Source organism: Crinia signifera, chromosome 3, assembly GCF_055691185.1.
Source record: "Crinia signifera chromosome 3, ASM5569118v1, whole genome shotgun sequence".
Classification (NCBI taxonomy): domain Eukaryota; kingdom Metazoa; phylum Chordata; class Amphibia; order Anura; family Myobatrachidae; genus Crinia; species Crinia signifera.
The window spans coordinates 185,951,749-186,240,106 of record NC_139219.1 but is presented as its reverse complement, the minus strand read 5'-3'; the positions used below and the strand labels follow the sequence as shown (position 1 = coordinate 186,240,106).

General features: G+C 44.2%; 1 protein-coding gene across 12 annotated transcripts in view; it reads left to right on the top strand.

The window, feature by feature from the left end:
* Positions 1–267,951: 267,951 nt before the first annotated feature.
* The window catches only part of SYNCRIP (synaptotagmin binding cytoplasmic RNA interacting protein), a 31,253-nt gene continuing 10,846 nt past the window's right edge, over positions 267,952–288,358 (top strand). For 7 of the 12 annotated variants that reach the window (XM_083177088.1, XM_083177087.1, XM_083177086.1 and 4 more), the window contains exons 1-9: positions 268,044–268,202; positions 269,202–269,361; positions 280,173–280,291; positions 280,729–280,836; positions 282,365–282,478; positions 282,568–282,744; positions 284,851–284,986; positions 287,122–287,327; positions 287,750–287,899. In XM_083177088.1, the coding sequence (XP_083033214.1) occupies positions 269,214–269,361; positions 280,173–280,291; positions 280,729–280,836; positions 282,365–282,478; positions 282,568–282,744; positions 284,851–284,986; positions 287,122–287,327; positions 287,750–287,899 (1,158 nt within the window). In that variant the 5' untranslated portion in view covers positions 268,044–268,202; positions 269,202–269,213. Of the gene's footprint in view, positions 268,203–268,614; positions 268,862–269,201; positions 269,362–280,172; positions 280,292–280,728; positions 280,837–282,364; positions 282,479–282,567; positions 282,745–284,850; positions 284,987–287,121; positions 287,328–287,749; positions 287,900–288,358 lie in introns of those variants that run through there. The other 5 variants (XM_083177078.1, XM_083177081.1, XM_083177079.1 and 2 more) reach the window with 5 other exon arrangements.

Genomic DNA, 288,358 nt, shown 5'->3' with positions numbered 1-288,358 from the left:
GAAGTTAAAAGCGCCCATAGACTATGAAGTATGGAAAAGATGCGCCATAGCGCATATGTACACAGTGACTTCACTCAGGGGTGGTATATGGGGTGAGACAGACGTGTTGTTATGTATTACATACAATACCGTTCTGATATAGTCTGGGTTGATCTCCTGTGAGATCGTATCGTGTGGACGCAAGTAGGTCCTACTTGTATGCTTGTTCCTGTCGCTTTATGGCTCGGTTTGTAAAGGCACTGTGGTTGCCAGGTGCAGAAGGCGAACATATTCATATCGGGAGTACACGTGCATAATCTCTGGTAAAGCGGCAAATATGATATACATTTGGTGCGATTTTGAATTGTTCCCTTCCTGCAATATCGTGTAGTGTGTGCGGAATGTGAGTCATAGGGATGAAAACTAGCTGGTATTGGGAGCCATTATTCAAGAGTTCCGCATAAACTCCGCTGATGCTTATTGAGCGGTAAGAGAATGTTAATGAGTACGATGAGGTTTGTATAAGACAAGGGATTCTATCGAGAGAGGTTGGTGTTCCTGTTCAAATGAGGCCATGATCCTGGTATGACGTGAAATGTGAGATCTAATGGTTTGTCTCCATATTTCTGATAGGTCTATTATTGCAGTGCTGGTTCGTCGTGAAGGAAGATGGGACATGTGTTCTTCAGTGCCAGCCACCGAAGAGCCAAGAAAAGGTAAGTCAAAAATAGGGTTATATATTAGTGTGTCCTCTTACAGGATGTGATAATATGGTCCTTCTACATTCAATGGTTAATACACTTGAAAGTAGGGATGTGATTGGGTGGCATACGCTGTGAATACAGGTAGGGTAGAGATGTGGTGTATTACGTGAATACATATGTGATGGGTGAAGAATTGAATTAATTGACATCACTGTGTTCATAGGGTCAACAGCATGAAACATGTGTTTATTGATACGGCTGGTAAGATGGGGGGGTAGACGCGGGTGTCTCCCCGATGTGATGCAGAAATAGATTCCAAGACAAAGTGGATATATATGTGAAAAAAATAATAACACGGTGCTGTGAGGTGACTCAAATAAACCAAAAACTGGTGAAGGGAAGGGAGGTGGTTTGTCAGGGATGAGACTGATAGTGATAAGATATGGATGGTACCACTCTGACGTGAGTGCTCCAAAGTCATAGTGCCGAAGAGGGACAGGGTTAAAATTAAGATGAATGTTTGATGACTGGAGGTAATATTTATAAGAAAACGGTATAATTATTTTCTTCATTAAGGCCTTCTGGTGACACAGTGCCCATCAAAAAGATTAATCGGGTTTCTTGTTTGAGGAGTTCCTGGTCCCAGTCTCCCCTCCGTATTCCCATCTCAACTCTCTTCATTCCAAACACTTTTAACCCTGATGGATTGCCAGCATGATGCTTAAGGAAATGCCTGGCTACGGGTGTTAGGGCCTTAAATTTTTCCCGATCCCTGGCTGCATTCCTAATGCTGAGATGGTGTTCGGCAAATCGTTTTTTGAGGGGTCTTCGAGTTTTACCAATGTAATGTTTGCCGCAGGGGCATTCCAGGTTATAGATAACCCCTGCGGTTTCACAATTAATGTATTGGTTGATTTTCCACACTTTTTTGTATTTGTCAGTGTAGCTTTGCATTGGGATCATATGAGGGCACATTTTACATGTCCCGCATTTGTATGAGCCTTTTCTTATTATTTTGGTTCTGGTATCTTTGTCCAGATGGCTGTGGACCAAGATATCCCTAAGGTTGCTGCTCCTTCTCCAACTGATTTCAGTTCTGTCTCCCAGGATTTCCTCTAAATCTGGGTCTGTTTTTAGAACATGTAAATGTTTGTTGAGTGCTTCTTGTACTCCCCACCATTCCTGGCAAAAGGTGCCAATGAATCTCACTTTTTCTGGCTGGTCCATGTTTATGGCTTTGGGAGCAAGGAGAGATTCTCTTTCGTATTTGCATACTTCTTTTCTGGCCCTCCGTATGGACCTTTTACTGTACCCACGGTGCCTGAGCCTGGTATCAAGTTGGTCGGCTCTTTTATCATATACAGTGGGTTTGGAGCAGTTACGCTTGGTCCTTAGGAATTCTCCTTTGGGGAGACCTTTAATGACCGGTGGAAAATGAGCACTGTTGTTATGCAAAAGCGAATTGGTAGCTGTTTTTTTGCGAAAGACATCAGTGGATATTGACCCATCAGTTTCGATAGTGATGCGGAGATCTAAGTATTCGACTTCTTTCTGACTAGTATGGAAGGTGAGTCTAAGGTTCAAGTTGTTATTATTTAACTCTGTAATGAATTCAGTGAACAGACTGATGTCCCCTTCCCATACTATCAGCAGGTCATCGATATATCTGAGCCACAATAAAATGTGCTCAGTATATCTCTCGTGATGGTCGGTGAAGACGTGCTCGCGTTCCCACCACCCCAGGTACAGGTTGGCATACGTGGGGGCACAAGTGCTCCCCATCGCAGTCCCCTGCACCTGGAGGTAGAACTTGTCCTCGCACACAAAATATTTTTTTTTTTTTCTAACCTCTATACGCCCACAGACATGCCCTCATGAATATGCATGAACTATTTGGTATAAATAGGCTTCCGTACCAGTGTCAGGTTGGTCCTACGAAGCTTAACTGCGAAGCGTACGCAGACCGACTGCACCCGCAGTGTAAACCCCCCTGCCTCCCTTCCCCTCTTGAAATGTATTTTGTATATGTTTAGTATAATTGGTGCGAACTTCTGAACGGGCGTCACTTTCCAGTGAGTCCGTGGAGCTTGAGAAGCGGTGTGGTGGCGCCACTCACCGCAGCTCCTGATAGGGCAGTGTCTGACCGGTAGCCAGTGGCGTAACTAGCATACAGCAACCCCCGCAGTGGCTTGGAGGAGCCGGGGGTCTGCGGGGCGCTCTCCCTGACTTGCCTTCAGTTCTCTGCTGCTGTGCAGGATAAGAGAGGGCACTGGGGTCACGGAGCTGCACTGATTTATTTCTTCTGTATGCAGTCGCGTCCTCCCGAGTCCTCTCAGGTCTGCTAGAGCTCACACAGTCACACACTGGATTAAGGGATAGTCTGTAAACTATTTTCCACTTTACAAGTGTATTCATACACTCTTGATTACACTTGTATAGCGGCAAGTAGTTTGCAGACTGTCCCTTACTTCCAGCGTGACTTCTGAGACTTTTCTTACAGGGTGGACTCTCTGGAGCCTGTAGCACACTAGCATGGAGCATAACGGGTGTTTAAGAGGGGGTGAGTGTCACACAAAGTGTGTCACAGTGTGTGTGTATATCCCATTAACTATGCAAAACCCAGGTGTCATTTTTTCAAATGTATTGATATCTATATTTCATTTTTTATTTAATTTGTTAAATTTCCCTGTTTTGGCACTCAGATGAGGGGGGAGGGGGGGTGGGGGGTGGGGGGTGGGGGGGCGCTCCAATTATTTTTGGCAGGGGGGAGCAAAATTTATAGTTACGCCACTGCCGGTAGCGTCACTACCTGACACTCCGGCACGTTTGACACCCCTATACGACAAGCAGCGGCGGCGGGTTCCATCTAACAGCCGGGAACTCCAGCGCTGACTTAATAGCCAGCACTCGGATTGGGCTGCTTTAGTTGAACCCAGCCAGCGTCAGGGAAATACACGCACGTCGCCCTATACTACTGGCTCCGAGCTGTATTCCCTGACTCACATATGTGAAGCACTTGCTACATACATTAGTACCTGCATTGTCGCCATCATATATGGGATAAATTACTCAATTCCCTCGTACACATTGTACTCGTGGGACTTTAACAGGACTAATTAATAAACCTGAGCATTACTTTAAAAACGCGCACCAATTGAAACCAAGAGAAATAATAAATATAGAGGACGGTTGATCAGTGGGGATCACTGTGTGAGGATCTAGTATCCTTTTAACTACACTGTCCGTGTCTTATATGTTTTATTTTTAGTCCATATTTCGCAACATTTTATCAGCTACTCCTATTAAAAGTTACTTTTTAAGTGTAATAGTTTTTTTCTCTCCTTAGTGCACCACTTCAGTGACATTCTCTCCTTTCTCAATAAATATTGTCTCTATCAGTGTCCTGTGGTAGCACCCCCATATATACTTATCACGATTTAGAAACGTTTTCAAGTAATAATTTCTTCTTATGTAATAGGGGTTTATGCAAATTCTTAAAAACATTTGTCTTGTGCGACTGGCGCAAAATTCTCTTCTCCTTTTGCTCCAAGTATATGGTGAATAAAATCACCCTCCTGCACCGGTCAGCACGGCACTAAGTGTGTTTATATCTTACCTGTTTTAAAATAAATTAAAACCTGACATTAAAACGGATAGTCACCTGACGATCTGTCAGCAAGCATGTCTTTACTTCCCGACACCACGCCTACGGTGCCAACCTTCAGCCTGAGCCAGGAGCTCAACAATAGGCAAATAAATTTCAGAAAAAGCCTAGAGACGATGCTCGAAAGGGATATTTCACAAATTAATACTACCCAGGAAGACTGGATAAATTATATATATGCCCTTAAAACAGCTCTGGCAAAGCAGACACGCACTTTCTGGAACAAAGCCACGTTTGAGACATATATCAAACAGCAAATAACTCCCAGGGGTCTAAGACCCAAAGTATTTCCATCCTTTGAATTGGCCCATGAGACACTTAAAATCGAATGGGAGAGAACACTGACCACCTGCTCTCTCAGCCTTATTAACATACTGGTGAAGCATGACGAAATCATGCTTAATAAACATGCACAAGAGATCACTGTACTCAGTGAAAAACTGAAGAATTTTGAATCCCTTGACAAGTTCCAGAAAACGTATCAGAAAATCAAATTAGACCTTGACAATATAGAGAAAGAAACTGTCAGTAGGAAAAAGAGCAAATTATTGAAGGACCAACACGATTTCCAGACCAACAAGGTATACAGGTGGAACCCAAACAATAGGAAAGCACCCACACATAGTGGTAATGGGGGATATACCACCTCAGATGTGGACTCGTCCGATTACGAATCAGATCAAACCCCAAACACAAGAACTAGATGTGATTTTTTAGGGGTCAGCCCCAGAGACCTAAGGGAAAAATCTGGGGCGGGATTTAGGAGGACGAGGAGGGAAAAAAGAAAACCAAAAAGAGGACCCAGGGATTGGCGGGAGGACCGCCAGGATGTCAGGAGACACAGGAGATAGTCCCCGATGACACCCTCAAAATCATTAATCTCACTAACCACATCCTTAATGACGATCAAATTTCCCTATTAAACAAGGGTCTCAGCTTCTCCCCCTCCAAATCCCTAGATCGATTCGAATTTGAAAAAGATCTCAACTTGTATGGGAGGAAACTCCTTCTGAAAAAATTCTTTAAGAAAAGGCAGGATAACATCGCTAGAGACACAATGGTTAATGATATGTCAGACAGAGAATTCTCCCAACCATGCATTGATCAATTTTTTAGTACTCAGGATCTGAGTGCATTGGAAATTTTGAGTGAACTCTATGAAGACAACGAATCAGTAACCACTACGGACCCACCGATAGTGAATCCAGATACCCCTAACACCAAATTGAAAAAGAAATCTACATTCTCACCTGACTTCTCTTTATGTCCTCAAGTAAAAGTGTATGTAGAATTGGTTAGTAGGGAACTGGATAGGATTGAAATCAACAAAAAATCACATAACCCTCAAGACAACCTCAATGTACAAGAGAGACAGGCCCTCAGGGAAATTCAGGGGTGGAAAGACACCATTATAAAACCCTCGGATAAGGGGGGCAATGTGGTACTCTGGGCAGCAGACAAATATCGCAAAGAACTGGCACGCCAACTGGGGGACACCTCATGCTATAAGCGACTCCATTTTAATCCCACCAATGATTATCTGGAGGGATATCAGAGGATGTTAGAGTCAGCATATAAGGAAGGTGTCATTACCAAAACCCAGCGTGATTTCCTTACTGTAAAAGAAGTCAAGATCCCCACACTATACCTCCTACCGAAGGTCCACAAATGTGAGGAAAACCCCCCGGGCAGACCAATTGTGTCCGGGATGGGAGGTCTTACAGAGAGGGCCTCACAATTTGTGGACCAATACCTCAGAAAATTTGTCCCCACGCTACCATCCTACGTACGCGATACCATGGACGTATTAAATAAAATACAAGACATTACTTTAAACTCTGAATCCTGGTTAATCACCTGCGACGTAGAGAGCCTGTATACCAGTATTATACACACTTACGGTATACAGGCTTCCAAATACTTTATGAGTATGGACCTTACCACACCCCTGAATGAATTCATTATCCAATTACTGAGGTTTGTCTTGACGAAAAATTATTTTGTGTGCGAGGACAAGTTCTACCTCCAGGTGCAGGGGACTGCGATGGGGAGCACTTGTGCCCCCACGTATGCCAACCTGTACCTGGGGTGGTGGGAACGCGAGCACGTCTTCACCGACCATCACGAGAGCTATACTGAGCACATTTTATTGTGGCTCAGATATATCGATGACCTGCTGATAGTATGGGAAGGGGACATCAGTCTGTTCACTGAATTCATTACAGAGTTAAATAATAACAACTTGAACCTTAGACTCACCTTCCATACTAGTCAGAAAGAAGTCGAATACTTAGATCTCCGCATCACTATCGAAACTGATGGGTCAATATCCACTGATGTCTTTCGCAAAAAAACAGCTACCAATTCACTTTTGCATAACAACAGTGCTCATTTTCCACCGGTCATTAAAGGTCTCCCCAAAGGAGAATTCCTAAGGACCAAGCGTAACTGCTCCAAACCCACTGTATATGATAAAAGAGCCGACCAACTTGATACCAGGCTCAGGCACCGTGGGTAAAGTAAAAGGTCCATACGGAGGGCCAGAAAAGAAGTATGCAAATACGAAAGAGAATCTCTCCTTGCTCCCAAAGCCATAAACATGGACCAGCCAGAAAAAGTGAGATTCATTGGCACCTTTTGCCAGGAATGGCGGGGAGTACAAGAAGCACTCAACAAACATTTACATGTTCTAAAAACAGACCCAGATTTAGAGGAAATCCTGGGAGACAGAACTGAAATCAGTTGGAGAAGAAGCAGCAACCTTAGGGATATCTTGGTCCACAGCCATCTGGACAAAGATACCAGAACCAAAATAATAAGAAAAGGCTCATACAAATGCGGGACATGTAAAATGTGCCCTCATATGATCCCAATGCAAAGCTACACTGACAAATACAAAAAAGTGTGGAAAATCAACCAATACATTAATTGTGAAACCGCAGGGGTTATCTATAACCTGGAATGCCCCTGCGGCAAACATTACATTGGTAAAACTCGAAGACCCCTCAAAAAACGATTTGCCGAACACCATCTCAGCATTAGGAATGCAGCCAGGGATCGGGAAAAATTTAAGGCCCTAACACCCGTAGCCAGGCATTTCCTTAAGCATCATGCTGGCAATCCATCAGGGTTAAAAGTGTTTGGAATGAAGAGAGTTGAGATGGGAATACGGAGGGGAGACTGGGACCAGGAACTCCTCAAACAAGAAACCCGATTAATCTTTTTGATGGGCACTGTGTCACCAGAAGGCCTTAATGAAGAAAATAATTATACCGTTTTCTTATAAATATTACCTCCAGTCATCAAACATTCATCTTAATTTTAACCCTGTCCCTCTTCGGCACTATGACTTTGGAGCACTCACGTCAGAGTGGTACCATCCATATCTTATCACTATCAGTCTCATCCCTGACAAACCACCTCCCTTCCCTTCACCAGTTTTTGGTTTATTTGAGTCACCTCACAGCACCGTGTTATTATTTTTTTCACATATATATCCACTTTGTCTTGGAATCTATTTCTGCATCACATCGGGGAGACACCCGCGTCTACCCCCCCATCTTACCAGCCGTATCAATAAACACATGTTTCATGCTGTTGACCCTATGAACACAGTGATGTCAATTAATTCAATTCTTCACCCATCACATATGTATTCACGTAATACACCACATCTCTACCCTACCTGTATTCACAGCGTATGCCACCCAATCACATCCCTACTTTCAAGTGTATTAACCATTGAATGTAGAAGGACCATATTATCACATCCTAATATATAACCCTATTTTTGACTTACCTTTTCTTGGCTCTTCGGTGGCTGGCACTGAAGAACACATGTCCCATCTTCCTTCACGACGAACCAGCACTGCAATAATAGACCTATCAGAAATATGGAGACAAACCATTAGATCTCACATTTCACGTCATACCAGGATCATGGCCTCATTTGAACAGGAACACCAACCTCTCTCGATAGAATCCCTTGTCTTATACAAACCTCATCGTACTCATTAACATTCTCTTACCGCTCAATAAGCATCAGCGGAGTTTATGCGGAACTCTTGAATAATGGCTCCCAATACCAGCTAGTTTTCATCCCTATGACTCACATTCCGCACACACTACACGATATTGCAGGAAGGGAACAATTCAAAATCGCACCAAATGTATATCATATTTGCCGCTTTACCAGAGATTATGCACGTGTACTCCCGATATGAATATGTTCGCCTTCTGCACCTGGCAACCACAGTGCCTTTACAAACCGAGCCATAAAGCGTCAGGAACAAGCATACAAGTAGGACCTACTTGCGTCCACACGATACGATCTCACAGGAGATCAACCCAGACTATATCAGAACGGTATTGTATGTAATACATAACAACACGTCTGTCTCACCCCATATACCACCCCTGAGTGAAGTCACTGTGTACATATGCGCTATGGCGCATCTTTTCCATACTTCATAGTCTATGGGCGCTTTTAACTTCTACACGCCCACAGACATGCCACTCGGGAGACATGGGCTGATCTGTGAGATCTAACTAACCATCAGTGCGGTACCTTGTCAACTATGGGGACACACACATAGAACCTAAATCATTGGCACCTTCACCCATCATACAACACATTGGATATGAACAGGAGAAGTTTATCTCCCGATGGAACTCCTTGTCTCACATAAACCTTACTATAATCATCAATATTTTCTCACTACTAAATAAACATCAACGGAATGCATACGGAATTGTTCTATAATAAAAGCATTTTAAATTAGCATTCTTTTTCTCAAATGACCCGCATTCCGCACACACCATACGATATCGCATGAAGGGAACAATTCAAAACCGCATAACATACATCATATCTGCTCCTTTACCACAGACAATGTACATATACTCCTGTTATGAATATGATTTCCCTCTAGACCAGGCAGTGACAGTGCCCCTATAATCCAAGCTGTAAAGCGATAAACACTTATCTGTATAAAGGGACCCACTTGCGTCCACACTTCACGATCTCACAGGAGATCAACTCCGTGTGTGTGAGAACTATAGCCCCTTACGTATTGTAAAACCACACGTCTGTTTCACCCTAAATACCATCCAAGAGTGAACCCACCATATACATATGCGATATAGCGCAATTTTCCATACTATACAACTTATGGGCGTTCCTAACCTCTATACGCCCACAGACATGCCCTCATGAATATGCATGAACTATTTGGTATAAATAGGCTTCCGCACCAGTGTCAGGTTGGTCCTACGAAGCTTAACTGCGAAGCGTACGCAGACCGACTGCACCCGCAGTGTAAACCCCCCTGCCTCCCTTCCCCTCTTGAAATGTATTTTGTATATGTTTAGTATAATTGGTGCGAACTTCTGAACGGGCGTCACTTTCCAGTGAGTCCGTGGAGCTTGAGAAGCGGTGTGGTGGCGCCACTCACCGCAGCTCCTGATAGGGCAGTTTCTGACCGGTAGCGTCACTACCTGACACTCCGGCACGTTTGACACCCCTATACGACAAGCAGCGGCGGCGGGTTCCATCTAACAGCCGGGAACTCCAGCGCTGACTTAATAGCCAGCACTCGGATTGGGCTGCTTTAGTTGAACCCAGCCAGCGTCAGGGAAATACACGCACGTCGCCCTATACTACTGGCTCCGAGCTGTATTCCCTGACTCACATATGTGAAGCACTTGCTACATACATTAGTACCTGCATTGTCGCCATCATATATGGGATAAATTACTCAATTCCCTCGTACACATTGTACTCGTGGGACTTTAACAGGACTAATTAATAAACCTGAGCATTACTTTAAAAACGCGCACCAATTGAAACCAAGAGAAATAATAAATATAGAGGACGGTTGATCAGTGGGGATCACTGTGTGAGGATCTAGTATCCTTTTAACTACACTGTCCGTGTCTTATATGTTTTATTTTTAGTCCATATTTCGCAACATTTTATCAGCTACTCCTATTAAAAGTTACTTTTTAAGTGTAATAGTTTTTTCTCTCCTTAGTGCACCACTTCAGTGACATTCTCTCCTTTCTCAATAAATATTGTCTCTATCAGTGTCCTGTGGTAGCACCCCCATATATACTTATCACGATTTAGAAACGTTTTCAAGTAATAATTTCTTCTTATGTAATAGGGGTTTATGCAAATTCTTAAAAACATTTGTCTTGTGCGACTGGCGCAAAATTCTCTTCTCCTTTTGCTCCACTATTGTTTATAGATGACGAGACAGACAACAGGGGCAGCCAAGTGAATACTTAAATATATATGGATATACAGTACTGTCTGCTCAGCAGGTCATACACTGTGCCCTGTATAGTATACAGATTATGACCTGATCCTTATACTGTGATACCAGAGTGCAGAGTTGGAGCCTTACACAATGATTGAGGGGCACATTTATCATTGTAAGTTTGCAGCTATTTCCCCGGAAACACCTGTTTTGGGGGACAGCTGCAAATAATAAGTATCCCCCAAATGTATGAATGAGGTCCCTCCATTCCCACCGGCAGCCCGGAACGTCCGTGTTTATGACCCAAGGATCTGTCTGCGCATACGCAGGAAGACACAGCATCTGTGGGGGATGCAGGGAGGGATCCAATCAGATCCCTCTCAGATAGGAGTGCAGAAAGAAGCCCATAGGCTTACGGCTAGATGCACTGGAGATTTTGACTAAGCGATTTTGTCTAAGCAATGATGGTCTATGATCTAGTCAAAATTGCCTTGTCTGCACAGTCTATCTATGCTAAGCAATCTATGCAAGACAATATTGACTAAGCAGGAGAAAAATAGGGAGATTTTTGGTCACACATTGAGGTGCACAATGTGATCAGATTACTGCATCTAAAGGACACATCAGCAGCTGACATTCATCGCTAACTTGTCAGAGTGTACAGTGATAATGTCATTCGGTTGAAATAGGTGTGGTTCCGATCCCTCCATTCTTTCTGGCAGCCGCATCCCCAAAGTTTTCTATATGGAATTCGATGCTGCCCAATTTACCGCCATCTGACAATGGCATTTATCCATTGTAGCCTAAGGGCTAGAGGTGGCCTACCTGGCCAGGCAGAGGGTTCCCCCACAATTCTCCCTGGAAGTGACCACTGGGCAGCGCGATCTGGATGACCCCCAGCAGCTAACTGAGCACATTGCAGGGTTTGGCTACTTTCCCTGTCTTAGCAGGTGCCCATTCACACATTCATGTGACAGAATCACATATTGCAATGTGATACTGGGTGTTAATGTCACGGCCAAATCGCATTGAATACAGAGTGTGTACTAGATAAACCATGTATGTAGTGCAAAGTATCAGGAAACTTATTTAGCCCATCCAAATAATCCACAATCAAGAGGGGTACATCTGGTACATAGCCATACCCTGTGGACAGTGCTGGATTGGCGCCAATTTCCTCCTCCAACAGGACAATGATCCAGAGCACAGCTCCAAATTATGCAAGAACTATTTAGGGAAGAAGCACGCAGCTGGTATTCTGTCTGTAATTGAGTGGCCAACGCAGTCACCAGATAAACCCCATTGAGCTGTTGTGGAAGAAGCTTGACCTAATGGTAGGAAAGAAGTGTCCATCAAGCCAATCCAACTCGTGGGAGGTGCTTCAGGAAGCGTGGGGTGAAATTTCTTCAGATTACTTCAACAAATTAACAGCTAGAATGCCAAAGGTCTGCAATGCTGTAATTGCTGCAAAAGGATCATACTTTGACAACCAAAGTTTGACAGACAAAATTATTATTTTAAATAAAAATCAACCTCGCCAATGTATTGTCTATATGTTTTATTCATTTTGCAACTCATTTGATAAATAAAAGTCAGTTTTCATGTAAAACACCACATTGTCTGGGTGACCCCAAACTTTTGAACGGCAGTGTATGTACATAATATAATCCAACTTACAGCATTCAACACTCAGCAGACAGACAAATACAACAAATACAAACAGTGCTCACCTAAAATACCCCTCAGTCAGGGTGAAGATGCCTGGTGGATGCCAGGGTGGAGTCCTGGTGGATGCGCTACACTGGGCTTCACGGAGATCACCCCAAAATTGTCCTCATAGCGTCAAAAGGTCAGTAACTATGACAACCTGAAGTCATCGGTCTGAACAGTGTGAAATTAAAAAAAGTAAACACACAATGCAAATATGAATACTGGCATCATCACGATTGAAAAACAAACTATATATGTCCTTCTACTATATAATGGTCAAACAAAATATAAATTGTCAATTCAAGACCTATCGCTAATGAACAATATTAATAAACGTGATTGTCCGATTAAATTCACATACAAATTGAATTTGGAAGAAATGTCATTCTTGGATGTACAAATCAAAGTGGTGGATAACAAGCTTGTCGCTAAAGTTTATATGAAGCCAACCAATCGCGCGAGAAGATATTGTAGTTACCACCCACCAGCAATGAAAAATAGTTTACCCTATTCACAATTATTAAGGGTTAACAGTAACTGGATCACTAGAGATGAGAATAGCTTAAATCAATCTTTGGATGCAATGACAAAACATTTGCCTTCTAAAATCTGCAAGATCCAAAGTGGATTCTACCATTACAATCACAAAGTTGACACATACAGTCAGGGCCGTTTCTAGACAATTTAGCTCCCAGGGCGAAAAAAAATAAAATGCGCCCCCCCCCCCCCCCCCCAAATACATAACATGGCATAGGAGAAATTGGCGAAATAGGGGTGTGGCTTAATTTAAAAGGGGTGTGGCTTGATATAAGGGCGTGGCCTAGCCTGAAAACAATTACCTTACATCACACTTTTGCGACCTGCGTGACCAGACATTGGTTACCGCAGGAGTTGTCATTGTCCTCCTGCACTTAAGTTGGCGGGCTGAAGGCCACACAGTGACATAAAAAACATAAAGGCCCACACAGTTACCTAGTACACCTCACAGATCAAGGCCAAACAATGACAGGCTACTTAAATCATTATACACTATTTATCCATGATGCCAATTACACATGACGCCGCACACCGTGATGACAATTACACATTACGTCACACACTGTGATGACAATTACACATTATGCCGCACACTGTGATGCCAATTACATATTACGCCGCACACCGTGATAAAAATGACACATTTTTGTTGCACACCGTGATGCCCATTACACCCCACACTGGGATGGCAATTACGCAATACTCCCCACACCGTAATGCCCATTACACATTATGCCCCACGAGCCGCTGCCGCACAACTGATGCCATTTACTAATATGCCCCCACAGTGCCAGATATGCCCCCACAGTGCCACACATATATGCCCCCACAGTGACACACATATGCCCCCACAGTGCCAAATATGCCCCCACAGATATGTCCCCACAGATATGCCCCCACAGTGCCACACATATGCCCCCACAGTGCCACACATATGCCCCCACAGTGCCACACATATGCCCCCACAGTGCCACACATATGCCCCCCACAGCGCCACACATATGCCCCCACAGTGACAGCTATTCCCTCAAAGGCCACACATATGCCCCCACAGCGCCACACATATATGCCCCCACAGAGACAGATATGCCCCAACAGTGCCAAATATGCCCCACAGTGCCACAGATATATGCCCCCACAGTGCCACAGATATATGCCCCCACAGTGCTGGATATGCCCCCCACAGCGCCACACATATATGCCCCCACAGTGACAGCTATTCCCACACAGTGCCACACATATGCCCCCACAGCGCCACACATATATGCCCCCAGTGACAGCTATGCCCCAACAGTGCCAAATATGCCCCACAGTGCTACAGATATATGCCCCCACAGTGCCAAATATGCCCCCACAGTGCCACAGATATATGCCCCCACAGTGCCAAATATGCCCCCCACAGTGCCACAGATATATGCCCCCACAGTGCCAAATATGCCCCCCACAGTGCCACAGATATATGCCCCCACAGTGCCACAGATATATGCCCCCACAGTGCCAAATATGCCCCACAGTGCCACAGATATATGCCCCCACAGTGCCAAATATGCCCCACAGTGCCACAGATATATGCCCCCACAGATATATGCCCCCACAGTGCCAAATATGCCCCCCACAGTGCCACAGATATATGCCCCCACAGTGCCACAGATATATGCCCCCACAGTGCCAAATATGCCCCACAGTGCCAATATGCCCCACAGTGCCGGAAGCAGCATATACAGTAACTCACTGTGCCTCCCCCTGCTGCCATCGCCTCTGCTGCTGCATCTTCTTTATCTTCCTTCCTTGGGGAGGGGAGGGGAGCGCATCGCATGTCTCTCCTTCCCCTTCACTGAGCTGTCAGCCATCCATACATCGCGGGCTGTCTCCTGATTGGCTGACAGCCCAGTGACACAGTGAGAGAGGGGAAGGAGAGACGCACGATGCGCTCCCTCCCCTCCCCATGGAAATCAATCAGCGGCGCCGGCGGTGGACGGTGAGCCGTAGAGGGGGGAGGAACTGGAAGGGAGGCAGCGCTGGGGGGAGCTGCTGCCGGGCGCCCCGGCTGTTTATTAGAGGCGGACAAGCCGTGCGGCGCCCCGGGCTGCTGCACGGCTTGTCCGCCTCTAGAAACGGCCCTGCATACAGTGCATCAAAAGAAAAAACTAAGCAGATTATATTGGGTACAAAGTTTCACTACAGCACAACCAGAGATTGACACATAGATCAATTCAATTCCTTATGGACGATTATCCCAAATGATAATCCCAGATGCACTAAGCTTCAAAAAGGGGATAAAATAGAGAGTGATAAACAAACAAACATCCAACCATTTTTCAAACACAGTCTGGGACATGGCAGTTAGGAGCTGATTGGATGGCTGTTTATCAATCTCCATTTTATCACGTTTTGAAGCTTATTGCATCTAGTCCAAAGATTTTAAGTGGGAATTTTACTAAGATGTGAATTGTATTTCACATGGGCAACCAATCAGAAACTACTTCTAATTTTTTTTAGCACCTTCTAGAAGATAATAGACAGTATCTGATTGGTTATCCATAGCAACATCCCATGTGAAATACAACCCACATCTTAGTAAATTTCCCCCTAAATGTCTTAAACACACTAAAGAGATTCCAATCTCAGAAGAAAGATTATTTGAGATTGGTTGGCCCATTCGGATATCACTAATCATACTCACAGGGATGACTATTTGCAAATGAGTCCTACAGGTTGCTACAAATGCATCAGTTGCACGACCTGCCATCATATGATAGCCACTAAATTCTTCATTCACCCACACACTGGAATATAGTATAACAATAGACATGTCCTTTCCTGTAATAGTACGTACATCATATACATGGTTAAATGTCCATGTGGAATGTGTTATATTGGAAAAACCATTCATACGATTCATACGGGTGGCATGTCTCTGCATGGCAATAAGAGCAGCACTTAATGGAAAAGCCCCTGAGCAACCATTAGCAGAGTCAAAGGACAATCTGTCCAATTTTAAACATATAACCATTGATCATGTTCTGGAATCAAAGTGCAGAGGCGATCGATATAGGGTCCTTCTACAATTGGGGTCTTTAAGGTGAGCAATGTTTGTATTTGTTGTATTGTTGTCTGACGCAGGGTATTAAATCTGAAAGCTTGAATCTAATAAGGCTGTCTGCCTGCTAATTTAAAGACCATTGAGTGACATGAGTTGGATTATATTATTCCCTATGTGTTTCTGTATGTGCGAAAGAGATGTAGTTTCACTCGCTGCCAGCAGATTGCAGTGTTTTGGCTAGACACAGACACTAGACATAAATATATATATGGCACTGAGCAGAGCGGATTTGTGGAAGTAAGGTCTGTTGCTGTATGATATTTAGGACGGCACACCCAGCAATTGAACAATTTGTCCAGAGTGCAAAACCCTCACTATATATATATATATATATATATATATATATATATATATATATATATATGTGTGTATATATATATATATATATATATATATATATACACTGATAGATATACAGTTGTGCTCCTACGTTTACATACCCTAGCAGAATTTGTGATTATCTGCCCATTTGTCAAAGAATATGGATGATAACTCACAAACTTTTCTTTCACTCATGGTTGTCAGGCTTGGAGTACCTTGTGTATCTGTCTGAGGCCCGGTGGATTGGTATCTCGGTCTGGAGGAGACTGAAGGGTGGCAGGCCGAATGTAAGTCTTTTTCATAGAAAGAGTTCCATGGGAGTGGACCAACCCTGGAAGGTGACGAGGATGGAAGATTAACCGGGAGACTGTACAGGACTTGAAGAAGAAGACAATCAAGAATTATCTAGTAGACTTTGCCAGATGACTAGGCCGGAGTTGAAGAAGAAGACAATGAAGAATTATCCAGAAGACTTTGCCAGATGACTGGGCCGGACTTGAAGAAGAAGACAATGAAGAATTATCCAGAAGACTTTGCCAGATGACTGGGCTGGACTTGAAGAAGAAGACTGGTACCGGTTCACCGGCATCGGTGTAGAAGCTGGTTAGAAGATGGAAGTACAGGTGTGGGTTGGCAGGTACCAGGTGCAGTTCTGGATTGCAGGTAATAGGTACAGTGCTGGATTGCAGGTAACAGGTACAGTGCTGGGATGGAGGTAACAGGTGCTGCATTGCAGGTAATATTAACGGTGCTGGGTTGCAGGTAACAGGTGTGGGTTGGCAGGTAGCATATATGATGCTGAATCGCAGGTAATAGGTGCTGGATGCAGGTAACAGGTACAGGATTGCAGGTAACAGATACTGGAAAGAGCATGAGCTGTAGCACAGGTTGAAGCTTACTCCCTAAGGATTGACAACAAAGCACTGGTGTCTGTTAGCCCCAGGAGGACCGGCTTTATCCCCCTGGGCTTCCTTTGATAGGTGCAGCCCAGCAGGAACCCAGTGCTATTGGCCGGCTACACAAAATGGCGGTGCCCAGCAGGAGACCGGAAGCTACTCCTGTTCCACTGCCGGGAATGCACGCAGGGACCACCCAGAGGAGGATCTACACAGCTGGGCTCACTGAGCTGCCGCGCTCCCCTGACCTGCACCCAGACGGACATCCAGCAGGCCCCGCCGCCAGAGTGGAACAGGTAAGCGCCGCAGCACAGCACCGGCCGTGACAATGGTTAGTGGTTGTGTGAAGCCATTTATTGTAAAAGAACTGTGTTTACTCTTTTTAAATCATAATGACAACAGAAATTACCCAAACTACCCTGATCAAAAGTTTACATAACCTGGAGATTTTGGCCTGATAACATGCACACAAGTTGACACAAATGGGTTTGAATGGCTACTAAAGGTAACCATCCTCACATGTGATTTGTTTGCTTGTAATCAGTGTGTGTGTGTGTGTGTGTGTGTGTGTGTGTGTGTGTGTGTGTGTGTGTGTGTATATATAAAAGGTCAGTGAGTTTCTGGACTCCTGAAAGACCCTTGCATCTTTCATCCAGTGCTGCAATGACGTGTCTGGATTCTGAGTTATGGGGAAAGCAAAATAATTGTCAAAGGATCTGCTGGAAAAGGTAATTGAACAGTATAAAACAGGAAATGGATACTAAAAGATATCCAAGCAATTGTGAATGCCAGCAGCAGTCAATCTCTAATTAAGAAGTGGAAAATGAGGGATTCAGTAGAAACCAAATCACGGTCAGTCAGACCAACAAAATTTCAGCCACAACTGCCAGGAAAATTATTCAGGATGCAAAGAAAAATCCACAAATTACTTCAGCTGAAATACAGGACTCTCTGAAAAAAGTGGCGTGGTTGTTTCAAGATTCAAAATAAGGAGGCATTTGAAGAAAACTGGGCTGCATGGTCAAGTCGCCAGAAGAAAGCCATTACTACGCAAATTCCACAAAGCATCACGCTTACAATACTCCAATCAGCACAGAGACAAGCCTCAAAACTTCTGGAACAAAGTCATTTGGAGTAATGAGACCAAAATTGAAATTTTTGGCCACAACTATAAACGTTACATTTGGATAGGAGTCAACAAGGCCTATGATGAAAGGTACACCATTCCTACTGTGAAACACGGAGGTGGATCACTGATGTTTTGGGGATGTTTGAGCTACAAAGGCACTGGAAACTTGGTCAAAATTATCAGAAAATAAAAATACTGGAAGACAATTTGCACTCATCAGCGGCTTTATCAAGGAAAGAGTTTGGCAAACTCTTTCCTTGATAAAGCTGCTGATTCCGTGATAGGAGGCGGGGAAATGCGTTGGAATTCTACAATATTGCACCAGAGGGATACCATACAGAACGCAACCATATCATCCATCTCAAGGCGACTCCGGATATAGTTGTACATAAAAGGTGATTCAGCACCATCAACTGGGAGGCCCAAGGAATTACAGGTGGCAGCTGTAAGGTACCTTTATCATAAAGTGTCTGGCCAGACATATAACATGTACATTATTAAACTATTTCACATCAATAATCCTAATCAAGCTATACTATTAAACCAATAACAGAGTGCTTACTAACCAGCCATTCCAATTAAGCAAATGCTATTCTAACCTGACTGTTATTAGCCTCAAGGGAAGTGCATTTCTAACTAACATGACCAGTTTTTAACAAAACTTTTCATGCTATGTATAGTCACAACCGGTTGTGCATTATTCTCCTTTTTTTCTTTTAATATTAATACCTCATTTTATATGTACGTTTGATGTGATGTGTGTTTTGTCAATTACTGAGGGCAAATATTAATAAATTGCTATAATACTGATTATCCCCTATATTGCACAGTTCTATTTTTTCTTCGTCTTTTTGGCATAAAGAATTGGCAGCTTTACCATCTGAGAAAATAAAGAGCTTCATCCACAACTACCACAAAAGACTTCAAGCTGTCATTGATATTATAGGGAGAAATACAAGATATTAAGAACCGGGATATGTAAACTTTTGATCAGGGCCATTTGGGTAGTTTCTGTTGTCATTATGATTAAAAAGAGTAAACACAGTTGTTTGACAATAAATGGCTTCACCCAACCAGTAACTATGAGTAAGAGAAAAGTTTGTGAGTTATCATTCATATTCTCTGACAAATGGCCAGAAAATCACAATTTCTGCAAGGGAATGTAAACTTATGGGCACAACCGTATGTATGTGTATGTATGTATGTATGTATGTACGTGTGTGTGTGTATGTGTATATATATATATATATATATATATATATATATATATATATATATATATATATATATATATATATATATATATATATAGGAAACAGGGAAAGCAAAGATTTGTCCTGGTGTGGTGCACCAATAACCCACAATCTTGTGCGATTGCACCCAACCTGTATGTATATATATATATATATATATATATATATATATATATACATATACACACACAATTTAGGATAGGGGATTAATATTTTAACCACACATACAATATTAGCATGTACATGTGAAATGAAAAGATAAAACATGTATTGTGGTGATGTCTGCAATACTAGCTGAGCTGTGAAGATGCAATGAAATGTAAAGTTTCTATGGGAACAGTGGAACTACTAGACATTGTATCCTTGAAAACTGTAGAAAGCCTGTTTGACATTTCTAAGCGATGCCGATTGGAAAAAAACATCTCAAATCAAATGAAAATGTAACTTTCTACTAGAGATATGCACCGACATGGGCCCTCATTCAGGTTGGTAAAGACAATATCTGTCTTTACAATATCTGTCGAATATCTGCCCCCCCCCCCCCCCACCAAATCCCCTCGGTACCGAGAACACATCCTGTTTGCATTGGGACGCCCAGTGTTTTCCTGGGCGTTCCAATTGTTTTTGTGGGCAGGCCCAGGAAATGCTGGGCATCCCCATGCGCCTACCCCTGGCCTGCCACGATGCTTGCAAGTAGCTCGTGACTACGCAAGTGGCCAAAGCCGTTCGCAAAGGGGATATGCAGTCCCCAAATAATCGGGACGGGGCCAAACTCGCAACATTGTGAACAAAAGAAGAGATTTGTACAATCCACAAACCTCAAGGTGTAATATTAAATTCTTACCTAAAGCCACAGTTGTGTGTTCTTTGTTCAATCCCATTATTTTAAATGTTGTTTCAAGGCGATGGTGTGACGTGCTGGGCAATTGTCCGTGTGGGTGCAAACTCACACAACTTTGTGGGCTCCAATTGCCCAGCATGTCACACCATCACCTTGAAACAACAACTGAAAGAGCGGGATTCAACAAAGAACACACAACTGTGGTTTTAGATAAGAATTTAAAATTGCGCCTTGATGTTTGTGGATTGTACAAATCTCTTCTTTTGTTCATGTATTAGGAAATGTGGTGACATTTCATGTGCAATCTACAGTAGCTTACTCAGACAGCATAGCGCCATAAAGGTCAAAAATCTCCTACAGCCCCACTTTTCCAGTCGCAACATTGTGAGTCAACAAGATTCAGGCCCAGTTTTTGGGTTTTGGGTTTCGGATCTGAATCTTCTTTCGTGTTTTGAACATGGATTGGTTTTGCCAAAACCACTCTTTCGGGCTTTGGTTTTGGATCTGTGTTTGTTTTGAAAGTAAATCATAAAAACAGCCAAATTGGGAAAAAAAATTATTTGTTCATAATTTTTTTTTGGATTATTAACGTCAATAATATTAATTTCCACTAATTTCCAGTTTATTTTGAACACCTCATAGCTCACCATGGGTCAGATGTATTAAGCCTTAAAAAGAGATAAATGCAAGGGAGTTGAAGAGAGATAAACGTCCATCCAATCAGCTCCTTACTGACCTCTTTTTAACACAGCTTGTAACATGGCAGTTAGGAGGTGATTGGCTGGACATTTATCTCTCTTTGGGCCAGATTCTCTAAGCTTCAAAAGTGATAAAATAGAGAGCGATAAACAGCCAGCCAATCAGCTCCTGCCTGACATTTTTCAAACACAGTCTGTGACATGGCAGGTAGGAGCTGATTGGCTGGCTGTTTATCACTCTCCATTTTATCACTTTTGAAGCTTAGAGAATCTGGCCCTTTATCACCCTTGCATTTATCTCTTGTTAAGGCTTAATACATCTGTCCCAATATTGTTTATAGGACAAAAGGTTGCACAGAGGTAGCTGGATGACTAATCTAAGCAGCACAAGTAGGTGGCACATCTAGAAGTGGCAGACAGGATCAGCTTTATAAATTATGTAAAAAATATGCTCCAAAGAGCACATAATGCAAAGAAAAGAGGTGCAAGGTGAAATTATTCTTGGGCCACCTACCCAACCTTATAGCGTATAAACAGGACATGCACACTTTACCAAACCAATCATTTCAGTGACAGGGACTGCCACACTTATTTGGGTCACCAGAAAAGAAGCTGCCAATGATCTTTCCCTGCACAACTTGGCTCTACAAAGGCAAGAGACTTCACCTCCATCAAGGTGTTGAATTATACAGCACACTTGGCAGCACCCCCGGTACAATTCACAGCATCCCATGCATTATACAGCACAATTCTCAGCACTCCATGAATTATATGGCACACTTGGCAACACCCCATGAATTATACTGCACATTTGGCAGCACCTCATGAATGATACCGCATACTTAGCAACACCCTGTGACAGTTTGCACTGATCCATGGATCAGACTGAAAGGCAGGGTCAAGGACCTGGGCTTGTGCAACATCTGGCAGCCTGTATTGCTCATCAGGATCATCAGCCCACCTTGTTTAAAATATTCATTAATGATATAGGAAGTGACATAATGAGTATAATTCGGACAACATGGAATTGAGTAAGAAAATTAACTCAGGAGAGGATGTGTATACACTACAAAGTGACAATTAAACTGGAAAGGTGGAAAATGCAGTTTAACGTTAATAAATATAAAGTAATTCATTATGGGAACAAAAATGAGCATGCTACTTATAGGCTAAATGGAGTTATTATGGGGAATTCTGCTGCAGAGAAGGACAAGGGGGTCATCATACAGTAGATGAAAAATTGGTTAATGGTGTACACTGCTCAAGTGCAGCAGCAAAAGCAAACCGGACACTGGCATGCATTAAAAGGGGAATGGATTAAAGGGATGCCAATGTGGTAGTGCCTCTTTACGAGGCATTGGTGAGACCACACTTGGAATACTGTTGTACAGTTCTGGGCACTGCACCTTAAAAAGGACATACATGAATTGGAACAGATACAGAGAAGGGCGACTAAGCTAGTAAAAGGTCTCGAATCACTAGAATACAAAGATAGGTTAACCAGGCTGAATATGTTTTCACTGCAGAAATGGAGGTTGAGAGGTGATATGATTATTGGGAATCATATAGAACTGGGAGAGGATTTGTTCACTTACAAGTCTATACTTAGGACACGTGGGCATGTACTGAGGCTAGAGGAAAATAAATTGCGTACTGATTTTAGAAGAGGATTCTTCACCATTAGAGTAGTAAAATTCTGGAACTCATTGCCGGGGGGGGGGGGGGGGGGGGGGTGGTTACAGCAACTACTGTTAATGAATTAAAATCATAACTGAATACATTTTTGGACACTAAGGGAATCCTATAAATATGACTTACTCAAGTCAATAGTTACAAGCCAAATAGGTTGAACTCGATGGACTAACACCTTTTCTCTACCTTAATTACTATGTTACTATGGGCCTTATTCTAGTTCACTCTTAGAGGTAAATTCCTTCTTAGCTGGACAAAACCATGTGCACTGCAGGGGGGCAGATGTAACATGTGCAGAGAGATTAGCTTTGGGTGATTTCTTTTGTTTCTGTATAGGGAAAATACTGACTGCTTTATTTTTACACTGCAATATAGATCTCACTTTGAAGAAAAACCCCACCCAAATCTAATTCTTTCTGCACATGTTACATCTGCCCCACCTGCAGTGCATATGGTTTTGTCCAGCTAAGAAGGAATTTGCCTCTAAGAGTGAACTAGAATAAGGCTGTTAGGAGGCTGCGGAAAAACATACGTGCTCTACAAGAACTGTCGGTTGGATAGTATTCATACCTTACAGAGTTGACAAGGTGTTGGAGCACTGCCAGTGAGAAGAGAGACAACTCTGTCTCCTGCAGCCACAGTATGTCCACTTCACATCCGCATTTACCCAATTTCACCAAGTTTGATGGGTCACCCAAGAACTGTTGTGGTTTCAATAGCCAATGTGAAATTCACTTTGAACTTCAGTCCAATTATTTCCCCACTGATGACATGAAGATTGCCTATATTATCTCACTATCTGGCTCTACATTAAATTGGGCATCTCCTCTCTGGGAAAAGTTGGATCCCATACTGGCTAATAATGAAAAGTTTGTGACGTCATTCTGCCACTTCTTCGATGAACCCGGGCAAATAACATCCTCAGATATTCTTTGTTTACGGCAAGGTCCCAGAACTGTGGGACAATATCTGTCCCAGTTCCAAATCCTGGCATCCAAATTGGCCTGGAATGATGACGCATTCTATGTAGCCTTCTGGAACATTCTGTCTTACCGGCTAAAGGACGAACTAGCCACCTGAGACTTACCTCCCAAAGAGGATTTCATTTATCTATGTAATAAAGTTGCAATTCAGAGAAAGAGCTCAAGAGAGAGATAGATCCACACATACCAAGGTTTATTCTGCATCCCAGTCTCATCCCCGTCTCCTCCTCAAGGCGACGAATGCAGATTAATTGATGCAGGTTGACATAACAAGAGCGCAGAAGTCTATGTCTTTACTGTGCCAACCATGTCATCAAATCTTGCCCCAAGCAGCAGGAAAACTCTGGATCCTAACTTACCAGGGAGTCAGATAGGGGTTATTACTTCTTCTCCATCTTCTGTCAGTATTTGTAGGCTTACCTCTGTTTCTAGTGGTCTCTCCACTGTGCACGTGATGTTCTTGTGGCGCCAGAGTACAGTGGCAGGTAGGAAGCAGAGTTTGGATGCCAGGTCACAGTGTGTCGCAGCCACTATTGATAAGTCTGGTGTAGCAGGTGCATGCTGCACCGGGAGGCTGAGTAGTACATGGATGTATCCTGGTTCCACATGTGTCTCCTGTACAGGGAGCCACCATGTTGGAGACCAGTATTGCTAAATTGCTGCTCAGGGCAGTTCTCCAGCAAATCCAGTGCAGTCTCCCCTGTTAAAAGGGGTTCAGCCCTCAGGTACATTGCCTATGCTTCAGGTTAATTCATGCAGTAAGGTTATCTGACTCTGTGCTCCCAGTTAACTCTTGCCAGTCCCAGCTCCTGTTCCTTCCTGGTAACCTGCTGCAGCTCCGCATGTACTTTGGTCACATGAGTTGCCAAGGAGAGACCCACTGAAACCAGGATCTGGCATTGCTTCACCTTCCTGAGCCCACAGTCTTCACAGCCACATTTTCTGAGTCTACAGCCATAAAGTTGCAGGATCCTTCCTATTGCCTTAAAGCCACATTCCTGTTTTTACAGCCTTCAAGTTGCAGTTTTACTATAGTCTTCATAGCCACAGTTCTTGATTCTACAGTTAAAGCCGCAGTGTTCTTCTACAGTTAAAGCCGCAGTGTTCTACTACAGTTAAAGCTGCAGTGTTCTTCTACAGCTAAAGCCACAGTATTCTTCTACAGTCTTCAAACCACAGTATTTTTTAATACAGTCTTCAAAGCCATAGTCCTCTAGTGTACAGCTTATTGCCACAGTTCTGGTTCTACAGTCTTGAAGCTACAGGTCTTGTTTCTTACTTAATCACAGTCTTCTTTCTTCAGCATCAAAGTCATCGTTCTCAGCTACAGCCTTCTACAGTTTCTCAAGTCTTCTTCAGTCTCTTCAGTTAAATACTGTAATTCACAGTTTGGGACTTCATCTTATATTAACAAGTCTTTACAGTTACCAAGTGCCTATGTTTAGCCCACATCTCATTTATGCTTGATCTCGTATTGCATTATATGTATGAACTGTATCTCAAAACCTTCATTAAATCTAATGAACAGTTTATTTAGTTTCCTCCATCTTCTTACAAGTGGTACATCCTATGGGATACTTCCTTCTAACACTCCATGAGAAAGCATTATAATAGGCCACCTAGTTTCCAGCCAAGTTTGGCTACCGCTCCCTCTGCGATACACCATCTGCCAGTTCCCCAACCCAAGCCTAGCGTGATATATTCTACTAATTGTATGCTAAAAAAGAAGCTTTGCAATCATGTCCGAATTAGGCCTTATATTTGGTACTTCTGTTTGCATTTCTAACACTAAGAAATGCAACTACAAAATCATCTGTGTTCTTCCTTGATCATATGCAGTCACAATAGAATTCCCTTACCATATTTTTAGTATGCAAAAGAGACAGTTCTGATACTACTTAATTTGGATATTAAAATAGTGGTTAAATTCTCATTATTGCATATAAATGCCAATTCTCTTTTAATCATAAACACTAATTACAACAAAATAGATTCTGAATTCATCCACTTATAGATTTGCAGCCATCTGGCAGTCAGATGGTCTTATCAAATTCTCGCAGCTGGGGTATAATTAAAATGACAATCTGTATTTTCAGCTTTATTCACATAACTGTTCAATGAAACAATAAGATATTCTGTAACCACAAACTTATTTCTGATATTACTGTACACATTTAATGCCTACTATAAGTAGCTGTCACACTGTATTAGTGGTCTGCTTACTCCGTTTGAATTTATTAAGTCTCTGTTGTTACATTTGCATGTACGAAATCTCTCCACTACTGTTATAGTAATAAAAATATCTAACTTTTAAGTTTTTATTGCATGTGGGAAAACTATCGGTAATGTACATCTTTGCAAAAATTAAATAATTATCTAATTATACATTCCACACTCATACAATATTTTTTTCCGTACGCCCATATTAAGTTCTTGAGATTTCCCTTAGATGTGCCTTGTGTTATGGTAGTGCTTTTGTTCTGGGTCTGCTGGAAATGTGCAAGGTAGAACCAGTAAACTATCACTATATTCTGTTCTTGATTTATAGTTGTATAGTACTGCACAACTGCAGGGAAATGGCTGTGGGATACTACACAAGTGAAATGCTAATGTAGCAGGACCTGTCTGTAGGAAAAAGTCACCTGCCAGCATCTGTGATCTGAGTGCCGAGTACAGAGATAGGGATACGGTCATTAGGTCTACAGTAACTAGGTCGACAAGCATTGGGTCAACACCACTAGGTCAACATGGGTTAAGGTCGACATGGATATAGGTAGGCATTGGTCTAGGTCGACATGACATTAGATCGACACTACCGTTAGGTCGACATAGGCTAGGTGGACAGTCAAAAGGTTGACATGGGTTTTTTTGAGCCGACATGTGTCGACAGGCGGTATTTCATGCCCTACCATCCACTAGGGCGTAGTGGGAGAATAAAATAGTGTGCCCGAAGCATAGCAAGCAAAGCGAGGGGATGTCTTGCTAGTATTTCTAAACAGGCTTCCATATTAATCATTGATTTTTGTTTTTGTTTATTTATCCATCAAAAAAACTTAGTGGAGTTATCTCTGGATTTTTTTTTTTTTTTTTTTTAACAAAAGAGAAAATATTTATTGTTTCCTTATAGGCTAAATAAATAGGTGAATAAAGATTCATTGGACAATTATTATATTATGCAAATAGAAATGAATTTTTTTTTTCAGGATGAAGCCAATATTAATTACAATAAATTTGTAAAAATAGATTTAGGTCTTTCTGTCTGTCTCTCTGTATGTCTGTCATATAAATATATATATATATATATATATATATATATATATATATATATGAGACATACAAAAAATGGTCAGGAATTGCGCTAGAAATGGTTTTCCAACCAGCTGCACCTCTGGAGTGACTCTCCTGTTAGTGAGAGACAAAAGTAGAATACACAAAAGGGGGGTGTCCAGAGTGCGCTCAAGAGATACCACTTAGCCACAGAGCTAGACTAAAAGTCCAAATAAATGTGATCCTGGGGTCACTTGTATTCAAACGGAATGTTCATAAACTTCATAAATGAAACCGAAGACCTCGAGTGTAAAAACCAATTCTTTTATTGGAAGCCCAACGCGTTTCGTCTACACGACTTCATCAGGGGCAAGGCAAGGCCTAATACAGGCCGGAAATCCGGAGCGTAATGATAGTATTGGACAATTTCTCGTATAGTCAGTTAAAATCAGAATAGGTAGAAGCGGATGATAACAATAACTAAAGATGGCAGTCCAAGACAGGTATTTCACAAGACACTTCCTTCAAAGGTCAATATAGAAAAAGCTGTGTGTAGCCCAGTGCATGAAAACCAGAGATTAAGGAAAGAAAACCTACAGGTTTGGAGGTCGGACTTTCCGTTCTCTCGATCAGTTAAAAATAGTGGTAAAATCCGCAATGGAGCAGTGTAGATGCTTACTCAACTGTAGCTAGGGTGGGAGAATAAAATAGTGTGCCCGAAGCATAGCAAGCAAAGCGAGGGGATGTCTTGCTAGTATTTCTAAACAGGCTTCCATATTAATCATTGATTTTTGTTTTTGTTTATTTATCCATCAAAAAAACTTAGTGGAGTTATCTCTGGATTTTTTTTTTTTTTTTTTTTAACAAAAGAGAAAATATTTATTGTTTCCTTATAGACTAAATAAATAGGTGAATAAAGATTCATTGGACAATTATTATATTATGCAAATAGAAATGAATTTTTTTTTCAGGATGAAGCCAATATTAATTACAATAAATTTGTAAAAATAGATTTAGGTCTTTCTGTCTGTCTCTCTGTATGTCTGTCATATAAATATATATATATATATATATATATATATATATATATATAGCAAAGGGGGTATTGTGGCCTTTTTTCTGCGCTAAGGGTGGGGCAGCACTTCTATAGTGCCTTGCTGTTAATAAAGGCACAACGGATACAGATAGAAACAAGAAAAAGAATAGAAGTGCGCCCAAATACAATTTTTTCACCACAGAAATTATACACAGTTAAAACATCTGTATTTATTACAGCAATAGATACATAAAAATTAGTAGTACAATAATACGGTTTTACATAAAATTTGATCAGTAGATCCAACAGAATAATCCAATATCAGAATAGGACTTGTACAGATACGACCCTACGCGTTTCGTCCGTTAGGACTTCCTCAGGGGTGATCTGGATCTAAGTGGTGAAATATATATCATCAGTTATAAAAGAATTTAATTTAAAAAAATACTACATAGAGTGTCTGAGTATAAAATGAGGTCCAATTGACCTTAAGGGGAGGAGACAAAAAATAGAATGAAAGGAGGAGGATGTGTAGAAAACAAAAGGAGGTGACAGAATAGTAACCACAGATTGAAGAAAACTCAGTAGTCCCTGGAGTCACCAGTGTTTATAAGGAGCTCAAAAAATATTTAACATACCCAATTAGATCAAATAAATCGATAAAGCTGAGATTATTTTCCAGCATAAAACGAAAAAAGGGGGGAAGCCGTTTATAAACGGTCTAGTAGAATTTGGGGCTTTGATTCTTGAACGAAGTGTCACACAGGCTCCATAGTAACCTATAGATAAACAGAGTCCCAGTGAGCCCTCATTGCAGGGCTTTGGAGAATAGTGCCACACGTATATAGATCAAAGAAAAGAGGCATACCAAGAATTTACGCTTAATGTTGAGCGAAGATGCAGATATACATTGGCGACAGTGGACAATCGATATGGAGTGGAAAATTTCCAGGTCAATTCTCAAAAGTGTACTTCTACAATTGAATTGGGTGGCAAGTCAGATTTTCAATGTACCACATACAGAAAGTTAACAACCATAAAGTCAATATAAAAGGAAATTCATATACATATATAAATAAACGAGTGGTAGTATAGGCACTGAAAGGTCATGAGTGCATTCGTATGTTAATCATACCTGTATTTAAATTTCAAGGTAATAGAAAAGATATGAAAAATATATATAAATCCCACATCGATACTTATAAGGACAAGTAAGATTGTCCATAGTGCTTTCAGATGCACATGAGAAACAGTTGTTAAAACAAACATAGTTTAAGCCATGTTAATGCAGGACATAACCAAACAATAAATAGTAAAAAGTACATATAATATAACATAAATATGGGATCAAACTAACGCAACCTACCAGAGAGTCAGGAGCTAGGTGTATCCCCACTGAGAGTACCGCATACAATGAGACTAGGCTCAGGGGGTTTAAATACCCTGTGGCTAGTGGACGCCACTTCCTGTATAATTAGATAGAAACGGGGTAATATAATCAAATGTGCTTAATAATAGAAGTCCCTAAGTGGGGAGAGATGAAATAAGATAACCATCTAAGAAACTGATGGTACTAAATAATTCAAAAGGTAGTAGAATAAGACTATAAACTAAGAAAATATATTTGGAACGCACAATCGGTAATGTCGTGCGTTCCATCTGCAGATAAGAATCACTTCCGGTTCCGGTATAGACTCGTTTCCCGGAGTGAAGAATACAGGCTGTATCAATAAACATAGCCTTCACATAAAACACAGGATAGCGTGAGGCATAGGGGCCTAGAAGAGAAAGTCTAAGTGACGCCCGTATGTGAAATAACCTAAATGTGAATCGTGTTTAACAGACGGGGCGCAGAGTGATGACGTAATGCGTCTCACACTGCGTTCCAGTGCCTCCGATATAGGAAAAATTTTCGTGAAGTGCTGACATGGAAGGTGTCGCACCAATTTATCTAAGTGGCCAATGTCCAAGGTTTCAACCCGGCAGGATGAGACGCACGAGGATGACCTCATGCGTTTCAAATTTCGTCTCAAAATAAAACTAGAATGAAATACACAAAATATGTAATCTCTACCCTAATTAAAGGGAAGGGGACTAAATAAATAAATAATAACTAAATTTACAATATAGTGTGGCCGATATGTATGCTTAACATAAATATTATGCAAATTATATAATAGTGGGCAAGTGTATAAAGACACTGTGTGTGAAAGAGACAACAAGAGTAAGGATGCCCTTGATGTCTAATAAACCAGGTTTATAGCCAGGTTGATCCCATATGTACAATACTTAATTCAAACACAGAATTTTATAGATTTTGGATACTGCGCAAGAGAAAAGAGCTGGGCCAAAAGAGTACTGAAACTGAAAATTAGAAAAAGGGGGAATGAGCACCTAAATACAGTGTATAAACCTAACGCCATCATATGTAAATAATAAATAAACACTAAATGGGAGTTATTCTAGAAAGGACACTATATCAATGTTTTCGTTAAGTCCCTTCGGGGAAAGGGATTGTAAGGTGTAAATCCAAAAAGTCTCGCGTTTAGATAGCGTGAGTTCCCTGTTCCCCCCTCTTGGATTAGGTGGAACATGTTCCAGAGCAGTAAAAGAGAAATTACTTTTATCAGGGATCGCACTATGTTTTTCCAAGAAATGGCGTGGTAAATTATGTGAGGTCAGTTTATTCTTGATGTTTCTCAGGTGTTCCTGAATCCGAAGTTTCAACATTCGTTTGGTTTTACCAATGTAATACATCCCGCATCCGCAGGTGATCCTGTAAATTATGAAATTCGAGGTGCAAGAACAGGGATAGTTGAGGGAATAGGTTTTGTTTTCCTCAGATTTCCAAATGAATGTTTGCCTTTCCAAAAATTTGCAGCAAATACATTTAGTGCATGGGGTGCACTTAATTGCACTTAAAAAGTGTTTGCTTTGTTCGGGTTTACTTGGCCGAAATTGGCTGGGGGCAACTAGACTTTTTAGATTAGTCGCTCTACGATTGACAACATTAGGTCTTGGAGGCAGTGTTGGCTCTAAAATGGGATCCTTTAGCAGGATATTCCAATGTTTATTAAGGACTTTTTTAATCAGATGATTCTCTCTGTTATATTGAGTAATGAAGGGGCGGGCTTGCAACTTCATTTCTTTAGGTGCTTTTGTGGATAGCATTTTCTTTCTATCCAGAAGTGCTGCCTTAGATCTGGCTTCATTGATTTTATCTGTATCGTAACCACGTTCAATGAATCGCTTCATTAAAATTTCTGATTGATGTAAGTATACCTCAAGGTCAGAGCAGTTTCTCCTTAATCGGGTGAATTGTGCATATGGCACCCCATCCTTCCACCTGGGATGGTGGCAACTGTTGTAGGGGATGAAGCTGTTCGCATCCACGTCTTTAAAATAAGTCATGGTGCTAATTGGTTCTCCAGGTGTTCCTCTCAATGACAAATCCAAAAAGTCGATGTTAGTTTTATCCGCTTTTAATGTGAACTTTAAGTTGAAGTTGTTGATCTGAAGGTATGAATTGAACTCGGTGATGCTCGATAAATCGCCTTCCCAGATGAACAATAAATCATCTATATAGCGTTGGAAGAACTTAATGTGCTGTTCGAATCTAGAGCCATAGATGTAAGTGTCCTCCCAGACGCCCATCAGTAGGTTAGCATACGATGGGGCAAACTTGGTCCCCATCGCAGTACCATTTTGTTGGAGGTAGACCTCCCCATTGAATTCAAAGAAATTGTGTGTCAGAATGTATTGAATACAAGTAATGATGAACTGGCGCTCTTGTTCTGACATAGTGGGGTCTTTTGATAGTGTGATGTCTACCGCTTGTAATCCTTTGAGGTGAGGAATAGAAGAATAAAGTGCCTGCACATCAACTGTTATCCAATATAGATTTTCTTGCCAAATGAAGGGTTCTAGTTTTTGCAGCACAGTGGTGGAATCCTTAAGATGGGATTTATTGAGGATCACGTAGGGCTGCAGTAAAAGGTCAATAAAATGTGACAGATTCGCACTGAGGGATTGAACCCCTGCAACAATTGGTCTTCCAGGTGGGGATTTCTGATCTTTGTGGATTTTTGGGATATGGTAAAAAACCGCCATAACAGGATGTTTAACAAATAAATACTCAAATTCAGCTCTTGTAATAAGGTTCTTCTTGAGAGCATCCATTAATATCGTATACAGTTCTCCTTGAAAGTTATTTGTAGGGTCTTCTTGTAACTTACTATATGTAAATTGATCATCCAAGATTTTCGCTGCTTCAGTTAGGTATGCTTCTGTAGTCTGTATGACTACAGCACCACCTTTATCGGCCCCTTTCAAGAGCTCATAGTGAAAGGGGCCGATAAAGGTGGTGCTGTAGTCATACAGACTACAGAAGCATACCTAACTGAAGCAGCGAAAATCTTGGATGATCAATTTACATATAGTAAGTTACAAGAAGACCCTACAAATAACTTTCAAGGAGAACTGTATACGATATTAATGGATGCTCTCAAGAAGAACCTTATTACAAGAGCTGAATTTGAGTATTTATTTGTTAAACATCCTGTTATGGCGGTTTTTTACCATATCCCAAAAATCCACAAAGATCAGAAATCCCCACCTGGAAGACCAATTGTTGCAGGGGTTCAATCCCTCAGTGCGAATCTGTCACATTTTATTGACCTTTTACTGCAGCCCTACGTGATCCTCAATAAATCCCATCTTAAGGATTCCACCACTGTGCTGCAAAAACTAGAACCCTTCATTTGGCAAGAAAATCTATATTGGATAACAGTTGATGTGCAGGCACTTTATTCTTCTATTCCTCACCTCAAAGGAATACAAGCGGTAGACATCACACTATCAAAAGACCCCACTATGTCAGAACAAGAGCGCCAGTTCATCATTACTTGTATTCAATACATTCTGACACACAATTTCTTTGAATTCAATGGGGAGTTCTACCTCCAACAAAATGGTACTGCGATGGGGACCAAGTTTGCCCCATCGTATGCTAACCTACTGATGGGCGTCTGGGAGGACACTTACATCTATGGCTCTAGATTCGAACAGCACATTAAGTTCTTCCAACGCTATATAGATGATTTATTGTTCATCTGGGAAGGCGATTTATCGAGCATCACCGAGTTCAATTCATACCTTCAGATCAACAACTTCAACTTAAAGTTCACATTAAAAGCGGATAAAACTAACATCGACTTTTTGGATTTGTCATTGAGAGGAACACCTGGAGAAGCAATTAGCACCATGACTTATTTTAAAGACGTGGATGCGAACAGCTTCATCCCCTACAACAGTTGCCACCATCCCAGGTGGAAGGATGGGGTGCCATATGCACAATTCACCCGATTAAGGAGAAACTGCTCTGACCTTGAGGTATACTTACATCAATCAGAAATTTTAATGAAGCGATTCATTGAACGTGGTTACGATACAGATAAAATCAATGAAGCCAGATCTAAGGCAGCACTTCTGGATAGAAAGAAAATGCTATCCACAAAAGCACCTAAAGAAATGAAGTTGCAAGCCCGCCCCTTCATTACTCAATATAACAGAGAGAATCATCTGATTAAAAAAGTCCTTAATAAACATTGGAATATCCTGCTAAAGGATCCCATTTTAGGGCCAACACTGCCTCCAAGACCTAATGTTGTCAATCGTAGAGCGACTAATCTAAAAAGTCTAGTTGCCCCCAGCCAATTTCGGCCAAGTAAACCCGAACAAAGCAAACACTTTTTAAGTGCAATTAAGTGCACCCCATGCACTAAATGTATTTGCTGCAAATTTTTGGAAAGGCAAACATTCATTTGGAAATCTGAGGAAAACAAAACCTATTCCCTCAACTATCCCTGTTCTTGCACCTCGAATTTCATAATTTACAGGATCACCTGCGGATGCGGGATGTATTACATTGGTAAAACCAAACGAATGTTGAAACTTCGGATTCAGGAACACCTGAGAAACATCAAGAATAAACTGACCTCACATAATTTACCACGCCATTTCTTGGAAAAACATAGTGCGATCCCTGATAAAAGTAATTTCTCTTTTACTGCTCTGGAACATGTTCCACCTAATCCAAGAGGGGGGAACAGGGAACTCACGCTATCTAAACGCGAGACTTTTTGGATTTACACCTTACAATCCCTTTCCCCGAAGGGACTTAACGAAAACATTGATATAGTGTCCTTTCTAGAATAACTCCCATTTAGTGTTTATTTATTACTTACATATGATGGCGTTAGGTTTATACACTGTATTTAGGTGCTCATTCCCCCTTTTTCTAATTTTCAGTTTCAGTACTCTTTTGGCCCAGCTCTTTTCTCTTGCGCAGTATCCAAAATCTATAAAATTCTGTGTTTGAATTAAGTATTGTACATATGGGATCAACCTGGCTATAAACCTGGTTTATTAGACATCAAGGGCATCCTTACTCTTGTTGTCTCTTTCACACACAGTGTCTTTATACACTTGCCCACTATTATATAATTTGCATAATATTTATGTTAAGCATACATATCGGCCACACTATATTGTAAATTTAGTTATTTATTTATTTAGTCCCCTTCCCTTTAATTAGGGTAGAGATTACATATTTTGTGTATTTCATTCTAGTTTTATTTTGAGACGCAATTTGAAACGCATGAGGTCATCCTCGTGCGTCTCATCCTGCCGGGTTGAAACCTTGGACATTGGCCACTTAGATAAATTGGTGCGACACCTTCCGTGTCAGCACTTCACGAAAATTTTTCCTATATCGGAGGCACTGGAACGCAGTGTGAGACGCATTACGTCATCACTCTGCGCCCCGTCTGTTAAACACGATTCACATTTAGGTTATTTCACATACGGGCGTCACTTAGACTTTCTCTTCTAGGCCCCTATGCCTCACGCTATCCTGTGTTTTATGTGAAGGCTATGTTTATTGATACAGCCTGTATTCTTCACTCCGGGAAACGAGTCTATACCGGAACCGGAAGTGATTCTTATCTGCAGATGGAACGCACGACATTACCGATTGTGCGTTCCAAATATATTTTCTTAGTTTATAGTCTTATTCTACTACCTTTTGAATTATTTAGTACCATCAGTTTCTTAGATGGTTATCTTATTTCATCTCTCCCCACTTAGGGACTTCTATTATTAAGCACATTCGATTATATTACCCCGTTTCTATCTAATTATACAGGAAGTGGCGTCCACTAGCCACAGGGTATTTAAACCCCCTGAGCCTAGTCTCATTGTATGCGGTACTCTCAGTGGGGATACACCTAGCTCCTGACTCTCTGGTAGGTTGCGTTAGTTTGATCCCATATTTATGTTATATTATATGTACTATTTACTATTTATTGTTTGGTTATGTCCTGCATTAACATGGCTTAAACTATGTTTGTTTTAACAACTGTTTCTCATGTGCATCTGAAAGCACTATGGACAATCTTACTTGTCCTTATAAGTATCGATGTGGGATTTATATATATTTTTCATATCTTTTCTATTACCTTGAAATTTAAATACAGGTATGATTAACATACGAATGCACTCATGACCTTTCAGTGCCTATACTACCACTCGTTTATTTATATATGTATATGAATTTCCTTTTATATTGACTTTATGGTTGTTAACTTTCTGTATGTGGTACATTGAAAATCTGACTTGCCACCCAATTCAATTGTAGAAGTACACTTTTGAGAATTGACCTGGAAATTTTCCACTCCATATCGATTGTCCACTGTCGCCAATGTATATCTGCATCTTCGCTCAACATTAAGCGTAAATTCTTGGTATGCCTCTTTTCTTTGATCTATATACGTGTGGCACTATTCTCCAAAGCCCTGCAATGAGGGCTCACTGGGACTCTGTTTATCTATAGGTTACTATGGAGCCTGTGTGACACTTCGTTCAAGAATCAAAGCCCCAAATTCTACTAGACCGTTTATAAACGGCTTCCCCCCTTTTTTCGTTTTATGCTGGAAAATAATCTCAGCTTTATCGATTTATTTGATCTAATTGGGTATGTTAAATATTTTTTGAGCTCCTTATAAACACTGGTGACTCCAGGGACTACTGAGTTTTCTTCAATCTGTGGTTACTATTCTGTCACCTCCTTTTGTTTTCTACACATCCTCCTCCTTTCATTCTATTTTTTGTCTCCTCCCCTATTGGACCTCATTTTATACTCAGACACTCTATGTAGTATTTTTTAAAATTAAATTCTTTTATAACTGATGATATATATTTCACCACTTAGATCCAGATCACCCCTGAGGAAGTCCTAACGGACGAAACGCGTAGGGTCGTATCTGTACAAGTCCTATTCTGATATTGGATTATTCTGTTGGATCTACTGATCAAATTTTATGTAAAACCGTATTATTGTACTACTAATTTTTATGTATCTATTGCTGTAATAAATACAGATGTTTTAACTGTGTATAATTTCTGTGGTGAAAAAATTGTATTTGGGCGCACTTCTATTCTTTTTCTTGTTTCTATATATATATATATATATATATATATATATATATGGGAGAGAAAATACCCAGCGCAAAAAGTCCAACAGTCTTATATCAGGAATGGTCCGAATGTCCCATAAATGTGTGCAGCTCCAATACAAGGATCCAACCACGAATCCAAAATGGGGTATGCTTGTAGAAAAGAGAAGAATGAAGCTTGCCATGTGGACAGAGCTATACAGCCGGACCCAGCGTCGATGGAGAACCGTGAGCAGTGATCAGTTGCAGACGGGGCGCATCAGGACCAGAGGACCAGAGCAGACAGCCGGGAACTTCCACAGGTACAGCACGGACCAGACCAGGATGTCACCACGTCGGGAACAGGTAACCACGCCCAACACGTTTCGTCACAGCTACGGACTTCGTCAGGGGGTGTGACTATCCCCTGACATCCACAGTCTTTTATACCATTTATACAGGTGCCGCTCGGCAATCAATTATTAATTAAAAGGTACCAGATCACATTTGGACCAGATCACATTTGGACCAATTTAAAAACCAAATACAAAGTATATAATACACATATCCTGCACGCTGATACATATCAGAAAGTTTTAAAAGGACCACTGAATAATATAAAAATAGAAAACTAGAAAAATAGAAAAATATATTTTATATCTAATATATATACAAAAAATGTAAGGTGAAAAAGTGCTATACTATAAAAAATATATATATATATATGAAATATCATTCATAATACTTTGAGAAAAAGTGCAATTGCTTAACAAATCGATATAAAAGGCTAATAATAGCCATACTGATTTTAATAATGAAAAACATTTTAGTGATAAAAATATATATATTTTTTTTAATTATTAACTTTTCGAGCCGTATCAGCAAGCAGAATTCACAAATTCTGAAAAAAGAGACAATGAAAAAGAAGACAATGAAAAATATATGAGAAACATAAAATACATTAAATACATTTACATATATAATATACATAATACAATAAAGCAAATTTAATAAAAAATATTTATATATATATAAAAAGTTATTAAATTAGCTACTAGAATATCAGCATTAACCCCTTCCTGACAGAGCCAGTTTTTGCGTTCCTGACAGAGCCATTTTTTTCAAATCTGACATGTTTCACTTAAGTGGGGATAACTTTTTTTTGCTTTTACTTATCCCAGTGATTTTGAGATTGTTTTCTCGTGACACATTGTACTTCAAGTTAGTGGTAAATTTGGGTCGATACAGTCTGTGTTTTTTTGTGAAAAATACCAAAATGTCGTGAAAAAATGGAAAATTTTGCAATTTGCAAAATGTCACATTTTCTGCTTGTGAGACAAATAAACATACCACTCAAAATAGTTAATAACTAACAAAGACCATATGTCTACTTTATGTTGCAATCATTATTTCAACCTCCTTTTCATTTTTTTGGACACTAGGAGGCTTCAAATATGAATAGCAAATTCTCAAATTTTCAAGAAAATTTCAAACTCTGATTTTTTTAGGGACCAGGTCAGTTATGATGTGACTTTGAGTGACTTGTATGTGAGACACCCCCATAAATGATGCCATTTCAAAAACTGCACCCCTCACAGTATTCAAAACAGCATTTTGGAAGTTTGTTAACCCTTTAGGTGTTTCACAGGAATTAAAAGAAAGTGTAGGTGAAATTTCAAAATTTCATTTTTTTTGCAGATTTGCAATTTTAATAAATTTTTCTAAGGAACACAGTAGATTTTACTAGAGAAATGTGACTAAAAATTGATTCCCCCAATTCTTTGGTTTTCATAAATATCCTATATGTGGCCCTAGTGTGCACGGTGACCAAACCACAGGCTTCATAATAGAAGGAGCACCTACTTGATTTTGGAGCCTCCTTTTTATGAGATTATTTTTTAGGCACAATGTAGGTTTCTAGGCACCATAAGATGCTAAAAGTTAGGTACCCCCCCACAAGTGACCCCATTTTGCAAACTACACCCTTCAGGGAATTCATCTAGGGGTATAGTGTACATTTCAAACCCCCAGGGGTTTCACCAATTGTGGTACAACTGGGCAGTGAAAATGAAAAAAAATAATTTTTCATTTTCACAGCTCAGTTGTATCAAAATTGGTGAAACCCCGGGGGGTTTGAAATGTACACTATACCCCTTGATGAATTCCCTGAAGGGTGTAGTTTGCAAAATGGGGTCACTTGTGGGGGGGTTCCACTGTATGGGTGTTTCGGGGGTCATTCAACCAGAATCTGTGCTGCAAAATCCAAAAATCACTCCTTCCCTTCTGAGTCCTGCCATGCACCCAACTGGTATTTTTTGGTCACACATGAGGCATTGCCGTACTCGGGAGAAATTGGGGCACAGATTTTGGGGTGCTTTGTCTCCTTCATTCCTTGTGAAAATGAAAAATTTTGAGCCAGATCTGCATTTTTGTGTAAAAAAATGTAATTTTTTACAGAAAAATGCAGTTCTGGCTCAAATTTTTTTATTTTCACAAGGAATGAAGGACACAAAGCACCCCAAAATCTGTGCCCCAATTTCTCCTGAGTACGGCAATGCCTCACGTGTGACCAAAAAATACCAGTTGGGTGCATGGCAGGACTCAGAAGGGAAGGAGTGATTTTTGGTGGTGGAATGAATGGTGGGTGCTATGTCGCATTAGCAAGACCCCCGAAGCACCAATACAGTGGAACCCCCCCACAAGTGACCCCATTTTAGTCACCAGCTTTGGGAGGGGGGCTGGCGCTGCGGCTGGCGGGGGGGTGGGAGGGGTGCTGGCGCTGCGGCAGCCGGGTGGGTGGGAGGGAGGGGGGCTGCCGGGTGGGAGGGGGGGGGGGCTGGCGATCGGTGGTAATCGGTGCGGTATATACACACACACACACACACATATATATATATATGTGTGTATATATATATATATATACATATATATACACACACATATATATATATATATGTGTGTGTATATATATATATATATATATATATATATAAATATATTTTTCAGTGCATATATTTCATTTTTTACTTTTTCTGCAGCTTGATGCTGCTGCTGCTGCTGCGGGGGGGAGGGGGGAGGAGGGCAGCGCTGCGTGCGCTCCAGACGCTCCGGGGGAGCCGGGGGAGCTGCTGCTGCTGCCGGGTGAGTGCCCGGCGGTTTCGACGGGGGGCTGCACATCGGTGGTGATCGGTGCTGTACTTGACAGCACCGATCACCACCGATCCCTGTGTTACCGAGCGGCTTAGCCGCCGGTAACACAGGAAACGCTGTGAATGGCTGTTCAGATTTGAACAGCCAATCACAGCGATCGCCGACCGGGGGGGGCACCCCTGCCCCCCCTGGGCGGCGAGGGGGGATGTCTGCTGTCAGGGACAGCAGACATCACCTAACTGTCACTGCGTCTCTAGACGCAGTGACAGTTAGAAGTCATGACGTACATGTACGTCAAATGTCGGGAAGTCCTTCCCGACCATGACGTACATGTACGTCAAATGTCGGGAAGGGGTTAAATAGAAATTACTAAAATATCATTAAAAAATCTATATATAGATGGGATAGTAGATGTCTTAAGAGAAATGGCAACGTTAATAGCAATCATGGAATAACAAGGGGAGTATATACTAAGTCGCGGCAAAGAACAAGGGAGAGTCACAGCCCTGTATGCAGGTGTCATCAAGAGCACCCGTCATTGTGTCGACGAGTGGGGTTACTCACCCAGCAACACCCATCAACACTACGGGTACCCCCAAAGCACACCCTCAATGCAGGAAAGGTGTGATCTCGCAACCCTCATTCATGCCAGCAGGACTCAGTGTACCTAAAGTATATATCCAGTATGTCTCACGTTTTCCAAGTTTCAGGCTAAGATCGCCACCCCTAGTATCAAGGGTAACGTGCTCAATAGCTTTAAAAGAGAAATTTTTCAAGTTAGACTGGCAACAGTTAAAAAAATGTCTAGGAACACTATGATGTTGTACATTATTCTTAATACTTCTCATATGTTCAAGAATGCAGATTTTTAGTGGACGTTTTGTTTTGCCCACGTAGCGTTTACCGCAATTACATTCCAGCACATAGATAACGTTATCAGTGGTACATGTGATTTTACTTTTTATCTCAAAGGATTTAGTTTTTTCTTTATTCCATACTCTTTGTCTTTCTTTACTAGCGTATTGACAGATCTTACATCTAGTACATGGATAAAATACTTTCAATTTTTGCAACCAACCGACATCTTCATTAACTTTCAAATTGCTGGGAGCTAATACAGATTTTAAAGAATTAGCCTTTTTAAATACAACTTGGGGTTTTTCAGGTAAAACCTCCTTCAGAAGTGGATCAAGTAGCAAAATGTCCCAATGTTTACTCATGATCTTACGTATCTCTTTATCACAAGAGTTGAATTTTGTGATAAATGGAATAAATTTATTTTCATTGACGGCAGGGGTAATTTTTTCTTTATAGATTAATAATTCTTTTCTATCTAGGTTTCTGGCTCTCTCTTTACATTTGTCAATAAGTTCATCTGGATATTTCTTTTCCTTGAACCTTTTTACATATATCTCAGATTGTTCATCATATTTATTGATCGAATTACAGTTTTTTCTGATACGTCTAAACTGTGAGTAGGGGATGTTAGAGATCCATTTGTTATAGTGGCTACTATCGTGATGGATATAGCTATTACTATCCACAGATTTCACATGTGTGTATGTGGCCACCTCTGAACCCTCAGACCAGTCATGAGTGTCCAGGACCAGGTCCAAAAAATCAATTTTATCAGGACTGCACTTAGATGTAAATTTTAGATTATAATTGTTTACATTAAATTTTTCAACAAATAATTCAAATGATCTCATGTCCCCATCCCAGATGATTAAGAGATCATCTATATATCTCTTATAACATTTAATGTTGCATTTAAAGATATTATTTATCTCAACATTATTTTCCTCCCATTCACCGAGATATAAGTTCGCTAAACTCGGAGCATAGGGGGTCCCCATAGCAACCCCCCGTTTTTGTAGGAAATATTCCTTTTGGAAGGTAAAAAAATTATTCTCCATTACCAATCTGAGACAATCAAGTAAGAAAATACAAAATCGACCATCCATGTCGACATCTTTTTCCAGATAATATCTCACACCAGCAAACCCCCCCTCATGGGGTATAGAGGTGTAGAGGGCTTCTACATCAATCGTACACCACAGGTAACTTGACTTCCATTTGAAATTTTCAAGAAACATCAGTACCTGTGTTGAATCTCTAAGGTACGATTCAAGATTAACAACATACTTGCGAATATGGATGTCGACAAATTCAGAGAGAGAGGCCGTCGCTGATCCAATGCCAGCGACGATAGGATGCCCAGGGGGTTTTTCAAGTCGCTTGTGAACCTTAGGCAGATAATAAAAGATAGCAGTAGTAGGATATAATTTTACAACATACTGTGACTCCTTTAGGGATAAACATTTTTCCTTTACACCTTGGTTCACAAGTGTTACAATTTTTTCCACCACATCAGCAGTGGGGTCAGTACTCAATTTGGAGTATGTTACGGCATCATTTAGTAGACGGTATGCCTCCTCCATATAATCACTTCTATTGAGCACTACAATCCCCCCCCCCTTATCCGCCTGTTTTATAATAATATCATTATTTGTTTCCAGTTCCCGAATGGCAGCATATTCTTTTTTAGACATATTGATCTTTTTATGTTTATCATCTTTGCATAATTTCTCAAAATCCTGTTTTATTAGATTTGAGAATGTATCAATATAACTACCACGGGATTCCACTGGATAAAACGTGGATCTGGGTTTCAGTCCTGACCCTGATCCATTATCAGGACATTCAATTGAGTTCACAGGGACATTATTACTTTTAGCAAAGTGTCTTTTTAAAGTTAAAGATCTGCTAAATTTATTAGCGTCAATGAATAAATCAAACCCGTCAGGGCTCTTTGAAGGGGCGAAAGAGAGACCTTTGGACAAAAGCATTTTTTCATCAGGTTTCAACTCATAATTTGAGAGATTAGAAATACCTGTAGTATCTATGGATTTTGACGTCTTATTTTTTGTCCCCTTTCCGCCTCTCTTTCCACGTCTAAAGTGTCTTGTTTTCGTTTGGATTTCACTACCGGGCTCTCCCATCTGTTGTTTTCCGATGGGTAACGTCCCTTTGATTGTACTCTGTCTAAAAAAACCTCATTTCTGGAGCCATGCGCTTCAGTGTGGCTCAAGGCTTGATATCTATTGGTTAGAGGAATATCAAATCTATCATTCCTTGTATTATTTCTGTATTTATTTCTATATTTAGGTTGTTGCCAATCTGAATCACGCCTCTGGCGCCATCCGTCATTGCGTTGTCCCTGCCATTTATTTCTATTACTGTAATTATCATCTCTATTTTGCTTATTTTGAGGCCAGTTCCGCACATTATCATTACGGTAATCAAGCAGGTCTCTTTTAAATTTCTTTACTTTAGTTTCAATAACCTCATCTTCAATTTTATTTATTTTGAGGTCGCTTGCTCTTTTTAATACCAAAAATTCTTTTAATTCTTTAATGGGTTCTGTTTTTTTCTCTAAAACCGACATCTCTAAATCTACATCATTAGTCTCCTTTTTCCTTTCACTGACAATAAGTCGCATTAATTCAAAAGAACATGAGTCTAAAATTTTGAACCAAGCATCTAAAAATTCTTTACGTTCATTACCAAATGTAGGATTTTTTAGGATTCTCAATCCTCTAGGTATGCGTTTAGATGCTAAATAATTTTCAAGTGTAGTTATCTCCCAACTAAGCTTCATTTCTTTTAAAGCTAATTTTTCTAATTGGGCACAGATGGAATCTAAATCACTGCACTCATCAGAAGCTGGATTAACATTCTGCTGTCCCACATCTAGGGCCTCATTAAATCTTTTATGGCAGTCCTCAAACCTTTTAAACCTTTTATCCATAGTGGATGTCAAAAGATAGGGGTTACCGTGAAACACCAGCAAATAATACAAATACAGTGAATTACCACAAGAATAAACAGTAACTTATGGGCTAAATGCAGCATTTGGTAATAGGTAAAAGATAAACAGGAGAGAAAATACCCAGCACAAAAAGTCCAACAGTCTTATATCAGGAATGGTCCGAATGTCCCATAAATGTGTGCAGCTCCAATACAAGGATCCAACCACGAATCCAAAATGGGGTATGCTTGTAGAAAAGAGAAGAATGAAGCGCACCAATCAGCAATAAATTTAACAAATTTTACTTATATAACTGCTGACATACATAGGGTTAAAAGTAGAAAGCTTGCCATGTGGACAGGGCTATACAGCCGGACCCAGCGTCGATGGAGAACCGTGAGCAGTGATCAGTTGCAGACGGGGCGCATCAGTAAAGTAAAGAAAGACAAAGAGTATGGAATAAAGAAAAAACTAAATCCTTTGAGATAAAAAGTAAAATCACATGTACCACTGATAACGTTATCTATGTGCTGGAATGTAATTGCGGTAAACGCTACGTGGGCAAAACAAAACGTCCACTAAAAATCCGCATTCTTGAACATATGAGAAGTATTAAGAATAATGTACAACATCATAGTGTTCCTAGACATTTTTTTAACTGTTGCCAGTCTAACTTGAAAAATTTCTCTTTTAAAGCTATTGAGCACGTTACCCTTGATACTAGGGGTGGCGATCTTAGCCTGAAACTTGGAAAACGTGAGACATACTGGATATATACTTTAGGTACACTGAGTCCTGCTGGCATGAATGAGGGTTGCGAGATCACACCTTTCCTGCATTGAGGGTGTGCTTTGGGGGTACCCGTAGTGTTGATGGGTGTTGCTGGGTGAGTAACCCCACTCATCGACACAATGACGGGTGCTCTTGATGACACCTGCATACAGGGCTGTGACTCTCCCTTGTTCTTTGCCGCGACTTAGTATATACTCCCCTTGTTATTCCATGATTGCTATTAACGTTGCCATTTCTCTTAAGACATCTACTATCCCATCTATATATAGATTTTTTAATGATATTTTAGTAATTTCTATTTAATGCTGATATTCTAGTAGCTAATTTAATAACTTTTTATATATATAAATATTTTTTATTAAATTTGCTTTATTGTATTATGTATATTATATATGTAAATGTATTTAATGTATTTTATGTTTCTCATATATTTTTCATTGTCTCTTTTTTCAGAATTTGTGAATTCTGCTTGCTGATACGGCTCGAAAAGTTAATAATTAAAAAAAAAAAAAATATTTTTAGCACTAAAATGTTTTTCATTATTAAAATCAGTATGGCTATTATTAGCCTTTTATATCGATTTGTTAAGCACTTGCACTTTTTCTCAAAGTATTATGAATGATATTTCATATATATATATATATATATATATTTTTTTTTATAGTATAGCACTTTTTCACCTTACATTTTTTGTATATATATTAGATATAAAATATATTTTTCTATTTTTCTAGTTTTCTATTTTTATATTATTCAGTGGTCCTTTTAAAACTTTCTGATATGTATCAGCGTGCAGGATATGTGTATTATATACTTTGTATTTGGTTTTTAAATTGGTCCAAATGTGATCTGGTACCTTTTAATTAATAATTGATTGCCGAGCGGCACCTGTATAAATGGTATAAAAGACTGTGGATGTCAGGGGATAGTCACACCCCCTGACGAAGTCCGTAGCTGTGACGAAGCGCGTTGGGCGTGGTTACCTGTTCCCGACGTGGTGACGTCCTGGTCTGGTCCGTGCTGTACCTGTGGAAGTTCCCGGCTGTCTGCTCTGGTCCTGATGCGCCCCGTCTGCAACTGATCATTGCTCACGGTTCTCCATCGACGCTGGGTCCGGCTGTATAGCCCTGTCCACATGGCAAGCTTTCTACTTTTAACCCTATGTATGTCAGCAGTTATATAAGTAAAATTTGTTAAATTTATTGCTGATTGGTGCGCTTCATTCTTCTCTTTTCTACATATATATATATATATATATATATATATATATATATATATATGCATTATCACGGCACCCGATTTAATGTAAATCGCATACGATTTAGAGGCCGATTTGCGGCTGATTAGAACCGCAATGCGATTTAGCGGCCGATTTGTTTGCAGATTTTCGGCCATTTCCAGCCGATTTGCATGCTATTCCATCCTTGCACACCCCCACTATCCAAGTCAGCCTAAAGCGTGGCGAGTGGATGCGGTACGCATCCTCCCGACCTGTTCTTACCCCCACTATTCACGTCGGCCCGAAGCGTGGCGAGCACACGTGGAAAATTATTTTTAATTGTACAAGCACCCTGATGGGTGCTTGCAATTTTAAATGCACCCCCATTGTCAACATGACCCCCACTATCAAGCATGGCGAGCGCAGCGGTATGGGTCTTTTCGACCTTTTCATACCCCACTATCCACGTCGGCGTAGAATTGATTTTAGATAGTGTGGCGAGTCCCGCGGATTACTTTACATGTATTCCGCGTCCGCTTGCCACGCTTCGGGCTCGGTGGCTCGCTACGTTAGCCACACTATCTAAAATCAACTCCACGCCGACGTGGATAGTGGGGGTATGAAAAGGTCGGAGGACACGTACCACCACCCCTCGCGGGCTTGCTGTGCTCGCCACGCTTCTGGTTGCCGTTGTTAGTGGGGGTGGGAAATAGTGGGGATGGGAAATGGACGCACGTGCGTGTGAGATAGGGCGCCTCTCTGCCAGATTCTGGTGCTGGCGCAACGCCTGCAAAAATGAGAGGTGCTCCAACTGTATAACGCTTTCTACATTTTTGGACTTGCCAGGGCCGTCTTTTCGTATGGGCTTAATGGGCACTTGCCCAGGGGCCCCAGGTGTGACTTCCCAGTCATATTTCTCAGGTTCTCTCTGGCTTTGAGTTTTTCTGACATATTGGTATATGCCAAAAGCTGGGACTATCCCCTTTTTGTTGACACTAGCATCTTGTCTCTATCTTGCCCACAACCAGAGATATCAGTCTTCCAGCAGCCGGTCCCTGCTCCAGCTCCAAACGTCTGGTGTACAGTTTTAAATTTTTGTCAATGGATTGCTCTGGCTCCTGATCTCTGATCGCCAAGTCCACAGCACCTCCTGAAAGGTGGGACTCTAGGTTTTTATACTATTGTAGTCAAACAAGCTGCCCTTCCACCGGAAAATGACAAATATTAAGCCCACACCATTATCCAACCCTTCCTATGCTTATAAAACACCCCCTACCTCCCTGGAAGTCATAAACAAGGGACCCTTCATTCAGCTCAGTGCTCCCTTCCACAAGTTAGTGTTCACCCTCCCACCACCTGTGCAGTAAAGGAGAAATTAGCAGAAGTTACTGCTCCAGGTCCTACATGTTGAGTGGAAGATAGAGCACCTCCTGCCTCCCGTGGGACATCAAAGCTGCTGCTGATAGCACCCCCCACCCCTAGGAGGGGAGAATGGGTATGGGCCCCAGTGCATTGCTTTGCCCAGGCGGCCCTGGGCCTTGCGACTATATTTGGTTTAGGTGGTAAGTGTGGCCCTAATGTATTGTTTTTACGGAGTATTTGCCAATGTTTGGTCAGCACTTTTTTGATCAGGTGATTTTCTTTGTTATACTGCTTAATGAAGGGTCTTTGATATGGATTAGACCAGTGGTGGCCAAACCTGTTCTCAAGATCTACCAACAGTTCATGTTTTTCAGGCAACCTGTGGATCTGTAGTAGGAATGAATGCAGTAGGTATGAAATTGTAACAGTTAGGAATTAACTACAGCTGTGCACTAGCTAGGTGACTTGGAAAACATGGACTGTTGGTAGATCTTGAGGACCGGTTTGGCCACCCCTGGGTTAGACTGTTTAGATAATGTTTTAGATGTTTCTGTAAACATTTCTTCACTTGGTTTTTGCATTGCTTGGGTTTTGGCGTGTTCAATTCTATTAGAGTCATAGCCTCTTTCAATTAATCTGTTGGATAGCTTTAATGTTTGTTGTTCAAAGTCCTTGATGTTGCTACAATTTCTTCTCAGTCTGATGAATTGTGCATAAGGGACATCGTCTTTCCAACATAAATGGTGGCAGCTGTATGGTATATAGCTCTTTGCATCGACTTCTTTGAAATATGTCTTTGATTCAATAGCTTCTCCTGGGATACCAGTCAAGATGAGGTCCAAGTAATCTATACTTTTTTCATGTACTTTAAAGATGCATTTCAAATTGAAGTTGTTTTGATGTAGGGAAGCCATGAACTCATCAATTAAGGTTAATCCTCCACCCCACACAAAGATGAGTGCATCAATATATCCCATGTAGAATTTGACGTATTGTTGAAACTGGGAACCATAAATGTGTTGTTCCTCCCAGACCCACAGTAAAAAATAAATAAAATAAAGTCCAGTGTCTTTCTCTGATCTCTGGCCGTAGGTAAGGTGATTGACAGGAGGCCGGCGTTTGGGTGCGGCATCCGGACATTTTCTGGGAGTGTCAGGGAACATGCAGGTGCGCCCACACATTTTAGAAAGGATGTTTGATGCCCGCTCCAGCCCCGATGAACCTGATTGTATAGCTCAGTGGAGATGAGATCTTCTTGGATTCTGATATGCACGTCAAGGAAATGGGCTGAGATATTACTGATCTTTTATGTGAACTTTATCGTGGATTCCATCTCATTGATGGTGGCCATAAGTTGTACAAACTCATCTCTACCTTCTGTCCAGATGTCCAAGGGATCATCTATGTAACGGGTAAAAAGGTGAATGTGTTTTGCTACTTCCTGATCTTTGAAGAACATCTCATGTTCACCACCCTCACACATACACATACGACACATCCTTACTTGCAGCACGACTCACATAATTTACTTAATTCGCTGTCCGTGTGGTCTTTTCTATGTAAGAAAGACCACACGGCAGTTCAAAGAAAGGATGGCGGGACACAGGTCCCACATCAGGCAAGCTCTGGAGGGGAAAGTGATCCCCTCTGAACAACCCGTCCCTTGCCATTTCTGCGCATTCAAACGCGGATTATCTACTTTGCATTATAAAATGATAGATTACATACCAAAATTGCTGAGGGAGGATGATTGCGATAAAAAAACTTCTGTAAAGGGAAGTTCTGTAAATGAATCCTGCAGCCTGCTCCCCTTTCTGTAGTGCTGCCAGTCAGATTGTGTGATATGGTAGCGGTTAGCCTGTATGGGATTTCCCATTTTGTTCAGAGATAGCATTTTTCTCTTTGTTGAATATACAGTATTCCTGTGCATCAGTTGTACTGTTTCTTTAAACATATTACGTATTTTCTCTTCTGATCAGTTTATACTTACCGTCATTATATAGAGACATTGCATGTATTCCCCACAGCCAGCAGTATTTCAATGCTAGCACTTGTTTCTTGTTGATTAGGTAAAGCTGTCAGTTAATTTTAACTCACTTGCTGATCATTGTTTGTTACATGGGTCACCTAGCAACCCTGACCCGATTCGCTCACGCCGGCTGGCGTGCATCACTGGATAGTGACATCATGTGATGCGGACTCCCGGCAGGGGAGGCTGACGACCGGAGCACGGTGCTGGTATAAAGTATATATATGTGTCTGTTTATGTGTATTGTTGAGCTTGAAAACGTCAAATAAAAGGACCGAAACGTTGCCCCCGGACCTCTGTGTCTGTCATACTTTTCTAAAAGAAGCCCCAGGAGTGACTCCACTTCATGTCAAAATAAGACAGTAAGCTGACATTTCGGACCCAACATGGTCCTTAATCATGGCGTTTCTGAATCCCACACCCAAGTGCAACTGATCTCATGTCTCAGGCCACAACCTTAAATAGGGCTATGATTGTATTGACCCACTACACCTGTGCTCCCAGGTCAGGTGTCATAGACACTCCCCCATTCAATCCCTGCATTTATATATAATGTTAATATCAAAGAGGACTACCCAAATCTTATATACAATAACAGGTTGATGTATATATTCCCAAGTCGCGTCATCATGAAACGCGTTCATACCTAGGCCCGCGTCATCACGCACCTCGCATCCCGGAGCACGGCCGTCTGTATCAGGATGCGCGTCCGTATCCCGGTGCGCTTCATCACGTGCATAGCAACACAGTGCGCAACCTATTCATAGGAAGCGTCTCTGCGTGCCTAGCAACAAGATGCGTGTCATTTGTACAGAGCGCGTCATCCGTTGCCTATCACAGTAATTCACGCCCATCTGTCAGGGCACATATTTCAATAGTTATTAGGCACCTTACTGTAGAGTTAATTACTTATCACCTCGCTCTGATCTACCCAGCGTTATTCAAAAACCCTATGTAAGTCAATAGAAGAGGGGGCAAGTGTGTCATAAAGAATTAATATATAAATTGCAGAATATCAGGTATCAGCAAAGGTGGTGGAGTATCATTAGATCAGTTGATGCTATAGAATAACAAACAACATATAAACAAGTACATACCGTATATACTCGAGTATAAGCTGAGTTTTTCAGCCCTTATTATTTGCTGAAAAAGCCCCACTCGGCTTATACTCGAGTCAGTGGCTTCAATAATGTAGCCGCGGCTTAGGGAAGATGGCCGTGGCTACAGAAACATGGCCACCGGCCTCCTGCATTGAGGACATGTACGGTGCAGTAGGCCTGGCCATTACAGAATGGAGCAGGGCATCGGCCCTGCAAAAGGAAGTCAGGGGCTGCCGCCGCGCACCCCCCTCCCCGTGGAGCCGGTCAGCGGTACCCTCTACCTCCCTTGAGCACTGCGAACAGGGCAGCGGCGGACACACCAGGAGGACAGCGGCGGCTGTGCACCCTCCTCACCCGCCTCTCTGTGGAGCCAGACAGTGCGGCAGCTGCAACCCCCCCAGTACAGGGCATGGTGGTCAGTATGTGACCTCCCCCATTACTCCTCACTTTAAGTGAGACTAAAAGGCTTGTGGCCTTTTACACCAGTGTCCCTACTGGTATTAATGCTAGGTGGTTGCTGTCATGTAATGTGGGTTTGGAGCCAGTGCTTGGAGATGGGATCATCTCTCAGTGCCGGCTATTTCATTGGTGAGAATGGGCCCCGGGTTGCTGTGACCCGGGTCACCCATTTACCCTGCACCATGAGCTGGATTGAACAATGCCTGTGGTGTCCCATGCAGGGGGAGAAACCTGTGGTGTCCCATGCAGGGGGAGAAACCTGTGGTGTCCCATGCAGGGGGAGAAGCCTGAGGTGTCCTGTTATTATGTAGGTGGAGCAGCCTGTGGTGTCCTATTATGTAGGGGGAACAGCCTGTGGTGTCCTGTTATTATGTAGGGGAAGGAGCCTGTGGTGTCCTTGTATTATGTAAGGGGATCAGCCTGTGGTGTCCTTTTATTATGTAGGGGGAGCAGCCCGTGGTGTCCTGTTATTATGTAGGGGAAGCAGCCTGTGGTGTCCTTGTATTATGTAGGGGAGCAGCCTGTGGTGTCCTTGTATTATGTAGGGGGAGCAGCCTGTGGTGTCCTTGTGATAAGTAGGGGGAGCAGCCTGTGGTGTCCTTGTATTATTATACAGGGGACTTTACCAGTAGCTGCTGCATTTCCCACCCTCGGCTTATACTCGGGTCACTAAGTTTTCCCATTTTTTTTAGGTAAAATTAGGTGCCTCGGCTTACATTCGGATCGACTTATACTCAAGTATATACGGTACATATACACACTATATATATAAAAAAATATTTTAAAATGGGCCAAGAAGTGAAAAAATGGTTAGCATACTAGTATATTCACAGTACTTCCAGTAGATTCATTAAATATAAGTAATGTAATATGCAACCATGGTTTTACACCACACTTATCAGTGGTGGGGACCGGGCGAAGCTTCTGTTACAGAAGGAAGCCAGATGGATATACTCTCTGGACACCATCAGCCCCAGGGGCTTAAATGAGTATAACTCACTTAGATGTTTCTTATGAGCCCTAATGGTTTTTTTTTTATAGATGGTACTTGATGACAAACATGACACTGATAAGTGTGGTGTAAAACCATGGTTGCATATTACATTACTTATATTTAATGAATCTACTGGAAGTACTGTGAATATACTAGTATGCTAACCATTTTTTCACTTCTTGGCCCATTTTTAAACAAATATTTTTTTTATATTTTTATATATATAGTGTGTATATGTACAGTATGTACTTGTTTATATGTTGTTTGTTATTCTATAGCGTCAACTGATCTCATGATACTCCACCACCTTTGTTAATACCTGATATTATATATTAATCCTTTATGACACACTATTGACTTACATAGGGTTTTTGAATAACGCTGGGTAGATCAGAGCGAGGTGATAAGTAATTAATTCTACAGTAAGGTGCCTAATTACAATTGAAATATGTGCCCTGACAGATGGGCGTGAATTACTGTGCAGCGGCGTAACTATAGCACCGCAGCCCCCGCCACCGCGGGGGGCGCCGGGGGCTGCGGTGCTATAGTTACACCCCCCCCCAATCCCCCGCAGACTTACCTATCTCGCTGGTCCCAGCGGCTCTGTTCTTCTGATGAGGACCACCACAAAATGGCCGCCCCCATATAGCACACAGTTCTCTGAAACTGTCTGCTGTATGGGGGCGGCCATTTTGTGGTGGTCCTCAGCAGAAGAAGAACGGAGCCGCCGGGACCAGCGCGATAGGTAAGGCTGCAGGGGATTGGGGGGGTTGCATGGGCGGCGGGGGATTGGGGGTGCGTGGCGGGGCGGGGGGGCGCCCCCCCTTTAACGGCGGGGGGGGGGTGCCCAAAACTTAGTTACGCCACTGTTACTGTGACAGGCAACGGATGACGCGCTCTGTACAAATGACGCGCATCTGTTGCTAGGCACACAGAGATGCTATGAATAGGTTGTGCTCTGTGTTGCTATGCACATGATGACGTGCACGGGATACGGACGCGCATCCTGATACAGGCGGCCGTGCTCCGGGCTGCGAGGTGCGTGATTACGCGGGCCTAGGTATGGACGCGACTTGGGAGACGGACGCTCTCAATGGCCCTTATTCTGATCGGTGCGTACTTTCCCGAATTCTTTCGGATCGCGTTTTTTAGCCGTCTGCGCATGCGTGGGGAACGCCATGCGCATGTGCCACGCATGGTCTCCGTACTTGTTCTCACTAATACCGTACAGAAATGTGCACCGCAATCACTCGGGCAATATGGGCGTGTTATGGGCGTCATGCGGAATGACACAGGGGCGTAGTTTCAAAGTGGGCTAAACTGGGCGGAAACATGGGCGGACACGGGGGAGTACACATATTTTGGTAGGCGTGCATTCGGACAGCACGCCGAATGCACGCGAACAAAAAGGGAAGAAATGTGCGGTGTCCAAAAGGCTAGTATTGCTTAGCGGACACCACTCGATCATGCGCTAGGCAATCGGAATGCCTAATCAGGACGGACGCACCTCAACCAATGTCAGCTGAACACAATACAATCACCTACTTTACTCATTACTTGTTAATTACACGCTTGTCACTGCTTCAATTGGAACCATTGCAGCTTAAATGGACCATTACTAAACACACACATATATGCTGCATTTTTCACACTGCAAATAATGAACACAACTTAATATTAATAATACTAATACACATGTCACTTCTGCATGGATCAATTAATACAGACATTTGGGGGGCCAAAATAACATAACAAATTTCGAAACCATCACAAAATAAATGGTACCATAACAGGACTAAAAGTAAATAATATATAATAAATAGCCACAGCAGAATCATTAGGAACACATCAGGTGGCTTCACAACAAAAGTAGAGCACCAACACTTCAAGTACAGCACACAGTAATGCTAGCCGAAACAGGGCAACAGGGGAACCAAACATGACATTTGAACCGCGGGCAAATGTGGTGACCCTCGGCACGGAATTTGACACAGGATGCTGACACACACAGCTCAATGGAAGATTTGGGAAGACATAACGGTGGAGATTAATGGGAACACAAGTTCATTTGCGGGCACGTTTGCCCCTGGCAGGCTCCTTGCCACGTGCAGCAGCTCTTCGGCCTCGCCCACGGCCACAGTCAGATGGTGGGTCACATGGAGCACATGCTGGGGAGGGGGTGGATCTTCTTCCCCCTCTGGCAGCAGGGAGTGATGATGGTGGTAATGCACCAGAAACGGGTGACATTAGGACCCTATTGGTGGTAACTAGCTCCACCATAAGTTCATTATGGCGGAGGAGGAGTTCATTTTGCCGCAGGGCTTGATCAGCCAGCACCTGCAGGCTAGCAGCAATAGATTGCTGGCTGGCACTCATAGCCTGCAGGCTCGCAGCAATACTCTGCTGGCTGGTGGTCAAACCCTGCAGCACCTCCTCGGCCCTACGCACCCGCTCTGATGCCGAGTCTCCCTGCTGCACAATACTTTCAAGCACATGCCCCCACGTGGCCAATTCAGCCGCGGACATTGCCGGCTGCTGCTGCACGGGCCTGCTACTGGGGCCAGGTGGCACAGACTCCACAACCTCCTCGAGAGATTGTTGACCAAGCGGTGGAGATGCTGTTGAACGAGAAAATACCAATTACCACACATTCCATGCAAAATTCAAAACATCTACTTATGGCCTGGCAAATAATTACCTTCAAATGTAGAAGCCATCACTTCCGCTGGGGACTCGCTGTCTATGGTGCTCACCCCCCGGACCTCCTCCACTGCAATGCAGCACTGTACCATCTCTTCCAGGGGGGTGAGCTTCAGCTTTGATGGCATGGGGCCAGCCCCAGAGGTGTGGCTGTGTTCCCACCGCTGGGTCAATTTCTTCTTGAGGTTGCCTTTGAAGTCGTGCCACCTGCAATCAAAGTGTACATATTAATACATGTCACTCCTCATGTTTGCTGTAGCACCCATTGCAATCTGAAACATAATACAACATGTGCCTACTGACACCAAACTTACATTATATTCATTTTGCAAAACAACCCTTAGAAGATACAACCACAGTCACCCTACAATAACTATCAATTCAATGTCATGGCAAACATGTCTGTGCCTCCAAGCAACGTGACCACCCATTGACCAACTCCATCTAATATTGAATGTAAACATTACTGGACTTGTACTGCTCAAATGTAACACACATGTACTTGCCTCTTCTTAACGTGCTCCGCCTCACGAACTTGTGGAGCCACCGCATTAATCTCCGCCGTTATCTCCTCCCAGATCTTCCATCTCCTTGTGTGTGTCAACTTTACCGGTGGGCACTCTATCAAATCACGTGCCGGGTCACCAGGATGTCAAGCTCCTGCGGTTCATATGCCATGTTTCTTGTGGTTGGTTCCTCTGTTGCCCGACTGCGGCCACGGGCACGACCACTGGCACTGCCACTGTCACTGGCACTGCCACGGCCACGGCCACCGGTTGCTGTACTTGAAGTGCTGGCCTGGCTACTCTGTTGGGAAGCCACCTGCTGTGTTCCCAATGATTCTGCTGATGCTGAGGATGGGCCAGCTGCTGATTGGCCTGATGTTGATGGCCCATCTGGCTGTTCTGGGTTGAGGGGGACATAGGTGGTGTTGGACTCCATGCGGGACAAGAGGTTCTGCACCACCTGTTCTTCCTCTGACTCTGAGCCAGCCATGTTTGCAACAACTGTTTGCCTTTCTAGGACAACTTTAAATACTATTTCTGTAATTGGCGTTAATCAGCTGCAACCTGCGTTCCGTACGGCCGCGTTCCGTACGGCAGCGTCAACCGTGCGGCGCATACGGCACGCCCCTTGGTGTGGATAAATATTTCTCAAAAACCTGGCAAACTCAGTAAGTCTGATTTAGTAGCTAAATGCAGATTTGAACACCAATTACCAAATAAAACTGAGGTCACACATGAAATTTATATTTGAATGTACATCTGTACTGTGCACTTGTTTGGTATGTAGTACAACTGACACTACCCATTCCATATGTAAATCCAGTCCACCACTTAGCCACAAGTAATCAGTGCTAGCATCCAAATCACATGTGAAAGCACTCCAAATTCTGGCTGGATGCTAGCTACTTTTCATTCCAACTCTGTAGTATGGGCCAGTAGAAGGTAAGTGTACACATGGCAGCATGGCCTAATTTTGGGAAAAGGTCTGCCACTATTTGCTATGTTTCTGCTGCATAGCTTTCATTATAAAATAGCTGTTTAGTACCTTGTTGAATTAGGTGTAAGTGTCTAGTGATGCAGACTATTTCACCTGTTGCTTATACCCATGTTTGGTGAATGTTATAGATTATATATAATGTGTTTCCATCTTAGTTTACACTGTCTGTTTAGGATGGGTGTGCGATGCAATGGGTTAGCCGTCTGTTCGGGCGCATACACGCTGTTAGTGTAAAAATGAACAATAAAGTTAATACCAAATATCACTCTGATCAACCAATGACAGCACATGGTTGTTTGATTTGTGCCATTGCTAAGATGGCGGCCTATGGCAGAGCAGCCCCTTTTTCCCCTGCAGAATTAAGGACACTGGTCGCCGTTATGGAGACCAGGCTGGGCCGTGCAGGGCCATTCATTACCAACCGGCAGAAACGTAATGCCTATGGCCCGCCGGCGCATATACGCCCGTACGCAGGTGCGGCGGACCATCACACAGCTGGAGCGGCGGTGGTCCGACTTGAGACGACGCCAGCCGGATTTGCTCCAGCAAATCAGGGCCAGCATAGCGAGATGTGAGTGTTTATACATTAAATGGCCATTTGTACATGATTGCTTACATGACCTTATTTAAGGCAATAAGGCCACCAGCCTGATCATGAGTGAAACATGGCATACACTATATGTGTTAATTATGTTGGCCGTACGCCACCGCACAGCGTGGCGTGCGGACCGCACCGTAAGAATTTGGGAAAGTACGCACCGATCAGAATAAGGGCCAATGTTTGGACACATGTGTTGTGTATGACTGCCGTATACCAGGCTGATTATAGCTAAAGGGGCAGTCTGATGATGTTGTATGGATGGGATAACGCCCACTTGGATTATAGTATGTACATTTGGATATTTTGATTGCTAAGGAACTGTGTAGTTTTGACAATATGTATGCTTTATTGAATATATACCTCAATCTGTTATTTATATAAAATTTGGCTAGTCCTCTTTGATATTAACATTATATATAAATGCAGGGATTGAATGGGGGAGTGTCTATGACACCTGACCTGGGAGCACAGGTGTTGTGGGCCAATACAATCATAGCCCTATTTAAGGTTGTGGCCTGAGACATGAGTTCAGTTGCACTTTGGTGTGGGATTCAGAAACGCCATGATTAAGGACCATGCTGGGTCCGAAATGTCAGCTTACTGTCTTATTTTGACAAGAAGGTATAAATAACTAAAACTGCTGTCTGGTGAGTGCCCTGATTCTAAAACTCTATGGACTTGGACCATATCATTTCAATATGCAGGGAGCCGAGACTCGAGAGGGTTGAAGCGAGCCTGCATTTACGGCTACTGCATGGATCTCATACAACCAAATATCTTATCACCAAGGAGGCACTGGTCCAATACAATATAATAGCACTTAAAATCCTCTGGAGTGACTAATGATATAAGGAACATTACAACACATTAGATCCTAAAAATCTACACTCCCAATTAAAGGGCTACAAGGATCATTTCTTTGTCCATCAAACATAATCCATCTACCCTGGCTTGTACAGGGCTAATATTGATTGACATTTATGTTTAAACCAAGTGGTATATATATATGGGAAAAAGGGGGAATAAGAAAAGGCGCTCTATAGTGTAGTAAGTGGGTTTCCATGAAATATAATATAAATATTGTGCGTACCATTTTAAAGTACTTTAGTGCTTATCAATATGTGGTGATAAGCACTAAAGTACTTTAAAAAGGTACCCACAATATTTATATTATATTTCATGGAAAACCCATTTACTACACTATTTTTCCCAGTACACATATCGGAGACGGTGCAACAACGCCTCTACAGAGAAAAATAGCAGCCACCTAACACAGGGTGTGTGGTCGGAAGAAGCCTTCCCATCAAAAAGACTCACCTATATTTGACATTACTTGTGGAACAATTCAGCACCATTTGGGTAGTAGCGCTGTACAGTACCCCCCCTTTATATATATATATATATATATATATATATATATATACCTTTGTACCTGCAGTGGAGCTGATTGCTTGTCCAGACTGTGTATGACTTGCTTCTCACTGCTGGGAAATTCCTGTTTTTTGCATAATCATCCCATAGTGGGTGCACCATATCCTGTTAACACGGTATCATTACTATTCGGTGCCTGTGGGCCATTGACTGGTTTTACTTGGAATAATGTTTTCTACTACCGTTTAATGATTTTATACTCATTGTTCGATGTAAGGATAACCCTTCTGTATCAATTATTTTATGAATTGCATTGCCCCTGATGAAGTCGTGTTGACGAAATGCGTTGGGATCTTTTTAAAAAAGAAAAATTATCCGAACAAAGTCTTCATTTTATTGATGAAAATATCAGAATTATACGGCATAGAAATTGTGACTGTGATATCACTGTAATCATATGTAATTGCTAGGTGGTACAATTTGAGGGCACTCCGAAAAACCTCGGTCTTTGTCCATACTATCTTGTGTCTCTCGCTAACAGGAGAGTCATTTTGGAGTTGCTGCTCACCAATTATTGGGAATAGCGCAATACCCAGACCATTGTCTTTTGAGATATATATATATATATATATATATACTCGATCCAAATGAAGGCACTCCACACAAACAATTTGTTAATAGAACTGTATGACAAGTTTCCTGCCAAGTACTTTTGGAGCCTCCGCTCCATTCGCAGGGCATAAGTCACAGTTCAAAAGCACAGAATAACATTAAGTGAGTCCACCTTACTCGCACCACATAAAGAACAAATATTTATACATTACTTGCGCCTGTCTTCATTCTCGCCGAGCACCAGCGTCCCCTGCCCGGAAGTCATATATCCGAACTTCTGGTTCCCTGGCGCGGGAGGTCTGGGCGCACCTCATGTGCATTCCAAAAGAGGAGGATTTCTTCTTCCGGGACCCTTACATCAGGAGGCACATTGTCATGTACACTAAGGTACATTGATGATGTGTTCCTTGTTTAGTCAGGAGGGGAGAAAGCCTTTATTGAGTGCATGGATAAGATCAACGCAGCCAGTACATTTATTGAATTTAGATATATTCACAGTCTGACACAGCCCAACTTTTTGGATGTGGCAGTCTCAATCAAAAATGGTAAGATCTGTACAGGTGTTTTTGTGAAAGAAACAGACAGGAACACCTTGTTAAGGGCATCAAGCCATCATCCTCCCTCCTTGAAAAAAAGCTTACAGTTGTCGCAAATGATGTGAGTGGCACGCATCACGAGCGAGACTGGGCATGTTCCATTTGAACTAAACAAAATGGTAAAAAAGTTCAGTGATAGAGGATACGAGATCCAAAATTTACTGTCCCTAAAAGAACGAGTTTTGAAGATGAATAGGGAAGAACTCCTCAAGTCTAACAAGAAATTGAGAACAGAAACCATCCCATGGGTCAATGAATTTTCCTTAACTAGTCCCATTGTTAGACGTGCTACGAAAGCATTGTGGCCTATTGTGGCCACAGATAAGGAGCTCCCGGCCTTTAAAAACAAGAAACCATTTAAAAAAAAAGGGGGGGATATACTTGAGATTGTGTGGCTCAGAGTAGAACGGACGCCTAGTGGGGTGCTGTGTCAATCTGCTCCAACTAAAGGGGTGTCACTCCCTAAAATGGTATAAACAAGAAAAATAAATATGTGGAGTGCTATAAGGATCAATTGAATATTACAAAATGAATATTTATTAAAAATCAACAGTGGTAAATAGTAAAACTTTAAAATAGATTGCTACATATGTACAATATATTGAAGTAGACAATAAAGGTGTATACTTAGAAGTGCTGGAGCCCTGCTCAATCGTACCATACTGCTATAGAAATTGTGTGTTCATTTCTCCATTGGGTAATGGAGCCATAAACTGATTAGAAAGGTCCACATACCATGCCGGATGTTAAATATACGCTAGAGGATGAATTTTATTCTCAATTGTTGGAGATATCCTCACGATTTGTGCGGTATTTGTAATTCACAATGAGCTGGTGGTGGTATCCCATATGATGGTAGGAAGTCCGGATAACTTCCAAAAGTGTGGCCCCAGGGTGAGCAAGGAGTGGATTGTAGCAGTAAGTCCAAAACAGCCTTTAAAGTCCAAACAGTTAAAAGGTGCAAGTGCTGCCTAGTCGTAGCCTTACAACTTTCTCAAAGTTTAGCCTACACTAGAGGATGGAGTCTTAGGGACAGGCTTGTAAAAGCCGGCATAACTGAAAAAAATCTGCCAATATTGCCCAATGTACAGTATATAGGAAACCTCCTATGTGTTACGGTTGTAATAACTGTACCACCTATAAATTTATGCAGCCATGTAAGTCATTTAGACATCCACATTGCGATAAGACTTATGATATTCGCCATGTGCTAACCTGTGCTACCTCGCATGTGGTTTACATTATTGAAGGCCCTTGTGGTCTGCTCTATATAGGACAGAAAAAAAGGAAATTTAAAGAAAGCATGGCTGCCCATAGGTCGGCTATTAGCAATATTCTTAAGGGCAAGGCAGTGCATCAGCTTGTCCCCAGGCACTTTAAAAGTGCCGGGCATCCTCTTGAAGCATTAAAATATTATATCATTGATCACATTCCCATGACTCTAAGGGGTGGAGATAGGGCTAAAACCCTTCTGGTTAGAGAAACACAGTGGATTCTGAGATTAAACACTATAAAACCAAACGGCTTAAATGATCAAATATATTGGAATAGTTTGGTATTGGTTATGTGTCTTACTGTGACGTATTTGGATTGTATACTAATTTTTTCACCTTTTTTATTATTTTTTATTACTTTGTTATTATTATTTTTTGTTTTATAATAGTGTCAAATTGGTCATTATGCATATAATCCTTTATGTATGGTTATTATGTTTAAACCTAGCGCTTGTGTCTAACCCCGCAGGAGTGCAGTGACCCCTGACAGTCCCCGGATGATGATGGACCGGGAAGACAGGGGGAACGTGGAAGTGGTCTTTTGGAACACACATGAGGTGCGCCTAGACCTCCGGTATCAGGGAACCGGAAGTTCGGGTATCTGACTTCCGGGCAGGGGGCGCTGGTGCTCGGGGAGGAGGAAGACAGGCACAGGTAATGTATAAATGTTTGTTCTTTATCTGTTGTGAGTAAGGTGGACTCACTTAATGTTATTTTGTGCATGTGAACTGTGCCCTGAGGATGGAACAGAGGCTCTGAAATTACTTGGCAGGAAACTTGGAATACAGTAGTATTAAGAAATTGTTTCTGGAGTGTGTGGAGTGCCTTCATTTGGATTGAGTGTATGGACCTGCTTAAGCGCACCCACAACATTGGACAAGTACACGGAGTGCTGGCATATTGGGGACATATATAGTGGTGGGTAGGCAGTGGCACTCAGGAGTCTTGGATGGTGGAAAAAAGTACTTTAATGCTAAAACGCTGACATCTCAATTCCCAACGTTTCGGGGTCAAACTCGCCCCGTTTTCAAGGTGAGTACCTGACCCAGCAGGAGTGCCGGACCAACCAGAGACCTATATATATATATATATCTGTATGAGCGTGGCCCTTTAATTTCGGCTTCCAAATAGCTGTAATGACCCGGTGCCCTCCAGATGACAGCCAAGCCGGACTGCCTGAATACAGACAATAGCAGGGATGCGGCGGCACTCGGAATAAACCAACAAGAGACCAGGATAGTCACCTTGACTATCCTGGTGACTATCCTGGTCTCTTGTTGGTTTATTCCGAGTGCCGCCGCATCCCTGCTATTGTCTATATATATATATATATATATATATATATATAATTAGACAGTAGTATCGTGGCACTCTCTCGGTCTTTCAATAATAAGCTCAGTACACAGGGTACAATGCCGACGTTTCGGAGTTTATTCCGTTATCAAGGCTGAAGAACAAATGACAAACACAAAAGCACTAACCTAAATCACCTCTGTTCCATCCTAGAAGCCTCCTCCTCCTGGGTGCCAGCGTCCATTCCTAGCTTACTCGTTGCACCAGCTCCTACTGATGACGTCACCGCTCTCAGTACTCTGGTCACGGGCTAAGCGTCGGTTGTTGCCTAGCAACACTCAGGCGGTGCGGGCTGTAAGGACAAACACGGGGGGATTACAACAACAAACAACCACCAAGAGTGCAAATAATAAAACGTGCAAATGCAAATGATACATGGATATCAGAAATGGATAACTGCATCTGGAAACAGAAGGAAGCACAAGTGAAGAGGAACATGAGCGCAGTAGATAGACATGATACATTACAGAAAGATGTTTAGATTTAATTGTTCATTGAGACCCTTGGGTCTAACAGTATCCAATCTGTGGATCCATTTCGTCTCAAGTTTGAGTAGTCTCTTATTTCCATCACCTCCTCGGAAGTCATCAGGGATCTGGTCTATAATGATATATTTCAGACTGGACAACGAATGTTTTTCGATTGCAAAGTGTTTCGCAACAGGTTGGTCCATTTGTTTATTATTTAGGGCTGCTTTTATAGCTGAGCGGTGGAGTGCTATGCGTTCTTTAAACGTGCGGATAGTTTTGCCGACATATACAAGTCCGCAGGGACAGAGGATAAGATAGACGACGTGCGTGCTCGAGCAGGTGGGGGGGTATCTGATTTTATATTTGAAGCCATGATGAGGGTGGTTGAAGGTTTTGGACTGTATCATCGCATTACAGGTAGTGCAACCTGTACAGCGGTAGCACCCGCCTTGTTTCTTCATGGTCCCTTCTGGGATTCTAGAGGATACATCCGTCCTGACAATCCAGTCTCGGATATTCCTGCCTCTAGTGAAGCAGGACATGAGTTTGGTCGACTTCAATTTTTTTAAATCTTTGTCGTGTTGAATGGTGGGCCATAGGTCCCTGGCAGTAGAGGCAATGGTATCGTTGGCAATATTGAATGCACAAATCCAGTGTATCACCTCATCAGTATTAGGATTTTTAGCACGTCTTTGTAGGGTTTGTTCACGAGTGACATGATTGACTTTATCTCTCGCCTTGCCCACTATATCTCTCGAGTAGCCCCGTTCAATGAATTTTTGTTGCATTGAATCCAGATTGTTTTGGAGTAGTTCTTCCGAGCTGGTTATTCTTTTAACCCTAAGTAACTGGGAATACGGGAGTCCGCGTTTCAATGCTGGTGGGTGGTGACTCTGTGCTAACAGGAGTGTATTACGATCCGTGGGTTTGGAGAAGATAGAGGTACATAATTTGCTATCTGTCTTAGTGATGCATACATCTAAGTAATTTACTGATGTAAGGCTCATGGAATAGGTATATTTAATTGGACAGGGTTGTGCATTGATGGTCTCGATAGCTGTGGTAAATTCACCGGGGGTTCCTGTCCACAAGAGCAGTATGTCGTCTATATAGCGTGTATAGAAATCAATATTTGCACTTAAAGCACCGCTGAGAAAAGTGTCCTGTTCAAGGATAGGCATTTGCATATGCCGGAGCGACCGGGGATCACATTGCGCATCCAGCGCGTTGTAGGTAGAACTTTTTATTGAAAAGGAAATAGTTCCGTTGTAAAATCAAAGACAAGAGTGTTATAAAGAGATCTATCGGAGGTCCCAGGTATTCAGTCTCACTTTCCAGGAGGTTCCTTGTAGCTTGTGTACCGCCTTCGTGCGGGATACTTGTGTATAAGCTACAGATATCAAGGGTGATCAACCAAGTGGTGTCAGCAGTTTCTCCGATCTGTTCCAGTTTTTGTAAAAGGTGTGTCGTATCCTGAAGGTATGCAGGAGTCTTTTTGATGACAGGTTGTAAGAAGTTATCTAAAAAGGACGAGATTGGGCTATAGAGGGCATCCCTAGCCGATATGATCGGTCTTCCAGGGGGATGAAGTTTATCCTTATGGATTTTGGGTAGACAGTATATTAACGGAACCCTGGGGTATTCTGTAGTTAGGGCATCCTTGACTGAACTGGGAATTTGGTTCAGTTGTACTGCTTCAGTGAGAATTAGATCAAGTTCTTTCTTAAAACGCACTGTGGAGTCCGTGCGTAATGATTCATAAGTGTCTGTTTTGGAGAGTTGTGACTAAATCTCACTCTGGTAGTCTTCAATGTCCCATATGACTATCCCGCCCCCCTTGTCTGCTGGGAGGAACATCACATCATCATAGGTGCTCATATTTTTGAGAGCCGCCCATTCTTCTTTAGAGAGATTGGATGATTTGTGATTGGATTTGTGTCCACACACATTGGTGCCAGGGATAGTCGGGTAGGCAATGTTGACTTTAGTTTCCAGAATCTTAGAAAAACTTTGTATTGCTACATATATATATATAGTAATCCAGCAGTGGTACTCGGGCACTCCAACAATAAAGTCACAAGTCAAATATAGTCTAATGACGTTTCATTTCTCAAATGGAAATATCTTCAGGTTACAAACAAACATACATAGAGGTGCTCACCTTACACCCCACCGATGGTCCCAGGGCAGCGTCATCCAGGAGCGTCCCCTGGTTCCTCCTGGCAGCATGCGTCGCCGGTCCCTGACGTCACCATGTTTCTGACGCGGCATTGTGACGTCAGCATCCTCTGTTTGGCAGCGTAGGGATCTTCATCCTAATGCGCTTTTTGCCTGTTGCCATGGAAACCCAAAACACATACATAAATACAAAAATATTGTGGAACATACAGGTTATTGCACATATATTAACTATTAACCATAATGACAACATTTTTAGTGCACATTAATAAGGCATCAATAACAACGTAAAATGTGGAGATGTCAAGCGGACACACACCCCATAGAATAACAACTAAGGGGTATCCAATTGACATCACCATTACCCACAACAATCAAACCTTAGACAAATGCATATACATAAGAACAATGCTTAGTCTAATTTTAAGAAAAACATGACAAAGGAACCATCTCGTTGAGGCCTTTAGGATGCAGCACATTCAAGCGGTGTATCCATCGTGCCTCACAGAGCGGTGCCATTAAAGCAGCGTTAAGCTCTGGCAGCAGTGAGCAACCTGTTGCCCGCCATTTCGCCCAGGCAAGACATCATTTGTCTAGTCTGAGATATGGAATGATCGATCACATCGAACAATCGATATGGGGTGGCGATAGGAATGCGGCACTTCTAAGATGTGAGGCACGATGGATACACTGCTTGAATGTGCTGCATCCTAAAGGCCTCAATGAGATGGTTCCATTGTCATGTTTTTCTTAAAATTAGAATGACGTCAGGGACCGGCGACGCACGCTGCCGGGTGGACCAGGTGACGCTCATAGATGACGCTGCCCTGGGATATATATACATACATACATACATACATACATACACTGTACTATGCCAAATTACGATATATCCTATTTCTAAACAGGCTTCCATATTAATCATTGACTATTATTTTTTATTTATCCATCAAAAAAGTTATTGGAGTTATCTCTGGAATTTTTTTTTTTTTTACAAAAGATAAAAGACAAAAATATTTATTTTTTCCTCATAGGCTACATAAATAGATGAATTGAATAAATAAAAACAACTACTCAAAAAAACAGGGGTGTTATAGATTCATTGGAGAATCATTATATTATTTACAGGATGAAGCCAACATTAATTACAATAGTTTTGTAAAAATAGATTTAGACCTGTGATATTGCCTTTTGTCATGAAAAGAAACAGGTAAAACTGGAAGGCTCAGGAAGAATATATGAGATTTAAAATATGCCGCTACTTCCTTGAGATGGGTTTCCTTAGTCACAAGTCAGTTTTCATACAGAGGTTAATTGAATCTGGAATGCGTTAATATAGTTCTGATCTAACAAGATCAGTATTTCATTTATTCCATAAAAACTAGCTTAGATATTTGTTTTGTGAATGCATATACAGTATTATAATTATAATTTGCCTGATTGGGTCTCCTTAATAGTCATTTTATGGAATATGAAGATCCTGAGGGAGGAAATGCACAGTAACAGGGTCCAAGTTTGTAAATCTGGTATATTTCTGTCAGGTTTTGATTCTACTGGTATCCATCAGCAATTGTTCGGACAATTGCTTGTTTTGTGAATTTTCTAATTAATGGTTAACTCTGAATCAAGCTCCTATTTCAATATTAGAATAAAGTTTCCTAAATGAATCCTGAAAATAGGAACAAACAACGATAATCTGTTCAGAAACCAAAAAAAAAGCTTGATAAAGTCTGATAAAGCTTGATAAAGTCATCCAGAAAATGACCCCCCCCCCCTTCTTCTTATCTTATACAAGGCTAGATACATTTTTTTTACCTCAAAGTATCACATTTTACACATGTAAAATACACATGTATTAAGCCATAAACACTGTACAGTACCATAATGTTTTAGTAAGAATCAGGTGGTATGTTATCTTACTATTTTGAGGGGAAAGCAGCTCAGAAGTCATCTGGTCGACATGAAAGGTTGACATGCACAAGGTCAACTTTGACAAAAGGTCAACATGTCAATGATCAACAAATGACAAAGTTGGCATCAGTTGTTCAAAATGTAATTAATTTTTTTTTACTTTTTCATACTTTCCGAAAACTAGAGATGTTTAGGCTCTGATTTACTCTGATTCACTCTGATTTCAAAGCAGGATCTTATTGGCTATCCCAAATCACCTGACAGTTGTTGACAGTTGATCAACTGCACATCTCTACTGGAAACAGTAAAGCGCGACAGACAAGCTCATCGGCACCTGGTCTGAAGCATGGTGAGTGAAGTTACACTGTATACTATTTGGGGACAATGTGCTCAAGTGTTGACATTGACACAAAAAAACCTCTGAAAAACTCATATTGATCTTTTAATGTGTCAACGCAAACATCCATGTGGATATTTTGCTTGTGTTGTCCCTTTGTCAATTTCAGCTTTTTTGTGTCAACATATTGACTGTCTACCTAGACACTGTCAACCCTTTAATCCATAACCGCTCAGAATCAGTCAAACCAGAAACAGAAATTAATTTGCAGCCAAATCATGTAAGTTCAGGTTTAAATCAGAATCCAACTGACATAAGAACAGCAATGGATTTATTTAACAGGCCGCCCATAGGCACAAAATGTGCCCCCCCCATACCTGCTGATGTATAGCCTTCACAGTCCCAGGTCTGGTAGAGGAGCCCTGTCCTCTCCTCCTCCCCAGTGCTGGAGATGTCACTGCTGTCACTTCAGCTGGTGCTCCAGTCACTTACACAGTGCTGCTGGGATATGGAGCCGCAGCCCCCCGCGATTCGTGCCCCCCCCCTTGACACCCCTCTCCTGCAACCTCCCCTTACACGATTCTCGAACACCCCTCCCGTGATTCACGGACTCCCCGAGACCCCCCTTCCATGTTTCGTGGCCCCCCCGCGAGAAGGGGGGATGCCATGCCGCCCCCAGCAAATGCTGCACATAGGCACGTGCCTCATGTGTCTAGTGGAAAATCCAGCCCTGCATAAGAAGGCTTCAAAGAATACAATGCTGCAGGGTCCATGCACCCTGGCAGTGTACATGTATGACATGTGAGAGCAGAACACCTCTAGTCGCAGAGGCTGGGAGTCCCCGGGGTGGCTGCCATCATTTCCCCACTTACAGCTCTCTGTGTCATGTTTCACTGCTTGTGAAATGGTGAGTGTGGTGGCAGCAGAGTGACTGGAGCAGGAGTGGGAGGGGAAAGCACGGTCTCCTCTCCCCACCCTGGGTAGGTGGGGCTGGGGACCGAGAGCTGCAGCTGGACCATGGCAGCAGAGTGACAGTAGGGCAGCTATCAGTGAGCAGCGGGGCAGGGACACAGGGATCTGGCCACTGCTGGCGGCTTAGCATGATGCCCCGTCCCCTCTTATAGCTCTCAGGCTGGAAGCCAGGAACATGTTGTCAAAGTCCAGATACAAGAACAAGATAGAGAAAGATTTGCACTATGGATGCACACTAAAAGCGAAAAAAATAAATTTATTTTTGAGGGAATAATCCCAAGATGTTAAAATTTAACTTTTATTAGTATTTAAACTAAACAGAAGAGAGAAAAGTCCTGTGTCGATTTTTTTTATATATAGAATCACACAGGATGATCTCCTTCTGGTCCTTGTGAAAATTTTGAGAGTTTAAAAAGACTTTAAAACATACATACACATAACACATATTGGTGACGTGCAAAAGCACGAAAGAAAGAAAAGTGATAATTAGGGATAAAAGGTTCCCCTTATGCTGGCTACAAAGGATACTGTGAATTTATGTTGCAGTATTATTTTGGGTTCAATTCCCATCAGAAAAGGTGTTATTTTTTGTCCTATCTCTAGGGTTTTTAATTCCCACTCTTCAAGGATTTATTGTGTATGTACAACTGTCAGTATTTTCGATCATTTTTTATAGGTGGTAATTGTATATTACAGAGTCACATGCATCTTATTCGTCAAGGTGGCTATTTTTTTATATGTTCATTTCACTTGTGCAGTTCCTATTTCAGCATGACACAGGTGAACCATTTATTGTGTATTTTGGCTCTCTCTCACGGGGCCACTTATACCAGTAAAAATGTATTATCACAGTATGGATCCCAAAATTCACCTATGCAGTTATAGTGTCTGCATGCTATCAATGTGCCACTTTGCCTAGATTTTATACTGGGGGAAATGGGTGCCAGGTAATTGATTCTCTACTGGTTACCCCACCTCCCTTTGGGTAATTATTACCAATCAATGGATATTTTGGGTATGTCACAGGTGAACCATTTATTGGGTATTTTGGCTCTCTCTCACAGGGCCACTAATACCACTAAAAATGTATTATCGCAGTATTGATCCCAAAATTCACCTATACAGTTTATAATACCTGCGTGCTATCAGTAAGCCACTTTGCCTTGATTTTATGCTGGGGGGAATGGGTACCATGTAATTGATTCTCTACAGGTTACTCCCTTTGGGTAATTGTTACCAATCAGTGGATATTTTTGAGAGGGTACATGTCAGTAACTCTGTAAATACCTAATACTGATAGGTTTCCCTATATAGGGTTAAATATCTCCAAACACCTTTACTGTGCCTCTTTATCTGGGGTGTGTTTCACTTTGCGGCTCTGAGGAAGCTAACTTGTGAAACACGTGTCAGCCTCTAGTTGGCTACAAATGTTTCTAACCATATTGAAATGTACAAATAATTAAACAATGTTACTGTGAAATATGTTTGTAGACAGTGAAGCTCTAGATAGGGAGATACAGGAAAGGTGTTTGTAGAGACTTAACCCTATACAGGGAAATCAGCTACTATCTCAAACCTGTCAGTATTAGCCCCAGATAAAGAGGCACAGTAAAGGTGTTTGGAGATATTTAACCCTATATAGGGAAACCTATCAGTATTAGGTATTTACAGAGTTACTGACATGTACCCTCTCAAAAATATCCACTGATTGGTAACAATTACCCAAAGGGAGGCAGGGTAACCAGTAGAGAATCAATTACCTGGTACCCATTCCCCCCAGCATAAAATCAAGGCAAAGTGGCTTACTGATAGCACGCAGGTATTATAAACGGCATAGGTGAATTTTGGGATCAATACTGCGATAATACATTTTTAGTGGTATTAGTGGCCCTGTGAGAGAGAGCCAAAATATCCAATAAATGGTTCACCTGTGACATACCCAAAATATCCATTGATTGGTAATAATTACCCAAAGGGAGGTGGGGTAACCAGTAGAGAATCAATTACCTGGCACCCATTTCCCCCAGTATAAAATCTAGGCAAAGTGGCACATTGATAGCATGCAGACACTATAACTGCATAGGTGAATTTTGGGATCCATACTGTGATAATACATTTTTACTGGTATTAGTGGCCCCGTGAGAGAGAGACAAAATACACAATAAATGGTTCACCTGTGACATGCTGAAATAGGAACTGCACAAGTGAAATGAACATATAAAAAAATAGCCACCTTGACGAATAAGATGCATGTGACTCTGTAATATACAATTACCACCTATAAAAAGTGATCGAAAATACTGACAGTTGTACATACACAATAAATCCTTGAAGAGTGGGAATTAAAAACCCTAGAGATAGGACAAAAAATAACACCTTTTCTGATGGGAATTGAACCCAAAATAATACTAGAACATAAATTCACAGTATCCTTTGTAGCCAGCATAAGGGGAACCTTTTATCCCTAATTATCACTTTTCTTTCTTGCGTGCTTTTGCAGGTCACCAATATGTGTTATGTGTATGTATGTTTAAAGTCTTTTTAAACTCTCGAAATTTTCACAAGGACCAGAAGGAGATCATCCTGTGTGATTCTATATATTAAAAAAATCGACACAGGACTTTTCTCTCTTCTTTTTAGTTTAAATACTAATAAAAGTTAAAGTTTAACATGTTGGGATTATTCCCTCCAAAATAATTTTTTTTTCTCTTTTGGTGTGCATCCATAGTGCAAATATTTCTCTATCTTGTTCTTGTCTTCATCATATTGCCCGGATAGCACCCACTGCCAAAATACAGAAATAAGGCGACCCAAAACGTATTCCCAATATTTTATTGGGGATCCTTGTCTTAATAGGTGTGTGCGGACCCCTAACATTTCCCTTTTCCCCATACTAAGTTTGAAAGTCCAGATACACCCAGGAAGTGTATCTGAACGTGAGGGTTAAACGCAGTGTTGTAACAAGGTTGTGATTATAACATAATGCCGTTTGGTGGTAATTTGCTGTTTGCAATGAGATGCAATAAAACTAGTGTATCCCAGAAACATGAAAGTGGTTTAAGGTGAAACAGTGTAACTATATTGCGTATTGATGGTTGGATGTGCAGTCAGTTCAGGGTTATCATAGAATGTAATATCATAAAAGAAATAGCTTTGTATGGAAGGTCAGTGTGATATGGATTCCTTCTTGTAACCATGAGGTTAGGCCATGATGGCCGACAAAGAGTGCTGTGTATTGTCTATCCCAAAATGGCCGACAGAGTGCTGTATATTGTCTACCCTAAAATGGCGTACACCATGCGGCGAGGCCCAGTGTTAGCTGGCCTCAAGATGGCCGACACCAAATTCATTCAGGCTGCTGACTAGCCATGCCTCTAGCCCTGTACATACACATACATATAAAACCACATTGATACTTAAACATCTGTATTAAGGATGTTGGTATTCAAAATGTAATGATTGTAATATCTGTTTTACTGTATCATATAATGTATAACCATTAATGCAGTTCATTTGTATACTTACATAAATAATATTCATTGATCATATTTCTGGACATTTACTTATTGATCGTTGAGTAGCGCCAGATTATGGTGCAGCCAGTTCACATAATTAAGTATACTTTGCGTTAAATAAATAACCAGACATTCATAGATGGGGGCTCAGTCCTGGGATTATGCATTTGACGATGTGCAGATTTGCATGCATGTATGTATGTATGTATAATAATTTTTTCTCATGCTGTTTTATTTTCTTTGAGGTTCATCTTTTAAATAGTAGATACATATGATTGACAAGGGCTAATTCAGGGTGGATTGTTTTTGCAAATAATTTGAATAGTTTTATAAGCAGTGCGAATTTTAATAAATGCACAGCGGATTATAAATTATATATTGATATAGAGCCATAAATTGCAGGTATTTATTGCCAGCTATTCAACCTGAAAAAGCCATTGATAATTGTAACCTGAAAAAGCCATTGATAATTGTAATCGATGTAAATGTAAACTGCTTGTTAAACTGCAAAGACCCTTGGGTTAAATGCTAGTTCTAGTAAAATTATTTTTTTTTGTATCCCTTTCAACATACAATAATGGCATGGTGGGCACTGTGGTAAGTACAGCCAGTATTAAAGTGAGTAATGTCTACTCTAGATAGTTTAATTATAAACTATCATTGCCATAATTAGTAGGATTGAACCAGAGGTAACAAATACAAAAATGGTGTTTGTGAATGGCGCTGCAGTCCCTTCTTAGCGGGATGATGAATTTCTATCACCAATAGGAATCTGGTGATAGAAATTCATCATCCCGCTAAGAAGGGACTGCAGCACCATTCACAAACACCATTTTTGTATTTGTTGTATGGTTTAAAGATTCAGGAATCTTTAGGTGTTTTGTCAGGCTGCAGCGGTTCAGGCGCTGTCATTATTTTCTCTTTTTGTGTCCAAGTATTGAACCAGAGGTGTTTTAAATACAAAATTATAGAGATAAAGTAGCAAGAGATAAAGTAGCAGTCAATAATAAATCAGGTAACTGTACCGGTGAGCTAACAATTCCAAGCAGTATGAAAAATTGAATGTTATTGTAGAGTATTAAATCTGAAAAAGAAACAAATTGTTATTTCAATGATAAATAATATTTTTTCCTTTTTATTTCAGGACCAGAAATCAAGAAAAGTAGATGTGTTAAGTTCAATTGCCATATCCTTGTTAACCACAAACGTTATAGAAAGAGTGTACTGTTTGGATTGCTTGAATAAGTTAGTACTGTGGGGCAGAGACCCTGCCAAGTGGCATTGTTTTAGGCCCATACAGAAAAGGTGGAGTGCCTACATAACGTGGTAAAAGATACGTTGTGAGGTATGCAAAAGAAGGCACGACTGACACATGTGTGTCAACGTCTGCCGCTCATTAGGAAGCCTTTGGACACAATTGCATGATGGACACACGTGCTGGTGCGTGGTTGCTTACGTACACTGTACAGGTAAAAGCCCAGCAATGGGTGGTAATAATTATAGTACTATTGAGTGGTATATACATTTATGCCATTTAAATGGGTCTTCTATTAATACAGTAGTATTCTTGTACTGTTTCAAATCAAGCAATTCAGACAGTATTGATTAAATTCCCATTGATAGTCAAGTGAACACTCGTGTGACATCCAGTAGAGAACTACCAGCCAGGGAACATTTTCTGTACAGAAATATAGATAGTAAAGTTTTTGTGAAGAGTGAATAGGGCTCAGCATGTGAGTATTGCTGAAGCCAACAGGCGCATGACGGTGTGACCCAGAGTGCTATAGAAATAACTGAAGTTAGTGTGTCAAGGAGAACATACAGGGGGTGCATGACGGCACACCATAGGAAGACTGCCCCTATCATAGATACGTGTCTTTGTCTTACGCTATAGAAATGGTATCTGTTGAATAGGGTAAAGAAGCTAATAGCAGAGTACAGGAAAAACAAGTTTTTTTTGGCCGCACTACTGCAAGGCATGCGAACAACATGCAAGACAGTAAGTGATTGAGAACAGAGAAGAAACCTTTATAACGCACACTCTACGCTTAGTTGTCGGAAAAGCAGTGCGATACAGAAGAAGGAGTGTTTGGGTGCTCTCAGGTAAACCGCCCACCAAGATCTGCCAGTAGTGGAAGATTGAATCTCATTTACAATGGGAAATAAAATTTCACACAGAGAGTTTGTGCTACATAGAGACCAGGAACCCATTCGACCTGAAGGATCGCTGGGTTCAAAGAGAAGTATGTGAAATACAGTGAGTAAGCAGGGACTCACAACATTAAATATATAAAGAGTAGAATTTCCAAGTATTGGCAGTTCCGAACCGGATGATTTACACTGTTAAAATTAAAAATATGTCTGCTCTCATCAGCGTGAGGTAAGAAAAAGGCATAATGATTGTTTAAAACTGTGGTATAGGAAAATGGTAAAGGCAGAGGAAAAGTGATTGTTTAGCTGATAAGTGCAATTAGTCTGGAAAAGGGAAACATCAACACCCCCCATTCGTAAATAATGGGATCAGTTACTTTAAAGTGTCTGATGAGATTGTGAAATTGTCTAACCTATACCCTGTGTCAACTCCTTCTTAAGGATCAGTAAGTGTTGATGTAGTGATCTAGACTGCGGACGTCTCCGATATGAGAGATTTCAAATGTAGGGCGGAGTCAAACAGCCAGAGAGGATGCTGTTTTTCCCAAGCGGTAAGAGACGGTTGATGTCAAATGACACAGTTGGAGAGGTAGGAATGCAGGTTTCACAATGAGTCAGGTAATAATTCGTAAGATAACAAGATAAATTGAGAATTCCTAAAAATATTTGAAGGTAACTATATCCCTAGTTTTAAATGACTGCAGTAAGTATAAAGAAACAGATACTTGCACAATTAAGAACGGTAGCTAGTAAGACTCCTACATTTTCTTTCTCCCCTTAGCAAACAGATCAAAGGTTAAAACATAGAAATAAGACTAGAATGACAGGTATAGAACATTAGGAAGGATAGAGAACAAGATAACATGTTGCAATTCAAAATGTAGTGCATATGACCTGCCCTTGGTGCCAGGCATGAAGTATGGCAAAATTTGCTTTTGTGCTTGTTCATTACATGACATATAGTTCACATGATACATATGTATGTAAACACATAGATATATATGGGAGTGGTTAAGAGGTAAATGCCACCTGGTGGAGACATGTACGTGATGTAATTGTTAGTCGAGGTTCTTAGAAGTCAAGTGAGAAGAAATGGAACATGTTCTTTATGTTTTCTCGTTTGTTTCTTTGTTGTTGTTTGTTACTCTGGTTCTCAGAATCGTACATGTGTCATGTATAGTGTCTAAAGATTTGTTTTTGTTTAGTACTGTAGGTCGAAAAATCTGTGTTTGGACCTGGTCAAATGTGACGTATTGAATTTGGAAACCCCTGTCACTCCTAATTGCATGGAGAACAAATGGACCTAACATTGAAAAGTTTCTGTATTTTTTATGACTATGTATTTGAGATTGTGTGATATATCTTTTTAAAATTATTACTATAAAATTGGTACAATCTAAGCAGTGTGTCCAGTCATGTTTACTCAGCAGATGCAATTAGCTACAGATTGGACCAGCAGCGCAAAGCATCATATTATTGTACAAACTAACACATACTTTAAATTCCTACAGGATGGCAACTGTATGAAGTCGATTTGTGTTACCTGGAAAGGGCCTTCTGTAGGAGGGATGTGGGATGGCTCTGTTGGAATGGTTTTCCCAATGTTCTTCCTCAAACAGGTGAGGCATTGCCCCTCTACCTGTGAAACAGTAAAGCGAACCCTGGGGCACACCAATATGCCTTGACCAATTTTAACATACCTTCCCTGCCAAGATGGGTCAGCCCATGAGCCACCTCTGCCAGGCCAGGAAGGTCTCCATCTCTCCAGAGTCTGGTGGAATTTTGGCCACATCCCTTAAACTTTGCAACCACCCTCTCCTGTGGGGAACACAAATTCTGCATCTCTGTGAGTTTGGATGTAGATATCATGTTAAATGTACAAATGTTTACAGGAGAAAAAAATATTTACAGGGCATGCGGCCCTTTTCGCTGCTTCATCAGCGCAGCTGTTACCAAGGGACACCGGATCCTTATCCAATGTATGGGCCTTGCCTGTCTGGTAGCTGGATATCTACCAGAAGTCTCTTTTTGTATGTCGCATGTGCCACTAGTTTGAGAACTGCTGTCATAAAAATTTCAGAGTCGCCATAGGGCCCCGAAATCCTGCACCACTCCCAAAAGCATCTCTAGCGTTGGTATATATTTTTACTGATTTCCCTTCTGCCAGTTCACATGCCTTGGTCAGTGCCACCAGTTCAGCTACTTGTGCAGAGTAAGGTGGTCCAAGGGGTTCAGCCTGCACAATACCTTCTCCATCTACCACCGCGTAGCCTGTGCACAGCTCTTCCATTTGAGCTGTCTGACAGCTGTCATCAGTTTGTCTATGACAGCTGTCATCAGTGAAAAAGGTTATGTCTACCGCCCCTAATGGGCTTGTTGCTTATGTCAGGACATGCTGTAAAGGTCTGATTCAAGTTGATTCTTGTTTGTCATCACTTTCACCAAATTCTGCCTTAACATTTTCAGCAACATTCCCATCAACCCCCACACTTTGTGCCTTGGAGGGCACATGAGGTAGGAATGTGGCTGGTTTTAATGTGTTGGATCTCTTTATGGTAATTTTTACTGGGACCATCAGCACCAGTTCCAACTTGGTCGAGTCTGGGCAGAATTTAGGAGAGCTGAAACAGCATGGGGAGCATGAACACTTAAATAGTGTCCTAGTACCATGTCCTCCTTCTTATTTACTAGTTGTGCTATTGCAGCTACACTTCGTAAACAAGTTGGGAGTGAGCTTGCCACTGTGCCCAGTTGGTCACTGTAGTACGCTATTGGTCTGTTGGCATCACCATGTTTTTGAATCACTTGGATTTTGTTGTCAGTGAGCTGTCTCAGCCCTTGGGTAAGACAGTGTTCCAGATATTTAACCCTGGTCTGGCATAGCTGCAGTTTGTCCTTCGATACCTTATGTCCTGTCTCTGGGAGATACATCAGCAGTTGTCTAGTGTCAGCTACTGATGACAGTGATGAGTCATAACATAACAATAAATCATTGACCCATTTTATCGGTATCGAGGCACTTATGGGCTGAAAGGACTATAAGCAATTATGCAAGGCCTGGGATAAGATGTTAGGGCTGGCAGGGTATAAAGGAACAGAAGAAAAAACAGAGCAGAGGTCAATGACAGTGGAATGGGTACAGTGAGGCAGAATTTTCATCAGGATGACAGCTGGGTTTGGCACTACGGGGAATTGGCTCTCAATTACTTTGTTTACCCCTTTTAAATCCTGCACTAATATGTAGCCCCTCCCCCACTCTTTTTCACAGGGAAGATGAGACTATTGGCCATACTAGAGGTACGAACTAGGATTTCCTGTTGTAACAATTTCTATATCACTGGGTACACTCCCAGCTTGACCTCAGGTTTTAAAGGGTGTTTTGTTATTTTGGGCGCTATCCTCACAGATTTTAAACAGATTTCTACTGGAGCTATGTTTGCCATCAATCTAGCATCCTGTCCATCTTTAGTCCAACGGGAACTCTGTATTTAAGCTGTAATTTCAGCTACCTTAGATGGGCTTGGATCTATAACCGTAGAGTGCAGCATTAACCTTTGAGGGGTATCCAGCAAATGTTGCACCTCTTGTGCAAAATTTCCCAGTGTATCTAAGAAAACACCTTCTGGGGTACAGTAAATGACACAGCCCATTTCACAGAGCAGGTCTCTACCTAAAAGAAACAAGTATGTCAAAGCGCAGATCTATATTATAGCCCCCCTGGGTCTGCAGCTGTCTCTAGTAAGGGGATACTCCACCCCTTAAAATCAAGACACAAGAACAAAGAATTTAGAGATAGCGCTGAGCCAGGTGTACAATTTAGAACTTTTTATTTTTAATATATATATATATACTGTGTACTTATTCCACACAATAAAACATTCAATAGAACAAATAAATTCAATACAGGTACCGGCCAGTACCACACAAATGCATACAATTAAAAATAAAATAAAAATATATAAAAAAAGGTTCTGTTTGTAGGAACCTATTTATAAAATAATTTCTAAAGCGCCTACAGTGTAGGGTTAGTGGGGCTCAATAGACGGCTTATATGGTTTCTTGGTCACCACAGGTTAGTATTTCCACACTTAGTAATTAAACAGCAGTCAGTCTTGCAACCATTGGTTAGCTCTCTCACAGCTCCATGGTGATTAATAATTAGCAAGCATGCTTTAGAAGATTTAGTATGGGTTAGTCAAATATAACACATGTACACAGAGCTCAACTGAGCTATAACTTGCCACTCCTCCGATTTGGACCTTTATCATAAGGTGGTGGTGTCCCGGCTGCTGATTCTCTGTACAGCAATGCAGCCGTTCAGGGTTCTTCCACACTTGGGAGCAGGGCAGCAGGAGTGTCTGTATAACCGTGTATCGGCGTGGTGGTACCGGCACCTGGCGAGTTTCCTTGTCTCCTTAACGCGTTTCTCCGCCTTCAACTCAGCGGCTTCCTCAGAAGGATAAGAAGAAGGATAACCGAAAAGATTTGTTGGAGCCACTGCAGCCAACAGGAAATAATGTTTGGTATGCAAGGGCCCAATGGAGAACAGACCTGGCCACCCCGGTATCAGGGGCGGATTGGCCTGGCGGGAAACCGGGCTGTTTCCCGGTGGACCGACACATTTCACAGTAAAAACGGCCGCCCACCCTCTCCAACTCGGCCGCGGCCCGCCGCACGGACACTTCCGTGCTGAAGTGGCATAGTGCCCTAACTAAAGATGGCCGCGGCTAGCCTCTTCTATTCCCTAAGATAAAATGGCCGCGGGAGGGCTGGTGCGCATGCGCGATCGCACACAGCCGCTCCCGCGGTCCGATGGCTGGGCTGCAAACTTGAGCCACCCCAGCTGGCAGCAGCAGCAGCGTGCAGTGATGTTTTGCGCGCTGCGCTGGGGAATCGGATCTCATGGCCGGCGGCAGCAGCACCAGGTTGAGCCAGCCCAGCTCATAAAAAGGTCTCCATCTGACTCTGAGGGCAGCAGAAGCAGGTGAATGGCACTGGACGAAATTATAATCATCTGTGGCCTCAGGGAAGTGTATATATTTATATATATATATATATATATATATATATATACATATATGTGTGTGTATGTATGTATGTATATACATGTGTATGTACATATATATATGTATGTATGTATATACATACATATATATATGTATATACATATATGTATGTGTATATATATATATATATGTATGTGTGTGTATATATATATATATATATATGTATGTGTGTGTATATATATATATATATATATATATATATATGTATATACATATATATGTATGTACGACAGTGGTACGGCACTCCAAACCACAGATGCAGGCTATATGTATGTATATTTATGTATAGCAGCAGGCAGCAGCACCTAAGCAGGTCAGCTGAACACCGGGCTGGACGTTCATCAGCACATAGGCACACGTGACCTCTGACGACAGTCAGTTGTCCGGGTAACCTGCTGTTGTCTGACCCAGCGTCCATACAGAAAACAGCGAAGGACACTAGATTGTGCAGAATGCTGTGAATGCAAAGTGCACACATTATGGAATACTATATGGTACTGTGCATGGTGTAACGTTAAGTGCAATATAAGATTAACGTGCATAATTATGCACTTTGCATTCACAGCTTTCTGAACACTCTAGTGTCCTTCACTGCTTTCCGTATGGACGCTGGGTCAGACGCCAGCGGGTTACCCGGACAACTGACTGACGTCAGCAGTCACGTGCGCGTATGAGCCGACGGACGTCCAGCGGTTTCCCTGCACAAGTCACATAAGTGTGCTTTTCTATTTGAATGTAGTTTATTCATTTATCTGTTGGTTTTGTTCTGCACTTCACTTATTTATTATTTATTAACAGTTTCTTATATAGCGCAGCAGATTCCGTTACAGTGTCTTATATAGCGCAGCAGATTCCGTTACAGCGTCTAATATAGCGCAGCAGATTCCGTTACAGTGTCTTATATAGCGCAGCAGATTCCGTTACAGCATCTTATATAGCGCAGCAGGTCCCGTTACAGTGTCTAATATAGGGCAGCAGATTCCGTTACAGTGTCTTATATAGCGCAGCGGATTCCGTTACAGTATCATATAGTGCAGCAGATTCCGTTACAGCGTCTTATATAGTGCAGCAGATTCCGTTACAGTGTCTTATATAGCACAGCAGATTCCGTTACAGTGTCTTATATAGCGCAGCAGATTCTGTTACAGTGTCTTATATAGTGCAGCAGATTCCGTTACAGTGTCTTATATAGCGCAGCAGATTCCATTACAGCATCTTATATAGCGCAGCAGTTTCCGTTACAGTGTCTTATATAGCGCAGCAGATTCCGTTACAGTGTCTTATATAGCGCAGCAGATTCTGATACAGTGTCTTATATAGCGCAGCAGATTCCGTTACAGTGTCTTATATAGCGCAGCAGATTCCGTTACAGCGTCTTATATAGCGCAGCGGATTCCGTTACAGAGTCTTATATAGCGCAGCAGATTCCGTTACAGTGTCTTATATAGCGCAGCAGATTCTGTTACAGTTTCTTATATAGCGCAGCAGATTCCGTTACAGCGTCTTATATAGCGCAGCAGATTCCGTTACAGTGTCTTATATAGCGCAGCAGATTCCGTTACAGCGTCTTATATAGCGCAGCGGATTCCGTTACAGAGTCTTATATAGCGCAGCAGATTCCGTTACAGTGTCTTATATAGCGCAGCAGATTCTGTTACAGTTTCTTATATAGCGCAGCAGATTCCGTTACAGCGTCTTATATAGCGCAGCAGATTCCGTTACAGCGTCTTATATAGCGCAGCAGATTCCGTTACAGTGTCTTATATAGCGCAGCAGATTCCGTTGTGCGTCACAATAGTAGACAGTGACAAAACAAACTGGGTAACAGACAGACTTGGAGGTAGGAGGGCCCTGCTGCAAGCTTACAATTTATAGACTTATGTTCTAGTATGCCGTCAGTCGTCCTGAGGAAGGAGCTACGGCTTCAAAAATGTTGACATACTGTATGCACTGACTTTTTTTGCACAATGCTTTGACGTTTTAATACACTAATTTCTATTTGGAGAGTGCTGTCTCCTGTTTTCTTTCATTGGAAAACACTATGCTTCTATATTAACCATTCTGGAAGGCACCCCAAAACTATTACATTGGCTGGATCTGAATACCGGCCCCTACCAATTCTATATTTATATAGACATATATATTTTTAGATCGATCGATCTATCTATCTATCTATCTAATCTATCTTTTTATATATATATTTACATTATGCCTTTTATAAGGGACCTTTTTTTGATTGATTTGGTCCACCGCATGTTCACACTTGGGACTGATTTTGTGCGTCTGCACATGTGCAGACGCAGGGTGCGTGCACCCACGACGAACATTCTGCTCGCTGGGTGCACACATCCATGACAGCAAGCGGGGGATGGAGAAGGGCGGAGAGGGCCAGGCAGCCCCATTACCATGTGCGAACACCCAATGTTTCATGTTGCTGTGCGTTTTCATGGTAATGAGGCCGTGTCGCGGGTCAGGATTATATGTGTGCTTTACAGCAAGTGTTCTTATGAAGTGTATTCAATGCCCTGAGGGCGAACTATGACAGAGAGCAGTGCTGATAGCTCACCATCATGGCTCAGGCTTGCCCCCAGTATTCAACCAACAGCCCTTCACTCGCCGTTCCCACCTCACTGGTTCTTTTCAGTGAGGTGGAAACAGTGAGTGAAGCCATCAAAACGGCGAACCTCGCCATTCCGGGGAATCATCGCTGTGCTCTGACGGCGAGGATTTCCCTGGAACATTGAATACAGCAAGCAGCCGGTGAGAGAGTTAGACGGCGAAGATGGCTTGTGTTCTGCGATCCTCGAAGAAAAAAAGCCATCCTCACTGCACAAATCCCTCGCCGGCGGCATTGAATATCGCCCTTTATCTTAAAGGCGCTATCTTGAAGTACAACTAATGTCTGTTCGATGTTATTGATTTAATATTTTAATCATTTATTGCTTATCTTTCTGTTTTTTGATTCATGCTTTCATTATGTTTTTTGTTTGCATTAACATAAGTAACTGATTACCACGGGCAATTGTGCTTTTATACTGTGTGATATGATATTTACTACTATGTATTAGTGTAGTGGTCGTCAACCCGTCGCTCGTGAGGTATCAGTAGCTCGCCTGAGCAAAATGGGTGGCTCGACCACTGTTGCCCGCCCACCACCTGTATGTCCGGCCACCCACCTGCCGACGTCCGCGGCCCTGCTGCTGTGGCCGAGGGGCATTGCAATGTGAGGCATAATGTGTCAGGGGCATTACAGTCTGCAGCATACTATAGTATCAGTATCATAGGCATTGTGGTGTTTGGCATAATGTTTTTTTTTTGTCTCGAGTAGCTCACGCTCAATTAGGGTTGGATACCACTGTATTAGTGCAATGTAGTTGTTTAGGGCCAGATTCTCTAAGCTTCAAAAGTGATAAAATGGAGAGTAATAAACAGACAGCCAATCAGCTCCTACCTGACATGTCACAGGCTGTGTTTGAAAAATGTCAGTCAGGAGCTGATTGGCTGGCCCTTTATCACTCTCCATTTTATCACTTTTGAAGCTTAGAGAATCTGGCCCTTATTCTGTCATGTCCGTGTATCTGGTCATTGCCAAGCAACAGAGTCTGTGTTGCTGTCTACTTTTGGTGAGGTCTGATGACGTCACCGAATGAACGTGACTGCTGAGAGTGGGAAGTTCTGTGTCCTAAAGGGCCTCTGATAGCTGTGATGGATGCAGTGGCATAACTATATATTTTGCTCCCCCTTGCCAAAAAGTTTGTGGCGCCCCCTGGGCTCCTCTCCAGCGTGTTTCCCCAGCGGAGAAGCTGAAACAGTAGAGAGGCAGAGAGACCAGCAGACACATCTGCTTCCCTTGGCTCAGACGCGGGAGAGGCCGCCCTAGCACGCCCATTCGCACACCCATCCTTTACATAGTAGCCAATAGCCAGCTCTGTGTACAGTCAATTAATCAGTGGGTGGATTTGTCGTCTCTGTCATGGCTGACTCCCCTCCGGTGCTCAGCCAGCAGGCAGCGGCAGGCAGCAGCATGTCAGTGCGTTGAGCGGGTGCTGGCGCCCACACAGACCCCGCTGCCTCTTGCTCCCCCAAGCGGCTGCTGGGGCTGCCTTACAGTAGTTACGCCACTGGATGGATGTGGTATTTATGTAAGCACTGATTATGCACTGTAAAATTCCAGGAAAACAAAGTTTCCCTTTTGATAAAGCTCTGAGAAAAGAGCATCCTTCCCTCTCAGCAGACCCCGCCTCTCAGCAGACCCCGCCTCTCAGCAGACCCCGCCCCCTATTAGGGCTGCTTCCAAAAATTTCCCGGGCTGGTTTTCCAACCCAATCCGCCCCTGCCCGGTATCAACCCAAAACAAAAATTTGTTTTACACCAGCTACACTTACCCGTATCTGAGGCTCTTTTCTCAGATGTTGAGTCAGTCTAACTGGCTGTACGATACAGGTGTGACCACCCTTCAATGTGGTTTCCCATTTTTTCTATGTGATTAATTTTTCCTGGTGTTCCCTGACATGCAATTGTTGGCTATGTGTCCATCTTTCTTGCATTTGAGGACACTGCTTTCGGCTGACATTTCGTGGTGTTGTGTATGGTGTGCGCTTAGGTGACTCATGGTTGAATGATTTACAGCAGATTTACAGCAGATTTTCTCAAGACCCTCCACTAGCACAGAGACAATTATTTCCCTCAATTGTGTGTTCTTGTTGGGGTCAGAGATGCCAGTGTGTTTAGACACTGCTTGTAAGGCATGGTTGAAGTATTCACAGGCAAGTTCGCTATCTTTCTGTTTGAAACGCATATTTTGGGATACTCAACCACCGCAGGAAAATGTACACCTAATTGTAGATTGATTAGGTGTATATTTTCCTGATTGCCTTCCTCAATCAAAGTCTTATCATCCTTCACACCACTATCCCGAATTAATTTCGGGATGTCTATTTGTGAAGGGAGACAAGCTCTCAGCATACTTTGCCAATCCTTATTGGTGGGTTCATCCGAATTTCCCAGATCCTTTATAAACTTCTGACAAAGTGCCAGATCTTTTCTAAGATCAGGGAAATTTTAGATGATCGATCACAGTTCCAATCGTGTCCAAGAATTCTGCATGTTAATAAACTTAACAGGTATCACCCCATCTCTTTCTGCCTTTCCATAAGGAGCCTCCAACATGTGTATAGGGTAGGTTGGTACCCCTTCTGCACCATTGGACACTGCTTTGGGGACAGTGCAGTGTCCCCCCCCCCCCAGCCCAAAGCATGGTGAGCATAGCAAGGGGGGGGATGTGGAAAACTAAGAAAATAGCTTAGTGGGCGCCCAACTAACATATAACTACCGAAATTACTAAAACACTATTTTAATTACTTGTTTTGAAAACCGAAGTGTTTGTAATTAATACCACCCACCGCTGAGCCGCTATGTGCGCTGCATGTGCAGTGCCTGTGAACAGCCACATAAATGCACGTGTTTTTGTTACTTAATCCCATTCACAGGCCGCCGAATGATCGACCGCACATGTTCTGCAGTGTATTGCAAGTTTGTGACTGTGTTTTGCACATGCCGTTGATTGCGCAACATGCGAAACCAACCCATTACTTTTCTGTAAGTTAAGTACAAAGGCCAAATGCCCGTGAGCACGTTTGCACGTGACTTCAGGTGTGTGCATCCCTTATGTAATACAATGCAGACACTTCATGTTACTGTATGGGCCTTAAGCCTACTGCCATGTGGCAGAGTCTTTAGCCTTGCAGTAACCAACAATACAGTTTATAGTTTTACACAGAAAGAATCCTCTATGCCAAAGGCGTAACTACCATAGGTGCAAGGGGTGCAGCTGCTATGGGGCCCAGAGCTGAAGGGGGCCCATCTTTACTGCATAAGTTATATTTATTTTCTATATATATTTATCGCCAATATTTGGTAAATTGGGGCCTTTACAAACTTTTGCTATGGGGCCTGTGAATATCTAGTTACGCCCCTGCTCTATGCACTATAACAAAACAGGCCTTTGCCTACACGTGTGCGAAGATATCGCTCGTGCTCATGTACTCGTAGCTTCAAGCAATTCAAATACTATACCCCGTTTTTACTTGTGGCAAACAGAAGTGCAACAAACCCAATGTAAACACAGCATATACTTAATCACATATATCACTCTTTGGAATTTCACTTATTGTCCACAGGTTTGCGTTAACACCTTTCAAGATCTGTACCGACACAGACTTGGCTTTTCCAGCAAGGGTTAAAAAGACATCACTCCCACCCTTTTGCTGGTAATCTCAAGTCCTGTGCACGGTACAGCGCTTTAAAGTATGAAAGTACCGGACGCAAGCCCTCAACTGTTAAATCCTAATAAATCCCAAACCAATGGATAATAAGTGAGTTGCGCAGTTTATGTAATGTGTCCGTAAACGTATAACCTTTATACCTAACTAATGGCGAACCAATGCGTAGTGCCACATAGCGAACCTTATCAGCGTATTACACGGTGCCCCAATACCCTTATGGTGGTACCTTTCGCAGTACTAAGTACTAAAACAGCACTCTTATCAACCAGGTATAATTCCTGTAAACCCTTCCGCTTATTGCGAATAATTACACAAGACTTGGTATAAATTCCGGAGTAAGGGTACAAAGTCCTTCACAATATGTATTGAGTCCCTAATGGACAAAGGGGTAAGAGAAATAAGAAACAATAATAGAAAATATCAATCTCTATATAATACTTATCAATAATTAACGAATAAGGGGAAAAACAGATGCAAGTCGTCGTCCCCGTCCCCCCCCCCCAGGACCGGAGCACCGTATTCAGAATCCTGAGCACAGTGGGATAGAAATAGAAAAAGATTGTCCTGAGTCCATGTGCATCATTATATAGGGTCCAGACAATGGGATACAATAAAGCTCTACATTGGTCAAGAGGTCAGGTTTCGCTTTTCCTTATTGGTACAGTAAAGATGCACAGCTGGATCTTTGTTCAGAGGCTTCGCCATTGTCTAGGGTTCCTGCTGTACATCTGGTTTCAACTGGATTTTTCTTTGTGAGCCCTTTCATATGACAATGTATAGTTTAATAGATATAATGTCCATAACTTTTGAATGGTAAATGCTGCACATTTGAAACAAACACCGGAGAGCTGCGTGTGTGAGGCTGATCACAAAGATACTAAATCTGTCCTGGAGAAATCATGTATTACCATTAATACTAGGTGTAGCGATATTAAACCATATAACTATATTTTTTTATTTGAGAGTGTGGAGTATGGGTTTATGTGTGCATTACTATGGCTGCGCTCAGGGTTCGCACAATTATTCCTACTTGCTATTATAAACCATTTACATAACTATGCGAACCAAAATGGTGGCCATACCATGCTAGTGTGGCGTGGATGCAACACGACTTCGACAACAGGTGCAGTCATTACTAACTAACACATTTTAAAAGATCCACAGGTGGAGCTGAATACTTCACTTGTGATTCTGTGAGGAGACCTGGAACATGTTACCTGTTGGTAGCTCTCAAGGACTGGAGTTGGCTATCCCTGGCCTACATCTTGGGAGTGATTCTGATTTTAATGCTCCCCCACACGTTCACACTGGACAGCAATGTTTATCGCCTATGCATGCACCTAAGCATTTATGCGCATGGGCAGATGCTTGTGTGAGCAGGCACAGTGGCTTGGGGTGGTGGCGATGGGCTGTGCCCATGGGAAGGCCTAGCGTTTCAAGGGTGTTCCCATGAAAATACTGGGCGTTCCCATGGTAATTAGGAGATGAAGCGTGTGATGGGGGCAGCAGCTGATGTCAGCGGATATCAGCTGCCTGCCTGCTTCCCGCACAGGGAGCCCGCAGATCTAGGACACCAGAGAGTATCTTAGATTTGCGTGCACCTTAGAAATCATTTGATGGTCAGCGACCATTGAATGATTTCCTCCCCGCACACAATCGGCGAATGTATGTCTATGCTAAACATCCATTTGCACGCGTGAAGGGTAACTCGTCGTCCAAAGTGGTGGTGCATTCATGTGGGCAGCGTTTAAAACACACGTAAAGCTGTGAATTATAAATACTCCAATGAATGTTTGCCATAAATTGTGTTCATCTACATGAGCCCTTTGTCTGTAAAGCAGATGTAATAAACTAGTTATTTTCCTGCTATGATATGTACACAATGTGATGGCTCCAACATACAATTACAGTGTACATTTCCTTACATTAACATGATGTTGCATTTACTTTAAATAGTCTAGATTACTACTGTTTGAAAATGACTGTACATGGATACTAAAAGGGGTTATGGTATAAAGCAGGGTGGGCAATTATTTCAGCTGGGGGGCCACTTAATACTTCCAGCAGATATTCGAGGGCCGTATTCCAGAATATGGGATGTGGTCACTCAAAAGGGGTATGTATATGAATGCCCTGCATATACCCCTTTTACACATCATGCAACACAATAATAGGCCCCTTATACTTGCCCCTTACATTAGTAATTCCACACACCAGCTCCCCCTTTGTAATTCTACACACCTGCCCCTATTAGTAATGCCACACATGCCCATCACATTTCTACACACCAGCTCCCCCTTAGTTATTCTACACACCTGCCACCATTAGTAATGCCAGACACCTGCCACCATTAGTAATGCCATACACATGCCCCTCTTTCCAAACACCTTAGTGCCAGCCTTGAAAATTTGTGCCGATTGCAGCCCCATGCAGTCACGGTGACTCACCCATCCTTGGCGGCAGCACTGTGGCTGTAGTGACATGCGGGTGGCTCAGCCCTTTTGTATGTGTGTCCGATGTGGCTGTGTGCGCGCACGGTATAGCCCTGTGGCCTTTTGCACAAGTGTCAGGCTGCGCAGGGCCGGTGCTAGGGTGTCTGGCGCCCTCCTGCAAACCATACATTTTGCGCCCTTTCACATTGCCATTGCAACAAGCTGCAGCCCGATTGTGGGAGTGTATGCAACATGCGATTCTATGGAGAATCTCGGGTGCATGTACATGTATGCATACACCATCTCAGTGCTGTGTCCGCAAAATGTTGCAGGCACTAAAGGTGCCCATACACGCTGCGAGAATCGCATACATTATGGGCTAGATCGCATCGCATGGCATGCATGCAATGTGTGTGCGATGTGATCCGAAAGCAGTACAAAAAGTATGTGCAGCACATACTTTTTGTACTGCACGATGTGATGCCCAATTGCAGTGTATATGGCCACCTTTAGGCACATAACCCAGCCTATTATTTATAAAGTGTCTAAATTAATATTAAAAAAATCTACAATTATTAAACAATTTGTTAGAAACATGTATAATAAAAAACTCACTGTTCTTTTACTGTTTAACTCTTGTGCAGTCCCTCCTCTTCTATCTGCGTAGGCAGGACGCGGAGGACGCCCATTACACCCCTCTCGTGACTGAGGGGGAAACGAATGGGAGAGAAGGAGGAGATGGAAGAAGAGGGGAGGAGATAGAGGGGGCGAAGTGTTGAGGACGGGCAGTGGCACTGGCACAGCACACTGAGAAGAGGGAAGGAAGGGGAGCCGGCGCTGCTGCCTGTTCGGCATTTGACTGACAGCTGACAGGCGCAGGGAGCAATGGGTAGGGGGCGGATCCGGACATGTCATCCAGGCATTCACAGACAGCGCTACATGCCTCAGCGCAAAAGTCCATGAGGAAGAGGGGGCAGGTCGCAGGAGGAGGACAGTGTGTGCGCGGTGCAGGGAGCTGCTCAGCCTCTCCATACTGTCACCCGCTGTCAGACAGGCGCTGCGGGCGGCGTGCAGGCTGTGCGCGCTCATGGTGCAGGGAGCAGCTCTTTATACTGCCGCCCGCCCGCTATCAGACAGGCGCTGCGGGCAGCATGCAGGAGGCAGTGACAGTGAGGACTGAGGCAGCTTTAGCAGAGCAGGGAGGGAGACAGCGCCTTTTCAGCATGGCGCCTCCCTGCTTTGCAGGAGCTGCTGAGTGGGTAGCGCCGGCCCTGAGGCTGCGTCTGCTACTACGCAAAGACTGACCGTCAGCTACACAGAACTATGCCACGTGCACACAGAGCCACCATCGGACACACATACAGCAGCACCGACTGGGGGGGCGGTCAGAAGCAGTTCGCCCGTGGCCCACCTGTTGCCCACCACTGCCCAAGGTTGACATAGACAAAAGGTCCACACAAAACAAGCAATGGTCGTACATGAAAAAGGTAACATGATTTTTTGTGTCAATTTGTAGATTTCTTCATGTGGACTCCAAATAAGTGTCCAGGTCCCCTCACCACTGGCGTAATTTGCGCAAGGCAGCCCCCGCCACTGCTTGGGGGAGCGGGGGCTGCGTGGGCGCCGGGCCGCCGGCTCCTGCCCGGTGCTCTGAGATGCCTGCTGTGTGAAGTGCGGTGCAGTGCTGCTATCGCGCCGACACAGCACGGGCGCCGCCATGACAGTCTGACAGAATCACAGTCAGACTGTCACATGACGCGCCTGTCCAATGGGGAGGGTAGGCGGGCGGGCTGCGTTGAAATGAGAGGGCGGGGGGCGTGGCCTGGCACGGAGAGTGACAGGTAAGCAGCAATGACTGCTGGTTTCCCCCTGCCTCAGCTTTTCTATGCGTGTGACGTGATGACGTCACACGCTGGAGAGGCCACGCTGGAGAGGAGCCGGGAAGCTGAACAGAGGCAGTGAGGCACGCAGCACGCTTCCAAGTCTCTCAGCTTATAACAAGCGGATTTGTGCTTGTTATCTTTGTAAGTAGTTCAGTTGCTTATTTTATATTAGGGTTGCTTGTTTGGGGGCTTAATTTAATTATATTTACCAGCAGCTTGTTTTGGGCTTTGTGGGTTTTATTTTTTTGGGGGGGAATTCACTCATTTAGCATAGAGATAAGGGACAAACACATGTAAGAACAAGTAGAACTAATAGCCCCCACACTAAAATGATGTTTTGGCCGATTGTCCTATTTCTGACCGATATATCGGCCGATTTTTATCGATAATCGACTGATTTTTGTCGATTATCGGAAAAATCGGCTATCTCTGTTGCTGTCTGCTGGTTGTGTGTATTCATTAGGGCTAATGGGGCAGATGTGTTATAGCGGCGCTATAATACTTCCTGCTTCGCCTCATTAGCGAGGCGAAGCAGGAGGGGAGACCGACAAGATGCATTAATATCTTGTCTGGCAAAGCAGGGGAGCGTAAACTCCCCCCTCCGGCGATGTCTCCTCTTGGAGATAGCGCATCAGTTTACACTGATGCGCTGTCTCCTGTCCCCCAGCCGGCTGCAGTGGGCATGCGCGGGATCTCGCTATTCACGCGAGATGCCCTGAGACAACAGCAGGGACAGTGCTGTCCCTGCTGTTTAGATAGGGCTTCGCCAGCCTGCTGCTGGCGAATCCAAAACCAGCATCATGCGGAACGGTCAGCGATGCTGACCGTTCATACATTCGACCTGATATCATTTAGATAGCAGCGCCGATATGGACAGGGGCGCATAGCACCCCTGTCCTTTACCGCACACTGGCTCCATTGTACATGGGGGGAGAAGGGGTATCAGTGCCCATAACGTGCGCTGATACCCCTTCTCCCCCATAACGAATGGTCATACATCTGCCCCAATCTGATTTAAACATTAGGGCTAATCTGATTTAATACTTATAAGATTGTTTTATCTTTACTTAAGGTGCCCAATACACAGCACATTTTAACAGGTGTGATGCGTGCTCCTGCACACATCACATTGCACTGCACAAAAAGTATGTGCTGCACAACATTGCATTGCATCCTGTTCAAAACACATGCAATGCGATCAAGGACAAAATGCGCGGTGCCTATTGCACTAGGGTCCTCATTCTAATTTACCCGCAAAGCTGCAGAATTCGCAGCTTTGTGTGTTATGTAAATGACGCCCACATGCAGATTTCACCTGCATGCATGCGAATGGATGTTTTGCATAAACATCCATTCACAGCCTTATGTGTAGGGCAGAAACCATTCGATAGACGCCGACCATCAAATGGTTTCTCTAGCGCTTGCAGAACTAAGACAATATCTGGTGTCTTAGATCTGCTGCTCCCTGTGCGGGAAGAGGTCGGGCGGCTGACATCCGATGATGTCAGCTGCCGACCCCTGGTACCCATGTCACCAGCGAATTTCCATGGGAATACCCATGAAACGCTGGGTGTTCCGATGGGCGCTACCCATGGAAGCTGCCCCACGACCCTCGCCCGCACTGCTAAGTGTGAACGAGCCGGTGAATAATCAATTCACCGTGCCCACTCGCACAAAGCGGCTGCACATGTGCATAAAAGTTTATGCACATTCGAAGTAGCTAAACATCGCTCCCCAGTGCAAAGGTTCAGGGGAGCGATCAGACCAGAATCTGAGACCATGTATGCACCTTTTAGAATAAATATTTCTTAGTGCATACAAACAATCACAATTATTTTTCCGAATGGTTTGGGCTTGTTTTTCGATCATCATTTGCTTATTTTTCATTTCAGAGTTGGCAACACTGTGAGCAGGGACTAGGGTGCCTCAGGGAGCAGAGAAAGACAGAGTGTCCCAGTCCACCCAGACCCAGTCTTTACTCCTCAAAAACCTGACTTGTAAAATAAGAGGTGTGTTTTTATTTGCACCTATATAAAGAAATAAATGTAAAAGGTGTGTGTGTGTATATATATGTATATATGTGTATATATATATATATATATATATTTATTTCATTCTAGCACCCCCATGCAGTTCCTCTTCCCTGCCTGGGGTGTTGATGTCTGCTGTGGTGTTTCTACCACTGGTCTGGTTCACATATCAGTACTGATATACAGACCACACTGTGCTAGAAGCACTACATCAGACAGCGACACCCCAGGCAGGGAAGAGGAACTGCATGTATATATATATATGTGTGTGTGTGTATGTATATATATATATGTGTATATATATATATATATATATATATATATATATATATTCCAAAGAAAGAAGGCACTCGGGAAACAACGATGCAAAGAAACACACAAACGTGTATTGTTGAGCTTTCGGGGTTTGACCCCCTTCCTCAGAACACGACTACAGCCAATTGTTCTGAGGAAGGGGGTCAAACCCCGAAAGCTCAACAATACACGTTTGTGTGTTTCTTTACATCGTTTTTTCCCGAGTGCCTTCTTTCTTTAGAGTTTGTATGAATATTCTTCTAGTGCATCGGGGCAAGCTGCTTAACTAACAGAGTGCCGGCAGGATTGGATTCATATTTACCTGGGCACCCGCATATTTACTTACAGGTGCGGTGTGGTCCGGGCGGGTGGGTGATGGAGCTGGGCTGTATGCAGGAGGATGCAGCCTGGGTATGTAGGCATCGGGCGATGTATGGGGTCCTCGAAGAGCCAAATGCAGGCAGCCTGGGTGGGTGGGCGGTACGGCGGGAGGTCAGCGCAGGATCTGCCGGCTGTTGTGTAGCCTCAGGGATCCAAATGCAGGCAGCCTGGGTGGGTGTGTGGTACGGCAGGAGGTCAGTGCAGGATCTGCCGGCTGTTGTGTGGCCGGCGCAGTGTGACCTTTGACGTCGTCACGATGCGCAGAGGCACACTGACCGGGACGGGAGTAGCCGGGCAGCGTCTGAGCACAAGCCCAGACGCTGCCCGGCATTAGACGGCACATGCGCAGTCTAATCCCGAAAATTCCGGGATTGGAAACTCCAATCCCGGGATTAAAATCCCGGCGTTTTAGGGGCCACATCCCGGGATCCCGCCGATCCCGATCCCGGGATAGGCCACCCTACATGGCACTCTCAGCGGAAAAATAAATGCTGGTATTTAAGGCAACGTTTCAATGCGTTTTTTTATGCATTGTCTTCAGGGAAATCCCTTGACAACCCTAACAACTAACTACACCAGCTCGCCGACCGGAAAATGAGGGGAATACGCCGTGGCAGCCCCACGCAGCGGAAAAGTGAGTAAGCACTTTTGATAGATATAAATTGTGTTTTTGTTTGCTGTGTTATTTGCACTGTACCTTGAAAAAGGGGTATCCATCCCTCGAAACGACGGATTAAAGAGTAGAACAATTTAAACATGCTTGGGATAGGCATGTGGATTAAAAAGGGATGAGATTACCTGAAGGGTAAAAAAAGGGGCAGACTAGATGGGCCAAATGGTTCTTATCTGCCGTCACATTCTATGTTTCTATGTCTTGATAAACCGTGGAGTGTCGCTGACTGGTTGTGCTGTATTCTATATATGTATCCTGAAGGCACCCATGTCTATTCACCTCCCTGTTCTAGGGAGTGCCAGGCTGAATAGTCTACTATGGATGGATGGATAGATAGATAGGATGCGGTCACGGTCTCCACTCCGTCCAGGGCGGCTTCTGACGTGGCACGTGATGTCACCTGTGGCACACCTCGATGAGGGCGTCGCCTAGCAATGATCCACAACGCTTTCATGCTGCTAAGCCACTGGATACAGGGGAGAGACCGATCTGCACCGGCTAGGTATATAAATAAATAAAGTGCAGTAGATTATCTCAGGACCACATGCATTTCGTATAAGTAATTTTTACGGTTATTCAATTTTTTTATTTGTTCATACTTACCTGGTCCCCCGATGGTCCCTCGCCGTCCCCTGGCATTCTCAGTGTTTCGGGTCTGCGCCCATCTTCAGGACAAGTTGTGTGTCCTGAAGACAAAAGTAGGCACGAAACACCATTCACAATAAACAGTTGAATTTCATCTTTCTTATCAAGAACCGGAGTGACGCCTTTCTATTGATATATAGATATCTTTTTTTGGTACCTGATCACAGATAGACGGTATGTTGCATATAGCTTCATGTTATATAGATTGTTCTTAGTATTATTATTATAGACCTTTTATGTGTCGCCACAAGCGATAGTGCCCGATTACAGTCTACATCAGGCCTGTCCAACCTCTGGCCATCCCAGCATTCCCTGTCACAGTGTTGCTATTAGGGAATGCTAAAACTGGGATTTGCCAAGGCATGCTGGGATTTGTAGTTTCACAACAGCTGGAGGGCCGCAGGTTGGACAGGCCTGGTCTACATAAACAAACCAGCAAAAAAAGAACTCAGTGACTTACAATTGAATACAATAGATGCCAAGTATAGAATATATAAACACACAGATGGAGTAGCTCTCATCCTGGCAGGGGATGGCGCTGGTGTCGCCAGCCGACATCCCCCGCCAGCGCCATGGCGATGGCGAGAAGGGGACGCACGCGCACGAGACGCACGCGCGTCCCCTTCCGACGGCGCTTCCATCCGTTCCCTGGGGTCCTCGACGCCTGCCCGCACCCCCCTCTAACCCCCCCTAACCCTGTCCGTCTCTCTGAGGCGGAGACGGACAGGGTTTCCATCGCGCTGGCGACGGAGACTGAGACGCGCATGCGCGTGAGACGCACGCGCGTCTCAGTGTATTCGCTGGCGAGGCTGCTGGCGGGTCGCCAGAGGGGATGTCCTGGCGACCCACCAGCAAGGATGGGAAATACTCCATCTGTAGCTACACCACCAACTTATTGTATATTAATTGTATTATTGTATATTAATTGGTTCTACTTCCATCAAGTTATACCCCTTTCAGACCGCACATATTAACCAGTATATTGCCTTTTTTTTACCGTTTCTAAACGGTAATACAGTATGTGCAGTCTGAAAGGTCCAGAGTGAATTTACCATTTTAAAATAATTGGTATTTTAAAACTGTAAAAAAGCAGGGTCCTACCCGTTTCAGAACAGGTAGGGTTCTGGAATCTGCACTCAGTAGTCTATATTTTACCCTATATTGTCGGGTATTCACCGCTATACAATTTACTTTGTCATGTAGCGGGGGTGCTATCCTGACCAACTGTAAGTCAGTAGTCAAAAATATTGAGGGGAAGAAAAAGACAGTTTTTTGTGGATGCACTCCTGGTTTCACAGAAATATCATTAATCAAATAATTTTCTTTTTATATATAAAATTGTGGGAACCCCTATCGTCTTTATTATTATGAACTGTGACATGGGGTAGGCCACAAGAATGTGCGAAAATTGAAGAGGTTAAAATATCCCAACATACATATATACACAGTGATAAGAAAGAAAAATTGGTGTTGGACAGATTTTTAAAACGTGTAGGCAGGTTTCATAGGATGTTTTTGTTTTATTGATAATTGGGTGGTATTCCCATATATAGACAATTTATGTACTTCCACTCTTGTTAGTTTTTCAATACACTGTTATTTGTGTCCTTGTTGTTACAAGGGGATATGACAGTTGGTTCTAGGGCTTTATCTTGATAGTGAGTAAATTCACTTATTTTGCCAACCCATATGTCCAACTGACACACCTGTGAATTATTTGGAAGGAATACAGTTAGATATATATGTTTCGAGTTGTTCCTTTCAGCTTTTATTTGCTGTGCTGGTAAGTGTTTTGGCCTTAGAATTGGCTCTATATTACACTTTATAATTTACACATAGGTATTCTGAGTCCCATGGATTTAGTTATGTGTTTTATTATTTTGTTCTTTTATCTCTGAGGGTATACACTATCGCAATTATACTGTAAATTTCTGTCACCTATGGTTATTTTGTCTGTGGAGCGATATCTTTGTATTTGAACAGGCTGTGTAACTTGGCCGTATACTAGGCTCTGTATCACATAAATGTTATATGCCGTGTTCAGATCTCTTATTGTTATTGCCTATTTAGCTGTTTGTGTCAGCATTTGGCAGATGGCGGTGTGTATATCGGGTGTGTGGTCTGGCCGTGAGTCTGGCTCTATGTCACACTATTGTTATATGCCCGAAATTTTATCCTCCTCAGTTTTATAGGCTGTGCCTTTTAAGCTGTATTATAATCAGCATATGGCAGTTGGTGGAATTCGTGATTATAGCCTTAATTTTGGCTTTATTTCACAGTACATTGTTGTATAGTGTTACACTGTATTTGTCTCAGGTTTATATTCCAGAGAAATATTTCTATGGGACTTGATACTGTGTGTAAAATCTAACTGTATATATTGCACGCTTCCCAGAGTGTGCATATAAATTCTCTAGTTATTCAGTGGATACTTTGTTATTTCCTGATTTGGCGTTTTGCCCAGGATTTTGGTATAACAGTTTTGAATACACTTTATTATATTCCTCCTAGTCGCTACTGACATCTGCTGGTGAGTTAATATATTAATATATTATATATGTCTCTGTAGACTGGCTCAGTTTTCAGTGCCAGTTTTGGGCAACTATGTCACAATTTTATGTTATATGTATGGTTTATTGGTATTGATTGCAGGCACGTTATTCAGTTGAGCCTGCTATATCCTTTTGTGCTACACCCCTTAGATGGTCGTTTGGGTGTGCACTATTGGTAGGTTGTTAGTACCATACACTTTGCCTAGTTGGAATTGCTATCTACCTAGGTTGGTAGATTGCGTGAGCTATAATAGTTCACTATTGCCAGTAGTAGGTCAGAGTCAGCCCATGAGAGAAAAGTCATCTCAAACAATGACTATAAATTTTTACAAATTAAAAATCCCAGGACACCGACCTTATACCTCCTCCCCAAAGTCCACAAAAATGCCAAAGTACCACCGGGCAGGCCAATTCTATCTGGCAAAGGAAGCTTAACCGAGAACTTAAGTATATATGTGGACCAATTCTTGAGACATCACGTCACATCTTTACCATCATACTTACGAGACACGATGGACGTGTTAAATAAACTTGACAACCTGACTGTCAACAAGAATATATGGCTGGTATCCCTGGACGTTGAAAGCCTCTATACTAGCATTAAGCATGATAAAGGCATTGAAGCAGTACAGTATTTTCTGAATATGGACGCTAATCATGATTTCAATCAATTTTTGATAGAATCCATCAGATTTATACTTACTAAAAATTACTTCACGTGCCAGGGTTCCCACTATCTCCAGGTACGGGGGACTGCAATGGGGACAGCATGTGCCCCAACGTATGCGAACCTGTACCTGGGATGGTGGGAAAGGGCGGTAGTGTTCAGTGATCTTAATACGGAGTATACAGAGAAAATCCCATTGTATCTCCGCTTTATTGATGATATTCTGCTACTGTGGGAAGGAGAAAAAGGCGAGCTAGAGGAATTCATTGGAATCCTAAACCAAAATGACTTAAATCTTAAATTAACACATGAAATAAGCCAGAGCCAAATTCATTTTCTCGATCTGCTAATTAGTATTGACAACACTGGAAATTTGTGCACAGACCTATATAGAAAAGAAACTGCAACAAATAGTCTACTGCATGCCTCAAGTGGCCACTTGCCCAGTACAATTAAGGCCATCCCCAAAGGGGAAATGATAAGGACTAAAAGGAATTGCTCAAACCCTCAAACCCTGCAGAAAAGGGAACAAGAATTAACTGACAGGCTAATGGAGAGAGGATACAGTAAAAATCTTATTAAGAAATCTCGAAAGGAAGTACAAAACATCACACGTGACTCCCTGCTCCTCCCCAAAAAACGGAATCCAAACCAGACAGAACCTGTCAGGTTCATTGGTACGTACAACAACCACTGGAAGGACATCCGCCAAATATTACAAAAACATTGGCCTGTCCTACAGACAGACGAGGATCTAAAGCAAATCCTTAAACCTCAGGTCCAAGTCAACTGGAGAAGAGCTAGAAACGTAAAAGACCATCTAGTACGCAGCCATCTGGCAGAAATACCGCCAGCAACAGCCATCTCACCGAAACAAGGCTCAGAAAAATGCGGCAGATGCAAAGCATGTAGTTATATGATTTCGACAAAATCATATAAAGACAAGTTTAACAAAGTATGGCACATAAAAGGTCTGATAACCTGTACTACCATTGGGGTGGTATATCAGATACAATGCCCATGTGGCAAAGTCTATGTGGGAAAAACCAAGAGGCCATTTAAGGTCCGAGTATTGGAGCATGTTGGCTCCATACGGAATGCTAGAAAGGACTCAGAAAACTTCAGAAAACTCAGCCCAATAGCTAGACACTTCATGCATCATCACAACAGTGACCCTACGGGGCTCAAAGTGTTTGGCATGCGGCATATCCAAATGGGCATTAGAGGAGGAGATCTAGATGCTGAACTCCTAAAAACTGAGACTAAGATGATCTTCCTGATGGACTGCTTGCAGCCAAGAGGGTTAAATGAATACAACAGCTATTCAGCATTCCTTTAAACAACCACCACCCAACTGCCAATTAGATTCACACACAAAAATTACCCCCAAAAGAATGGAACCAGTCCGTAATAAAGATAAGGAACCCCCAGTCATACGTACCCAAGTGTCTCCTCTACTTATATATTTCCATTTCCATATTAGTATTATATGAGTGGAACACACGTAAAACATGCAAGGTAAACATTATAAAAGCACGATACTTACCAACACCGGTGAAATCCTGTCTTCCTGTAGAAAAGAGAGAGAAAAATGTTATGTTAAGAAACATGAAATCTAAAATCAAATCAAGATGCATCTTCTTTCAAAACACCCCATTTTTATCACTACTAAAACACCCATCACTGACTATCCCTAACCATCATCATCCAACCACGATATTTACCCCTTACATTAACCCAATGGATTAGTCCCCATTAGATCACAACCAATATATAAGTGGTACCCACAAGACTGTGTATAGCTCACCTTATAGCATCACAGCCTAAGAGAACAAGCACAACGTAAATTTAAGCACAGATTCAAAACACCAGTGCACCATTTAACCTAACATCAACAATCCAACAATCTGAACACAACCGCATACATCCGTTATGATTTTTCACATTATTTGCTTGTTATGTTGTTATCACATATTTTTCCCTTTTTGTCACTAAATCACGTTTTTCTTCTCAAAAAGTCATAATTCCCGTTTTCACACCACTTAACATTAAGATCCACTTTAATATATGAGAGAATACCTACCAATAGAATAAATATGTAATAACCAGCATCTTGAGTGCTCTTAAAATACTATTGTCTTTAATATCACGTATTCAAAGGCAGGATACATACTAAATATACAGATTACCGGGCAGCAGAATCGCCAAGCATACTCAATGTTAAAGAATGCCAAATAGGCACTTAACATCAAACCGAGGGAGTGAAAATACAAATCCATCAACCCAGGGGGAGAATGAACTCCAATCAGGAAAATATGTAATCCGTGTAACGATCATCACACAGATTAAAACCATATAAAATAAACCGCAACTTCAAACATACATATTCCGGGGCGCCGGGATACAGAATACAGATGGACGGGCAATGTCCAAGAGAACCATCATTGGCGTATAGGAAACACGTGACCAATCACGTGACACAGGCAGCGGCAGCAGCACAATGCCGCACAGTAATGACACGTATCTAGTGACTCGCGTCATTGGCTAATTGATCAACACGTGACCCGCGATACTCGAAAATGATTGGCGGGACACCGCAATAAAGATTAGATGGCGGAGATCAATCGTTTGGCTAGCTTGAAGAAGCACCTAAGTGCGAAACACGTGTTCTAGACCCGTGTTAGGCAGGCGTAATAGGATGTAAATTGTATTATCTGTTGTTATATTACTTCCCACTGTTTGTCCACCTAAAGCTCAAACCGCTCTGACCTACTACTGGCAATAGTGAACTATTATAGCTCACGCAATCTACCAACCTAGGTAGATAGCAATTCCAACTAGGCAAAGTGTATGGTACTAACAACCTACCAATAGTGCACACCCAAACGACCATCTAAGGGGTGTAGCACAAAAGGATATAGCAGGCTCAACTAAATAACGTGCCTGCAATCAATACCAATAAACCATACATATAACATAAAATTGTGACATAGTTGCCCAAAACTGGCACTGAAAACTGAGCCAGTCTACAAAGAGACATATATAATATATTAATATATTAACTCACCAGCAGGTGTCAGTAGCGACTAGGAGGAATATAATAAAGTGTATTCAAAACTGTTATACCAAAATCCTGGGCAAAACGCCAAATCAGGAAATAACAAAGTATCCACTGAATAACTAGAGAATTTATATGCACACTCTGGGAAGCGTGCAATATATACAGTTAGATTTTACACACAGTATCAAGTCCCATAGAAATATTTCTCTGGAATATAAACCTGAGACAAATACAGTGTAACACTATACAACAATGTACTGTGAAATAAAGCCAAAATTAAGGCTATAATCACGAATTCCACCAACTGCCATATGCTGATTATAATACAGCTTAAAAGGCACGGCCTATAAAACTGAGGAGGATAAAATTTCGGGCATATAACAATAGTGTGACATAGAGCCAGACTCACGGCCAGACCACACACCCGATATACACACCGCCATCTGCCAAATGCTGACACAAACAGCTAAATAGGCAATAACAATAAGAGATCTGAACACGGCATATAACATTTATGTGATACAGAGCCTAGTATACGGCCAAGTTACACAGCCTGTTCAAATACAAAGATATCGCTCCACAGACAAAATAACCATAGGTGACAGAAATTTACAGTATAATTGCGATAGTGTATACCCTCAGAGATAAAAGAACAAAATAATAAAACACATAACTAAATCCATGGGACTCAGAATACCTATGTGTAAATTATAAAGTGTAATATAGAGCCAATTCTAAGGCCAAAACACTTACCAGCACAGCAAATAAAAGCTGAAAGGAACAACTCGAAACATATATATCTAACTGTATTCCTTCCAAATAATTCACAGGTGTGTCAGTTGGACATATGGGTTGGCAAAATAAGTGAATTTACTCACTATCAAGATAAAGCCCTAGAACCAACTGTCATATCCCCTTGTAACAACAAGGACAAAAATAACAGTGTATTGAAAAACTAACAAGAGTGGAAGTACATAAATTGTCTATATATGGGAATACCACCCAATTATCAATAAAACAAAAACATCCTATGAAACCTGCCTACACGTTTTAAAAATCTGTCCAACACCAATTTTTCTTTCTTATCACTGTGTATATATGTATGTTGGGATATTTTAACCTCTTCAATTTTCGCACATTCTTGTGGCCTACCCCATGTCACAGTTCATAATAATAAAGACGATAGGGGTTCCCACAATTTTATATATAAAAAGAAAATTATTTGATTAATGATATTTCTGTGAAACCAGGAGTGCATCCACAAAAAACTGTCTTTTTCTTCCCCTCAATATTTTTGACTCCTACCCGTTTCAGACAAGTTTTTTTTTATGTCTGAACAGGTCTGAAACGGTACCCAGGCAGCAGTGAGCACTATTGGTCACCAGCGCAGTGCATATTTAATAAGCCGGATGCTCATTACATATGCACGGCGCTGGCTCAGAGGGGATCAGGTAATGCTTAGTGTAACCTGCCCCTGCCTCAGGTACTGGGGGATGAGGGGGTATGAGTGGGGTAGTGTCCCTCCCCCCCCCCATTTACCCCCAGCAGCCAGTGAGTGTCAGATCCCCATCCAGAGAGCAAGCCGGGGTCACCGCCAGAGAGGAGGGGAAGGAGGAGGCAGAGGGGAGGGAGGAGGTGTGGGCTGTGACACTGATGCTGCTTTCACACCGCAAACCTGCTTTAGACCAGGTATTTACATGCGAAAGGGAGTTAAACTTGCTCTGACTCGTTTTAAAAAACATTTTAAATTGCTGGTCTAAGCAGGTTTTGCAGTGTTAAGGAATAGGAAGGAATAATATCAGCGTTGGGGGCCGTATTGGTGTTTTACATAGTTACATAGTGGGTAAGGCTTAAAAAAGACTTGCGTCCATCTAGTTCAACCTGGTTTTCATGTGCAGTACTGTATTTCTTTGTGTGTTTTGGTGATACACATCACTCAAAGCGGTCCCATTGAGCAACTATTGGGCGTAAGGGTTTTCCACAACTCAATTTTTAATATGAACTAGCCACACTTTATAAATGTAAGTACAATATTCTCCTTTAATCGGCTACTTTATTCAGATTATTACAAAACATCTCTGGTTTGATATTGCAGACAGCAGCAGAACCAGTTGCAGGGTTGCACTGTCCTGAAGTTTCAAGCAGATAGAAAATGTCACACATCAGCAAAAAACTAAGTGGAGCGCAGAATAGACAAAAACGCAGGATGGAACAAGAAGCTGTTAAGAAACTACCCAAATTGGATAGGTTTCTTCAACGAGTACAAACACCTTCAGGTTCGCAAAATGTGGAAACTGTTCCAAGTACAGAATGTACGGAAGACCCTTCAACGTCCACATTGGTGTCACACTCAGAAAATGAAGAAGTATTAACGGACTTAGTCACAGATAATAGTACTAATGTAGACACCCTTCTGCCGCTGCCAGCCGACAGCTGTACAAACTCAGATAATATTAGTAATGAAGAGACTCTTCTGCCGCTGTCAGCCGACAGCGACACAGAAGTTACTCAAGTTCCTGAACAAGCACATCCCCTCCAGGATGACAATGCAGGCTTTCAATTACCAATTACTGCAGCATATCCCACAGACAGAGCACACTACCCTGTAAACATTGTTGATCCAGGCATTAAAGCTTTCATAATAGAACATGGGTCATGCAGACCTGTGGGGCCATTTCCACGTGATGAACACGGTAGAAGTTTTACAAAGTTTTACTATGACATAGTAACAGAATGTGGAGTGAAAATGCCAAGAATGTGGATATGCTATTCTCCAATATTAAACAAAGTGTACTGTGAACCTTGTTGGCTGTTTGCAGAACGCAATAGGAAAGGATACCAAGAAAGCTGGGTATCAGGAATTTCAGATTGGAAGGGACTGTCTCGAAAACTGATGGATCACGAACACAGCGTCATACATACAACTGCCTGTTGCATGTTCAAACAATGGAAATTGCATGGAAGAATAGACAAGGAATTGGAGAAAGGAATACAAAACGAGAAAAACTTTTGTAAGAAAGTCTTGGATCGTCTGCTAAGTGTAACATTAACATTGGCCGTTTAATTTGTCATTCCGTGGTCATCGTGAACTTATTGGGCATTCGCATAGTGGAAATTTTCTTGCAATTGTTGAGCTTTTGGCTGAATTCGACCCTGTTCTTAATGAACTTTTGCGGAAGGATCCTGGTGGAGCTGTTAAGAATAAAGTGAAATACCTAAGCCCAGCAATTCAAAATGAGTTCATTCAGGTACTTTCCTCACATTTGCAGAAGACATTGGTTAATGAGATAGCTGAACAACCATTCTATTCAATTCTTATGGACACGACGCAAGACATATCGAAGTGTGATCAGATGAGTGAAGTTTTCAGATATGTAACTATAAGTAAGGATGAGAGTGGCAGACCAACAGAAGTACTAATTAAAGAGACATTTCTTGGATTTCGACTGATCACTGATCAAACTGCCTTGGGGTTGTCAAATGAAATTCTGAAAGGTTTAAAACAAAAAAACTTTGATGTGTCAAAATGTGTTGGCCAAGGTTATGATGGAGCTGCAGCGATGAGTGGAATCTACAATGGTGTACAAGCCAACATCAAAAAGGTAGAAAAGAATGCTTTGTATGTCCACTGTGCATCACACAATCTCAATTTGGTTGTGAATGATGCTGCAGCAGAAATTGAAGATGTCCAAAAGTTCTTTGACATCTTGCAGAAGTTGTATACTTTTCTAGCTGCAAGCATTAATCGTTGGAGACTTCTGGAACCGTACCATGAATTTAAAAGAATGAATGTAGAGGGTCATCCAGATGTGACATTGAAGAAGTTGTGTCCTACTCGGTGGGCTAGTAGGTTTAATGCTGTATTGGCAGTGAAGCATCGATTTGCTGCAGTAATGAAGGCACTAACACAGATCATTTTGAAAGGAAAAAAAGATGAAAGAGATGAGGCAAGTGGCCTGAAGAAAGCCATGGAATCTTTGAAATTTGTTTTCATACTTGTTATTTGGTACAAGGTCCTGAAATCAGTTCAGACAACTTCTAAGTTCCTTCAGGCAAAAGATGCAGACCTATCAAAATCTGTCAACTTTCTGGCACAGGTTACCAATGACATTACGGAACTAAAAAATAATTATCAGCGAACAAAGGAGGAAGCTGCGGCATTAGCAAAAACTTGGAAGATTGATGCCAATTTTGGCAACAAACGATCACATGCTATTATAAAATTCTTTGACGATTTGGCCAAACACGAGCCTTTCAAAGACCCTGAAGATGCGTTTAGAGTTAATGTGTTCTATGCCACACTTGATGTGGTTAATGGACAACTCCAAAACAGGTTTAAAGGCATGAAGGAAGTTGTAGACAGGTTTGGCATTGTTAAACCGGCCAACTTGTTGAAGGCGACAGATGAAGAAGTTATAAGGTCGGCAAACAAGATTGTGGATTTTTATCCAAAATTTCTGACAAGAGCATTTGCTGAAGAGTTGCTTACCTTGCGAACCGTATTACCGGTCGACATTCAGAAGTTAAACAACATGGCTGATTTTGCACATTTGATGATTGTGGAAAACAATATTATTGCAGGCTCCTATTGCAATGTATGCACAGCTTTGCTATTGTTCTTGACCATTCCAGTCACAGTGGCTTCATGTGAGAGATCATTCTCTAAACTGAAATTAATAAAGAATTACCTTCGAAGTACCATGTCTCAGGGACGACTGCAAAGCCTTTCACTCCTAAGCATTGAATGTGAGGCAGCTAGAAAAATGAACAGGGATCAAGTTCTTGATGACTTTGCTGAAGCCAAAGCACGAAGAAAGAAATTCAGATAGTTCAAAATTTTAAAAAAGAGTGGAAGGAAATGTAGCAGTATACAAGTAAAATGTTATTTTGTTCACCGTTGAAAGTTTGGTTGTCACTAGACTTGTTTGTTTCTGGGGCCCCTGGCAGTATTATCCATTTTATATGGCAGATCCCAATTTATTCATTGTATGTTGATGTCCTAACTGGGCGCGCCACTGCCCTATATTCTAAAATTATATGCTGTTTGCTGTTGTTATGTTGAACACTTGTGCTACGTTTATTAAGTTTATAAATGATGCTCAGTAACTGCACCACTTTAATTTTATTTATTGTAATGTAATGTTTTACATTGACAAAAACGTAATAAACATTACTTGATTTGAAAAAAAATGAACTCTTTTTTTTTTTTTTTTCTATTTTTTTTGCCTTACCGATAATTTTTTTGGCTGGGGGGAGCAAAATTTATAGTTACGCCACTGCCCCTCACATAGCTTGCTTGGCTCACTACAACAGGGGGACAGTGTCAGCACGCTGTCTGCCCTGTGGACCATGTGGTGTGGTCATGGCGCCGGGGATCAGTAGCACACAGGAAGCAGGTTCTGGGCAGAACAGAGGCTGCCGTTGTAGCACAGTGTTGTGGAGGGGCAGACCTGCTGCGTGTCTGTGGCTGTGAGAGAAGGTGTGTCTGGTTCTCTGCAGTGTCTCCAGTATGGGGATAGCCATGTTGGAGACCAAGGTTTCTTCTATTCCCTTGCCAGGGTTTTCTTTAGCCAATACGGTGTGTCTTTCCCTGATAAAAGGGGCTTGCCCATGTCTCCCTGCCAATGCCTCAGTCTACCTCCTGGAGAGTGGATTTGTGGCTTGTGCTCCACAGTGTTTCCTGTCCAACCTGCTGTTGCTCCTGTCTGGTGTTCCTTAAAGGTACCAGTGCTGCAGTGATCCACCAGTGTGCTGCAGGGGACCCACCTCTATCCTGCTGGGATAGCCTTTCAGCGCTTCACAGTTGCCTCCCAGTTATTCACAGTTATCTCCAAGGCTCCACAGTTATTCTCAGTCATGTTCAAGGTACCACAGTTATTCTCAATTGTCTCCAAAGTACCACAGTTGTTCACAGTTGTCTCCAAAGTACCACAGTTGTTCACAGTTGTCTCCAAAGTACCACAGTTGTTCACAGTTGTCTCCAAAGTACCACAGTTGTTCACAGTTGTCTCCAAAGTACCACAGTTGTTCACAGTATTTCCAAATTGTACACCACCATCTAAAAACTCGTTACAGTGGTCTCCAAATCCTCCAGTCATCTCCAACCTCTTTACAGTGTTATTCAAGATCCATGCAACAGTCTATTTATTGATATATGAACTGCTGTTTATTACTCTTGCCTGATTCCTCAAATTGCTATTTGTTGCTTGTTTATTCACAGTTTATTCATTGACTGTAATGCAATACCTTATTATTAAAACTTCTCAACCTTACTCAATTTCTCCTCCGTTTATCCTGTGCTCCGGTTCATGAGAAAGCACTACATTCATCCACCAAGCTTCCGCCATCCAATTCCCATCTCCTCTAAGGTAACTCCTCATTTGCCAGTCCCTACAAACCCCCAGAGTATGACAGGCAGGTGTATAAGCCATGGAAAGAGATAAAAACCCAATCAACCAGCTCCTAACCGTCATTTTTCTTGCTTTCTTTTGTGGATGATACTTTGGGCAGTATTCAATGAGGATAATTCACCCTGTTTCACGGCGAATTTGTGCTATTTTCACGTTGGAAGGTGATTTTTTGGGTCAGAAACGAATCACCCTGTTCAACGTGCACTTCTCGCCGTCTTTCTAAGTGATTTTTGCCGTGTGTCGCCGTGTAGCAAATCGCCATCTTTTCATGGTGAAGTGAAAAGTGAACTTTTAAAATGAAGTTGTTGTTTTACATTTGGTGTTAAAAAATCAGGAATTTTATTCTGTGAAGGGGCATGCTATTTTTATTCATGTGCTTTTTTTTTTTACACAGAGCAGCACGGCCGGGAGCCGAGAGCCGCTCATTAGATATTCATATATTCACTGCACCCGATCATTACATATGCACGATCGGGTGCAGTGAATACCTGGTCCCCTGCTGGCTCTCCCGGGGGGCAGCCTGTGCTGCCTGGCTCCCAGGGAGCCCCCCCCACATACATTCTGGGGCAGGCAGGGAGACTTCCATCTCCTTGCCTGCCACCGTCCTCAGGCTCCCTGCGGCGTCCGCCGTAGGGGTTCACACTCGCCGTCAGGGGCAGCGAGCCCCTGCGACGTTGAATAGGGGGGACAGCGAGGCTCCGGAACATGGCGGGCAGTGGCGACTGTGCAGCGAATCCTAAACAGGATTCGCTGCACGCTGTGAATATTCTCATTGAATACGGCCCACTATCTCTCTCCACTGTATAACTCTGCAAGGCTTAGTACATATGCTATTGGGTGTGATATGGCAGTCCTTAATGCTTATATTATTGAGTTATTTTTCTACCTAGGGTCATTTATTTTATTTAAATGTACTACAAATAATTATATACTAATAATGGACATGTGTTCATGTGGGCGGCAAACATCAAAAAGTAAATTAATTTATTTAGAATTGAAAATTAAATGAGAAAACATCAGAAAACATCAAAAACATCAGCTGTTGTACGTGGGTGTTACAATAACCTTACTACAAGCCAGAAGGCATACTATGCTCTTAAGTGCTTCTCATTAGCATATTGCTGCTAGACAGAATTAGAGATGTGCGGCGGGTACTTTTTCGGGTTTTGGTTTTGGATCTGGATCTCCCTTCGGGTTTTGGATCTGGATTGGTTTTGGCAAAACCACCCTTGCGGGTTTTGGTTTTGGATCTGGATTTTTTTGGAAAAATGCTAGAAATTGCTAAAATAATAGATTTCGGGCCTGTTTTTGCCCCTAAAGTGTTATTAAGCTCAATAACATTAGTTTCCACTCATTTCTATTCAATTTTGATCACTTCACAGCTCACAAAATCATTTTCATTTACTGTAGTAGGGCCATAAGGTTATCCTGAGGTAGCTGGATGACTAAACTAGGCGACAGCAGTGGGCATCACATACATGTGGACCTTACACTTGCAACCTGGCACATGTTGGAAGCAGAGCAGCACTACAGGGGCAGACAGGGTGGCAGTTTAATAACCCCCCCCCCCCCCCAAAAAAAAGAGCAAGGAATACAAAGATGTGCAAGTTGAAATTGTCCTTGTAGCTGCGCTCCTCTGTTAGAACCTCCACACAAGTACCAAGAGCCCAATGTGGATTGATTTTGCAGTTTGGCATGTGCAGCCAAGGAGCAGTGGGCGTTTGGTGCAGCATTGACTGTGTCTGCAAGGTAGTATCTGTTTGGATCAGTTTAATATCCAACAAGACCCCTATCTGGCATGAGGTCACGTGGTTTGTGAACGCTGGGAGCATTACAAGTTACCTCCTTATCCAGTTTGATCAGACTGGCTAGGCGTGCGTTCCATTTCCTCCCTCACCACTTCACCACTTTACATGTGTTCCTCCCGAAGCCACGCACTTGGTCTAGTACGCTGACCATCAGCAGCTGTTGGGACTTCTTCTTCCCAAACATTTATCAATCCATCCATATTATCCCAAAAGTAGGATAAATACTCTGGATGTCACTGATGACATATATTCTTCCCCAATAGAGAAGGACCGATCTTTGATCAAAGCTATACTAGTAGCTGCGCTCCTCTGGTAGAAGATCCAATCAAGTACCAAAACCCCTGTTTGGCTTGATTGTGCACTCTTCCTCATGTTCAGCCAAGGAGCAGTGGGCGTTTCGTGCAGCACTTATTTAGTCTGCAAGGTAGTATCTGTTTAGATCAGTTTAATATCTAACAAGACCCCTATCTGGCGTGAGGTCACATGGTTTCTGAACGCTGGGAGCATTACCAGTTGCCTCCTCATCCATCACCTAATGGGTGGAGGGGGTGGGGTAATTTGTGGCAGGGGTGGGGTAATTGGTGGCCTCCACCTCTCTAGGACCCCAGGTTTGGAGATCCCTATATAGTCTACCCTTATAGACCGCTATCTAGGTAGTAGGGTCAATTTGTCTGCGACATCTGTCACCCAATTCACCGCTAAGGTTAATTTGTTTGAGCTGGCTGGCTAGGTGTGTTTTCCCTTACTTCCCTCACCACTTCACCAAATCACGTGTGTTCCTCCCGAAGCCACGCACTCGGTCTAGGAATGGATAAGACCATGGATGTCCCTGAGGACATGTTTTCATCCATTATGGATAGGGTGGAGAGCGAATCTCCCATCTCCCCACCATTCATCCATCAAAGATTTAAAAATTTATGACGCTACAAAGAGCCAACAAATGACGCAGAAAGAGGTGCAAGAAAAAGATTTGCTGGGGCCCTCCCACCCAGCCATCCATCCGGGACATCCCATCCAAAAAAAGAAGTACGATAGGAATGGATAAGACCATGGATGTCCATGAGGACATATTTTCAACCATAATGGAGATGTGGAGAGAAAAAATCACCCATCTCCCCTTCATTCATCCATCAAAGATTTTAAAAATTTAGGACGCTATAAAGAGCCAACAAATGACGCAGAAAGAGGTGCAAGAAAGATTTGCTGGGGCCCTCCCACCCAGCCATCCATCCGGGACATCCCATCCAAAAAAAGAAGTACGATAGAAATAGATAAGACCATGGATGTCCATGAGGACATATTTTCATCCATCATAGATGATGTGGAGAGAGAAACCACCCATCTCCCCACCATTCATCCATCAAAGATTTATAAATTTAGGACGCTACAAAGAGCCAACAAATGACGCAGAAAGAGGTGCAAGTAAAAGAATTGCTGGGGCCCTGCCACCCAGCCATCCATCCATCCGGGACATCCTATCCAAAAAGAAGTACGATAGGAATGGATGAGACCATGGATGTCCATGAGGACATATTTTCATCCATCATGGATGATTTGGAGAGAGAAACCACCCATCTCCCCACCATTCATCCATCAAAGATTTATAAATTTAGGACGCTACAAAGAGACAACAAATTACGCAGAAAGAGGTGCAAGTAAAAGAATTGCTGGGGCCCTGCCACCCAGGCATACATACGGGACATCCCATTTAAGAAAGAAGTACAATAGGAATGGTTGAGACCATGGATGTCCATGAGGACATATTTTCATCCATCACAGATAATGTGGAGAGAGAAATCACCCATCTCCCCACCAAGATTTAAAAATTTAGGAAGCTACAACAGCCAACAAAACGACGTAGAAAGAGGTGCAAGATGACATTGTCCTTGGGCCCTCATACCCACCCTTATGTTGTATACAGGACATGCACAGTTTAACAAACCAATCATTTCAGCGACAGGGACTTCAGCGGCAGGGACTGTCAACTGTGGCTGAAATGATTGGTTTGTTTGGGCCCCACGAAAAATAAATGGCAATGGGCATTGCACAAACTGGCTTTACAAGATGTCATCCTCAGCATCAGATTCCTCAGCCTCATCCTCTTCTTCACACACAATTAATTTGTCGTCGCTGGAATCAACCAATACAGGAGGACTGTGTGTATTAGGAGGACGTAAGTGCTGGTGAAGGAGGTCAAGTTCATGGAATTTGAAATTCATTTTTATGAACATCATCTTCTCCACGTTTTGTGGAAGTAACCTCCTACGCCGATCGCTAACAAGGTTCCCAGCTGCGCTGAAGACTCTCTCAGAATAGACACTGGAGGGTGGACAACTTAAGTAAAGCAAAGCCAGTTTGTGCAAAGGACGCCACATTGCCTTTTTTTCTTGCCAATAGTGGAATGGACAATCTGACATACCTATATCGATGCTATCGGCAAAGTAGTCATCCACCATTCTTTCAATTGTGATAGCATCATAGTCAGTAGCAGTCGACATGTCCATTATGCTGGGAAGCTCCTTCAGTCCGGACCAGATGTCAAATATATTTCCGAACTGAATAGCAGTGGGTCTCTTAAGAAAATTTAGCTTTTTCCTCGCAACCCCAGTGGTAGAAATTGAAGAAGAAGTTGTGTGCCTGCCACTTTCCGCTTCAGCTGACAAATTTTGGAGCAAGAGGTCTTTGCACCTCTGCAGATTTGTTCCCATTGGTAACAAAGACACAATGTAAGACTTAAACCTAGGATCCAGTATTGTCGCCAAAATATAATGATCTAATTGTAAGAGATCGACGACCCTTGGATCCTTGGTAAGTGAACTAATAGCGTGATCCACTAGTCCTACATATTTAGCAGATTCACTCTGCTTCAACTCCTCCTTCAATTTCGCTAACTGCTTTTGCAAAAGGCCTATCAAGGGAATGACCTGGCTCAAGCTGGCAGTGTCAGAACTAACTTCGCGTGTAGCAGCCTCAAAGGGCTGCAGGATCTTGCACACCACGGAAATTATTCTCCACTGAGCTTGACTCAGGTGCATTCCCGTTCCTCTCCCTATGTCATAAGTCGCGGTGTAGGTTTGGATGGCCTTTTGCTGCTCCTCCATCCGCTGAAGCATATAGAGGGTGGAATTCCACCTCGTGACCACCTCTTGCTTCAGCTGATGGCAGGGCAAATTTAGCTTTTCTTGCAAGTCTTGCAATCTCCTGCACGCACTTGCAGAATGGCGAAAATGTCCACAAATTTTCCGAACAACTGACAACATCTCTTGAACACCCCTGTCCTTTTTCAAGAAATGCACCACCAAATTTACTGTGTGAGCAAAACATGGGACATGTTGGAATTTGCCCACATGTATTGCACTCAAAATATTTTGGCATTGTCGGATACCACAAATCCCGAGGAGAGTCCAAGTGGGGTAAGCCATTGCGCAATGACTTCACGTAGTTTTTCTAGGAGGTTTTCTGCTGTGTGCCTTTTACTGAAACCGGTGATACACAGTGTAGCCTGCCTCTGAATAGCAATGGGAGATGATGTTGCTGCTGCTGCTGTTGGTGCTGCTGCTGAAGGCAATACATCCACCCAGTGAGCAGTCACAGACATGTAGTCTTTTGTTTGCCCTGTTCCGCTTGTCCACATATCCGTGGTTAAGTGGACAGTGGGTACAGAGGCATTTTTAAGGACAGTAACAACGCTTTTTTTAATGTCCGTGTACAGTCTGGGTATTGCCTTCCTGGAGAAGTGGAACCTAGATGGAATTTGGTAACGGGGACACAGGATCTCTAGCAACTGGGTAAAACCCACAGAATTAATTGCGGATACTGGACGCACATCTATTACCAACATAGTTGTTATGGCGTCAGTAATACGCTGTGCAACGGGGTGACTGCTGGCATACTTCATCCCCCTTTCAAAGGATTGACTTACAGTCAGTTGCTTGGCTAAGTGATCAGGACTAGCATTCCTGGTCCCCTTCCTGGAAGCAGCAGCACCACCAGCAGCAGCAGAAGCAACAGGTGTAGCTGTTAAGGATGCTTCTGAGGAATCCAGGATAGGAGAGGATTCAGTCAGGATCATGACATTGGGTGCAGGACTACTTCCCAATCCCATAATCTCTGAGGATGGGGATGATGCAGGTGTTTGAGGAGATTGCAGGACCTTGGATTTAACAGAGAAAGGGGAGCAGGACGGTGACACTGGGCGGGCTGCTACATGTTTGTTCACAGTTTCTTTTGACAAAAACTTCTGATGGATGCGCTGCAAATGACGTAACAGTGAGGAGGTCCCAAGGTGCTGCACGTCCTTACCTCTACTTACAATAGCTTTGCAAACGCTACACACGGCTTGACAGTTGTTGTCCGGATTTGGGTAGAAATAATTCCATACATACGAGGTGGATTTTTTGGTCTTTTGCCCTGGCATGACAATGGGCTTTTCCACACCCCGGACAACAACTGTCTCCGTCGGTGCCTTAAAACAAACAACATCATCCTCAACATCGTCATCATCCGCATCCCTCTGTGTGCCAGCTTCACCAACAGAATCCACATCCTCATCCAATTCCTCAGAAGCATCCTCAATAACCAGGTCAAAATCTTGACTGGGGATGCTCTTGCACACACTTGCAGAGGGCATGCAAATGGTGGAATGAACCTCCTCTTCACAAACAGTATTTGAAAGGTCCGGCTCACATATGGCATCTGCGGACACACTTAGACTCTCCTCTGGGATTTGTGACATTTGTGAACTCGCCTTTGTCTTAAAAACTTTCATTCTTTTTTTTGTAGTAGCAGAAGGGCTACCATCATTCTTCTGAGACGCTGTACCATCAGTCAGAAACAAAGGCCAAGGCCGTAGCCTTTCCTTCCCACTGCGTGTGGTGAACGGCAAATTGCCAATTTTATTTTTCTCCGCACATGACTTAATTTTTTTTTTATGGACCATTGTAAAATGAGATTTCTGCTTTGCCTTTACATGGCCTCTAGGCCTTTGACCATCGGCCTTGCCATCATGAATCTGACTGGTGGTAGCAGCTTCAGAAGTTCTATCAGGTTGCTGATCTCCCACTATTTCCTCCTCCATCATCCTCCAAAAATTAGTTTTTTTTTTAATACTTTTATTTATATTTCTTATTTTTTACACTGGACACAGCCTGTGACACTGGACACTGCCCCTGGTCACTGGACACTGCCCCTGGACGCAGCCCGTTACACTGGATATATGTCGTCACACTGGACACAGGATATATGTCGTCCCACTGGACACAGGATATATGTCGTCACACTGGACACAGGATATATGTCGTCACACTGGACACTGGATATATGTTGTCACACTGGACACTGGATATATGTCGTCCCACTGGACACAGAATATATGTCGTCACACTGGACACAGGATATATGTTGTCACACTGGACACTGGATATATGTCGTCACACTGGACACTGGATATATGTCGTCACAGTGACACAGGATATATGTCGTCACACTGGACACAGGATATATGTCGTCACACTGGACACTGGATATATGTCGTCACACTGGACACTGGATATATGTTGTCACACTGGACATATGTCGTCACACTGGACAATGGATATATGTCACGCTGGACACAGGATATATGCCGGCACACATTACATGTCACACTGGACACAGGATATATGTTGTGACTTGTGACACTGGACACAGGATATATTGTCGTCACACTGGACACAGGATATATGTCGTCACACTGGACACAGGATATATGTCGTCACACTGGACACTGGATATATGTCGTCACACTGGACACTGGATATATGTCGTCACACTGGACAATGGATATATGTCACGCTGGACACAGGATATATGCCGGCACACATTACATGTCACACTGGACACAGGATATATATTGTGACTTGTGACACTGGACACAGGATATATTGTCGTCACACTGGACACTGGATATATGTCGTCACACTGGACACAGGATATGTCGTCACACAGGACACAGGATATATGTCGTGAGTGACTCGTGACACTGGACAATGGATAAGATATAGGCCGTCACACTGGACACAGCCCCTTGTATTACTGCAGCCCCTGTACACAGTGTACTACTCAGCAGCACTGCAGCCCTGCGTGTGAGCACTGCAGCACTGAGTTAGTTAGTTCACAAAAAACACAGGGTTCAGGGCTAAATAAATCACAACACAGGGCTTAGGGCTAAATAAATCACAACAGGGCACGGGCCACAGGACAGCCCCTGGACAGTGGACACTGCAGCCCCTGCGTGTGAGCACTGCAGCACCTAGTTAGTTTAATCACACTACAGGGCTCAGGCCTATAAACAGTCACTGACTCTCAATACAAGTCTACAACACAGGGCAGTGAGGGCACAGGGCAGGTCACGGAGCACAGCACAGCACAGGGCAGTGAGGGCACAGGGCAGGTCACGGAGCACAGTCAAATATGGCAATGTCACTGTAACACCTTGTAGGGCATGAAACACGTCACTGATTCCAGCTGGATTGCAGTGACAGAGATGCCCATCATCAATCATAAATAGCACACCTCAGTGCACCTTGAGTAAAGGTATTTATCCATTCCTGAGTGCACAACACTTCTTAAATATAGCACAAGTAGCGGCACATTTATGTTTTGGTTTTATTCACAGCACTTAACATCCAGCGCATCTTTAAAGCTGGTCTTATTTATATTTATTTCTGCACACACAGGACGTCCGGCTAACGTGGTGGAGCGCAAGCCACCAGCCTTGCTTGGCAACGGCCGCATCAGAGGTGGGGCGGAGCAGCAGCAGCCGGAAGCGGCTCCCACAGAACCCAGGATGCCGATAGCATGAGACACAGACAGTACGCTACTAAAGGTAAGAAATCACAATGTATTGATTCTTCTGCACAGCACAGCACTTTATTCTTTTGATATTGCACGCCCTGATGAAAAGACTTTGGTCTTGAAACGTAGGCTACTACTGCAATGCAATACACAGCATAACTTCTTCACCTAATGCTGTTGGAGTGCCGCCTGCCGTATTTATACCTGGTTCCAGGGATATAGGGCGCACAGTGACTATATATATATATATATATATATATACACAGTATAGACTATATAACAAGAATATTTTTGGAGTGTGCAAACCAATATACATATGGTACCACCCAAATCAGTAATTAATACAGTCAGAAATAACTTCTGGAGAGAGTTTTCATATATCCATCGTGGGATGTATTCGCAATAAAAATGCACAATCCTTAAAATATGAGTATTCTTTTATTTTAAAAGGTACCAACGCGTTTCGTCAAAACAACTTCATCAGGGGTAGCACCGATCAAATGTGTTCTGATCCAGAATTCAGAACACACTCTTATGATTGTAATTTAAAGAGTCTAGAGAATCTACAAGTAATAGTAGATGTACTCGATTTAAAAAAAAAAAATTTAAATTATGTATAATTGGGGTATCCTCTTTTAAGGTGAGAGACGGTGTCCCAAAAAATTGATCAGGACACTCTGGGAATAGAAGCCTTCTCATCCACTAACTTAGAGATGTGCTCTGGTCAACCTTCTGATGAACCTGCCACTTGATAGATGTGGAGAAACGCGTAAAGGGACATAGACACCTGTGATACCATGCTGTGAACGATGTCCGAAAACCGGCACCATCCCTAAAACATTGTCTCTGTTACTTGCAATACTGAACAGCGTGACCGACAGCTTGTCAGTGCACGAGAGGCAACTGGATCCCACGGCAGGGAGCTACAGAGGTGAATACCGCCCAGACATAGCCGCAGGACACCTGTGGCTGAGAGGTGTGCACCAGGTGAGCTGCATGGTAGCAGGCGGCGGTGAACACCGGGGTACTGGTCGCTGGGCCCCTCTCGCAGGCTGCCCAGTGTTAGCCGCAAACAGCATCTGTGCAGCTAAAGAGGAATACACTGGGTAAGCCGCTTGTCAGCTATTGGTGGTACACACCTGGATACGGATTGCTGGGTCTCCCTCACAGACCGGAGGTGAGCCACCTGTCCGGGTGACTGATTGCCGGATTCATAGTACCAACTTGAGGCTACATTACAGACGACCGTGTGCTCACCTAGCCGGGACGGCTGGATACGATTAGTACAGCCAGAGAAGGAGACTTTCTGCTATCTACCTCCTAAACAGGATCTAACAAGTGACTTATGGATGGGGGAATTGCAATATAGATATCAGTTTGAAGTCCACACCCCACCCAAATCTAAGTCTCTGTCATGGGCTGTGACTGCAGCCACCACTGTTATTCATGTTCTATGTACTCACCGGATCAGCACTCCAGGTTTTGGCTGATCCACTTTGCCTGGTTTCCATGCATACCTTAATCTGTGGTTGTGGCTGCCTCCTAAGCCACTGGGTATATAGGTATACTCCAAGCAATAAACCCGGTTGGTTATATTTCTGTGAAACTCTTAGTATATTCCTGGTGATTTCTATGTTCCCAGAGATTCTCAGAGTCCTAGCAAACTCCTGTCTGAGACTATTCCAGAGTACAGTGTATCCCTGCCTGTGTATCTAAGACTTCAGTGCAGCAGCTGTGTCCTCGATTGCCACCAGTCTGTGAGATCCTTCCATGTGTCAGAGAACCATTGCCTCCAGTCTGTGAGATCCTGCATGTGTCTGAGAACTATTATATCTTGCCTTTGTCCAGCTTCTGTGAGTACCAGCAGCACACATTGCACCTGTCATTACTATCTGCCGGTAGTATTCTCAGAGCACCAGCTTGAGCCATAGCTCTGGTCCTGAGACAGCATTATGGAGGTGGTTAGGGCACAGGCCTAATCGCATGCTGACTGGTCTTGTTTGTATTTCTTGTTTGTTTGTCTCACGGCAGATGCCAGAGATATTGGTCTAGCTTTGCAATGGTGTCGCTTAGGCGATTAGGTTGCAAACCTATCCATTATACCTTGGTTATAGTTCTTGTTTGGTTTATTGCAATGGATTCGCATTATAGCATTAAAGGCCGCAAATCCTGTGTTCATTACTTCTCTGCAAGGTTGCATTTTCTAGTCCATGTTCATGTGCAGAGCCTAGGTTATCTTTGTGTTACCTAGTAAGTTTATCCTCTCACTAGTACCCTGACTCGGTTGGAACTTTGTGTCACCTCGAAAGACCAGGTGGCATCCGAGTAGAGAGAGGAGCTAGTCTGCTCTGGAAAGGTGGCTATTAGTGGCAAAGTCTAATACCTGCTTAAGATTCAGCCGATTTAGGATATAGTAATAGAGTCAGGGTCAGGCTCAAGCGCTGCTGCGGCTTCACCACCTTGGCCACAGAAACACAATTCAGGCTATAATCCACAAAGGTCCACATAAGCCAGTGGACCTTTTATCTTGGCACTCTTGCCCCCAGCGGCCTTAATGAGCACATCAATTACAGTGTGTTTGTTTGAATTGATAAGGAATTTTTTTAAGTGACCTAACTGACTCTTCTAACCAGCTGTCGTCAGCACATCAATTATATCAATCGGGCTCACTAAACTACCCTTCCTTTGTTTATCCAGTATCTCAAACCAATATATCAACAGGATATCCACTTGTACTCATGGTCGTTCTTACATTGGTCTTAAAATTGAGAATAATCTTATAGATTATTAATTTCAGTAACAAGCGCTTTCTTTTTCAAAATTTTTTTCTCTATATTCATGTTCTTCTTTATAAGTTTTTTATTAATTTCACCCAGTGACCATTATTCATTTTACCGTCACTGAGACAATACAACATTTCAGGCTTAATACACCACTCTTCCTTTTCCCCACTCAGTGTTATAAATCAACACATGATTTTCATTTGCTCCCATGCTTATTTCTATTTTAGTTTTCAAACTTATAACAGTCTTATAGATCATTTTTTTTTATTACACTTTAGCGCTCCCTTTATCAATTTTTGTCTGTACTGATGTGTTGTTAATATCATTTACCCCGTGACCATCATCTATTCATTGTCACTGACTTCAATACACTCAGACCATCAACTGTTTCTTATGGTTTTTACTTTTCATTACAAACTACAAACAATTTCAGTTATCAGATTTTGTATACATATTTTTACATTTGGCTCCGCTCACCACTCACTATTAGTCATGTTGTTTCCTTTTTTTCTGTTTTCACCCCCCCTTTTTTTATTTTTTATTTTTCACGTTTGTCGTTTGCCAACCTAGTCAATACAATGTGGTTCACCACTATTTATTTAGTATCAATTCTCATCAAACACTCGTCTAGTCACTGTATTTTTCTTCACCTCATCGCATCCACATTTCTATCTCTCTAGATTATTATTCACTTATTTTGTAAACCATATATACACATATATTTCCTCGCAGATCACCTACTCAGCACCGTACATCGGTCCTCCTGTACACCATTATTTTTCAGTATTTTTCCCGTGCACTTTATTATCGTCATGTATACCCAGCACTTCTGCTGAGCACCACTTATCCCAACATTTTATTTCACCCTCACTCACTTCTTCGAGGCTCTCACCTCATTACTACTTTCTCACTCACATTCATTCCTTTGCGATACGGCCAGCACTTTAACATTGGCCTGAATCTCATTCTGTTTTAATTAATATGATTGTGATATTCCATTATCATCAGTACGATATCATGCAAATTAATTGCGTATAATATATTCATATATATTTTTTATTCATTTATCCATTTCAAAAATGTGTTTTTATATTTATTTTTATATTTATATTTATTTTTATTATTCACATTTTTTTAATTTTTATATTTTTTTATATATATATTTTTCATATTGCATACTAATTTTGTACATATTTTGTAACTGAATATATATATATATATATATATATATATATAATGCTTGCAAGGTCCGGCACTCCCAAATAATACAACAGCAACCGCGGTGCCCTCCAGGGTATAATATAGATAGGAGTGTACAACGATACAAACGGGCGGCACTCACACGGATTTGATAGGTAAATAATTCAGACCCAAAACTGGATAAGTCTGACGTTTCGGTTATTTATTAATAAATACACTCCTATATATATATATATATATATATATATATATATATATATATATATATATATATATATATATATATATATATATATATATACATTTTTATCATATCAACAACTTCTTCACATTTTATATATTTTTCACATATTTTCTTTATACAAACTCATTTTACTTTTGTAAATTTTCCTTTATACTTTACACTTTTATTCATATTATTTCTATGTATTTTCTTTACTAACTTAATATATTATTAATATATCTGTCTCCCCCCCTCCCCCCTTTTTTTTTAACTTCATAATGTCCTCATTATACTTCTTTTTTATTTAAATTGATAGCGCTAATACTCGTATGTTTATATAATATACCTTCTCTCGGCACCTATATCTTTATTTATTTCATTAATGGTGCAACTCTTTATGTCTATGTAAATATTACATAATCAACATTTTAGCAATTCATATTAAACTTCTTGTAGAATGTTTCCTGTACCCTCGTATTTCAGTTAAATGTCTCCAAACCGGTCTCAACTGTCTTGATAAGAAACGGCTAACACTGTCAACTAGTCCCAGCTGCAGCTGACATCCAATCAGCCGCACATATATACCTGATATCGCGCACACCACGTTAGGCTTCAGGTGATCAAGCCCACGTGGTGAAACGCGTTCTGACGCTGCCTAGGTGCTAGCACTCTCCTCATCCTATGGGGAACTGCCAGTCGTGACACAGTTCCAGCCACCCCCAGCCGCCGCAGGTATCCTCCCCGCTCCCTGCTTCCTTCTCTGGGCGCTTGTGACACGCTGGCGGCGCATCTCTGTCCTGTTCTGCCTACGCACCAGGTCAGACCTAACACCGCTTACAGTGTTCGTCCCTGCACCTTTCTCCTAGCCACCTTCTTTCCCCAGCAGTACGCCGGCGTCATCACCAATATCTCCCGTCCGCTCCTTGAAGACGGGACCTCGGTGGTTGATCCCGACACCAAGCACTGCTCCTTGCTCAGTTTTTCTCTCACCCTCTTTTTCTGGCAAATAAGGTAACCCATATACTATTTATCTTTCATCTTTAATACGTTAATGTTACATTTCTTGGCAGACTGATGGTGGTTTATTTCATGAATAACTTTTTGGCAGCAGATATCTTTTGGCGCATCTATGCTCTTTTTACTAAAGTGTCAACCCTATTAGACATCTATGGGGTTAATTATTCAATGATGATCTATCAATGCTAAATTAGCAATAAATCTGCTGTACATTTGTGACCACCTATGGCTATCATTTGAGACAACTCAGCAACTTCCACGCTTGATATTTGTTGTGTGAATTGTCAGAGTGATTGTTGCTATCAAATTACTATCAATATCCATATTGTTTGCACATATATACATTTGTTTGTTTCTCCACAACCTCTGTGCTGTGGCAACACCGGTTATCATTACTGTAGCCAGACAGTAAATGGTAAAGTGTTGCGGAGCTGTATTGATACATAAGTTATATGTGTCAGTGTTTTTGTATCTATGTATGTTTCTCAACCCAGTTGTATATGGGAATGGTGCAGCTAATTGCTATATTGATGGGTGGTAACAGACTGAATTCAACATCTCTATTATGATCACACACTGTTACAAACTTGCTGTCAGACATTTATGGTATAAATACCTATAATCTTTGATCTATTAGCATTGGTTACAAAACCTTATTACAGCCATATACTTAAAGTTAAAAAGTCGCAGAGCATCTTGGATGCACAAATGATATGTGCCTGCCATCGTGTATAAAAAATATATATATTTTTTTTTCTGTTTGTTTGCCCAGTTGCATGTGGAGATATTTCAGCAAATTGTTAGGGTAACGGGCCACAACAGAGAATAATTTAATACCTCTACTCTGAGTACACATTTTTTATAAATCTGCTGCCAGACATTAACGACATAATTACTTATAATTGTTGATCGATCAGCCTGTATTAGAAATTTTACCTCAGCCGCTTCTCTCCAAACACTCCCCCTCTCCCCCCCCCCTCCTTTCCCCCCCCCCCCCCCCCCCCTCCTTTCCCCCCCCCTTTTTTTTTTCTCTTAAATTTCCGTGTAAAGAGAGACTTTCTGGTGGCGAATTTCGGCCCTGCAATGCGCAGTTATCAGGGCTGACCTAACACCACTTACAGAAGTGTCCTCCCTACATTTGCTATTTTTCCATCAGTGTGTCAGTCTCTTCTCTCACCGCCCGTCCGCTCATATATTTTTACGAAGACGGCTGGCAGAAGAAAGAGTTGATTCCAACATACTGTACTGACGCTTTTTCCCACCCCCTCCAGGATACCTGCGGCATTACAGATTACAGACATCTATAGTAATTAACGGCTAATTACCATTCACGGGTGTACTAAAGTGATTATCTGTATATTATTTATTCCTTAATACATAACTGTAACGTTTCTATTTATTAAGCTTTATACAGATTAGTCACTTGTTTCTGGATGTGTCATCAGCTGTCCAATCTAAGGACCAAAAAATTGTAAATGCATATTAATGCTTTGTATATGTCCTAATTAACACCACTCATTGCCACCATATTAGATACTGTTTGTTAGTGGCAATACACATTTTTCTGTGTTCACTCTAGCGATAATTCTTATGAATAACTCTTTGCTGCCATTTAAAGGCTAATTACACATTTTTTTATAAGAGTTATAACTATCTTAAACTATTTGGAATTAAAAGTTACGTTTTAATACAACCATTATTCTACTCATTTCATATCTCAAAAGTGTGCCTCCACAAAGGAATCCTTTCTGCGAACAGTTGTCCACTTCTTGTGGATCACTGTTTCTCTTTTCTTAAGTATATAATCCACATCTTGCAGACCTGCCAGTCACAGCAAGTGTTAACCCCGAGATCACCCCAGATTATAATAACACTGTCCCTGTAAAAGTTACATCTGCACCACCTTGGGGCCAAATCTGGTTCAAACACAGTGAACCAATTTCAGCCCCTGCCCTGATGGTTAGGGTTTGTGCATGCCCATGCGCATTTCTGAGTATGTGCAAACCACAACAGCAAACAGCCTTGGCAGATTACATAGTTGCCGGGCTGTTCACATCGGGGAGGGAGAAACAGGGGCGGTGTTGGGTCATGGGAACGCTCAGTGTTTCATGGGCATCCCCATGAAAATGCTGGACGTTTCCATGGGTATGCGGGTGAGGTGATGCCAGCCGTCCGCCCTGTCTCAACGAAGACAGGGTAAATCATTCAATGGTCGGCAACCATCAAATGATTTCTCCGGCACATGTGAAGGGATGTTTCTTAATAACACATACTGTACCCTTGCATGCTTGAGATGGGATACGGCAGGGGCAGGTATTCTACAGGGCGGCGTCACAGGGACTCGGAAGCTGTGAGCTTCGCAGCTTACTGAGTCAATCAGAATCAAAATGTGCTTTGTGAATGAACCTGAATCACCCCCTAAGTACTGATCGTAATGTTTTTGATCAATAAAGAAACCCAAGTCCTTTTCTTGTAAATTAAAGTTTTGTAGTCAGTAAAACAGCAATTTTTAATTTCCAAATAAAATTATAATACTATAGAGAAAATGAATCAATACAAAAGCATTATACATACTTTTCTTCACAAATAGGGTTTCCCTCATAAAAGCACTACATTGGATAATAACTCATATATAAAGTTGATGGCGTTCAGTTAAGGGATACTTTGAAACTGAAAAGTGGGCAGCAGCATATTTTCTCCTGGCCCATTTACACTGATCTGTATTCAATGACATGAAGTATCCAATGGGAGTTAAGGTTAAACTTTTGTCAACACAAACATTAAAAAGTACAATGTTACATGTAACTGAGGCATTAGCTATTCTTGAAAGTTTAATAATACTAAACTTACTTTAAATAGCCCAGCTAATTCTTGTACAGGTTGAGTATCCCCTATCCGTGCATCCCCTATCCGAATTATTCCAAAAACCGTGGTTTTTGGAATCATTCGAATTTTTTTTTTTTTGTAACCCCCCCTAACCCTCTTTTCATACTTACCAAGTCCCAGGGCGTCCACAGCAGGCCTCCGGCATCTTCTCCAGGGTCTCCAGCGGTCCCAGGAATGCATTGCGCGAGTGTGCGCGCGCGCCGGTGACGTCACCGGTGCGCGCGCACACTCGTGCAATGCATTCCTGGGACCGCTGGAGACCAGGAGAAGATGCCGGAGGCCTGCTGTGGACGCCCGGGGACTGCGCGGACGCCGAGGGACCACCGGACACCTTCAGGGGACAGGTAAGTATGGCTACTAAAATTTATTCCAAAAACCGGAAAATTCCCCTATCCGGAATGCTCGTGGTCCCGAGCATTTCGGATAGGGGATACTCAACCTGTATTACTTTCATTACATTGTTCTGATTAGACTCATCCAATGAAAAGGGAATTAGTAGTCAATACAGCTGACCCAACGGACAACTGCCAAACATCTCTGGTACTTTTATCAGCACCACTGCAGTCCATTCATCCGTTCAAGTCTGGTTACCATCTGGTTACCTCAAGATCCAGGGTTTTTTCTTTTACCGCAAGGGTGCTGTATGTCTGCCGTATTAGTTCATGGGTGCCGCCATGTGTGCTGTATAATTCCAGGGGTTCCGCCATGTATGCTGTTTCAGTTCAGGGGTGCTACCATGTGTGCTGTATCAGTCTAGGGGTGCTGCCATGTGTGCAATATAGTACCAGGGGTGTCACCATGTGTGCTGTATAATTCCAGGGGTGCCACCATGTGTGCCATATATTTCCAGGTGTGCTGCCATGTATGCTGTATCAGTTCAGGGGTGCCACCATGTGTGATGTATCAGTCTAGGGGTGCCGTCATGTGTGCAATATAATTCAAGGGGTGTCACCATGTGTGCCGTATAATTCCAGTGGGGGCTCCATGTGTGCTGTATCAGTCCAGGGGTCCCACCATGTGCGCCATATAATTCCAGGGGTGCTGCCATATCATTCTAGAGGTCCCTCCATGTGTGCTATATCAGTCCAGGGTGTCACCATGTGTGCCATATCAGTCTAGGGGAGCTGTCCTTTTTTTTTATTAAAAGAAAAAAGTGTATTTTCTTTTACTGCAAGGGTGCTGCTTAGTGTGCCACATCAGTCCAGGGGGTGCTGCTTAGTGTGCCGCATCAGTCTAGGGGTACTGCTTAGTGTGCCGCATCAGTCCAGGGGTGATCCTAAGCAGAGCCGGCCCTAGCCTAAACAATGCCCTAGGCAAGATTTTGGCTGGTGCCCCCTAGCACCGCCACTAGTTCTGCCTCTGACCCTGCTCCCCTTTCCCAGCACCATCAACCCTCATCATAGCAGTCATCATTTTGGTGCTTCTACTTGCAATATTTTAAATAGAAACAGTTCACACATTCGGTGTGGAGCCCAAACAGGGGTGTGTTCTTGCTGGGAAGGGGCATGGCAACCCAATAGTACCCCCAATTTAAATTATGCCACACAGTAATGCAACTTTATTCACATTATATCATGTGATGGTGTCCCTTATTCACGTTACATCACACAGTGGTACCACTTTACCTTATGTACATTACTCCTCACATTATTCACATTATACCCTTAGAAAAAAATCCTGAGAAAATATTGTATTTTAAGCACCTCCATGGCCACACTGCAACCCAGCTCAAAGCAGTGTGTGCTGGGCAGAGGAGAAGAGCTGCAGCTGCTGCTGTCACTTAAGGGGAGGGGGCCCAGGGCCCCCACTGGGCCCTTCCATCAGACTTTGGCCGTGGTAATTTGTACCCCCTACCCCTTTCTCTCGGCACCCCTGATAATACCATACAGTAATGCCCCTTACACATAACACACATTATTAATGTCCTTATAACCATAATGGCCCTTACACATTATGCCAACCTTTATTAATGCCCTTCATACACATAATGACACACATAATGCCCCTTACACATATGTTGCACATTATTAATGCCCTTATACACATGACACACATAATGCCCATTACACATATGTTGCACATTATTAATGCCCTTATACACATGACACACATAATGCCTGTTACACATATGTCGCACATTATTATTGCATTTATACATGACACACATAATGCCCCTTACACATATGCCGAACACTATTGCACAACCAACCCACCCGCAGACAGCACTCGCACAGCCGCTAACACTGTGACCTCTGCCTCTGCTTGGATACAGATGTTTTTTTTTTTTAAATTGTGTAATCTTTATTTGAAAAATGTTTCGTATAACAAAAATAAGGAAAAAAAAAAGAAAAAACAATACATTTAACATTTAACAGTAGACATACATTGTACATATAACAATAAAACATTAATTGCTTACATTGTTTGATGTATCTTGTTTTACTTATAGCTTTCTAGATTGATAATGAATGCTTATGTAAAGAGGGAAATAACATGAGAAGCTAAAAAAGAGAAGTGAATAGACAATTCAAAGAGCAATAGATAAGGTGCTTATTTTTGTGCAATATTTTTCCAATTTTATACTTCCTTTCGGTTGTGTATTCAATATCTTAGGTTTATGTGTTATTTTCTATCAAAAAAAGAGAAAAAAAAAAGAAGATAAAGAACCATAGTTCTCTTATATCTAAACAAGTGCAATATTTATACTAAGCAAGTAAAATTCCGTTCATTGTGCATATTTATAATTTCATAAAGAGTATCTAAGTATAACTTGCTCAAGAGTTTATCTAGTTAGATACGTGATTAAATCAATCTATCTATCGGCTTCTGCTTTCTGTTATTCCCCCTTACATTTCTTGTTTGTTTATTTAATTGTTTATTTAGGTCATTTCTGCTCCTATCGCTGACAGATTCCATCTATCCCTTATTTTCCTGTATTTCTGAAGTGTTTCTCTGGATTTGTGCACAAATTTTTCATGCCCAGTTTACTAGTGCTCTCCATTGATAAATGGAGGGTGACTCACGGGCCAGCCATTTTCTAGCTATCACACCCTAGCTAGGGTTGTAAGACATAGTACGTATCGATAAATTGCTGGAGAATGTGTCTCTCCTAAATCTAGTCCAAATAAACACAGATTAGGCATAATTTCTGGAAGAATAGGCTCTGTATACACTATATCTTTCCATATATCCTCCCAGAACCTATGTATTGGTGGGCATAGCCATAGCATATGTAGAAAATCTGCATTTTCCGCTTTGCACTTTGGGCAAAGAGAATGTGTCCTTAAATTTGCTTTGTGCAGAAAAACTGGTGTACGATAAGTTCTATGTATAACATAGAAATGTATTTGCTGAAATTTAATAGATGAGGTGGCATATTTAGTTGAGCTTAGTATTTGATTCCATTGTTCGTCAGTTATATTTCCTAAATTTGATTCCCATTTTCCTTTTAGTTGATCGAATATCTGTGAATCTATACGTGTATTAAGCATATTGTATATTTTAGAAATTTGTCTTTCTGTTTTTAATGTTAGGAGAAGATTTTTAATCGGGGATGTCATAATGTACATCCTTTCTTTCCCGAACTGTGCCTGTGACGCGCATCTCAACTGCAGATATCTGAGTGCTGTGTTTGGGAGGCTGAACTCTATTTTTAACTGATCGAACGATTTAAACATGCCCTCTACATATATCTGCTGTAAGCTGCTCTCTCCCTCTCGCCCAGAAACCCTCTATAGACATTGGCAGAAATTCTTTAAATGAAGGATTATGCCATAATGGGGCATCTTCCTCGGGATTCTGCCATTCTATCAATTTATGTATGGTACGCCATATCATTATGGTCTGCTTAAGGAGGGGCGGAAGTCCACCAACGGCTACTCCTGACATTAGAAATTGTAATGGTGTATGTGCCCTATTCTGCCATTTCTCAAAGAGGCCCTGAATACAGATACAGATGTTTCCTCATACATCTTGACTCAATAAGCCATGCAGCTCCTGACCAGTTCTGCTAACGTTGGGTGCCTTCTTTTGCTGAAAATTCATCTTATTTGCATTGTTATGACCAGTACACACAAGGAGCTTCCGATGATTAAAATCATATGTGGCATGAATATATTCTGTGTGCGACTGTGGCTGTACCTGCATACAGAATGCTGTGTTACAGTGATTTCCATGAATACACTATTTCATATGCAGATACAACCTCACTCACACACAGAATATAGGCATGCTGCATATCTTTTTAATCAGCAAATGCTGCTGATGCCCCATGGCTTTCCAAATGCCCTAGGCAATTGCGTAGTTGGCCTATGCCTAAGGCCGGCTCTGATCCTAAGTGTGCCGTATCAGTCCAACGTTTCTGCCACTCTCTTAGCTTAGTCATCAAATTACCCCTGTGCAACCTTTTGGCCTTAAAACAATATTTTGAGCTGTGAGGTGTTTAGACTGGAAATTAGTGGCAATGAATATTATTAGGGTTCATAATACTGTAGGAACAAAAAAATAGATTCTGTCATTTTAGCAGTTTTATCAAATAAAAAATACAGATCCAAAAAAAAACCAATACTCGTAAGGGTGGTTTTGGCAAAACCAGTCCATGTCCAAAACACAAACAGAGATCCAGATCCAAAACAAAAGCACAAAAACCAAAAAGTGGCCGGTGCACATCTCTATGTAAAACAAGTATGTGTTACTGGACTTTCCAAAAAGCTGGAGATGTATCTTAGCCAGAAGTTACCAGCATAGAAGTTCAGAGACAGAAAAGGTCATCTAAGCGGCATGATGAGAATTTTACAAACCTTTAATTCAGTGAGTCCCAAAATGTCCAAAAGCCATAGTCAAGTTCCAACTGGCGTGAGTTGAAGCTCAAGACAGGACAAGGAATCAAAAAGTGTGAAAGATATAAAAAATTGTGACAGTGACTGCAGACCCAAGTTTGTGAGTCAAGATACTGTTGAGATGTCCCATGCTGTCAGTGAGGGAGCTCCTGCCAAGAAGGCAAGACCAAAGTCACATAACCCTACTTCTCTTACAGAGAAGCTTTTATGAAATCTGTACGTAACACGGAGAAGCTTGTTACAAGGGAGGGGGTAGTGAAAGAAGAGTGTGCTACTGCTCTATGTGGTAACTTCCTTCCCGGAACCAAGATACCAATGGTCCTACAAGTTTGTCGCATGTGCAGCACATCTTGTTGCTGTGTCAGAGCACCACAGTTGATACAGGAAACTTCTACATAGCTTTAATGTGACCTGTGATTATCTGCCATTAAAAATAAGAAAGATAATGCACCACTATACACAAGTTGCATTCACTCAGTGGCTGGAAAGCTGTATGGCACCAAGCACTGCCCCTATTTCATTCACACACCACAATTCACAGGTCTGCTGAGCAGGAGCAGGGCTAACATGATGTAAAATTAGGCTATTCTCGTCACTTTAGCCCCACCGCCTCCCTGAGGAGACACAAATTCCAGCATTTGTCTCAGTGCCAAAAGGGTGTGCAAGAGACTTGGCCACCTTCCCGGAGAGCCGGGAGGGCCATCCAATTTTTGGTAACTTCACAGCAATTCTGGGATGGCAAGTAAATGTGCCACTATATTTTCTCTTATTCTGTATACAATGCAAATCCCAGTATCTGTGCTTATTTTTGGGGCATTCTAAATTTCCCTTAATAGAGAAATAATAATTACAATGAAAAACTCATTAAATTAAAACCAATATCTATAACATTTTTTTTCCGGTGTATTGTAGTGCACCAAGGTCCTCTGACAATGATTGGCAGGTAGAGTGCATTGATGTTCCTGCCTAGCAACTAAGTATCCTTGGAAACTATTTAATATAATTGCTAACTATGCCTAATGCAGAAAAAGCACCAGTGTTTGAACGTCCTTGAACAGGAAATGAAAACTACAAAGAAAACTGGCCAAACTACATACAGTATCTGCAAAAGTGTTAGATTATGTCTATCTATCCTTGCCAATCCCCTCTTAGGTGTACAGCAAAGTCATAAAATCTAGACATGAGTGCTGTTACAGGTATGCAATGAATGCGTTAGAATAAGTTGGACTTCAGAACCAGTGGTGTAACTATAGAGCATGGGTCTTCAAACTGTGGCCCTCCAGATGTTGTGAAACTACAAATCCCAGCATGCCTTGCCACAGTTTTGCTATAAGGGAGTATTAAAACTGTGGCAAGGCATGCTGGGATTTGTAGTTTCACAACATCTGGAGGGCCACAGTTTGAAGACCCATGCTATAGACGGTGCAGGGGAGGCCCCTGATATGTTGCCCACCACCTTAAGGGACCCGAAGGCAACACAGGCAATCCCTTTATATCACTGATAAGGGCCCTCCTGAGTGATATCTTTTAAAATCTCATTTAAGAGGTGATGTCACCCATAGCAACCAGATTGTCTATCAGTTTCTAAGATGCAATAAAAACTTTAGTAAAAACTGATTCCATTACTTTCTCTATACATCACAGATGCATAGGTATCCAATCCTTCCTTCACTGCTGCACATATTTGCCATTCTCCAATCAGCTTACATTACCATATTTTTTAATGGTCTGTACTCGCTAAAACGTGGCTGTACAGCTTAGGCCGGGTACTTTGGATTTGTATAGTGGTGCTGTGGGGAAACGGACTTTCATAGCGCTTCTCAGTGCCTAGTCAAGACAGGTCTAACTCCTCTCATGCCCCTTAACCCGTGGCCCTGTACCGTTTATGTACTGGTAAATGTTGTATGCTATGCACTTTTAGCTTTTGCAATGTACCAGGGAATGTAAAGTCAAACTAATGCGCGATAATATGCAAAATGATCTGTCCTTGTCCTGCCTAATGATTCTCTAGAACATTAATAATATGAAATGAATGCCCTTCATTTATTCAAAATCCTTTCAGGAGTACCTTTTGTTATACCACTTTTAAGCAGGATTATTTTCTTTTTGTTCTTTATCTACTGTAGTCTTTTTTGAACCTTAGCAAATTTCAGCTCTGCTTTTTTTAAGAGAAAAAACACGTTTCCTGGAATTAATCCAATTAAATGAATGTTGGAAGCTTCCCAGTATTTCATTTGAGTAGCACAAAGAAATAACATAACATTAAACTGGTTGCAATTTCAATGCCAAATAGAAAAAAAAATGGAAAAAATATATAAATATTATTATAGTTTTGACAAGAAAAAAATAAGTTGGACCAAGAAACATAGACAATAGATTATTTAGGATTAGTAGCATCCGTAGAGTCAAAGGAACACATTTAAAACAATTATGGCTGGCGCTAGGGCTGTTCAAGTGGAACTGTCGGACAAGGACACCACCCCACCACTTTGGGGGCAGAGTACAGCTGGAGTGTCCTCTGTCAGGCTGCTCCACCTCTTTTCTCCCCAAATCCCTTCTTACCCTGCAATCTCCTTCCCAATAGCTATTCCTAAAATGCCTTTGCTTGCTTTACAGCTCTTCCAAGCCCAATGTACCACAGCACTTCTACACCGACCTTCTCCAGCACACAACCATTCTATGTCCACCTTTTGATCCACATCCATCATCTTCGTGATCTGTTGGAATGTAGACATAAACTGGGTATACATTACACAATGTGTGTACCCAGCGATATCGGTGGTGGCAAAGGATTTATACACTTGCTGATAAATGTGGCGATGGTGGGGGGTCAGCAGGCCCTATTCTACTACCTAAGGGCCTACTTCAGGTTTGCTCACAAGCAAAAATTTGGGTGAGTTATTTTGTTCTGTGCAGGGTAAATACTGGCTGCTTTATTCTTAAACTGCAATATGGATATCAGTTTAAACTACACATCCCACCCCAATCTCTTACTCTCTCTGCATATGTTACATCAGCCCCATCTGAAGTGCACATGGTTTTGACCAATAAAGAAGGAGTTTGCTTTTGCAAACCAACCTGAATTCCCCTTAATACTTTATAGAAGGAATTGTTAAAATTATTAGTGGACAAGTATAAAGAGTTATTGAAAAAAATCATGGAAATGGTTTTGCCTTGTCAATAATTGCCACTTTAAAAAAATCACCAGAGTTTAGCCAGTGTTGCACACCTCCGAAATTGAACTGTTGCATTTTCATAGAATGAAACATATCTGGTTCTTTGCAAAAAGTGGTCATGCTGCACAGGGTCGATGCAAGGCACCGGAGCGCCCCAGGCGAGTCGGGGTGGGGGTGCCCCGGTGCCGGGGCACCTGTTGCGCCGTCTGGGGAGCGGGCAGGGGGGTCCAGGCTGGCGTCTGTCAGGAGCCAGCCCTGCAGTGGTGTCCTTGCCGAGGGGGTACCTCCTGCGGCTCTGAGTATAAAGCTGGCGGCGGTGAGGGGGTCCCTTCAGTGAATAAGAAATCACTAGCGCTATGCGGCGGCGCGGGAAGCGCTTCTGTTTTGAAAGCACTGGCCGCACGGCGCACACTGATTGGCTGAATCTCAATAGCGCACACTGATTGGCTGAATTGCAGTTAGTGTTTTAAACTAATAAGGCCAACAAGATAAACAGAATACATATAAATTGTATATTTTTCTTGCAGAACAGAATAAGAAAAGAGCTGATACGGAACAACAACTAAATTTAGTTTCTGACTCACTGTCATTGCTTTAAATTTCTTCTTCTCGTCACTATTATCTATGTCAGTGGCAACAAAGGCTTTAGCTACATTTTACTTCACTAATTATTTGGCTAAACAATGAGAATGCAAAGGGAGTTTAGGATAAGCTATATTTGTAAGCTAAAAAGAAAACAAAATACAATAAACATAAATGTGTATAACAAAGAAATGCAATTAGTTGTGCAAGCGGTGTTCCTGAGACAAATACATTTGCATTACAGAAACAATTTCTTTTAGCATTGGTTATTTATTTTATATGTCATGGAACCAGAATATTATTGTGAGAAAGAACAGAATAATCTCAGTGCAGTGTGTTAAGTATAATAGTACTAGGTGATTCATCGCGCCCTCCGGGCGCTCTTCACACCGTTGTGAGGGGCTTCGCCCCATCAGAAGTAGAACGGAATCTGCTGCGCTATATGAGACACTGTAACGGAATCTGCTGCGCTATATAAGACACTGTAACGGAATCTGCTGCGCTATATCTGCTGCGCTATATAGGACGCTGTAACGGAATCTGCTGCGCTATATAGGACGCTGTAACAGAATCTGCTGCGCTATATAAGACGCTGTAACGGAATCTGCTGCGCTATATAGGACGCTGTAACAGAATCTGCTGCGCTATATAAGACGCTGTAACGGAATCTGCTGCGCTATATAAGACGCTGTAACGGAATCTGCTGCGCTATATAAGACACTGTAACAGAATCTGCTGCGCTATATAAGACGCTGTAACGGAATGGCAGCAGAAACCTGAGAGATCCCACCCCCCACCCCACCCCACCCCACCAAAACCCCACCCCACCAAAACCCCAGACCCCATGATAATTCCCTTAATTCTTTATTTTCAAAAAAACCCCGAAAAAGTCTACCTTAAGGAGCACAGCAATATTCTCTGTAGAGGCAGGGAGGAGTCTTCTTCCTTATTACTGCTGCTCAGCGCTGGCCGGGAGCCAGCCCGAGCAGGAGCAGCAGCAGCAGCTTGATTAGGGACTGGACTGGAGGCGAGCAGTGAGTCACGTGACGTCACCCCATCACGTCGCGGCGGCAGGCCGGGTCCAGGTGAGCAGGGCAGCCGCCGGGCAGGGCAGCCGCCGGCGCACGCTGCCCTGCGTGTGTTAAATGAAGTATTGCAGGGCAGCAGGACTTCACCTCATGTGCGGAGGGGGGGCGGCGCCCTGCGCTCCAACTGCGGCCGGAGCGGGTGCTCCGGTGCCTCTGCCCTCCCTACGCCTCTGGCTGCAGGTGTGAGGCAGAAGGGGGGTGGGTGAAATGTCCGGTGGGGCGGCGCGCGTATATGAGGGGGGGGGGGGTCTGGGCGCGCGTTGTGTAGATGCCTGGGGATGAGTGTGTTAGGGGAGGGGTTGTGGGTGGTGAGCAGGCGTGGATGGAGTTAGTGGGCAGGCATGGGGAGTGGTGTGCGAGGAGGGGTGTGTGCTTGTGGAGAACAGTAGGACAGAGGTGCCTTGCTTTTGCAGTGTGGCTGACGGTGGATGGGCCTGTCAATCACCTGTGAAACCCCGCCCACCGTTTGCCACACTGCTTGACTGACAGATCTGGCTAAATATATAAGAGATTAAAACCACTATAGCTGGGAAAAATGTATTGTCTTGCTTTACCTTCTTTTTTACATTCCTCTGCCTACCTACACCTCCAGAGGTTTCTCAACCTGCCATATATACAGTGTTTTCGGAAGATTAGAGGCAGATACCCCTTCCCCATGTATAAAGGAGGGACGGCAGCAGTGATATCTGCTGTGATCCCTCCACTCCCACATGCAGCTGCATTCCCAGAAGTTTCTATAAGGATGCAATGCTGCCCAATTTACCAATATTATTGTCCCCCGCAGCTATCCCCATTATAGACTATGTAGACTATGGGCCAGTCAGAGGGTTCCCCCAGTGGTGGCCACTGTGCAGTGCAGTCATTGCTGACCACTCCTTTCAGAGCCCCTGCCCTTGTCTGCTCAGTAATACATACCACCGATGGGATTCATACCTCCCAACATGACCCTCTCCAGGAGGGACACAATGCTCTGTTTCTGGACTTCTCCCTTAATTAATGATTGCCATCACCTGTGTTGAAGCATCTTTCTTATCAATTAACCTGTGTGAAACAGGTGACGGCAATCATACATTATGAGGGAAGTCCAGAAACAGAGCAATGTGTCCCTCCTGGAGAGGGTCATGTTGGGAGGTATGGGGATTGCATATTACAATGTGATCCTGGGTGATAAGATTCCACCCAGATCGCATTGAATATGCAATCCATGATAAATTGGCACCTGTTTCATTAATTATGTAGCTGTGAACTATTACAACTGATCCAGGCTGTCAAGAAGATTGTGTTTGTATCAGTGAAAGAGAGAGTGAAGAGTGTGTGAGAGAGAGGAGAGAAAAAGAGAAGTAAGAGAAAGAGAGAGAAAGAGGTATTGAAATTTAGAGAAGGAAGAGAGAGGGAAAGGATGTCCCAGAGGTATAGGGTGTAAAGGAGTATAGGGAGAGATACGGGGGAGAAGAGTGGGTGTTAGAGAGTAAGCACAGTAGAGAGGAGCTGTGTCCTCCTTCTATCTGGCTCTTACAGAGCTGCCAGAAGGCAATATTCCAGCAGTCTGAGCTCTAGAAGCTGTGGGCAGCTGCCACAAGCTGCTCTCCATGGCCAACCACACTTTTATTGGCAATCCTATAGGATATCCAGCTTGCATCTGTCTACCTGCTACAACACAGCCGCCTGTGAGCAGCTGCCTCAATCCTAATAGGATATCCACAGTTTGCAGCACAGCAGCAGCTGAGATCATCCCTCCCATGTGTTAGTACATCCTGCTGTATACAATAAAAGGCTAACACTGCTTATCATGTACAGTATATGGCAGGAATTCAAGTGTTTAGCACTTTTTATGCCACACATAAAAAAACTATTCAATACTGTTCGGTTTGTTAGGCCATGCAACTAGTTGATCTAATGCTTGTGTCGACCTAATGACCCTGTTGACGTAACCCATGAAGACATACAGTCATGTTGACCATTCCTGCATGTCAACCATTCCTGCATGTCAACCTAACGGCCCTGTCGCCCTCCTTGCTGGTGACCCAATGACCGCATCCCCCTGCAGGAGCACATCTCCCCCACTCCCCCCATCAGCAGCACATCTCCCCCACTCCCTATTGCTGCAGTAGCACATCTACCCCACTACCCCCTGCTGCTGCAGCAGCATCACCACTTCTCCCACACTGCAGCAGCATATCTATTCTCCCCCACTCCAGCAGCAGCCAGCATATCTTCCCCACACAGCAGCAGGGTCCCTGCAGCAGATGGGAAGTCAGCGGCGGTGTCCTTGCGGCGGATGGGAACTAGTAGCATCACTGCGCTGGTGGGGAGTGGGTACATGAGCCTTGGCGGCTGTGGAGCTGAAGACCGTAGCACTGGGGACCGGAGAGGGTCAGCCTGTGAAGAAGTACTTTCAGGCGGCGGGACTGGGCAGTGGCAGCAGATTACTTTGAAACACTGGACGGCCCTCTAATTGGCTGAAGCCTGCTGAGAAGAGAGAGATCTCTCAGCCAATCAGCGTCTGCCTGAATGTGAGGCCGCTGATTGGCTGAGAGAGCTCTCTCTCAGCGGCCTCAGCCAATCAGAGGGCGTCCAGTGTTTCAAAGTAATCTGCTGCCCCTGCCAAGTCCCGCCACCTGAAAGCTCCAACGCTCCGGTCCCCCGCTACACAGCGGCCATGCCACCCCTCTTCCAGCACCAGATGTCCATCACATATGGCATGTGACATCGTTTGCTGCACTGGGCACCACTTCTGATCGCATTAGTGTATGGGGAACATTACTACAAGCATCATATTTAAAATCAGATTAGCCCTACTGAATACACACAAGCAGCAGACAGCCACAGCAGAGATAATTAATGAGTCATTTCTATAAGCCTAGTTCCCATCTTGTCCCTTTACTCTATGCTGAACAACTGAATTACAGAGAAAACCAACACCAAGTCCAAAATTAAATAAGCCCAAAAGACGCAACTATAAAAAAAAGATAACCCCAAAAACAAGCAACCATCCCCAAAAAAAAAAAAACAACTGATAAAAAAACTGCAACTGCACCATATCCCAGGGAGAGTTATCTCCCCAGCTCCGTACATACTATACAGTGCCATGTGCTGAGCTGGGGAGACATTTGCAGTGTCAGCCTCTTGTTTATGTCACGTTAATTAGACCAGCACCCACAGCCAAAGCTGGACAATAAAGGGAGTAAAAGCTTTGGCTGTGTGTGCTGGCCTAATTACATACACTCCAACTGTACCGAATTTGCTGGTACAGTACAATTTTTTTTAACAGTCTGTACTGGCAAATATAAATTGTACCGAATGTACCGCATTTTTTACATTTCAGCAGTCAGTCTCTCACTCATGTGCGCCACCATTAAATGTTCCTCCTCCTGGCTCCCGGGCCCCGGCTCCGTGTGCTGCCTGTGGTGTGCCGGCTCTCCCCCACCTGTTCCCAAGAGTGCACACTGCACACTCTGGAAAGAACAACGTCTCAGCCCTCAGTCTCCACATGCGCAGAGACTGAGAAACTCTTGGCACGAATCTGCCTGAGGGCTGAGAGTGGTGCGTTGACAGCCCCGGCGCACGTGACACTGACTGGAGATCATCATCGAAACCGAGGAGCCTGGACCGGCCTGCCACTTCAGCACACATTGACTGTAAGTGCAGTAGGTGGCTTAGGCTGTACTAAATCCACAGTGACTTGACTTCTTAAAGTATAATCCATGTGACGCACCTGCTCTGGCTGCAGGTCATGTGACATGGTGGCTTGGTGGGCTGCTGGTATATTAAATAAGTATATTTAATATACTTATTTATTAAATAAGTATATTAAATATACTTATTTATTTATGTTGATTGAGTCCTCACTACTTATATCCAAGCTGTAATGTGTATTGAACTGTGGTGCTCTTTATTGTTATGCCAAGCTTTGTCTCCCTGTATTGTTCCTTTGTACGACACTGCGAAACACTTGTGGCGCCTTATAAATAAAATTATAATAATAATAATATGCCAGCAGCCCACCAAGCCACCATCAGGTGCTGGGCAGGGTGCCATATGTCTCACAGGGCCACTCTTTACATACACAGGGGCACAATATACTGGGGGTATTATATACAGAGGTTCCTTTTACTGGGGGTATTATATACAGGTGTACTGGGGATATTATATACAGGGGGAACCTATAAATGTGGGGGAAAAAACTGGCCAGTAGACATTCGGAAAGGGGGCATGACCACGTCCACTTTACCCGTGGCCACGCCCACTTTACACGTGCCCACGCCCCTTCCTAAATGTGGTCCGATTTCTGCCCCTCAAATGTTGGAGGGTATGTAATTAATGTGTCATAAACAAGAGGCAGACACTGCAAATGTCTCCCCAGCTCAGCACATGGCACTGTATAGTATGTACTGAGCTGGGGAGATTTCTATGCTGCAACAGTAGCCTGTCATAACTCTCCATGAGATAAAGTGCAGCTTTGGGGGGTTGGCTAATGAAGGTTGTGGGTCCAAATGATAATATGCAGCAATATTGCTGCCACTGTCCCCACCATTATTTGTGCACATGTTTAATATTGCACATATAGTGCACAGCTGAAAGCCCCATAACCTGCAAAGAAAAGGTATTAAAGAAATGGTACTTGTGTATTATCACGGCGCCCACTACTCCATTTGTGTAGAGGGCTATTTCCTATCTAATGTATTCACTGCTCTGTGTCAGTGAATCCATTAAAAAGATAGGATGCGATAAAAAATCGCATCGCATGCCATTATTGTATGGCATGCGATGCGATGAGATATCGGTTCTGATGGGACCTAGAATAATGCCATTTAATGGTAAAATGAGATATTGGGGGAAATTAACTAAAGGAAATTTGTAAAAAAAATAGGTGTATTTGTATCCAGAAATACACTCATTTTTGACATTTACTATCCCGAAAATATGGCAATTCATATTCGTATTGATGTGCTATCAATACAAATACGAATTGCCATATTTTCGGCATAGTAAATGTCAAAAATAAGTGTATTTCTGGATACAAATACACCTATTTTTTTTACAAATTTCCTTTAGTAAATTTCCCCCATAATGTCATTTATTTTGGAACTGAAATTGAAATTAAAAGTTCAAAACGCATGCGATAATCACAACGTGTATGGGCACCTTTATAGAGCTGAGAGGAATTCCACAGCCACAAGTTGAGACAATGGGCGGTATTCAATGAGCCTGATTCGCCATGTTTTTATGGCGAATTTGTGCTGTTTGGCGAATTTCTGACTAAAACGGTGAATCACCCTATTCAATGACCACATGGCGAATACATTTCAAGGTTTTTTTCACCATGATTCACCGAGTTGCAATCGCTATCTTTTTATGGTGAAGTGGAATGTGAACTTTTAAAATAAAGTGTTTTGTTTTTTACATTTGGTGTCAAAAAATCAGGAATTTTATTCTGAGGAGGGGCATGCTATTTTTATTCATGTGCTGTAAGCACATGAATATATATTTAATTTAAAAAAATATATATATATTTTTTTTACACAGCAGCCAGCAGGGGGCGCCGGAGCCGAGCCGCTCATTACATATTCATATATTCACTGCACCCGATCGTTACGATCGGGTATAGTGAATATACGCTCCCCTGCTGGCACCCCCGGGGGGCAGCCTGTGCTGCCTGGCACCCGGGGAGCCCACCTACCCCCCACAAAGGTCTGGGGCAGGCAGAGAGACTACAATCTCTCTGCCTGGCACCGTCCTCAGGCTCCCTGCGGCAATCGCCGCAGGAGCTCATATTCGCCGGTCAGGGGCAGCGATCCTAAAAAGGATTCGCTGCACCTCGCAGGTATTCTCATTGAATACCGCCCAATGTTGCTGGCTGCACAGCCTGGTTTGCAGCTGAGTAAGTGCTCTAAGAGCAGGAACCCAGATGTAGAATGTTGAATGTTGTCCCGGATTTGTGGGAGGAGTCGAGCAGTGCCTGTGCAGCAGGGAAAGAGAGAGTGAAGAGACCTGGCAGTATGGAGTGCAAAGGGGACTATCAGTGTTGGCTCCTGTGAGAAAGATGCTGGAAGTGACCAGAATGCGGGAGTGGCAGCCGTGGCCAGTGACCGGGTCCCATCATCAGCGGGAGTTCTGACCAGCTAGCTGACAGAGGGAGAGAATGGAATAGTCCCAGAACTGTGGGACTGTGTCGGCCTTGACAACCAGGTGTACATTCAGACCAGAGACCGAGCTGGGAGCGGATGGAGCAGCCCTGTGATATCGATATCGTGGTCCAGGCAAATGCTGGGAAGAACGGTGTACATCCGAGGAACTGGCTAAGTCCACAACCCACTTGGATACAGCCGCATAGACCTAATATGCCTGGGTTTAGACCCTCCTGTAGTATACCCTGGCTTTCTCATAGCCATATTCATTGCAAGGCATCCTGCTTGTCAACTGTACCAAGTGGGATGGTGGTTTGAATAGGGGCACTGAATTTTATTAGCTTATCAGAGTGACTCCTCAGATCACTGTTTGAGCAATCCATGGGGATTCTAGACAGAAACAGCCCCACAATTCTATTCTCAAAGGAAGTAATGGTTTCACTTCCTGTCTGACCAGTGTCAGAGGAGCTCAAAGTAATCATAACAGCAAATAAGTTTGACACAACTAAAATGTAATATATTAAGGGGACAGTACTATAGTCAATAAGAAGTTGTGAGATAGCATGGAGTGGGCAGTGAGAGATACATGTAAGGTACAGGGGCATTTTAAGAAAGGAGGAGGCCCATGTGCATCCTTCTCTGCCTGAGCTCCCTCCTCACTGCCGGCACAACATACTGTACATTATTCCCTCAATTTACGATTGAAGCGTGGGCCCTCTTGGGCCCATGTACACCACACACATAGCTACAGTTATAATGAAAGTGACATATATATATATATATAATAATTTCTAATTATCTGTTATAAACCAGAATACCCGAAGACTCAAATGGCTGCCCAATTTATTACTGACACTATAGTTTATTATGATTAATGGTTATAACCCTGTATACTTGTTTCTACAAAAAATGTGTAAAAAATATTTAAATATACCAGTTAAGAGGATGTTCTAATCATCTTAATGTGCAATAACTTTATTTTCCTCACTTTGCGCCGTGTTCATGCTCTGATGCTAATATGACAACACATTAGCGTAATTTTCAAATTTTCTAAGTCATTCGTCTATGATGTTGATGAAGTCTTATGTATCAGGGTCAGTGAACAAGGCAATATATGTCAGAGAAAATGTAATTTTTTTCTGAAAATCAGGTAATTGCCTGGATTAGTAGTTTACATTACCAGTCTATCACATTGATAAATAGACCTTATTATTACCGTGGCCAGAAACTTTTTTGACCGGGGGAGAAAAATTTATAGTTACACCACTGCTAGGAATGTCTGCATTATATCATATAGACTTCCCTACTTTTAAGGTATACTTAAATTTATTTTTGCAATATATCAATGTTACTTTATCAAATAAATTAAAAAAGTCAAGCCTATTTATTAATACACTTTTGGGAGATTCAATACCCCTTTCACACCAGCCCAAATTCCTGGGATGGCCCTGGGAATAACCCAGAATCCTGAAAATTTGCCAGGATTTCAACACCTGCTAACTAGTCTGGGTTACTGGCTGGTGTGAAAGGAACTAACCTGGGCAGTGGGGAACGGGCAGCAGGGTCCAGGCAGCGGGCGGTGGTCAGCGTTCAGCAGTGTCCGGGTGGTGGGCATTGGGTTCTGGGCAGCTGATGGTGGGTTCGAGGTCCAGACTGCGGGGATCCGAGCAACATCGGCTAACTGCTTGTAATGCTATTTGCCAGGAGTGGGGCAGGAAGCACTGCTGGACTTGAAAACATATTGAAAAGGCTGTGTCTCAGCCAATCAGCATCTGGCCAGTCTTTACAAAATGTTTCCAAATTTAGCAGTGCTTCCCACCCTGCTACCCAGCAAATAGCACTACAAGCACCCAGTCGCCGCTGTCCAGATCCCCGCAGTCTGGACCCCGCTGACTGGATGCCGCAGCCCCCTCAAACAATGGTGGTGTGAAAGGGGCCAACTAGGGAGAGGCAAAATACACCAATCCAAGATTAGTACCATCTTGGAGTGAGACTAAAGGATACCAACACCAGTAGATTAACCAACACCCAATTGGATGTTTTTTTAGAACATCAAACAAAAAGACATTCAACACCACCCCCCCCCCCCCCCCCCCTATTGGTAAATAGGGACAAAAAGAGCTCAGAGGAAAGAGAAGAGGAAAAAAGTAAAGACAAAATAAACTGAAGTAGATAGACTAAAAAGATTAAAGAAAAATATATTGAACCTCTTTTTAAGAAAATTGAGCTTAAGTGAAATAAGTCTACTTAGTAAAAGGCTTACATTTTCACCTTCAGCCACTCCAAACTATCTACAACCTTTTTGTTGAACTAAACCATTGTATCATGACTCTGTGTAGGAAAAAATACTGTGAAGGAGAAGGAAGAAAAATACAGCCGTGAAGGAAGCTGTACGAAACTCACCGATCCATGTTTCTCTAAGCACATTAGTTTCTTTAATGTCCCAGTGTGTCTCCTGCAGGAAGACCATGTCTGGGTGTAGACGCTTCAGTCTACTGACTACTTTGCGCCTTTTGACTGGCGAATTCAGGCCTTCTACATTCCAGGAGACAAATTTTAGTGAAGTTTGAGTCCTGATTGTGCTATTAGTTGTTATTTGTGTCATTATCCTATACCCGCTCTAGGGTGTAAGTTACTGAATTTTATTATCAGGAATCCCCTGTCTGTCCCAGCGAGCAGAATATGGGGTGTGAGAAGTGACCCAGAGCGCCATTTTGTACCTTGCAATCTATTCCGTGTACTGCATAAAACATATACAAAAGTAGAAAGGGTTATAACATTTTGAAAAAAAAATTTGAACCAAAAATTTGGTCGGGAGGACCAACTAGTGTAAACAGTAATACTTGGATGCCCAACGTCAGGGCCGGCACCTGTAAAATTTTCATACCATCTGCTTGTATAACATGCATTAATGACAACAGTAATGTGTGTGGACCGAGTATCACGGTACATTACCTTCCTCCCCCATCGGGTCGTCGAGGGTCCACATATGGGGTGGAGGCATGTGTTTGCTAAGCTGGTCCATTGATCTATGTTGAGCAGCAATCTGGTGCAACATAAAGAAACTAATAAAATATAATACCACATGCGATTCTTCAGTTTCCTGAGAGTGAACACAATAACGTTGAGAGATATACCCCCAAATTATATTCCAATGATCAGTCCGCCTCATCCATGTGAGGTGAGGACCGAGAGGGAAGGGAGTCTAGGAAATTTGTAGCTGCTTGTGGAGAGTCCCAGAAATATGGTTTCCCATTGTGTAGAACTCTTAACTTAGCCGGGTATAGCAAGGAGAAGCAGAAGTTGAGTTCATAAAGCCTTTTGCAAATAGGTGTGAATTCTCTCCGTTTCATTGCTACCAAATAGGAAAAGTCTTGGAAGAGGAGAATTTTGTTGTTTTCATAGCGAAGGTCAGGGCATCTCCTATAGGCGTCCATCAAGCGAACCTTATCAGCGTAGTTCAAGATTCGTAAGATGACTGGGCAGGGCCTGTCACGAGGTTGTTGTCGGTCCGGGCCGACTCGGTGTACTCTTTCCACGTTGATTGTTTCTGATGATGAGACACATCCTAGGGTGTGTGGTAGCCATTCAGACACCAGAGGCATGAGGGCCGCATTCTTCACGGATTCTGGAATACCAATGATCCTGATGTTATTCCTTCTGTTTCGATTTTGCAGATCTTACAGTTTGTCGTGCATTGATGTTATCATTTTTTCTTGGGAAGCAACAGTGGTCTTGACATTTGTTAGCTCATCTTCTAGATCGGAAACTCTCTGCTCCGCCTCTGATAAATGCTGGTCATTTGTACAATTTGAGCTAATGCTGAGTCAATGGATTCATTAATTGGGGTCAGCTTCTGGTCTAATAAAGATGCTAGTATGGTTGTGATCTCACTCGTTGAAACATTTGGTGTAGCCGATGGGCGTGTGTTCGCTGTGTCTCCGGTTTCAGCGGGTGAATCCCTGACTGGTCTAGGAGGGGATGGGGATGGAGCAGCAGATAAGTCTTTACCTCCGCCTTTTCCCTGTTGTGAGGTTTTTGGCCCTCGCTGGGGCCTCGCCATGAACTTATCCATCCCAGGCATGTAGCACCGGTAGAGGAATCATAAGAAAAGGTAGTAGTTGCACTGTCACAAATCACTGATGGGTGATAATTACAAGTAGATGTGTAGGATTGTATTCCGCAGCACTAAGACTTCCCGTGTCCAGCAGCAGTTCATCGTACTGCTGATAATAAAAGATGCCTTTCCGTCGCAGAGCACCAGCATAGGGGTGGCAAGATGGGGTGAGGGTGTCGGGATGTCAGGCCCGTGCCCCTGGTTTGTTATGGGATGTCAGTTCAATGTGGTCCCTGCTGTGCGTGTTTATCTTTAAGGGAAACACCACTCAGATGTCAGATAGGGCATTTAGCCAGTGAGTCCTGGTGATGTTCAGGGCCAAGGAACATAAATTTCTCTGGTGTCCTTTAAGTGTGACTTCCACCTAGGGCCCAGTTGTGTATAGGCTCCACAAGGGTCTGGTGTATAGTCCCTGCTGATGCCTTGTACTATACAACATTTATTACATTTATATAATTCGGCCAGCAAAGATATTTGGAAAATAACAGTAGTAATAATATGCTTAATAGCTAGTGACAGTTTCTGCCTAATTTGTGATCTGCAGCTTTATAATTTTGACAGTCAATTCTGTGTGTGATCATTTTTATGGAGGCAGATAAAAAATGTTATTGGACAGGTATATCAATTGTAGGTATGCACACAGTCGTCTCCCCATGAAGAGTTAATAAGCAATCAGTCAATGGAGTTTTGCTTTAGAAGAGAAAGTCTCCCGTACTAGATACTGCCAGACTGCTGCTTTCTCACTTTATATACCTGCATATGCAATCTATCTTTTCTGGTATTAAGGAGAGGTCTCCCTCTCCATTAACAACCAAAAAGAATGATTGCTGGCTTCCATCTACATTTTTATGGTGGGCTTGAGGTATTGTGGATGAGCGGGTCCTTTTCTGTAGAGTTTTTCAGGCATATAAGTAAAATTGAATATCTGTAGTCCTGTTTGTCTAAAGGAGACACTGATTAATGAAACACCAGTGCAGTGTTCACCCCTTAGATGTCCTAAGATGTCACCCCTCCTTCCTCTGGCTCACACAAGGGGCTGGGAAACATACAGAGAAGGGAGGGGGCAGAGTGGGGGACATACAGTGAAGGAGGATCAAGCTGGGGGACATACAGTGAATGGAGGCAGTGATGGCCATTCAGAGAAGGGGGAGCAGGGGCAGGCTGGGGGACATACAGTGAATGGGGGCAGAGTGGGGTACATAGTGAATGGGAGTCATACAGTGAAGGAGGGTCAGGCTTGGGGCCATACAATGAATGGAGGCACTAATGGACAATAAGAGAATGGGGCAGGCTGGGGGACAGAGTGAATGGGTGCAGAGTGGGGAACATACAGTGAATGGGGGACATACAGTGCAGGAGGGGCAGGCTGGGGGACATACAGTGAATGGGGGCAGGCTGGGGGAAATACAGTGAAGGGGCAGGCTGGGGGACATAGAGTGAATGGGGCAGAGTGGGGTACCATTCTGATGTGATTAATGATTCAAAGAATATCAGGCTGAATGGTAGGTCCCCACACATTTACACTTCACCAAATCTGGCCCTCGTCGCAAAAAGTTTGGACACCCCTGCTCTAGCTGTTAGTAATTGCGCTGCTGCCTTCCACATACACAGGTTTGAATTGGTGGGTGGTGAGCGGTAAAAAAACAGCAGTAGGTTTTGTTGGAAAAGAGAGACAAAGTCATAGGCATATGTTTGTAATTGTAATTGTTTGTAATTACCAGTGCACACTGAAATGCCTCATGCCTGAAAGAAAAAGAAGTGGCAGACAGAGGGGAGATGATGGGGTACCTGACTAGTCAGAGCAGTAAATCATGCTGGTGTCTATTTAGATATGCAGCTGCAGGTCCCGCCATGCACTGTTGGGTTTGGAGATCCACAAACGATTGTTTTGCTGTTGGCGCTTCCTCAATGTGTGTCATTTGACTGTATTGTTCATCCTTATTCCAAACAAAAAATAAAAATAAGGAGGTTACATCGACGACTTATTTTTTGTTTAGAATGGGGACAAACAATCAGCACATATGTTACAGCACTAAACACTAAGAAATTTAATTTGAAATTCACATCATCCTATCACCACACTAAGATGACCTTCCTGAATGTAACGCTAGAAATCAGAAATAGTGAAATACACACAGAACATTTCATCAAAGAAGTAGGCACGAATTCCTACTTACACTTCAAAAGTGGGCATCTTCCGGCTTGGAAGAGAAACATTCCAATATGCCAACTATTAAGGCTATGCAGGAATTGTAGTAATATAGAGACCTTTGACAACAAGCTCAGATTATGGTAGAAACTTTTATTGATAGGGGATATCCTGTATCTCTGACAAAGAAAGCCGTAGAAGAAGTAAAATCAACAAACCAAAATTTGCTCCTCCAAAAGAGTTCAATTTATAAAGTGTGCGAGGGGATGCGGAATACATATAAAGTAATTTGATGTGCTCGCTGCGCTTCAGGCTTGGTGGCTTGCTGCGCTCGCCACACTTTGTAAAATCAACTCCACACTGACAGGGATAGTGGGGGTATGAACAGGTCGGGGGGGGGCGCATAATGCGTCCCCTCGCCACGCTTTGAGCTGGCATGGATAGTGGGGGTTTGAAAAGGAGGCTATCCCTGAAGTGGAGATGGGCAGGGTTGCCGTACCCTGCTGCAATAATTACTGAGATGCAGGAGCATCTGAGACGCACCTGCGTCTCAGACAGCTGGAGCTCCTCTCCGTGGGCACAGGGGATCTGTCTGGTATGGCGCTGTGTCAGAGGCGCTCACTTGGCTTGATATGGATGCCGGGGACAGAGCCATGAATGCCGGGGACACAGCCATGGATGCCGCAAAGTTACTACGCTAAGTATGCTAACTACGCTAACTATGCTAGGCAGCCGTTGGGCTGCTGCGGAGTCACTACGCTAACTATGCTAGACAGCCATTGGGCTACGCTGACAGCTCAGCCTACACTGACAACGTAGTGTAGACGTGCGCCGTGCTTTTACACAATTACCAAATATCCTAGCCCCCAGTTTCCTAAAAACGTTCCCTACCGAAACCACAGAAAAAAGTAGGAACACATGGTTGACACCAACAAAAGGCTTTTACAAATGTGTAAAAAAAGGTTGCAGCACCTGTCAGAATATACAAAAAACAGAAAATATACCAGGAACAGATGCCCCCTCGGTCTGAAAAGTTTCATCACTTGCAACACTGATCATGTTGTGTACATGTTGACATGTGGATGCAATCTGTACTACGTAGGTAGAACCATATGAAAATTAAAAACTAGGTTCATGGAACATCGCCTAAATATTATAAATAAATTCATGATGCACAGTGTTTCTAAACACTATTTTGAATACCATAATAGTATAGGGGGGGGGGGGTTCTTGGTATCAGAAGTTATGTGTCCATGAAATATTTTGGATGTTTAAAATTGATTGCTTGTACCCAAAGGGTCTTAAGGAAACTGTTGAACTGAATGTGGCCCTGTAAAGACCTTCATTATATGGTGGAGTATATAACTATCCACCTCTATATCATTTACTATATATTATGCATTTATAATAATAATTTCTATATTTTACAAAATAAATATTTTTATTAGTAGAAATCTTTTTATCACCTTATATATATATATCTACAGAATGAAGTTAACATCTGAAGATAGAAATTCATCTATTATAATTAAGTATGACTCTGTATATTTGCACTTTTCTATCCAATTACCTTTGATTTTATTTATTTTTTCATCCGTATGTTTAAGCTTTGTTATGTATATTCTATCCATAGTCTTGTAAAAAACCAGCCCCAAAAATTCTATAAAGATCTCTGCTAATAATAATAATTGTAAACTTTTACCATTAAATTCCAATAGGGTGAGGTATAGAAACAATGAAGAGTCCACCCCCCCCCCCTTCTTTCCCGTGTATAAACAAAATGGGTTGCCAAGGAAACAGAATACGGGAGGTCAGAGAGCTCCAAAATAAAAAGCTCCCGATAAACATAAAGGAAGTTTGACCATCCCAGAACGCACTCTGACCATCCCAGAATGCACATTGGAACGCAGGAGCTACTTCCGGGATGGCAGAAACGATATATAGGAAGTACACATCATTTGTGCCTTCTGGTGAAGTGGGGCTCCAACACAGCCCCTGTATTAGATCTAGGGGTTCACAGGGTCATCAAAACAGACATCGGGAGTCAGCACCATCATCCTGAACTGATTTTACCAATCTGGGCCTCCTTGATTTCACCATTAAGAGGTAATTAAGGTGGTTAAGAGCGCAGATGCTGCACATGCCCAGTGGTAGTAGCCAAGTTTGCTGTGTCCTCAATCAGTGCACTAGACCACAGAGCAATTGCCAGGAAGAGTCAGGAGCCTTACGATGAGGTGGGAGAATGTGAGCTTTGAAAGTGGAGTACTGGTTCTATTATTTGTGTATTTATTCATTCTGGTATGTTTAACCTTTTCCTGACAACGTATTTATAATATTTAAAAGTTTTATACAAAAATACTAAAGTATAGATATGTATATAGTGTTAAATATTAGTACTGTATTCCATACAGTATCCATTGTGTAAGACTAGTGTGTAAATTAATGTGAAGGGTCATTTTTAGGTTCTACTAGTGCTCCCCCAGACTCCTGCTATTGCTCCAATGGAAAATGTGTGGACTGCATTTGGAAACCCCCCTCTAGAAACCCTGTGTTTGCCACTGTCCTGTTGGCCTTATTTGTTGCTACATGACACTGAGCACTACACCCCAGTTTGTTATCAATTTGGACTTCTAGATCCTTTTCCAGTTCTGAAATACCCAAAGCAGCCCCACTAAGGTTATAACTAGCACACTGGTTATGTTTCCCAAGATGCATAACCTTGCATTTATCCACATTGAACCTAATTTTCCACTTCTTTGCCCACTCATCTAGTTTATTAAAGTTTATTAAGATCGCTCTGAAGCATGAAGACATCATTGATTGTTCAAATTACTCTGCTCAGTTTTGTGTCATTAGCAAAGATGGTAACTTTGCTGAGTATACCCACCCCAATATTGTTGATAAATATGTTAAATAAAAGTGGCCCTAGCACCGACCCCTGTCGCACTCCACTTAGAACTGGTCTCATATTTGATACTGCACCATTTACAACCACTCTGTTCTCTATTCTGCAACCAGTTTCCTACCCATTTACAAAAAAGACCACATCTACAGCATTGTCTAGGTTGTTGCTGACTTCTTCATAAAAGCTTAATAAATTTGTTTGCCATGAGCGATTTTTTACAAACCCCTGTTGGTTAATACTGATTATATTATGGAGCTCTAAATTTTTGGGGGGATACCATCCCTTAAAATTCCCCAAATAATTTACCCACTATTGATGTTAAGCTCGCAGGTTTATAATTTGCTAGGTCATCCATTTTTCAATATTGGTACTAACTACTGTACCTCTGCTATTCTCCAGTCCCTAGGCACCTTACTAGATGAAAATGAGTTCTCAAAAATGTAATACAGAGACTTTTGCTAATTCCTCCCTTAATTCCTTTATAACCCTAGGATGAATCTCATCTAGACCTGGGGATTTGTTTGTTTTGATTTTGCTGAGCCTTTTTTTTTTTTAATCTCAACTGTCGTAAACTCAGTATTAAGTTCTAGCTGTCCCATTTATGTTACCTTAAGGTTCCCCTGTCTGCTCCTCCATAGTAAACACTGATGAGAAAAATGTGTTTAATATTTCTGCTTTTTCCTTATCCTCAGTAAATCTATTTCCGTTGATATTGAGTCTATGTTTTCTTTTATTATTCTTTTGCTATTTATGTATTTGAAAAACTTCTTAGGATTGGTTTTGCTCTCTGTGGCAATGCGCTCTTCATTTTCTCTTTTAGCTACTTTGATTACCCCTTTACAAATTGTATTTACTTCTTTGTACTTATTGAACGCCTCCTCACTCCCTCACGCCTTGTAAAATTGAAATGCTCTGGTCTTATTAATTATAGCTGTCCTTACTTTTTTGTCCAACCATGGTGGATTTTTACCTTTGATTTTACACTTATTGCCTTTTGTGATGTATTTAATAGTTAGTGTTTCTAGAAAATATTTTATGGATTCCCACATTTTCTCTGCATTTTTCCCCTCAAATAACACTTTCCACTCCATTTCTTTTAAAGATTCCCTGAATAATTCAAAGTTTGCATTCCTAAAGTTTAATATTTTAGCTGGTCCTGTATGTTGTTGTTCTTTACAGAAGTTGATTTCCATCGAGACTATGTTGTGGTCACTGTTTCCCATATATTCTATTACTTTGGTATTTGAAACTAAATCTATATTATTTATTAACACTAAATCCAATAATGCCCCATTACCAGTCAGTGCTTCAACTGATTGTGTGATAAACTGATCCTTGAGTAACCCACTGCTTTTAACTGAGGTACTGGTCTCTATAGTCCAGTTGATGTCTGGAAAGTTAAAATCCCCAATAATTAATACCTACCCCTGATCTGCTGAATTTTTGATTTGGACTAATCACCTTGCGAACAGCTTGCGAATAGAAAAGGTAGCAGGAGTTAATCTCTGGAAGTCATCCGCCCCTGTATTGCGGCCCATACGCATGTGCAATTCATCGATGATCGCTGCTGTACAGATTCGCAGCCCTGCAATCAGGTCTGAATCCACCCTTTAGTGTCTATCTAATGCACCAGAGATGGCACTGCTACTTACCACTATAGACATGATGTTTTCAATAGTTTATATCTAAGTGATTAAATAAATTTCTAAAAGAAAATTAGGCAACCTGTTAATTCTGCAAATTTTTTGCAAAATGATATTGAAAAATGTAATATAATAGGACAGAGAATTGTTATGAGCCATGCAAAACGTAATGGGGTAAAAACGATAAGTAAAAAACAAACTAGTCATCTTTATCTGAATCAGTATACAATGGCAATTATTTAAAAAAAAAAAATAATAAGTAAAACCAGGTGTTTGAAAGAACAATGAAACAAACAAATTCTCTCACCATGCTATTGTCAGTAAATTTAAATGTCTAATTACAACTGTCTTAATAGAGGAAATGTAGAAGTATTCGTTACACAGCTGCCACTTCATGTTGCTTAAGTTACCAGGATGGTTCTAGCTGCAAACAACAAATAAGTACAGGTCGAGTATCCCGTATCCGAATATCCGTTATCCGAATTATTCCGAAAACCAGACATTCCAGAAAGTGAAAAAAAAATTTTTTTTTGCTAAAAACTCACTGGGGACATTTGTAACAGCATCACTGGTGACATGATATGTAACTGACACTATATATGTGCAAGACAATGATTGCTTGGCATTCAAATTCAGTGCTAAGATAGTACACACATTTTGTTTCACATTTTGAAAACTTGTTTTTTGAACAAATAAAATATATTTGTGTGTATTTTATGTGGTAATAAAATATATTTGTGTGTATATTATGTGTTTGTACAGCATAAATGTAAGATACTTCAAAATACATCATTGAAATATTAAAATATTCCGAAATACGGAATAATCCGTTATCCAAAATTCTCCTGGTCCCGAGCATTTTGGATAAGGGATACTCAACCTGTACCTACTTTGTGTGGCATGGTGACATAGTAGTTAGCAGTGTTGCCTTCCAACACTGAAGTCGTGAGTTCAAATAATGTAACAGCGTGGAGTTTGTATCTGTGGGTTTCCTCCCAATTCTGCAGTTTGAAACAAACTGGTGGATGAATCAGTCCCAGACAATACTGACTGTAGTATAAATTTGTACATTAGATACTGGCACGCTCAAACAGTGATCATATGTTATTAAACTAAAGTTCAAACTCGAAACTTAAATGCAGATGTATGAATTTACAAGGCTGCAACCGTTCAGTCCAGCTTCCAGCAAAGCAATAAAATCTATCATACAAAGGCTGCTTCTATTTAAACAGTTGTGTCTGCAACTTTATGCTAATGCCACTACAAAGTCCTTTCCTGGAGTACAGATATGCATCCAAATGTACAAGGACTTAGACACTCACTGCCAGCTTAAATAGATGCTGAAATGACGCTTGATGTATCTGTAGGTGCTCCATGGGTCACACCATTGAAACTATTATCTGTTTTATGGTAGGTGTAATTTCTCCATCTGATTATGGCTTGCTACATGAGAAGTTCATCTTCTCCATATGCAACATGCCTATGTCACTCCTACAGGACATGACATAATCATGTGTTATTTTAGCTGACCCAGTGTTCTCTACCAGTCACTGACCAGGAACACCCTAAACATTTCTGTTACTGTATGTTCAAATCTGTACTGCTATTTTGTATGTACAAGATTGGGACAAGTCCAACTTAGACACATGCACGGTTGAAAACAATAAACAATTTGCATGAATATTGGACTCAACTCAGAATCAGGACTTCTTGTCCTTTGTTTTATAGGGCAAGAAGGCCTGATTATTGCCCTATAATTCACATATAGTGTGTGTGTGTGTGTGTGTGTGTGTGTGTGTGTGTGTGTATATACATATATATATATATATGTATATACACACACACACACACACACTATATGTGAATTATAGGGCAATAATCAGGCCTTCTTGCCCTATAAAACAAAGGACAAGAAGTCCTGATTCTGAGTTGAGTCCAATATTCATGCAAATTGTTTATTGTTTTCAACCGTGCATGTGTCTAATTGGACTTGTCCCAATTTTGTACATACAAAATAGCAGTACAGATTTGAACATACATATATATATATACATATATATATATGGCTATATATATATATATAGCCAATATGCCCAGCACTCTCCCAGACTTAGTCCAACTTGTATGGTGCCCGAAGTCTCAAATAGAGAAACACATATAACACAAAGGTTTGTGGCACTCATCAATGAATCAACTGGATAAATTAAATAAGGCAGCCGACAGGCAATGCAGTAAGTCAACGTTTCGGGTACTGAGACCCTTTATCAAGACATGTCTTGATAAAGGGTCTCAGTACCCGAAACGTTGACTTACTGCATTGCCTGTCGGCTGCCTATATATATATATACACACACACACACACACTATATGGACAAATGTATTCGGACGCCTGACCATTATACCAACAGGGAATGAATTGTTTAGGAAGTCTATAAAAAAAATAGAGTGGGAGGCTTTATTTGAGGGGAAAAATGTAGAGATAATGTGGCAAACTTTCAAAACAGTTAGAAACATTAACAAATAAATGTATCCCAAAATTGAAATAAGGGTAATATCAGCAGGACAATCCCATTATGGCTGAACAAGACGCAAGGGAAACAATAAACAATAAGAAGAGAGCTTTTAAATTATACAAGACTAATAGGCATTCACAATGTACAAAGAGTTAAATAAAATGTGTAAAAGTGAAATCAATGCAGTTAAAAGGGAAACTGAAAAGTGAATAGCCGCAGAAAGCGAAACAAATCACAAAGAGTTTTTTAAATACATCAATAGCAAATTCTTAATAAAAGAGACCATAGGCCCCTTAAGGACAAGGATAAAGCATAACTGTTTAATACATTTTTCTTATCTGTTTTTATTAGGGAGTAGCAAAAGGGATGAGCCCCCTAGAACTAAAAATATAATTCCCCACAGAGGATATCCACAAGAGGCTTTGCAAAATCAAAACAAATAAATCACCAAATCCAGATGAGAATCACCCAATGGTTTTGATGGAACTAAGGGAGGAGTTAGCAAATCCTCTGTATTACGTTTTTGGTAAATCTTTTTCATCTGGTATAATTCAAAATTATTGGAGATTAGCAGAAGTAGTACCGATATTTAAAAAAGGGAAATTAGATGACCCCTTTTAGTCCTTTTAACCCCTTCCCGCCGCAGCCTGTTTTTGCCTTCCTGACAGAGCCCTTTTTTTCAAATCTGACAGGTATCACTTAAGTGGGGATAACTTTTTTTTGCTTTTACTTATCCCAGTGATTTTGAGATTGTTTTCTCGTGACACATTGTACTTCAAGTTAGTGGTAAATTTGGGTCGATACAGTCTGTGTTTTTTTGTGAAAAATACCAAAATGTCGCAAAAAAATGGAAAATTTAGCAATTTTCAAAATGTTAAATTTTCTGCTTGTGAGACAAATAATCATACCACTCAAAATAGTTAATAACTAACATAGACCATATGTCTACTTTATATTTCCATCATTATTTCAACATCCTTTTATTTTTTTTGGACACTAGGAGGCTTAAAATATGAATAGCAAATTCTCAAATTTTCAAGAAAATTTCAAACACTGATTTTTTTAGGGACCAGTTCAGTTCTGATGTGACTTTGAGGGACTTGTATGTGAGACACCCCCATAAATGATGCCATTTCAAAAACTGCACCCCTCACAGTTTTCAAAACAGCATTTTGGAAGTTTGTTAACCCTTTAGGTGTTTCACAGGAATTAAAACAAAGTGTAGGTGAAATTTAAAATTTTATTTTTTTTGCAGATTTGCAATTTTAATACATTTTTCTAAGGAACACAGTAGATTTTACTAGAGAAATGTGACTAAAAATTGATTCCCCCAATTCTTTTGTTTTCATAAATATCCTATATGTGGCCCTAGTGTGCACGTTGACCAAATCACAGGCTTCATAATAGAAGGAGCACCTACTTGATTTTGGAGCCTCCTTTTTATGAGATTATTTTTTAGGCACCATGTAGGTTTCTAGGCACCATAAGATGCTTAGGAACCCCCCCACAAGTGACCCCATTTTGCAAACTACACCCCTCAGGGAATTCATCTAGGGGTATAGTGTACATTTCAAACCCCCAGGGGTTTCACCAATTTTGATACAACTGGGCTGTGCAAATGAAAAATTACATTTTTTACACAAAAATGCAGTTCTGGCTCCAAATTTGTCATTTTCACAAGAAATGAAGGAGACAAAGCACCCCAAAATCTGTGCCCCAATTTCTCCCGAGTACGGCAATGCCTCACATGTGACCAAAAAATACCATTTGGGTGCATGGCAGGACTCAGAAGGGAAGGAGTGATTTTTGGATTTTGCAGCTCAGATTCTGGTGGAATGTTGGTGGGTGCTATGTCGCATTAGCAAGACCCCCAAAGCACCAATACAGTGGAACCCCCCCACAAGTGACCCCATTTTGCAAACTATACCCCTCATGGAATTCATCTAGGGGTATAGTGTACATTTCAAACCCCCAGGGGTTTCACCAATTTTGATACAACTGGGCTGTGCAAATGAAAAATTAAATTTTTTACACAAAAATGCAGTTCTGGCTCCAAATTTGTCATTTTTACAAGGAATGAAGGAGACAAAGCACCCCAAAATCTGTGCCCCAATTTCTCCCGAGTATGGCAATGCCTCACATGTGACCAAAAAATACCATTTGGGTGCATGGCAGGACTCAGAAGGGAAGGAGTGATTTTTGGATTTTGCAGCTCAGATTCTGGTGGAATGTTGGTGGGTGCTATGTCGCATTAGCAAGACCCCCAAAGCACCAATACAGTGGAACCCCCCCACAAGTGACCCCATTTTTCAAACTACACCCCTCAGGGAATTCATCTAGGGGTATAGTGTACATTTCAAACCCCCAGGGGTTTCACCAATTTTGATACAACTGGGCTGTGCAAATGAAAAATTAAATTTTTTACACAAAAATGCAGTTCTGGCTCCAAATTTGTCATTTTCACAAGGAATGAAGGAGACAAAGCACCCCAAAATCTGTGCCCCAATTTCTCCCGAGTACGGCAATGCCTCACATGTGACCAAAAAATACCATTTGGGTGCATGGCAGGACTCAGAAGGGAAGGAGTGATTTTTGGATTTTGCAGCTCAGATTCTGGTGGAATGTTGGTGGGTGCTATGTCGCATTAGCAAGACCCCCAAAGCACCAATACAGTGGAACCCCCCCACAAGTGACCCCATTTTGCAAACTATACCCCTCATGGAATTCATCTAGGGGTATAGTGTACATTTCAAACCCCCAGGGGTTTCACCAATTTTGATACAACTGGGCTGTGCAAATGAAAAATTTAATTTTTTACACAAAAATGCAGTTCTGGCTCCAAATTTGTCATTTTTACAAGGAATGAAGGAGACAAAGCACCCCAAAATCTGTGCCCCAATTTCTCCCGAGTATGGCAATGCCTCACATGTGACCAAAAAATACCATTTGGGTGCATGGCAGGACTCAGAAGGGAAGGAGTGATTTTTGGATTTTGCAGCTCAGATTCTGGTGGAATGTTGGTGGGTGCTATGTCGCATTAGCAAGACCCCCAAAGCACCAATACAGTGGAACCCCCCCACAAGTGACCCCATTTTTCAAACTACACCCCTCAGGGAATTCATCTAGGGGTATAGTGTACATTTCAAACCCCCAGGGGTTTCACCAATTTTGATACAACTGGGCTGTGCAAATGAAAAATTAAATTTTTTACACAAAAATGCAGTTCTGGCTCCAAATTTGTCATTTTCACAAGGAATGAAGGAGACAAAGCACCCCAAAATCTGTGCCCCAATTTCTCCCGAGTACGGCAATGCCTCACATGTGACCAAAAAATACCATTTGGGTGCATGGCAGGACTCAGAAGGGAAGGAGTGATTTTTGGATTTTGCAGCTCAGATTCTGGTGGAATGTTGGTGGGTGCTATGTCGCATTAGCAAGACCCCCAAAGCACCAATACAGTGGAACCCCCCCACAAGTGACCCCATTTTGCAAACTACACCCCTCAGGGAATTCATCTAGGGGTATAGTGTACATTTCAAACCCCCAGGGGTTTCACCAATTTTGATACAACTGGGCTGTGCAAATGAAAATTAGCATTAGCATTAGCAAGACCCCCGAAGCACGGTGAAATGATGAACCTAATAATCCATAGATGTGTGGTATATTTTAAAACACTCCTTTATACATAGGCCGGGTTTGTCGGGGCAAGTGTCACACTGGAAAATAGTTTGCTTTCTTATTCCCTTTTTATAGCAAACTTTGCACCTTTTTTGTGTCCTGCCCTTTTTTCCAGTGGAGGGGATTTCATCAGGAAAATGCTGCCCTGGTACAATACGGGGGCCAGTACTAGAAGTACTGGGGCCCTCTGCCTGCTGGTTCCCAAATATTAGGCCCTTTATGACTTCCTCTTGAAAGTGCATAAATGTCCCCCTCTGGCTGGTAGAACGGAATAGCACGTAAGCGTTATACAGTGCCATCTGGATGATATACACGGCCAGCTTCTTGTACCAGATTTTTGTTTTCCGCAGGGCACTGTACGGCTTCAGTACCTGATCTGAAAGATCCACTCCGCCCATGTACTTATTGTAATCCAGGATACAATTAGGTTTTGAGGTGTGGGTACTGGTACCTCGTACAGGGAGGGAGGTGGTACTGTCTCCATGAATTGTTGTCAGTATAAGGACATCCCTCTTGTCCTTATATTTGACCAACAACATATTTTCGGTGGATTGTGCCCTGCTTTCACCCCTTCTCATTACTTGGGCAATGTGCGTTTTTGGGAGGCCTCTTTGGTTCTTGCGCACAGTACCGCAAGCTGCTGTACCTCTTGAACCAAGGGCCTTAAACAGGGGGATGCTAGTGTAAAAGTTATCCACATAGAGGTGATAACCTTTATCCAGGAAGGGGTGCACTAAATCCCAGACAATTTTTCCACTAACACCTACGAGGGAGGGGGGGCATTCTGGCGGTTCAATTCTTGAATCCTTCCCTTCATATACCCTAAACCTGTGAGTGTACCCTGAGGTGCTTTCACACAGCTTATACATTTTTATGCCATACCTTGCCCTCTTATTGGGAAGGTACTGGCGGAATTTAACCCTTCCTTTAAAATGTATAAGGGACTCGTCTATGCAAATGAATTTATCTGGGATGTACATCTCTGCAAATTTGGCACTGAAATGATCAATGACCGGCCTGACTTTGAATAGCCGGTCAAAGGTGGGATCATCTCTGGGTGGGCACTGTGCATTATCGTTGTAATGCAAAAATTTAAGGATTAACTCAAAACGAGTCCGGGTCATGGCCATACGGTAAAATGGGGTGCTGTACAGAACATCTGTACTCCAATATTGCCTAATTTCTGGCTTTTTTACTATGCCCATATGAAACACCAGACCCCAAAACGTCATCATCTCTACTGCATCTACAGGGGTCCACCTAGCAAATGATGACGTGGGGTTTTGAGCAATAAACTGCTGGGCATATAAATTAGTTTGGTCCACCATTAAATTTATAAAATCATCAGAGAAAAATAATTTGAAAAAGTCAATTTCTCTGAGACCTGTGGAATCAAATTGGATTCCTGGGATGGCCAAAAACTCAGGAACCTGGGGCTCAAAATTGTCTGGTGGTGGGGTCCATACGAGATCAATTATTGGGGGGGGGGGTCTCAGCTGCTCTATGGGGGCGTCTTTGAGGGGGTCCCTCATCACTAGAGGAGGAAGAGGAGCTTAAGACGAATCCTTCAAATTCCCCGCTTGCATCACTGGCTGTGTCAGAGTCAGAGGCAAGCATGGCATATGCCTCCTCCGCTGAATACATTCTTCTGGATGACTGGGATGACATTTGGGATGACATTTGGGATGCCATTTTTATTTTTGTGTTTCTGGTAGTGAAATGTTTCAACACGTGTATAGTGTAGGGGGGGTACAAACTTTATTTCAACCCGGGGGGGTATGTAGTGTGTAGTGTGTATGTAGTGCAGAAAAAAAAAAAAAGGTCCTGCGCCAAAAATTGAGCACAGATGTTGGTCAGTAACGTCCGTCACTGAACAGCGCTCAAAAAAAAAAAAAATAGATCAACCCTGTGCCGAAAAAGCTGATCAGTGATGTACGTCACTGATCAGCGCACAGTGGCCACAGGACACCCACAAAATCACAGTGTGTGTAAAAAAAAATTAAAAAAAGACCCCACAGCACCCTCAAAAAAAAAAAAGGTGATCACTGATGCGACACTGATTACCAGTGAGGGGCAGCAGGTGCACAACCTTTGGTGCAACTGACAGTGCAACTGGCAGCAACTGACAGGTATATATATAAAAAAAACCCTGCACCCCCAAAAAGTTGCTGATCAGCACAGATATACTGATCAGCACAAAAGGGGGGGCAGCAGACACAAAATATAGCACTCTCTATCACTCTCTGTCACTATCTCTCTCTATCTCTCTATCTCTCACTATCTATCACTCTATGACACTGCAGCAGCAGCACTGACAGGTATATATATATAAAAAAAAAAAACCCTGGACCCCCAAAAAGTTGCTGATCAGTTAATTTATACTGATCAGCACAAAAGGGGGGGCAGCAGTCAGTTGCACACGCAGCACAGCTGTATATATATAAAAAAAAAAACCAGCACCCCCAAAAAGTTGCTGATCAGCACAGATATACTGATCAGCACAACAGGGGGGGGGGGGCAGCAGACACAAAATATAGCACTCTCTGTCACTATCTCTCTCTATCTCTCTCTATCTCTCTCTATCTCTCTATCTATAACTCTATCACACTGCAGCAGCACAACACAGGAAGTCACAAGAAGTCACAAGATCCAGGAAGCATCCAGCACGCTACAAGCAGTGATCAGGTAAGTATTTGCAAGGATCAGGTCAGTATATCACGGCAGATAGGCACGGTGACCGCACTGCACGCAATTCCAGACCGGAATGGCGTCTGCAGTGCAGTCACCGTTAGTTTAAATCACCCTCCATGGCTGTGATTGGTCCGTCGGTCCGACGGACCAATCACGGCCTTTGGGGGTGGGTGGGGTGAGGTGGGGTGACACCAGTGTCACCCTTACACCCCGTGGTGATTGGTGCTGTACTTTACAGCACCAATCACCACCGATCCCTGTGTCACCGGCGAGCGTTATTCGCCGGTACACAGAAAACGCTGTAATTGGCTGTTCACATTTGAACAGCCAATCACAGCGATCGCCGACGGGGGGAGGCATCACCGCCCCCCCTGGACATGCTGGGACATGTCTGCTGTCAGGGACAGCAGACATCTCCAAACTGTCACCGCGTCTATAGACGCGGTGACAGTTTAAAGCCATGACGTACATTTATGCCATGCGTCGGGAAGTACATCCCGGCCATGACGTAAATGTACGTCAAATGTCGGGAAGGGGTTAAACATCGATCATGGGTAAACTATTCAAAGGGAATTTTAAGAGAATGTATCCAGGAAAACTTAGAGAGAAATAATATAATTATTGGTAATCAACTTGGGTTTGCACAGAATCAATTGTGCCAAACTAATCTTATATCTTTTTATGATGACGTTAGTGCAAACTTCGACATTAGCAATGCTGTAGATGTGGTATTCCTGGTTTTGCAAAGGTATTTGACACTGTGCCACATAAGAAATTGATGCTGGGTAAGAAACTGGCTGTAGGATAGAGAACAGGGTGGTTGTAAACAGAGTATTTTCATGTTGCATTTACCAGTGCTAAGTGGAGTTCCACAAGGTTTGATGCTGAGGCCTCTCCTTTTAAACATGTTTATTAATGAAGGTGCTGCACAGCTCAGCAAATGTATGTTCCCGGTGTCACCCTATGTCCGTGTCTGTCACCCTCCCCGGGGTATATACTGTATATCCATACTGTCACTGTTTACATGTTACCTACCTGGCTGTTGCACAGCAATCCAAAACTAATTCCTAGTATACATAAGTCTACCTGGTCAAATAAAGCTGATTCTGGTGATATAGAGGATGGTATACTATGCAGAGTATCCATCTTTGTGGCTAATACAAAACGGTGTAGGGTGTAGAGCTTTAAATAAAATAAATGAGTGAGCATATAATGTTGATAAATGTAAGGTTATGCATCTTGGGATACATAACCAGTGTGTGACATATAATTTAAATGGGGTAGAGTTAGGCAAATCAAAATTTGAAAAGGACCTAGGAGTCCAAATTGATAACAAACTGGGGTGTAGTGCTCAGTGTCATGGTGCAGCCACTAAGGCCAACAGGATGCAGCCTGTATTAAAAGGAGCATGGGAACTAGGGATGACAATGTAATTATACTCTACAGGTCACTGGTTAGACCTCATCTGCAATTATGGGCCTAACATTACAGAAACATTACAGAAAGGACATTATAGAGCTGGATAAATTCCAAAGAAGGGCAACCAAGCTAATAAAGGGATGGATTATTTTAAGTTATGAGGAAATATTAGCCATTTATTTTCCAAGCCTCCACTATCCAGGGGGTTACAACTAATGATTGCTTAGAGCAGTGGTCAGGGAACTCGGGGCCTTATTCTGGTTGGTGCGGTCTGTTCCGAATTCTTTCTGAGCTGACCGAACGCCACGCTGTGCGGACAATGAAAGAACAAACGCCCACAGGTCCTCCGCATTCGGACAGACTCACTCTCTAAGAAGAGGGTGTGTTTTCGGACAACATCCAAACCGTGCGTGTGCGGTGGGAACACACAGATTCTGCACAGTCTTACAGCGACCGAACAGACGGGAAGCTGCCCGTACGCACCGATGCGGTGTATTTACGCAAACCTTACTACTATAATCGGAACGCATACATCTGACACATGACACACTTATGCAATTAGCCTACCTCATAAAAAAGGGATTGTTTTTAATTGTCATCAATTTTTTCCTAATTGATACTTAATGATTCTGCTGCGGCTATGTATGAAATGAAAAAAAAATTGTACATTTTTGTTGTAATTTCAAATTAGTATTATGTTCCCTTTATTTTATGGCATGTGCCAAATAACATGCTATAAAATTCTGGTACTCTTTACCTAGAACGGCGCCAGCGATTGAAATCGCGGTCGTCGGGGGTAAAAATCGCGGGCATCGCGGGTAAATCGGGATGGCCGCGATGCCCGCGATGACCGCGATCACCGCGATTTTCCTATAGGGAACAATGTTAAAACGGCAGATTGACCGCGATTTTACTGTTAAATGCCTCAATGGACCCGATTTGGGGCCAAATAGGGCAAATTAACCCTTAAATGTCCCCCCAAATTTTTAACGCCACCCCACGATCCACGCCAACCCGAAGCGTGGCGAGCGCAGCGAGCCCGCGAGGGGCGGCGGTACGCGTCCTCCGACCTTTTCATGCCCTACTATCCACTAGGGCGTGGTGTGAGAATATAATAGTGTGGCGAGCGCAGCGAGCCACCGAGCCCGAAGCGTGGCGAGCGCAGCGAGCCCCGCGAGGGGACGCGGATACCTTCACAGTTATGCGCGTCCCCTCGCGGGCTTCACAGGTGTCCGTGGCGAGGCGGACACCTGTGAAGCCCGCGAGGGGACGCGTCTACCTGTGAAGGTATCCGCGTCCCCTCGCGGGGCTCGCTGCGCTCGCCACTCTTCGGGCTCGGTGGCTCGCTGCGCTCGCCACACTATTATATTCTCACACCACGCCCTAGTGGATAGTAGGGCATGAAAAGGTCGGAGGACGCGTACCGCCGCCCCTCGCGGGCTCGCTGCGCTCGCCACGCTTCGGGTTGCCGTGGATCGTGGGGTGGCGTTAAAAATTTGGGGGGACATTTAAGGGTTAATGGCCTCTGTGGCCCATTTAACATTGATTCCTATGGCCAAATCGGGTGGATTGAGCCATTTAACAGTAAAATCGGGTCCATCGCGCCTTTTAACATTGATTCCTATGGGAAATCGTGAGCATCGCGTCGCGGGCATCGCGGGTACATTTATGGCCGGCCGCGACACGACCGACACGATTTCCATGTTTAACATTGGTTTCAATGGGAAATCGCGGGCATCGCGTTGGTCGCGTCGCGGCCATACATAAATGTACCCGCGATGCCCGCGACGGGCGCCCTTCTAGGTAAAGAGTACCAAAATTCTTATGTTTTCCTGAAAGGTAATAAATTTTATTTTTACCCCCAAATGTGTGCTGTTATTGCTGAATGTAAAAGTGACATGTATATTTATATTAGTGATACCAATTTCTGGCCATTGCTTGCAGTGTAAATGTGTGTAAAATAGCAAGAATGCAGTCGTTCTTTCAGCATATATTTGTGTATTTAGTTATGGTCCATTTAGGCAACAATGCTTCCAATTGAAGCTACAATATGAAAAGAGTGTAATTAATCACTAATGAGTTGAGGAGTGGATTGTATTGTGTTCAGCTGAGAGTGATTCAGGTGCGGGCTCACTAATTGGGCGAACCGAATGCCTAGCACATGAACAAGTGCTCTCCGAAAACTGAAACTTGCTTATGAAGACCGCATATTTCATGAGTGTTGGTTCATTTGCAGTCGGTGTGCTGTCCGAATGCACGCCTACCAGAGTTCGTACACTCCCTCGTGCACGCCCATATTTACGCCCAGTTTTTCCCACTTTGAAACCACGCCCTTGTGTAGGTCCGAATGACGCCCATATTACGCCCATATTTCCCGAAAGAATTCGGAACGGACCGCACAAACCAGAATAACCTCTTCGGTCCTCATTACCCCACACAGTTTTGCAGGTCTCCTCACAAAATCACAAGTGAAATAATTAACTCCACCTGCGGACCTTATAAAATGTGTCTGTGAGTAATTCGTACACCTGTGCACCTGCTGGGTTACCAGCAAAACATGCACTGTGTGGGGTAATGAGGACCGCGTTCCCTGACCACTGGCTTAGAGGATCATACCCATAAAGTTACCTTTTTAAGCCAGTATTTGGCTGTGTGAGTATGGTACGCACCTGTTGTGGGAAATCTTATCTTGGTACTATGGGCCATAGTACCAAGATAAGATTTCCCACAACAGGTGCGTACCATACTCACACAGCCAAATACTGGCTTAAATCAGATCTGATCGCAGTACAAATGTGTTCTCAAAATGGGCAAAACCATGTGCACTGCAGGTGGGGCAGATGTAACATGTGCAGAGAGAGATAAATTTGGGTGGGGTGTGTTGAAACTGAAATCTGAATTGCAGTGTAAAAATAATGCAGCCAGTATTTACCCTGCACAGAAACACAATAACTCACACAAATATAAATCCCTGCAGTGGTTTCTCAAAAACGTTAATCTTAATTAACCCCATGAAATCAATAACCTCTTAATCATTAAACCAAACCCCTCCCCCCGCACCACCACCACCACCACCTTCCTCTTAATAATAGTATTAGCCACCATGAACTATACTGTTTCATAATGGACTTCTGCAACAGTTGTCATAACTGGTGCATCAAAATTTAACTGAAATTGTATCATTGGCTCTTCAGCTGAGTGTGTAACCTTGACGGCTCCATTAAACTTTATAAAGCCACATATGTACATTAGTGTACATTACATTCAATTTTAAAGTTTCTTTATGAATAACACTTTGCATTACTTGCCTTATTTAAGCTTGAGAAATAAAGGAAAAATGTCACTGTTTTTTAAAATGTATAATGAAGCTGTCAAGTCCCTCACATATTTTTAAATAATTTACATATATATAAAAAACTCCACCAGCTTCATATAGTTAGTTTATATTTGCAGAGACAGCTTGTCATTCATCTTTTATGCAGCTGTCATTTAAATAACATCTATGACTGCATTCTAGAGATTACATTTCCTAAATGTTAAAATAATGGTTTAATCGAACAAATAAACATACAGCTATGTTTTTATTATATTTTTGTATTTGTTTATTTATTTTTTGCCATACTTTATATAATTTAAGCTGTGTACACACAGGGCGATTTTAAGCACATATCACTGGCAATATGGTCGCTGAGTGACCATATTGCCAGTGATTTGTATGTGCTGTGGGTGATAAATCACCGGGTGCGCGATTCCATGTTCTTTCGCTGGTCGCAGGAGCATGCTCCTGGGCCAGCTATTTCCTCCTGCAGCTGCCCCGGCAGAGTCTCCTTTTTTATCAGCGACCATCTTTGGTCGTTGATGAAAACGGGACATTAGAGTCCATTTTAAGAAAAAAAACCTAATTTTTGATAACGTGGACTTATTGGTTAACTTTATTTTTTTTTAAAACATTGATACAAGTTTATTAATATCCAATTTGAAATGTATGCATGGAAAGCAAGTCAGCCAGTCAGAAACAAGTTCCTCCGGTCTATTTGTGGACTTTCAGTTATCCGCTACAATTTCTGAGTTTTCATCTCTTTTCAATTATTTTATACATTGTTTCAATATACATAAAACGTTTTTGCTAATTTAAGTAACCAAACTTTAGTGGACATTTTACTAAAAAGTAATTGATAATGTACTCTTGGCTGAGGGGGCCCGCAGACAGGCTACTACAGTTTATGCCAGACATCTGTCACTTTTAATCACCATACCCATGACCTATTCAGCTGTGGAAGGGCTGCACCAGCGTGCAAATAGCTATTGGTACAGACTAATTTGTAAATAGCTTATGCTTAGAAGTTTAATATGTTAAATTAAAAAATATAGAAATTACATATATATTCCTTTATGCTGTACAAAACTATAATTGAGGGCCAGATTTATCAAACTTTATGGAGAAGACAATGAGGTAAAGGAAAAACCAATTTGCCCATGTCATTTTACAGGCTGTGTTGGAAAAATGACAGAGCTGATTGGTTAGTACTGTACTTCATATCTCTCCAAGTTTTCGTAAATCAACTCATAGGACGGGATGTATTAAAATACATCGCCGCCCTTCGCCGGCTGTCCGCCGCGATGCCAGCGCATATGTACTATCATATGTGGCTGGCATCGCGATGCAGTGACGGAGCCCCCCGCGATACCTGTACTCTGGTGTGCGGGGGGTCTCCGTCACCTCCCTGCCACCTGGCTATCCCCTCACGCCGGGGACAGCTAAGCAGGCTGTCCCCGGCGCCTCCTCCTCCCCCCTGCAGCCGGAAGGATGTCCAGCTGCTTCACTAGGGGGAGGAGGGGTTTACCTTCCGGGGTCCAGGAGGACCCTTCAGGAAGGTAAGCCAGAGGGGGGGTCGGAGAGGCGGCGGGTTTGCGTCGGAGGTGGCGGGCGGCGAAAAGAAGCCCATAGGCTTCTATAGGGTATCGCCACCCAAAGGTGGCGATACCCTTCAATGTGGTATCGGTTTTGATACATTGGAAAATGCGGTAAAACCGGGCTTTTACTGCATTTTCAGTTTGATACATCTCGCCCATAGTGACGGTAGTAATAGGCTGTATAATTTTTGAAGATAATATAAATATTTGCCTCCCACATGGGGAACCCATATGCCCATGGGCAGACTGGGGAAGTAAAATAGCCCTGGCAATACAGGTGTTACCCATAGCTCATGACCATTGCCCCCATGCATGGCCTTAAAACGTTCCCCCATGTCTTGGTATGCCAGGTGGCCACTGGGAGTCAAAGCAGGTCAGCCAGCCCTAATCTCTATACCTATGCGTAAGGTCATTGGCACTTCCGGCATTTGGCAGACATGCCGGATGGCCAATCTGTCTCTATACTGTATATACCTATACTGTATTTACCTGTCAGCATTTAAGTAAACCTGGTCTTTATGTCTGTGACCCCTTTGACATTGAACCATGCCCTAATAGTCACATATACCACATATATATTGCAAACCACCAAAAAAAAACCTGTAATACTTAGGGGGGGATTCTATATAATGCGCGGCGAAATATGCAAATTACCGGGCTAGTTTCGCGCTGTTTCCGATGCGCTATCTCACCCTTCTTCTCTGTATGCTATATTGTGTCTTGTAACGCTAGCAGTTTGCGTTACAGTGGTAGAGGAGCGTAAAAATCTTTTCCACTCTGCGCATGCGCCCGACTAGAGCAGGGCGGACATGCGCACTGTCCTGTGTCTGACGCCGCCGGTCACGTGAGGTAGACTCTATTTCATGCATAAAAATCTATCTCCTTGCCAGAATAAGCTAGCTAGAAAATGACTTGGGGTGGATTAATAACTCCCCCATCCCTGTGTGCATCCAGCTGAGCACAAGCTTCCATCCCACCGCAGTAAACACCCATGTCACTCACATTCCGCTTGGTAAAAGTGGCGAGGTGTAACACAGTTAAGGAAAGAGTGTCGGATAATATAGCATACGGTGCGCGCGCCACTCCAGTACAAGTGTATGAGGAGAGCAGCGCGCACCGATACCAGCGGGAATGCGGAAGTGCTGAGAGAAGCACAGATCGTCCGCATCATATAGCATACCGGAGATGATAGCGGCGGCTAAAAGGTCCCGGCATCGCAGCGGTAAGACATATAGAATCCCGCCCTTAATCATATTATACACATAACAATTTAAAAGCTGAGACAGGACTGAGGAGAGGAGCTGGTAATGGAAGAGCAGAGCAGGCAAGAAGGAAAGACAAGCAGTGCAGCACCACCTCACTGTCCTACACAGGGCTCTAGAACTTCAGTCAGGGAGCGAAACAGACATCTGAGCCCGCGGCCGAGGTGCATGCGCAGTTCAGGCAGTGGCCGCTCAGCTCAGCCATCTGAACTGCAGCCCAGCAGTACAGCACAGACTTGAGATGGCTGAGTGTACAGTCAGACAGTACAGACAGATAGCTGGGCAAAGATGGCGCGCATATATCCCTGCTGCTGCTGGGAAGCCCGTAGCCATGCTCTGTCTCTGGGGCCCCTCCAAATCATTGGCGCCCGTCACAGTTGACCCCTTAACCCCCTCCCCTGTCACCGGTCCTGCTGGCATGATTTGTGTAAAGGAATGTATAGAAGGTGCTGGAGTACACAAGGATACACTAGATGAGATTTCACTGGAAAGAGTGTGAAGACTGTGTGAGTTCAGACTACTAGAACCATAGTAACATAGTGGTTGAGGTTGAAAAAATACTTTAATCCATCAAGTTCAACAAATATATGATATCAGTGTACACAACCTGGGTGAGTTTATGTCCTATGGGTTATATAAACTAGAATCCCTGATGAGCAAACAGCTGCTCAATTTAATCCTGGGCCCTTTGCTGCATAATAGCATCCAGCAACTTGATCACTGTTTGGGCACCAGATGTGACAGGGATCACATAGACCGGATAAAATTTCCAACAGCACCTTTATTTCTTCTTCAGCAGTTAGGCCATTCACATGGGTATTCACAGCAGGGAAAAGGTCACAACATCACATTCCATCATCTGACAAATAATACTGATTAACAGTCCTGTGGCTCCTAATGTAACCCCAGACCCCTAGCATATTGTCTGACTGGTTTATCCAGCATCAGTAGCTCTTTACCTGTCGGTAAAGGGCTACTGAGGGTTACCAGGGCCGGATTAAGGTCTGTGGGGGCCCTGGACAAAAAAGGTCTGTGCCCCCACCTTGTCAGAGGCATCATCCTCATCACCCCCTGCCCCCCCCCCCCTACATGGACAGCATGGGGATCTGGGCAGTGGGGTTTGTTTATTGCTGGTGGGCAGGAGGTCCCTGCTGCGGATGGGCAGTCAGTAGTTCCCATCTGCCGCAGGGACCCCACCGCTGACTGCCCATCTGCCGCAGGGACCCCCTTCCCGCCAGTGCTACCTGACCCTGCGCTGCCAGACTCCGCTGCCACCCACCCGCCACTGCAGCAGTGGGGTAGCAGGTGTGGGGGCCCCGATGTGTAGGGGGCCCCAGGGCGACTTCCCCTGTCGCCCTGTGGCTAATCCGCCACTGACAGACATCATTCTTAAAGGCAGCAAACAGGTGTTATTAATCAACTTGGCTGCAGTTAATTCCTTACCTCAATCAAAACCTAGACTGGATTCATGTTTCACTGCTGTTATGTGCTTTAACAAGTGAAATCCTATTAGTCCTGCTACACTTCTCCCCATCTAAGATTTTTCAGGCAAGCTATCTGCCTCATCTACTGAACAATCTGTCCTATAGATTGTAAGCTTGCGAGCAGGGCCCTCCTACCTCTAGGTCGGTTTGTTACTGCCCAGTTTGTTTTATCACTGTTTCTTATTATAAAGCACAACAGAATTTGCTGCACTATATAAGAAATGGTAAATAAATAAATAAATATTTGTGCCATCTGCCCGGGAACACACCCCTCCACCATCCACCCACGTTCCCCTTCTTTTTTTTTTATAAAATCATTTTGACTAAGCTTAAATAACATGTTCTTCACCTAATTCACTCATTTAAAAAAAAAACTGACGATTTCTGAGTGGGATTTATAAAATTGCCAGTTAAGTGGTTAAGAAATATTGGCCAGGGTTACTGATGTCTATAATTTAATCTGCAAACTGCATTAAAGTAATTTGTTCCGACGTATTTCATCCACTTTCAATCTATTTAAGAAGCATTCATGTGTAAGGTACTATTAGTAAAGTTGGAGGTGCCATTACTTTCTATAGAAATCTTTTGACCGTGATGTCAAAGGAACCATGGCTTTCTAAGAGGATACCACTGTTAAAGAACTGAAACGGTAAACTACTGTTATTGAATTTAATAGAGCTACTTTCAATGTTTTCAAAAACTAACATTAAACTGTCAGCAGTTGCATAACATTCAGGGCCTGGATAGGTGGTGGAACTCCTTTCCCCTAACACCCCTCCCCCCGTATATTAGGAAGAGACTAGACCAGTGCAAGGGAATTGCCAGTGCGCACTGACAGCGGGGTGAGACGGCTTTCTCCTGCACAGCTAACACCTTCTGTAGCACTGTTCCAGCCCCGGGCTTCAGTCCTGGACGGGTGAAGCCTGGGGGGGGACCCCTTTATTGGGGGTTCCCCACTCCTCCAGGTACCCCGTCCAAGGCTGACCAGCCACGGTGCTCATGTTTCAGCCGGGGGACCTTATGTAAAAAGTGTCCCCCGGCTGTGGCATGACACCGAGGGCTGTTGGAGCCTGGTGCTGGTTTCAAAATACGGGGGACCCCCAGATTTTTTGACCCCCAGATTTTTGGAACCAGGACCGGTCAAAGAGTCCGGGGCTGGTTTTAGAAATGCAGGGGATCCCTATGCTTTTTGTCCACCGTATTTTTGGAACCAGGTCCGGCTGAATGAGCCCAGGGCTCAGGGCTGCCATCAGAAATTGTGGGACCCAGGACCGACCAAATGGGCAGGGCCCCCATAGGAAAAAATATGGGGTGCTTAGCTAGTTGGAGATATATATATATATATATATATATATATATATAATCACTAGTCCAAAAAAAAAAGAGTGGAAAGAGAGAAGAGAGGGGGATAATGAAAACAGTTCAAATGAGGGGGATGGGGAGAAAGAGCCTAGGTTTAAAATGGCAAACAAAAAAATACACTTGCCACACTGCCATCATCTGTCGGTGTGTGGCTGTTGACTCTGTGCTGTGGCTGGTCTTTCTTTCATGTTCCTCCTTCTCCTCCAGTCCTCCACCTCAGCGCAGTACCCTGGAAGCTGAGCGGAGGGAGAGGGAGGAGAGGCGGCGGCGGGCGCGATGACATGAGTGCGGCGTGACATCATCGCCTCACGCACCCGCTTTTATGACCAATTACCATCAGCGTGACGCGGAGGGGCGGGAGCAGCTGGGTGGACAAGCAGCAGCAGCAATCATGTGTAAGTGACACACTGCTGCAGCTGTACACTGTCACTGACAGCATGACGCGGCGGGGGAGGCAGTGGGCCCAGGGGCGTGTGCATTAGGGTGTGCGTCTCTAGTGATATTGCAGCTTGGTATTAACTGCAATGCTGCCACCTGGGCCCCATTTCTATTTGGGGCCTGGGACTGTAGTACCCCTAGACTCCCCCTAATGGCGGCCCTGCCGGGGCTGGTTATGCTCAGAAGGGCTCACGCCATTTTTAAAAAAATTTTAACACAAATTCGCACATTTCCTCAAATTCGCACATTTTCATGCCTAAAAATGCACATTTTCATGACTAAAATTCGCCCATTATCGCACGTTTTTACCCGGAATACGCACCTCATTAAAATGCGAATGGGCGAATTTGAAATTGACTAAAAATCGCATTATATTAAATGTCAACGATTATGGGGGTTATTCTGGTTCACTCATTCTGGCAAATTCCTTCTCAAATGGACAAAATCGTGTGCACTGCAGGTAAAGTAGATGTTAATTGTGCAGAGAGAGTTAGATTTGGGTGGGGTTTTACTTCAAAGTGAGATCTATATTGCAGTGTAAAAATAGAGCAGCCATTATTTTCCCTGCAAAGAAACAAATTAACTCACCCAAATCTAATTCTCTCTGCACATTTCACATTTGGACCCCCTGCAGTGCACATGGTTGTGTCCATTAAAGAAGGATTTTGCTAGGAGTGAACCAGAATAACCCCCTATGTGCTTTATTGAGAGATAGATAGATAGATAGATAGATAGATAGATAGATAGATAGATAGATAGATAGATAACAAGGAATATTTGTCACTGTATATTGCATTAAACATTTGTTTGTTTATTTACAGTATATGTAGAAGTGACGTTCCATTTCTAGTGTGATCCTTTCTCATGTTTGTATCGCTATTGCAACAATGGGAGAGATTTTATAGGATGAGAGTTTCAGAAAGTGAGAGATTCAGAAAGAAATTTCCAGGTTTTTTTAAAGCGGCAATCATTTACTCTGTAAAACCAATTTGATTTTACAGTGTAAATGATTGCCGCTTTAAAAAACCTGGAGATTTCTTACTGAATCTCTCATTCTATTAAATCTCACCCATATGTTTATTGCAGTCTCCTGTAGTACTATATATTCTTTGGCTTAAAAAAAACTTTTTATTCTGGAACCTGGAGTTAATATGTGTTGTGTGGTGAGTGTGATTTGTTTCATCTTTTAGAATTATTAGAGACAAAAATAATAGGAATATAACTGCTTCCAGTTCAAAAGGTTAAGAAGCCCTGGTTCCACTCCTCTCCCACCCCCCACCCCTCTGCACTAAATAAATGCCATGATCATGCACACAGCACCTATTCAGCAATCTTCAGCAGCTCTGCAGAGCAAGAGCAGTGATGATCGTCAGTACCCCCAACCTGTGCCCCCCGCCGGCAGGACACTGTGGCTGGCAGGAGAGAGCTGCACAGTCTTTTCACCTGTAGCCAGTACATTTAGGAGATATTAAGTTATATCCCATTAGGATGATACATTCCTTTCGGTACTTATATGTTAGCTGGGCACCCACTAAGCTATTTGCTTAGTTTTCCGTGTCCGCTTGCCACGATTCGGGCTCGTGGCTCGCTGTGCTTGACACACTATATAAAATCAAATCCATGCCGACATGGATAGTGGGGGTATGAGTGTACTAACTATAGTGGGCGCCCAACTAACATATAAGTACCTTCCTTTCTTCTTCTACCCAATCATATGTGTAGCATGGGAAAGAATTTACTTTAACAGGGTTCATCAATATATTTTTAAAATCCACATTATACAAGGAGTTTCTCCTATTGACTTTGGCTATAATAATAATAATAATTATAATGTACATAGAGTCACTGTGTTGCCATGGTAGTTTATCTTTGGAGCAAAACAGCACCGTATTTAAAAACAGTACACTACACAGTTTGGCTTATATTGTGGGCAGTACTGCGTTATTTCGGAGGACTGCTACACTCTCCACCTATTCTATTCTCCCTCTATGGGGGTCGTGGACCCCCATGAGGGAGAGTAACCGGTGGCCGTCAGGCACCTGTGTGACGGGGTTTTGACGGCCGGGATCCCGACGTCCGGTGAATGACTGTCAGGATACCGACTGTCGGGACCCCATCCGGCACCCGTCAGCATCATCCGGCATCCAGACCCCATCCGGCACCATGATATGCCTATTGACCGATCAGCTACCAGAGAGGGCCCCACTTCAGTGCTTCACCTGTGTTTGTTGCCATTAACCCTTACTGGCAGTTTCTAATGTTTTTCTGTGTTGTTTGTATCGTTGTGTGGTGTGTTTTTTGGTGTGGTGTTATTATTCTTGTGTATGCGACTCGGTCACCAGCGCAATTAGCAGCATAGTTATTTATGGCAAGCTGCCGTTCAGTGTTAGTTTAATAGTTCTTGTTAGTTTTCCCAGTTAGTTCACCTTTTGTCTCATTCTTGAAGATCTCTGGTACTTTGCCCCACGTAAAAGACCTGTGGCACCAGAGTTCGGGCAGACTTAATTCGCCCCTCCAAATGTGGCTATTAAAGGTGAACATCTAGCCCCGCAGGTGCCAGCCATCTTTGTGAGTGGACAACAGAGACAGAGAAGCACTCACTGTGGCCGTCCTAAACAGTGGTCACGGCTGTGGGTTCACATCCAAAACCATAACACCAGGAGCCCAGCCATTTGGCACCCCCCCCCCCCAAAAAAAAAAAAAAACACCCCCTTTTCCAGAGTGCAGCCCTTGAATATTTGCTGGAAGTGTTAAGTGGCCCCCCATCTGAAATAAATGTCCACCCCTGCTCTAGGTCTTTTGGAAGTAAGCTTAATAAATGTGTCACATTTAAAGTAAACAGACTGCCCATATGCAGTGGATGAATTCATTTTGTGTGTCCAAAAAGTTTCTATCCTATCAAAGAACATAAAAGTTCCATGTGATGTCATGTCGTTTTGGGGTCCAGGATATCATTATGGGTCACATTGGGACCTGCTGGGCCTAAGTTGCATTGTTGAAAGTTTGCCTCTGCTAAGACCCATCTTAAGCTACAGACAGACCCGCAGACAGACAAGTGTACGCACTGCAAGGACTGCGGTACCAATCAGTAGAAAAGCAGCAGGCACAGGGGCAGAACGGGTATTTCTCTTAGTGCCAATCAGTGACAAACAGAGGAAGATGCAAAGACATGTTTGAAGTAGATGTCTTGCTGGGATACTGCAGCCCCACTTTCAGACACAGACTCAGGCAGCTCCTACTGGTAAGAAAGATGACGGAGAGGAGGACAGGGGCTATGTGTGAGGTTACAACAAAGAGGGGGGAGAGGGTGTCGGAAGGATGTTGGATGATGTCAAATTTACTTAGCGGAAAGTTTTAAAAGCCTACAAAGGTTTGGGCCTGCCACCTTCAGCTGAGCAGGGCGATGTGCATTAGGGACACCATCCTATTTTGCATGTATATGGCCAGTATTTGCAGCGAGCACAGCTATAGCAGCCAGTGCTGTTGGGATGAGATGGGTTGTGATATTGTTATGTAGTGAATTTCGAAGGAAGCGTTGGGTTGCTGTGATGGGTAGGGGAGTACATTGAAGTGTGGGAATGCTGAGAAAGATGAACATTGCAGGGGGAGGTAGCTGTGCTCTATCGTATCACCCACAACATCTGCCCCACAGACACTAACCCTTCCGCCAACCACTGGATCAACCTCTGTCAACCACCCTTAGACATATCTCCCAGCAATGGCAGTCAACCCACTTCCACCAACCAACCCTATCCCACAGTGGTCAACCAAACTAAGATGGCGCCAGAACTAGGCAGATGGCTGGCCTCCACCTGTCATCTTAGTACACCCCAGCGGACACTGCAGAAGTCGGAGAGATGAACACTTCTGGCCAATGCCTCCTTTATCAGAATGGGGGAATCTTTTGCACCGCGGACCGGAAGCCATTGTTGACAACTTCCGTTGGATCATCTCTGGACCCATTTTTGCTGCAGAGTTTTACCTTTAAACACCACATTATAGTGACCTACCCTTGAAGAAGAGCCCGCAGTGGCTCAAAACACATCAGCAATCCACTGGTGAATGTTATATGCTGGACCAGGACTTTGCCCAGCCTGAGCCTTTGGAGCCTAGCAGAGTGCATGAACCTCCAGAGGTACTCTGCTAGATATCACCTACATGCTCTAAACCACAGTCTGGATAAGAATCCATCCATCATCCTCGAATTTTATGTTATATATTTTATGTTTTTTGCATTCCATATACATATTTGAAATGTGCTATTATTCCGTGACTCTATTTTATCATTGTTGTACAATAAATTATGTCTATTATCAACTAAGAAATCACTGCGCCTGTTGTCTATAAACCGAAAAAACCATTCTGCCGCGCACCAGACCTGTCCTCGCACACTCATCCTGTCCCCCACCAGACCTGTCCCCACACACTCTATATCACCTACCAGACCTGTCCCTACACACTCTCCATCACCTACTGTACCAGACTTTTCCCCACACACTCACCATCACCTACCAGACTTGTCCCCACACACTATACATTACCTACCAGACCTGTCCCCACACACTATACATTACCTACCAGACCTGTCCATACAAACTCTACATCACCTACCAGACCTGTCCCCACACACTCTGCATCACCTACCAGACCTGTCCCCATACACTCACCATCATCTACCAGACCTGTCCCCACACACTCACCATCACCTACCAGACCTGTCCCCATACACTCACCATCATCTACCAGACCTGTCCCGACACACTCTGCATCACCTACCAGACCTGTCCCCATACACTCACCATCATCTACCAGACCTGTCCCCACACACTCACCATCACCTACCAGACCTGTCCCCATACACTCACCATCATCTACCAGACCTGTCCCCACACACTCACCATCACCTACCAGACCTGTCCCCATACACTCACCATCATCTACCAGACCTGTCCCCATACACTCACCATCATCTACCAGACCTGTCCCCATACACTCACCTTCATCTACCAGACCTGTCACCACACACTCACCATCATCTACCAGACCTGTCCCCTTACCCTGTCACCCACCAGATCTGTCCCAGCACAATCTGTCCCTTCCACAACTCTGCGACAGAGACAGGCTGATCGAGGAAAGAGCTGACGTCACATATCCTGCCCGAAAACGCAACTTCCTATCAGTGACACTGCGAGTGGATTGCAAAAAGGTAATCGCTGATTTCTTACGGATCCGTGCGCATGCGCAGTTATTTGACAATCGATTGCTTTCAGGGCCGGTGCAAGGCACCGGAGCGCCCCAGGCGAGTCGGGGTGGGGGCGCCCCGGTGCCGGGGGGGTGTACCTGTCCTGCGGCTGTGTATATAAAGCTTGCGGCGGCAACAGGGGTCCCTGCAGTCAATAAGAAATAACGAGCGCTATCCGCCTGGCTACGCGGAAGCGCTTCTGTTGTGAAAACACTGGCCGCACGGCGCACGCTGATTGGCTGAGATTCAGCCAATCAGCGTGCGCCGTGTGGCCAGTGTTTCCACAACAGAAGCGCTTCCGCGTAGCCAGGCGGATAGCGCTCGTTATTTCTTATTGACTGCAGGGACCCCCCGCTGCCGCCGCCACCGCAAGCTTTATATACACAGCCGCAGGACAGGTACCCCCGTGGCACGGGGGGGGGGCGAAATGCCGCCCTCCAGTGGCCGGCGCCCTAGGCAAATGCCTAGATTTGCCTAGTGGTGGCGCCGGCCCTGATTGCTTTGCAAATTTGCACAACAGCGATCATGTCTGAATAACACCCATAATTATTTTTAAAAATTATTTATAAAACTATTTATTTACATCATACTTTAATTAGCTTTTTACTTTTCTGCTGAAGCAAACATTATGTCTCTAGCGATCTAACATTCCTGTTCACCTATTTAGATTAATATGACATGTGCATTATTGCAGAACATTCTAGGATTTATCTTACATTTGGGAATATAAGTGAATTGAAAACAAATGGTAAACTAATGTAGTCATGATTTGTACAAAAGTTTGATAGAAAAAAACATTGTGAAGATGTTTCCATCCAAGCCAGATAATTAAGGCAGATTGTCTGATGGAAAAAAAGAGTGATATTGAAAAGCCCCAAGCATTCAGCTGGACTGGAATGAATCTGACAAACATGTAATGCGACAGTTTCTATTAATGTATTGTTTTGAAACAGGAAAATTAAAATAAATGTATCAAACAAAATACTTAAGACTGTACTGCACATCAATCTTCTGGCATATATGATATGTATCTGAGGTGCTGATTCAGAGGTCATACAAAGGCTTACACTGCTCCAATTTCGTTTGTAGTGTAATTATAAAAATATGCTAATGTCTCAGCTGCTATCTTGTGTACATAAGTTCCTACTGCTGGGGTCTCTCTTCCACCGCTCACATCAGTTGATAACCAGACCTTTTAAACCTCTGAGCGTCTGATGCTCCCGCCATTCTTTTAACCCTAACAGACTAAGAAACCCACCCTTGAAACCGCCCCTCCCTTTTCCCTTCACCTGGAATAATCAAACTGAGTCATTTATTTTGGCGAATTAAAGGTCACATTTATTAATCAGATTACAAATATAATCTTACTCGCTCAGGTGGCAAAGATAGCACTGCGGTCCACCAGCCCTCCAACGTAACTGAATCAAGCCGCCCGGGGAGGGGGGCCCCTTCTCGCAACTGAAATCTGTACCCGCCCGGGGCCCCCCAATTGCCCCCCTCTAAGCCAGGCCTTGGATCTTGCACCCCCTCTTCTGGGGTGCCTCCGTTTCCTGGCGCCAATCTTTGGCTGGCCCGCAGTACTTCCGCCTCTGTTAAGACAATCTCTGCTGTATCTAGCACTGTCCAGGGTCCCCCAATTGCCCCCTCCGATGCCAGGCCTTGGATATTGCACCCCCTCTTCTGGGGTGCCTCCGTTTCCTGGCGCCAAACTTTGGCTGGCCCGCAGTACTTCTGTTTCTGTTAAGACAATCTCTGTTGTAACTAGATGCTGTTTGGATGTTGCTCCTTCTTCGTCCAAGGGTGGGTGGGTGGGACAATCCTTACTGCGTGCCCTCTTGCTCTCTCTGATCCTCCCCCATACCTGTCCTGTCCTTAAGTATGGGTCTACTCCCATGGGGAGGCGCCTACTACCTGCTTATCTCTTTCCTTCCCCCTATACTGTTCCTGTTACCTCCCTGCCCCCATCCTGATAACAGCTACCACTTCATGGCCTTGGTAGCACAGACTTATAGTTTATTGTCTCTCCCGGCTATTCGCCGTTCGCTCCTTTTAAACCTCTGAGCGTCTGATGCTCCCGCCATTCTTTTAACCCTAACAGACTAAGAAACCCACCCTTGAAACCGCCCCTCCCTTTTCCCTTCACCTGGAATAATCAAACTGAGTCATTTATTTTGGCGAATTAAAGGTCACATTTATTAATCAGATTACAAATATAATCTTACTCGCTCAGGTGGCAAAGATAGCACTGCGGTCCACCAGCCCTCCAACGTAACTGAATCAAGCCGCCCGGGGAGGGGGGCCCCTTCTCGCAACTGAAATCTGTACCCGCCCGGGGCCCCCCAATTGCCCCCCTCGACGCCAGGCCTTGGATCTTGCACCCCCTCTTCTGGGGTGCCTCCGTTTCCTGGCGCCAATCTTTGGCTGGCCCGCAGTACTTCCGCCAACGCTAGGTTCCTAGAACCATAGCCCGCCACCTCACCGTGACCTTCCCTCGCCCTATTAATCTAGAACCTATATGTAACCATTTGCACGCTCTTCTCTGCTCCTGAACTGAACTGCTTCAAAACCGTATCTCACCCTTGGACCCTGTTCTGGGAGTCCCCATTTTCCTTCTGTAAAACAGACCGCTGGAGACCCCTGTTCCTGAAGGGTGTTGCGAATGCCTCTCTGAGCATCGCTGCCTTAACAAGCTCTTTGCATGCGCCCTTTACTGCCGCCATGAGCTGCAGCTTCTCCCTGACACAGGCGCTAACGAGTCTTTCACCAGCTTGTTCACGCCATCTTGACAACCTTCCATAAATGAGGTGGACATGTTAAACCTTGCGGCTGCGCATGTGGTGCCGCTTCCCTAAAGGCTTCCAACTTTCCCCTTGAGTAGGCATCCGCTCTGATGTTATCTACCCCTGGGACGTGCTTGGCGCGAAAGTTAATGTTGTGCCGCAGGCAAACCAATACCAAATGCCTTATCAGGTTGATCGCTGGTGGGGAGAAGGCACTCTGCCTGTTGACTGCTTGAACCACCCCCATGTTGTCACACCAGAAGGTTATTTCCTTGTTGGCTAACCTGTTACCCCACAACTCCAACACTACTATGATCGGGAACAGCTCTAGCAGCAGCATGTTCCTGGTCAGCCCTGCTCCGACCCAGCTCTGCGGCCACTGGGATGCGCACCATTATCCCACGAGATATGCCCCAAAACCACAAGACCCTGCTGCATCGGTGTACAGCTGCAGCCTCTTTCTCGCCACAGGCGGTGCCGGAGAGATGCGAATACCATAAAATTCCCTTAGAAATGTTTCCCACATCAACATGCCTTCTCTGATTTCTGTTGTCAGCTTAATCGCAGGCGACAGGGGGGGTCAAGAGGATCACATGTACCGGATCCCAAGCTTGTGAGGGACCCCAATGTTCTGAGGGACTCGGGGGCTATAAGCATGGCTGCGTCAGTGCAGTGCCTAGCAATGGTTTAAAAGGCACCTGCCTGGATTCCTGGGTACTTGACTAGAACCTCCCTCCGATATTAGTGAATATTAATTCTATTTCCTTTGTAACAATAAAAAACACGTTTAATATGCATAATACTAACAATGTTCTGCTCAAGGGGGCGGGGTATTGGGCCCCCTAGATATATCAGTGTACCAGGCCCCAAGATTTCTGTTGCCAGCCCTGGTCGGCAGAAGATTCTGCTCGTTGGGATAACCCTGCATGTGAAATTCAGTGACCCCAGCAATGATTGGAGATGTTTTAGTGTAATCTTGTCTGCTCTGGCATGCTCCCCAATCTGCCTCATAATGCCAGCAATCTTGTCCTCTGGTAACCTACACAGCCTGTCGGTGGTATCTATTTCTATTCCCAGATACGACAGTTTGTTCATAGGCCCCTCTGTTTTCTCCGTTGCTATGGGAACCCCAAAAGTGTGGAACAGCGCCTACGTGGATTTTAACAAACGCTCGCATGTGTCAGTGTTCGCCTGGCCGACCCTTAGAAAGTCATCCAGATGGTGCGCAAATGTCCTGCAGCCTGTCCCCACCTCAACGCACCAGTGCAGGAACATGCTGAATTTTTCAAAAATGGCGCCATCCATGGGTAAGCATAGAGCCAAATAATAACTGCCCTTGAACTTTAGTCCCATGAATCCGTGACTATGTGGGTGAAGGGGGAGGAGCCTAAATGCTGATTCGATATCTTCCCCAATTGGGCCCGTACCCCGCAGCTGCGCACTATTCTGAGCGCCTCTTGAAACGACTGGTAAGTGACGCTGCACTGTTGCTTTCTTCGCTATGGCAAATGTAAGGCTCTTGCTACTTTATGCACATACAATGTATGGGGCATTGGAACCTGGTTATACCATCATTTTGCCACCACGCTAGAACTCATTCCTGTCAAGAAAGAGTCCGTTCGCATACTACGCTTTCGGCATTGCCGTAGCTCAGCGTCCGTCAGGGTCATCAGCCTGCCCGCCTCCTCCGATCATTCGGCATCTGCATGTGGAAGAAGAAGGGTTGCACTGCGAGGTGACATAAAGCATGTTAGTTTGTTCTGTGTGTAAATACGTTGCATCATGCAGTCTCCCAAACCTGAGCAATAATCCTATAATGCCACCTCCCTGCATTCTCCTTTTTCCCTTTCCTACCCTGCTTCTATCCGTATACAAGTGACAGAATAGCTACCCCCATGGAAATTTGTAACATCCCATGAAGCCCCGTTGGCATTGGACATTTCACTAAGTTGTTTACCACCCGTCACACAAAATGACTTTCATTTTACTGTGATTATTCTGCTTTGCTTATTCCTTTTCCGAATTTCCAGCACATTCCGCCTAATTGGCAAGCTAACGTGCACACTGAGCGGTTACCTGTACTGTGCAGTTATGTGTGCACCCTTTTTTTTTTTTTTTTTTTATGCATAATATGTTAAAGGGGCCCATCTACTTTGCACCCAGCGTCAGCAGTATTACTTCCCTGCTAAGGCCAAGCATGTACCCCTTAAAAACTTAACTTACAAACTTAGTTGCCGTGAGAACTATGGTTCCACCCCTGTGCCCTAATTATATTCATTACTTCTTATACATGAATAGACTTAACAAAATTCTAACAGCAACATATTTTGTATACGTCATCCGATTAACCCAGCGCTTTTCATGAAATAACAGTAAGTTTGGATCTGCCAAAGATATAAAAGTCTAATATGAAGTAAAATGCTTATCATGCACAACCGTAATGAATTCACTTATTGATCTCCTGTACTACTATTCTTATTGTACATACACGCATGTAACAATGAATTTACTAATTTGTATGCGACACCATATTATATTACTAACTGCAGCTTAATGTAACCTGTTACCATTTATCATTCCCCCAATCATCAACATCTTTATCATACTGTCTATTATACCCCTATGATGCCTTGCACGCTGAAAATTGCACCACATAATGAATTTTCTTGCCTTATATTGCATTATATTAACTTCAAAAACAAAACCATGTGTTCCCATATTTGCATTCTGCCTATCTAAACTTATGCTTTGCCATATCCCAATAACAGTGCTGCACAATGTTATATTATGTTACTTAAAACTATGTAATTCCCCTATACATGTGATCTGAAATAACTCAGCTCTGCAAACGCTCATCTGTAATCATACATTTCATGTTTGTACGGCGCTGCACAACACTTGTGGCGCCTTATAAATAATACTATAATAATAATAACCATATTAATGTGTTATTGCACAAATTATACATTTGTTTATCATTGCTAGGCAGCCTGCTGACTCCATTGTATGTTCTGCTTAGTGGGAGGAGTAGATGAATGGATTGTATTGAAAGGATACCTCTATCATGATCTCTACATGCTATGCCATGTAAACAAGCCCTCAGTAATTTAATTAGGGGGGGGGGGGGTGGACATTCTTTGCAACTTGCCTGAACATTGGGCCTAATTCTCTGCTGTTTTGCTAAAGGCTGCAGCGAGTATAATAATAAATCCCTAAGTACTCATTTTTTGGCCTTAAACTGCTTGAAGTCTGCATTGAAAAAACTTCAGCACTGAATCCCAACTGTACTGCTAGGTAATAGGTGTAAAACTCTATTAGGTGCTGTTATTCCTTAGGGGAAGTTACCCAGCATAATATAAAACATGTGGTAAAATTCTATCTGCATTAAAGATTGAATTCATAAGATTACAGAGACATTGGGAGTTTGTGACATCAGATGGTAGCAGGGTGCCGAATATGGAATTAAGTAAAAGAATAAGAAGGGATACAAATGCCAATAAATATAGATACTTATAATATTTCTGCTGCTTTCTGGATGTTCTTGCTGGTGCCCGCTGCTGCTGGGAGTCGGGTAAGGAGGGGACGGGCTGCGCTCTGGCTGCGAGTGCGGCCCTGGGGATGCTCCTACCCGACTCTGTGTGTATGTCCCGGCTGCTGCTGCTTCTCTTCGGCGCTGCTGCCCGCTGCTAGAGTCCTGTCTTCTGCCTCTTTCTTCCTCTCGGCCGGCCCGTTCCACAGCTGGATGCTGCCCTCCTGGTGCCGATCTCAGATCTCCTGCTGCTGGAGCCCTCCTTGCTTTCTTCTTCTGCTGCTCCGGTCCCTTAAATCTCGCTGGCACTTCTCTGGATCTCTTAGGACAGTCCATTGCTTCTTTTTAACTTTAAAGCTGCTGGTGAGTCTCCACAATCCTTACTGCGTGCCCTCTTGCTCTCTCTGATCCTCCCCCATACCTGTCCTGTCCTTAAGTATGGGTCTACTCCCATGGGGAGGCGCCTACTACCTGCTTATCTCTTTCCTTCCCCCTATACTGTTCCTGTTACCTCCCTGCCCCCATCCTGATAACAGCTACCACTTCATGGCCTTGGTAGCACAGACTTATAGTTTATTGTCTCTCCCGGCTATTCGCCGTTCGCTCCTTTAAACAATTGTATGCTGTCTCAGGCTGAACATCTCACCAAATGAATCTTAATGAAGGTTTGCATAGTTCATACCTCCGAACTTTATGAATATCAGAATAGGAACACGTCCGAAAAGGGGGCGTGGTGTATGTAAATGAGGGTGTGGTTTATGCAGATTAGGTCACGCCCCGTTTTCGGCAGCGAATAGATGCTGTGCGCATGCGTACAGCATCTATTCTGTCAGATTGGGGGGAACTCTGCCAGCCGCGGGAGGGATGCGGGAACGTCCCCAAAAACCGGGACGTTCCCGCGTTTAGTGGGACAGTTGGGAGGTATGCATAGTTCATTCTGCAGCTCCGGGGGGTTATGCTAAACATTCAATTGCATCTGTGCAGGGGAATTCGCACTGCGAATGGGGTGCAGCAGCATATGCAAATGGCGAGCGGGCTAAAAATGACACGCAGCAATGTGAATGAAGCAGGGCTGCATGTCAGCCAGAATAACCCTCAGAGTGTATGCAGCATTAGTTCTATTTTTTTACACCAGCGTGCTATGAATTTGGCACCCAGCACCCAGCAGGCCATATTATATGATAAAAATGAAAAAGAGTGAAAAAATGTGAAAAAAAAAAATAGAAAAATACATATTTTTCTATTTTTTTCTATTTTTTTCACATTTTTTCACATTTTTTCACTCTTTTTCATTTTTATCATATACAGGTTGAGTATCCCTTATCCGAAATGCTCGGGACCACGAGCATTCCGGATAAGGGAAAATTCCGGTTTTTGGAATATTTTTTTTTTTCCATACTTACCTGCCCCTAGTGGGTCCCGGATGGTCCCTCGGTGTCCATGGAGTCCTCCGGCGTCCATGGCAGGCCACCAGCACCGTCTCCGGCGTCTCCAGCGGTCCCAGGAGTGCTTTGCGCAAGTTCCCAGGCGCGCCGGTGACGTCACCGGCGCGCGTGCGCACTCGCGCAAAGCACTCCTGGGACCGCTGGAGACGCCGGAGAGGATGCTGAAGGCCTGCCGTGGACGCCGGAGGACTTGGTAAGTATTAAAAGAGGGTTAGGGGGGGGAACAAATAAAAATAAAATTTGAATTATTCCAAAAAACCACGGTTTTTGGAATAATTCGGATACGGGATGCCCGGATACGGGATACCCGACCTGTAATATAAATTGCACGTCACGCATCTAATTCCTAACCCTTAGCGCTCCTTGCATCAAATCTACCCATAGTGCTTTAGCCTATTGCTGATGCACAGTGACTTACCTTTCGGCTGGTTCACTGTGCATGCACAAAATCTTGCACCCTTTGCAAGATCTCTCATGAGCAGCAACACCATCTGGGATGCCGACACAGGTTGTTAGCACACATACCAGCAGGCAATTGCTGGCGAAGTATGAAATAATAAGACACAAAACTGCATCCTTTTATAATACCTTAATTGATTGTTCATTGCCAAGCAATTGTAAGGTGACAAGATGTTTGCAGATAATGTGGAGAAAATATTTCTCTATATATTTTCTCTATGTGGTCTGCTGTCATACATACTTAGGGTAATTGTAAATTTTAAATAGCACTGGTTATAGTGCATTTGACACTTACCACCTCTTCTTACATCCTACCCTTATCCCCTTTCACACCGCAGCTATAACACAGTATATTGCCAAATTTTAAGCTTGTCAACTAGAGATGGGCGCTGGACCAAAGATTTGGATTTGGATTCGTCACCAGGATTTGAAAGGAGGTGAAAGGCTTTGGATTTGGATTTTTTCAAAAATCGTCAAAAAAATTCCAAATCACATAATTTTTGTGTTTTTGTTTTTTTTAGTAATTGAGTAATATTAAACTCAATAAAATTAATTCCCAGCCCTTTCCAGACAATTTTGACCACTTTACAGCTCACACTGTTGTTTTCATTCAATTTAGGCCAAGGTCTGACAGTATCAATATGGTGTATTGGGGTGCAGTACACACAAACAATAAAGAAGAGTAAAATAAAAAAGTAAGTATTTTTTTTTAATGGACCCGGCTTGTCCAACACTTCGTGGAGGCAGAACAATCACACACGGAACTTATTCTGTGTCTGACAGTAGTATCTCACTATGGTGTATTGGGGTGCAGTGTAGTGCAGTGTAACACACCAGACACCACAAACAATGTAAAAAATGAAAAGCTGACTGACACAGCCTGCCTGTGTACTGTACACCCCACTACACTGACTGACAGTCTCTGCCTTCTGCGTACAGACACACTGACACAGCCTGCCTAACATGATCAGTACACTGACACAGCCTGCCCACTGACTGATGTGATGAATCTTTATGTCACTGACACAACCCAGCACAAACCCCTGAACAAAGCCCTCTGTACAAACCTCTCTGCATAACACAAACCCCTCTGCACAGTCACAAACCCCTCTGCACAGCCACAAACCCCTCTGCACTACACAAACCCCTCTGCACAGCCACAAGCCCCTCTGCACAAACACCCCTGCACAAACCCCCAGTGCAACTACAAACCCCCACTGCAGAGCTGCTTGGGGAATTGTGGGTCAAATGGCACTGAATTCTCGAGACACCAAGCCTAAAAAGACTCGGCGTCTGTCGAGAATCCGACGCAAGACTACGCTGTTCTGCCTCACTAGGGTTTCCGAGCAAAGCCGGAAACTCATGAGCGTGGCTCACGGCAGGCTTGGGGGGGCAGTGTTCATCTCTAGTGTCAACCCAGTTCTAGGTGCAGTGTGAAAGCTCCATAGTCAAAATACCGGGTCAAAAAACTCAGTAATTCCAACTGTGTTAAAAGAAGGATTCTACAAGTTCAAAGCCAATCCATTTTGCTGTGTGAAAGCCTCAGACCTGGTATTTTGAACACATGACTGTGCCACAGCAGGTGATGGGCTGTCTCCGTGCCTGATGACACAATCCTGAATCAGGAAACAAGATAAATAGAATTGGAATTAGTGGAGAAGCATTGCTGGCATATTTCTACACTACAGAAGGATCCGATATGATTTCCCGGCGGTCGGGATCCCGGCGGTCGGAATCCCGACACTGGAATCCCGACCGCCGAAATCCCAACAAGGGGGGGACATGGATCGCCCCCCCTTGCGGGCTTGCTGCGCTCGCCACGCAGCGGGCCCGGTGCCTCGCTACGCTCGCCACGCTATTTTATTCTCCCTCTATGGGTGTCGTGGACACCCACGGAGGGAGAAAGTTTCGGGATTTCGGCGGTCGGGATTCCAGTGTCGGGATTCCGACCGCCGGGATCCCGACCGCCGGGAAATTAACCGCATCCCCTACAGAACATACAGTTATAGCAACATGGACTGATGAGGAGGGGAGGAAGATGCTTAGAATAAGGGAGGCAGACATTGCCAAGGCAAATCACTGGCACTGTAAAGGATTCTCTAATAGCCACACACAAGTCAAGAGAAAGGAGTGCAAGCCCCAAAACGTTGCTAATAAACCACAGAGTTTGTTCCTATATACAGCCTCAGATTGCTGCTCATTGCTGCATTTCTTATATACAAGTGGACCTTGGACCAGTTTGTGGAGGGAAGGCACCTGGGCAAGGTAACAGTTATACATTCTGGTTTACTACATGAGTCTTTGGGACATATATATATATATATATATATATATATATATATATATATATACATATATATATATATATATATATATATATATATATATATATATATATATATATAGGTGTGGGTATAGCGGCACTCCAAGGGACTTGATAAATGATGCAGACAAGGCAAGTAAGGTTTCCGATGTTTCGGATTTTACTCCGTTTTCAAGGAAAAGAACACAGGTAATACAATGAACACTCACCTAAATAGACTCTCACCAAACACAGAATGACATCTCACCAGCAGCGTCTGCCGCACGCACCGTGCACTTCCTGCTGCAGTTAGTCACATGATGGAGACGTCACACGCTCTCACATCCGGAATCCTGAGCAGGCATTCCGGTTGCTGGGCAACCATGACGCGCAGGGAGCTGTAATACAAACACAAATACTGAAAGAACAAAACAAACCAAGTGCAATACAGTTAAATGGTGACACAGGGAAGGACATGTGTAAGCTTAGTAACAACAGAGGAATACATAAATCATGAATCTGTAGAGAGAATTTATAAAAAGACGTTAAATGAGATTTGCTCATTCAGTCCTTTGGGGGACACCGTCTGGAGTTTATGTATCCAGCGGGTCTCCAACTGTAGAAGACGACGATTTCTGTCACCACCACGGAGATTTTCAGGCACATGGTCAATGAGAGTATATCTGAGGCTTGAAAGGTTGTGTTTTAGCTGTGCAAAATGTTTTGCAACAGGCTGATCATTAGGTTTGTTATTAAGTGCTGCCCGAATCGCAGACCGATGCTGTGCAATTCTTTCCCGGAACGTCCGGATAGTCTTCCCAACGTAACAAAGCCCGCAGGGACATTTCAGCATGTAGACAACATGAGTACTCATGCATGATAGAGCATGGCGGATCTTGAATTTTACTCCAGAGTGCGGGTGCAAGAAGGTTTTAGTGCTGATCATCGCATTGCAGGTAGTGCAACCAGTGCACCTATAGCAGCCTCCGGGTCTCTTCAGGGTGCCGACTGGAAGTCTGGTGGATAAGTCTGTCCTGACTAACCAATCCCTAATGTTGCGACCTCTGGTGTAGATCGGCATTAAGAGGGTATTTTTAAGATTGGACAAGTCTTTGTCGCTCTGAATCATTGGCCATAGCATTTTAGATGTTGAGGAGATGTGTGTATCTCCGGTGTTGAAGGATCTGACCCATCCCAGTCTGTCTGGAATCTGGGTGTCATATTTGGTCCTCTCCAAGGTTTTGGCACGTGACAGTCCATCAATTCTCTCCCTAGCCTTGGACAAGGTAGTTTGTGAATATCCACGTTGCTTGAACTTTGCAGACATCATGTTCAGGTCGCGTTCAAGAGTAGCAGGGGAGCTTGTTATGCGTTTTACCCGAAGTAACTGAGAAAACGGGAGTCCCCGTTTCAGTGCTGGGCGATGGTGGCTCTGTGCTTGAAGGAGAGTTTTTCTGTCTGTGCTTTTGGAATAAATGGACGTCTCAATGGCCCCATTGGTGACCTGTATACATACATCTAAGAAGTTAACTGTAGTTTGGCTCATGCAGTATGTAAACTTGATTGGGCAGTCCTTTTGATTAATGGTTTCAATGGTGGACATGAAGAGGTCTTGGGGGCCCTTCCAGAATAGCAGAACATCATTGATAAATCTTTTATAAAAGAATATCGATGGTGCGACATCGACGTTAAAGAACAAGGATTGTTCAAGATCAGCCATGTATGCATTGGCGTACGATGGGGCCACTGGGGACCCCATCGCACAGCCAGAGCACTGTTGGTAAAATTTCTTATTAAAAATGAAGAAATTACGGTTGAGAGTCAGTGACAGTAATTGTATGAACAGATCGACTGGTGGGCCGCTGTAATGTGGGTTATCTGTAAGCAATTTGCGTACAGCCACCAGCCCCCCATCATGGGGGATGCTGGTGTATAAACTGCAAATGTCAAGCGTGATCAGCCACACATCAGGAGGTAATATGCCCAAGGTGAATAGGGCCTGGAGGAGACCGGTAGTGTCTTGAAGGTAAGTCGTGGTGTTTTTTATGCAGGGCTGGAGGAAAAAATCCAGAAAGCTGGATACCGGGCTGTACAAGGAATCCCGTGCCGAGATTATCGGCCGACCGGGAGGATGCAGGAGGTTCTTATGAACCTTGGGCAGGCAGTACAGAATAGGCGTTTTAGGATATTCCGAGGTAAGATACATTTTTACATTATCAGGTACATGTCCTGCAGTCACGGCCTCATTGATGATTAGATCTAACTCTCTTTTGTATCCATGGGTAGGGTCGTGCTGGAGAAGTTGGTAGACACTGGTGTCAGCCAGCTGGGAGTGGACTTCATTCTTGTAGGCATCCACATCCCAGACCACGATACCCCCCCCCCTTTGTCGGCAGGGAGTATCATAATGTCGTCGTAAGTGCTGAGATCCTTCAGCCCTTTCCATTCGTTTTTGGATAAATTGGAGTGATGGTTGTCGACCTGGTTTTTGGTATTGATGTCAACTCTCGTCTCCAATGTTTTCATTAAGCTGTAAATAGAGGTATTGTGGGACTGTGGATCAAAGGTTGATTTTTGTTTGAACATGTCATAAATAGAGGGAATTCTGGGCATCATGACTCGATCCTTGCGATTAAAGTATTCCCTTAATTTAAGGCTTCTATTCAACCGTGTGGTTTCAATTTTCCAATTGAGGTCATCAAAGCGGTTCGTCGGGACAAATGACAGTCCATGGTTCAGCACTGCCAGTTCAGAGGGAGAAAGAGTCCTGTTAGAAATATTGAAGATCAGGTCCGTTTGCCTCGGGCACGACCATTGGATCCTCTTGTATTGTCCACCTCGTCTGGTGGGACGGAATCTTTTTGAGAAGGGCTCTTGTTTTGACTCCTGATGTAGGGCGCTTGGAGTTTTTTGACCTTGAGGGACGTTCACTTGATTCATTAGCTGATGATTGAGATTCACTATTAGTGTCAGCTACTGTGTTAGAGCGATTCCCTCGGCGTCGGAAGCGACTTTTTCTGTAGTCGGTGGATTTTTGAGGACCAGATAGCCATCTGTATACATTTTGCTCCTGGTAATCTCTGTTCACGGTGTCGAATTTGCTTTTTTTTAAAGCAATAAGTTCTTTTTAAAGGTGGCTAATTGTGTTGTTAGTTTGTTCAACCACTCGCCCGGAACATCAGAGACCATCAGGTCAAGGTGGCTTGTTTCATATGCGGCTATTTTGATCTTAATTGACTCCATCTCGTTCGCTGCCTCACTAATGACCAGAGTCATTAGGTCGAACGAGCAGTTGTTGAGGACGGCACACCATTTCCGACAAAACTCGTTGTTGTAGCGCCCTATAGTCGGGGTGTTTCTAATTCGGAATCCTCTCGGAATCTTCTTTTCACGGAAGTATTCCGAGAGTGTCACTCCATGGAGTAAGAGCTCAATTTCTTTTTTCTTCATTTTGAAGAGATTGTTATAAATGTCCTCTGCTGAAGGATCACCTTCAAATTCAGTTAGCCGTTGTGTAAATAATACAGAGCTGGACTCATCATCAGAGAAGCGGAGTCTTTCCCCTAATGGCAGTATTGGACGCTGGAAGCTGTCACTAGACGAATGTGCATGGGAGGGAGCTGACATCATTACAGGTAATCCTCAATGTTGCAGCAGGGTAAAAAACAGCAAAGTGACACCCAGGTGTAAAACAACCACAGAGCAGTTGCCTAGGCACAGTCTGCGGTGGCACGGAGGCTTAAGAGGTTCCAGTACTTGAACAGGGGTAAATGGTGTGGGGTCTGACACGGGACTGGGTACTCAGTCACGGCAAGGGTTCCAGAGTCTGATACACAAATACACGATTACTGGCACTCCAAGAATCACGGTGATGCAGCTGCCCGGGTGCTCCACTCAAGGGGTATGGATAGGTGTGGGTATAGCGGCACTCCAAGGGACTTGATAAATGATGCAGACAAGGCAAGCAAGGTTTCCGACGTTTCGGATTTGACTCCGTTTTCAAGGAAAAGAACACAGGTAATACAATGAACACTCACCTAAATAGACTCTCACTAAACACAGAATGACATCTCACCAGCAGCGTCTGCCGCACGCACCGTGCACTTCCTGCTTCAGTTAGTCACATGATGGAGACGTCACACGCTCTCACATCCGGAATCCTGAGCAGGCATTCCGGTTGCTGGGCAAAAAGCGAATTCGACACCGTGAACAGAGATTACCAGGAGCAAAATGTATACAGATGACTATCTGGTCCTCAAAAATCCACCGACTACAGAAAAAGTCGCTTCCGACGCCGAGGGAATCGCTCTAACACAGAAGCTGACACTAATAGTGAATCTCAATCGTCAGCTAATGAATCAAATGAATGTCCCTCAACGTCAAAAAACTCCAAGCGCCCTCCATCAGGAGTCAAAACAAGAGCCCTTCTCAAAAAAGATTCCGTCCCACCAGACGAGGTGGACAATACAAGAGGATCGAAAGGTCGTGCCCGAGGCAAACGGACCTGATCTTCAATATTTCTAACAGGACTCTTTCTCCCTCTGAACTGGCAGTGCTGAACCATGGACTGTCATTTGTCCCGACGAACCGCTTTGATGACCTCAATTGGAAAATTGAAACCACACGGTTGAATAGAAGCCTTAAATTAAGGGAATACTTTAATCGCGAGGATCGAGTCATGATGCCCAGAATTCCCTCTATTTATGACATGTTCAAACAAAAATCAACCTTTGATCCGCAGTCCCACAATACCTCTATTTACAGCTTCATGAAAACATTGGAGACAAGAGTTGACATCAATACCAAAAACCAGGTCGACAACCATCACTCCAATTTATCCAAAAACGAATGGAAAGCGCTGAAGGATCTCAGCACTTACGACGACATCATGATACTCCCTGCCGACAAAGGGGGGGGTATCGTGGTCTGGGATGTGGATGCCTACAAGAATGAAGTCTACTCCCAGCTGGCTGACACCAGTGCCTACCAACTTCTCCAGCACGACCCTACCCATGGATACAAAAGAGAGTTAGATCTAATCATCAATGAGGCCGTGACTGCAGGACATGTACCTGATAATGTAAAAATGTATCTTACCTCGGAATATCCTAAAACGCCTATTCTGTACTGCCTGCCCAAGGTTCATAAGAACCTCCTGCATCCTCCCGGTCGGCCGATAATCTCGGCACGGGATTCCTTGTACAGCCCGGTATCCAGCTTTCTGGATTTTTTCCTCCAGCCCTGCATCAAAAACACCACGACTTACCTTCAAGACACTACCGATCTCCTCCAGGCCCTATCCACCTTGGGCATATTACCTCCTGATGTGTGGCTGATCACGCTCGACATTTGCAGTTTATACACCAGCATCCCCCATGATGGGGGGCTGGTGGCTGTACGCAAATTGCTTACAGATAACCCACATTACAGCGGCCCACCAGTCGATCTGTTCATACAATTACTGTCACTGACTCTCAACCGTAATTTCTTCATTTTTAATAAGAAATTTTACCAACAGTGCTCTGGCTGTGCGATGGGGTCCCCAGTGGCCCCATCGTACGCCAATGCATACATGGCTGATCTTGAACAATCCTTGTTCTTTAACGTTGATGTCGCACCATCGATATTCTTTTATAAAAGATTTATCGACGATGTTCTGCTATTCTGGAAGGGCCCCCAAGACCTCTTCATGTCCACCATTGAAACCATTAATCAAAAGGACTGCCCAATCAAGTTTACATACTGCATGAGCCAAACTACAGTTAACTACTTAGATGTATGTATACAGGTCACCAATGGGGCCATTGAGACGTCCATTTATTCCAAAAGCACCGACAGAAACACTCTCCTTCAAGCACAGAGCCACCATCCCCCAGCACTGAAACGGGGACTCCCGTTTTCTTAGTTACTTCGGGTAAAACGCATAACAAGCTCCCCCGCTACTCTTGAACGCGACCTGAACATGATGTCTGCAAAGTTCAAGCAACGTGGATATTCACAAACTACCTTGTCCAAGGCTAGGGAGAGAATTGATGGACTGTCACGTGCCAAAACCTTGGAGAGGACCAAATATGACACCCAGATTCCAGACAGACTGGGATGGGTCAGATCCTTCAACACCGGAGATACACACATCTCCTCAACATCTAAAATGCTATGGCCAATGATTCAGAGCGACAAAGACTTGTCCAATCTTAAAAATACCCGCTTAATGCCGATCTACACCAGATGTCGCAACATTAGGGATTGGTTAGTCAGGACAGACTTATCCACCAGACTTCCAGTCGGCACCCTGAAGAGACCTGGAGGCTGCTATAGGTGCACTGGTTGCACTACCTGCAATGCGATGATCAGCACTAAAACCTTCTTGCACCCGCACTCTGGAGTAAAATTCAAGATCCGCCATGCTCTATCATGCATGAGTAATCATGTTGTCTACATGCTGAAATGTGTCTGCGGGCTTTGTTATGTTGGGAAGACTATCCGGACGTTCCGGGAAAGAATTGCACAGCATCGGTCTGCGATCCGGGCAGCACTTAATAACAAACCTAATGATCAGCCTGTTGCAAAACATTTTGCACAGCTAAAACACAACCTTTCAAGCCTCAGATATACTCTCATTGACCATGTGCCTGAAAATCTCTGTGGTGGTGACAGAAATCGTCGTCTTCTACAGTTGGAGACCCGCTGGATACATAAACTCCAGACGGTGTCCCCCAAAGGACTGAATGAGCAAATCTCATTTAACGTCTTTTTATAAATTCTCTCTACAGATTCATGATTTATGTATTCCTCTGTTGTTACTAAGCTTACACATGTCCTTCCCTGTGTCACCATTTAACTGTATTGCACTTGGTTTGTTTTGTTCTTTCAGTATTTGTGTTTGTATTACAGCTCCCTGCGCGTCATGGTTGCCCAGCAACCGGAATGCCTGCTCAGGATTCCGGATGTGAGAGCGTGTGACGTCTCCATCATGTGACTAACTGAAGCAGGAAGTGCACGGTGCGTGCGGCAGACGCTGCTGGTGAGATGTCATTCTGTGTTTGGTGAGAGTCTATTTAGGTGAGTGTTCATTGTATTACCTGTGTTCTTTTCCTTGAAAACGGAGTAAAATCCGAAACATCAGAAACCTTACTTGCCTTGTCTGCATCATTTATCAAGTCCCTTGGAGTGCCGCTATACTCACACCTATCCATACCCCTTGAGTGGAGCACCCGGGCAGCTGTATCACCGTGATTCTTGGAGTGCCAGTAATCGTGTATATATATATATATATATATATATATATATATATATATATATATGTAATAACCAGAACCTGTGGTCATGTGTAAATAGTAAACAAATGAACTTTGGTTCCTCATTGAGGGAATAATACTTGAAGAGACTTTGAGTGTTAATAAACATTGTCAGGAGAGCTGAAATATCTCCCAATCCGGACACAATGGACTACTTAAAACAGTGGAGCTACTCTGGATGTCTAGTTAAAACAGTGGGGCTACGAACCAACCCATTTCTCCTGCAAGTACAGGGGAAGAACCCTTGAGAAGCACCTACAATGTTCAATATAAATAAAATTGGGGTGCTCGAGTCCCAGGACTGCGTGCCCATGGGATGACTGTGGGGGGTCACATGGATAAGGAGATAAAACTTAGCAGCCGTTAATGAAAAAACAACAGTTCCCTGGAAAAGCTGGGAGGTAGCAGAGCTGTGCAGCCAGCTGGGAGAAGCCATCATACTTACAGGTGGGCTTCAAGAATCTAGCGGAGGTCCCGGCGGCATCCCCACAGTCTCTGCGGGGAAGCGGAGATTGACAGCGCAGAAGGGAGCAAGACTTCACCAGTGAGCGGGATTCTGATCTCCGGTGACTGGGTGTAGGAGCTGATCGCATCCCGGTCCGCCAGGAGGTGTGACCCCGCCTGCTGGGCGGTCCCGGAGCTGCAGGTGCTGAAGCAGATGTGAGCCGGGTAAGAGAAGGCTGGTGCTGGTGGCTGCCGGGAGCAGCTGTAGTAGAAGGCAAGGACGGGAGTAGCAGCAGGGGCGTAGCGAGGGTGGCGCCGGTGGAGCACATGCTCCAGGCGCAGAAAGATCACATGGCGCCGGAGCTGTGCTCCACAAACTCTGCTGCCGCCCAGTTCGCCCGCACGCCCAGCTGAGTGGCGTAACTACCATAGGTGCAGGTGCTATGGGGCCCGAGCTGCTCCCCCTGCACCAAATCACCAGATGCCTCCAAGCTCCCCTTCACCCAGCCAGTGTGCTTCCTGGATCTGCGTTGCATCACCCAGCAGACCGGAGGTTGCACACACCAAGTACTGTAAGCTGCGGTCGTCTTCTCGCGGGGAAAGTTCAAGCTGTTCCAGGCAGTGAGAGAGGCTGTGTTCCAGCTATCAAAAAAAAAAACCACTCCCCCGCGTGCACTTCCGCAGTTTGCGTTCCACAGATAACCTGTCAGTGATCACCCAAGGCACATTTGTGAAAAAAATTTTTGTCAAAAATCTTTTGAAAAATTGACCAGACACAAGGGTTGAGCATATTGTGGTCTAGTTCAAAAACTGTAGGTGGAATATTACCACTCTATGAAGCCGGAGTTGGGGGTTGGTCAGTCGGTCTCATCATGTGGGCATACCATGGTGTAAGGGAGAAGCTGGTTATTAGAATGTCATCATTTGGTGAGGCTGGAGTTAGAGACATGGGTCAAACTGTCTCATTTCAGGAAATTTGCAAGGGGGTTATGCTCGTTCATTCCTTTGGGGGAAAGAGGGTCTAATTCATAAATCCATCTGCTTTCTGCTTTTTTTAGGAGAAGCGCTCTGTCACCACCTCTCGGTGGTGGAGGGACCCAGTCTATGAGCCAGCACCGCAGTGTCGTTGTTTGATGTCCTGCTTGTAGGAAGTGCCTGGGGACCGGTTGTTCAGCTTTTTTCGTGTCGATTGCCACCCTAATTGCATACCGGTGATTCACCATCCTCTCCCTGAATTTCCTTGTGGTCATGCCAACATAGGCTAATCCACAAGGACAATTCAGGAGGTATATGACGTGATCCAACTGGCAGTGCAATCTATATCTGATTTTGATGGGTCGTCCTGTATGTGGGTGTGGAAACGTGGGGCCAGTATTCATGCTAATGCAAGTGGTACAGCCAGTGCACCAAAAGCAGCCTGGTTTCTTCATCTGGAGCCAGGCAGACTGTGTGGGTTCAGATGGGTGTGTCATCGGGCGCATCAATATCTATTTAGGTTAGGTCCTTTCTTGTATGCCATCATGGGGGACCGGTCTTTTGTAGTTTAAGGTTCTTGTCCGTGGCAACAATACGCCAATGTTGGCGTATACTCTGTTGTATCTGGTGTGAGGTATGGTCAAATGCGTTGACGAATATCATCCTCTCTTTCTTTTTCTTGGTCTGCGATGTGGTCGGTGTTCTCTGTGAATTCCGAAGTGCTTTTTGTCGGAATCTCGAGATGATTTTATTCATGTAGCCTCTTTCTAGGAATTTCATCCAACTGTGTTTCCATGGTGACTGGATTGGTGTTGTTACGCATCACTCTTGATAAAGAGATATACATCTCGAAACGCGTCGGCAGGAGGACTTGCTATTCCATGTTGTGACACTCTCTGCTGGAGGCTTTGGACTTAGTGACACCCTTCTGGGATTAAGGTAGGATTGAAGCTTTGTACACGGTAACTGCGATACCGGTCCGCGGCCCCGTTGTACCCTGCCTTATCCACGAAGGACGGAGCAGTCACTCCACCAACAGACAGCCTTTTTTTATGAAATTTTATATTGTTTTTTTAAAAGATTTTTATAATAAAATACAAATTTTAAAGAAGCATTTTCGAGTGGAGAAAGAAACCTTTATGAATGTGACACTGCACACTTTATCGTGAGTACCGGTACGCATTCTCGCATGTGAGATACCCCCATAAGAAGAATCTTCACGTATGAGGAAGATATCTATACATGAGATTCATTCACCAAAAGAAACCCAGATGAGTTTACTCTCACTACATGTCTATGTAAGTGAGGTATGAACATCTAGACACAGGGACATCTTTTCCTTCCCTAGGGACGTTTACAGTGAAGTTCCCTCATCACTAAACAATTGTTTTCTCTTCTATCCATATATTAAACAACAAAGAGGATCATTCTTATATAAGAAGAAGCACAGGAGACGAAAATTGATCACCACCAACCATAAGAAGCTAAGTATTCAAACTATCTATGATTAATCTGATGTAGCGCCTTATCCCTTACCAAACAAAAACCTATTTGCACTGCTTAACTTTGTTCACACTTTATCTCTTACTATTTATCACTCACTCTGTATCACCCCACTACTTCACTTAGTAACAGCGCATGCGCCGATGTACAACGGCGCATCCCCACTCGACACAGAGTGTACATCGCATGCAGGAGCACTAGCAAGGTGCAACAAATATGAAACTACAAATCCCGTTAGTGATATAATGAATGCCCCCGCCACTGACATGGGACCCGGCTCTCACATCGATACGCGGCACTGTTAGAGAGCTCCGGGCAGAGTGGAAGCGTCATGCATTCCACCAGCCCTCCGGCTGGGCGGAACATGCGTTCCACGGCCAGGAAGCATCTATACACAGGGCGGTATCTGACTGACCGGAGCTGGGACCATGTGATACAGAGAGTGGGAGGCTCTCTAGCCTAATTGGCAGATTAGTGAGTGTATTTAAACCCGGGACAGGGTGGCTTCCCAGTAGGTCTCTGTGTGCTGCCACTTTTTTTCCCATTGACTTGGATGTTAACCGTGCTGACTTCCCTTGAAAAAGATCCCTGTTTGGGGTCGAAACGTCGGGAGTATTTTGATTGACAGCTTCACTTGGTATGTGCAAAACTTTTTTTCTGTCTTGATTTTTCTAAATAAATAAGAACGTTTTTATATAAAACGTCAGGAGGTGAGTGCTCATTTCCCTATTTGGGTATATGGACTATATATATATATATATATATATATATATATATATATAATATTGTTTCCAATGCACTCACGGTCAAAAAATCAACATAGGCGGTGCTCCCATCAGGCACATGTTACTCCAACATGGTCCAAATCCACATAATTTGAAATCAGGGCACTCACCAAGCAGCAATATTTCAAGTGCTTTTTTATTCCATCATGTTCATTTATAGTAAGCCGACGTTTCGGACCTGTTATAGGCCCTTAATCATGGCGTCCTGTGTCCCACATAGAAGGCAACTGATCTACAAGCCACAAACAACACACCTATATAGGGCAGTAATTAAGCCAATTCAATCCACCTGCATAGACAAGGAATACCCAATTTCATGTATTTCATATCAGCACATAACGGGTTAATTCCAATCTCACAGGACATAATACCAGTACTATAGATAGAGGGTCTAAATCACAAGTGTATCACTGTGAAAAAAAACAGTATAAAAGTATTAAATAACATACCCAGCGCATAATAATCTGATCACGAAGTGACCACTAACTTCCGGGTGGGCGGTGACAATCAACTTGTCATCAATGACACTATCAGGCATTATACCAATAGCGCCATCGATCCCCTCCATAGTGGGCCGTCATACTCCCCTCATAGGTCAATGTGTTACACACTGTGGTGCGCCCTTCTCCAATATGGCGCCTCAGCATTCAGCTTCTCATTGCGCATGTACCATCGGCGGCGCATCACTCTGGATCCATCTAGTGATGCGCATCACGCATGTGCGTCACCACGTCTCCACGCAGTGTGCGTCCCTCTGTAGTATGTCGCACTGTCAGCACATGAATCAGCCTCATTTAGGAGATGGGTTGTCCTGGCGCCAACGTGCGTTCCAACCCACTGGAACGCAAATCCGGAAGTGTATATTCATAGCCAATGGCATGTCCTGAAAAAATCTGTTTTAGAAAAAACGTATCCCCATAGGTAGATTGTTCATGGCTTGCAGTCAATATACCAATAAAACAACATACATAATTACAAACAATACAAACATATATACATAGCCATACTTAAAAAGAGCAAGGTATACTATTATGGTCACATCAATATTACTCTAACTAAGACACTCTCCACTATCTAGGGTCGATTAGTAATTTAGTAAACCATATAAATCCCTAAATATTATATAGCTCTATTTAGTGTCACACATCCACCTATGGGCAAACGTCAGGAGGTGAGTGCTTATTTCCCTATTTGGGTATATGGACTATATATATATATATATATATATATATATATATATATATATATATATATATATATATATATATTTAAATATGTATATAAATATATAAATATGTATATACATATATATATAAATATATATATATATGTGTGTGTGTGTACTGTATAATTTTTTGGGGCCCCACCCATACATTTTATATTAATCGCTCCCACCCCTTATATGCTCTGTGCCTATCACTCCCCTCCCTATACATAGACCACGCACAGTAGGCAGGATTCACATGCTTAATAAAGAAAAAATCATAACTACGCTGTGGGATCTATGTTGTTTTTTATTGACCCACAGCTTAGTTATGATTTTTTTCTTTATTCAGCATGTGAGTCCTGCCTACTGTGCATGGTCTGCGTATTATATTTTGTCCAAAATATTTTTTATTGTTATTATCATAGAAAATCATAGACAAATATTACAGAATAGCGTATTCAATTTTGGAAGGCATAATAGGAGGGGAGTGATGGGCACAGAGTAAATAAGGGGTGGGAGCAATTCATATAAAATGTATAGGTGGGGCCCAAAAAAATTATACAGTACACACTTGTAAAACAACACACCAGGCTAGTGTATTTACTTGGTTTAAATACACTAGCCTGGTGTGTTTTTTTTTACGAGTGCCGCCGTCCCCCATACCTCTGCATACAATCAGTACTACTGACACCCGGAGGGCACCGCCTCTATCTTTGAAAACCCATGCAGTTCCTCTTCCCTGCCTGGGGTGACGCTGTCTGCTGTAGTGCTTGTAGCACAGTGTGGTTTGTATATCAGCACTGATATGCAAACCAGACCTGTGCTAGAAACACCACAGCAGACAGCGACACCCCATGCAGGGAAGAGTAGCTGCATGGGTTTTCAAAGATGGCGGGTGCTAGAATGAACACATGGGGTGACATTCTATGGGTTGAGATTTTTAGACTTTTGCGATTTTTTTCGCAAAAACGGCCGAAATCGCATTTTTTTCCATTTTCGCATATTTAATGAGCTCCGAAAATGTGAAAAAAATGTGATTTTTGCCAACAAGTTGGACACACTGGAAATGCGATGGCTGCTTTTCGCAGCACATCGCATCCAGATGTTTTCACATGGAAAAGTATACAAATCGCATATTTAATGGTATGCGATTTGTATAAAGTGTGATTATAATTCGCCCAAAAATCAGACCAGGTTCTGATGGGCGAATTAGCCAGAAACCTGCACAGATCGCAATGTTCTGTGCAGGTTTCTGGTGAAAAAAATAAAAATAACAGTTAAAAAAAAAAAAAACGAGCGCGGGGTCCCCCGCCAGAGCATAACCAGCCCCGGGCTCATTGAGCCGGTGCTGGTGACATAAAATCAGGGTCCCCGACAAATAGGGGTCCCCTTGATTTCATGAAACCAGCACCAGGCTCAAGGTCCGGCGCTGGTTCCCAAAATATGGGGGACAAAATGACTAGGGGTCCCCCGTATTTTAAGAACCAGCACCGGACCCAACCAGCCAGCGGGGTAATGCCACAGCCGGGGGACACTTATTATATAAGGTCCCGCGGCCAAAGCATTATCCCCGTGGCTGGTCAGCATGGGCAGGGGTCCTGGGGAAGTGGGGACCCCCCAAATGAAGGCCCCCCCCCCCTCCAGGACTTACCAGCCCATGCTGAAAGTCCGGGGCTGTCCCCGATGCCCCTGGGCGGTGGGCATCGGGCTGATGGATTGTGTAAAAAAAAGCAGAAAAACTATTGTTTTCTACTGGTGAACTATGAGTCCCAGAAAGCCTCCCCCGCATGCTGGGACTTGGAGAACCACAAGTCCCAGCATGCGGGGCATTAAAGGGCCCGCTGGCACTTGTAGTTCTACAGTACAAAAAATAGTGAAATAACACACACACTGACACCCTGAAAAATAAAAGTTTAATACACACATAACACACACATACTGATACTTACCTACCTTGAGCCCATAGGTCGGTCCCTGGATCCTGGGTCCGGGCTCCGGGGCTCCAGGGCAGAAGAGTCCGGTTCCGTGGCCTTGGTCCTGGTTCCGGGGCTGGTCCTGGGGTTCCGGGGCTCCAGGGCAGAAGAGTCCGGTTCCGGGGCCTTGGTCCTGGTTCCGGGGCTGGTCCTGGGGTTCCGGGGCTGGTCCGGGGTCCAGGATCCGATGAAGTCCACAGGGGTACCTGAGGAAGGAAATCCTACTCACCTGGTCCCCGGCGACGACATCGGCATCCTCTCCGGCAGGCGCTGCTCCCGGCTGCTGTGGTACCCGCTCTCGGACTGAAGAGGCGAAGAGATTTTCATCTTCCGCGCCTTTCCTCCTGATGATTCTATTGGCCGGCTAGCGGCCAATCAGGAGCCGACTTTCTCGGCTCCTGATTGGCCGCTAGCCGGCCAATGGAATCATTCTGAGAAGAGGCGCGGAAGATGAAAATCTCTCTCGCCTCTTCAGTCCGAGAGCGGGTACCACAGCAGCCGGGAGCAGCGCGTCTGCCGGAGAGGATGCCGATGTCGTCGCCGGGGACCAGGTGAGTGGGATTTCCTTCCTCAGGTACCCCTGTGGACTTCATTGCACATTTTCAGGACTAAAGACATCGCACCACCTCGCACCTATTCGCACTATTTGGCCCGTTTTTTGCATCTCATTAAATATGCGAAAAACGGGGCAATCTTGAGATTTGAAAAAGTGCGAAGTGGTGCGATAAAAAAAACGTGCATTTATCTCATCCCATAGAATGTCACCCTAGGTGTATATATATATATATGTATGTGTGTGTGTATATATATGTGTATATATATACACACACATTATAATATTATATATATATATATATATATATATATATATATACACATATATATATATGTGTATATATATAGAATTTGTAGGACGGTCAGGCACTCCAAATAACATGTAGTGGCTTGCTTCAGTCGGTGCCTCCACAATAAAGTATCATATAGAGACGGGGGGGTGCGGCACTCACGACTTATTCTTTCTCAAGTAAGATGCAGGGAGCCAATGTAAACAACGTTTCAAATTTTATAATTTTTTAATAATTTTTCGTCAGGTTTATAAACCTGACGAAAAATTATAAAATTTGAAACGTTGTTTACATTGGCTCCCTGCATCTTACTTGAGAAAGAATAAGTCGTGAGTGCCGCACCCCCCCGTCTCTATATGTGTATATATATATATATATATATATATATAATATTATAACACAGATCGTGTTATGTATATGTACCTACAACTTTGCTAATGTGCAGCTCGTGTGAGTGCAGCAGGGACAGCAACTATGGGGGACAGCTGTACCTTGATAAGGTGTGGGCTGTCAGTGAATTGGTCACATGCGCAGGGGTCTTGCCACACTTCCCTTGGCAGCACCTCACAGGGGCATTATGCATGTAAGCAGCATTACAAGGTGCATTGTGTGTAAATGGCACTACAGGGGGAATTATATGTGCAAGCGGCCAGGAGAAGATGTATCTTTTGCCATGAAACTCCTGGCATAATATGTAATGGGCATTACGGTGTGTGGTATTACATTTACTTGGCATTACAGTGTGTGTGTGTGTGTGTGTGTGTGTGTTATAACATGTACTGGGCATTGCTGTGTGTGGTATAAGGTGTTCTGGGCATTATGGGTTATGTTATAATATGTAATGGGCATTAAGGTGTGTGCTATACTGTGTACTGGGCATTACGGTGTGTGTTATAATGTGTAATGGGAATTAGGTGTGTGGTATAATGTGTAATGGGCATTAGGGTGTGTGTTACAATGTGTAATGGCATTACGGTGTTTGGCACAATGTGTAATAGCTATAACGGTTAATATGTAATGGGCATGCCTTTTTCCATGCTAGGGCACACCCCTTGCAATTAGGCTCCACCTATTGTTGATTTGGTGCCGCCCACGTGAGGCCACTTTCAGATATTTTTCAGGGCAACTTTTAGTCCCCAATCCGCCCCTGCCTGGGCCCCACAATTTCTGATGGCAGCACCTGCTGACATTTAAAAGACTACACTGAACATTGAGAGGTAAATTTGCTATCATTCTAGGTCACTCTTGTTTGCATTCTCAGCCATAAAAAGCATCATGGTAACTTACAATACAGAAAACATGGCAGAGTTTGTTCAAATAGACCTGAAAAACACAGTAGAACACACTTTGCACCATTGCCACATTAGTACACCATTGGCCATACAAGTTTTCATCCAATACATAGAACACAGGGGGAAATTTACTAACATTGCTGATTAAGGACAATCTGCGGTACACCTGGGATCGGACGTAATCGGCTTAAAAATACAACATGAAAATTTGGAATACTTACTAATCTGATTTTCAGGATTACTATTTTCCGATGGTGTAGTCATTTGTATATGTCTGGTGAGTTTCCCGGCAGCCAAATACAGATGAGCATGAAGCCTGCATAGATGGATCAGTCAGATCCATGCAGGCTTCTCTGTGTAAAAAATAGAATAAAAAAATAAATAATAAAAAACAAACCATTATAAGTGCCCTCCCCACCAGCATAACCAGCCATGAGCTATTTGATCAAGTGCTGGTTGGAGAAACACAGGAGACAAATTGATTAGCGTTCCCCTGTTAAGGAGGTGTCAGTGGCCCCGCTCCCTAACTCTGTTGCCTTGGCCTAGCGTCCACGGATATGTGCAGAACTAGGCTTCACCTGTACCCATTCCGGCTGTAAGGGCGAATTAAGTCCGCCCAGACCAAGAGCAAGAGGACAGACTACCTAAACACGGACAGTAGCGGGCCACTGATCCCCCTATGGGCTGAAGAGCCAATGGTGGCCCCAGGAGGTGACAGTACCTTGGGTAGTACAGATGTAACAATACACCAGGATGTTGAGAGGTAAACAGGTTTAACAATACACAAGGATATAATTAATAATAGCAGCGAGACAATATGCAGAGGTATAGGTGTAACAATACACAGGGATGTAATAAGCAACTATGGTTAACAATACACAGGAATGGAATAAGCGACAATGGTGTAACAATACACAGTGAAGTAATAAGCAACAATGAAAACGCCAATAATGAACTGGTGGATTAATTCCCCAACTTATCTGAGAGATGTTATATGGCAGGGAAGTACCGCAGCACTGACAGGCAGGGAACCTGTGGGGATGCAGTTAAAATCCCGGCGGTCGGGATCCTGGCGTTCAGAATCCCGACGCCGGAATCCCGACCGCCGAAATCCTGACACATTCTCCCTCCTGGGGTATCCACGACACCCCTGGAGGGAGAATAAATTAGTGTGCCGAGCGTAGCGAGGCACCGGGCCCGCTGCGTGGCGAGCGCAGCGAGCCCGCAAGGGGGGGCGATCCACGTCCCCCCCTTGTCGGGATTTTGGCTGTCGGGATTCCGGCGTTGGGATTCTGAACGCAGGGATCCTGACCGCCGGGATTCAGTACTGAATCCAACCTGTGAACAAGGACACTGGAATGCAGGGGTGAAACCTCTGGGTCAGCAGCATTAAACAGGCTTAGACAGGCAAGGGTTAACCACCGGGGACACTCTGAAGAACTATAACCGGCAACTATCCAGCTTCCCCGGAAGGTTTAAAAAGGAGCCCCGGCCAATGAGTGACCGGCTGGCTCATCTAATCATCCAGGACAGCTGGGCGCTGCACCTCCTCCTGCTGCGAAGTTGCCTGGCGTCCTCAGTCGCCTAGGCAACCGCTGCAGCAGAGGAGGCAGCGAGTGAGCACCCACCGCGTCCCGGGCGCTTAGTAACGCCGGGCGGAAGTTTGGGGCTGACATCACTGTGTCGTCCCGGCTGCTTAGCAACCGCTGGGACGCACAGTCTAGAGGCCGCCGGGCGAGGACGGGAGATGCTCGCACGGCCTCTAACATCCCCCTGTATTTCTAGAAGCAACACTGAGCTCTTGAACTGGTCCTGGTTACAAAAATACAGGGGACAAAAAGAAAGGGGTCCCCGTATATTTATAGTCAGCACCGGGCTCCAACATCCAGCGGTCAGGAGTTGGAATATTGAATTCCGGCTGTCGAGTTGGTGTAGAAAGCCAGCGAAAATGGCTGGAATTTCCAACTGGCTGGATGTTCCTGAATCCCTGATCCCTTAGTATCTGTGCAAGTCATCTTTTTTTTCTAAGTGAAAAAAATCAACTTAAACAACTGTCTGCTCTTTCTTCCTTTGTCATTTGCAATCTTTAGCCATGTCTTTACCCTGCCCTGTGATCTAATATAATTTGACCTGCTGACTAGATATTGATTAGTGCCTGTTGAAGCTCTGAAATATGAGCCAGTTAGGAGGAAATTGTGCAGACATTGTGGTTGTTTTATGATGCTCACTACAAAGAAATAAAAATCAGTTTTTCAGATGTGCGATATTTCACACCCAATCACATGCATTATTTGATAAATATGCCCCAAGTCATAGGAAAAGCCTCTTGTTAAATGGTTCTTCGCAACTTTTTTTTAAAACTGCTCATTGATTAATCTGTAAAACATAATGTCTAGTTGAATTGTAACTTAATGTATTTGGTTTCTTTGAAATAAGTCAATATTGCCACCTTGTGTTTATAAGGGGAATGATTATTGGTACGGAATGGGATCATTCGTCAGACTGCATTTAGGTCTACAGTCATTAGGTCGACCCCACTAGGTCGACTGGCAGGAAGGTCGACCTGACTTAAGGTCGACATGGGCCAAGGTCGACATGACTTAAGGTCGAATTTACATAAAGGTCGACATGAGGAAGGTCGACTGGTCATAAGGTCGACATGGGTTTTTCACTGTTTTTTTATCCGAATGTCGACACAGTCGACATGGACACAGTTGGCAATGAGAATCGGACCCTCGCATCGCTCGCTTCGCTCGCAATGCTTCGGGCACGGTGCCTCGCTGCGCTCGGCACACTATTTTATTCTCCCACCACGCCCTAGTGGATGGTAGGGCATGAAATACCGCCTGTCGGCACATGTCGGCTCAAAAAACAGGGAAAAACCCATGTCGACCTTATGACCAGTCGACCTTCCTCATGTCGACCTTTATGCAAATTCGACCTTAAGTCATGTCGACCTTGGCCCATGTTGACCTTAAGTCAGGTCGACCTTCCTGCCAGTCGACCTAGTGGGGTCGACCTAATGACTGTAGACCTAAATGCAGTCTGACGAATGACCGCATCCCATTGGTACAATGGTTTAAGCAATGCCTAGACTCTGTATAAGAATATAGCATAGTGCATACAGTAATATTGTAAATTATTTTCACATGACACATGGGGGGACATTTACCAAAATGGATTCGTAGAAAAAAGGTGTATTCGTAGGCAGAAATACACCTTTTTTTTACGAATTTGTATTTTCGGGATTTAAAATCCCAAAAATACAACAATTCGTAGTCCTAAAGATGGAACATTCGTATTTGTATTTACAAATACGAATGTCTACACCATCGATAGGATACGACAGAAATCACCATTCAAAAGAATGGTGGTTCCTGATGTACTAAGCAGCCGTACTGATAATATGGCTGCTTAGTGGTGTAAAACACCCACGCAAATACGACAGGAAAATAGAACACCATTTTCCTGTTCTATTTGCGTTTTAGCCTGCACGGATCAGTCAGATCCGTGCAGGCTTCAGTGTAAAAAAATAGAAAAATTAAATAAATTAAAAAAAAAACGGCGTGGGGTCCCCCCCACAGCCGAAACCAGCACCAGGCTGACAGAGCCTGGAGCCGGTAATTTAAAATCAGGGAACCCGACAAATAGGGGTTCCCTGATTTTTAACAACCAGCCCCAGGCTCCTGCTCTGGGGCTGGTTCCCAAAATACGGGGGACAAAATGACTAGGGGTCCCCCGTATTTTAAGAACCAGCCCCAGGCAAAACCAGCCAGCAGGGTAATGCCACAGCCGGGGGGAGACTTTTTATGCAAGTCCCCCCGGCCAAAGCATTAACCCTACCGACCAGTCAGCCTGGCCAGGGGCCCTGGGGGAGTGGGGACCCCCCCAATAAAGGGGTCCCCCCCCCTCCAGGACTTACCTGACCAGGCTGAAGCCTGGTGCTGTCCTCGATGCCCCTGATTGGCCGCTAGGCGGCTAGGGGGCTCCTGATTGGCCAGAATTCATTCTGAGCCCTGACGCCGAAGAGGAAGGATCTCTCCGGCTCTGAAAGCCGGGGAGCGTCGCGGGAGATGCCGGCAGCTGCTGGAAGTCCTGGATGTCGACAGATGAAGAAAGAAGACCATCCATGGAGGACCTGGGTGAGTTGGATTTCCTTCCACAGGTCCAATATGGATTATCCTCGGACAGGACGCCGACCTCGGAGCCGCCGACACGGAGCCGCCGACACGGAGCCGCCGACACCGGAGCCAGCGACCTACCATTGGGATCAAGATAGGTAAGTATCAGTATGTGTGTAATGTGTGTATTAAACTTTTATTTAAAATGGGTGTCAGTGTGTTTTATTTAACTATTTTTTTTACTGTGGCACTACAAGACCCAGCGGGCCCTTTAATGCCCAGCAGGCTGGGACTTGTGGTTCTCCAAGTCCCAGCTTGCTGGGGAGGCTTGCTGGCACTTGTAGTGCCACAGTAAAAAACAATCGTTTGTTCTATTTTTTACACCGCTATCAGCTCGATGCCCACCGCCCAGGGGCATCGAGGACAGCACCAGGCTTCAGCCTGGTCAGGTAAGTCCTGGAGGGGGGGGACCCCTTTATTGGGGGGGTCCCCACTCCCCCAGGGCCCCTGGCCAGGCTGACTGGTCGGTAGGGTTAATGCTTTGGCCGGGGGGACTTGCATAAAAAGTCTCCCCCCGGCTGTGGCATTTCCCTGCTGGCTGGTTTTGCCTGGGGCTGGTTCTTAAAATACGGGGGACCCCTAGTCATTTTGTCCCCCGTATTTTGGGAACCAGCCCCAGAGCAGGAGCCTGGGGCTGGTTGTTAAAAATCAGGGAACCCCTATTTGTCGGGTTCCCTGATTTTTAATTACCGGCTCCAGGCTCTGTCAGCCTGGTGCTGGTTTCGGCTGTGGGGGGGACCCCACGCCGTTTTTTTTTTTTTTTTTTTTTTACACCTTGCAGCCTGCACGGATCTGACTGATCCGTGCAGACTGCCTACAAATAATTCGTATTAGCAGCCGTATATACGGCTGCTAATACGAATTCCTACGACATCGGAGGGTTACAAAGCAGTCGTATATGACTGCTTTGTAAATCCCCCTCCGGAACACGACTTTGCATACGACTGAAACAGTCGTATGCAGTTGTAGGGAAAATACTAATACGAAAAACTAGGTTTTTCATATTAGTAAATTTCCCCCAAACTGTCTGTTTTTTATCACCGACCAATCAACTCATCCCTGTCATTTTTCAAACGAAGCCTGTAACTTCACAGGTAGGAGCTGATTGGCTGGTGATAAAAACCAGACAGTGTATCACTTCACCAAGCTTAATAAATCTACCCCCATGTCCTCTTTGGTCCAATGTAGGCATCCAGGGCCCAAGGTTAAAAATAACACACCACTAAGCTTTTGAGCTGTCACTCAAGCGGAGAGAAAACCCCATAGAAAGTACCTGTTGGAACTTTGCAGTTAGTGGTGGACTGGTTGGGGGGGGGACAATGCCATGGCTGCATGGACTAATATAAACAGATCTCCTGGCTGTAGCATTAGCTTACTAACTAGTGGAGCCTGGTGTTGGTTCTAAAAATATGGGGGACCCCTACATCTTTCCCTTTCTTATTTTTGGAACAAGGACAGTCCCAAAAGCCTGCAGCTGGTTCTTTAAATATCAGGGGACCCTATGAGTGAGATTTAATAGGATGAGAGATTCAGAAGTGAGAGATTTGGTAAGAAATCTCCAGTTTTTTTAAAGCGGCAAAAACAGCGGCAACTGGTTTAGCAGTGTAAATGATTGGTGTTTTTAAAAAAGGGCCCGGCTCCGTGACTATGAAAGTAGCTGAAGCCATTCGCGAAGGGGATCTACACATGCGCATAACAAGCCCATGCGCATGCCCAGTCCCACAACCATCGGGATGGGGCCAAACTCGCAGCACTGCAAGAAGATTAGAATCACCCCTAAGTGAATTACATATAGTTGCAGCTCCTCCATTTATAAAACATCAGTATAATACAGTTAACGTTTGATCATGATGGCTGAGATTACTTGTTAAAGTTAGCAAAACTGTAGCACTAGCACCACCTAATGTCCACTAGTGTGAATTGCACAGAAAATCTCATTGTGTCTGTGTTATCGGTTAAATTATGCCGTCTCCAGCAATGAATATCCTTTTTTGTTTCAGCAAGGTTTATAAATATTTTAAATCAATTATCCCATTCCCCACATCTTTAATGGCTTTAAATGAGTTAGTTGCCCATGTTTGGTCACGACACTACTACTACATATAAACGGATTCGTAAAAAGACATTTTAGCTTCAATCTCGTCCTTTACATACTGTAGTTTTAGAAGATTGATTCTGAATTAAACAGCCAGCTGAATGTGCTATAAATAAAACATGCAGCATGTGCTTGGTAGGCGGTAGAGCTAGGGGGGTTGGTGGGATAATGTATTCCTGAATCATTTATTGCTTCTAGATAAGGATGTCCAGGGAAATAGGAGCATGTCCACAGCAACAAATGTGAAACTGGTTTCTGTTTTTATTAGAAATGCTTACATAAACTGGCCTATGTTACAGTAAGAGACTGTTGGAAGAAGGGTATTTTGAACTTGCAGTTTAGATGTACAGTAGTTCCTATGTTGTCTATAATGTCAATAATTGGGTACCTATAATTTTTATGTCTCATTAATTTTAATTAAGCAATGCAACAGTGGCGGAACTCACGGAGGCAAAGGAGTCATGTGCCGCCGGGCGCCAGCCTTAAAAGGGCTCCATTGCCCCTGGTGTTCCGCTCATTTGAGGTGCTGGGCAGTACCCTTAATGTATGTAGCGGCGATGGCCCCCTCCAGGGGCGATGCCCCCACCCCCAGTCCTCCCTGTCACATGGCTGGCTGCCGCTGTACTCACTGAGTGACAGCGGCCTGAGCAACTGAGAGCCAGCCAACACAGTGATGAGGAGCCGGGAGTCAGGCAGGCCACAGGAGACAGTCAGCAGCCAGTGCGGATGCCACACAGGGACGGCTACATAAGGAAAAGTATAGATCCATCCCTGAGCGCTGCATACAAACTCCCCACGTTCTGGAGGGGCCAGTCCCAGCCCCACGCGACGAGTGTCAGCCTAGCCTTGCACCGCTCCTTCCCCCAACAGGCATCTAAACTACTCAAATATCGCTGACGCCGGCCGCCTCTGGTCTCTTCCCAGCAGCTCATCTCTGACAGCCTGCAGGAAATGGCCAGGCTGCAGCCGCTGTGCAGGCCCTGCCGAGGCCTCCCCCTGCTCAGATGGACCCACAGGACTGATCAAGGCCAAACCCAGAAACGTGAACCACCATCATTACTCAGGAGAAGCCCGGGGAGCAGCAGCTCGGTGAGCCCAAGGACATAGGGCTGGAAGGTACCTCTCATCCCCTCATCCCTCCCCGTCTCCTCACTCCCAGAAGGGATCAGCAGCGTGGGACTCATGCAGCATCGGTGAAACAGCCCACCTCCCACTCTTTAGCAGCTCCAGGCTGGTGCCCTCCACTCTCTCTCTGCCTGACCCTCCACTCTCTCTCTGACCCCCCTCTCACCTCATCCCTCTCTCTCTGCCTGACCCCCCTCTCATCTCATCCTTCTTTCTGCCTGATCCCACTCTCACCCATCTCTCTTTCTGCCTGATCCCACATTTACCCATCTCTATCTGCCTAATCCCTCACCTCATCCCTCTCTCTGCCTGATCCCTCACCTCATCCCTCTCTCTGCCTGATCCCTCACCTCATCCCTCTCTCTGCCTGATCCCCCTCTCACCTCATCCCCCTCTCACCTCACCCCCCTCTCACCTCATCCCTCTCACTGCCTTATCTCACTCTCACCTCATCCCTCTCTCTGCCTGATCCCCCTCTCGCCTCATCCCTCTCTCTGCCTGATCACCCTCTCACCTCATCCCTCTCTCTGCCTGATCCCCCTCTCACCTCATCCCTCTCACTGCCTGATCCCACTCTCACCCATCTCTCTTTCTTCCTGATCCCTTCTTACCCATCTCTATCTGCCTGACCCCCTCTCACCTCATCCCTCTCTATGCCCGATCCCCCTCTCACCTCATTCCTCTCTCTGCCCGATCCTCCTCTCACCTCATCCCTCTCTCTGCCTGATCCCACTCTCACCTCATCCCTCTCTCTGACATGCTTGTTTCTCTCTTTCTCTATCGCTCTCTTTCTTTTCCCCCTATCTCTCATTCTCCCTCTCTCTAGCTATCTATCTATGGGGGGCATCAACTTTTATCTTGCCTCTGGGCAACATGGACGAACTTATGCCACTGCAATGCAAAGTAGTATTTCTATTGGATGTTACATTGTGCATGTAACAATATTTGTACCATAAATGAAATAGTTCATGTTTGTCAACAATTGCTATTTAAAATACTGTAACGGCAGTTCAAAGAATATACTGTATATTGTTTACATTTACACTAATCACACTGCCGTAACTACTATGGGGCCCAAGCTGCTTCCAGGGCCTGTAACTTCCCCTAGAGGGGCTGCCCCCAAAGCCTCAAATGTAGCGCACAGCATTTATTCCCCGCTGCTTAGCAGCTGACAGGGGGGACTCCCAACAGCCCCCCCACACCGCGGGACACTGCCGCCCGCGGGTGGGACAGCGGGACAGGCCCTGACAATCGGGACTGTCCCGATAAAATCGGGACTGTTGGGAGGTATGTTATCTCTATATCTTCCTGACATTGGCTCTCTCTGACATGCCCTATCTCCTCTCCCTTTATCTCTTCCTAGAACGCTGTCTCCCTCTGTGACACTATGGCTCACTTTCACACTTTCTATCTATCTCTTTGCCTGAAACACTCACTCTGTATTTTTCTCCTAGACACTGTATATTATCTCTCGCTGACACTGTCTATCTCTCTTCTCTCTCTCCCTGAGACGTCTCTCTCCATGACACACACTCTCTCTCTCTATCCTTGAGGCTCCCTCTCCCTGACACTGTCTCTCTCTTTCTCTTCTTATCTGAAAATCCCCACATCATTTCTCTCTCTCCCCTACTCTTTCTCACTCAGCTCTAAAGGTGGGCATACATCAACCCGATTTGGACCGATTGCGATCAATCGGCCCGATAAATCGGCCCAAATCGGTTCTTCATGACATGGGGTCGGGTCCGATGCGCGGTCCCGTGCGTATCGGACCCGGCCCCAGGGGTCGGACCGGGGGAACATGCGATGCAGGTCAGCTGGGGCGGTGAGGAGCAGTGGGGGCGGGCGGCTGGGGAGGAAGAAGCAGTGGGGCAGCAGCGCGTTACCAGATTGGGGCGGGCGGCGGTGACCATCAGTGACAGTGTCACTCTCCACTGTCCAGCGCTAGCGGGCCGGCAGCCGCGGCTATTACATCTTTAAAATAACGTGTTAAATGACTGCCCGGCTAATGATTGGCCAATCAGTGGCCTCCCTTCGCGGCTGCCCACCCGCTACAGCGCTGGGCAGTGGAGAGTGACACTGTCACTGATGGTCACCGCCGCCCGCCCCAATCTGGTAACGCGCTGCTGCCCCACTGCTTCTTCCTCCCCAGCCGCCCGCCCCCACTGCTCCTCACCGCCCCCGAAGGTCCCTGATATTTTTTTTAGATGTGATAAATCGCATGCGATTTATCACATGTAAAAAATGGCACATCAAAGTCCTCATCGTAGGTGAGCCTCCCGGGGAGCTGCCGGGCGGCTCGGAGGAGAATAGGGTCCGACTTGTCCTTAGGACAAGTTGGCTCTATGTATGGGGGCCTTAAAACTTTCTGAATCCCCCCTGAAACTCTCTTTATATCTTACTTTCCTCACACTCTATCTTGGGGCATTGTAGGGACAATGGGTGAAGGGGATGGCGGCTTTCAAGATTTTGCTATGCAGCACACAAAGTTATAGTTATGCCCCTGACAGCTCAACACAAACTTTCAGATATATAAGGTGACATTTAATGGAATGTGATTTTTTCGCACATTTAGAAATTGCACCTTATCACATCGCACTTTTCAAATTCAAATTTTTTCCTTCAAAACCGCATATTTAATAGGATGCAAAAATGCGCCCAAAACGTGCAATAAAGTGCGATGTGGTGTGATGCGATTTTATGACAAATAAATGTGCGATTTTCCCCGCCGGTCATGTGCGAGTTGAGGCCCAACCGGAATGCGAATTACAACACTGCCTCTGCATGCCAAGATAGAACGAGATCTGCATAGGCTCGAGTGAATTTAAGAGCCTGTGAATTTGATGGTTGTAAATAAAGCTATTGAAGAAAGTGTAAAGTTCCCAGGGGAAATCTCAGGTTGATTGGCAGGTAGATCTGCCAATCAGGTATCATAGGGGAGTCAGCTTAGAGAGGGGTATATTAGGTGATGATGGTAGGAAGTACTTCCTCTTTGAGGCCCTTATTCTGATTGATGCGTACTTTTCCGCATACTTTCGGATCGCGTCTTTACGGCGTCTGCGCATGCGTGGAGAACGCTACGCGCATGTGCCACGCCTTGACTCCGTACCTGTTCGGGCAAATCCCGTACAAAACTGGTCACCGCAATCATTCGGGAAATATGGGCGTATTATGGGCGTCATGCGGAATGACACATGGGCGTAGTTTCAAAGTGGGCAAAACGGGGCGGAAACATGGGCGGACACGGGGGAGTACACTTATGTTGGGGGGCGTACATTCGGATAGCACTCCGAATGCACGCGAACAAAAAGAGAAGAAATGTGCGGTGTCCAAAAGGCCACTATTGCTTTGCGGACACCACTCGTTCCTGCGGGAGGCGAACGGACCGCCTAATGACTACAAGCATTAACACCTGAACCCAATAAAATCGACTCCTTTACTCATTACTCACTAATAGGACGCTTGTCAGTGCTTTAATTGAAACCATTGCTGCTTCAAGGAAACCTTACTAATCACCCACATATGCTGTACTTCGGACACACTTTAAACCTGCTAACAATGGACATGACTGAATATTAATACTAGCAATACACATGTGTATGCGACATGTACTAATTAAACCACACAATTGTTGTAAAGTAAAGAAATTTATTTATATACATTTCACAGTCAATGCCACTGTGATGCAATGACAAAAAAATGAAGATACCAAAAAATACAAACCATTGCACTTCAATTGCTGTAAGGGTTAATGTGTGCAATGCATGTGTTAGGCATGCTTGTAAGGATATATTGGAATCTAATTGATTCCAATTCCAAATAAGCATTTTTTTATGAGGATAGGTAATTGAATAAGTGGGTCATGTGATGTATTGCAGAATTGACATAATAGTGGGTTGTTTGGCGTAAATACTCCGCTTACGTGCGGTAGCACCGCTTGGCTCCCGTTCGGATGCGGTATTCCCGAGCACACTCTGTAATACTCTGTTATACCGTGCAGAATTTGACTGTTTCCCCCGCACACGCATGGTTTGTATGTCGTCCGTAAACACGCCCTGTTCTTAAAGAGTGAGTCCGTCCGAATGCGGAGGACCCGTGGGCGTTTCTACGGACGATGGCCGCACGCGGCAGAACACCGTGGCGTGCGGACCGCTCCGTAAGAATGCGGGAATATCCGCACCGATCAGAATAAGGGCCTGAGTCTGGATCCCCACCCTCCATATCCCTTTCCATCTGTGCTACCTGGCCTCCAGGCCTTTCACCAAATTGGCTTCTATAGCTTTAATTATTAATTGGCGAGGAGGTGCTCTCGACCAGCAGTCAGGTGTCTGTGTGTTATTGCCCCCCTTTGACAGAACGGCGGGTGAGTCCCAACTGAGGCGGTGGGATGTTGGACACTTCATGGAAGTGTCCTCGACAGGCCATAGGGGTGGTATGTCTGTCACAGTGCAGGCTGTACCCCACAATAAGGGGTGTTGTCGGATTGGGGCGCTTTGGTCCCTACCATGTGTAACCCTAGGACTGGTGCTGGTCTCAAGTGCTTTCTTTGCCATCCCTTAGACAAATAGGGGTCATACCAATACAATAAATATTCATGACCTGTTTAATCTTACGCAGTGGTTGTCTGTGTCGTTATCTATTAAAATAAGGTGTTTGTGTGATTTATTTCTAGGCATGAGTTAAGTAAAGGTATAGGCCAAGCAGCATAATTCATTAGGCACCTTAATAACCCCCTAACATATTGGCCCACCTAAGTCCCCTACATTATGCATCACACCCCCTATATCCCTATATAAAGGGGCACAGGCACCATTTTGACCTTAGAAAGGGAGTAAGGTGCATGGAGAGGAGAGGAGGAATATCAGGGAACAGAGTGATGTCTGGAAGTGCAGTTGGCAGAGGCAGCAGGGGGCCAGTCCCACCCAGCAATAGCAGAGGAGCCAGGGGGAGAGGCAGCAAAGGCAGCACTGTGAGAGGAAGAGGCAGCAGTGTGCCAGGCACCATAGCCAAAGCAGGGCCTGGGCCAGCCCAGACTCTGGAGGAGATGCCACAGCAGGAGGAGGTGGAGGACCCTCTTGCATCCCCATCCCATCCACTAATACAGGACATGTTCACCACACAGTCTGAGGAGGAGCTGCAGGAGGGCCACATCTCTAAGGTCGACTGGCCTGAGGTGGAGGAAGATGGAAGTGAGGAGGAGGGGGGTGAAACTGCCCTGGAGGAGGAGGGGTACATGGCCACAGAGGAGGTGGAGGACGAGGCATAAAGTAGACAATCCCAAAGTGGCCGGAAGGTGCGGTTCTCATTTGATGAAAATGCCACACTAGTCCGTGCTATGATCCCTGTATATGACTGGCTGCTGGGCAAACATAATAACAGAACCACTGAGCAGCAGAAAAGGGCCATGTGGGACTCCATTACAGGGGCCATGAACGCAGTCAGCAGCCACAAACGCACAGTGAGAAATGTGAAGAAAAGATTTAATGATATTAAAAGACAACTAAAGACCAAAATGGCCACTGAGGTGAAAGAAGCTAGTCGGACTGGAGGAGGAAGCCCCAAATCCGTGTCCTACACCTCCTATGAGAAGAAGTCAACGCGTATAATCCCACCAGAGGTCCTTCCTGAGCTTCATGTGCCAGACACAGATAGGCCACCAATGCCACCCCAAGCTGGTAAGTGTGCCCACATTTCATGTACATCATACATTGCAATGTTTTATAACTGTAATGCTCTCTTGTAATGTTAGCATAACAATAGTGGTGCTGTGGAACTACATATCCCAGCAAGGGTAACCTAGATAAATGCCATTGTCATAGATTGAAATTGTTGGTGATGCTGGGCCATGTAGTTCAACACCTGCTGGTTTAGGACAAATGTATATCATATTTGGTTACAGGTTTACAGGGCTGTGGGCCCAAACATAGGTGTCATGTTGTTATAGCTGAAACACCTCCATACAGCATAATTCCAGGCATTTTTGAGTGATAAACAATTTAGATATTATATTTATTAATATTAAATAAAATATAGCAAATTAATTTACATAAATTATTGGTCACCATCACCCATGTGTGTCTCGGGTTATTTGAAAAAAAAAAAAAACTTTCATGCTGGTAATAAATGCTGTCCATGCAAGGTCTCTAATGCCTGTCCATCATTTTCTTTGCAGATCAGCCATCCCGAAGTGCTACCGCCCCACAGCGATCCATACAAATTGGTCCTGATGCAGAGGCTGCAGGTAATCAAAAAGAATGTGACAGCATTACACATACAGTACACACACCCATGTTACATGCACAATAGCTTACATTACATTCATCTCCTGCTGCTACATACCAACGGAAATTAATGTAATGAGAAGCAGCCATCACTCTTATTATCAATGTTACCATTACATAAAGTCATGGGGTACATGTGTAAGTACACAATACCCATTGTTATGTGACATAACCAACAAGACACCTTAGTAACATATAAGGACACATATACTGCACTATTATGGTTGAATACTTACCAATTTTTTGGTTTCCCAATGTGAAGCCCAATGTGGGTGCAATCTATGGCTCCCAGCACGTTTGGAAATGATGAGAGCCGATAGAAAGCCACGTTAAGGTCCTGTCACTCGGCCTCACAACGTGGGTATCTGATATATGTGCGCCACAACTTCTTAAAAGCAAGTAACACTTGAGTGAAATGCTTAGAGAAAGCTTGTGAGACCCCCAAGGACCATGAGGTCACAGACTGAGTGGAGCCTGTGGCCAAGAAGTAGAGGGCATACATTCATTTCTGGAGCCCAGACACTGCATAGTTGGCACCCCCGTAAGGGTCCAAATCATCTCTCACCTGCTCATATAAGTCCAACAGGTTATTGCAGTTCAAGCGAAACATCCCCACAACCTGTTGATCAGAGAGGGCATTAATTGCCTCTATTCATTTGTTTAAAGTGATCCAAGTGCCCCACATTCACCCTATTTTTTGCAACTCTTTGGAGGTTGGTATTCCTCCTAGTGGTGGCAGCTGGAACACTGATCACACAGTAGTCCCCCCACACAGTAGGCCCCCCATACATTAGTCCGACTTGTCCTAGGGACAAGTCTGACCTGATTTCCCCCTGCAGCTCCCCGGGAGGGGGACACACGATTAGGCACTTGATGTGCCAAGGTTTGCATATGATAAATCGCATGGATTTATCATATGCAGTCCCCGGGGAGCTGCAGGAGGAGGGAGCCATGCGGGGGACGCAGGGGGCGGGGGATACCGGCTAATAGAGAGCCAGGCAGGGGTAGGCTGCATAGGGAGCCGGGCAGGAGGAACTTGAAGCTGTTCCGGTAACAGTGCAGGAGCAGGGCGCCGGGCAGGGAGAATACGCTGGCTGCCGGGCAGCGGCGGGAACAGGGAGAAGCAGATAACGTGAAAAAAAACCTCCCATACAGATGACTAGGAAGCCATTGATTGGCTGAGACCTCTTTAAGCCAATCGCAGCCAGCGTCTTCTCCCTGCCCGGCGCCCTGCTCCCCTACTGTCACAGAAACTGCTTCCTCCTGCCCGGCTCCCTATGCAGCCTGCCCCTGCTCCCTCTGTCTGGCTCTATATTAGCCGGCATTCCCCACCCGCTGCCATCCCCCGCATGGCTCCAGGGCCGGGCTGCACATAAGATTTAGCAAATCTTATGTGCAGCCCGTCCGACCTCCCAATCCTATGCGCATGGGACCGCGCATCGGATCGGACGGGATGTCTACAAGTGCGATTTGGGCCGATTTCACGTCACGATTCATCCGAATCGGGTGAAATAATGCCCAAATCGCATAGTGTTGGGGGCCTTAAGACCTCTTTGTTCTAATCTTCCTTCCTTAGACTGCTTTTGATGGGTAATAACCACTGCATATCAGGAATAACCTACAAGCTCACCATTTTGGAGGATACTCTGATAATGTCAACTAGCTATGACAATTTGGCCTTTGTCACTCAGATCCTTACGATTGCCCCTTTTTTACACTTCCAACACATTAACCTCAAGAACTGAATGTTCACTTCAGAATCAGCTTTATTGGTCAGGTATACTTGTGTATCCTAGGAATTAGATTTGGATTGCTGTGCAACAGCCGGTTAGGCGACAGTTAAACAGAAACAGTGACAGTACAGATATACATAACACATACAGGTATATGCAAGATGTACCCTGGGGATTATAGATGCAGGGAACATATATTCCTTGAGCAGCACAGTGGCAACAATCAGAAACGCCACTGGTCATTGCAACAGCCAGGTAGGTAACAATATAAGCAGAGACAGTACAGTTATCACACCGGGAACACATAACCGCTGAGCTGCACAGCGCCTAGGCAGCAATCAGCAGCACCACTGGTCATTGCAACAGCCAGGTAGGTAACAATATAAGCAGAGACAGTACAGTTATCACACTGGGAACACATAACCGCTGAGCTGCACAGCGCCTAGACAGCCATCAGCGACACTACTGATCATTGCAACAGCCAGGTAGGTAACAATATAAGCATAGACAGCAGCAGCACCTACGCAACCATCCGCTGCCTAATTACTAATGTTTTTCACCCCTTGATAGGTGCCATTTGTAGCAAGATAATTAATGTCATTCACCACACGTCAGTGGCTTTATTGTTATATCTGATCTACAGTATGTGCATGTATATACTGTAATTACAGTATACATTATGTAGACAAAAGTGATTGGACACTGACAGCAAAAAAAATCAATAAGATTTTATAAGCACCAGTACTTGGCAGGTCCATCACTTGCAGTAATTACTGCAGACACCCTTCTTGGCAAACTGTTCCCAAGTTCCAGGGCAGAGCAGTGAAAACCCGGCTGTCTCTCTTGTCTATCCCCACCCACGACTCCACAGCATGGCTATTTAAAATGACGTGCCCGGCCTGATTGGCTGCCGGGCCATGAGCCAGGTCTGGCGCATCATTTTAAATAGCCGTGCCGCGGAGTTGCAGATGGATGTTGCAGTTTTGATTCTAAGACCGGATGGATCTTTGGAATTTGCTCTTCGGAAGACAAAGAAAAAAAAGTAAAATTAAAACGAGTGAAGAACATGGCCCACCGAGCCAGGCGGGGATTGAGTCCTTGAATGTTCTTTAGGAAGATCAAATTACGATGGTCGGTGTAAATGGTGATCGGATGAATAGCCCCTTCAAGCAAATACCGCCATGCCTCCACCTCTAGAAAGAAGGGTTGACTGGTGTCCGGTTGTCTATGATGGGGGCCGTGGTAAATGCTTGCTTTAAGGAGTTAAAAGCAGTTTCGTCTTCGGGGCTCCATTGAGCTGGGATTGCACCCTTCCGGGTGAGGGCTGTGAGAGGTGCGACCAGAGTAGAGAATCCTCTAATAAATTTCCGATAATTAGAGAAGCCCAGAAATCGCTGGATGGCTTTCAGGGTTGTAGGTCGAGACCAGTTTAAAATGGCTTGTACCTTCTCCGGATCCATCTTAAGTCCCTGTCCTGAAATGATGTATCCCAGAAAAGGCATAGAGGATTGTTCGAAGAAACACTTCTCCAGTTAACAGTACAGGTGATTCTCTCGTAACCTCTGAAGGACTTCTCGTACATGACGCCGGTGGGTTTTTAGATTTGAAGAAAAAATCAGGATATCGTATAGATAAACTACGACGGATTTGTACAGAAGATCTCTGAATATTTCGTTGACGAAATTCTGGAACACGGCAGGAGCATTGCTGAGGCCAAAAGGCATGACCAGATATTTAAAGTGTCAGTCCCGAGTATTGAACGCAGTCTTCCATTCATCTCCGGCCCTGATCCGGATCAAATTATAAGCGCCACGGAGATCTAGTTTGGTGAAGAGTGTTGCGCCTTTAACTCGATCGAACAGTTCAGTAATAAGGGGAAGTGGGTAGCGATTCTTCACAGTGATTACGTTCAAGCCCCAGTAATCTATGCAGGGTCTCAGACCTCCATCCTTTTTCTGCACAAAGAAGAATCCTGCCCCTGCTGGCGAGGTTGATGGCCGAATGAAGCCCCTGGCTAGATTTTCTTAAATGTATTCAGACATTGCCTTGGTCTCTGGGAGTGAGAGTGGATAGGTGCGACCCCTCGGGGGATCTTTCCCGGGAAGGAGATTGATGGGACAGTCCCAACTCCTGTGTGGGGGTAAAACACCTGCAGCTCATTTGCTGAACACATCGGAATAAAAGACATATGGAGACGGAATTTGCAAGGAGGGAGTGACGGAAACTTTATTAAGGGGTTGGATCTTAGATAGACATGTGGAGGAACAACCCTCTCCCCACTACAATATTTCCATTTTTTGCCAGTCAATATGGGGGTTGTGCAGACTTAACCAAGGATAACCTAAGACTATCTGATGCGATGCTTTCGGTATAACTAGAAACTGAATCTGTTCCCTATGGAGGGCGCCAACATAAGCAGGAAGGGGAAAAGTCTGCTGAGTCACCGACCCACAGGATATTGGACTTCCATCCACGGCAGATAATGAAATACTTCGGGAGAGGTCTCTCACAGGAATCTTTAGTTGACGGACCAATTCGGCAGTAATAAAGTTTTCCGTGGCTCCGGAATCTAAAAGAGAAAGCACAGTCTTAGGACCCAGAGGAGAGTCTAATGTTATGGACATAACTGGTTCTGCTACATTTGGAGACTGAGATAATACTCCTAACCTGGTGTCTCCAGGCTTGGTTAGGAGTGGAAGTTTCCCGGTCGCTGGGAGCAGTTTGCCACCATATGCCCTGCAGTACCACAGTACAGACAAAGATTATCGCGTCGTCATCTCTGCCGTTCTTCTGGGGTAAGCTGAGCTCGATTGATTTGCATAGGTTCGTCGGGGGGAGCTGGAGTTGGGGCAGCCCCTGGAGTGGAAGGAGATGGCAGAAAGCGGTATCGCTCCCCTCTGTTCTTCTCTGATTTTCTTTCGCGAATGCGTAAGTCCACTTTATTACACAAAGATATCAATTCGTCCAATTGGGCTGGTACATCTCGAGTTGTCAAATCATCTTTCAGACGTTCTGAGAGACCGTTCCAGAATGCTGAAATCAGTGCTTCTTCGTTCCAGTGTAGCTCTGAAGCATAAGTCTGAAATTGCACAATGTATTGGCCAAGAGGCCTATTGCCTTGTCGGAGGCGCATGATCTCCATAGAGGCAGAGGTAGAGCAACCTGGTTCGTCGAAAATCCTTTTAAATGTATCAAGGAACTCGGAGTAGTTGTCTAGAAGGGAATCTTCCCGTTCTCACAGTGGAGAGACCCATTCCAGTGCGGGTCCAGTGAGCAGGGATACAATATATGCAACTTTGGCTTTCTGAGTCGGGAAGTTGAAAGGCTGGAGGGTGAAATGGATGTCACACTGATTGATGAATCCGCGGCACAGCTTCGGAGTACCATCATACTTATTGGGGGTGGAAAGTTGGAGTGAAGACGGAGACGCTATCGCTGCGGCAGAAGCAGGTGGAGAGCTAGGAAGCTCGGCCCTACGGACTGCAGCCATATTTACTAAGGAGGCTTGAATGGCGTCCTGGCGAGCAGATATTTCTTGCAGACATTGGGCCAACCGTTGCTGGGACCCCTCTAGTCCTTCTAACCGGGAGGCGATACCATGTAGCAACTCCGGACTTGTTCCCTGGCCGGTTGCCGAATCCATCAGGCCAGTGCAATCTGTCATGCCTGGAGGATTTTGTGGACCCGGTACTGACACGGGAACTTCAGGAGTGTCTGGAGCTCTGTATAACAAACTTGCTGGACGAATGATCGGCTGTTGCATGAATAGGTTTATTACCAGTAAGATTGTGACAGCAAGAGAAAGTTCACCCGCAGGTTTGTCAGTGTCGCCGACGCGAGGGTAGGCACTTTGGCGGAGGTAATACCGGAATGCAAGGTGCTTGGAAGACCACCGGGAGTGCGGAGCAAGGCAAGCTGGAATATATCGGCAATACAGGACTTCGGCAGAAGCGGATAGCTGAACTGGTGGTTGCACTGGAACCAGCAATATGCACGATTGTAATGGAGCACAGAGAACTAGTGGCCACAGTACTGGACTGTGGAGCCGTTGCACTGGCAACTTCCTGTACCAGGCCTTCCTCCTAAATACCCCTCAGGGCGGGTCCCATTCGTTTGGGACAACCTGGACCGAAGTAAGGGCAAAAACGGCTGTTTGCCCACAACCAAGATGGAGCCGCGGGAGTCCGGTGCTCAGAGGACTACTCCCAGCTCCAGGCAGCTCAGATCTTGCCTGCAAGCCTGAGGAACACCCAGCCACACGGGACCAGCGCCAGCAGCCTGCACCTCCACCACTCGGACCCCTCCAGAGCGCCCTCATAGGTATTCTACGCTGCACCAGCATCCCCTGCGGCAGGCCGTGACATGGAGAAATGGAGGTTGAGAGGTGATATGATTACTATGTTCAAATACAGGATTGGGAATCGTATGGAACTGGGAAATGGTTTGTTCACTAACAGGCCTATCCTTAGGACACGTGGGCATGTACTGAGGCTCGAGGAAAATAAATTCTGTACTGAATGAAGAAGAGGATACTTCACCATTAGGGCAGTAAAATTCTGGAACTCATTGCCGGTGGGGGTGATTACAGCAACTAAATGAATTTAATGAATTTAAATCAAAACCGGATGCATTGTTGGTTCTAAGGGATAGGTTGAACTTGATGGACTAACATCTTTTTTCAGCCTTAATTGCTGTTATTTTACTATGTTACCCCTGACCATTCAAGGCCAGTCATTAAAGACAGTAGCGGCAGTGACCTCCCAACCACCTTATAAATTGATTCTGGGCCATGACTTACCATTGCTGTAGGCGCTGGTTACCTGACATGACACCAACAAACCATCAACCACTGAAGCAACTCAGGAGCCAGAGACTACCAAAGTTTGGCATCTGGGAGAGCTGCTGCCGGTCCTGAACCACATAAAGAGACTGAGTCTGAGGCCTAATGAAACGCAGTCTGTGAGAAGATATCACTGCAGGACTTTGGGAGTGCTACACGATGGCAACAATTTGGTACATGCCTTTGAGACTGTAAAAGTGGTTAATGGAAGGGTAATTGATGCTTTATCATCAAATGGTGTGCCATATTTTGTATTGAAAAATTGTTTGCTGTATCATGTTGCTACTTTACTAGGGAAAAGGGTAGATCAGCTCTTAGGGGCAGATTTATTAAGCTCGGTGAAGTGATAAAGTGTCCGTTTTTTATCACCGGTCAATCAGCTGCTAACTGTGAAGTTACAGGCTTGGTTTGAAAAAATAACAGGTAGGAGCTGATTGGCCAGTGATAAAAACCAGGCACTTTATCACTTCACCGAGCTTAATAAATCTACCCCACAGTTCCTCGAAAACTGGAGCGGTTTGTATTAGAAGCTGCACATATGCATTTGTGGGGTGACCATCTGGGGAGGAGAAAACACTCTAACGCATCCAGTTAAGGTTCTTTTGGCCTGTCATCTATGCCTCCATTAAGAGGTTTTGTCAGGAATACCCAGTGTGCCAGAAATCCGCCCCATGGCCAGAGTTTAGGGCTCCACTGGCACCCCCCCTATCATTTCTGTGCCCTATGAGCGGATTGGTATGGATCGGATAGGGCCAGTGCCATTCCGGGAAAGACACAGATCATCCAACATGATGTTGTGACTCCACCTGAGGTGGTCATTAAACAAAGGCCTTATCGCGTACCCAAAGCAAAACGGGCAGTGGTAACGCATGAGATGGAAGAGATGTTATGCCTAGGTGTAATAGAGGAATCCACTAGTGAGTGGAAAAATCCAATTGTCTTATGGCCAGATGTACTAAGCTTAAAAAAGTGATAAAGTGGAGAGTAATAAACCACCAGTCAATCAGTATTTAACTGGCCTATTGGCGGCGCACTATGTTGCAGCAGCTGTGGAAGAAGGAGGGGGAGAAAACCTACTCACCTGTGCACGAGAGGCTGTGTGTGAGAGGCTCCGTGCGGACGAGCTGGCGGGTGTTGCAGTGGACGATCCTGGTCCTTCTTGGAGTCCAGGGGTGCCTTGGCCGGATCTTCTACTCCCGGCATGAGCTCCTGCGGTGGAGTGTTGGCGGCTCGGCGGGTCCATCAGGCTTCCTCGGTGGCTTCCCTGGCGTGTCGCTGTGTGGTGACACAGGGGGAGATGAGGTCATCGGGCTGCATGCCGGGTCCCGTGCTGCTCCCGGGTATAGAGAAGCGGAGGCTGTGGCTGGCTTGCTGTCTCCGGCGCTGAGCAGGGGGCCTAGAGATTGGGAGACAGCAGGGTCTGTCCTCCCTGGAGACAGAGGCGGCAGCAGAGGAAGCCAACATGGCGATGGCAGGGGGCGAAAAGCTCCATTCCGGAGTGGAGCTGGTGATCAGAGGAGGCAACTATTCCACCATTTGCACTGCCCACGGCACCCACGGAGGCTAAGAAGGCAGAAGAGGGGTAAGAGGTCTGGCACTGTGGCTAGATTGCGGTGTCAGCCATTTAAACCCTCCCTGCCTAGTATGTTCTTAGCTAATGTTAGATCGCTTGCTAACAAATTAGATGAAATCAGGCTGAGGATAGACTGCTATCAGCCGCTAAGTAACTGCTCCCTACTGATTTTCACTGAGACTTGGCTGGGTATAAATGACCCTGTCGGCCCATTTGAGTTACCTGGGAGGACTTTGTTTAGAGCCGATAGAACATCTGAATCGGGCAAAAAGAAAGGAGGTGGCCTATGTATATACACTCATAACAACTGGTGTTCAGATGTATGTTTGATTAAATCTTATTGTTCAGTTGATCTGGAATTCATCGTATTAAGGTGTAGAACATTCTACCTGCCCCGGGAGTTTTCTGTGGTCGTTGTAGCCGCAGTATATATCCCGCCCCAGGCCAATGTTTCCATAGCACTGGATTCCCTGTTCGATGTTATTTCCAAACTACTGTCTTCTCATCCGGAGTGCGCCTTTATTGTTGCCAGTGACTTTAATCAGGCTAATTTAAATTTGGTGCTCCACAAATTTGTTCAAAATGTGAAGGTCCCAATGCGTGGCAACAACATCTTGGACCATGTGTATACTAACATCAGAGACGCTTACAAGTTTTGTGTCCTCATATTGGGCAGTCGGATCACTCTTCATTATTCCTAGTCCCAAAATATCTATCAGTGTTTAAGAAGTCTAGGCCAGTTATTAAGAATGTTACGGTCTGGCCTGAAGGGGCTTTGTTGAGTCTGCAGGGGTGTTTGGAATGCACAAATTGGGACCTATTTGTTGAGGAGGCAATCCGTGGTTCCAGCATTGATGTAGACTCACTGGCTTCCATGGTGTTGATGTACATCAAATTTTGTATAGCGGGTGTTACTAGGGAAAAGAGAATACATTTATTTCCTAATGAGAAGCCATGGATGAAGAGTGAGGTCTGTTCCCTGTTAAGATCAAGAGATAGGGCATTTAAATCTAAAGATACAGCAGCATACATAGTTGCCCGTTCTAATTTAAGGAGGGGCATACGGGCAGCAAAAAAGGCCTATTTGGCAAAAATAGAAGGCCATTTTAAAGAATCTGGGGATGCTAGAGCAATGTGGCAGGGGATTAAACATATTACAAATTGTAGTGGTTCTAGTTCTGGTGCTTGTAAATCCAATGGGCCTTCTGCGAACGAGTTTAATCAATTTTATGCCAGGTTTGAGGAGGAGAATCTGATCCCTGCAGTTAAAAATTTTGAGCGGTCAGATTTCCCATTGGAGTTAACAGAATCGGAAGTCAGGTTGTACCTAAGGCAAACTAATGTTAAGAAAGCCCCTGGCCCAGACGGTATCCCAGGTAGGGTCTTACGTGCCTGTGCTGATCAATTAGCAGGAATTTTTACAAAGATCTTTAATTTATCATTAGTGTATTGTGTTGTTCCACAATGTTTTAAGGTCACTACAATTATTCCTGTCCCTAAATAGGCGGGAGTATTCCTGTTTGAATGACTTCCTCCCGATTGCCCTCATTTCATTAGTGATGAAGTGTTTTGAGAGAGTGGTCTTGCATCACCTAAAGGATGTAATCCCGGTGGAATTTGACCGTTATCAGTTTGCATATAGGTCAAATCGATCCACCGAGGATGCTGCTCTTACTGTCCTTCATAAGATTCTCTGTCATTTGGAAACTAAGGACTCCTATGTTAGATTATTATTTGTGGACTATAGCTCCGCTTTTAATACCGTCATTCCTGCGGTATTGATCACGAAGCTTCGGGAGATAGATTACAATCCTCCCATATGTGACTGGCTGTTGGACTTTCTGACGAATCGTCCTCAGTCAGTTAGGGTGGGTCCACTTCTTCATCAGAACTTGTCCTAAACATAGGTGTCCCTCAAGGGTGTGTTCTAAGTCCTTTTTTGTACTCTTTGTATACCTCAGATTGTTTCTCAAATTCAGTCCAACCTCATTGTCAAATTTGCCGACGACACTACAGTGGTGGGTTTGATCAGTGGAGGAAAGGAAGACAGCTATAGGTTAGAGGTGCAGAAATTAATTGAATTGGGTGAGGTTAATTACCTTCTCTTAATTGGTAAAAAGACCAAGGAGGTGGTTATTGACTTTAGAAGATCAAGAAGGTGATTTTAAATGGTGAAGAGGTAGAGAGGGTTACAAATACAAAATTCTTGGGCATTACGTTCTCGGAAGATCTGTCCTGGTCCACACATACTGCAATGGCAGTTGGTAAGGCTCAGCAATGCCTTTTTTTTCTGCAAAGATTACGGGCAGCCGGCCTATCTAGGCCTATGCTTAAGAACTTTTACTGCTGCGTAATCGAGAGTCTGTTGACTTATGCCATTGCGGTATGGTATGGGAATTCAAAGTGCTCTGATCGTAGATCCCTAGATAGGATAGTTAAGGCTGCTGAAAAGGTCATTGGCCAACCTTTACCTAGGATGGCAGACATTTTTTTAAGAAGGGGGAAAGCGAAGGCTAAAAAAATCATTTTAGACCCTAGTCATCCCTGCTATTCTCTTTTCTCCCTGTTGCCCTCTGGGAAGCATTACAGGTGCTTGAGTTGCCGCACTAGTAGGTTGCGGAACAGTTTTTTCCCATCTGTAATTTTGTGTTTGAATTGTGATATAGGAATGTTGAATATGAGTATTCCCTTCTTATCTTCTTTTCTTCCTTGTGAATTTCACTTTACATTTTTAATGTTGTAGTGACAATAAATTATTATTCTTATTCTTCTTCTTACTGTCATGTCACAGGCTGAGTTTGGAAAATGACAGGTAGGAGCTGATTGGTTGGTGGTTTATCACTCCATTTTGTCATTTTTCAAGGCTTAGTACATTTTGCCCTTAGTATCTAAGCCTTCAAGTGCTTTAAGGTTATGCAACGACTTCTTTAAACTAAATCAAGTGTCCTGGCTTGATTCTTACCCTATGCCCCGGGTTGATGAGTTGGTAGAAAATTTAGCCCATAGTCAGATCTCACAACAATTGATAAAAGGTTATTGGCAGATTCTGTTAACAGAAGCTGTTAAGGCAAAGACAACCTTCTCTATCCCAAATGGCTTATTCCAGTATAAAGTGCTCCTCTTTGGTTTACATGGTGCCCCAGCAATACAAGAAAAGTAAACCAACCAGCACTTCACTTCAAAGTTGCTGCAAAGATCTCTATTGATAGTATGGTGCCCCAGCAACCTTCCAGAAAGCTATGAATAAGTTGCTGCGACTCCACAGGGAATATGCAGCTTCATATTTAGACGACATTTGGCGAGATGTACTAAGCCTTGAAAAGTGATAAACCACCAGCCAATCAGCTCCTACCTATCATTTTTCAAACACAGCCTGTGACATGGCAGGTAGGAGCTGATTGGCTGTTTTATCACTCTCCATTTTATCACTTTTCAAGCTTAGTACATCTGGCCCATTGTTATTTCCAGCTCTGACTGGGAGTCACATCTACCAAAGGTAGAAGCCATTTTAAAATCGCTAAGGGCACAAGGGTTGACTGCCAAACCTGAGAAATGTGCCATTGGTATGGTGGAAGCCAAGCATTTGGGGTACATTGTGGGCAGAGGTCAGGTAGTAAGGTAGAAGCAGTCCTCACCTGGATTAAACCTAAATATGTCACAATTTAGGACATTTCTCGATCTGGTGGGATATTATCGCAGGTTCATTCAAGATTTTTCCACTAGAGCAGCTCTACTAACCGAATATTTTAAAAAACAGTCCCCAGTCAAGATAACATAACATGGTCTACACCAGTGGAAACTGATTGTCAGGAATTAAGACAAGCTTTGACAAGCTTTGTGTACCGAGAAGCCCATCCTCTACATTAGCCGTAAGTTATTGCCCAGAGAGCGCAAGTACTCAACTGTACAGAAGAAGTGCTTAGCCATTAAGTGGGCAGTTGAGTCCTTGAGGTATAATTTACTGGGATGAGAGTTTTTGTTGGTCACAAACCATGCACCCTTACAATGGACGCATACAAACAAAGAGGTGAATGCTGGAGTGACCAGTTGGTGTTTGAGGTGAGGCATTCTCCCGGAAAACAGCACCTCAATGCCGATGCTCTTTCCGGGAGGTTTGTAGATCTCGATCAAGCAACCCTATGGTGAAGCTAGGGGAGGAGGAAGAAGGTGGTTGACCTTTGGAAAGTGGCAGAGGGCTGTTGTCACGCTAGCAGTGGCACCAGCTGGAGTGTAACGGAGGCTAGGTGCCTTGATGTAAGGTTTTTGCATAAACGACAGAAGGGAGTGATGCAATTGGATAAAAGAAAACCAGTTTTAATAAAGATACTGTAATACAGGAGATGAATAGTGGCACAAAGGTAATACTGAAGATATGCGATAACCAAAGTCAATGATATATAAAAGTTATTGTGAAGTTCGTAGTGGGTGGAGCACGTGGTTGATATCTGAAGATGGCTTGAAGTGTAGATTGGATAATAAACGTAAACTTGAATAATCAAACTGAAGAATATACTTGGAAAGATGATTGGATTGATGATTGAAGAATTGAATGAAAGATTGGATGATTGGACGATTGGATGATTGGACGATTGGATGGTTGGACGATTGGAATCCGGAAGGAATAATAGAAGGCCTGAATGGCTGTGACCAGGAGGGTTGCAGGTGAAGTGACCGTCCCTTTGGGGGGCTAACCTTGTCCGGACCGTAGAGGCGGCAGCAGGGTCCTGCAGGTGGATGGTCGAGTACAGCAGGCAAGCAGAAGGATTCCTCTTGGAGATACCTGGCAGGCAGCAGCGCTGTCAGCAGGAGGGAGTCAGATGTCTAGGGAAGGACATCATTGTACTGACTGACTCCTAGACCTAGTCAGTCAGTATTTATCAGGAGGGCTGCACTGCAATTGGTTGGAGCTGACTGGCAGTGCAGTCCCATTGGAGAAACCAGATGGCCGCCGCCTAGGGGCGGCGACAGTTCTCAGCCTGCAGGAAGCATGTGCAGCATACTCCATGTGTGTCCAGCAAGGCCCAAACAGGCACAGAGCATCATGGAGTCTCAGGCCCCACGCCGAGCAGTACCCGCATGTCACCAGCACGCACGTCATCACTGTCACCAGCAGGTGACAGCGCGACAGTACACAGCCCAGCAGCCTGGGGACTGCCAGCGGAGGTAAGCACCAGAGCATGTACTACCCTATTAGGGACCCCAGAGGTAACCATAGTATGGGAGGCATGGGTAGCAGCCATGGTGGTCGTGACTAGCACCCCCTCCTTTATGAGTGGCCCCAGGACACTCCTTAGGCTTAGCTGGATATTTCCTGTGAAAATTTTTTACAAGATTGGGTGCGTGTACCTCTGTGGCATTGGTCCATGATCTCTCCTCCGGGCCATAGCCTTTAAAATCGATCAGATACTGGAGTCTCTTGTACCTTATAAGAGAGTCTAGGATGCGAGCCACTTCATATTCCACGCCCCTGTGAGTAAAGACTTTAGGAGATTTGGGGAGACTTGCATGGTATTTATTTAAAATCAATGGTTTGAGTAAAGAGACATGAAAAGAGTTGGGAACCCTTAAATAATGCGGTAATTTTAATTTGTAGGCAACCGGGTTGATGATCTGCAGAACTGGGAAAGGACCGATGAACCGCGGTGCAAACTTCATTGAAGGAACCTGAAGGGGAAGATTCCGTGTGGACAGCCATACTTTATCACCTACTTTTAAATCTGGTACTGCTCTTCTTCTTCTTCTGTCTGCAAATTTTTTATACCTTTGAGAGGCGCTGACCATAGATTTCCTGACCTTTCTCCTATGATGACGCAGTTGTTGGAGGGTAAAAGTTACCACTGGCACAGATGTTGCAGGGAGCCGCTGGAAATCAGGAACCTTGGGATGGAAGCCATAGGTAATAAAGAAGGGAGTAGAAGATGCAGACGAGTGATACTGATTATTGTGGCCAAACTCGGCCCAAGGCAACACCTCAACCCAATCATCTTGAGAAGAGGACACATGTAAACGCAGGAATGTTTCTACATCCTGATTGACTCTTTCTGTTTGGCCATTAGATTGTGGATGATAGGCTGTACTAAAGTTAAGTCGAATCTTGAGGACTTTACACAATGCTCTCCAGAATTTAGCCACAAACTGAACCCCTCGATCGGACACAATCTCTTCGGGTAGTCCATGGACTCTGAAGATCTCTTTATTAAACAAATCAGCAAGTTTGGGAGCTGAAGGTAACCCCTTCAGAGGTATGAAATGCGCCATTTTTGAGAACCGATCGATAACCACCTATATGGTACTATAACCATCTGAGGATGGCAGATCTGTAATAAAGTCCATCGACAAATGAGTCCACGGTCCCCGTGGGATCGAGAGTGGTCTAAATGGACCTATTGGCGCTAGATTAGATTACTTATGTTGGGCACAATGAGGACAGGATGCAATATACTCTTGCACATCCTTTTTTAGAGCAGGCCACTAATATTTTCGGGACAATAATTCATAAGTCTTTTGAACCCCTGGGTGCCCGGAGAATTTTGAATCATGGGCTTGACTTGACTTCTTGAATTAGGTCTGACAAACATTTTACCTGGAGGCACCGATACTTACACTGTGGTAGCAGCAAAGGCACTTGGACAGGGGCGTAGCTATGGTAAGGCAGCCCCAGCCGTCGCGGGGGGGAGCCGGTGCCACTGGGGCGCAGCAGGGTCACGGCACTCTCAAAGCCGAGCTCTGCTCAGTGCTCTGCTGCTGGGAGGAAGCTGGGTATATACTGTTGAGCCGCCTGTAGGTGGCGCTGCAGCGCACAGCTGAGCTCCTCGGCTGTCAGGAAGAAGCTCCTCTCTCTGTCTCAGGACATGGGGCTGCCTGATACACGGAGCTATGAATAGGTGACATGCTGATTTTACAGGTTTGTGTCCCTTGTTGTGGGTGCCAGTTGCAGGGGCATGGACAGGGGAAGAAAAGTGTGGGCACCATTAATGTAAGCTGGTGGCCCAGTGAGTACTATGTCTTGGTAGCTGCAGTGGGAAGGGGGAGGACTGGGTATATGGAAACTGGGTGCCCTCCATTGCTTGTGGGGGTTATTTGCTTTAGTATTGGTGTTTGTAAGTATGCTGTATGTGTGTATGTATGTATACTTTTTGTGTATGCTCTGTGTGTCTATAGCGTGTGTATGTTTATAAATATGCTGTATGTGTGCATGTTGTATGGTATCTGTGGTTGTATGCCATGTGTGTATGCTGTATGTGTGTGTGTGTGTGTGTATATGTAAATATGCTGTGTGTGTGCATGTATGGTATCTGTACCAGTTTGCCATGTGTGTGTCCGTGTCCTTTGTGTCTAAGGTATGTGTGCTTTAATGTCCTGTGTGTGAATGGTATGTGCGTGTGTGTGTGCGTGTCTGTATGGCATGTCCTGTGTGTATGTATGGCATGCGTGTGATTACTGTAGTGTGCATGTATGTTCTGTTTGTATATATGTATGGTATGTGCGTGTATATGATGTGTGTCTGTATGGTATATGTGTGTGTTTGTGATGTGTGTCTGTATATATGGTATGTGTGCATGTATGTCCTGTTTGTATATATATGTATGGTATGTGCGTGTATGGTATGTGTATATATGGTATGTGTGTATGGTATGTGTGCATGTATGCCCTGTGTGTCTGGTATCTATTAGCCCCTGGTCCCTGGATGCCAGCATTCAGTATAGCGTCACTAGCATCCCTAATGCCTTTAGAAGAGCGGCCGCTGAACTTGAAATGAGTTAGGATGCCAATGCCGTAATACTGACAGCTAGAATCCTGATTGGTGAGTATGAAGGAAAGAGCGGAGCGAGACAGCGAAACGCTATGGAGAGAGTGGGAGTGTAAAGGAGAGAGAAATAGAGAGACAGTGATGGAAAGAAAAAGAAAGTGTCAGAGAGCGAGAGAGAGAGAGAGAATCAGACCCTTTATATATTTTGCAATGGGACCCACAAGGTTCTAGTTATGCTCCTGCACCCCAATTGTTTGCCCTGAGTTGCTGGCAGCAGCACCAGAGCACCCTGACCTATGATCATCCTTTTTCATCTCCCACAGCAGCAGCGTGTCTCCTGGGCAGCAGAACTTGCTGCTGCAGTGCAGACTCCACCCTTCCTGTCCTAGAGACCAACCAAGCTATCACACGTGCAAAGCCCAGGAGGAGCGGCCATCAAAAAGCACCCGTCGTGACCTTCAAGATAATGGTTGTGACCCACTGCCATCCCCACGCTTCAGTGTCCTCTCCTGGCTGCAGTTCTAGCATCTGGTAAGATGTGTTTTGCTTGGTTTTGGGTGAGGAGATGGGGTAACTGGCGCTCATTTAGGGCACCCTCATATGTTTGTGTGTCAGGATGGTGCTCTCTTCCCAGAGGCTGCCCCGGTTCCTGCTGCTGGCTGTGCATGGGGCATAGAGGTGGTGTCAATGGTGCCTGCAGCAGCACTGGAAATAACTTTCAATATGCCAGCTTAAAGTGCAATGTATGTACACTTCTAAACCTAGTAGCTTCTATACCCCTTCCCTACCCCCAGTACTGCCTATCCCTAAATCCACCTTGGCCTCTCCCTAACCCGTTACAGCATACTTACGGCTAATTGTTGGCTGTTGACATCCAGTTGTTGGCATCCTGATGTGTTTAAATGTTCCAGTTTCAGTGTTCTAATCGCAGTTGGGATGCCAGTGTCGATATACTGAACACCAGCAACCTGATTGCCTGGAAGCTGAACTCATTCAATATATATCGGGTTTCACGATGTGTGCATAATGTGTTATATTCTGTAATGGGCATTACGGTGTGTGGCATAATGTGTAATTGACTTTAAGGTGTGTGGTATAATGTGCAATGGGCATTACGTTGTGGCATAATGTGGCATAACTTTGTGTGGCATAATGTGTTATGAACATTACAATATGTGGCATAATGTGTAATGGGCTTTATGGTAAGGGGAATAATGTGTAAGGGTCATTATGGTGTGTAGTATAATATGTAATAGACATTACAGTGTGTGGCATATTGTCTAATAAGCATTGCCACACACCCTTCATGGAATGTTATAGGTTCCAAAAAATGGGAGGGGGGCGCCAGATTTTTTTGGGCTGGGGGGAGCAAAATTTCTAGTTACGCCACTGCACTTGGATCCAGAATTGGACTCCCTTCAAAGGATCTGGACTCCTCCTCTGTTTCCCATGACCTAGAAAGCGCATCTGCTTTGCGGTTCCTTACTCCTGGAGAAAAAGACAACTTATAATTAAATCTGGCAAAGAATAATGGCCATCTGGTCTGCCGGGGATTAAGACATTGTGCATTTTTCAAATAAAGCTAATTTTTATGATCAGTGACAACATTAATGACATGGACTGCCGCCTCCAATAAATAACGCCACTCTTCTAGTGCCATTTTGATGGCCAATAATTCCTGATCCCCTATGGCATAATTTTGCTCAGCCGATGAGAATGTTTTAGAGAAAAACCCACAAGGATTTAACTGTCCGTCACTTTTTGCCTGAGAGAGCACAGCTCCTACACCGATGGAAGAGGCGTCAACCTCCAATGTAAAAGGTAATGTGACATCTGGTTGGGCCAGCACTGGTGCTGTGATGAATTTTCTTTTGAGAGTGATAAAGGCTTTGGAAGCTTCAGGATTCCAGTTGGAGGGTTTGGCACCTTTACGAGTGAGCGCAGTGATGGGGGCAACAATTGTAGAAAATCCCTTAATAAATTTTCTGTAGTAGTTCGCAAATCCGAGGAACCTTTGGACCCCTCGGAGAGTATGAGGTTGAGGCCATGACTGGATTGCTTCTACTTTGGCTGGGTCCATTTCTAGACCAGAACCTGACACGATATATCCAAGGAAGGGTATGGAAGGCACCTTGAAAATACATTTCTCCAATTTGCAGAAGAGAAGATTTTTTCTAAGCCATGACAGTACCTCTCTGATGAGTTCTTGATGCTCTTGACGACTGCTGGAAAATATAAGAATATCGTCGAGATAAACCACAACATGTTTGTACATAAGATCTCTGAATAACTCATTCATATAGGATTGAAAAACTGCGGGAGCATTACTCAACCCAAAAGGCATGACGAGATACTCATAATGTCCATCTCTAGTATTAAAGGCAGTTTTCCATTCATCTCAATCTCAGATGCGAATAAGATTATAAGCTCTGCGTAGATCTAGCTTGGTAAATATTCTGGCTCCCTTAATACGATCGAACAACTCTGTGATAAGTGGCAGTGGGTAAAGATTTTTGATGGTGATTTCATTCAGGCCACGATAATCGATACAAGGCCGTAACCCTCCATCCCTTTTCTTAACTAAGAAGAACCCAGCCCCAGCAGGAGAGGATGAAGGATGAATGAACCCTTTGGCAAGATTTTCTTTTATGTACTCTGACATTGCCTGAGTCTCTGGCAAGGACAAGGGGTACGTACGGCCTCGTGGAGGATTTTTACCTGGTAGTAGGTCGATGGGACAATCCCATGAACAATGAGGAGGTAATTGGTCAGTAGCCTTTTTGCATAATACGTCAGCGAAGTCTCTATATGAGGTAGGTAACCCTTCTGGGATTTGGAGGGTAACTTGTCGGGAGGGTGTCACTGTTTTGAGGCAAGACTTGTTGCAGGCAGCACCCCACGCCAAGACCTGGGATGAGGCCCAGCCGATACGAGGGTTATGGGCACGTAACCAGGGGAGGCCCAAAACAATTGGGTATGTTGACTTGGGAATGAAGAGAAACTGTATTTTTTTACATGCAACAGACCGATCTGTAGAATCAAAGGCCGGGTTTGTAAAGTGAGTCTCACCTAATATACGGCTACCATCCACAGCTGTTAGGTATACTGGATGCTGAAGGGGAACAGTTGGTAATTGCCAACGTTTGACGACATCAGCTGTGATGAAACTTTCCGCCGCTCCTGAGTCCAGGAGTGCTGGTAAATGTCGGAACTGTTGTTTGATTTGTAGGGATACTTGAAAAATACAGTCTTTAGTATTTGGAGAGGTGGTAATAACCCCTAACCTGTCCTCTCTCTTACAGGTTAGGTTCTGGCGTTTCCCAGTCTCTTGGGACAAGAATCCATGGAATGCTGTGGATCAGCACAATAAAGACATAGGTGTCCATCATGCCGACGTCTTCGTTCAACTAAGGACAATTTGAAATGGTTAACCTGCATAGGTTCTTCCGTCGGCAGTGGCGGAGTTTTGGGTATAGGCAGATGCAGACTGGAAGATGCTCGGCTTCTCTCTTGATGTCTCTCTCTGAACCTTAGGTCGATCTTAGTGCACAAGGAGATTAGATCCTCCAACTTGGAGGGCAGGTCTCTAGCCGCTAGTTCGTCTTTAATTTTGTTGGTGAGGCCTTTCAGGAAGGTTGCGAGGAAAGCCTCCTTGTTCCATGCCAACTCAGCTGCCAGGTATTTAAACTGGATAAGGCATTGACCCACTGTCCTGGAACCTTGACGTAGGTGCAATATCTCAGTGGCAGCAGAGCTAATTCGACCTGGCTCATCGAAGATAATTTTGAAAGTACTGATAAATCAAGCATAGAGGAGATGCCCAGTTGAGGGCTGAGCCGGTAAGTAGCGATATTACATAGGCAACTTTGGTCCGGTCTGTAGGGAAATACGAAGACTGGAGTTCAAAATGAATTTCGCATTGATTTATAAAACCCCTACAGTTCTTGGGGTTGCCATCGAATTTGGTTGGGGTAGGTAACTGGAGATGAGCTGTGACTCCTCTCTTCGAAACTGCGGGTCTAGGCGATGGCGCCGATGTAGGAGTTGACCCTTGATTCAAAGTGGTTTGTATGTTGTCCAGTCTTTTAGACAGGTCCTGGAGGGCATAAAAGACCTGCTCCTGGGCAGCTTCCTGGTGATCCAGGTGGCCCGCAAGTTGTTGAATAGAAGCAGTTCCTTTCTCCTGACCTGATGCTTGATCCATGGAGTCAGTACAAACTGTCACGCTAGCAGTGGCATCAGCTGGAGTGTAACGGAGGCTAGGTGCCTTGATATAAGGTTTTTGCATAAACGACAGAAGGGAATGATGCAATTGGATAAAAGAAAACCAGTTTTAATAAAGATACTGTAATACAGGACATGAATAGTGTCACAAAGGTAATACTGAAGATATGCGATAACCAAAGTCAATGATATATAAAAATTATTGTAAAGTTCGTAGTGGGTGGAGCACTGGGTTGATATCTGAAGATGGCTTGAAGTGTAGATTGGATAATAAACGTAAACTTGAATAATCGAACTGAAGAATATACTTGGGAAGATGATTGGATTGATGATTGAAGAATTGAATGAAAGATTGGATGATTGTACGGTTGGATGATTGGACGATTGAACGATTGGATAATTGGAATCCGGAAGGAATAATAGCAGGCCTGAATGGCTGTGACCAGGAGGGTTGCAGGTGAAATGACCGTCAGGTGAGGAAAGGTGAGGAAAAGGGTAATCCCCTTTGGGGGGCTAACCTTGTCCGGACCGTAGAGGCGGCAGCAGGGTCCTGCAGGTGGATGGTCGAGTACAGCAGGCAAGCAGAAGGATTACTCTTGGAGATACCTGGCAGGCAGCAGCGCTGTCAGCAGGAGGGAGTCAGATGTCTAGGGAAGGACATCATTGTACTGACTGACTCCTAGACCTAGTCAGTCAGTATTTATCAGGAGGGCTGCACTGCAATTGGTTGGAGCTGATTGGCTGTGCAGTCCCATTGAAGAAACCAGCCTGCAGGAAGCATGTGCAGCATACTCCAGGCTGTGTGTCCAGCAAGGCCCAAACAGGCACAGAGCATCATGGAGCCTCAGACCCCACGCCGAGCAGTACCCGCATGTCACCAGCGCACACGTCATCACTGTCACCAGCAGGTGACAGCGCGACAGTACACAGCCCAGCAACCTGGGGACTGCCAGCGGAGGTAAGCACCAGAGCATGTACTGCCCTATTAAGGACCCCAGAGGTAACCATAGGATGGGAGGCATGGGTAGCAGCCATGGTGGTCGTGACATGTGGGCACAGGTAGATGACACAAGTAGGGGTGGGCAAGGCAGAGAGATTGCCTGAAAACTGTGAAGCTTCACCAGGGTGGTTAAAGCTAGGGGGGGGGGGGGGCAGAGTATGGCATCTTCCCACATGAAAGTAATGTGGAGGATCCAGATCAGGTTTTGAGAGCAGTAGCAGAATCCCGGGTGTGTAATCAGCAGCTGAGGTTGACTGTATGCTACTGCCTGTAATTATGATTGCATATGGAAATAACCTGGAATGCTGTGACATACTGTTGAAAATAAAAATCTAGGTCTTCATCTGAGTCTCCTGTTTGTGATCCTTGTCACAATATATATATATATATATATATATATATATATTTTTTTTTTTTTATGGAAACAATACTAACAATGTGCTAAACAACAATAAGGTTCAAGTATTAAAAGACAACCTGACCATATATATTCCCTATAAGTGGGGAACATCAATACAGATACAAACAGAACAGAAGTGGAATGATGCCAATATCTCCTATGGAGAGAAATCCGTTGATATCATCGAAGTCGTTCAATAATGCAAAACAGAAGTTTGAACATCCAGATGCTTTATTAAAACTTGCTTAGATGAAATTCACAAAGGTTAGTACAAAATGATGAAACCCAATGCGTTTTTAACTGTTAACCATTCAATAGACTTATTATACAAAAAATACATCAAACTTTCAAACTTATAGGATGGACTTGTAAAATTTAACAAAGGGATATATGGTATAAATTTAACAGATATTGTAGTATGTAATTATGCTGCGATTTTGAGACACTTAAGGGATTGGTTCCATAAGACTGTGATGTATACCGACACAGCATTGGAACAGACCTTTTTAAATAACTGTGATCTAATCGGTTTCCTTCACCTACATGACCAGGAAGTTCCTGCCTTGGTTCAATTAAATCCCTTGTTATGGACAACAAGGAGGTTGTGGCACATCTTAAGGCACAAGGCAGGTCTCAATCCATATTATTTCCTGCACCTACACCTCATTAAAAATCCAAACTTCTTTGACGGCATGGCTGCACATCCCTTTACTGTGGAGAGTGGCAGGAATCTCCACCGTACATAACCTTGTGTCTGTAGACAAAGAATGTTCGGTACTTATGTAGTATCTGGGCTGCCGATTTTTTAATTGTATGCCTTAAGTTAAGGCATACAATCAGATGCGATGCGATATCGCATCGCATCGCATACGACCATGCGATGCGATGCGATGCGATGACCCGATTTTTCCATAGGATTCAATGTTAAAATGGACTGAGTCCATTTTAACATGGAATTCAATGGGAAAAAGGGGTCCTTTTCATACCCCTACTATCCAAGTGGGCATGGAGTTGGATATAAACCTGTGGCGAGCGTAGCGAGCCACCGAGCCCGAAGCGTGGCGAGCGAAGCGAGCCCCGCGAGGGGACGGTATTCTGTGTCCCCTCGCGGGGCTCGCTACGCTCGCCACGCTTCGGGCTCGGTGGCTCGCTACGCTCGCCACAGGTTTATATCCAACTCCATGCCCACTTGGATAGTAGGGGTATGAAAAGGACCCCTTTTCCCATTGAATTCTATGTTAAAATGGACTCAGTCCATTTTAACATTGAATCCTATGGAAAAATCGGGTCCATCGCATCGCATCGCATCGCATGCGATATGGTCGGGTGCGATGCGATGGACCCGATTTCAAAACCGGCAGCCCAGTTACTACATAAGTACCGAATGTTCTTTAACATACTCAGAATTATCAGATAACTTTGTCTTTGATTACCCCATATCCTAGCATTTTTGCAGATGAGGTTTTATATTAATCGGATTGGAATAATACCTTAGACACAATATTAACATGTGGTACCCACTAGAAAAGCTTTATTCCTTCATTATAATTTTTTGATAATGCGAAAATATCGGGAGGAATGTCCAGTCACCTGTGCACCGGTACCTCCCAAAAAAACCCTTTCCTCAACAAATAACCTACTTTAACAATGTTAGATCTGGAAAAGACATTGGTATTTTCCAGGACATTATCTTCCAGCATGTATGTAGAAATGTTTTTGTACATACCTCTCCCCATTAAGACGTTATCAAATGGGAGCCATTAACAATTCTTCTTCGAGTGCTTGCGATGCCACCAGACAAATGCCGATATATTTCATTGCTTATGGTCTTGCCCTTTTATCCAATACTTTTGGCTCCTAATTCGCAGATATGCGGAAGCCAAATTAATTAATCAGGTTCCATTCACACCGGAGTGGGCGATCTTGGGTATTTTTCAAAGTATGACTTTACATAGTAAGAAACTGTTGCTGGCCCTTAGTGCTGCGGGTCGTAAGACAATTTTACAAGGATGGCTAGACAGCGCACTTCCACAAATACATTTATTACAAAAACTTAATTTCATTTCTAGAATGGATTGGATGGAAACGTTGCTGTCTAAAGAAAAGAAGGTAGCGAGTTTCTTGACCCTTTGAGAACCTTATATAGATAACTTACCCTTCCTATAAGGAAACAATTGCATGGCAGACTCAAAGATACTACCTGGTACCTCACTCAGTTGGCGGCAAATAGTCCCCCGATAAATCTACATTGATTGTATTTCTCTGGGCGGTGGTCTCCCTGGGCTCTGAGACTATCACAACTAAAAACACTCTCACACTTGAAATGTTGGTTAATGGAAGGGCTTTCACGCCGGTAGCTCTCTATGTTGTTTATTGTTCTTATTTCTTCGGACACTTATAACCGAAAACAGTTTTGAATATATCAACAGAATGCCTTCATTTTTGTCATAAAACAAATATTCTGTAACTGAATTATACCAATATGTATTTTACTATTATTATATTCACCTATGTTACTTGTTGTATAAAATCTTACGTGATTGTAATGTATTTACACTGATGCCTCAATGCAATAAAAAATAAATAAAATACAAAACAAAGGGGTATATAATGACTGACAACAGAATAAGCAAAAGATAGTCTGTATAGGTGAGGCCAATATTATGGTATCTTAAATGAGTTGGAGAAAAGAAAGGAAGAGGGTCAAAAGTGGTACACGGAACATCTATGTGCAGTTATATATTGGGTGGAAAATAATCATGTACTCTGATAAACTACCTTCTGCAAATAAAGGCCCCCATACAGTTGTCCAACTAGTCTGAGGGACAAGTTGGAAGTGATTGACCCTGAACTTCCCCAGCAGCTTTCCTGTAATGATACATGAGATTTGTCACTTGATGTGCCATTTTTTACATGCAATTTGGTCCCAAAAATTGCATGACATTAATCTGTCCAAATTGCATGGGGATGCCATGAGGGCTAGGAGGGGGCACAATGGTGGAGCAAAACAGGGGAATTATTTTGTGCATACAACACTCTGGGCTTGGAGAAATGAATAGCATGCATTAAAGGCACAATGGCGGAGGAAAATGGGGACATTAAAACATCAACATTTTAAATATAATAAAGTGTGAATTTTTGAACTCTTAAAATTTAAAAAAAAAAAATACAATAAAAAAAAAAAAAAAAAAAAAAATCGACCAGGTTCAGCCTGGCGGGTTTGACAGAACCACGCACAGATCAGGGAAATCTGTGCATGGTTCTGCCCAATAAAGGTGCATGGCAATGGCATGGGGTCCCCCCTATGAGCAGTCCTGGTTCCCCAAATATGGGAAAAAAATTCTAAGGGATCCCCTGTATTTAAGAAACCACCACCAGCTCTTAAACCGATCCTAGTTCCAAAAATATGGGGGATCAAAAAAATAGGGGTCCCCCCTATTTTGGAACCAGCCCCGGGATCCAACATCCAGCTGTGTCATGCCACAGTCAGGGGGACACATTTTACCAAGGTCCCCTGGCCAAGCCATGATGACTGTGGCTGGTCAGCCCTGGACTGAATAATTGGGGGAGTGGGGATCCCCCAATAAAGCGACCCCCCAGGCTTCACATATCCTGGGCTGAAGCCTGGGGCTGTCCCTGGCATCCCAGGGCAGTGGACCCCAGGCTGATCATTAGTGTAAAAAAAATGTTTTAAATACATTTGAGAGATGAAGTAACAGCAGGTCACCCCCACATGCTGGGACTTGGTGAACCACAAGCCCCAGCATGCAAGGCATTAATGGGCCCTCTGTTTGTGGTAGTTCTCCTGTGGATTTCCTGAGACCTCCGTTATGGGGACTCTACTAAGGCTGAGTATCGAATGCGCAAAAAACACTCCTGATCTGAACATGATGGATCCAATGAGATTGATCCTATGTGCAGGAGGATCAATCTCTAGGGTCCGACCCGATATGCATGGGATGTCAAACAAGTTAGATTTGGTACGATTTATCGGCCTGATCCGTTGGAATTAGGTCAAATCTCACTAGTATATGGGGGCCTTAAGGAACTGGATTCTATCAATATGGCAATCTAGGTTCAAGTTTGGATAAAAAAAACTTTCTAAAGACACACACACACACATATCTATATATATATATATATATATATATATATATATATATATATATATATATATATATGTAACGATGTAAAAAGATGTCGGTGACTAATTATTGTGAATAAGATATTTAGATAAAAAATATAATATTTAATGAGATGACAGTAAAAAAGGTATGATATTGGTAAAAAACAAGTGCATACAAATGGACATATAATACACAGTAAAAATAGTTATGAGAGGTAGACAAGTAAAAAAGAGGGGCTGGATAAGAAAATATATATATAAAAAAAGGTTTTACATATATATATATATATATAAAAAAGTTTTAGATATAAAAAAATTGGTACTTGTGTATTTTGGCGGCGCCCACATTTGCTACGTACGTAAGCGTAGTGAAATCGCGTCGCATCGCGTCGCGTACGATCGTATCTATGCCATGCGACGCTATGCGATGCGACGCGACGAGATTTACCCATTCCCGCTCTCTATGTCCCCCGCAAGTAGGCCCATCTGTACAAATGGGCAATATTTACCCACATAACAAAACATCTGCACAGCAACTGAGTTTTGATACGGCCACAGATAATGTGGTCATATCAAGTGTGCACAGTAACAGACTTTTGATTTGACCACAGATATGTGTCAATATTTATATTTTTTCTCTGGCAACCCTGCCCCTTCTCACATCTGTCCTGCAATTTCTTTGTGGGTTAGTTGTTGACGGAGAAGGTGTTGTTTGAGAGTTACTGAGAGCTGGATTGATTTTTGGATTATATTTGCTGCTGTTTCGGATTATATTTGCTGCTGTTTCTGCATTTGCCGGTGTTTCTATATTTGCTGCTGATTTGCTGACACTGGTTTGCTGACTTGCTGATACTGGTACAAGACTGCTGATACTTCTACAGGATGGCAGAATCGGCTGTACCTTCCCCCCCAAGCATCTATAACCTCCCTAAGGATGATGAGGAGGCTATTCCATTCCTGCAGGTGCATAACCTCCTACCGCAGACGCGGACGTGCAAGAATGGGCACCCTATGCGGCTGGCAGTGAAGGAGGGAATGTGGCGGTGCCATATCAAGTCCTGCAGAGCCAAGGTGAGCGTCAGAGAGGGGACTTTCTTCTCTGGCTATCGACTCCATTTGTACACCATTGTGAGGTTCACCTACTTCTGGTCCCAGGAGCTGACCTCCATAGCATTTTCCGACAAGGAACTGAAGCTGTCCAACAAGACTGTTGTGCAGTACAACAGGTGGATGCGAGAGGCCTGTACTGCAGACTTGTTACGCCAGCCGCAGCGGCGCATTTGTGGCCCTGGACTCATTGTTGAGGTCGACGAGACACTTTACGTGAAACGTAAATATAATGTTGGCCGTATACTTCCCCAGCAATGGGTCTTCGGAGGGATATGCCGCGAAAGTGGAATGTGCTTTCTTGCACAAGTGGCTACCCGGGATGCAGTTACTCTAATGGCTGTGATTAGAGACAATGTGGAGCCAGGCACAACCATAATGTCAGACTGTTGGAGAGGGTACAGCACGGCACAACTTGAGGAGGCTGGGTACACACATGCCCGTGTGAACCATCACTTCAATTTTGTGGACCCTGAAACTGGCGCACATACGCAGACGATTGAACGTCTTTGGGGAGCTGCTAAATGGCGTAACAAGCGCCACAGGGGGACTGCACGCCAACATCTGCAGTCATATTTAGAAGAATTTATGTGGAGGAAATGTTTGGCAAGAGACAAGCCGTTTGAGCGCATTCTGCAGGCACTGACTTTAATTTAAATATAGACTTTCTACTTATTCATTCATGCATGTTTTCAATTCAGTTTTTTATTGTCATTCAAATGTTCTTTATTCATTATGTTCCAATTTTACTAAATTTATACCGTTTACCGTTCAAATTTTTTGTGGTTACTGTGTCAGAAGAATGATATGTAAGCTGTGAATGTGGGGTTGATGTGGGTAGTGGGGGTTTGTAAAAAGTCGGCGGACGCGTTCCGCCGCCTTTTGCCACGCTTCGGGATGGTGTGGATACTGCGGGTGGCCGTGGATAGTGGAGGGGGGGAGGGGGTTGTGTCGATAGTGCTGGGTAGGGGGTGGCCGGGTATAGTGGGGGGACACCCTAAATGTCATCTCTGGTGCCATTTAGGGGTATAGGCCATGGCAAACGTCGGGTGCGATGTAACATCTTACACCATCGCATCTTGTGGCATACAATGCCATGAGACGCGACGAGACGATTGTATGTAATGTATTACATGGGAACACCCATTTAGTACATTACAAACATAGCATACGATCATCTCGTCGCGTCGCACACGGATGGCATACATTTGCCATGAGACGCGACGAGATGATCGTATGCTATGTTTGTAATGTACTCAATGGATGTTCCCATGCAATACATTACATACAATCGTCTCGTCGCGTCTCATGGCATTGTATGCCACAAGATGCGATGGTGTACGATGTTACATCGCACCCGACGTTTGCCATGGCCTATACCCCTAATTGGCACCAGAGATGACATTTAGGGTATCCCCCCCCCACTCTCTACGCCCACCCCCACTATCCACGCCATCCCGAAGCGTGGCGAGCGGCGGCGGAACGCGTCCTCCGACTTTTTTCATACCCCCACTATCCACGTCGGCGTGGAGTTGAGAATAGAATAGTGTGGCGAGCGCAGCGAGCCACCGAGCCCGAAGCGTGGCGAGCGCAGCGAGCCCCGCGAGGGGACGCGGATACCTTCACAGGTCTCTGCGTCCCCTCGCGGGCTTCACAGGTATCCGCGTCCCCTCGCGGGGCTCGCTGCGCTCGCCACGCTTCGGGCTCGGTGGCTCGCTGCGCTCGCCACACTATTCTATTCTCAACTCCACGCCGACGTGGATAGTGGGGGTATGAAAAAAGTCGGAGGACGCGTTCCGCCGCCGCTCGCCACGCTTCGGGATGGCGTGGATAGTGGGGGTGGGCGTAGAGAGTGGGGGGGGGGGATACCCTAAATGTCATCTCTGGTGCCTGCCATGGCCTATACCCCTAATTGGCACCAGAGATGACATTTAGGGTATCCCCCCCCCCACTCTCTACGCCCACCCCCACTATCCACGCCATCCCGAAGCGTGGCGAGCGCAGCGAGCCCCGCGAGGGGCGGCGGAACGCGTCCTCCGACTTTTTTCATACCCCCACTATCCACGTCGGCGTGGAGTTGAGAATAGAATAGTGTGGCGAGCGCAGCGAGCCACCGAGCCCGAAGCGTGGCGAGCGCAGCGAGCCCCGCGAGGGGACGCGGATACCTTCACAGGTCTCTGCGTCCCCTCGCGGGCTTCACAGGTAACCGCGTCCGCTCGCCACGCTTCGGGCTCGGTGGCTCGCTGCGCTCGCCACACTATTCTATTCTCAACTCCACGCCGACGTGGATAGTGGGGGTATGAAAAAAGTCGGAGGACGCGTTCCGCCGCCGCTCGCCACGCTTCGGGATGGCGTGGATAGTGGGGGTGGGCGTAGAGAGTGTGGGGGGGGGATACCCTAAATGTCATCTCTGGTGCCTGCCATGGCCTATACCCCTAATTGGCACCAGAGATGACATTTAGGGTATCCCCCCCCCCACTCTCTACGCCCACCCCCACTATCCACGCCATCCCGAAGCGTGGCGAGCGCAGCGAGCCCCGCGAGGGGCGGCGGAACGCGTCCTCCGACTTTTTTCATACCCCCACTATCCACGTCGGCGTGGAGTTGAGAATAGAATAGTGTGGCGAGCGCAGCGAGCCACCGAGCCCGAAGCGTGGCGAGCGCAGCGAGCCCCGCGAGGGGACGCGGATACCTTCACAGGTCTCTGCGTCCCCTCGCGGGCTTCACAGGTATCCGCGTGCGCTCGCCACGCTTCGGGCTCGGTGGCTCGCTGCGCTCGCCACACTATTCTATTCTCAACTCCACGCCGACGTGGATAGTGGGGGTATGAAAAAAGTCGGAGGACGCGTTCCGCCGCCCCTCGCGGGGCTCGCTGCGCTCGCCACGCTTCGGGATGGCGTGGATAGTGGGGGTGGGCGTAGAGAGTGGGGGGGGGGATACCCTAAATGTCATCTCTGGTGCCAATTAGGGGTATAGGCCATGGCAAACGTCGGGTGCGATGTAACATCGTACAACATCGCATCTTGTGGCATACAATGCCATGAGACGCGACGAGATGATTGTATGTAATCTATTACATGGGAACACCCATTTACTACATTACAAACATAGCATACGATCATCTCGTCTCGTATGGCACGCGACGCGACGCGACGTCCGGCCCCCCAGCATGCAAAGGCGCCAAATGAAATCAACAGCAGACATTTTCTTCACATAACGCACGCTGATCACTGGGCTCCCTGCACCTGCTAAAAAAAGTAAGTGGAGCCCAGTCCACAATATGAAGGGGAGGGGGGGCGAGGGGGGGGGGCGAGGGAGGGGGGGGGGCGAGGGAGGGGGGGGGGGCGAGGGAGGGGGGGGGGGGCGAGGGAGGGGGGGGGGAGAGGGGATCATGTGCAGGTGGGGTGGGGGGATCAAGTGCAGGGTGGTGGTTTTGTAACCAGGTGTTTCATGTGCAGTGTGTGCTTAAAGATGATTGTGTGCAGTGTGTGCTTAATGATGATTGTGTGCAGAGTGTGTTTAATGGTGAGGAAGTGCAGGGGAGCTGTTTATGTCAAGGGAGATATGTGCAGAGTGTGTATAATGCTCAGAATGTGTAGGGGTGCTATTGATGTGCTGTGATGTGTTGTTAGTAAGGTACAATGTGAAATGCACCCCCACACTATAAACGTGAACCCAAAGCGTGGTGAGGGTCGGCGTTACACGTCCTCCGGCCTTTTCATACCCCCACTACCCACGTCTGCGTGGAGTTGAGAATAGAAAGTTTGGCGAGCCACCGACCCCGAAGCGTGAAGAGCGCAGCAGATACCTGTGAAGCCTGCGAGGGGACTCCGATACCTGTGAAGGTATCCGCGTCCCCTCGCGGGGCTCGCTGCGCTCGCCACGCTTCGGGCTCGGTGGCTCGCTGCGCTTGCCACACTATTCTATTCTCAACTCCATGCTGACGTGGATAGTAGGGGTATGACAAAGTCGGAGGATGCATAACGCCGCCCCTCGTGGGCTCACTGCGCTCGCCACGCTTCGGGCTCACATTTATAGTGGGGGGGGTGGCGTGGGGTATTGTATGCCATATACAATGTCATACAATTGTAAAATTGTATGATATTGTACAGTATCGCGCGATATCACATCGCATGCCTCAGGGTATGCGATGCGATGGGCGCCGCCAAAATACACCAGTACCAACTTTAATGTCTATTTTATATTGTGTTTGCTGTGTTATGTTATTTATAAGGTGTGTACACACGGTGGCAGTTAACAATTTGTGCACATTGGTGGAACATTTGGGTCGCAAGGCCTAAAAATAAAATGTGAAGTGCATGTGACAAGGCTTCCGATGTTGACTATATTGCCAACATCGGAAGCCATATCTCACCGTCTGGGCACACCATTATTGTACTGTTGTAGCAGACTGCAGTTTTATGCTACGGTCAGTAATGTGGTATTTTACTTTTAAATTAGGCGAGTTGTAAGATTTTCATTGCAGTTTAAAAGTGAAGGTTGCTGTTTTATGATCTTATTATTTTACTGCTGTAGCATACTGTGTTGTCATGGTGTTATTTCGGATTGCTGTGCATGTTTTTAATAGGATAGTACCTAGAAGTACATAATTTTATTTTACTGGTGGAGTAGCATGTAGTTCAATGTAATTAACATCTGCGGTAGATTTTCAAAAATGTACTAACCTATTAATATGATTTTTTTTGTTTTTCACTTTTGTTTTGTAGACGCTGTTATCAGGTTGGAAATCCCCATTTGCTGCTATTTTTCCCCTTTCCAGAGATTTGGTAATTTTTATTAAATTCTGTTTACATTTGTATTTGGAATATTAACCATTGCAGTTCATGGTATTTGACATAATACATAGCCTTCAATGATGTTGTTTTTTTTCTATTTTTTAGCCATGTCACGGTCGCTGGACAACCGCTTCTGGGGTCAATTTATTGACATGTACAAGGAGAACCGCTGCTTGTGGAAGAGAAATCACAAGGAATACCGTAACCCAGAAAAACGTAATCAGGCATACCAGAAAATGGCTGATTTCAGTAGGAAGTTTCACCGTGCTGCAGACTCTGCCTGGGTTCGGAAGAAGATTGCAAATCTGCGAACCGTGCTGGTAAAGGAGCACAAACGGGTCTTGGGTTCAGGATGTTTAGGAGCCGAGACTGATGACCAATACAGACCGAAGTTGTGGTACTACGAGCGAATGAAATTTATCGTCGAGCAAGAATCAGGGAGAAGAACAGAGGGAAGTTCAACGGAGGAAGGCTCTCAGTCCACACAATCTGAGAGTGCTGACGTTGTAAGTTTTGGATATGAAATGTATTGTATGTAACCAAGTCTAACATTGATAGACATAATTAATTTTTTTTTTTTTTTTTTTTAGGGATTTTCCCCTGAGCCGGAAGAAGAAGCTGGTCAACAGGCGGAAGCAGTGCCCTGTCCTGAGGCACCGGCACCAACAACATCTGGTGCTCCGCCAAGGAGGCTGAGGAGGAGACCTGTCTCCCAGCCGACCAGCTCTCTTCAGATGAGCCAGGGGTATTGCTGTCCGTACGCGGCGGAGGCACTCAGGAATCCTCCTGATTATTTCTCGCAATTTGGAACCCACATTGGCGGAGAGATGCGGAACATGGCTCCCGACCAGTTCTGCTTCTTCAAGCGTGTGTTGCATCTTGGTCTGTTACGCGCATCACTTGGAAACTTGACTGCTGCGAGTACCATACTGGAAGCACCATCAGCCCCCACACAATTACCCCCACTGCCCAACTACCCACAACACCCCCATATGCACTCTGCACCGGTTAACCCGCCGCCTCACCCTACTTTTTATGCGCCGGGCCCCCCTGCAGGACCCCCTGCAGCCACCACCTCTCATGATCCCTCGACGTTACCTGGTGTCATGTACACATCTTTGATGTCTACACAGTCCCCGGCACCAGATAACAATAGTTCCTGGTAAATTGACACCGAATTTGTTATCATTATTGTTTAAGTACTGACAGCAATGCCCTTGTTCTTCTCCCTGAATTGTTCGACGATAAAGTTTGATGCTCGTTGGTATCACAATTTCGGTTTGTTATGGTCACAGTCTGGGACTTCTGAACATTCTGATGCCCGGACTTGTTGTGCTCCTTTGACCACCACTGTTTGGCAGATTTGCAACTTCTTCCGAAACCAGGTGAAGTTTGCAGCACGTTGACGCCCTACTTTATCAGCCAATCCTGGTATGCCTGATTGAGATGCCGCTGGTTACGGTATTCCCTTCCACAAAGGCAGCTGTTCTCCTTGTACATTTCAATGATTGATCCCAGGTCCCCCCCTAAAGTTTAAAACATCCCCTTTTCCCAAAAAAAAGAAAAAAAAAATTAAATAAAAAAATTAAGTTATATTTAAAAAAAAACGAGTCGTGTGTACTTATTGTAGAATTGTAGTGTTATTAATGTTACTTGTGTATTTTGGCGGCGCCCATCGCATACCATAACACATACGATGGTATGCGATGCGACGCGATATCGTACGACAGTGCACGATGGCATACAATTTTGAAAATGTATGCCATTGTACATGGCATACGATGCCATAGGATGCAATGCAATGCGATTAAACATTGTATAGGCACCCTAATGGGTGCTTATACTATGTTAAGCACCCAAATGGGTGCTTACAATGTTAAATGCACCCCCACGCCACCCCCCACTATAAACGTGAACCCGAAGCGTGGCGAGCGCAGCGAGCCCGCGAGGGGCGGCGGTACGCGTCCTACGACCTTTTCATGCCCTACTATCCACGTCGGCGTGGAGTTGAGAATAGAATAGTGTGGCGAGCGCAGCGAGCCACCGAGGCCCGAAGCGTGGCGAGCGCAGCCGGATACCTTCATAGGTAAACGCGTCCCCTCGCGGGCTTCACAGGTGTCTGCGTCGCCACGGACACCTGTGAAGCCCACGAGGGGACGCGTATAACTGTGAAGGTATCCGCGTCCCCTCGCGGGGCTCGCTGCGCTCGCCACGCTTCGGGCCTCGGTGGCTCGCTGCGCTCGCCACACTATTCTATTCTCAACTCCACGCCGACGTGGATAGTAGGGCATGAAAAGGTCGTAGGACGCGTACCGCCGCCCCTCGCGGGCTCGCTGCGCTCGCCACGCTTCGGGTTCATGTTTATAGTGGGGGGGTGACGTGCGGGTGCATTTAACATTCGGGTTCAGGTTTATAGTGGGGGGGGTGGCGTGGGGGTGCATTTCACATTGTAAGCACCCATTAGGGTGCTCAAAAAGCACAAATGTGATGGGTGCTTGTACAATTTTTGCTCGCGTCGCATCGCATGCCGTATACAATGCTGTACAATGCGACGCGATTTGTAATATGCGACGCGATGTTTCGTCGCGTCGCATTGTACACATCGTACACCATTGTATACGGCATGCGATGCGATGCGATTTTCGTACGCAGAATAGCCCTGTACTCAAATAGCGTACTGGGCGCCGCCAAAATACACAAGTACCAAAAAATTAGCTGATAAAGGTAAAGTTCTTAACTTATGTGGTGACAGGAGGTAGGTGGCCCAACGCGTTTCGTCGATGTGACTTCACATCGACGAAACGTGTTGGACCACCTACCTCCTGCCACCACATAAGTTAAGAACTTTACCTTTATCAGCTAATTTTTTTATATCTAAAACTTTTTTATATATATGTAAAACCTTTTTTTATATATATATTTTCTTATCCAGCCCCTCTTTTTTACTTGTCTACCTCTCATAACTATTTTTACTGTGTATTATATGTCCATTTGTATGCACTTGTTTTTTACCAATATCATACCTTTTTTACTGTCATCTCATTAAATATTATATTTATTATCTAAATTATCTTATTCACAATAATTAGTCGCCGACATCTTTTTACATCGTTACCTATAAACCCTTAAGTAATATACCATTGCTTTTACTAAAAGATAGGCTGACACCCTCTATAACCAAAGGGAATATTATTGTTTTAAATACTACCCTTTTAGCCCAAGCGGCGCCCCCTATCCAAAAATAACATTTTATATATATATATATATATATATATATATATATATATATACATACATACACACACACACACACACACACACACACTGCTCAAATAAATAGAGGGAACACGTAAACAACACAATGTAACTCCAAGTCAGTCACACTTCTGTGAAATCAAACTGTCCACTTAGGAAGCAACACTGATTGACAATCAATTTTGCATGCTGTTGTGCAAATGGACTAGACAACAGGTGGAAATTATAAGCAATTAGCAAGACACCCCCAATAAAGGAGTTGTTCTGCAGGTATGACCACAAACCACTTCTCAGCTCCTATGCTTTTTGGCTAATGTTTTGGTCCCTTTTGAAAGCTGGCAGTGCTTTCATTCTAGTGATAGCATGAGACGGAGTCTACAACCCACACAAGTGGCTCAGTTAGTGAAGCTCATCCAGGATGGCACATCAATGCGAGCTGTGACAAGAAGGTTTGCTGAGTCTGTCAGCGTAGTGTTCAGAGCATGGAGGCGCTACCAGGAGACAGGCCAGTACATCAGGAGACATGGAGGAGGCCATAGGAGGGCAACAACCCAGCAGCAGGACCGCTACCTCCACCTTTGTGCAAGGAAGAACAGGAGGAGCACTGCCAGAGACCTGCAAAATGACCTTCAGCAGGCCACAAATGTGCATGTGTCTACTCAAATGGTCAGACTCCATGAGGGTGGTACGATGGCCCCGACATCCACAGGTGGGGGTTGTGCTTACAGCCCAACACCATGCAGGACATTTGCCAGAGAACACCAAGATTGGCAAATTTGCCACTGGCACCTTGTGCTCTTCACAGATGAAAGCAGGTTTACACTGAGCACATGACAAACATGACAGAGTCTGGAAATGCCAAGGAGAACATTCTGCTGCCTGCAACATCCTCCAGCATGACCGGTTTGGCAGGGGGTCAGTAATGGTGTGGGTGGCATTTCTTTGGGGGGCCACACAGCCCTCCATGTGCTCGCCAGAGGTAGCCTGACTGCCATTAGGTACCGAGATGAGATCCTCAGACCCCTTGTTCAAAATGATATTACAATATTTAAAGTTCAAAGTGATATTACAATATTTACATCGAAGCTGGAGTTATACAGGAGTTAATACTACTTATACTCATACCTGGAAGGGACTCTGATATGACGCTTCAATTCTTATCATCCACGGGTAATTCACTACAGCACCCAACAGATCCTATTGCTTTGAATTTGTATATCCCAGCTTTGAAATGTATTGGTAATTGACTACAGCATATTTCACATTATTAGTTTTAAACTTTGAATTAAGGCAGGAAATCACTGTGAATCTGCATTGTATAGACTGTCCTCTCACCATTTGCTTACTTAATTGGTGACCTTTTGTTGTAGGAGGAAGGCTAGAGCCCTACTTATAGTGAGTTCTAGGCTGATTTAGCCAAGGCTGATCTTTTCTAAGATATATTACAATATTTACATATAAGCTGGAGTTAAACAGAAGCCAACTCTCCTGCTATGGACTGCATTCATCTACCTACTTGCTCTGTATACCCTTCTGACTAGATCATCCACTCACACGTCTGGCCCACCTTGCTCCATTATTGCTACAAAGATCATCTGCTGCTCCCTGAAACATGTGAAATCTAATTCCATTACTTTTTATTGAACTTTCCACTGCCTTACTACTCCCTTTTATGCCACTGTAGTATTCTCACATAATTCTCTCATAACTCTTCCTGTTACCCCACACCGCATGCTACACCTCTACTATGCACAGCCTGCCAGCAGCAACCTACACTGTGTGTCTCACTCAGATGGCTGCACGGATGGTTTCTCCATTGGCAGGTTGCACCATGTATTGATATGTTCATGTGTGGTGGGGTATTCATGGCCTTGCTCCTCGGGGCACACTGGTGGTGGGCCACAGTGCAGGGCTGTTAGGTGTCAAGGGTGCAGGAGGGAGAGGACTATTTTGCCCATTCCCTCTACCTGTTGCCTTATTTCCTGACCATCCCTGCCATGCTCACTTCTTCTCTTCAGGTCTCTTTACCTGCTCACTCCCTGCCTTCAAGTCTCCTTAGCTGCACCTCGTGTCACCTGTCTGTCTCCCTCTAGACTGTAAGCTCTTTGGAGCAGGACCCCCTTCCCTCCTGTTCTCACAGCACTCGTCTTGCATTTCAATTACAGCTCTTACTCACCTACCATCTATACCTGCATCTCGTCTCACTCACCTCCCTATATCTCAGCTGTATTGTGTACTAAGAATTGTACTGTTAATTGTGCTCTGTTTTTGTTCTTCTGTTGCTGTTATGTCTAGTTCTGTCTTGTTCTGTGTACCCTGTACTGTTTTACTGGCTGCCTAGGATCTGTGCTGCTAGCCAAAAGGGGATTTTTGTAAGAACTTACCATTCAGTACTTATATGTTAGTTGGGCACCCATTAAGCTATATGCTTAGTTTTCCGCGTCCGCTCGCCACACTTCGGGCTCGGTGGCTCGCCACACTATATAAAATCAACTCCATACCGACATGGATAGTGGGGAAATGAGCGTACTAACTATAGTGGGTGCCCAACTAACATATAAGTACCTACCCTTTCTCTGATTCTGTCCTGGTGACGCAGCTTCACTGTCACGATCCGGGTATTAAGACAGGCTATCTTACCGGCTAAGTGCCTCCGCAAGCTCAGCTTGCGGTTCAGATGTCATCCCAGCCAGCGTCCTGTCTGCCGTGCGCCATCATCGCTGTCATCCTCCAGTCCTCTCAGCGCTGCTGAGTCTGCGGCTGCGCGGTGCACCGCTCTCCTCACCCACAGAGACAGTATCCAGTGCACGGCAATCCGTCTGTCCGCCGCCATTGCTCCCGGCCACAAGCATGGTGGTTACAAACACTCTTTCCCGCCATAGCCAGACATGGGGGCTGCCATGTTTTCCCAGTCACATGTTTGCATTAGCCTATCCTGAATGATCTGATCTCCCAGTCATACCTGCCCGGCCAATCCTGGCCACTCAGTGGGTATAAGTATGCTGGGAGCTCTCAGATTCATTGCTAGTGCTTCAGTTGTCTCCAGTGTGTGTTCAGCTGTCCTTGTCTCTACAAGTGTTTTCCTGCTGGTGCATGATATCTCCGTTTCTGCAGTGTACTCCAGGCATTCCATCTCCTGTGAAGTTCCAGGCATTCCATCTCCTGTGATCCTGCATCCACGGCCCAGCACTCTAAGCCTAGCTCCAGGACTCTGGTCCATTCGATGTTCCGCCATCGTCTACCATTGATGTTCCGCCATCACTAAAGTCTGATATTCCGGATTCACAGTCTCCAGTTTCCGTCCGTCATTCCGGACCCACAGTCTCCAACCTCATATCCGATATTCTGGATCCGATGTTCCACCATCGATACCATCTCATCATCCAGCTGTAAAGTATTGCCATCTACATTGACTGTACAATTCATCTGCATACTTTAGTGCTTGTGTTTACAACCATCTGCTAAATAAAACTCGGTTGTATTTTACCATTGACTGTTCATTGGCTTCGGGTGCACTGTCACGCATTACATGCGTAAGGGTCCTCTCCAACTTCCCCGGTTCAGGTACCGGTCCAGGTCCCCACCAGAGGTCTCAGTCTCGTCGACTCAGACCCCTGGTGTGACATTCATCTTGGGATGCAGGAGGTGTCCAACGGTGCCAGGCACCTATGCTAAACTTTCTGAGAGAGAGGCTCTTTCCTTCTGCAACCCAAAATTCAGTACTCAGTACAACGCCTGAACATATTGTATGCACATTTTTTTAAATAACCATTTTAACATGACAATCATGAACAACGGCAATACTTACTTAGCGTAAGGGAGGGATTGCTGCATCAGAATCAGAGAAAGGGATTCGAACGGTAAGTTCTTACAAAAATCCCCTTTCCTCTTTCATCTGTCCTGGTGATGCAGCTTCACCTTGGGACATTCAAGAGCCGGTCCTTTGGGAGGGTACGCTCAGGTCCGCAGTTCTCATCACTGCTCGCCCGAATGATACGTCCTCCAACGCAAAATCATGGAATCTGTAAAATTTGGTAAATGTGTGAACAGATGACCAAGTGGCAGCCCTGCATACTTGCTCCGCTGTAGCTCCATGGCGCACTGCCCAAGAAGCAGCAACAGACCTGGTGGTATGAGCATTGATCCTCAAAGGCACTGGTCTGCCAACCTTAGTATAAGCAAAGCAAAAGCTGACCTCAACCACCTTGCAATAGTCTGTTTTGAAGCAGCCCAATCTATCTTGTGAGCATCGTATAGCACAAGCAAGGAATCCGTTTTACAGAGATCTTTAACTCTGTCCACATATATGCGCAAGGCGCGCACCACATCCAAATTTTTTAATTTGTTCCTTCTCCTTCCAAGGTAAAAACTTGGGGACTGTTCTAAGCACAGCCCTATCATCATGAAAAACCAAAAATGGAGTCTTACAAGATAATGCTCCCAACTCAGAAACCCACCTCGCCGGAGCGATGGCCAACAAAAAAGTAAACTTCCAAGTTAGGAATTTTAAATCAGCCGATCTTAAAGGCTCAAATGGAGGTTTTTGTAAAACCGCCAGCACCAAAGACAAATTCCATGGTGCCACAGGATGCTAATAGGGAGGCTTCAGCCGAATTACTCCCTGAAGAAAAGTCTGTACCTCTGGTAGCAATGCTATTCTTTTCTGAAAATAAATGGATAAAGCCATAACCTGGACTATTAAAGACTGGAGACTCAGTCCAGATGAGAAACCATCCTGCAGGAATTCCAGAAATCTTGAATCTGTAAGTGTGAACCTTCTGCCGTTCACACCACCGAATATAAATCTTCCAAACCCTATAGTAATTTTTTGAAGAAACTGGTTTCCTAGCATTGATCATAGTGGAGATGACTGCTTCTGAGAGCCCCTTCTTCTTTAAAATGGAGGTCTCAAAAGCCAAGCCGTCAAACTGAGACGAGCTAGGTCCTGATGATAAAATGGACGCCACATAGAGGAAGACGCCTTGACTGTTTCGACAACTTCTGAATGCTGGAGAACCATGACCTTTTTGGCCAATCCGGTGCTATCAATACTACCGGTATTCCCTGTGCTTTCACTCTCTTTAGCACTCTGGAAATCATCGGGAACGGCGGTGTAAGCCAGTTTGAAGTTCCAGTGCACTACCTTGGCATCCACCGCCCAAGCCAGAGGATCCCTGGTACACGCGCAAAATCTGGGTACCTGACAGTTGTGTCTGGACACCATGAAGTCCACTTCTGGCAGTCCCCAATGAGCTACAATCTCCTGAAAACCTGGGGATGTAAAGCCCATTCCCCGTCCAGAAGTTTTTCTCTGCTCAGGAAATCCACCTCCACATTCTGGATTCCTGGAGTGAATACTGCCGAAATGGCAGGAACATTCTTCTCTGCCCATTGGAAAATCCTGGAAACTTCCGCCATTGCCATCTTGCTGCGCGTACCCCCTTGATGATTTAAATAAGCTACTGCAGTAGCATTGTCTGACTGTATGCCGAGTGGGAATCCCTTCAGTCTGTCCTCTGCCTGTGACAGTGTTTGCCACACCGCCCACAATTCCAATACATTGATTGGCAACAGAGATTCTGCTCTGGACCACGAACCCTGAAGCCTCAAGTCCAGAACAACTGCCCCCCAACCCTGGAAACTGGAGTCTGTGGTCACCACTAGCCACTCCCACGATTGGAGAGATCGGCCCCACTGAAGAGTGTCCATGTCTGTCCACCAAAGAAGTGATGTCCTTGTTTCCGGGGATAAGATTACCTTTTCCAACTTCATGGTTTTAGGATCCCCTTACCAACAAGCCAAAACATTCCACTGGAACATTCGAGAATGGAAACAGGCAAATTGTAGGGTTTTGAAAGATGCAAACATCTTGCCCAGAAATTTCAGGCACTGCCATACAGATGGTGTTGGGGATCTCAGAATATTCCCTACCAGCTGACAAATGTCCGCCGCTTTTTTGAAGGAACACCCGGTGCAAATGAGTATCCATTTTGACCCCCAGAAACTGAAGAGTCTGTGTAGGAGAGAGTTTGCCGCCCCCAAAAGGGCAGTTCTGAGGCAAGAGGCGACCCCCCACGCTGATTGGAGAGTCTCCGCCTCGTCATTGTGTTGACTTCTCTTCCCCTTTTGAAGCCTGTTTCTTTGAAAAAGCTCCAAAATGGGGCTTTGTAGATTTTCCTTTTCCTGCATTAAAATGACCCCTGGAGGAATTACCTCTGGAGGATGAACCTCCTCTAGTTGATGGCCGAAAGGAAGGCTGAAAGGCTGCAAACCTGGAAGCGGTATGTTTTGTCCCTGATGTAGGGAGAAAAGTGCTTTTGCCACCTGTGGCATGTTTTATAATGGCTTCCAATTCTGAGCCAAATAATAATTCTCCCTTAAAGGCCAGAGCCTCTAAGGATTTTTTGGATTCACTGTCCGCTTCCCATGCTTTTAGCCATAGAACTCTTCTGGCATACACGGACACAGCAGACATATTCGAAAGCATCTTAACTGCTTCCTCGCCAGCTTCACAGGTATATTCCGCTCCCGCTTTAAGCTTTTCAGCCAAAGCCATAGGCTCGGTGTTTTTCTGTAAACTCCCACAAAGTGCGCTAGCCCACACAATCATAGCTTTGTAAACCCATGCAGAAGCAATGGCCGGCCTGAGAGCATATCCTGCACCCTCAAGAATGGATTTTAAACAGCCCTCCAGTTTTTTAACAACTGGATCCTTAAAAGCCGCTCCACCCTGAACAGGTAAAAGCGTGGCTTTGGAAAGACTAGCTAATGACGCATCCACTAAGGGAACTATTTCCCACAATTTAACGTGCTCCTCTGGCATGGGGTATAAGCCCAAAAACCTCTTAGGCATCAGAAGCTTTTTGTCAGGAGTCTTTCAAGCTCCGTTTAACAAATCCTGCGGTACAATCGCGGGCATCGTGTACCTTTAAGTTAAGGTACACGATGCCCGCGATGGACCCGATTTCTTTTGAAATCAGGTCCATTTTGCCGGCAAAGGCAAAATCGAGGGCATTGCGTCGGTCGCGTGCATTAACATGGCCCCCGACACGATGCCCGCGATTTTGCCATAGGCTTCAATGTTAAAATATTTTTAACATTGAAATCGGGAGCATCGCGTCGATCTTGTGCCATTATAATGGCACAAGATGAGATGGACTTGATTAAGTCCATCTCACATAGGAAACAATGTGAAATGGGCCAATATGACCCATTTCACATTGTATATGGCCCCGTCATGGGTTACGCAACCCCATTGCGAGTGTCACCCCACGATTGACGCCAACCCGAAGTGTGGCGAGTGCAGCGAGCCCGCGAGGGGCGGCGGTGCGCGTCCTCCGACCTTTTCATACCCCTACTATCCACGTCGGCGTGGAGTTGAGAATATAAAGTGTGGCGAGCGCAGCGAGCCCGAAGCGTGGCGAGCGGACGCGTATACCTGTGAAGTTATACGCGCCCCCTCGCGGGGCTCGCCACGCTTCGGGCTCGGTGGCTCGCCACACTTTATATTCTCAACTCCACGCAGACGTGGATAGTAGGGGTATGAAAAGGTCGGAGTACGCGCACCGCCGCCCCTTCGCGGGCTCGCCACGCTTCGGGTTGGCGTCAATCGTGGGGTGGCGTTGAGGGGGTAAAATTGGGGGTCTGGGGAATAGTTTACATTGAATCCAATGTAAAATAGGGTCCCAGGGACCCTATTCACATTTGATTCAATGTAAAAATCGGGTCGATCGCATCGCATGCGATTTGGTCGCATGCGATGCGACCGACGCAATTTTTCCGACATGATCACCCCGATGCAAATCTGTGTGGCCGTGCTAGGAAACAAGTACCAATCCTGCATTCCCTCATCAGAGGGAAAAGTGACTGCGACTCTACGCTGCCTTTTGAAAATCCCTAGAGCAGGAGACTTATCCTCTACAGCAGGGCTGGGCAATTGCGACCCTCCAGATGTTGAGGAACTACACATCCCAGGATGCTTTGCATTAGTTTTGCTATGTGGCCATGCTGAAACTGATGCAAGGCATGCTGGGATGTGTAGTTCCTCAACATCTGGAGGGCCGCAATTGCCCAGCCCAGCTCTACAGCATGGATCTTCAAACTGCGGCCCTCCAGATGTTGTGGAACTCCATTTCCCAGCATGCCCTGACAGGAAAAAATGTGGCAATGCATGTTGGAACATGTAGTTTCACAACATCTGGAGGGCCACAGTTTGAAGACCCATGCTCTACAGATACATTTCATGCCTGTTTTACAGCCAATAATATATGATCCGCAATACCAGGCACTGAATTATAAATGTCTTCTGAATAACCACCATACTGTTCCTGTTCACATTCTTCCTCCTCCTCAGTATCCACATTTTGGCTAAGGAGAAAATCCGTAGACTGCCTAGTAGTAGTCTCATGGCCAGAAAACTGTTCAATAAGAGCATTAAACTTTTGAATGCTCTGTGCAGTGTCCTGCATGACCTGCACAAAAGCCGGTTCCCCCTGTGCTAAGGGAATGGAACCAATGGAAGGCTGTAAGGGAGATGAGAGTCTAGGAGATAACACCAACTCATCTCTCTGCCGGTTTAATACCTGCACTAAAGCAGTGACAGAATTGCCCAGGGCCGAGCCACGCTGGTTCTGGCTTTTCCCTCCTCTGAGCAATTGCTGCACTGGGGCTAGTACTCAAAAAGGGCAAATATCCCCTTGGGCCATCTGTTCTGGTGACAAATTAAGCTCACAAATATTGCAGCAAGATAAAGCCAGCGCCCCCACCCCCAAACCAGCAGAATGCCTGTCTGTAATGTCTATAACCAACACAGTGCAAAATGTCAGGAGTACAATACTGAGCGAAGTATGCTGTGTACTTGTCCTGTCTGCTGGAGGACCCTCTGGTCAGCGGGGGGATCGCGTGGCCCAGGAGAAGTAGCGCACTCTGTAAGAAACTTTAGCTCCGCAGCTCCCTGCTTCCAAAGGCGCCAAAAACCAGAGTGCAGGAAGAGACCAATGTCCCTGCCACAGCGGGGTCCCTGGCGTTTTTTGGCTCCTTCTGCCCCGTGGTCTGCTCCTGTCATGACCTTCTTCTCTCCTTAGTGCCTCCCCCTCATATGGGGACCACTTGGAAGCGCCCACTAATTGAGCTCTTGTGACCAGGCTGCGCCCTCCTGCCGGAGTTCAGCCTGTAAACCCGTCCAAGATGGCGGCACCATCGCGGGAACCCCATTCCCAATGATCCCCCCCTGCGGGGAGCCGGTGCAGGGGTCCCCTGGGCCCAGGAAGCCTCCAGACGTCGGAAGCCAGAAGCACTGCTCAGGGAGACCAGATAGTGTCTCCCTGCGGACGCTGACAGGACGCGCTTCTGCCAGCTCCTGCTGCGCTCTGAGTGTGAAGATTCTTAAAGAATCCTCACACTGTTCCTGTCTAACTAAGAGTAAACATTAATAAAATAAAAAACCTCTAGCTATCTACTTGGGGCTGCTTGTCGCAGCCCTGTTCAGCATAGCACCCACTCCTGTGGGCACCTAAATGAAACTGGGGATTCTGGGATGCAGAATGGAGGAGCCTGTCTCTCAGAAAGTTTAGCATAGGTGCCTAGCTCCATTGGACCCCTCCTACATCCCAAGGTGAAGCTGCGTCACCAGGACAGATGAAAGAGAAATATGTACCCCGTGTCACCCCCGTAGTGTTCTATATCTGTACAGGTTTTACTTGCTACCGATCGGGCTGGTGCAATCACCAAGTGGCGCAAGCTGAATGGCTGCCTGGGTGCTGTACAGCTCAGTAAATATGTTCCCCATGTCCGTATCTCTCAATAAAGTACATCTAGTATGTATCTGTACATGTCCTATATCTGTACTGTTTTACTTGTCTACCTATCTGAATGGTGCAATCACCATGTGGCGCCGCTGAATGGCTGCCTGGGTGCTGTACAGCTCAGTAAATATATGTTGTCCATGTCCTTCATTAGAATGCATCTAGTGCATATCTGTATGTGTGATGTATATCTGTACTGCCATTGTTGCTCGTTGTGATAACCCTTTGTATTACAGTATGTGCATTATTTTTAATGTCTGTAAAACGCCTTGAGTCCTGTTGGAGAAAGTGCGCTATATAAAAAGGGATTTTTGTAAGAACTTACCGTTCGAATCCCTTTCTCTGATATGGTCCTGGTGACACAGCTCAACACTGGGATGTAGGAGGGTCCGAAGGAGCCAGGCACCTATCCTAAAGCTTTAGAGGGTAGGCTCCTCCCCTACTGCATCCCTGGACTCTTCAGTTCATCTTTCAAAGCCACTGGAATACATTAACTCAGTACAAACGCCTGCACATATTATATGCACATTTTATAACAGAAAACTGTTAACTTTTAACCATTTTAACATGAACATCATGAAACTTCTGGCATACTTACTGAGCGTAAGGGAGGGATCGCTGTGTCACCAGGACCATATCAGAGAAAGGGATTCGAACGGTAAGTTCTTACAAAAATCCCTTTTTCTCTTTCAATGGTCCTGGTGACACAGCTCAACACTGGGACGTTCCAGAGCCGGTCCTTTGGGAGGGTACGCTCAGGTCTGCAGCTCTCAGCACTGCTCGCCCGAATGATGCGTCCTCCGACGCGAACTCATGGAATCTATAGAATTTGGCAAATGTGTGAACAGATGACCAAGTGGCAGCTCTGCAAACCTGCTCAGCTGTGGCCCCATGTCGAACCGCCCAAGAGGTGGCAACTGACCTGGTGGTATGCGCATTTATTTTGGCCGGTACTGGTCTACCCACTTTGGTGTATGCAAAGGCTATCACAGACCGCAACCACCTAGCAATAGTCTGCTTAGATGCAGGCCAACCAATCTTGTGTACGTCATACAATACCAACAATGTGTCAGTCTTCCTGACACTCTACACTCTGTCCACATATATGCGTAAGGCACGCACAACATCCAAAGTTCTCAACTTGTCCCTTTTCTTAGAACCCTCTGGGGGTTGAAACACAGGTAGAACTATCTCCTGATTTAAATGGAAGGCAGATACCACCTTCGGTAAAAACTGAGGCACTGTTCTTAAAACAGCCCTGTCATCATGAAAAATTAAGAAGGGAGATTTACATGACAAAGCTCCCAATTCTGAAACTCTTTTAGCAGATGCTACTGCTAACAAAAACACTAGCTTCCACGTGAGAAACTTAAAGTCAGCCGACCTTAAAGGTTCAAAAGGTGCCTTTTGAAGGCATTCCAAAACCAGTGATAGATCCCAAGGTGCTACTGGTTGCTTGTATGGAGGTTTCAACCTGGATACTCCTTGTAAAAAGGTTTGAATTTCCGGCAAAATGGCTATCTTTTTCTGGAAATAGATGGACAAGGCCGAAATCTGCACCTTCAGTGACTGAAGGCTTAGGCCCGATGAAAAACCATCTTGTAAGAATTCCATCATTCTTGATAGCTTAAAATGAGATGTATGAGCCTTTCTTCTCTCACACCATCGAATGTAAGTCTTCCAGACTCTATAATAATTTGCCGAAGATACAGCTTTTCTGGCTTTTATCATAGTCTGTACTACTGCCTCAGAAAACCCTTTTCTTTTCAAAATGGTGGTTTCAATAGCCAGACCGTCAAAATCAATCGATCTGAATCCAGGTGATTGAATGGGCCTTGTCTTAGAAGGTCTGGTCTCAGAGGTAGACGCCATGAGTCCACAGACAACCTCTGAAGCCTCGAGTACCAGGATCTCCTTGGCCAATCCGGGGCCACTAAGATCACTGGAACCTTCTGCCCCTGTATTTTCTTCAGAAGTCTCGGTAACATTGGTACTGGTGGGAATGCATAAAGGAGATCTCCCTGCCAGTGAATAGTCATGGCATCCACTGCCTCCGCTAGTGGATCCCTTGTTCTGGCATAGAACCTGGGCACTTGACGGTTGATCCTGGATGCCATCAGGTCCACATCCGGAGTTCCCCACATCGAAGTGATTTGGTGAAACACCTGAGGGTGTAAGCTCCATTCCCCTTCCTTGAGCTCCTCCCTGCTCAGGAAGTCGGCTTCTATATTCTCTATTCCTGGGATGAATATAGCCGATACAGCTGGAACATTCTGTTCCGCCCATAGGAAGATTCTGGACACCTCCCACATGGCCAATTTGCTGCGTGTACCTCCCTGGTGATTCAGATACGCCACAGCTGTGGCATTGTCGGTCTGAATCCTCAAAGGGAGGTTCTGTAACCTGTCTCCCGCCAAGGAAATGACTTTCCAGACAGCTCTCAGCTCCAAGATGTTGATTGGTAACGCTGATTCCTCTGCCGTCCACAGGCCCTGAAGCCTGAGATCCAGGACTATTGCCCCCCAGCCCCTGAGACTGGCGTCGGTAGTTACTATCAACCAGTCCCAGGTCTGTAATGACCGACCCCACTGAAGGGAATCTACTTCTGTCCACCATTTCAAGGATTCTCGGGTGTCCGAAGACAGCACTATCATCTCGGATTTCATGGTCAAAGTGTCTCCTGACCAAGCTGACAAAATGTTCCATTGGAACCTCCGAGAGTGGAACCTGGCAAATTGAAGCGTCTCGAATGACGCCACCATTTTCCCCAGGAGCTTGAGGCACCTCCATACTGAAATGCTCTGAGCCCTGAGAATCTCCTGGACTAGGGTGACCAGATCCCTGGCCTTTACCTCCGGGAGGAATACCCGATGAAGATGGGTGTCCAGTATGACTCCCAAGAATTGGAGCCTTTGTGACGGTACCAACTGAGATTTTTGCAAATTTAAAATCCAGCCGTGAGCCTGCAAAAAACTGATGGCCTCTGCCAAGTGACTCTGCAGCATGGCTGCTGACTCTGCTTTGAACAGGAGATCGTCCAAATAGGGTATTACTGTGATTCCCCTGAGCCTCAGCACCGCCGCCATTACTGACATTATCTTTGTGAATACCCTTGGCGCGGTTGCTAGCCCAAAGGGTAACGCCCGGAATTGTAAATGCAGGTCTCCTATGGCAAACCTCAACAAGGTCTGATGCTCCGGGTGTATAGGAACGTGCAAATATGCGTCCTGGACATCCATGGACGCCAAAAATTCTCCCTGGTCCAGACTCAGAAGTACTGACCGTAGAGACTCCATTTTGAAATGGTCTACCCATAAATGAACATTTAGAGACTTCAAATTTAGTATTGGTCTGAAAGACCCGTCTGGTTTGGGCACCAGGAACAGCGTGGAGTAAAAGCCTTTCTTCCACTCTGTCTTGGGGACTAGTGTCACCACCCCTTTTTCCAAAAGGGAGTGCGCTGCTCTCACAAGAGCTGTACGCAGCCGTGCCTCCTTTGGTAAGGATGTGGGAATGAACCTCTTCGGAGGTGGCCCTCTGAAAGGGATTTTGTAACCCTGTGTTATGATGTCTAGCACCCAGGCATCCTGGTCTAGAGAAGCCCAAGCGTCCCTGAAGAGTGTGAGACGCCCGCCCACTTTTGTCACTGTCGGGCAAAGCCCCTGACAGTCATGCAGAGGGTTTATCCTCTCCTTTATTGGCAGGCTTCTTGTGAAAAGAGCCAAGTTTTGACTTTTGTGTCTTGCCTCTAGAGGGCTGAAACCTTCCCCTGAAAGACTGTCCTCGAAAGGACGCACCACCTCTAGGGGAGGGCCGAAAGGACGGCTTAAAAGCAGAAAATCTGGACGTCTGCTTTGCTGAGGAGGCCGGCAGGAATGTACTTTTGCCGCCTGTGGCCTGTTTTATAATCTCCTCTAATTCGGTACCAAAGAGTACCTTTCCTTTGAAGGCTAATGTTTCCAGAGCCTTCTTGGACTCATTGTCTGCTTCCCAGGCTTTAAGCCAAAGCACTCTCCTGGCATTAATGGAGACTGTGGACACTCGGGTTGCCATTTTAATAGCTTCCTCCTCTGCTTCAACTGCATATTCTGCTGCTGCCTTAATCTTTTCTGCAAGCAGTAATGCACCCGGGTCAGCCTGCAGCATGGTGCATAATTCACCAGCCCACTCTATCATGGCCTTAGAAACCCAGGCTGAAGCAATAAGGGGTCGTAAGGTAAACCCCACCCCTTCAAAGATAGCCTTGAGGTTTCCCTCCAGCTTTTTATCCACAGAATCTTTAAAAGCTGCACCGCCCTGTACTGGTAATACAGTAGCCTTGGACAAACGTGCCACTGAAGCGTCCACAACTGGGACCCTTTCCCAGAGCTCCGCATGAGACTCTGGCATGGGGTACAGATTTAGGAATCGTTTTGGCATCTGAAGCCTCTTATCAGGAGTTTTCCAAGCCCCTTCTAACAATTCCTGTAACCCCTCATCTGAAGGAAAAGTAACAGCCTCCTTCCGCTGTCGCTTAAAAACACCTTTAACAGGAGTTTTATCCTCCACAGTCAGCTTTAAAGCCTGCTTCACAGCTACAATGAGATCCTCTATACCAGCAGCAGAGTTCTCTTCCAAATCATCACCCTGATCCCAGGGGATGTCAGTATACTCTCCTTCCTCTTCATCTACCACAGTAGTTAAAGCATAAGACCTTCTAGGGGTCCCTGCCACATTTTCATCCATTTTGTCCAGCATTTCACTGAACCTGTTAATCCCTTTTGCAGTATCCTGCATCACCTGGATAAGTGCAGGATCTGCCTGGGTAAGAGGCAAGGAGCCAGACGACTGCTGAGATGATGGCATAGGTCTCTGTGATTCTACCAGCCCATCACTCTGCCTGTCCAAAAGCTGCACCAAAGCGTTTACTGACCTGCCTAGGGCCCTGGCCCACGCAGGTTCCATATGCTCTGCCCTATGGGGATCACTGCCCATGGGTCTCACATCAGCGCAAGTAATACATAAGCCCCCCTTGGCCATCTGCTCAGGGACAAACTTTTGTGTGCAAACATTGCACGCGCTCAGTGCATTAAGGGCTCCCTCCCCCAAAACCACAGCCTGATGCTCAGACATGATGCAAGTGATAAATGTATATCTATCAGTATACACAGTGCAAACAATGTACAAGCGTTTATACAGAGGCAATGCACCCAATCACTTATCTGTCTGTTGGTTTCAACTGCGGGGAAGCGATGCCCAGGAAATCCAAGTCACTCTGCCAGGATCAGTAAGCCAGCTCAGCTCCGCTGCAAGCGTTCTGAAAGGCGCCAAAGTCAGAGTGAAGGAAGAGACCACAGGTCCCTGCTGCTGCGGGGTCCGTGACCTTTTGGCGCCAACCACCCCCAGCAAGCCGCTCCTTAGGTAGGATTTCCTAATTCCAGTGTCTCCCCCTCAAATGGGGATCACTTGGAACATGCCTGTCACAACGCTGCTGTCCTCTCATCTAGGAGCTCAGCGTGTAAGCTCCGCATAAAATGGCCGCCGCCATCACGGAGCGCCTGTCCCCCATGATCCCCACCTAAACGTGGAGCCGGTTTCAGGGTACTCCGGAGCCCAGGCAGCCTTTTAGAAAAGGCTATAAGCGCTGCACAGGGGGACCAGACAGTGTCTCCCTTGTGCACAGTGAGCTGACAGGACGCGCTTCTGTCAGCTCCTGCTGCGCAAGCAGTGTGAGGATTCACTATGAGAATCCTCACACTGTGCCTACCTAGCTAGGGTAAAAGTTAATAAAATAATAAAAATCCCCTAACTACTCTAATTCTTCGGCTGCTCCTGCAGCCCTTTAGAATAGCACCCACTCCAGTGGGCACCTAACACGAACTGGAGAGTCCAGGGATGCAGTAGGGGAGGAGCCTACCCTCTAAAGCTTTAGGATAGGTGCCTGGCTCCTTCGGACCCTCCTACATCCCAGTGTTGAGCTGTGTCACCAGGACAATTGAAAGAGAAATAAAACTTACTTACTTGTGAGACCATATGCTGGTGCAGTTGGCCCTGGGATCCTCCTAATGCAAGACAATGCTACACACGCATTGCAGCCCATACGCATGTGCAGTATCTAGATCAGGCACGTCCAACGTTGGCCCTCCAGATGTTGTGAAACTACACATCCCAGCATGCTTTGCCACAGTTTTGCTATTAGAGAATGCTAAAATTATTGAAAAGCATGCTTGGATGTGTAGTTTCACAACATCTGGAGGGCCAACGTTGGGAATGCCGAGATACTCAGCCGCTGTGCAAAAACACAGCCCTGAAATCAGGTTTGAATCAGCCACATAGAACTAGAGGCTCAAGTGAAGCATGTGTTACAAGTGGTGGAGGAGACAGAGGGCCATTTGCTTTCCATTTTAGTTTTAGATTACTTTGAAGATTTAGTTTAGAGAGAGATAAGAACATTGGTGGATTGGGGGTGCCCCAAACCAATTGTATTATTTTAATTGATTACTTATAAACCCTCATTTGACAATAGCCAATTTAATAGATTAATAAAAAAGGCACTAACTGACATTTTTATTATGTATACATATTTACTAATACTCTATTCACACCGCAAATGCCGCAATCGCTCCCTGGATTAGGACATGGGTCCATTCCAGGAGCGACGCCGGCATTTGCAGTCTGCAAGGTCACCATGTAACCCAGCTCATTGCCAGGTTGGTGACATCACATGGGGCAGAGCAACGGCACATCGTCGAGGGGGGAGGAGGAGGCAACGCTTTGAGCTGACAGCACTGCCCTCAGTCCTCCATACTTTGAAAAGGATCCAGGTCACTCGACCCAGTTACCCATTTAAACTTCACCATGTCCCAGGAGCTACCCTGGGAGCTAGCAGGGTTGTAATGCCGGGGCATTGCTCCTAGGATTTTGCCCTGAAACCCATTCACTTCAGCACTAATGGGGATTTCGGCACTGGATAAGTACTAATCAATCAATTTTAACTGTCAATAACAGCTGTGTTGAAAAATGAGTTAAGTTTATAGGCTTGCACATTATCACTCCACGAGCGTTGATAAACCTTACCTTTTGTAAGTTATATATTCTGCATAATGGATCAGAGATCCGCTTTGACCTCCAATGCTCACTCTGCTATCCGCTCCTTTCAACATCGATTTCCTTTTTCACAGGGGGACAGATGCACCAAGCTTCAAAAAGTGATAAAGTGGAGAGCAATAAACAACCAGCCAATCATCTCCTAATTGTAATATTACTGACTGGGCTTGGAAAAAATGACAGCTGATTGTTTATCACTCTCAACTTTTTGAAGCTTGGTGGATCTAGTGCCCCTGGTTCTATTCACTTCTCTCCTCCCTGATTCCTTTGTCCCTCCTCTCTCCTTTCTAATCAGCTTCTTTCACCTTCCCCTCTTATCAGTCTATCATAGGCATGCACAGTCTATCAATAATCGTCCACTTTCAAATCTTTTCAGCAACCGTAAAAGTCTAAATTCACCCAGGTTTCTCTCCATGGCCTGTATTCAGATCTTATCGCAGTACAAATTTGTTTGGAAAACCATGTGCACTGCAGGTGGGGCAGATGTAACATGTGCAGAGAAAGCTAGATTTGTGGGAGTTATTTTGTTTCTGTGCAGGATAAATACTGGCTGCATTATTTTTACACTGCAATTTAGATTTCAGTTTCAACGCACCCCACCCAAATTTAACTCTCTCTGCACATTTTACATCTGCCCCACCTGCAGTGCACATGGTTTTGCCCATTTTCCAAACAAATTTGTACTGCGATCAGACCTGAATAAGGGCCCATGTGTGTGTAGATATATAGATAGAGTTATATGAATGTATAGATCCTTTCAAATATCTTTGGACATCCCCATATGTAGATCTGTCAATTGATTTTTTGTTTGCACTATGTATGTACTACCATTATTTTTTTTAATAACTTCATTGTAATAACTTAATGTACATATTTTTAGGTTCTAGCTATATCCCTCTAAATAATTATGTTTTTTTCCCTTCTGTTGTTTTCTCCTTCCGCACTCCCCCCTTTTTTTGGTTTGGCTTGTTTTTCCATAATTAAAGCCCTAACCATAAAAGAGGGCAATGTATAATCTCATATTACCTTGCATTCAATTGAGCATCTTAATTGTTGACCAGATAGGGTGCCCATTATTTCTGTTCACACCCTCCTGAAGAAAAAGTGTGGCTCAGCACATATTTTTCTTGTAGCTCCTAATATTTTAAACATGTTTAGCCAAGACACCACACCCACAGACTTAATAACTGTTGTATTTAAGTTTTAAAAGAAGTGCATAGCATGATTTCTAGTGTATAATTTCGAGAGCATGTGTGTGGAGTGGGCTATAAAGTATGCATGATGATATTGTTTTGGTTTACTTTAGCTGTGCTGCAACACAGTACAATTGTCTTTAACGAGTATTATGTTTTCGCCTCTATACATATAAAGCTTCTTCATAAATTAAAAAAAAAGTAAAAAAAACAATGCATGCCGGTGCCCAGGACGGGCACAAACACGTTGGCAGGCCTTGCCATGCCGCACGCTAATTTTGACATTGCCTCCAAAGTTTCCTCATTTTAGAGCCCGTGTACCCCCGCACCCCATACACTTCAATCCAGTCAGTAGCCACCTGTGCCCCTCTCACGGAGCAGGTCACCGGCACACCACTAGCGTAAGGAAGGCGTGTGCCAGCTCCAGGCCTGTCAGGGAGACGCCTGGCTATTACGCAAAGAACAATGCACACAAGCCGTAGGAGCGCACTCAGCCCCAACACGAATACACCGGATTTCAAACCCAGCGGCTTGCGCCAGTCAGTCACACAGAGCCCCACATGCAGCCAGCAGCAGCCTCTCCCCTCCCTGCAGTGCCCCCGGCGGCAGCATGCCACGCAGCGAGAGCGCGCCGGCCCGGGTAGCGGGTGGGTGCTGCTGCCATCAATGATGCTGCATCACCGGGGTTTCCTGGGCGGATTCGCAGGGTTATTACACGGCCCTTTCGCAGGAGTGACAGTCGGACCAGGCAGGGGTTGCCCGGGAAACCCCGGAGATGAATGACACTCTTTCCCTAAGTGCGCGGTCCCGTGGTGGGTGCGCGGGCACGGCGGAGGGGTGGGGACTGGCTGCCAGCGGCGTGAGCTCGGCTCTCTCGGCCGCCATTTTACAACAGCCACACTCCACCGGACAAGAAGCTGCAGGTACTACACGATTGGCCCGTTAGTCCGACACTCTGACAGCGGAGAGCAGAGCAGGCAGCCCGGACACCGCCAGCCCCCGCCCGGATCGGGAGAGGTGAGCGCCCGGCGCTGTGCGCGCAGCCCTGTCACGCTGCCTTGGTGCCCGGAGCCGGCGTCTGTGGAAAATGGATTCCAGTAGCAGCAGCACGTTGGCGGCGAGTGTGCGGGGGGCGGGGAGGCCCGGGCTGAATAAGCCACGGGGCACAAAGGTTCGGACACGCCGCGGGCAACGTGCTTGTGTAGGAGAGGAGGGACGGGCTCGGGGAGGGTGCTGCGGCCTAGGCAGCGTGGCGATCCGGGGCAGTGCTGCGGTGGGAAGCGGGCGCTGTCACTGAGATGCTCACCAGGGTGACAGCTCGTGTCAGGCTCTCCCCGCGCCCCTAGTAGGCCGTGTTGCAGAATGGTCACCTCTGGGAGCACCGCCCGGCTACCCGCACCTCCCTTCCTCCCGGGCGTTGTGTGCGCGCGCGGCCTCCTGCCGCCGTCGGGTGGTGAGAGCACGTGTCTGCAGCGGGCGCCCGGCGGCCTAGGAGCACCGTCCTGTGGGTGGGGAGAAGGCAGAGGCGCTTTGTTCCCTCAGTGAGCACATAGAGCCGTGCAGGCGGGAAGCCGCGTATGTGCGATGTGATGGGTGTAATAGGACGCTGTGCCTGTCATCGCATGTTCTGTTCTGGAACGTGCTCCTGTGCTGCGTCTTGTAGTGCACAGTAATAGGTGTGGGAGGCTGCTGTAACTATTATAAGAAGTTGTATGCAAGGTGCTATAGTGCATAAAGAAACAATAAAACTGTGTAGGGATGAGCAGCTGTGCTGCATTGTGTGTAATACTATCTTGCAGTGCCATTTGCCAGATATGTAAGGCTTGGACTGATGCTTCTGGTGTGTTTGTAGTCAGATTTTCGCAAATCAGATGAATTTCAATTTCTTAAAAACGAAAAAAAAAGTGCATTGCAAATTCATTGTGTATAGACGCTAATGTGCCCTATTATGCATGCACATTTAGTTGCCAATGCCAGTCATATCGCTTAATTATGACGATTATTGCATTTGTACAGATATCTGGAGATATGGCCGCTGAACATGTAAATGGGAATGGTACAGAAGAGTCCATGGATACTTATGCTGCAGTAGTCCCATCAGAGCATTTGCAGACTTTGCTCGATGCTGGTTTACCACAGAAAGTTGCTGAAAAACTAGATGAAATTTACATTTCAGGTAAGACTTGGTTCTTGCAAAACACTTCTATTTTGGCTTTATTTTCTTCATTGGATTCTGCCTAAATTAGCAACTTTTTGTGGTTTCCAAAACATGGGAACTGCAGATATAATTTTGGTGTCTTCAACCCCTTCAGTGCTTGAGGTGTCTACAATGCATTGCTTCTGCAGTGTTTTGCTATTCTCTCTACCATTGAAGAGGTTTTCTATGCAAGGACTAAGCTCAATCAGTATACATGAACTGACATTGCGCACTATCTTTTCTTGGTCACTTAAGGTCAGAGTTCATATTTTCAATCACTTTATTCTGAATATTAAAGAATCATTGTTTTGTTTTAGGGCAGTCTTTAGTCACCTTAAACTGCCCTGGAGCTTACCGGGGGCAGGATCACATCAGAAATATTGCATGCAGTCCGTTTTTCATGTGATATATCGCATGCGATCTTTTTGACCACTGCCGGAGGCTGTCTGTCCCGACAGATTCTTTGGCAGGTATTCAATGCTGTTTGCGAGTGGTGACAGCGAGCAGGGCTTCCTGCTCGCTGTCACCACTCACCCTGACAGCATTCAACACAGCCTCCGCATCCGCCAATTCCCCCTCGCTCCATTTTTTGAGCGAGGGGAAATTGGCGGATGCGGCTCCAGAATCAGCGAGACCCGCGGCTAAAAACTGCGAGTCTCGCTGTTTTGGGGAATTCTCGCTGTCCTGTGGCGGCGAGGATTTCCCCAGTACGTTGAATAGAGCGAGCGGCCGGCGCGGGGGTTAAACAGCGAGGATCGCTGGTTTTCAGCAATCCTCGCTGTTTAACCCCCTCGCCGGCCGCTCGCTGCGGCATTGAATACCTCACTTTATGTAGCAGTTTTGACCTCCAATCTCATGCATATGGGGACATTGCATTGAATTCCAAAGGATTTGGACACTTTTCAGTCGATTTTTCTTGGTCAAATTTGTCAGAATTAGGGGGAAAGTGGCCAAATTGCACTATTGCAGTGGTTCCCAAACTGTGTGCTGTGGCACCCTGGGTGCATTGGGGGATTTGCAGGGATGCCCTGGATTGGTGCTCTAGACCAATTCAAGTTATTTATGGCCAATGTAAAAGAAAATTTGGACAAACCAAAATAAATCCTGTATATTACCAAATAACTGACCCCATGAATGAGATATAAACATAATTTACTTAAATATGAGAAACTTTAAGTCAATGGGAGATGTGAAAAAAACTTTTCCATGGTGCCAGGATTTTAAAAAGTTTTGGAACCACTGCACTAGTGTATGGCCAGCTTTTCTCAAACCTATTCTTTATGGCCCACTCACAGTCCAGACATTAGGGGTATCTCCACTTGAGATACCATTAGCTGTGCTCATGCATGGATGATGTTAGTATCTGGACTGCAGTTGACCAGATTTAGGAAACACTGTTAAAGCGAGTAAACTATTCAACCAGTAGCAACAGTATAATATAGGTGTATGCTTATTGCTAAAGAATGCCTTATATCACTTCTGTATATTCTCCCCAGCTGCAGAACAATTTTATGTGCTTTTAGACTGCTAAAATAATTACAGGTTGAGTATCCCTTATCCGAAATGCTCGGGACCACGAGCATTCCGGATAAGGGAATATTCCGGTTTTTGGAATAATTTTTTTTTAGCCATACTTACCTGCCCCTGGTGGGTCCCCGATGGTCCCTCGGCGTCCATGGAGTCCTCCGGCGTCCACGGCAGGCCACCAGCACCGTCTCCGGCGTCTCCAGCGGTCCCAGGAGTGCTTTGCGCAAGTTCCCAGGCGCGCCGGTGACGTCACCGGCACTCGCGCAAAGCACTCCTGGGACCGCTGGAGACGCCGGAGAGGATGCTGAAGGCCTGCTATGGACGCCGGAGGACTTGGTAAGTATTAAAAAAAGGGTTGGGGGGGGGGGAACAAATTAACACGGTTTTTAGAATAATTCGGATACGGGATGCCCGGATACGGGATACCCGACCTGTATTGTGATTTTTGGACCACATTGCGAGTGTGTGGATGCTACAGATATTTCGGGTGCTGGGCAGTTTCCTGACAGTCAATACCCCGACACTCTGGGTCTCGCCGGCTATTCTCCCTCGTGGGGGTCCACGACCCCCATAGAGGGAGAATAGAATAGGTAGCAAGCCACCATGCCCGCAGCGTGGCGAGCCCGAAAGGGGCTTTGTTGCGCTCACCCCACTGTCTGAGTCCGGCCAGTCCGGATCCCGACGTCAGGCTAATGACTGTCGGGACCATATACCACGCCGATATTTCTTATACCCCTTTTCCATCTGCAAGCCGGGTTGCACCCGGGATTTTGTACCTGGGTGCGACCCGGCTTGCAAACCCATTCACACTAGAGTCCCCACCCGGCATAATGCCGGGTGGGCGATGTCATCGGGAGGTGGGGTCGGGGAGGACACAGCGAGATGAAAGCATCTCCCAGCGCCAGCTTTTGCACTGTAGTGAACGGGACCTGGGTCGCATCGACCCCGTTTACACTACAGTGACCCAGGTTGAACACGTGTTCAACCCTGGTCGCTACCTGGGTAGAAATGCCGGTTCTCACGACCTGGGTTATTTCTACAGGGAGCATTTCTACCTGCCTAAAATCCTGGGTTATGCACGCTCCTGTGCAATAAAATGTTTTAATGGGTTTTATACATACTGCTGCCATAAGTGTGAACAACTCTTCATTCAAACACTTGGGGAAGGGCATATTGGGGTGAGCAGTGCTAGTTCTCTACTGCCGGTGGCATTACTTTCTAATGTCTTGTACTGTAGTTAATTTATTAAGCCCCGTACACACTGGGAGCAATAAATTGAGCAATATCACTCGTTTTAGCCTTTCTAAACGATATCACTCATTTTGTCGTCCAGTGTATAAGCACCTGCCCATTTAAGGGGCATATCGTTAACAATTGCTGTGCTTCAAAATGCAGGGTCCTACCTTAGGTGTAAACCGGGTTTAAAGCTGCTGTGACACTACTTGAAATTTCAATTCAAAGACAGGGGATATAACACTATGGGGGGAATTCAATTAGATTAAGAGGCAAATCAGCCACTGCTGCTTTTTCAGTGCCGACAATGGCTAACTGATTTAGCTGGTCAGGTGCTCGATTTGCATAAAATTGTTTACTGTAAATTGCTATAAAGAGATTATCGGTACCAAACCATATTGTGTGGATATATCAAAGCTGACTTACAGACCTTCCTTCTGAATGAAAGTCGGAGCACTGTTACCATAAGTCATCTGTAGTGCACTGAAAGCATCCAGATAGATTCACTAGCAACTGTGCCTCTGCACTTGCAGCTGATAAAGTATTTAGTTTCTGTACAGACTGAGGTGGCAGTGAGTGGTTGCTGGAGGTTTTAGGGTGGTCAGGAGAGCAGCTGTTGTTGGATCTGGCTAATGTATCTGGGTTTAGATAGTATTGGTAATGCCCCTCGGATTGGGGCATTATTTGCTAATAATACCCTAGTAGTTGGACTGATATATAGCCAGGGCATTCTTATTGCCTGGTTATGAGTCACCTATGTTAACAATAACACAATGGTGTTCTATTTGTGTTAACATGGGGAGATTGGTTTCATCCTAGATGTGATCATTGCAAACCAATTCATAGGCATTGCATAGTACTTATCTAAGCCTATATTCTGTAACCGAAAATGGTAGCCATAAGCATGGTGTCTAACTTCTCAATTTCTTCCATGGTATGATTTCTGTCTGTAATTCATGAAATCTTTAGAGTTGAGCATAAAGCAGTGATTGGTTGTATCCTCTCCTGTATAATGCATGTAAACACATTATAGTAATTCAGCTGAGTTACCCTGGGGCTGCCACTATATGATGCCCTGCAGAGCAGTTCAGCGGTTGCTCTGTTTGGGTGTGAATAGCCATGGGGGGACACTTTCAGTTCGCAGCTTCCTGAGATGATGAGCTGAAATTTGTGAAGTGCGCCAAACAGGACTTCTCGCACTGCAGGCTAATCCCACTGCTTTTGGAAGTAGCAGCAATAAATTTGGGTCAATTTAATTGGTGGTCCGCTTCCTATTGTGTTGTTTATGGTGTGGAAATGCAAATAATGGCATAGAAACTTGCAGTTTTTTGTACAGACTACAAATTAAAATCCATAAGTTTGTGGATACCTTACTGTATGTGTAGTGTTGGCAGCAGGGTGCCAAGCTCTTGTTTTAATGTTCCGATGTCCCCTGCCAAATTGTGGTCTTGCACTGTGTGCTTGCACTTACCTGTCACAAGGACACACATGGTTTATTCAGTTGTTTAAGAAAATTAGCTCCCATCTAAAGTGTCCAGGAGCGTATTCAATTGTTGCAACACAAGATGGGTTGAGCAAATGGTACATTGCCTAGCCACAACTTGGTTTCCAGACGCTTGGCCTTATTCAGAAATGTATGCAATTTAAAACACATCGGTTGTGTGGAAATATACAAGTGTCTGTCACTGCATGTCTATGACGATGCATAAGTTGAATGCACAACGGTCGATAATTAAACATGTTACGCTATGGTCAAACAGCATTGCTGTTGGAATGAAGATGCTTGAGCCATTGTAACTTCTGACAATATTGCACTTTAAGGCTGTGACACAGCCTCCAAAATGGTCGCCACACTTTTTGCCTTCCACAATCAATCTCTGCCTGTCATTTTATTTTGCAAAGAAATCCTCACTGCTTTCGCTGCTGCAGGATCATTGCTGTGCACTATCTCTCCCACTATGTAAAGGAACAAGTGGTGGAGGTCTATGGTAATCTAACACATCACTGGCGGCCTACCAGTCATCTGCCTATAGGCTGGGTATCTAGGCTTGGATGCCTCTTTTCTTTCATCTGTCGCTTTGTGTACTGTGTATTTCTGTGTAAGTATTGCAATAGCTGTGCGGCTGTTGTGGAAAATACTGAGGTGTCATAGATAGAGACCCCAAAGAATGTCCAGGTTGAGGATATTACACTGTGGGTCTAAATTCTGACTTGTACGCTAATGTTTTATGCATGTTCAAGTGCTAAAATATACAAACGCTATTTTAGGCAGTTTTGTGTATGAGCGGGAGATGGACTCTACCACCTTGTCTTGAGTATTGAACAGATCTGTTGGATGGTCTGCGCACACTACAACATTGGCAAACATCAGTTGCTTGCACAAAACTTGGGTCACACAAATAGAATTCTGTAACTGTCAGCAAATTGATGCGGTGTCATTACAAGAGAGGGCCTTCACAAGCTCATCCACAACACGGCCTCTTTTTTTGAATTTCCTTTTGGTTACCACCCAGTCTCCACCTGGATTCACAATTGTCTTGTCATGTACTTATGTATGAGTATGTAACTGTGTCCAAAGTAGAGGATTCTGGGAATATTTGCTCATGCGCAGTAGCAAAATGCCCATTTGTGAAAAAACTCAGGCCATCCTAATACAGGGAGATGTGATGTAGTCTGAGAAATGTAATGATAAAATTCTTCAGGTGTACACAGCTGTAGACTGTGAATGTCTTTTTATATGGGGGGGGGGATCCTTAAATATATTTTATATGTATGTGGGGGTGTATAATATACTAAGGGCATGCTTATAAAAACTGCTATGCTGTGCTGTGGTTTGCCTGATGACTACCAACTGTATCTTTATCTAAAATGTGCCTTCCTCCGTCAGGACACTGCCCTAAAATCTAATAATCCATTTAAGCATCTCGACCAAAATCATTTAGGTGACAGCTAGTTCAAACAATTGAAGCAACCTTAAGTTTGCGATGGGTGTGTTCTTTTCTGTGTGGTGAGTCACCTCCTGCCTATTTGAAGCCCCTCTGGGTAGTCCTTAATCATAGCAGACTTAAATTGCTGTACAGTGGTCTAATGTCCCGGTTAGTTCACCAAAACCACTACATTTATATTTGCCACCTCCATAAGGCTGCTTTCTAAAAATTAGTGCCCCTATGGAGTAAAGATTGAATTGCTTTTTCAAGAACCTATTAATTAGTGGTGCCATAAAAACAATAGTAGAATACCACCCAATAATGATCATAAACTATTATTATTATTTTTTTTAAAGCGGCAATCATTTGTGTGGTTTTGCTTTGTAAATGAATGCCGCTTTAAAAAAAAAGTCAGGCCATCTCCACCTCTGGAAACTCTGACCCTGTGACATGTGGGAAAAAGGTAAATCTGGAGTTCTGAAGCAAATCCCAACATTAACTGAAGATAGGGATTTTTTTTTCAACTTCCCTTCTGCTCAGGGGTGGTGAATTGAAATTTGTGGTAAAACTATCGCAAATCTGTATTTGTGTTCAAGATTCATGGTAAAATTGTGGGCGGTTTTTAACCACATAACTGTCTTTTCATGGCTAATTGAATAAGGCGATTGGTTTTTCTTTGAACTTAATCAAACCTTGAGGAAATAGTTAATTTTTTTTCTGGGTCAGATTTATTAATCCTGGCGAATTGATAAACTGACCAGTGATATTGCACCAGCCAATCAGCACCTAACTGTAAAGTTACAGACTGGGTTTGAAAAATGACAGTTACCGCACTTAGGGGGATATTCAATCGCCGTCGAGCATCTCCCGTGGGGGAGATGCTCGACGGGCCCTATTCAATGCTGTCTTCCCCGACAGCATTGAACAGGGTTTCCTGGCAGAACGAGCCCGACATCTCTAGCTGTCGGGCTCGTTCTGCCGAGAACAGCCGGGAAGTGACGAGCTGCCAGCTGCATCTCGTCACTTCCCGGCCGCAACTCGCGGCCACGCCCCCTTCTCGTCCCGTTGCAGGCGGGACATTGAATCCCGCCTGCATGTTCTCGGTCAAGCTGACCGAGAACGGGACTGGGTCACGGCAGGCGAGCAAGCTCGTCTGCCGTGACCCGAAGATTGAATACCCCCCTTAATATCTGCCCGTCAGTTCTGTTATATAGCATAGCCAGCTTATGTTTGTTATATACTGATTTGTGTTCTGATGTAGGGGATAATCAATTAAACAATATGAACAGCCAATCAGCTCCTGACCTGTCCCTTTTTAAACCAAGCCTGTAACTTAACAGTCAGGAGCTGATTGGCCGGTGATAAAGTACCAGGCACTTTATCACTTCTCCCTTATCACTGCCTCATACATCTTCCCCCAAGGTCCAATCTGTCTGATGGAAACAAAAATCTGACAATCAACTATTTGCCTCCAAATGCTAGATAAAAGAATCTAAACAATTGTTTAGATAATATTGTAATTCAAATGGCTTTAAAACTTTTGGTCTGAATGGCTATTATCTGCTTTCCCGTATTTGGAAACAAATGGTTGATAGTTACATGTTCCAGGCTATACCCTGCGGTTTTGACTATATAGTCAAAATTGTAAACCAAAATCGCACTGTGTATGCACATAAAGAATTTGTGGTCTAAATGCATTGTATTTGTCCAGGCCCACGGTGGTTCGTATGAAAGAATACAATTTAAGCTACTATAAATTTGTGTGATGTATCACCTGTATTTAAATTGCACCTCGCATATACTTGTACATGAATTTTACAATTACTTTTTGGAAACAACCATAATTATTGACAGCATAAAATGTAAATGTAATTACTGTATTATAATAATACAATTCATACTTTAGCTACCTTGTGTCTGTGTTTCAAATCATTCTTGATTCTTTTACGGTCTTTAAAGGCAGTTTGATTAAGGCTCCCATAAACTTCTTGATTTGGGCCTGATTTTTCTGCCGATTGGGCCGAGAAATCGTGTGACATTGACCTAAATAGCAAGTGTATGACCTCTGTATGCGGTCCCATGCGCATTGGATAGGGGTCTGAGGTCAGACTGGCTGCACATAAGATAACTTACGTGCAGTTGGCAGCGGCATGTGGGTTCTAAGCACCCACAATGTATTGCATCCAATGCGGGGTGCAGCAACCGATTTATCACATGTACAAAAATGGCACATCAAGTGCCAAATCTTATTGAGCTCTCCCATGGAGCTGCTGGGGGAAGTCGGGGCTGACTCCTTGGCATAATGTTTGGGGCCTAAAGTACAGATGGGGCAGGCCTCTTCTTTGCTGGCGAATCGCCAGAACGTCAGCGCTGGCGATCCGCCAGCGGCCTGCCTCACCATCTGACTGAGACGCTTGTGCGTCTCAATCTCCGTCGGCGGGGCGACGGGAACCCTGTCCGTCTCCGCTTCAGGGAGACGGACAGAGTTAGGGGAGGTGCGGGCAGGCAGCGGGCACCCCAGGTACCCGCCGGCGGTGACCTGGTGGAAGCGCCGTCGGAAGGGGACGTGCACGCCTCTCGTGCGTCCCCTTCTCTCTATAGCTATGGCGCTGGCGGGGGATGGCGGCTGGCGTCGCCATTGCCATCCCCTGCAAAGATGGGACCTGCCCCATCTGTAAGTACAGTACAGTGTTGTGTCAACGTACAGTAGTAACTAAACAGCTGGAAGAGCTGCATTTATTGATTGAACAACTGATTAACCCTGTTACTGGTTGTTCAGTCTCGTATCTTTTAAAGTTTTAATAAAAAATAAAGCTGGCCACTTTAACCTGAAATAAAGGCCAAAGTATTCAATCCCGGGTCACGACTGTAGATCCATCCCAAAAGCAGTGATTCTGGCCAGTTTTTGTTTAGTTCAACAGTATATCGCCAGGTGGGATTCAATGTCCCTTTTTGCGATCAGCGGAAAGGGGGCATGTCCACTTATATGGACGTGGATTGTCGGGATTTGTCCGTAATCATGACAGTTCACAGCCTTTATCGACAAACCGGGACACCCCCACGGGGGATGAGCTTTGTACAGTTTACATAACATTGGAAGTTAATCTCACCCACGTGCTGCTCATTTGTGGGAGCATGAACACAATGACAAGTGTATATTCTGTGCACACGCTGACATGCAGGCACACTAGTCGTCGTGGATCCCCACAGATGGAGTGAGCATTTAGTGTTCACTCTAGGATTTTGTGCGGGCAGGGCGCCTCTGCACGGGCCCGCCGAATTCAGTTGTGGGCGGTCCCGGGCCTGCGACGTCACAAAAGGGGTATGCCCGGGCCTGAGACATCATGAAAAGGTGCAGGCCTGGCCGGTGCCGTCACTAAAGGGGGTGGGTCCAGCCCTGCCGAAGTTGCTGTGCTCCTAGGGAAGCGCCGGGCATCGCCATCTACGGTGGCGCTGGGCTTCCCCGTGCACACAGTCTGGGCAGGCACCAGGCTCTTTTAGCGGGGCCCTGCGCATTTTGCCCTTTAAAAATCGGGCAGGGCGCAGCGCCCCGCTAAACAGCCTAGAGCAGTGGTTCCCAAACTGTGTGCCGTGGCTCCCTGGGGTGCCTCGGGACACTTGCAGGGGTGCCCCGGGTTGGTGGTCCAAGACCAATTCCAATTATTTATGATCAATTATTTATGTCCAAAACCAGTGCTGGTGGCTGCCAATCATAAATATGTGTACAATCAGAACCAAATCTTGCCCTTTACCACATAACTGAACCAAAGTATCACATACAAACACAATCTACTTCATTGTATATTTATTTTTCTACACCTAGGGGTGCCGTGGAAAAATTCTGATACTCTAGGGTGCCGTGATTCAAAAAAGATTGGGAACCCCTGGCCTAGAGGGAACAATAAGCATTCTTATTTGTGGACTATGATCAATTGTCAGCTTAAAATCCTGCTGCATAGCCTTTTACCCTGCACCCAAACTTGTGTATTGCGATGCGGAAACTCATGGATTCTTCACTAACTGCAAGCTAGTGTTCTCCCCAGTGCTGTTTTTTCGGGCGCTCCGCCTGGCAAGACACACCCTGCCACTCAGCATTCCCTTAGCCAGGCAGAGTGGTGCAATTTAGTTAGTGTGGTGTGCTCTGCACCGGTCTCCTTGGGCAGCTGCGTCAGCCCCGTAGGCAGTGTCCATCTGCGCTCCCCGTCCCCAGCAGTGGGTGTTCCACTGTCCCCGCATACTGTCAGTTGTAACCAGAATTCCTTCTAAGAGTAGCAGTCAGCAAGCCCTGTGAGGTGGTGATACCAGGCTGTTGAAGTGAGAGAGGAAAGCACCATTAGTGTGTGTGTGTGTGGCATGTACCTGGGTCCCGGCAGCCATCTCCACCTGAGGGAGCCACCAAATAGTTCCTTGTATGTAGCGCTACCTACAGGGAGGATTGTTCACTGCTCTGCCTAGCTCCCTCTCACCGCTCCGGGGCTGCTCCTCTCCGGTGCAGTGTCTCCCATCTTAACTGGCCAGGGCTCCCTCTCTCCGGCACTGAGTCGGAGGGGTAATGCCTCCCTCCATCGAGCTTGCAACCCATAGCATGTAGTGTCATAATGTGTAATAGTCATTTTGGCTTGTAGTATATGTAATGGGCATTATTATATTATTACATGCCCCTCTGACAGTGCAGCACCCAACTTTTTATTTCATTTTTTTATTGAGAAGATACTCTCCTGGCTAGTTCTTGGTGCCACCCCGCTTGAAAAATTTTCTGGGGAGAAAACTGGTAACCAATGTGTTTTCCACATGTGAACACCAATTTTGCTGCTTTCTTGCAGACTTTACCTCGCAGTTCATGAAGCTGCAAGGTTCAGTCCAACATCAGGGAATAAAGTGTGGGGCAATCTCTGCTAATTGAATAGTACTGGCCAATTCAGTATCACCCAGAGTATATGTAAATTTAATGTAAATTATTACCATTTGTAAAAAAGAAAAAAAATTCTAATGTGCACAGAAGTGATATGAGCGCTAGAGAATAAACTTCTGACTGAACTTACATTTTTTTTATATACATGTTATTTACTGTCCTATATTGTAACTGTTGCATTAATCTTACAGGTTTAGTTGCACATAGTGATCTAGATGAAAGAGCTATTGAAGCTTTGAAGGAATTCAATGAAGAAGGTGCATTAGCTGTGCTTCAGCAGTTTAAGGACAGTGACCTCTCGCATGTACAGGTAAATGTGGCATTATCATATACATTAAATATTTGTTCTTCTACATGTACAATCTCTGAATAGTACCTGTAAACCACTAGTATTTAATTGCGCAACACTTTCTACATTGTGGCTTAAGTGTTGTTCTGTTGACTGTGGACCTGTCTGGTTCCTACAACATCATTTTAAAATCCTGCAAAATTTAATATAGGTAATTTATTTAAAACTCAAACTGTCAATCTTGTGGTGTGTTTTTTTTTTTTTTTTTTTATTAAATATGATACATACATGTATTCTGCATTGGGGGTTAAGGATTTGGAACCGCAGAGAAAGAAGTTTTAAATACTTAATGAAATATTTAGCTGGAAATAGGCTACAGCTATTTTGTGATTTTTGCCTTGTGTGTCTTTTTTTATTTTTTTTTGGTTTTGAACATGTTACTTTCTTTCCATGTGTAGAATAAAAGTGCCTTTTTATGTGGAGTCATGAAGACCTACAGGCAGAGAGAGAAACAAGGGACCAAAGTTGCGGATTCTAGCAAAGGACCAGATGAATCCAAAATTAAGGTGTGTTTTGTTTCCGCCATTACCATTCATGGATGTGATTTTGAACTGATTGATTTATTTCAGCAGTAGTAACACCTTTGTCCTGTTTTGCCCAAGATCAGGAGGTATTATTTCCACCTCAGCCCTTAAGGCACACTATAGCTGTGTACACCCCTGAAAAATTTTCAGTCCAATCTGTCTGGGAGCAAATAGTTGATTTGTAGTTTACTCTCTCCTAATAAAGTTTGAGTATCCCCTACGGGATTTTTCTGGAGTTTTTTTTTTTTATTATTTTTAATGTCTTAGTCCTAGGTCTGAATGATCACTTTAGGAATTTTTATTGATTTTTAAAAAAAAGATTACAAAAGGAAAGAATGAGAACATTGAGATAGAGATTTGCAATAATAAATAGTCCTAATCATAGCAGAATAAATTGCACTATTGCATCACATGAATCATAGGTAACTATAACCCATCAAAATAAGATCTAAGATTTGTACAAAGTATGCCAATACAGGGATATCTGTTTACACATGGGAATGAGTTCTGACAAACCATAAAAGGGGAGAAATATAGATTTATACAGAGTAGCAAAGGTAGTTATTGGCATAAAGACTTTGGGATATATTCAATACGGTTTTAGCGAGCAGTGCTTGGTGCCATAGCCCACCCTCAGTATTTAACCCACTCATGTGCACTCACCATTTCCACCTCGCTGTTTCTAAAAAGCGAGGTGGAAATAGCAAGTGCGGCTGTCAAAGCGGCAAGGCGTTTTGGGGAATCAGGATTTTCCCAGAACATAGAGTAGGGTGAGCAGCTACTTTTTGTAGCATATAAAGGTTAATTAGAGATCTATTTATCTATGTCCAGTGAGGTCATTTAAACCTAGTATTTAATACCAGATGAGCTCATGACAATTGGAATAAGTGAGACTTTAAAATGTCTTACCTTATTGTACTCTCTTGAAGATATTTTACCATGAGGTACAATAGGAATGATTAAATTACTTTCACTGGAATTGATCACTTTTCTGCATTTGGTTAAATCATACTATTGATTTTAGTACCTTTTTTATTGAGGGGATAGCGTTTTTTAAAAAGTCATAAAAAAGCATTTGGTCTTGCTGTATTTACAAATGCATGAATTCAGTTTTCTCTACGGTAAAGATGGAGACCCTTTTGTAAAAAAACACAACACAATAAAAAAAAATGCTGCAATCCTCATTGCAGGTTTTTTTTTTTTCCAGGAATTTAATAGTCAGCTGTGATCTGAGGGCCACAAACAATTGGTGGTCTCAGCTGTTGGTCATTTCGTTTATGTAAACATATTGACTGTTCTATAATTTTGTGAAAGTGCTATCTTTTATCTAGTTACTCAGTCATATTCCTTGGTACACTGTTCAACCATAGGTTGCCTTAGTGCAAAAAAAAAAGTTTAAATCTACTTGTTATAATAATTTCAATAGTGAAATCATAGGTTTAATGTATTAATTAAGTTCTGTACCATTGGATGGTAGAAACATAATAAACACTACTTTCATTTATTTTAGGCCCTCTTAGAAAGAACAGGCTATACTTTAGATGTGACAACTGGTCAAAGGAAATATGGCGGCCCACCACCAAGCACAGTCCACTCAGCACAGCAGCCTTCTGTTGGCACAGAGGTAAAAATATAAAGGTGGTCTATGTAAATGTTTATTGTTGTGAATCCATTTTTAACCAGCATTCATTTCCACATTTTTTTTTTTTTTAGATATTTGTAGGTAAGATCCCTAGAGACCTGTTTGAAGATGAACTTGTTCCATTATTTGAAAAAGCTGGATCAATTTGGGATCTCCGTTTAATGATGGATCCTTTAACTGGTTTAAATAGGGGCTATGCTTTTGTCACATTTTGTACGAAAGAGGCTGCTCAGGAGGCTGTCAAGTTGGTAAGTGTACTTTATTAAAATATGGTTCTTAAAAGGTCTGAATGAAGTTTATGCGGTAGAAAGAGGACATAAATATTTTTTCTTTATGGACTTCTGGGAACTGATTCAGTTATTTTTGGGGAATCTATATTTCCAGTCTAAATAAGATATTTTGATGCCCAAGATGTCAATGTTTATATATTTTTGGACACCTATGCATGTCATGCTCAAACAGATAGGGTTTTGCCACATAAAACAGCTGTACTAGGCTAAAGTCCTACTCTGGATTCCGAATGTGCCAACTTGGTGCACATTTCTTCTGACACCTCGGGTGAGAAGTTTTATCCCCACTGTTAACAGGCCTCTAAATGGAGCAACTATTGAATTGGTTTTCGCCACAGTTTTTACTGCGCCATTAAAGCAGGTGATCTGTAATCATTGTTCACTTTCCCTAGTCTTATGCTACCCATACACTTATGCGACTGGATTCAATGCGACATTGAAGTGCAAAACTTGCCCCATTCAGCACCCAATGTTGCATGCCATCTTGCAATGGCGCATTGGGTGCTTGAAGAGGGTGGGCAGTGGAGTAGCGGGCGGGGGTCAGTTTGGCGGCAGAATTTAAAAAATTTAAAACACTGGGCGGCCCTCTGAAAGCGTCCCCTCCAACTCCCACCTGTGGCTTGCATTCAAGCGATCGCATGTGGTTAAAAACCACATGTGATCGCTCCTGCAATTCGATACCACATTACGATCTAGCGACGCGACATTTGACGGCAAGCCCACGCATCGCGTTGAATGGTCCCTTTAGAAATGCATACTAGTATTAACTGTAGGATTTATTTAGGGCAGGGTGCTGACCACCAGGCAGGGCATTTTTTTTTTTTTTTTATTAGAAAAAAAACAAACATAAAAATATTACACACTGCACTAGGATTAAGCCCATTAAACATTGTTTTAGTCTGCTATGCCCATCCCATATTCTGTCATAATGACAATTATACATTATGACACACACTTTAATGCCTCTTACACATTATACCACATTCCATAATGCCCATTACACATGATGGCATACACCGAAAGTTCTCAGCGGCATGTCAGCGCGGTGTAAGGGCACACAGTACCACGCACAAAAAGAGCAGGGTGGATTTTGAGGTTTTAAAAATGGGCAGGCGGTACCCTGCAAAAGAAGATTAGGGGACAGTACATGGAATAATTTGATTTATTGGCCAGATGTTGTCGAAATTGAATGATTGCATTCAATATCTCACAAGTGTATGGGTTCTGAGCTCCAGAATGAGTTTGTGAAGGAATTGAAAATGCTTTGGTGTGGTGCAGCTTATACATAGTTCTGTGCCTGGGGATTTCACAAGAACTTCAGTCAGAGAATTCAGATCACAACCAGACCTGTGCACTGCACAGCCATAAACTTATTGCATATCCCTTGTATGTAGTTTCCTGCCCTTCTGCATTTATCTAGCTTTCAAACTCTGGTTGCAGGGAATATTAAGTGGCAAATTTATTAATGTGTCTTTTTACTAATGCAAATATGCACACTGGAAAGCTAAAGAATGGAAAAATTTAGATTGATGTGTCAAATTTCAATCTTTTTTTAATGACCTGCAGAGTGCACGTACAGAATTTGGTGTAATTGCTTTGTCCATGGTACAGGCTGGTGTCCATGGTACAGGCTGGGGTATATTTTCTCTGCAGGTCCCATAATACTTAGTAGTTATATAGAAATGCATGACATTGCAATACTTTTCTGTTGATTTCTCTCCATTATTGGAAGACCTTTAAAGTGCCAGTAAACATGAACACTACTTTAAACGGTGCCGGAAATGGTTGAATAATTGGTAGGTTATAGTATATACTATCATAGATGCTGGGTAAGGTTTCACCTGTAGGGGTTGGCGGGACTGGTACTGACCCCTCACTCTAGCATTTTATGACTGGTGTTACAAAATTGCTACAATATAATGCATGATTTGGTTTTGTTCTGTGCTGGTAAAATAGAGAGTGGCCACTGTAGCAGCAAAGTAGTATTTATTACCTAAACTGGTATAGCCATTTTAACATTGTGTCCAGGATTATCATACTTCATATTTATTTATTTTTCTATAGTACAATAACCATGAGATTCGATCTGGAAAACATATTGGAGTATGCATCTCTGTTGCTAATAATAGACTCTTTGTTGGATCTATTCCAAAAAGTAAAACAAAAGAACAGATTGTTGAAGAATTTAGCAAAGTTACAGGTAAGTTTATTTTTTTTGTATTTCATAGGGGCAGATGTATTAAGCCTGGTAGGGATCAAGTGGTTAAATCCACCGGTAACAAGTGGTGATAGAGCGGTGAAAAAAGTGGAAGGTGATAACGCACCAGCCAATCCACTCTTTCAAACGACTGATTGGCTGAAGCGTTATCAACTTCCCCTTTTTTCACCTTTGGATCACTTTACCAGGCTTAATACATCTGCCTCATAATGTGTTTAAACTCTTGGTGTATTTAGCTTATTTTATAATAATACACAGAAGTATCATATAATATGGTTTCCATGCCTCGTCTTATAAATGTATTTTGCATGCTGTTTTTAAACCCTTTGTGTGCCAAGGCCATTTTTAAAATAGGTGCGAAACTTGCCAACAAAAAATATATATTAACCCTTTTGAGTGCCAACGTTGCTGTGAGAGATCCTCAAAATATCCATTAAAAATGCCAGCGCCATTCACAGCGACTTCTTTTTTTGGGTGCAATATTTAACCTTCAATTAAATGACTTGGCAATATTTGTTTTTATACTAAAAACAGTCGCTGTGAGCTTTTTTAGTGGATATTTTTAGCAGCGCTCACAGTATTGTTGGCACTCAAAGGGTAAAAGTTAACACTTTTCTAATGTCCCGCACACACTGGGCCTCCATGGTGAGCAAGGTGCTTAAGCACTGATCACTCAGCGCGCATCTGCTGAGTAGGGTTTGCCTTTGCTTATAGGCAAAACCCTGCGATGAAAGCAGGATAGACTGTGTCATTGTGGGCGATTTTATAGGGTGCGCACACAGAGCAATCAGTGTTTAATTTCTAAGCAATCTAGTCAGATCGCTTAGAAATGGGGACAGTTTGTATACTTCCTCTTCTATAGAATTTTCCATGTATGAGACGCTAAACACAATTTGTAAAGAAACCTAATTAAATGATACAATTATCTCTGGAGTCTTGCATACATTTTTAGAAGGTGTATTACACTATAAATAACATGCATATAAAGGAAAGTAGAATATCAATGCAGTGCTTTTATGGCGACGTGGAAAATGGCCCGTATAAATTGCCAGTCCTGCATAATGATGGGCAATAGATTGGTCTAATTGTAACACCATAGTAACTGTAAAAAAACAAACAAAAACAAAACAGGGTGGCAGGTGTAACTATTAATGCACTAGAATTGTCACTGACCTTATTTAAGTTTTTCTCTTCAAAAGGAGCGTTTGAGCAGCAGTGAAGGACATGGGCAGCTATGAGACCCACTCCTCCATCAGACACCAAAACATGGTTAGAGATGGTGGAGGAGGGGAGGGTGGGTTACTAGTCATTGTGTCTCTTGGGAACTAAAACCTGCTACCACTGAGCATGATCAGGGTAGTGTAGAGAGCAGAGCAACACAGTGGCTGAACTAGAGATGGAATAGAGAGAAGGCCTTCATCCACCTGCCCTTTTGAGTGGAGCTGGATTTCGCTACCAGGGAATATACTGCTTGCCCAGCCTAATGATTTATTCCCTTTCTTAGTCTTTACCCTGCTATCTGCTTTCCATCCTGGTAATATTGTGAGCTTTTTCTATCAATATTGATTGTAATTTCTCAAGCTCGTTATCAAGAAGCATGCTTTTTGTTATCCCTTAACCCTGCTTGCAGGGATGCCTCGGGTCATTGGTCCAGTACCAACTATAATTAATGATGGTCAAAATAATAGGCAAACCAGTGCTGATGGCTGCCAATCATAAAGTATGTGGTTAAACAGAAGCCAATCATGTGCCTCACCACATCATTACATTAAGTATGATATGAACACAATCAACTTAATAGAATATATTTTTTTATATTTCTCGATAAAGAAACTTTTGGCCTAACGGTGCTGTGAAAAAATTCTGATACTATAGGGGGCCGTGATTCAAAAAAGTTTGGGAACCACTGCATTCGTGATTTGGAGCTCCCATATAGTGTGGTGAATTAATCTGGATAAGTGCAGATTGTATGATGTGTGGGCAATTGTCTGTACAATTTGGCATGAATCTCTAGTTTTACATGAGAATAGATTAACAAGGATAAACTAGTTGGTTTTGACTTTTTCTGTTTTTGTTCATCCATTTGAGGCTAATTTTGCATGTATATTATTTTACAGAAGGTCTTACTGATGTCATATTGTACCATCAGCCCGATGATAAGAAAAAGAATAGAGGTTTCTGCTTTCTTGAATATGAAGATCATAAAACTGCTGCTCAAGCCAGACGTCGGCTAATGAGTGGCAAAGTGAAAGTATGGGGTAATGTTGTGACTGTGGAATGGGCCGACCCAATTGAAGATCCTGATCCAGAGGTAATGGCAAAGGTAATGCGCCTCCATCAAAATCCTCCTAATAAACAAGAGTCTGGCACAGTGCAGATGACTATAGCAGTTGACATGGCAGTTTATTGTCGGTGTTGTCTGGGCCATGACAATAAATGTACCCTGTATACAGCTTTAAGTTTCTCAGCATTAGCCTTAATATGTAAGCTTACCATACATCTAAAGGTTTATTGTCCACATGGCTGGTTGTAACAAAAATCTGCTAATATCTGAATTATCGTTTTTGTCAGTTTTTTCCAGCATTTAGAATCAGAACTCATTTGCTCCCATAAATTACCAGATTTTTTTCCAACCAGCCAGATTGGACAATATATCTTTAGGTGTATGTCCAACTTTACATTAATATATTTATTCTAATAATATGGTTTGAGAGTAAGTGCCTTTTTTTTTTTTTTCCTGTTCAGGTTAAGGTTTTGTTTGTGCGTAACCTTGCAAACACAGTTACAGAAGAAATCTTAGAGAAGGCATTTGGTAATTTTGGCAAACTGGAGAGAGTGAAGAAGTTAAAAGACTATGCTTTTATTCATTTTGATGATCGGGTCGGAGCAGTCAAGGTAAATGCATTAAGAGTTCAGTGGGTATAAAATGTATTTATTTTTTACAAAGTGTACCGTCATGTAACAGAGTGACAACCTGTTGCATTTGTGTTTTAACCTCTAGACTTAACTTTCTTAAAACTGGTCAAAGTGATAATTCTTGAATGATCAGGATATGGGACTACCCTTGTTGAATTTACATAGAACCTGCTCTATTGTTGTGAATGGTCTCCATATTATAATGCTGATGAATCCTTCAAAATTAAAATGCTATGAGCCTTGCATTCCTGAGGCTAGCTGATTTTTTGGTACTTGTGACTTATCTGGGCGCCCGATGTTGAAATTGTATGCCAGTACCCTAAGCATGCGATTTGACGCGATTTTCCTTGAAATTCCCTTGAAGAGAAAATCGCGTTGCATTGTATGCTATTGTATTGCATTTGATGCAATTTTAATATGTACAGGCACCCAGATGCC